This window comes from Taurulus bubalis (assembly GCF_910589615.1).
Source record: "Taurulus bubalis genome assembly, chromosome: 1".
Taxonomy (NCBI): domain Eukaryota; kingdom Metazoa; phylum Chordata; class Actinopteri; order Perciformes; family Cottidae; genus Taurulus; species Taurulus bubalis.
Genome location: NC_136589.1, coordinates 39,306,628 through 39,553,727, shown reverse-complemented (window position 1 = coordinate 39,553,727; position 247,100 = coordinate 39,306,628). Strand labels below are relative to the sequence as shown.

The 247,100-nt window shown below is 40.3% G+C and overlaps 23 protein-coding genes, 1 long non-coding RNA gene and 1 pseudogene across 25 annotated transcripts; 10 read left to right on the top strand and 15 right to left on the bottom strand.

Moving 5' to 3' along the window:
- Window positions 1-3,450: 3,450 nt before the first annotated feature.
- Window positions 3,451-12,689, bottom strand: apol1 (apolipoprotein L, 1). The gene is made up of 15 exons (XM_079219597.1): window positions 12,650-12,689; window positions 11,717-11,764; window positions 11,197-11,247; window positions 10,932-11,009; window positions 10,772-10,828; window positions 10,560-10,604; window positions 10,099-10,182; window positions 8,838-8,894; window positions 8,569-8,661; window positions 8,389-8,439; window positions 7,501-7,533; window positions 6,736-6,813; window positions 6,571-6,610; window positions 6,100-6,151; window positions 3,451-5,915 (listed from the first exon to the last, which is right to left on the bottom strand). The coding sequence occupies exons 6-15, from the start codon at window positions 10,590-10,592 to the stop codon at window positions 4,958-4,960; spliced, it is 1,479 nt and encodes a 492-aa protein (XP_079075723.1). The 5' UTR covers window positions 10,593-10,604; window positions 10,772-10,828; window positions 10,932-11,009; window positions 11,197-11,247; window positions 11,717-11,764; window positions 12,650-12,689; the 3' UTR covers window positions 3,451-4,957.
- On the bottom strand, window positions 10,763-20,819 carry LOC306753903 (uncharacterized protein; the record flags this gene model as incomplete). Its single annotated transcript, XM_079237817.1, has 24 exons — window positions 20,745-20,819; window positions 20,560-20,607; window positions 18,880-18,951; window positions 18,561-18,626; window positions 18,341-18,409; window positions 17,696-17,767; window positions 17,541-17,612; window positions 17,376-17,438; window positions 16,351-16,422; window positions 15,859-15,927; window positions 15,162-15,233; window positions 14,998-15,066; window positions 14,826-14,897; window positions 14,643-14,711; window positions 14,471-14,542; window positions 14,294-14,356; window positions 14,141-14,200; window positions 13,456-13,521; window positions 13,268-13,315; window positions 13,002-13,070; window positions 12,835-12,888; window positions 12,650-12,721; window positions 11,197-11,247; window positions 10,763-10,846 (listed from the first exon to the last, which is right to left on the bottom strand). Exons 1-24 carry the CDS (start codon window positions 20,745-20,747, stop codon window positions 10,763-10,765), a joined length of 1,527 nt encoding a protein of 508 aa, XP_079093943.1. The 5' UTR covers window positions 20,748-20,819.
- A 1,892-nt stretch (window positions 20,820-22,711) lies between these two features.
- On the bottom strand, window positions 22,712-49,921 carry tep1 (telomerase-associated protein 1). Its single transcript, XM_079237806.1, has 56 exons — window positions 49,830-49,921; window positions 48,759-49,234; window positions 48,419-48,607; window positions 48,082-48,231; window positions 47,469-47,633; window positions 47,251-47,388; window positions 46,923-46,994; window positions 46,499-46,623; window positions 45,464-45,621; window positions 44,947-45,056; window positions 44,698-44,776; window positions 43,879-44,071; window positions 43,109-43,415; window positions 42,956-43,030; window positions 42,649-42,801; window positions 42,379-42,450; window positions 41,554-41,675; window positions 41,221-41,286; window positions 40,433-40,576; window positions 40,029-40,320; window positions 39,162-39,283; window positions 38,834-38,947; window positions 38,497-38,614; window positions 37,434-37,622; window positions 36,769-36,956; window positions 36,524-36,665; window positions 36,143-36,322; window positions 35,935-36,027; window positions 35,432-35,567; window positions 35,077-35,236; window positions 34,615-34,748; window positions 34,433-34,521; window positions 33,786-33,900; window positions 33,290-33,524; window positions 32,953-33,073; window positions 32,442-32,566; window positions 32,231-32,330; window positions 31,880-32,035; window positions 30,918-31,130; window positions 30,118-30,174; window positions 29,827-29,962; window positions 29,209-29,460; window positions 28,817-28,968; window positions 28,539-28,646; window positions 28,266-28,370; window positions 27,939-28,068; window positions 27,747-27,832; window positions 27,401-27,527; window positions 26,239-26,369; window positions 26,007-26,128; window positions 25,184-25,327; window positions 24,535-24,634; window positions 24,271-24,406; window positions 24,048-24,130; window positions 23,511-23,615; window positions 22,712-23,190 (listed from the first exon to the last, which is right to left on the bottom strand). The coding sequence occupies exons 2-56, from the start codon at window positions 49,230-49,232 to the stop codon at window positions 23,071-23,073; spliced, it is 7,908 nt and encodes a 2,635-aa protein (XP_079093932.1). The 5' UTR covers window positions 49,233-49,234; window positions 49,830-49,921; the 3' UTR covers window positions 22,712-23,070.
- A 393-nt stretch (window positions 49,922-50,314) lies between these two features.
- On the top strand, window positions 50,315-54,195 carry LOC306738378 (uncharacterized protein; the record flags this gene model as incomplete). Its single annotated transcript, XM_079220223.1, has 4 exons — window positions 50,315-51,063; window positions 52,326-52,421; window positions 52,520-52,625; window positions 54,138-54,195. Exons 1-4 carry the CDS (start codon window positions 50,541-50,543, stop codon window positions 54,193-54,195), a joined length of 783 nt encoding a protein of 260 aa, XP_079076349.1. The 5' UTR covers window positions 50,315-50,540.
- Window positions 54,196-59,251: 5,056 nt separating this feature from the next.
- Window positions 59,252-61,690, top strand: LOC306753881 (protein lifeguard 1-like; the record flags this gene model as incomplete). Its single annotated transcript, XM_079237796.1, has 5 exons — window positions 59,252-59,548; window positions 59,946-60,146; window positions 60,795-60,923; window positions 61,041-61,184; window positions 61,482-61,690. 5 exons carry the CDS (start codon window positions 59,252-59,254, stop codon window positions 61,614-61,616), a joined length of 906 nt encoding a protein of 301 aa, XP_079093922.1. The 3' UTR covers window positions 61,617-61,690.
- A 2,677-nt stretch (window positions 61,691-64,367) lies between these two features.
- LOC306753870 (protein lifeguard 1-like) lies at window positions 64,368-67,959 on the top strand (annotated as a pseudogene). Its single transcript has 5 exons — window positions 64,368-64,664; window positions 65,470-65,664; window positions 66,299-66,427; window positions 67,254-67,389; window positions 67,812-67,959. The product of its transcript is annotated as a protein lifeguard 1-like (transcript).
- Window positions 67,960-68,739: 780 nt separating this feature from the next.
- On the bottom strand, window positions 68,740-76,209 carry parp2 (poly (ADP-ribose) polymerase 2; the record flags this gene model as incomplete). The annotated part of the gene is made up of 17 exons (XM_079220096.1): window positions 68,740-68,926; window positions 69,910-70,034; window positions 70,272-70,370; window positions 70,669-70,768; window positions 70,897-71,024; window positions 71,861-71,995; window positions 72,122-72,185; window positions 72,305-72,443; window positions 72,649-72,802; window positions 72,878-72,980; window positions 73,062-73,137; window positions 73,248-73,344; window positions 73,609-73,659; window positions 74,614-74,684; window positions 74,853-75,020; window positions 75,220-75,429; window positions 76,134-76,209. The coding sequence occupies 17 exons, from the start codon at window positions 76,207-76,209 to the stop codon at window positions 68,767-68,769; spliced, it is 1,956 nt and encodes a 651-aa protein (XP_079076222.1). The 3' UTR covers window positions 68,740-68,766.
- A 472-nt stretch (window positions 76,210-76,681) lies between these two features.
- mettl17 (methyltransferase like 17) lies at window positions 76,682-82,080 on the top strand. Its single transcript, XM_079220132.1, has 14 exons — window positions 76,682-76,786; window positions 77,537-77,666; window positions 77,756-77,905; window positions 78,014-78,101; window positions 78,531-78,612; window positions 78,952-79,025; window positions 79,114-79,208; window positions 79,314-79,384; window positions 80,039-80,146; window positions 80,325-80,393; window positions 80,516-80,566; window positions 80,655-80,747; window positions 80,975-81,165; window positions 81,824-82,080. Exons 1-14 carry the CDS (start codon window positions 76,718-76,720, stop codon window positions 81,915-81,917), a joined length of 1,365 nt encoding a protein of 454 aa, XP_079076258.1. The 5' UTR covers window positions 76,682-76,717; the 3' UTR covers window positions 81,918-82,080.
- A 37-nt stretch (window positions 82,081-82,117) lies between these two features.
- On the bottom strand, window positions 82,118-85,052 carry sdr39u1 (short chain dehydrogenase/reductase family 39U, member 1; the record flags this gene model as incomplete). The annotated part of the gene is made up of 5 exons (XM_079237776.1): window positions 82,118-83,247; window positions 83,787-83,939; window positions 84,056-84,177; window positions 84,780-84,862; window positions 84,942-85,052. Coding segments are annotated over 5 exons (897 nt in total), but the record flags the coding sequence as incomplete, so codon positions are not given.
- Window positions 85,053-86,835: 1,783 nt separating this feature from the next.
- Window positions 86,836-88,294, top strand: LOC306738389. Its single transcript, XR_013771016.1, has 3 exons — window positions 86,836-86,899; window positions 87,542-87,577; window positions 88,113-88,294. It is a non-coding gene; the product is annotated as an uncharacterized lncRNA (long non-coding RNA).
- Window positions 88,295-104,254: 15,960 nt separating this feature from the next.
- LOC306738316 (leukotriene B4 receptor 1-like) lies at window positions 104,255-111,945 on the bottom strand. Its single transcript, XM_079220154.1, has 5 exons — window positions 111,882-111,945; window positions 106,808-107,411; window positions 106,260-106,460; window positions 106,116-106,156; window positions 104,255-105,642 (listed from the first exon to the last, which is right to left on the bottom strand). Exons 2-5 carry the CDS (start codon window positions 107,390-107,392, stop codon window positions 105,372-105,374), a joined length of 1,098 nt encoding a protein of 365 aa, XP_079076280.1. The 5' UTR covers window positions 107,393-107,411; window positions 111,882-111,945; the 3' UTR covers window positions 104,255-105,371.
- Window positions 111,946-114,649: 2,704 nt separating this feature from the next.
- On the bottom strand, window positions 114,650-118,166 carry LOC306753848 (leukotriene B4 receptor 1-like; the record flags this gene model as incomplete). Its single annotated transcript, XM_079237765.1, has 3 exons — window positions 114,650-115,061; window positions 116,996-117,234; window positions 117,582-118,166. 3 exons carry the CDS (start codon window positions 118,164-118,166, stop codon window positions 114,785-114,787), a joined length of 1,101 nt encoding a protein of 366 aa, XP_079093891.1. The 3' UTR covers window positions 114,650-114,784.
- Window positions 118,167-124,398: 6,232 nt separating this feature from the next.
- On the bottom strand, window positions 124,399-127,345 carry LOC306738346 (calcium homeostasis modulator protein 5-like). Its single transcript, XM_079220189.1, has 2 exons — window positions 125,914-127,345; window positions 124,399-124,963 (listed from the first exon to the last, which is right to left on the bottom strand). Exons 1-2 carry the CDS (start codon window positions 126,454-126,456, stop codon window positions 124,574-124,576), a joined length of 933 nt encoding a protein of 310 aa, XP_079076315.1. The 5' UTR covers window positions 126,457-127,345; the 3' UTR covers window positions 124,399-124,573.
- A 4,838-nt stretch (window positions 127,346-132,183) lies between these two features.
- LOC306738328 (leukotriene B4 receptor 1-like) lies at window positions 132,184-139,102 on the bottom strand. The gene is made up of 5 exons (XM_079220165.1): window positions 139,014-139,102; window positions 135,564-136,167; window positions 134,371-134,571; window positions 134,227-134,267; window positions 132,184-133,222 (listed from the first exon to the last, which is right to left on the bottom strand). The coding sequence occupies exons 2-5, from the start codon at window positions 136,146-136,148 to the stop codon at window positions 132,961-132,963; spliced, it is 1,089 nt and encodes a 362-aa protein (XP_079076291.1). The 5' UTR covers window positions 136,149-136,167; window positions 139,014-139,102; the 3' UTR covers window positions 132,184-132,960.
- A 6,276-nt stretch (window positions 139,103-145,378) lies between these two features.
- Window positions 145,379-159,034, top strand: nfatc4 (nuclear factor of activated T cells 4; the record flags this gene model as incomplete). Its single annotated transcript, XM_079220086.1, has 13 exons — window positions 145,379-145,571; window positions 149,517-149,662; window positions 150,293-150,805; window positions 150,920-151,095; window positions 151,813-151,975; window positions 152,136-152,236; window positions 152,767-152,868; window positions 152,994-153,181; window positions 153,639-153,779; window positions 155,412-155,467; window positions 155,766-155,892; window positions 156,888-157,598; window positions 158,799-159,034. The coding sequence occupies 13 exons, from the start codon at window positions 145,379-145,381 to the stop codon at window positions 158,867-158,869; spliced, it is 2,688 nt and encodes an 895-aa protein (XP_079076212.1). The 3' UTR covers window positions 158,870-159,034.
- Window positions 159,035-164,220: 5,186 nt separating this feature from the next.
- On the bottom strand, window positions 164,221-171,298 carry myadmb (myeloid associated differentiation marker b). Its single transcript, XM_079220200.1, has 2 exons — window positions 171,225-171,298; window positions 164,221-166,895 (listed from the first exon to the last, which is right to left on the bottom strand). Exon 2 carries the CDS (start codon window positions 166,778-166,780, stop codon window positions 165,899-165,901), a length of 882 nt encoding a protein of 293 aa, XP_079076326.1. The 5' UTR covers window positions 166,781-166,895; window positions 171,225-171,298; the 3' UTR covers window positions 164,221-165,898.
- A 10,959-nt stretch (window positions 171,299-182,257) lies between these two features.
- Window positions 182,258-186,272, top strand: LOC306753836 (bestrophin-4-like; the record flags this gene model as incomplete). Its single annotated transcript, XM_079237753.1, has 9 exons — window positions 182,258-182,409; window positions 182,487-182,587; window positions 182,662-182,895; window positions 183,423-183,577; window positions 183,729-183,806; window positions 185,342-185,494; window positions 185,580-185,660; window positions 185,747-185,901; window positions 185,990-186,272. 9 exons carry the CDS (start codon window positions 182,258-182,260, stop codon window positions 186,270-186,272), a joined length of 1,392 nt encoding a protein of 463 aa, XP_079093879.1.
- A 1,254-nt stretch (window positions 186,273-187,526) lies between these two features.
- wrnip1 (WRN helicase interacting protein 1) lies at window positions 187,527-195,526 on the top strand (the record flags this gene model as incomplete). The annotated part of the gene is made up of 7 exons (XM_079220109.1): window positions 187,527-188,150; window positions 190,438-190,632; window positions 191,270-191,508; window positions 192,924-193,144; window positions 194,016-194,171; window positions 194,970-195,049; window positions 195,141-195,526. The coding sequence occupies 7 exons, from the start codon at window positions 187,527-187,529 to the stop codon at window positions 195,414-195,416; spliced, it is 1,791 nt and encodes a 596-aa protein (XP_079076235.1). The 3' UTR covers window positions 195,417-195,526.
- A 384-nt stretch (window positions 195,527-195,910) lies between these two features.
- On the bottom strand, window positions 195,911-197,928 carry LOC306753814 (chymotrypsin-like elastase family member 3B; the record flags this gene model as incomplete). Its single annotated transcript, XM_079237731.1, has 7 exons — window positions 195,911-195,928; window positions 196,022-196,174; window positions 196,260-196,402; window positions 196,489-196,625; window positions 197,352-197,477; window positions 197,617-197,788; window positions 197,889-197,928. The coding sequence occupies 7 exons, from the start codon at window positions 197,926-197,928 to the stop codon at window positions 195,911-195,913; spliced, it is 789 nt and encodes a 262-aa protein (XP_079093857.1).
- An 859-nt stretch (window positions 197,929-198,787) lies between these two features.
- Window positions 198,788-207,437, top strand: dhx30 (DEAH (Asp-Glu-Ala-His) box helicase 30). The gene is made up of 19 exons (XM_079220075.1): window positions 198,788-198,965; window positions 199,164-199,300; window positions 199,397-199,507; window positions 199,911-200,174; window positions 200,262-200,411; window positions 200,502-200,654; window positions 201,613-202,080; window positions 202,617-203,000; window positions 203,094-203,172; window positions 203,505-203,609; window positions 203,705-203,880; window positions 203,993-204,199; window positions 204,292-204,373; window positions 204,469-204,662; window positions 204,786-204,945; window positions 205,054-205,211; window positions 205,587-205,690; window positions 205,778-205,917; window positions 206,904-207,437. The coding sequence occupies exons 1-19, from the start codon at window positions 198,794-198,796 to the stop codon at window positions 207,161-207,163; spliced, it is 3,504 nt and encodes a 1,167-aa protein (XP_079076201.1). The 5' UTR covers window positions 198,788-198,793; the 3' UTR covers window positions 207,164-207,437.
- A 253-nt stretch (window positions 207,438-207,690) lies between these two features.
- On the bottom strand, window positions 207,691-211,840 carry LOC306738309 (alanine aminotransferase 1; the record flags this gene model as incomplete). The annotated part of the gene is given in 12 exon segments (XM_079220145.1): window positions 207,691-207,781; window positions 208,191-208,303; window positions 208,447-208,602; window positions 208,712-208,886; window positions 209,571-209,707; window positions 209,796-209,875; window positions 209,952-210,195; window positions 210,294-210,427; window positions 211,368-211,476; window positions 211,568-211,663; window positions 211,665-211,735; window positions 211,738-211,840. Coding segments are annotated over 12 exon segments (1,509 nt in total).
- Window positions 211,841-213,322: 1,482 nt separating this feature from the next.
- sharpin (SHANK-associated RH domain interacting protein) lies at window positions 213,323-219,912 on the top strand (the record flags this gene model as incomplete). The annotated part of the gene is made up of 9 exons (XM_079237720.1): window positions 213,323-213,586; window positions 216,474-216,648; window positions 217,317-217,409; window positions 217,510-217,651; window positions 217,745-217,835; window positions 217,930-218,215; window positions 218,691-218,785; window positions 218,917-219,018; window positions 219,124-219,912. The coding sequence occupies 9 exons, from the start codon at window positions 213,323-213,325 to the stop codon at window positions 219,175-219,177; spliced, it is 1,302 nt and encodes a 433-aa protein (XP_079093846.1). The 3' UTR covers window positions 219,178-219,912.
- Window positions 219,913-220,479: 567 nt separating this feature from the next.
- On the bottom strand, window positions 220,480-224,673 carry gpaa1 (glycosylphosphatidylinositol anchor attachment 1; the record flags this gene model as incomplete). The annotated part of the gene is made up of 12 exons (XM_079220120.1): window positions 220,480-221,347; window positions 221,445-221,615; window positions 222,286-222,482; window positions 222,575-222,646; window positions 222,764-222,917; window positions 223,021-223,217; window positions 223,334-223,530; window positions 223,639-223,740; window positions 223,826-223,973; window positions 224,072-224,183; window positions 224,327-224,506; window positions 224,600-224,673. 12 exons carry the CDS (start codon window positions 224,671-224,673, stop codon window positions 221,104-221,106), a joined length of 1,848 nt encoding a protein of 615 aa, XP_079076246.1. The 3' UTR covers window positions 220,480-221,103.
- Window positions 224,674-225,549: 876 nt separating this feature from the next.
- Window positions 225,550-227,319, bottom strand: exosc4 (exosome component 4). The gene is made up of 3 exons (XM_079220211.1): window positions 227,147-227,319; window positions 226,179-226,385; window positions 225,550-226,091 (listed from the first exon to the last, which is right to left on the bottom strand). Exons 1-3 carry the CDS (start codon window positions 227,315-227,317, stop codon window positions 225,732-225,734), a joined length of 738 nt encoding a protein of 245 aa, XP_079076337.1. The 5' UTR covers window positions 227,318-227,319; the 3' UTR covers window positions 225,550-225,731.
- Window positions 227,320-229,208: 1,889 nt separating this feature from the next.
- Window positions 229,209-238,454, bottom strand: prkacbb (protein kinase, cAMP-dependent, catalytic, beta b; the record flags this gene model as incomplete). Its single annotated transcript, XM_079220177.1, has 10 exons — window positions 229,209-229,529; window positions 231,859-232,023; window positions 232,108-232,230; window positions 232,941-233,036; window positions 233,128-233,254; window positions 233,403-233,485; window positions 233,583-233,681; window positions 233,945-234,073; window positions 234,151-234,212; window positions 238,409-238,454. 10 exons carry the CDS (start codon window positions 238,452-238,454, stop codon window positions 229,404-229,406), a joined length of 1,056 nt encoding a protein of 351 aa, XP_079076303.1. The 3' UTR covers window positions 229,209-229,403.
- Window positions 238,455-247,100: the final 8,646 nt, after the last annotated feature.

Genomic DNA, 247,100 nt, shown 5'->3' with positions numbered 1-247,100 from the left:
CGAAGCTTAAGATTTTTCAGTACCTCTGTAAGGTTTGGGGGCGGTTTAGGCTGTGAACACAGAAGAAACCATTAGAGTGCACTGTACAGTACATATCATAGAGTACTGGAGAGTTTTCAGACTCTGTTTGGAGTTCAACGTTCTCACCTGCTTCGGTTTCTTTTTTACTTCTGGCTTTATCATACAGGCCTCCATCCCGCCTGTTAAGAGCGACACAGACGAGTAAAGCGTAAACAGGAATAATCACAGGTCGGTGACTTTGAATATCTCTTTGAAAGACCAACAGGACCAGATGGAAGTGAGAGACAATCGCTTCTTCAATCTTCCACGAGCTCCGTCACCACCATCCACAATGAGTTGTAATGTTTTGCAGCTCCTCCATTGATTTTTTTTAGTATACACTGCTTTTTGACACTCATTTAGTGTGGATGAACTACAGACTTAGAATTAGTATGCATAATAAAATTGCTCTGTTATCGTGCTTTCTGATTATTGGGGCACTTAAATGGAACAGAGCCATCATTGGAGTTATTAACAACTCTGGGTTTTCTACAGTTAAAAGTCAAAATGTCTGCAGTTTAGAAGCTTTTGTGGTTAAAATGTGTAAAAAAAAAAATGTAGGTCAGTTGCTGTATTAAATTATAAGCCTAGCCTAATTTGGGCTTTTACATTATTAAATAAATAGCCCAAATAAGCAAAAACTAACAAGTACTGTCACACAACAGTCCGCTGTCAGCAACTTTGAGCCGCTATGTGTTTTTAATGTGGTTTGACGAAATGTTCCTTGCATATTATATTTGACTTACTGGTTAGACGACTCGAGACATTTTAATGTGTCGTCTCGCGCTGAGGGAAGTTTTAGTTTTACGTCGTGACATCTTTTTAAATCAAATATCAGCCGCAGACCTACACAAAGATTTGTTATTTTATCCGGAAAATGTCTATGAATTAATGTAAGTATACAGGAGGAAATACACGGAAGAGTTACAGTAGTCACTGAATGCATCATCATTTGGAGAAGTCCTAACATAACTAACGCACAATATAAACGGATGCTAGTTACAAATACACGTCTAAAAACTATAAATAACTATATCAGGTCGATGTCGGCCTGAACGGTTTCACCTACCGACTATTTGAAGACAGCTCAGAGACACTTCACGTTCAGTTTTCACCAGGTATTATCTCCGCAGCGAGGCACGGCATTCCCAGGAGTTTTTAAGACTTTACCACACCCGCATAACAACATCTGCACACACGAGGCGTTCAGGGGCTCCTCTGAAAGCTCCGAAATGACACCACTACAATTTATACCCGGTACCCATGGAATGTCATAGAGAGTTATAGCAAATGTTTTGGTGTTAGATTTATTGACAATTACATAGAAAATATATTCTCCCACATATAAACTCCACATTGCTACTGCTCAAGCATTTGCTACTTTTTGTTCACGTATTTCTAGAAAACTTTTACACTGAAGAATAAGAATATTTATGTGTGTATGGAAATAATGTGTGTATGGAAAATCTGAAAAGTCCGTTTACGTAGGAAAACTTGAATTCTGTCATGATCATTATCATACTTGTATTTATTGTCATTTATTCAAATTGCTTGTCACTGTAGCATTTATTCATGCAGCATCATTCTTATTTTTAAATCTAATTAATTGTATGCATTTAATGCACAACATGTAGACTTAATTTTATGTTCCAATAAAAATGTAGCATCTACATTATATTTGAGATGAATAAAATCCTATCCTATTTAATTATTTGGTCTAACTCTACTGCTTAAATTAAGTCCTTATATGCAGCTTTCGTTAAGATAACATAACAATTGTTTGCAGTTATATTTAAACTGATATTTGAGAACTTGGGCCTATTTTAGTGAATAAAAATAACAGCGAGTTTGAAAATGTGACTAATACTAAATCTAATTAAATAGCAAAATAACAGATGTAAGTCTAGTTTCAGTAACTAAAAACATGTGTCGGTATTGATACAATTTGAATAACCAACTCTTGTGTCAACAATCTATTTAATATGGTTATACTTTCAAACTCCGAAAGTATTCCATCAGAGAAAACTATTTGTAATTTGAATTTGAAGACAAAATGAAAAAAAAGCATACATGTGAAATAAAACCATGTGATATTATGTATTTTGCAAAACAGTAATATCAACACTGGATGATGCAGCTTTCATCCTCTCCACCTTTACATCGCAACCAGTCAGGTACGCTCCACCTGTACGTCACATGCTCCCATGTTTCACAAGAGTATTTACATCCACGTGAAGTAATCCAAATGTTTCCGACACCACCCAAAGGCAACACCATTCACAGGTCGAACAAAGCATTTTAAAACAAACCGGATCACGCCCTTGAGAGCTTATGTGCACCAAATCCTCACTGTGAGATCACCTGTTGCATACCAAGGCAATGTGCTGCCAAACCAAAGAGCTCAGTCCACAATATCTTTTGTTTTTCTTCTGATAAATTAATTGAACGTCTCACCTTCTTTTTTTAGTCGGGGAAGATGCGCGATGCGACACCTTTGTCTCCTCTTTGTGATGGCTGTCGACTCACCTGGGAGTGGGACGTGTCCTGTTTGACGCCTACCTGAGACTGTGGGAGTGGACGAAACGCGGTTCCCCAGGCAGCGTGACTCTGACTCATCGGTTTCACAGGTGTCAACAACATGGTAAGAAAAACCCAAACGCGACAGGAAGCTGCTGGTCTAAAAACAGCCAACACAAACTGCAGTAGTCATCTGGGCACACTGATCACAAGGAGTTAGACACTATTTTATTATTAGTCATCAATTTTGTTAATTAAATTGTTCTGAAAAAAATAGCATCAATTGTTTAGTGCATTGAGAAAGTATTCGGATGACTTGTTTTGGTTTTTGGCAGCCGTGAGTCATTAAATGAACAGGTGTGTTCCTTTCCAAATCCTGTCCATCAATTTAATTTGTCACAGGTGGACTGCAATCAAAGGGCCCAGATGTCTCAAAGGTGATCCGGAGAAACAGCGAGGGGGCGTTTGTAGTTCTTTTTTTGTAGTATTTGGTATTCCACTGGTTTATCGTCTGCTGCAGTGAGGTAGAAGTGTACTCCAGGGCGTGGTCAGCACACCGTGATGTCACCGCTGGGTGTGGTCACAGGTGTAATCAGGTGAGATCCGAAGCCCACACAGCACAGTGCGGGTTTCGTACTGGTCGGATGTGGTTTCCACTACATTTCTATTTGTCACACAGAACGCCAGAAGCTGCTCGTGACGACCAGAGTCGAGCCAATCGCATAACTGTATTTATTCATCGTGGAAATAAAGAAAAGTAAACAGTGCTGAAGGTGCACTCAAGTTTATCTTGGTTATGAAGTGAGCAAACACCAACTCATGTGACCTCTACAAAGCAACAGATGGACAGAACATGTTTCTTTGACCTTTTTTTTTTTAATTAGCAATTTTACATTCATTACAGTTATACAATATATTGCACATTATTAGGTTGTGTCGAATAAACAACTCCACCCGGAAAAATAAATATTAGGTTCATCAACAGAACATCAAACATCATTGGCCTGCAGATCGAACCCTGACTTTGAAATCTTTAAAATGTGAATGCAATAATGAAAAGGAGATGAGGTTGACACAATCCTTGCTGGTGTTTACAGTCTTGTGTCATTCCAGTAATCGATGGAGATTTTTACACCTTGGAAGCATTAAAACATCTAGACGTGGTAAAAAAACCTATGACTTAACTAGTAGGAGTATTAAAAGAAGAAAATAACCATCATATTTGTGTTTACGAAGTACCGATTACAAATTATTAAATTAAAACGGGTCATATTTAGTGATGTTGTAAAGTGGGAGAATACACAGTTATACCATGAATTACAAAAAAACAAGGTAAAACCTTTGACTAAATGATCAGATATTTCCCACTCCTCCTAAACTGCAACATGCTAGTAACTCTAAAAACACACACGTTTTATCCATGAAAGAACATGTAAATAAAACAAACTAGTGCAAACATTTACAGAGGATTGGCAGTTAAATTCAATATACCACTTCCCTCCTTGAAACTGTTATTTAGGATGTTGTGTTCCAGCTGGTGACGTCCTACAGGTGTTTCCTAACATTACTTAAGTCTTTGCTAGCTAAGACGTTCCTTAAGTGTTGATGGTGCAACCCCAATTCAGTGTGACGCTAGATAATAGTCAGTGAGAACGTAGTTACAAACCGCTGGTGCAACATCATTTTGTAAAAACAATCCAGAACAAAAAGGTTCATATTACCTTTTTCAAAACAAGAACAATTTCATTGAGACTTGTAAAAGGTCAATTAAAAAATATAGACTAATGCCACATTACATGATCGTGTTTATTTCTAAAAGGTGGTGTAAATAATAAAAAGGCACTCGTCCTGAAGCGTGCACGCACGCACACGCGCACACACACACACAGTAAGTTTCAATATGAACCAACACACTTTGATGACACTTTAAAGTCTGAATGACAAAATCTAGAAAAGGCTCTGTTTTACTTAATCTAAAGCTGTACTATCCAAATGCAAGATGCAGTTAGATCTTCTCACTCGGTTTTCTGAAAGACAACATGGCAGTTTCACACTTGGCACAGCAGCCAGAGAAGCAGTTATGATACTTTATCGACAGCCTCAGTTCCTCTCAGCGGTGGATCTGCTGTTAAGATTCAAGAAGTCAGGTCCCGAAAAAAATTAACTACTGCTTTTTCATCAAGAGCGACAAAATAGGCCTGATTGTAGTTCTTTATTCTAACTTCGTTCAGTGTTTCACTGTGGGAATCTTGACCAACTAACGCAAGGCGATTTCCATAGTGAAACACCTCACTCTGTTATCAAAGAACCGGGGTTACGTTAAGTAACCCAAAGTTTTCTATTGACCACCTCATAGGAGCCAATAATGCAGCAGCGTGTGTCAAACATATTCTCTGTTCTCGTAGTCCTTTTTAATGGCTTTTTTAATGCGGTCGATTTCATCTTCACTTGAACTGTCATATTTGTCCTTCTTCTCTTTGCCGTCGCCGGTCAAAGCCGCTGGATCGGAGCCCGCGTTGGCTTCCGGCGAGGTGGTCTGCAGCTCCTCTCGTATGCTGTTGAGCTCCACCAGACCGTCGTGCAGCTGCGTCGCCACCTCCCTGATTTTAGCAGCGAACTCCGACTTGGCCCCTTTCTTGAGCTCTTTGGAGTCTTTGGCCACAAAGTAGATGTCCATACCCACGAAAAGCCCGGTGAGCACACCAGTGGCCATGCTGGCGATCTGCACCGCTCTGGCCGCCGTGCTGCCGGCCACGTTGGCGATCTGCACCACACGCATGATCTCGTTCGCGTTGACGAGGATGGCCTTTCCCGCCATGGCGCCGTCCTCGTAGAAACTGCTGCTGAGCACAGGGAAGTCGCGGTCGTAGGCGTGTTTCTTCATCTTGATCAGGTCGAACTTCTTCAGGTTCTCGATACCCTGCTTGATGAATTTCAGGCACTTGTTGAGGTCGACCATCTTCTCCTGATAATCCTGCACGATCTTCTCCACCTTCTTGCGGTCCATGGAGTTGTTGACCTGGTTGGAGATGCCGGCGCCCGCTGACGTCAGACCGCCTGCCGTGGCGATGCCCAATCCCACCGCCGTCACGATCAAGGAGACTCCCATGGTGACCGGGGCCAGAGCGAGGCCAGTGATGGTGGCCACGCCCCCGATGGCGCTGGTAGAGCCGCCGGTGATTTGAGCGATCTTCGTGTTCTTGTTGAACTTGTCCAGGCCGTCTGCGATGCCGTTGAGGTCGATGACGTGCTGCCAGAGGCTCTCGGCGCGCTCCGTGAACAGTTTGTTGAAGACGCGGATGCCCTTCTGCACTTTATCTGCCGTCACAGCAAACGCCCTGAGACGAACAAGTCCAGAGAGAACATTTTCAAAATGTAATTTGTGAAAATTCTATTCTCCTACATTATATTGCGGTCATATAAGACATTTTAAATGCGGACATCTTAAGACTGAAGCTATCTGCATGGCTAAATACCACCAATATACGTTTTATATTAACACCCATTTTAGCCGTCACTTACTTGGCCTCTTCTTTTTCTGTCAAGTCATCATCTTGAGCCATGTCCTCCCAAGCTGAGGAAGAGAAAGAATGATATTAAGTTTGATTAATATATCCAGAACGTGGGCAGTAATCTACTGCTATAACTGGATCCACTCTTCTGCTTTCTAACAGATTTTGGAACCGGGCTGCAGGGATTTGTTCCCATTCAGCCACAAGAGAAATAAATCAATGTATTTTAATGGACCTGGCTTTGTTCTGTTTAAACAGGAAACTAATGTCTAAAATACTGTACGCTGCAATATTTATATTTATTATAATTGGAACTAAGGGGCCCAAACCATGAAAACAGCACACTAAACTATGTAAACAGTCCACATACCTTTGGTCGTGAGGTTTAATGGTTGAAGAAACTAAAAGTTGGGCCTTTTTGTCAGATCAAATCCAAAAGTGAGCCAAATAAAGTGATTTTTTTTTGGAATTTGTAACTTACACTCCACATTGTTCCACCACTCCATAAGGTTCTCCCCATCCTGAAAGACAGAGTTAGATTTGTGTGGGATCGTATATTGATGGTTGTAATACAAACAGTTCATAACGAGGCATCAGATTTGATTGACATGTTACTATGGTGACATATTTTGCTTCAGAAACCAACTTGTCTGTCTTCAGAGTTTGATGGGTCAATACGAATGTCCTCCAGCTGGTCAAACAAGGTTCTACTTCCACCTTCATTCTGAAACAACAGAAATAATACGGCTTTAAAATCATTATTAATACCAAGATTCTTCTTCCTTTCAAATATCTATTTTTCTTGTGCAGAGATAAAAAGGGCTGAGTGGTTTACCGTCTCACTTTAATATATGTCAGTGAGACAAATTGACTGAGAAACATAAAAGGGCAAGTATTCAAAGCAACTTAACAAGTGTCCCATAGCCTCAGTTTCACCGTCCACGCTCTATATGCTCAGAGAGAGATGGGATAAAGAGGAGGAAGTGATGCTTAAAAAGGATTCTGAATGTGTTGCTGCTTTTGCAGAAGTAAGAAAGCTTCCAGGGGAACAGAAGCAGAAAATCAAGTTTGGGCACATTGCAACCTAATCTCATCTCTTCTTCTACAGACATGCACCAACACTGTGTGGGGGTGGGTTTCATGTCGAGAAAGAACTGGGTAAACTAAAGCTAAACACCTGAGTGGACGCCATGGAGACAATGAAAAGAAAGAGGTTGTTTTCAGGGATGGGCCCGACTGCTGAAACAGACCTTTTGTAACCCTGAACCACAATGAGTAAGACTGAAACTCCTCAGTCTGCTGGACAAATATACTGACACTGACAGAAATGTTGAGATGCATGAGAGAGTGGGGCAACATCAAATATAATTTTTGGTCTCATTAAGATGACTGAGCGCTTTATGAACTATACCGTGTTGCCTGCAGCTCCGTCCTGTGCGTTCCTCTGAAACCAAACAACACACACACACACTTTTAATTATCAATGTAATATTTTGCTTTTGGGCTGATATTGTTTCCCATTAATTCTAGACAGAGAATCTTCTGAAGGAAGAAGTGATCTTATTGGAATGAATGAAAAATCTAAAGTGAATTAACGCCACAATTACTTATTTTTTGCAACAACCCCTCATAAAAAGGTAGCATTGTGCTCTGTATTTTAGCTCTGTTAACTTAATAATCTTGCCAAAATAACATGGCAAGACTGCATATTTTCAGTGGGCCCAGATAGATAGATAGATAGATAGATAAATCAGTGGAGACAACGCTCTCCACAACAGTCTTCAAAAGAGGGAATATTTTCTGATAGATGGTGTTCACCTCTCCAGTAGAGTTCAGAGATTTGAAATATTTAAAACAAGGAGCACTGAAGCCCTGGAGGAAGACGTTTTCTGTTCTCTCACAGACTTGGTTGTAAATTTGACTTTTAGAAAACTCTTAATGAACTAAATAAGCACAGAATAAACACCCCTAAATGGGTGGATGTGGTATATATATATATATATATCATATGATGCAGACCTGGATCAGTAGAATCAAATTCTTGTTTCTCCAGTTCAGTGACATGCAGAAACACACAGCGATACAGTTTGTTTGGTCAAATTCTTTGTTTTTCAGATGTAAGGGAGCAACAGACGTGTGTGCTGTCCTCAATGATGAAAGCAGTTATGCAGTAGCATCATCGTTGGGAGTCATTGTAAACAGGTGGTGTGTTAAAAAAGATTTTGGTTGTGTGGTTAAAAAAAAAAAAAAAGTATCAGTCACAAGGGAGGGAAACAAGTGTGTACATGTCAAATGTTACCTTGTTCCGAGGCATGAAGGGATTGTGTCTCTTGGGTTTCTTGATTTTGGTCTAAAAAGAAAAATCAAGATCGCAGTGTTACTCAGAGGAAGACTCAGGTCCTACTGTAAAATGAAAACATTTGTTCCTGATGACTATCACACCGTTTCATCATTTAGTTCAAGAAATGAGTTAAAATACCGGTGTTTTGTCTTTGCCCTCTTCATCTTTCTTTTCCACTTTCGAAGAAGAATCCTCTTTGTCTTCTTCCAGCCCTTCATCATCAGACTGAGCCTGTACAAATAAAAACAGGGTTACATATGAACTTCATCCTAATTTAAAATAAATTTTCACGTTGTGTTAAGCATTTAGTTACTGAATTAAGGATAGTATATATAACGAATTGAAGTGTGCAAAGAAGATGAATGTCTTCATGACTGTTTTGATGAAGAGTAAAATGAAAAACATACCATGGCTCCTGCATTTGGCATAAACGGATTATGGTGCTTGTGTTTTTTCACCTTGGGCTGTAAAAAAAATAAAAAATAAAAAAATGGCACAGTGACAATGAGTTAGGTGACATGAGAAACAAAAACTGGAAGAACTGCATTTCATTCCAACTGAATATGTGCGTAATGTGTTCAGCAGTTCAAATACATGTCCCTCTGCAAATATGTCATGTGTCGGTTTCTTCTTTTAATGAGATAAAGTAACTATACATTTATATTGACTATACTTCTTCCACATGTTTGCTGTGTCCCCCACGTGGTTTCTGGCAAACTGCAAACGGGACTTCTTATGGTTTTCTTTTAACAATGGCTTTCTTCTTGCCACTCTTCCATAAAGGCCAGATTTGTGGAGTGCATGCCCAATAGTTGTCCTGTGGACAGATTCCCCCACCTGAGCTGTGGATCTCTGCAGCTCGTCCAGAGTCACCATGGACCTCTTGGCTGCATCTCGTCAGTGCTCTCCTTGTTCGGCCTGTAAGTTTAGGTGGACGGCCGTGTCTTGGTAGGTTTGCAGTTGTGCCATACTCTTTCCATTTCCGGATAATGGATTGAACAGTGCTCCGTGACATGTTCAAAGCTTTGGAAATCTTTTTATAGCCTAACCCTGCTTTAAACTTCTCCACAACTTTACCTCTGACCTGTCTGGTGTGTTCCTTGGACTTCATGGTCCTGTTTGCCCCCCAATATTCTCTTAACAAACCTCTGAGGCCGTCACAGAACAGCTGTATTTGTACTGAGATTAGATTACACACAGGTGGACTCTATTTAGTCAAAAAAGGCGGTTCCACAAAGTATTGACTCAGGGGGGCTGAAAAATTTTGCACACTGTACTTTTCAGTTTTTTTATTTGTGAAGAGTACAGAATTAGTCATAATAATTCTAACAACCTGAAAAGCTTCTTAAGAGAAAACAAAAGTGGAAAACTGTACGTTGAATTGGATACGTTGGGTTGAGAATAATTGCCTTGTGAATAATAATAATAATAATAACCGTGACCTTTCACAAACCTCACACAGACAACAGTCAGGTGTGGACAGAGGTCATTTACATGGCATGACAGAAGTAATCAGGAGGAAGCAGGAACTAGAACAATTAGATCCTGGTACAATGACTCTTTGTTTGTTTTCACCTGCATGTAGAAGTAAATCCTATCGGGCTAATAATAAGACTGGGATTAGTATTAAATACAGTTTGAGCAACAATGATGAAGAAATAGACTTACTGTTTTGCTTTCTGGAGGGTTCACCTTGTCTCCTTCTTTGGCTTCATCCGATTCATCTTTGAGTCCTCTGTCGTCTGGTTGGCGCTGCAGAAAATTAAACATTTTAATGACATCGTCAGCTAAGTGTTTTCTAAGTGTGTGGACTGGTGAAAACAAAATGGGGATATCATAATATTCAAGCACATCCAATGTCTCAGACCAATATTCTGACTAAATGTTTGTTCAGGGTTCCTCAGAACTGTATTTCCTTTAGGTGGAGATGTCTTAAAACTGCTTTTAAACATAATAATACAAAAAGTTATGTTAAGTTAAAATATCAGCAAACCGATAAATGGGTGTAACCCTTGCACTGCGTGAACACCGGATGGTTTTGTGTCGCTGTTCTGTTCAGCATCGACACACATCAGCTCAGAACAGACACAAACAGCCATCGGCCTCTGAACACTGAAGAAGTTAACTACCTCTTCTGACGGTCCAGCAGATCTGGAGATCATGTCCTTGTTATCCTGCGGAGGACAAAATAAAGAATGTTTTTCCCGAGAGCGTCGCCATGAAGAAACCGGTCCATGAATACAAAGCATGACATGTAAAATTAACGTTCATGCTCGCCATCTTGGATTCTAACTATCTTCAGGTATTTTCAAAGGCACGAGGAGTCAGAAATCTACTGTACCTGATTATCCGCAGCTTTCCTTGCTTCTACTTTGTATGTGGACGTCCTCTTCGTCTCCTGCGGAGAGATCACAGCCTTAGAAACACGATACAACGGACAGAGCAGAAGTCAGGAGAGTCTCACTCGGACCACATGTCACGGAGTTTAACTGCTTACAAACCTCTTCGGTCGGTCTGGATGGAACCACTGGAGTTTCACTTCTGTCCTTCCTGTCTCGCTGGATTATGTTGCCTTTGACCTGACAAGGACACACACACACACACAGTGTGGTGGAGCAGGAGGACAGGGAGGTTTGGGAGGGTCCAGGGGAGTGTGAGGAGAGAGGGTATTTTTGACAGAAGTTGATCGTGTGTGTGTGTGTGTGTGTGTGTGTGTGTGTGTGTGTGGTCACTGATGACTCATGAGTGATGCAAAAATAGACTGACCGGTTTCGGCTTCTCGTTCTCCTTTAGAGTTTCTGTGTCTTCAGTGTCTTTCTGAATAATGACATCAATATAAACTATTAAAACTGTATCAACTAAAATCAGATTACTTGTTCATCGACAAAGGACCATACCATGTTTTTTTTCATATTTAACTACAAAGCATGGATTGTATACTTGACGTCCACTGTGATGAATTAATGAACTTTCGGGAGTCTACCTTTTAGATGTTCATGCCATACAGAAATAAATGGAAAACAATAGTGGTCTGGAGTGGGAGAAAAAAATACACCTTTAATGTTGATGTAATTTAGATTTGTGATTAAAGTGGTACATTGGAATGTAAAGTATATGTGAAGTACTGAATAGGGTTTAATATGCAAAAAAAACACTGGAATGGTCTTTTAAGTATTCTAAAATGAACCCCAAAAATCCCTAAAATTGTCACCACCATCACCATCAGCCCCCCTCCTGTCACCTAAAACCTCATGACCGTCTCCCTCCACAATGACCGCATAGTTACTTTATTTGCAGAGTGGAATAGATTCCATGTGGGCACGGCTCCAGCCTTCTGAGAGTGAAGGACACAAACAATTTAGATTTGAATCTGCTTTGTCAGCCACTCAGAACATCGGGTTCAAAGTTTAATCTTCCAGGACGATATATTGACCAACATGAGCTCACAGTACTGAAGCTATAGCAGTATCTCTGTATATGTGGACTAATTCATTTTGTATTTATTTTCCAAACTCTCAAATGCAGGTATCGGTATAAAAAAAAAATAAAAATCAGACAAGCCATTTTAAGGATAGTGACCATGCGTGCACACGGCAAACACGTACAAAATTTGTCAGATTTCCATGTTTTTCTCGTTTCCCTCCTTATGTAATTAAGTTTTATGAGCGAATGTTTTTGGCTGGCCTGGGGCGCCCCGGTGCCGTAGAGGTTGTTGTTGGGGCCTGTTCGGGCTAATATCACTCCCCTCTCTTCTGTCATCTCTCTCCAGAAAACTTGGTCAATTAAAAACTTTAAAAAATATCCCAAATACTTATAAAACCTGTTTTGCCTGATCTGTGCAAAACAAGTTGCACGACGAGCCGATTATAGATGTTTGAAGCGCTTCACTGTGACATATACTAAAAGGTATGAGCCTCTCGACAAGACCAGGCAAGACAAGTTAGAGTGATATTCAGACGGCGCCTGTGAGTAAAAAGATTCTCAAAAACTTAAACCGTTGACCCCTTTGAATTTCCTTGCTTCTACCTCGGCAAGACAACGCGTCTCATAATGCCTCACATTCACACACTTACACATCAGGGTGATGATAGAGCAAGACACTAAACCTCTGACTGTATCCCTCAATAAGGGAAATGTGTGTTGACTACAAATCTGCAGTTAAATGTCATAAAATGTCCCAAACTGACAAAATAACAAGATCAATTAAATGTCAAAGCACCTGCTTGTTGCCGGATGACTTCTCGCTGCTCGCAGGTGGATCCTCGTCGTCTGAGCTGGTCTCCTTCTCATGCTGCAGAGATGACAGAAATCAGTCATTTATGAAAAACACATACATGACACTCTCTTAATACATCCATTTATTCTTGAGCATTATCAAAAGATTACAATCTCAACCTTCCTTACTTTGGTTGCAGATCGAAATGGGTTCATCTTTTCCATCGCCTCTGAAAATTTACTCTGATTATGTAACAAAACACAAAAAGGAGAAAGAAACCCCACAGAATAAGGACGACAGATGGAAATTAAATTAGAAAATTGAAACCATCAGTCAAAAAGGTGCATTCAAAAACCTGTTTGTGACTGGAGTGGCTCTCTCCATTGTCCAATATCTCCTCAGAGTCAGAGTCAGAGTTCTTCTCCTGCAGATAGAGAAGAAAAATAAACAATACTAGTAGTAGTAGTAGTATAACCAACTTTACATTATCCCTGGATTACTTTATATTAAAAAAAAAAAAAGAGGCTATAATGCGTGAGATACTAATTAGGTTCAGGGAAATGAGATGGAAAACATGAATTGATGACTTGAGGCAAATGCCAAAAGTATAGCACTTCTTACCTGCTTGTCAGTGTAGAACGCGCTCTTCATCATGGCACCAAAACCGTTCTGAAATAAGACAGACACCTTAAATAAAACTGACTTTCGCCCTCACCTTTACCTTAACGTCACAGCAGATCCTAGTCCTAAACATTCAGACACACAATTCAAAGCAGTTTAAGTTACAAACTTGCAGCTTCAACTCTCACCTTTGATGGCTTCTCTGTGAGACTGTCACTGCTGGCAGAGAGTTCACTATACACAGACAGATCATCCTACACAGAGGGATACAGCAAACAGTCAAAAAAAAAACATCCACAATTTTACTATAAAACTGCAGGCACTGGAGTAAAACAGGCCACAGGTTACCATTAGCGAGCAAGTTAAAAAAATAAAGGGCTCTGGCAAAAGATGCTTCTGAAAGTTAATGATATGTCCAAAACATTATCAGATATTTCACCATTAAGGCTGAGGGGGAAACAAGAAAACGGACAAAACTACTGCGTCAAAAACATCTGTATGAAAGCAATCACCATCTATTGAATTCTTATGTGATTATCTGAAAAAACAGTGCAGTCAACGTGTGTTTTGAGTCCTCTGTCCTTAACGGCCCAAGGTCTGACCCCTCTCGTTATTGATACGACGAAAAGGAAGTGAGAAAGTCAGACATTTAAAAAATGTTCTCCCTAGTGGCTTGGAAAATAAAATAAAATAAAAAAATTACACACCAGAATCCCCTGAAAACATCCCTTAAATATTAATTGAAAATGTATTTCTTTATTTATCCATCCACTTCTCTGGCATAATGTCCCATAACAAACAAAATATCCTTCAAATAGGATACTTAACTCTTTGGATTAAAGAGTCTGTCATTGACAAACCTGACCATCTTACCTGAGACTGAAATTTGGCACCTTTTTTTTTGAAGACCCCTCCAAAGATTCCTCCTTTCTCCTGAGGAAAATAATACAAAGGCAACATTTAATGTTCGTACATTTACTGTTTTGATCTTGCAGTCTTTCAGTGGCTGGCTTGAACAAACCTCACCTTGGTGTTCTCAGCAAGATTGTCGTTGCTCCCTGAGAGCTCGCTGGGTTCAGACAAACCATCCTGAAGACAAGAAACGAAAGTCAACCAATCAATATTGATCTTGTTTTACTAATTCATAGGAGCATGGTTTAATAGTGGGATTAATAAACTGCAGCAATTCTCCTTGGCTCTCACCTGAGACTGTGTCCTCGCTCCAAAAGGCTTTGGGGACTTTTTAAACATCCCACTGAAGACTCCTCCTGTCTCCTGGAGAGAGAAAAAAGTCACATTAAAATATTTGTGAAATTATAAATTGTAAATTAAGGAATAAGTAGTATTTCCTTGGTTTAAAAAAAAATAATCTCACCTTAGTGTTGCTATTCACAGAAAGATTGTCGTTGCTCCCTGAGGGCTCACTGGGTTCAGACAAACCATCCTGAAGGCAAGACACGAAAGTCAACCAATTAATATTGATCCTGTTTTAATAATTCATAAGAGCATGGTTTAATAGTGGGATTAATAAACTGCAGCAATTCTCCCTCACTCTCACCTGCGACTGTGTCCTCACTCCAAAAGGCTTTGGGGACTTTTTAAACATCCCACTGAAGACTCCTCCTGTCTCCTGGAGAGAGAAAAAAGTCACATTAAAAGTTTTTTTGTGAAGTTATAAATTTAAATTAAGGAACAATACTATTATTGCTCCGGTTTGAACAAAATCTCACCTTAGTGTTGTTATTCACAGAAAGATTGTCTTTGCTGCCTGAGGGCTCTCCGGGTTCAGACAAATCCTCCTGAAGGCAAGAAACAAATGTCCCCTACCAATTATGATCATCATCATCTCTAAAAAAAATGTAACAACGGTAAAAGTGAGATGCACAACTCTCACCTGAGACTGTGTCCTTGCTCCAAAAGGCTTTGGGGACTTTTTAAACATCCCACTGAACATCCCTCCCGTTTCCTGGAGAAAGAAAGTCATATGAAAATCATGGAGGAATTTATTTACACGTTTGCGCTTGGTTCTAGGTGTCAGATGGATAGACAGGCCTGGACTTCAAAAAGCCGCCTGTACCCCTCTACAAATGCTGATGCATGCAGGATTACCTCGCCTTTCGCTAAACTCACCATCCACTGAGCCGAGCTCAATACAAACAGCCTCACGGCAGTCATATTATTCCACTGTTCAATGACACTGCCATGCACTCAGACCAGGAAAAAGACGTCACGTTTGTAATGTTGTTCAGAAACAAATATGGAAGCGTGAGGACTTCTCTATTTTAAAAGAACAGTGCATCTGTGTTTCTACTTGTCGATCATGCAAATTTGGACCAAAGTTGAAAAAAAGTGAGTCCAACTGTCCATCTGCAAAATGCATGGAAACAGGAAAAGCATACTTGGAATCAGTCACACAAACTTTAAATGAAGAGAAGGAGCATTGGAATGAACGTATGCAGGCCAGTGGTGTAATATGACTGGAGCTTTAGCGACAGCAGTTTATAATAACACCGAGGAAGAACGGGGTAGTGAGATGGATCAACAGCAGAAGCAGAGGATGAATATGAGGAGAGACTTTGTACAAATCTCACCTTAGTGTTGCTATTCACAGAAATATTGTCTTTGCTGCCAGAGAGCTCGCTGGGTGCAGACAAATCCTCCTGAAGGCAAGAAACAAACGACTACCGATTATTATCATCTTCTAATAATGTAACAAAAGGGTAAATAACAGTTCAAGCCAAATTGACCAAGAAAAATCTAATGGCTTTTTTAACAAATTAGAGGAGTGGTCAAGTACTCGGATGTATGTGTTCATGAAATTCCAGGTATAAATGCAGGGCTGTGTATGCACATTTACAGGTAAAAGATAATAAAGGGGTGATTGTATTTTTATTTTATTTTAGTTTTGTAATGTTTGTTTGTCTCCTGTGTTGTTTTCTTCTTTTCTGTACTTTATTATTGTCTGACAAACCTCATTTTTGTATTTATGTTTAATGTTAATATATTGAAATGATTAAAACAAATTAAGTGACAAAAAAAACAAAAAAGGTAAAAGTGAGAAAAGTGAGATGCACAACTCTCACCTGAGATTGTGTCCTCGCTCCAAAAAGCTTTGGGGACTTTTTAAACATCCCGCTAAACACCCCTCCTTTCTCCTGGGGGGGGAAAAGAAAAAGGTCACATAATAATTACATGTAAAAGTTAAATAAAAACAACCGTTTTGTCTTCTGAACGGATGCAGCTGCCAGGTGGACAAGCAGGGATTTAGTGCTATACACGTTGGCCAGCAGTTCTTCCAAATTGCTGATGCATGTAGGTTCGAGCATGCCCTTCCAAACAGACACAACAACACACTCTTCACTCACCAGCCAATGAGGCGATCGCTACACACCTATTGTAGTGAAACAACATCACTAACATGGTCACTAGTTAACACTGAGGAAGAACTCAATGCTCTTTTAGAGAGGTGTTCTTCATTAGTGTTTGATAATCTGATTTTGAGAAATAAATATATATATATATATATATATATATATATATATATATATATATATATATATATATATATATAGAGAGAGAGAGTTTGTCTCCAGATAACAATCCTCCCATTCATTTAATTCTATAGACATACATTATATTCATGTTCTAATACTTTATTGCAATTTCATCACAGCAAGGATTTGTTTGTGTGAGCTCACACAAAACAAAAACAATCATATTGCATTAAGTAACCACACAGACGTTTAACAAGTAATAGAAAAACAATGTATGTATGGATGAATACATTTTTTTTTTTTTTTAAGCAAAAATAAGCAAGCATTCATATTGGAAAATGAATATTCCCCCACTTTGGGGGGTTGATAAAAATGATCTTATTACAAAGATGAATTAATAGAGTCTGAAAATAACAAAGAAATCATACTGAGAAACGTCACATAAATAGGTTCTATTTAATTAATTTATATTTGTTTTTTATTAGTGTTGTGTAATTCTGGTTATACTGCATCCATTGTATGAATACTGTATTTATTTAGTATATGTTCACAGTTGTTTGTGGGGTTTTCTTCCAAAGCATTTCAAATATATATATTTTCCTGATGAGACTCACCTTAGTTGTGGTGTTCTCAGACAGACTGTCGTTACTGGCTGTGAACTCCGTGTCCAAAAGATCCTGAAACACACAAGATTATCTGTCAGCCTCTTTCTGAAATAACCCCACACAACATGAGACATGTCAGGCATTCAGCTGATGTTGTCGTTGATCATGTTTCACCTGTGACGGCCTTCGGACATGTCCTGGTTTAGGAGATCGTTTCAGTCGCCCGCCGTACACACCGGACTTTTCCTATAGACAAAAGCAGCGAAAGGTTTAGTTTCAAAGACTAACGTTAGAAACCTAAAATGTGACCGAGCAGTAAGTAGACTCACCTTTGATGACTTGTTGTCTGTTAAGTTGTCACTACTGACAGACAGTTCAGGATTTTGTATTGAGAGGGAGACCTATAGACGATTTAAAAAGCTTTACACACATTTGTGTAACACACTCAGGTACTCAGATTTTAGTAATTACAAAGTTTAAGAGAATAATAAACTAATGTAATATCAGAAAAAATATGAGTAGAAGAACAATACATGCAAATAAATGTCATTTTCTGTAACCTCAACCTTTGACTGCACATGAAGTAATAAGTAATTCATTTAATTATTAATTAATTTGCTGATAACCTTTTCAACCGATGAATCAATTAGTCAGTCCATTAAACAAAAATAGCATTATATAACTAGAGTTGATGTCTTTAAATTGCTTTTTCTGACTAATAGTCCAAAATATAACAAATATATATTTAATATAAAGTGATATAAAACAGGGAAAGCATGAAATCATCACCTTTAAGAAGCTGAAATAAGAAAATGTTTGATATTTTTGTTTGATAATGGCTTAAACGATAAATCAATACGACAAATTTGTCTTGACTCATTTTTTGTTGATAAACAAATTGACAAATAATGTCACTTCTAGTTACATTTAAAAAATAAGCAACAAGCTGGGCATCCCAGAGAGACACTACAAACCTCTGGCTGCCCGTCTTTGGCAGCTTTGGGTGTCTTCTTGAACACTCCTTTAAATAAGCCTCCTCTCTCCTGAAATATGAATAAATAAGTTGGTCTACACGCTGAAAACCACTGTCACATATTTATAATGTTTCCTCATTATTATTATACATTACATTAGTTAACGATACTCAGAACTGAAAGCAAAACACAACCCGAAGAATTAACACCTGAGCATCACCTTGGTGCTGCTGTCGGTCAGACTGTCGCTGCTCTTGGAAAGTTCACTGCTGACTGATAAAGTGTCCTGTAAAGTCAACATAAAGCCTACGTGAGTAGAGGCAGAATCAAACAGTGGTAACCCATCACTACGGTCGGTTATATTCAAAGTTTGTACATTTTACACATCAGATTCTTTAAATTCTTAAAAATGTGTATAAAATATTCTGTTCAATACATATTTAACACATCAGTGATTAATGTTCACATGGGCGCTTTTCCTGACAAACAACATTAAATACATTTAATGTTAAATTCCAGTTCTAAATCAAAAATGTCACCTGTGCTTGGAGAAGCGGTTCAGCAGACTTGGTGGATTTTTTGAACATCCCACCGAATAACGCTGCTTTTTGCTGAATGAGGAGTAAAAAAAGGAAACATGCATCTAAAACATACTAAAGGATAAAATCAGGTTTTTTTCAGTATGACTGAGTAACAGGTTAACCGTCCATGTCATGAGTCAGCAGCATAGATCTGTCTCTCTGCATGTTTGACATCTGAAAGGATGAGTTTACTTGATCACATCTCGTGGTCCAGCTTTGTGTCCAGATTTCAAGTCTGGACTTGAAGCAGATTTCATGTCTGGACTTGAAACCTCGATGACAGTAATTATCCAGTGATAGTTATGTTCTGGCTATCGGAGAACTTATCATAGTATTGACATTTTTCTGTTTAAGAATCGCATAAAACGGAGATACAGGGGCATTCAATTAAGAGTGAACTGGGTATAAACAGGCAAACCTCCGAAAACGGTCGTCTCTGTTTTTAATTTAAAAAAGAATTTGTAAACTCTAACGCTTTGTTACAGGGCTCATATATTGCTATAATATTCAAGAACTGATACGTTAATGTAAATCCATAAGAAGTTTCCTGCCAAAACTGTATATTGTACTACTTATAGGAAAAGGGGAGACTGGTAATTACATTTTCATTTAAATAAGTCTAACTATTGCCTCCATAATCTTAGAGAACTTAAGAGTTTACAGACAAGCATACAATGCAACATAAATGAAGAATACAATTTACCATAATAAATATTGATTAAATAATATTCACTTTAAATGGAGGAGTTATGAAGGAGTTTTCCAGACACAGCTTTTATGCTCAACATAACTAACTTATAATTGTGCCACTATTTCAGTGCCAACATTTTATAGTTTTCCAGGAAACCTCAAAAGAAATGAGGACACCCAAGATAAAAAGTTACCACAAAAACAAGTTATATTGTACGTTGTCTGGCCATATAGCCATGAAACAGTGCAATGACTTCCCAAAACTCAAGGAGCCACATCTCCAAACGTACTACATCTTCTTCTTATTGTCGTTTTTTTTTTTTTTTAAATAAATCCTACTAAAAATTATTGTCTGTTCATCTGTTCATCCTCTGCTCAGAATAATCCATCATAAATGCAATGTTTACCCCTTTAAGCAGTGTTTGTTTCAAAACTATAGTTCACCACTGTTTTAGTTCATTACTGAGCATATGTCAACAATTAAAAATAATACATTTGCAACCTATTGTCAAAAGTAGGAACCATTGGCTTGTGGCCGAGTTTCCCTCAAAGTATTGAATGAGAGACGGACTTACACGTTGTGGGCGTTGATCTTTGTTCAGGGAGTTTGTAAGTTAGAAAAACACTGAATAACACTTGTTCTTTAATTAAGGAAATTTGACCTTCATTATTCCTGTGTGTGAGTGTGTGTGTGTGTGTGTGTGTGTGTGTGTGTGTGTGTGTGTGTGTGTGTGTGTGTGTTAAAAAGGGCATTCATACCCCGAGGCAATCCAGCAATGATAATAGAGCTACAGTTTCAACCCTGTGCACTCAAATTAAAGCTGAAAGTCAGAATTGTAACATCATACTTCTTGTTTAAAGTCAAGTCCCTAAGTTAAAACTACGAGAGACATCAAAACACAAACGTCTTCACATTAAAAACACTGACAGAAACATAACGTCACTCACAGCTACGCCTCCTTCCTCGCAGTCCAAATCCAAATCCTCGTATCGATCCTGTCAAACGGCAGAAAAACACATTTCCAACCGTTATTTGTTGACGCACATTAATCCGACATTTTCCCCGAAAGACGAACGTCCCCCGACGTTAAAAGCGACACACAAAAAAGAGGTAACTTTAAACGTTTACTCACCATTAGAGCGACTCCACGTCTTCTCTGGTTTAGTGTTTGGTTATTCAATGTTTCTTTCCGTCCACCGCGATGATACTGTCGGTTGTTTTCACTCACTAAAGCTGTGAAGTTGCGTTCAAGATCCCCCACCCCGCCTCCTCCTCAGTGAAAATCACAATAAGATCCGAGGCTTTCCGCAAGAACACTGTGTGGGTTTGTCATAAAGCATAGCACACAAACCGGTGGATCCAGTTTGCGTGCTCCTTCTTCTCCTACCTGTGTTTGTCCTCCAGGTGAGGGCGTCTCCGTCTCACCTGGGAATTTGACGTCAGCGCGGTGCTGCGTTCAAGTGCAGCTCGGAATATTTTCACAGACTAACCGCCGGGTCACGCTGTACATTAGAAGAGGTGCCGACACTCTTTCATGATGGCCACAATGTTTAATTTCATTCTTAAATGTCATTCAATTTATTTTTGACAGAGTAAAAAGGTTAAGAAGCGCGTTATAGAGCCAAATCTTGGCCACATGTTTTGTTCATTTGAAAAAAAAAATTGAACCCGGAAAAAAAGATTTGAAACTCTGGTTTTGAAGACTGAAAAATATATTTTTTTTTCAACGTCAAAAAACAGAACTGAATCAAAATTATATTTAACCCCAAAACACTTTTCATACACTTATTTTTATTTTGAATACATAAGTTCAACAACAAAACTTGATTTTTCAGGTTCAAATCTTTTTTCCAAATGAACAAAACATATGGTCTGGATTTGGCTCCATAGCGTGTGGTCATGTATAAATAATGCTATTATATATATATATATATATATATATATATATATATATATATATATACACACATATATATACACACATATATATATATATATATATATATATATATATATATATATATATATACACACACATATATATATATATATATATATATATACATATACATATATATATATACACATATACATATATATATATATATATATAAATTGTATTATAATTGTGGATAATAATCCACAATGTAAAGCAATTTAAAGAATCAGAAAATAAATGTGGACATATAAGATTAACTAAAAGAATAAATGAATCAATATAAATATACATTTTAAAATAAGTGTATGCTATTCCTTAAGGAGGACCTTGTTTCTAATAGGAAAAACCCCAACTCAAACCTTCAGGTAAGGCCTTAGCAGAGCTTGCCAGTGACTGTACCAGAGTCCGAGCACCGTCACTATCCATGTTTTCGTTTGGGGTATTGCAAATCATGTGCTTTTCACAGATGGCCCTTACAACATCTGGACCAAGACTGGTTTCAGACTCTGCCAAATGTGTTCGGGCATGTACATATACAATCACATTCTTTCTGTGACGCTACATCATTGAACAGCTTTCCATGCGGCTGTCTAGAGAAACCATTTGCATGAGTTCAGTTTGCCCGCTCGGTACTGGAGCTTGAAAATATTAACGGAGGGAGCGGCCGATCTTCGATGGCTCCTTCGTCCATGTGACATCAGAGCAATCACAGCGTTGTACTTTAGTTTAGTACTTGAGTAAATGTAATTCAAATCCAGTGTTCAGCAGTGGCAATAGTTTGATTTACTTAACATGTTTTATTGTACTAAATGTAACCCACTGTAAATACAACAGAAGCAATTCGGTGCAGATAACACGAGTTGTAAAATCATTAGCTGATAAGCGGTGTCTGCCATTGATGTCTCACAACTAAACAGCGTCTCTGTGTTCATAAAAAATCCTCCTGCTTTTGGTTTAATCTCCCATTAAATACAATAATTTACTGTCAACAAAAGCTGACAAACAGAATGTTACCACCCCTTTTCTTGAATATAAAATAAATCCTATATTATTGACTATTGTTTATTGTGAATAAAGTATTACATACAATCATTTTGGGGTAATTCCATGTTTTCTGAATTAGTCCTTAAAAACAAAGAAAAAAACCCACTAAACCAAAGTCCAGATTCAAACATGATATTTATTAACAAAGAAAACAAATCATATCCCACATTTCTATTTTCATTTAGTTACATAGACACCATTCCTTAGTTCAGCGCACACAAAACTATAACTGATATTTTTCAGGCTTTATATACCTGCTTGTTACATTTGCAAGTGTTTCCCTATCTAAATTAAAGACACTTTGTAACTATTACCAAGATGCTTATCGCCGCATACGATTACTTTTTTTAACATAAAGAGTATTAACTGCATATTCATCGTCATTGACACAGAGGAAAAAAAACATTACTGACAATTACTGTAGCGTTTAAGCATTTTTCCTAAATGATGAATTTAGTTCCTAGTATCTTGAGAATTACTCTTTCCAGGAGAGAAAGTAGAGCTTTCCCTGTCCGTCCCCACAAACCAGTTCAGTCGGGTTTACAGGGTTCACCTCCAAATGCAAAACAGGACCTCCACACACAAACATACCAACCTGGAGGAAGAGAAAGAGAGCAGAAGGTAAATTAAGACCATTTAAAATTATTTAAAAATGAATGTGAAGGAAGAAGTTTATCGGGATGCTGCATAAAAAGAGAACACAACTTTCAGAGTACGCTAATTTTCTTTCTTGCACGGAGTTTGATGAGAAGACCGGTACCATTCTCATTCTCATTCTCTCCATTTAAATGTGAAGCTAGAGCCAGCTGGTTAGCTTAGCTTAGCACAAAGAACAGCTAGGCTCGCTCTGTCAGCGAGAGAGCAAATAAGCGTATTTCCCCAAGATGTCGTTATTCTTGCAAGACTCTGACGTACCTGTTTCTTGGTGTTTCTGTCCCACAGCTTCACTGTCCTGTCGTAGGAAGCTGAGATGATGGTGCAGTCGGTGAGTTTCAGCACACTGATCCTGCCGCTGTGAGCCTGGAGACAAAACATTATCACCACCATTACAAACTATACAAAGCGACGCCTTGGCTTAAAGCAATGACTAATTATTTCTGATGTTTGCTTTTATTTCTTTGTCAGGTCAGATGGGAGAGTTTTGCCAAACACACACAGCTGCTGGTTATTGGCAGGCAGTTCCCTAAGCTTTAAATTAAGGGCACGTTTCTAGTTGAAAGTTATGCTGAAACAACTACTTAACAAAAGATTAATCAACAACAATGCAAAACATTTGGTGGTTCCAGCTTCTCAAAATGTGAGTTTTTGTGGCTTTTCTCTGTTGTCTTGGGATCTTCCCTATTTTCAACATTTTATAAACTAAATTAATGAGGATCAATGATCAAAGTAGTAGTATCTCACTAGAAGTATAAACATGTCCAATGTTCTGTTTCAGAGTCTCTGAGTTCTTACAGGTTTTCTGCTGCTCCACGAGGAAACCTCTGGAGGCTTGTTGAACCACATGTTGCCGTTCATGTCTCCACACACGACAAATTCTGGAAGAGCATACAACACATTTGATTCAAGCATACTTGTGCTCCTGCACATTCCAGCTTTTTATACGTTTGTTTATTGTGTGACTATCCGGAGTGGTAATAGGAACAGCTGCAGTGGAAACAGAAACCGATGTTAGTACCTTTGTCCACAGATCCAGCTGTTAGCGGACTCCCCTTCTCTTTCTCTTTCTCTTCGTCATCCTCTTTGTCTTCGTCGTCCTCTAGGTTCATTGAGCTAAAAGCTGTATTGAAATTATTTTTGGGTCCCATAGCAAACTGGGGAAAGAGAGGAAAATCAACATTTACCCTAAGTGGTACACTAAACCGCAGGTTTCATGAGTAAATCTGAGAGCTACAATAAACATTTTTATATAATATTCAGAGAGATGTTTGGCAAAACTCACAATGAAGCCAATTCTGACTTTTCCGTCTTGTTCGCCCACCAGCCACATGCTTTTCTCGTCGTTCTGGATCATCCCCAAAATGTGGCCACTTCGTTCCCAACTGCATTATAAGACAAATACACAAAAAGCTTTACGGTCGGTTTAATTATTGAGGGCTTTAACAAATAAAAGCCCTCAGTGTTTAATAAACACAACCCAGCTTTGTGTCAACAGAAGAGAATGAAACTTAAATATTACATTTCTAAACAAATCCCTGTATTTACAAGCTTTGGTTCTGTAATATTTAGAGTATTCTGACAGGATACAAGGCTCTTGTGAAGTTAATTACTGTGCATTAAATGACCAATAATTACCGCTTTCAGCAAACTGGAGCAATCATTAAGGGTTTATGTAATCTGGATATTTTCTAAAAAGTGACCAATATCTGGAGGCAAGTTTGATTTAAAAGACTTCAAAGGCAAATAAATATCAGCAATCAGCATTATTTAAAACCTTCTGCTCACCTCCAACAAAAATTCACATCACGCATTAAAGAAGAGAGTTTTCTCTCAGATTAAAAATAAAACCTGATAATAAAGTTAAAATTTGACAATGATTGGTTAAAATCCTGGACAAATATCTGAGTAAATAGTACACTCTGAAGTGTTACCTCGTAACATTGTGTCTCCAATCATCCTCCACGTCTATTGTGACGTCAAATATTCTTCCATCGTCGGACACGCCCATCAGGACTGAGCAGAAGTTGAGGCGGACCACTGTGCTTTTCACCGAGTACGTGGTTAGCTTCACCAGGCTGGGAGCGACAGAAACACAGGGACAGAACAGGACCGGTCAGTGTGTCGAATCAAACACCTCTCATCTTATTTTATACATTTCCAGTCTCCATAGAATTAACTCACCCTCACTCTCGACCCCAACATGTGTTTTGCTTATTGTCACCTGGATGTATGCGTCGGGTTTGTCTTAAAACATGCTTGTCGGGAATTGTTTTTAAATTGTGTTAAAACATAATCTTACACTCGGTGCAAATCGCTGCACGACTTTCATTGAAGCGGTTGTGATTTTCACGCCTGCTTCAGGCCATATTTGTTGACGTTTAGCCTTTCAAAAACATTTTCCCTGCAGAACACCGCTCACTTTTCCAATTTACCAAATCAACCATTTAAATAGCAATGTGCCAGGTGCAGGAACAACTGACCTTTTAAGAGAACGGCAGCGGACACTGTTGGTTTAATTCATGTTATGTCCTAAATCACACCCTCGTGCCTTACTTTGCACCCAGGTTATACACCGTTGAACTACCAAAAGTGGAGTTGGACATGCTTTAGAACATGCACTATAGATCAGATTAGATTGTTGAAATAAGCCCAAAAATGTAAATGATAATTTGTTCATAACTACGACTGAATAAAGGTAAAAAAAATAAAAATAAAAGATTTATAATCATGGCGACTGTTTTGCAGTTATTTTACCTTGCAGTGGTGTGTTGTTGATTCCACACTAGCTTCCACACATCGACAGCGAGCTTCGTGTAGCTGACGGCAAACTGGTCATCCGGCATTGAGCAGATCGCTGTGACGGAGCTGTCTGAAGCCTGATGCACACAAAAAGACAGACACACACACGTGTGTGATTAACACACACACACAAAAACACACACACGTCCAGTATACGTCCCTTTTTCTGGCGCATGTCTTTCTTTACCTGCTTCTGGCCGACCAGAGCGTTGTGCTGCCATACTTCCAGCAAACCGGATTCATAACCAGCAAGAAGCAAAGCATCTCTCGGAGAGAAGCCCAGAGCTGTGACTGGTCCTCTCAGACTGGGAGGACTCTCTGAAAAGACACAACACAGAGGTTAACTGGGACAGTTTATCACAAAAAAGGTCACACACATAACATATATTAGACCCATCACATTGAAATCCTGATCACACCGACAGGTAACCAGATGTCTCCTTCACTGAGCAGCATCAGGAGACGACTGATAAACGAGGGTGGTTTGAAATGATGTGTGTGACCGGACACATTGTGACTTGAATTGGATGATTGAGGGAGTGAATATACATTGACAGAAAAGGAGAAGCTCTTAGAAACAACCATAAGAAAAACAACTAATTTATGAATAGTGCACGTCAGGACTTTGTACTTGTGTTTATTTCTATTTTTTTAGTAGAGAGCTCCATGACAGAGGCAGAGAGCACCCTTAACCGAATCATTGAGGGAGATTCAGACCTTTTTATAACATGTTCATTGTACTAAATTATAGAGTGTGCTTTGTATTTCTCTTAGGTTCATGCTGTGTTGGGCAGAATACAGAATTGCACATGATGGAACCCAAATAAGCCGTAGAGACTGCAGCCACAGCAATACTTCCAGCAGTACGTTGACGATGATCTGTCCTTAACGAAGTCCTGTTGTACACTATAGTGCACATGTTATAAAAGTGTAATAAAGTAATGGTTAAAAAAAGAATGATTTTTGCAATGTGTTTTTTACCACCCCAACACTTAATTTATAAAAAAATATATATATTTGACATATTATTTTCCCTGGGTCTCAGGAAAAATATGCCGAGAGTATACGGTCTTTATTAAGCAACTAAAAATAATTTGAAGCTGACTTGAATGCATTAACAAAACAGAGCTTCTATTTTTACTTTCATATATATAATAAACACATTCCAGAGTTTTGGAGAATGCATTTCTTGAATGCTCACTTTCTTTTTTTGGAATATTTTATTATACACTACATTAAACATTACAGAAAATAAAAAATAAAAATACACAAGTAGATGGAATGCTCACTTTCTTGATGGTATATTATATGAAGGTAGAATATAAAAGCTAGTATATATACAAAATTACCTGATGTCCAGGTCCAGCATCGCAATGAGCAGTCTTCAGAAACTGTGAGGAATTCTGTGAGTCCTTCTTTGCAAATAAGTCCACATATCGCACCGCTGTGACCCTGTAAGGTGCCAAAGTGCTCCACCTGTATGTAAAAGACACAGAATGTGAGAGAAGGAACATAAAACAAAAACATGTTATTATATTATGGACCCTATGGAATGCATTGCATATAGATCAAATCAAAGAAAATGTGTGAATAAAACTAAAAAGCATGAATAGGACAAAGATTATGTACATTATGATGACAGAAATATTTGACTAAATTGGATTAAAATAAAAAATATATATATATTTAAACCACCTGTAGTGGTTTCCAGAGCTGCACTGTGCCATCTTCAGAAGCAGTGAAAACAGTCATTTCTTCTGAGTTGACTTCTTTATTTTGGTCTTAAAGACAAATTCAAAACAAAAAAACATAAACATTATAAAGAAGTCTCATTATACTGGTCAATATGAGAGAAAGAGGGCAAGACAAATTAATGCGTGTGTTTACCTGTATTCGGTAGGAGTGAGCAGTGGTGGATACTTTTCTTGTGTGCAGCAATGTGGCAGATTTCTACTTTTGTTTCCCAGTTCCAAACATGCAGCGCTCCCTCTGTACAGCCAGCAATCACATACCGTCCCTGCTCACAGAAACACCAAGTCAACGGAAATCCCCTAATGAGGCCGATGGCTCACTTCAGGCAAATCTCAAAAAGAGAATAAACTAAACAAAGAGAGGCTCATTTGCTCCACCAATACAACAATTAAACGCATGAAGGTCTTTCAGGGGAGAAGGAAACAATATGTACTGTATAGATAAATTAAGATGTTTGCTCACAAGACAGCAGATAGATGTAAGAGGATTCCTCAAAGAGATTTCTCCGACACATCGGCCTGCCTGCAGATCCCACAAACAAAGCCTCCCATCGCTTGAAGAGCTAATCTGTAACAAAAGAGGGAGGCTGGTGAAGACAAGTTTGCATTAACACAACATTGTTGTAAATAACACAGTATACTGTAGTCACATGACTCTTTTGGGTAATGGCTCTATTCAGGGTCAGAGCTGCAGTACTCAGGTTAGTTATATTTCTTTCATGTAATGAAGATTTACCACACAGTCTGGAGACCAAACACAGCCGGTGATCCAGTCTTTGTGAGAGTGAAGGAGCGACTTTAAGAGAACCGCGGGAGAGGAAGTCACATCCCACACCATCAGGGCCTGAAACAAAGACACCTGTCAGTACCTGACATACCGACACGTCTCTGTTATTTACTCCAATCATTCCCTCGATTACATAAATGACGGCCGGCTAAATAAAAATGTTTTGCATTAATACAGTCAGCATTTGTCAGATATTGTCAAAACACTACCGCACAAACGCTTTGCACCTTATCTTTTCCACCGGAGAGTAGCTGTCCCCCATCATGGCTGAACGCCAGGCAGGTGACTCCTCCACTGTGGGCCCTCAAAAACTCACAAGGGTCAATACAGGCTTTGATGGCCAGATCGCTCAACAACCACAGAACAATGGAGAAGTCCTCTGATTCAAAGAGAATAATAAAACAGATATTAGTAGAAAGATTGATGTTTGAGGAGAGAGTACCTTCTACCTGAGAAACACATGAGAACATATAAAAAGGCACAGTGTGTCGCAGTGTGTAGCATTTTGGGGGATCAACCGCACAACTAGATGCCATCAAATCCTACACACTGTCCCTTTAAAAAGGACATTTCTGTAAAACATAGGTCATGTTTTTCCTTCTCCACCAGTGACACTCACCTGAAGCTGTAGCCAGGTATGTGGAGTTTTGTGCCATTGCCAGGACGGGGCCTGATTGCCCACTAAACATTCCCCACATTTCCAGGCCTCCCAGCAGTTCCTTCTCTTCATCTTTTCTCTTCCAGACCCTCACACACTTGTCACTTCCTGCAGACAGCAGCAGCTCAGGTTCGGTCTGCTCTGCGTCCAAAACGACCCACAGCAGGCTCAATGTGGACACATGGAGGTCCGTGGAGTCCCAGATCTTCTCCCCTATGATTCAAATTACAATTGTGGTGTTTTTTTCTCTTTTTTCAAACAGTGTCTTCTTTTGTGTAATATTTATACAGAAAAAGAGGAGACGAGTGAAATCATAGGTCAATTGGGTTCAAGATCCAAGTGCATGCTCCTGCATGAGTCACTACAATATAAATCAGTAGGATATGCATGTACTGTATGTCCATCTCCATATGCATCTTAATCTTTTTGCTGTTTTATGGCTCGGTTATTGTGTTTTATATCTTTGACATATTGCTACATATTGTTACTAGTGTATTTAGGAGGATCCCTCATGGCTGGCTTTATGTTTATGAATTGATAGATTTAATGGCTCGACGGGTTCCTGGCACATAAACCGACCTGAGTCGAGGCTGAAGAGCTTGAGGCCGTCCCCGTGGTAACCCACAGCAGCATAGTCTCCATTCAAAGCCACACACAGAGCAGCAGGCTCCGGCATTACAGACTTCCGTTTCTTCAGAGGAGGCTCCAGTTCGCACTAAAACAGCAAACGATAGGATCGATTTAGAGAGAAAATTTTGTGTTATATACGTTTTTTTAACCAAAACGTTTTTCCAATCATGCCTAACTTGTCATACATACAGATTATGGCATGACGTTAACACATGTTCACAAAATAAATAAGGAGCTTACTTGATCACTTTTGAATGCAGTGACTGAACGTCCGAGTCCTCCTGACCAGAGCTGGAGCTGTTTTACAGAAGAAGAAAAAAAAAAAAAAAAAAAAAAACACACAAAGGAGTGTGAATAGGGGGCTATTTAAATAAGTAACAATTGCAATAATAATCCTATTTCCTTCTCTAAACTGAAAATATATGAGAAATGTAAAATTAATGTTGCTGCATGAGGCCCAACATGCACATACAAGGAAAGGGCGCAGGTGCACCTTTTCTTCAGTTGGATGCTCTGCCTCAAAAAATGACTGCAATATGTTTTCCCGAAGCAAATTAAGAAAAAAACAAAACAGCATTCTAGTTTAAAAAAATATAATAATCTACTGATGTCTTCTACAAGTTCGTGAATTTTATTTTAAACTAATGTAAGTAAATGTAATGCACACCCTCCAGTCTTTTCTCTGGATGTGTTTTGGGCAAACAAACATAGGAGAAGATACATTACAGTCTAACAAATGTGTCAAATGTTTTAGCTGTGGCCGTTTAAAAAAAAAAAAAAAGCAGCATATTATGTATTTGTCTAGAGTTAGTAGTAATTAAGTCAGTAAAGTAGTGGAGTAATTATATTATATTACTTAATTTGTATGTATTTACTATGTGTCTCTTGTGTGCACTGCTGCTGTAATCCTACAATTTCCCCACTGCGGGACTAATAAAGTATTATCTTATCTCATCTTATTACAATCCAGCCACTCAAGCCTGCAGAGTTACGTTTAATTTCTCTGATAGCAGGTTTAGTATGTGCAGGTTATTCCTCACCGTGTGATCAGAGCCGCCGCTCAGCAGCATACTCCCTTCATCCAGGAAGGTGAGGGCCGCCGCGGCTCCGCAGTGAGCCTGGAAACATCCCACACAGGTGGAGGTGGGCACCGACCACACCCTGACCTCTCCAGACAGAGAGCCGGAGCAGAGCATTGAGGAGGACGGAGAGAAGGAGAGACTGCGCACTGAGTGCTGGTGACCTGTCAGGGACTGAGGAAACAGACAGAAGAGAAACAGTGGCTGTTTAAAAAACCCATCTTGGTTCAATCTGGACACATTTACATCTCTCTCTCTCTCTACTGTGCACTTTTAAATACCATGAACAGCTGTCTACTTCTAGATGAATAATACATCACCTTAATATCACACTGAGAGGATAAGAAAACTAAACAATCAAACAAGTATAATACAAATTAAAAAAAGACTACTCAACCGATTTAGCATCACACACACCAACATTGTTTCTGAAAAAAGGTTAAAATGTATTCAGCAGGACCAGAGTTAGTCCTTTATTCCCACACATTTATCTTCCTTGCCAAACCCTGGTGCCTACATTACCCACAATGCAACTCAACGACTGAAATATCGACTGGAATTCAATGTGTGTTATAATAGCGGTGGATATAGAGTGCTGCAGGCATTTTTTTTAACTTCAGGTTCCCTCGTCTCAAATTCAATATGTTTTTTTGGAATTGGGTTTTGGTTAGATGCCTAAAATAAGATAAAATTAAAAACAATCTAAAGAGATTTTAATGTTTTGTTCTACGATATAAAATATGTCAGTAAATACCCTGAATTTTGAAGGTTTTACATGTAGTAAAAAAGGCTTTTGGTCAGGTAATATTACTTGGGTCAGTATCAGATTGTACACATGCAGTGGAGTTCTCCATTACATTCAATTTGAAGTAGTGGGCATTTAACTGACTTGAGCTCCGCATACGACTATCTTGACAATTCACCGTTAGCGTGGTATTCTGGAGCCAGTTCCACATGATCACGTTCCCATTCCAGCAACCGGCAGCCAGCAGGCGACCCTCGGGATCAAAGGTCACACAATTCAAGGGGCTGGAGCTGGGCAGGGAGGCTACCTCATTGCCTTTAGTCGAGGACCAAACCTTCAAAGTACAAAAACATTTGGTCAGCATAATATAATAAGATAATGTTGACTGTTTAAGTCCAATTCAATAATAGTTGACATGATTAGCTATTAGCTGCAACAAAGTGTTTTCTAGTCTTTCTAGTCTTCCTGGGACACATACAAAAGTAACAGGTTTTGCAAACAACTTAAATGAGATTAGTTTGAACCTAACTTTCAGCATGAAGTCCAAAGACACAGTTGCAAGGTGCTTCCTGTCTGCAGTGACATCACTTGCTGTTATCGCGTTAGTGTGGCCCTCAATAAGAGCAGTCCTGCAAGGAGGAGAAACACAAGATAATCCAAACACCAGTAGCTTGTGCTATATCTGAGGATCAGTACAGTTTTAAATGTTTAGTACATTTTACGTGGAACTCCCCTCTCACCTGCAGCCATTCGCAACGTCCCAGATCTCTATTCGCCCATCGAAAGACGTGGTAGCAAGACGTCCATCCTTAAGAAAGACACAGCTGGAGATGCCGTCACAACTGCTCACCAACGATTTCACTTCCTGTTAACAGCCGGGGTTCAACAGCCAGAGTTCATATTAGACACTTTTGTGGTTTTTTAAATCTCAACATGCGTGACAACTGAACAGTATTGTTTTCGTAGAACATGGCATATATTTTTTTACATCATACATAAACCTTGAATCGGGGTAGAGAAACCCAATATTACCATCTAGATATTAAAGTATCACTGTGACAGTAGTACGGTCGGGTTGGGGAGAAATCTGATCACTGAGATGCTGCACATGGATTTCATAGGAACCTTTCTGTGATTTTCTGTGTGCATGTAAATGTACTGAATGTGAACTGACAATGAATCATGTGTAAACATGCAACGTCTGCAATTAGACAGGATTGCGACGCTAAATAGAAACCATAAATCTTGTACCTGTCCGGTCTGAGTGTTGATGAAATGAAGCATTCCCTGTGCAGTGCCAACCACCATCAGCTCTTCATCCGAGCTCCCAACCAAACAGGTCGGTACCGAAGAGAAGGTCGACACCAGCTCACTGCGAGAAAACACACAAGCATTCCTTTACATCAATATTGAAACAAAGATTAAAAATAAAAGGTTAAAGAGACAAAAAAATTGTAATATACAAACTGAAGATGACTGAAAACAGAAGGAAGAAGCTTATAGGGCTTCATTCTCAATGACTAATAGAAGATGTGCATTAGATGTGTCCCCTAAAATCCACTAACCACATTGCAGAGGATCCTCCTACCTAGTTTCCTGGAGACTCCTACTGTCATTGTTTAGCCACTCAACTACCCGGGCCCCTCCTTTTCCCATCAGGCCTTGTGCCCAGGTGTGAGCAGCGGTCTCAGGAGGCTCGTTGAGGGCTTCCTGAATGAAAAGAGCCGGCCAGGAGGAGAGCAGGGGACCGTGTCGCCGCAGGAAACTCCGGCAGTCTTCTAGAGGAGCCTGACAGCCAACTGAGAGCACAAAGAGAAACTTGTCTGAAGGAGGAATAAAACACAGTCGGCAGGAATTTGTGCGAGTAATGTGTTCTCAAGCACTTACACGAGGGCGCTGACTTGTTATCTACAGGAGAGGACACATTTCACAAGTTTAGCCCCGAGTAAACCTTCCCTAGTAACAATTTCTAATTCATTCAGGTGCACACTTGAGAATGATTAAAGGGATGACCATCAAACAAGCAGCCAAACTATTAAAAGGTGTTTGAACATTCATCATAAACTGACATCCTGCATGCTTACCATACAAGCTGTAGGTCTCCTTGAGGTGGTGCAGGAGGCCGTGGCGCACGTTAGCATACAGGAAGTAGTAGCTGGAGAGCAGAGAATGAAGCATCTCCAGCTGGCCACTTTGAATCTGAACAAAGCCAAATAAAAGGCAGTTAAAATCTAGCGTAAATATCACAAGAAACTTGTTCTCTGGAGGATTTTATTGACCAGTGGGTATTTATGTTCTTTACACAAACAAATTGTCATGAAATTGTGCATTTTGTTTAGCCCTACGAACTATTAAAAACACAAACAAGAGTTTGACAAACACTTCCAACAATGTTTTTGCACATAAAGTTGTAATGACATGTGTGAAGGGCAAAAATTATCTAAACTGAGGAGGAACGAGAAAGGAAGAGTATAAACTAGATTAACTGAAATGTAAGTCCTACCTGACGAAGGTCTACCGATTGAATCTTATGATTAAATCAAGCCATTATAGTGAGTGTAAGTGACAGTCAGTGTGCAGGATGTCTGATTGTATCGCAATTGCGGGGGAAAAAAATCTGAGTTTATTGGTGAATACATAAGCAGTGCTTGTTTACTGTATTGCAGGAGATGTGTCTGTTGCTCATATTGTACAGTCCTCGCGTTATAAGTGGTGATGGAATATGACTAACCAGGTTGGTAGGCAGGTGCATGACCGAGTTGGCCTCACAGTGAAGAAAGGTATCCGTGCCCTGCGGGTCGGCCAGTGCCCACAGATGAGCTGTGTAAAGAGACAGGGCAGCGATATGATGCTAATTCAAGTATACAGCGACTAATACTCACACTGCATGAAAACAGACTGCGTGTACTTTACCTGCCAGTACGAGGTGGGCTCTGGTTCTGTCACTTTCTGTTGGGAGGAGAAAGTCCTCAAAGGCCCTCCTCACCTCCGGATTGGTTAGAGCCAGCATGTCGTCAGTGTTGTGGCAATGAGACGGACCAATCAGGCTGCAGATAAGGATCCATAGGTTTAATATCGCTGCATTTGGGCTTTATCTAAACTGAAATTCCCTCTAATATGGAGGAAATCTGAAAGCACACAATCAGTATACAAACCCTTGACATTTGTAATGAGTATGTGTATTTATGTTATTACAAATCATAGTACATGAAAGTAAAGACAACAGACAGCAAGGTGCAAAAAACACTTTGACAAGCTGATACAATGACCTCATCTCAGAGATTAAATTTCACAAGCAACCAAAGTCAACTGGGAGAGACTGTTGCCACAGATAATGGCAGCGTCTGTGCCATTCACACTCATATGGATATATACCTTTGCAAACTCTGCGCTATACGGGTAAAGGTTGCCATGGGCACGCGTCCCTTGGGCTTCCTGGACAGAAGCAGTATTTCCTGCCACGGGACCCGTCCGTCCCGTGAGAATAAGTCATTGCATGTGTTCAGTACAGAGTACAAGTCTCTCTCCCTCAGGCCTGATGATCAAGAGAAAATAAAAATGCTGAGGCAACCAAAGAAAAGTTAAGTAAATGACCACTTTGCTAAAATATTTAAAGGGATATTACAACCAAATCGCTGTCTTGCACTACCTACCAATTTACCCAATCTCTACTGTTCCATAAAATAAAAAAATAATGCAATGAATAGCATTATAACTTGACTCTTCTTACCAGTGGAGCTGAGAGTGAGTGCCGCCAGGGCCCAGCGGAGTCCCAGCAGGCCTCTGTACTCCGAGCAGAGTCTGTCCAGGCTGTGCTGCACCAACAGGCTCAGAGACTGAGGCATGACCTGGAGGCTCTCCTTCAACTAAGACACAGAGGCAAAGTACGGTGTCACCACCAAGTTGATGATCATGCGCATGCACAGAGTTGGGTCGGTCTAACCTTTGAGAATTTAGGTTTATTTGCCCACAGAGGTTTTTTTGTTTTCACAGCCAGCACAGCACATTTATTACATTTATAGATTTATTCTACGTATTGTTGCATCTTGTATGAAAAGACTATTTATTTATGAAGCCCTTAATGCCAATTTACCGTCATACATCCCAGTCTTACACAGCTGCTAGCAACTTAAGTTCCATGTAAGCAGCCACCCAATCTTTGCCACATCCAACAGTGGGAAAACAACCAGTATTACCAACTTGTAAGTGTCTTAAAAAAAAGTGTTCTTAAACCTTATTAAAGGTTGCAAAGTTCCTCAGGTCTGCACAGGCCAGGTGGAGGTAGAGAGGACTCACTGCTCCCTTCTTCATTATCAGCGTCTGGAGCTGGACGAGCAGACAAGATTAAAAGATTAAAAGAGTGTGGGGCCTCATGCACAGATGCAGAATTTGGTCACTGGGTACACTGTGATGTCTACTGTGCAAAACACATAAGAGGAACCTGGTTGTTGAATGCAGAGTCACTGAGTTTCTTCCCAAAGGAGTCCAGTCCCTTCTGAACTATCTCCTTCCGGTCCGGCATGGTCAGCTGTCCCAGAGCGAACAGCACAGTGCTTCTTTTCTTGGCCAGGGTTTGCAACAGTGCTGCTTTGGTCATGATGCTCACGACCAAACAAACACCCTAAAAAGAAAAAAAGAAAAGAATCTGAGTTGTACTGGAGCAGGCAAAGCCCTAAAAATCCAACCATAGATCATTTTTTGTTTGGCATCCAAACCATGAATCAGAATCACTTGTATTGGCCAAGTATGTGTAAGGAATATCCAAGAAATTCTGTTTGATAGCATTTCTATTTTCCCTAATTTCTCGGTCCATTTAACTGACCTGTGGAAGCTGCTGTGGGATCCAATCAGAGCTGAGCTGACCTCTGCCATCTTGGAGAAGATCCACCCCATCAATGAGTAGCACCAGAGGTTTTGTCTTCTTGATGTCACTCAAGTTGGAGTGAAATTCTAACAGCAGATCTCTGCAATGAAAAACAATTAAAGGAAAGGGAATAGCTGTTAGTGCGTAGACAACGTAAAGCACCTGCAAGTTATTTCAAAAAGGACAATTGAAAATCGAGCTACTTGTAAGAACGAGGAAGAGGGGATTCCTCCTTAGTATCTTTCATCTTTCTCAACCATTGAACGAGGAATCGCAACAGGTTTTCCACAGAGCGTGCTGATTGGCTGGCAGCTGTAGAGTAGGAGATGACATCACAGACAAGGTTTTTCCTGGACTTAACTCCGGTCCTGAGGCTTTCTGCTAGAGCAGCCTGTGTGTGGAGAGAGAGCGAGAGCGAGAGAGCGAGACGTTTTTAATGTGGAGGATTTACAACCCGTTACCAGTTAAAAATAATACAGGTCTGCAATACATCCTGGCTTTAAGGCAGGTTCAAATGTTTAGTCTTTCCAAGTAAAAATAACATACCGTAATTGTAACGGACATTTTAAATAGAACAAACAGTTAATCAGCCATTTTGCGGATCAATCAATTGTTAATTGCAGCCCCAAATGAAACCATTCAGGAATTATATCGTGTCATCAAAATCCATCCTGTTCAAAAACACAAATCGTTACACCTAACAGGTGTTATTGAAAGAGAAAAAAATAAATAACTTGGACTCTGATGATAATCAGTGTAGCTCCTATATTTGGAGAACAAGCAAGTCTTCATGTGGCGTTTCTTTTGTTCTGTCCAACCTCTGACAGAGATATGACTGTCTACGTGTAATAATCTTAAACAAATTTACCATGAAGACAGTTTTTCCCTCTCCGTGTCCGCCCTCCACCACCATCAACCCTCCTTTGCTCTGGGCCTGCTCCACTATCTCGACAGCCCCAGACAGCAGCTTCGCCCTGCCGAAGAACTGCCTCTGCAGCGCCTCCTGGTGGACCTCCTGCTCCATCACATCGGACAAAGCCTCGACCTCGTCCTCCTCCTGCGACATGGAGAATAGTTTACGGTTTACTGGATGTTAGACTTTGTCCAAGAGATCTCTGTCGTCTGAAATGATACCAATCAATAATGTAAGGCTCAGTATTGCTTAATGCAGTTGCAACTGCTCAGAAAATACTTTTTGACTAAAATTGCATCTTAAGTAGTTCACATTGATAGAATGTAACTGAGCACATTTACAAGTTTTTAAGTATAGTTTTGAGGCACTTGTACAGTATTTTTGTTTTATGGTATTGTATACTTGTATTTTTAGGAGGTGAAATATTGTACTTTCTACTAGTTACTTTTCAGATTGAGCTTTTACATACCAAAACTATGGACCCTTTTATAAAAAAAAGCATTATAATATATATTATATCCAACAGTACATTAAGAAACTATAAGTAGCCCCACTTTGACCAACTACAACATTAAGGTACCACTTATATAATTTACACATCTTTAATAATGAGCCAATAATATAAAAATATTACACTTAACCCTCCCGTTGTCTTGGGGTCAAAATGACCCATCAACACACATACATATACACTCGTACACGGGTCATTTTGACCCCAAGACAACGGGAAGGAACCATTTTGCATAATGAAGTACATTTGATACATTAAGTATATTTTTGTTGCTAATACTTTTACTTCTGAATGTAGGACATGTACTTCTAGTGTGGCATTGCTTCCTTTACTTCTTCCACTACTTGTTTCACACTATTTAGTCTTGGGTTTCACAAAATGAGTTTATTATAATCTTTTGGAATTATGTTCATTTATAAGAAAAAGAAGCATGAAAATACCATGTTTTGTTATTTAAATGTTGAAGAGTTTGGAAGTTAAATTGATTGAATGGCCAAAGTGACTGACTTCCACAAACAGCTTGACTACAGCCATCCACAGGTCGTCCAGCACGGCCTTGCCAAAGTCCTCCAGGTGTTTCAGATATGGTTTCCCCTCGACAACGCCTCCCCACTCACACGAGTAACTACGACAGGAAAACAGACAAGTGATGGCACCTCAAGATTATGTGTGATTCATTTCAAAATGCGATATGCCAGTTTAAAAAAAAAAAATAAACATTGTACTTCTTTACCAGTTGATACTGAAAAAACACAAATACGGCTTAAATGAGAAATATTCTCAGGGTATATTGAACTATTGTTTTAATACAACAGCTTCAGTGCACATGACAGAGATGACTCACTTTTCAGTGACCTTGACTTTACTGGCCTGGATCCTTCTCTTCAGAGATGCCATTTTAGACTCAGCCTCCTCTGATTCGGGGCCAAAGTCAGATTTCCAAGCCACCGGAATTGATCTGGGGAACAACAGAGAAAAATTAAATTAAAACGTAAAATACTTAAGTTGATTTCCAGAAATCGGTAAAGTATCACAGCACTGAAAACAACTTAATGGAAACAAATATTTTACAAAAGAAATCTATCTCCCACGACTCCTTTGTTCAAACTTTAAATGTATGAAAAGAAAGGTTTAGACCCGTTTTGTGATGTGTGAATGTCAGCATGGATTACTTGTTGATGTTTGGATCTCTGAAGTAGCAGAACATTCGCTGCTGTGCAGTGTCGGGGTAAAGAGCCTGGAACTGACGGATCTCCATCTCTGTGATGGACAGGCCTGCTGGGGCCGACGCCAGCTGCACACAGAGAAATAAATCATGCTTTCTTTCATATTTTAAAGAATATTTTAACTCAAAGTCACTTATAACAGACCCCATTCTCTTTCACTTTAAATTATTTGAAAAGGATTTTTTTGTCCACTATATTACAAAATAAAATAAATATCAGGAACAATAACGTGATGGTTAGTTGTCGCTGACATTTCTACCTTTAAATAAATAATTTTCAGTTCATGTACAAAACCTTTTTTCCCCACTTTCAATTCAATTCAGTTTATTCTATATACCCCAACATCACAAATTCAAATTTAGAAATAAAGATAGTAAAACCCCTTTCACAGGGAAAAAAGGGAAGAAACCTTCAGGAGAGCAACAGAGGAGGATCCCTCTCCCCGGATGGACAGAAGCAATAGATGTCATGTGACCAGAATGAATAACGTAACAGAGTTACAGCACATTACATGAATATGACAGAAATTATTCATATAATGAGTAGTAGGCATGTACTTGTATCCCAGGATAATTATTGGAACATTTTCTCTCATCTTCAATCGTTCTACAGTATCACAGTTCACGAGTTTCAGCGTTTGTTCTGGACTTGTTTGAGGATTTTAAGGGAGCAAATTTGAATCCGAATTTCAATAAACCACGTTCTTGCACAACATATAGCAGCAGTACTTTGTGTAATATATTTACACTGAGCACATTGTGCACAGCTCCACTTAGTCATTCTTTAATTTCAAGTCATAATAACAAGTCTTACCCAGCTGTGCTGTGGCAGGTCAGGGAGGTCAGGTGTAGGAGGCACCAGGCCGTACCTCTCCCCCAGGATTCCCACCATCATCTGGCTGCGACACACTTCCGACAGGCACAGCTCGGTGGCCCGCCACGACTCCTCCTCTGTCACGCCCCAACGCAGCTCCACCTCCTGCAGGTAGAGGCAGTGCGAGGCGGCACGGCGCCGGAGCTCCGGGAACACGCTCCGCACCAACACATCGCGCTCAGAGTGCATGTCTCTGAAGGTGGAGGAGATGAAGACACGTACGCCTCGCCACCTGACGACAGAGGAAGGAGTTGGTGGAAAAGTAGAAATGTCTCCTGGTATTCAATGTCAAGCAGCAAACAATTCAAGTTTGCTTCTTTGCCACAAAATAAATTTTAAATTACCTTAATTTGGGGCTGGCTGGTATTGGGACAACACTGTTTGTGGGCAGAGGGCCTTTAGCGCCCTCTGGTGGTGGAACCTTGTACACTTTGTCTAAATGTTCCACATGGTCCAGCAGCCTGGATGATCCTCGTTCTGCCACAAACCTGGTCACACAGTAAAAGAAACAGTTAAATATCATATAAAATGTGGTTATTCCCTTTCTCAGCTTGAGTTTGATGAGAAGTTAGATGTCAGATAAATATGAAGCAGCTTTAGCTTAGCATAAACACTGGAAATGGGAAAAGGCTTGGCCTGGCTTTGTCTTAAGGTAACTAAATCCACCTACCAGAACATCTAAAGCTCAATGATTAACATGTTATCTAGTCTGTTTAATCCATACAATATGTGGAGTGTAGAAAAGGACAATTTGCCGTTTTACCTGAGGTTTATTTGCCAGACTATTTATTTGCAAACAGTGACTTCCTCGTCATTTTCACATTTCAGTTTTTGCACAAATTAAACAAACAAGATAACGAGTTACTTCGTGAGCTTTAGAGGCGCGCGTATCAAAGTGAGCCTATCTTACTGTTTCTAGTTTCAGCTAACTGGTTGTTGGTTCAAGCTTCATATTTAACGGACAGATATGAGTGTGATTTTGGCGAGAACGCTCCTACCACTATATCATAACCAGAAAGTTAAGCGTTTGCTTTTAGGAGCCAGTGGGCTTTAAATTTCCTACATTTATAAAAAAGCATCTAAAGCCGTTTTTTTATTTTTTTTTATTAAAATGAGCAACCAGACATTTTACCTCAGCATTTGGTCACTGAAGCCAGACAGCCTCACACAGTTCCTGTCAGCGATGAACTCTGACTCTCTGCAAGTAAACAAAACAATAAATTCATCCAAATCCAACAGGACGGGAAACAGAAACCAGCTGAATTTAGTCTACATTATTGTGCATTTTTGCAAACAAGCAAATAAAAAAAGGATCCGTCTTTGCTGAGAATACTGTTAGAAAACAGAGATGATACATTTCTTAAAGTCCACTAGTGATTGGTGAGGGCAACGTTATCTTGACAATACTGTCTGTGAGATATACTGGAGGAGTATCAGCAGCTGCAGCAGGAAACTGGAGCATTACCGCTCTGCCAAGAAGATTTGCACCACAAGGGCTTTGTTGTTTATTTCCCTCCTGTACGTGTTGATGGCCCATTCGGCTCTGTCACAGACATAACGGTCAGCCAGCACGATGATGTTGTCCACCTGAGATGCAAACACATGTCAGGCCAAGGATCACAAGGAAGCATCTCGTACTTGCGTCTCAAGCATACATGTATGTATAAAAACAAAGTATTTAATTGATGTTAAGAACCTGAAACTCAAGTACTGGCTCAGCAAATATCCTTAAATTGCAGAGCCACAGTGTTTGTAATTTCAGAGCAGTATTTTGGACTTGAAAACTCAAAATGAAGCCAATTTGGAGCAGAAGTCTGGCCCCCCGCAGTCACAGAATATTATAATTCAAGTGTGTACTTATTTAGAGCTCATGTTTGTGCTGGTTACCTTCCGACAATATTTTATTAGACATAAGCAGAAGGTGGAGAAAGGATGCCCAAGTCCTGTCTGTGGTGCTACCATTTTAAGATATTGTGAAATCACTGAAATATATCTTGTTTATTGTGATATAGTGTTAAATGTAATACCCCAAAACAAAGAAGAGACGGCGACCATAGATAATGAATAAAATAAAAATGTATTGCCTATAGCTGGCATAAATAACAGATAATAAACTTCTAAATTTCAGCTGTGATTATTTTCCTATTAGCTTCCTAAGACCACACCACTGATACCTCTGAGCTAACTAGAAACCATCTAAAATAGGCAACATGTATTGCATAAGCACTTATTATACAAAATAAAGACATATTTTTATTTGGAGAAAAAAAGGAAATCTCAATAAACTAACCTTGTTTTTCTTGCTGAGCAATCTGGACAATGCATGGTTGTTCCTCTCTTCATATGGCATCTCTGAACATACCTGAGAAAGAGAAGTAATAATTAATTAATACAGAACAGAAACTTCAGCTTATGTTATTCTACCAATGTAGAAACATATGCTTATTTTTATACTATTCTACTATAGGGCTACTATAGTCAACTCACTTCTGTTTAATCTACATAAAAGCCCAAATATCATTACATAGGTTGTGATTTTAAAAGTGAAAAGAGCCCTGACCTTTATTTGCTGAATCACACTTCTAACATTATCCAAAAGAACATCAGACTTCAGCTCGACGTTTTGAGAGTGACTCCACTCGTGTATGCAGAGCTGACTGTCCTCGGCACTGCTGCCGATCATCAGCGAGAGCAAAACCCCCGTCTCCTGAATCTGAGAGAATGCACAAGTGGGGACAGACTATAGTAATTAGAAATAATCACGCGAAAACGGCACAGTTGAAACACTTGTGTTTTTTTTTTTAACTGAGTCAAATTATTCTTATGTCTTATTTCTTCTTTTGTGTTTTTTGTAAACAGGCCCTTACAGAAGGGGTGAGCTCATCCTCTTGTTTTTTCTTCCTCCTTTTCTTCCTGGACGGTTCCTCCTCCTCTGGTTCCTCCTCCTCCACCTCCTCCTCCTCCACCTCCTCCACCTCCTCATCATCCTCATCATCCTCCTCCTCATCCTCATCCTCCTCCTCCTCCTCATCCTCCTCCTCATCCTCCTCCTCCTCCTCCTCCTCATCCTCCTCCTCATCCTCATCCTCCTCCTCCTCCTCCTCCTTCTCCTTCTTCTCCTTCTCCTTCTCCTTCTCCTTCTCGGGGTCTGGTGGGAGGCAGAAGTCCAGCTTACGACACGAGTCGTCATAATCGTTCATGCACGAGGAGAGCAGGATGACGGTCCGTCCCGGAAGCGGAGGCACATTGTAGCGACAGGAGAGCTGGACCGCCGTCTCCAGAGCTTTGCGGTAACGGTCCAACAGAGCGACGGAGAAATCTCTCTTACTGGATGCACAGACACAGAAGCAGATCATTTAACAGAGCATATTTTCTTTTTAATTAATTCATGCAAATATTGTCCTTTTAATTGATCTAAACAAACACATTTCCCTTCGGAGTAAAAACCGGTGCATTATTTATTTTCCTCTCTGCATCTTTGATGTCAAGCAGTTTTGCTCTGATGTTTTTTCGCTTCCCTAACATCACCTGTCACGCTATATCTGCAGTTCAGTGACATATTTTATTACTTATTTTCTGCTTTTCTTGTTCAGTCATGGTGGCCTTCGCTGCTCAAGCCAATTAACCAATATGTTGTTTATCTGTTTATTTCAAACTGCTGTTGCTTCTCTCACTACATATTTGACCAGTGTTCTATCGGCCACAGACAACCAAAACAATTTCAAGTTTCAATCTAAAATGTTACAAATTAACATCCAAACTGGCTGAAACTCAAAGTAGATCCCCATACTTGGCTTTGAGGAGCTGGGTCTTCTTGACTTTGTATAGTCGATAGATAAACGGCACTCCGAGTGTCACCCTGATCCGGCTCCGTGGAGTCGTCTCCCAATCCAGACTACTGAAGCGTTTGCTCTTGGGAATCTTACTCAGGATGCCCTTCAGGATCTCTTTAACAGGAGGGAGTGCTTGCTCAGATGCCGAGGCTGGAGGATAGAGAGGCAGAGGGTTAGTTGTTTCATCATTAAAACACAGCTGACATTCAAGGGCAAGATTGGCTTTATTATGCATTTTTCATATTCTCAACATTTCCCATAAAAAGGACCAAAAAAACCACAATGTGTTAGTCTGTAGGATATACAATATAATTTCTGACTGTGACACTCGGGTCCAGGCCCATTGGTTCTTATTGAAGATGTTAAACTTTAAAAAACTGCCTACATACACACATACATACATACATACATAGTTTTATTTATTTAAAACGCTCAATGATTTTTTTTTTTTGGTCTTACATAATAGTACACTGAATATTTTGGGGTTGTAAATTGTTAGTCAGAAAAAATAAAAACATTTGAGGGTGTCATTGAAATTTGTCATTGTTAATCTTGATAATAAATCGACAGAATAATCAACAATGAAAATGATTAGTCACAGATCTAGTTTTTACATGAGATTTGTTGACAATAAGAAAAATATAAAATATCACTTGCTTTATCCTTTAAGAACCACAGTAATAGAAAACAGGAGTTTGTTGCGATACAGTTTAATACATTTTAAATCATTTTAGTTGTTGATTTCAATAACAATTTTGTTTGATTATGTATCTCACCCAAAGTGTTGATTTCCAGGATGACTTTGTAGGCAGCGAGGAATCTGGTGGGAAACTGACGGCTCTGAATAACCGCTTTCTGTAAACAGGTAAAAAACACAAAGTTTACCGAAAGAAATGATTAAGCTGGGAGTAAAATTATAAATCAAGAGAGCAAACATGAATATGACTCTTCCTCTGACACAAAATAACAGTATTATAGCCTTTACAATAAGGATACAGTGTATATTTTACTTTGTTGGGTCTCACCTTATTGGTCAGTCGGCTGAGGATCTTCTTGTGATGAGCCTCGCTGATGCCCTGCGTGATCATGTTCCTCAGGTTCCTCATCATGGCCATGAAAGGAAGAGATTTATTGTCTGTACAGCAGAGAAAATATTCATCAGTATGTGTGATCATGGACATGTGTTAGTATTTACAGGCGTATCAGATGCATACAGTTTATGTGCTTCCAAATGTTTAAACTTGATATTCATGCTTTCTTTGATTCCATGTATACCAGCTTTGGACTCGAAAAATGCAGGATTGAATCTCTGGATCAGATTGGAAATTTAAGTCAAATAGTACTTAAAATTAAAGAGTTGTGTGACGGCTGAGTACTTTTTTCCCATCCCTGTGAACTTGGAACTGGTAATATTGGTGGCTTTTGTTCTTTTAAACAATCGTAAGCAACTTGTGAACGAGAAAGAGTGTTCTAATTGCCCTGGATTAAAAGAGCAACGTGACATTTTGGAAACAGTTGTCGGTCAGTGTGACCTCAGCCGACCTATGAGCTTCTCCCAGGTGGCGGCCTTGTTGCCCTCCAGACTGAGCAGTCGTTCCCACGTCTCCGGCTCTTTCAGCTTCATTCGCTGGCCGGCTCTCTCCCTGTCCCACGTGCCCTTTATTCCACTGTGGGTGAACGTCTTCGGGTCAGCAGGATACCTGGGACCGACACAAGCACGTCACATGTTAAAATGGAAACGGGACAAGCCCAGAGATAGATCAGTGGTAAAGCTATAGGACCACAGAGTCATCACGACCGACCTGAGACTGAACCCTTTTCTTCTTGTTCTCCCCTCCACTGTCTCCGTTTCTATCTTCATAATGTCTAAACAATAAATATTTAAAACTATATATTTTTTTCCTAAATAAAGAGCCTTCCATAGGCCTGTGTTAAAGAGATAAGAGTTATTGTCCCCTAAAAGTTACATTTGTGTGATTTTAAACCCTCTACGAGATATTTTATGCTGTAGATAACGTATTTTTACACTTTTTTTACACCCCAAATAAATGTTTTATGCATTTGTCACAAAATTTAACTTTTCATGTGTGACGCATCCATAAGTGAATATAAACAGATAATTAATGACATATGCAATTATGTAAATTTGTCTTTATAGGAGCTATAAAAAATACTGCACAACACTTTAAGTGTCCTAACATCTGCCTTTAACTACTTCATTATGTGTTCTAAATGTTTAATTATTATCATACAGTGGGTTTTATTTGACATCTTATGTTATGCATTCTATTTCATCACTTTTTAAATCAAGTGTGTTTTATTTTACGTCTTATTTTACCTGTCTTGTTCATTCAATGTATTTTCCCCTTACTATAAAGCACTTTGTGCTGTATTTCTTGTTCATTATTGTTGACTATTTATTACCGGTTTAAATACTGCTTATTGACGATAAATCTGGAGAGTGGGGTTAAAGTAAACTGGAAATTGAGGAGTTGGAAGAGGAATGTTATTCAAAAGCTGAATTCAACTCACTGATTAGGTGATACCAAACCTGTGTGCTGTAGATGTGCGGCTTACTTTTTCCCCAGAATTGCCATAACATGTTCAGCCGGTTCTTTAATGTGAAGCCTCTTGATCATCTTCTTCAAACTGAACTCGTTCTGCTTTTTATCCACCACCGCTTTGCTGCCCTCTTGCTGCAGCTGCACGCACACGCACACACACACACACACACACACACACACAAACACACACACACACACACACACACACACACACACACACACACACACACACACAAATTGGGTTTAGTTTAACAATCTGCATTAGAGCCGTATCTACAGGCGCAACAGAGATTGGTGTAAACTTAAGCCCTATAGCTAAACTCCTTCTCTAAATTTACTAAAGAAAACATTGAATTAAATAACAGTAACTAAAAATTTAGAAACACTCAAAGTCCTTATTAAGTGACAGAATAGAAATGTACTGCACATTGACTTACAAACTTTTTCAGAATAGTTTCATTTGATCGGAGCAAGTTCGCCCACTGTTTCAGCTGCTGGTCAGTCGGTTTCTGAAAATCAAAGATAGTGCAAAGTAGAACAAACCAGGAGAGATGAATAGAGGATATATGAGATGCACTAAGTCTTAATTTAGAGGATTCAGTCAATATTACTGAAATGGAAACAACATAAAGTTTTAACCACAGGGAAACCTAAGAATCACGATGAATGACGGTTTTCTGCCTTTTATTAGCAGGGGCGTAAAACAAATATTATTAGGTTTAACCTTGTTTTTTAACATTAAATTAAATAATAATGCTTTTGTACCTTGGATTTACACTTGTTGCGGTTGTGTTTACAGCGGTGCTTGCGTGTGTTGTATTTGGCCAGCTGATACTCATTGAACTGCTTGAACTTGTCAGCCATTGCCTTCTTCAAGCACATTGGCAGGGAGTGACTGAAGCACTGGAGACAAATAAACACGGGGTTAAGACTGGACCGAACGGACAGGACTGACACAACCAGGTTCACTCACTAACACTCACTGTACTATAGATTCTGACGACTTCCAGCCAATCTGAGGGCAGCTGTACGGCAGCGCAGAAGTATCTGCGGACATGCGACTTGGTGGAGGGCTGATTGGCAGCCAGGGCCAATAAAAAGTTAGCTGTGATGCGGATGTTCAGCTCCTGTCGAGTGTAAACTGCCACCTGTATGGTAAAAGAAAGAACAAGCACACTGTACATGACTGATGACACTATCATACTCCTTTACTGTCATAATATGTACCATCTGTCCGAAAATGAACTCCACCGAAATTATTATATGGCAAATAAGTACGTAAAAAAGGCTTTTTTGTTCCGAGTGATGATCTTTCCAAATTGAAATATCCAATAAAATTATAAATATGATTTTTTTTTTCTATTTTGAGGGATTTATTTAATTGCATAGTGTGGTCATATACATCCAAACAATGTGTATCTATGAATACTTCTCAAAAATACATTTCTTGACAGTGTTTTTTCGGCATGATGAAGTCTCGGTAGGGTTGAAAAACATTACCACATAGTGAAACTAAAGATTCAGGAGCGAGTTTGGCCTCCAGTTAAAAATGCCTCCAGATACAAACCCCCTGCACACACAGACATGCAAACACACCTTGAGAAGAAACTGTGGATCAGAGACCGAAATGTCCTTCGCCAAGGTTATGATCTTGGTCCAAACACTTTTCTCCGAGTCCCAGTCCTTCTGGCCTGGAGCTGTGCTCTTATTGACCAGGGAGCAACACACCACGTTCAGCAGGAGATACTGAGGAACAAACAGAAAGACAATGAGGTACGTGTTCTCAACTCAGAGGAGCTAGCTAGAGTCACTTTAATCAACACAAGAATACAATTTGGTGGCACTAGTGCAGAGAAATGCTACACTGGCAAACCCAACACCAAAATATATTTCTATGGCGTATATAATATTTAAAAAATATGTTTCCTCCTACCTTTTTATCTTTCAGCTTCTCCGCAATATTTTCATTTGCTCCATCAATCTCTGCAAATTCCTCTTGTTTGATGGCCATAGTTTGTTCGAGTTCTTCATTGCCCAACTCCATTTCCAGGGCAGGAATTTCCATGGCTATCCCAGCATCATCCTCCTCCTCCTCCGGCAAAATATCATCTTCCTCAGAATACTGCTGATGCAGAAGAAGCTACATTAAAGCAGTGATAGTGCCAATGGGATGCATCAAAACATTGTGAATAAGAATAGGTCATTTCATTTTCCGTTTGTGCAAAAGATAAATTGACAAAAGAATAAAACAAATGAAAAATAATGTCATGTACCACGCTTGTTTCTTCAGAACAGGACTGCATCACTTCAGATGTTTCATTCCTGCCGTCATCTCCTCCACCCTCCCCCTTCTGTTCTCCACCCAGAGCATGGTGGAGGAATGAAGGGGGATGAGCAAAGCGACTGAGCAGAGCATTTGGGATGATTGCAGAGGAAGCGAGGGAAAAAGAGAGACCAGGTGAATAGTCACTTAGGAACTTGTTCTCTGTGCTGAGGAGAGGAGAGGTGAGGGAAGATGGGGAGAGAAGGGAGGAGGTGGTGGAAGACAGGCTGGAGGGCTGCAGCGAAGGGCAAGAGGAAGGTAGTGTTGAAAGGCTTAAGAGCTGAGGCATCAACATGGAGGTCTGAGCCAAGAACTTATTTTCCAGACACAGAGGAGCATAGCTGGTGGACAAATTTCTCCCACACGTGACCTGCTGCTGCTCTCCTTGGGCCACATTATCCTGCTGTAGAGACAACGCCTTCATCTCTGCAGAGAAACACACACATCGGAGTGTCAACGACTGGCACAAACCTGCATTGTCTCAAGCATTGAGAGTAAGCAACTCAGCAGCATTCCTCCAAAGGTTTAAACAAGCATTGCACTCCTGCACTGTAGTTAAGGGTGTGTGCCGCTCAGTTGAAAGCATCCATAAAAGGGGACAAAGTCTGGAAATAATCAGCATAAGGGCCGACAGGAGTTACACTGCACATGTAACATGCAAAACTTAGTCAAATTCAATCAAAAAGAATCAATGAAAACACTTTCTGTAATCTAAAAACAAAGTCAACTTAAATAGCAAGACGTTTCAATTTGTTCAAGAGCTTGGTTTGTGGTGAAACGTCATCCCCTTTCTTCAAGTTAGTGAAGTGGCCTTTTAAATCTCTTCATTCAAAATGTCAAGTTTAAACAACAAAATCCTATATTAACTGTCGGAAAGAACAACCTCCGAGGAGAAGTGAGACACCGGTCAACTTCTATCAAGATGGTTCATATTTGCAATTTTCATGTTGCAATGACTCAAGAGTTTTCCTAGAGGTGGTGGTTTAGCTGTAAACGCCCAAACTGGACGCAGGGAACTTACCGGAAATAAAGACTCCAGGGACCCGAGCGTTGACGCACACAGAAAATGTCCTCTTGGGTTTAAGAGTTGCCGTCGGGGTGTGCTGGAGTGTTTCGCATTTATTTCTGAAGCGTTTTTTAGCAAAAATGCAGCTCCTGGTTTACTGTAAATGTCCTCATCCGAGCAGCTGGCACGGAGAGCGCTGATTGGTCAGAAATCTGTGTACTTTTTTACCGTAATGGCGCATGTATAGGTGCTCGAAACTTACTTTGGAAGAAAAATAATAAAAAAGGTTGTCATAAAGACACACAACAAATACAACATAAACGTGTACATATACAATATATATGTAAAAAAATAAAACATATTGTAATGTTTAGATTACAGACCGCTCGGCTGACGTTGGTGACGCTACCGTAACTGTTCGCGCGCGGCGCAAAGGCGGAAGTGAAAACGACCTATTTCCGCTGCAGCAGCGAGAAACGGGCACGTCAAAAAAAAAAAAGAGAAAGAAAAGAAAGGAAAATGTGAACAGTTTGGACAAACTGAGGCGAGAGAAGGACCGTTGGGTGACATATTTCGTGTTCGCGGAGCTCGGGTACCAGGCAGCAGTTGTTATATACAGTTCCCGAGCGAATTATTTGACAGTTTAAGGGTCGTTTTGAGGTTAACTCGCCGCACTCCTCTCTCTTGTTCTGTGGCGGTTGGCTTCGAGGAAGCAGCTCGTCAGAGATGGGGACGAGAGCAAGTCGACTGCAGGAAGACCCGGTCCCCTCTGCGTTTGGCAAAGATGGCACCAAGCGGGACTCCTGTCGGCGACCCCGCTGCGCCAGGCCCACCAGCCTCATGGTGGACTTCTCCGGCAGCTTCGAGGACACGGAGGCCAACCGGAGCCGATCGGAGGAAGGCAGCGACTCGGACCCGGGGCAGCACGGGGCGAGCGCGGACGGCAGCCCCGCGGACCACCACGACCAAGCGTCCCCCGCGGATGATAACGATGATAACGACGACACCAGCGAGGGGAAACCCGAGGGAGACGGGAACCTGAGCCCCGAGCCCCGCGCGGTAGCGGAGCATCAGTCCGCAGACGAGACAGGCCGCACGCCCCACCGCACTTTTTCCGAGCGGCTGCCCGGGAATCGGCACTCTTCCGCCCGCAGCGTGGGCGCAAGATCCGCCCGGGTCCGAGGCACGCACCAGCGGCCGGTGTCCGAGGCTTGGATCGGCCTTTACCGTGTAAACAACCGCCATGGCAGTAAGTCAACATATGTAGAGCACTAGTATTTTATATAGGTGTCATTTGTATGTTGTGTATTGTGCTGCCTAAATAACACTTCATAATCATTGGCTCGTTTCCACCAGTAGTTGATGTTTTGTAATTTACCTTGTTTTGGGATTTTCAGGAGAGCTCACATACATGGATTACTTTGAATTCTTGGATGGTGTTAGAGTTTACGTCAATTTAAATGACTAAATATCTTGGCGTACAAAATGTGATGACACTGGGGTTGATTGCTGATATTTAACTGAAGACATGAGTGGGGTGACTTGTGTTCAGAGAAGATAGTAGTAATATGGATATGATGGTGAAGTAGGAAGTAACCTATGTAAGAGTATTCATTGTCAGAGAAAATGTAACATCATTCCAGAACAGACTTTGAATATGACTGAATACATATTTCACAAATGCTGACATTTCGTTTCGTATAACACTGGGAAATTTGCATCAAAAATATCTCCCAGTGCAGCCTCTCACTCTTACCAGTCTGAAATTAAATTGGATTTACATTCTTGAACAGATAATCTCTTTTCCCGTGCTTGCACACTGACGAAAAACCATCAGAGACCATTGTGTGAAACAGAGCTATGCCGTAAAACTGGAAGCGGTGACATACAAACTCTTTCACATCACAAGGCCTGTCGACGGTGCATGTCAGGAGCAAATCCTGCAGCGTGCAAGTTGAAAACATTAAGTAACCGACTGCCTTGTTGTTCAAGTGCATTAAAAGGGGAACTTGAGGCTACAGAGGAAGTGAAAAGGCACACTTGGTCGGCAGTAGACAATAGGTGGCAAACATGACTTTTGAGCCAAAACACAAGAGAGTGGTGGGTTTTCCCGGGCCAGCCCTCTAGCAAGAGTAGGGAAATGGGTCACAACTTCACATGCCCGCTTCACTGTTGGCAGCCGCTCATAGATGGAGGCGGGGAATGTAGGGCAGCAAGGCACAGTGTCTGTCCCATCCACTCACAGCTCTAGTGGCGGCCATTCCTCCAGCCCTGGTCTCTGCATACAGTCAAACACAGTTTAAAACTATTTTGAGTCAGTTACACACAAGGTCACATCATTCACACTGTCTCCGGGATGCGAGCGACTGATTGTGTTTCAGCCCGCTGTTCGGTTATGAGTAATCTAGATGTCCAAACATAGCACTTGTGCACTATTGATGGACGCATCATCTAACATTCATGTCTCGCTGTGTGTTAATCTTGGCTTTGTTGTCTCTCTACTCTGCGCAGATATCCGCTGTCCCTTCTGCTCGAAGCCCTTCCCGGGGGGTCGGATCGAGGATCACCTGTTGAGCTGCCTCACGTCTCCTCCCCTACCATACAATAGTAAGTGTTGTATCACAGACATGGCCTGGCGCTTGTGTGTGTGTTTTTTTTAAGGCTGGAAAAACTTATGGTTGCTATTTGTGTGTGTGTGTTTCCAGCGGATGTGCTCAGTAAAGACAGCGGGGAGTGCTCCATCTGTTTGGAGGATCTGGTACAGGGAGAGACCATCGCCAGGCTGGCTTGCCTCTGCGTCTACCATAAGAGGTAAAAGAAAAAAGTTCAGTTGGTGTATTTGAATTAAAATAAAAATGCAGACGTATGTAAAGTGGAGAGTGTTTCATGTAAATTAGTAAGTGCAACCGACAAAACACACAGTTTGGATCGTGTTCTGGTATTGAGTCAGCAGAATAGAAGAAAAACTAGTGTATATGTGTATTTATATATGGTAAGGATTTTTCAAAAATAAGGAAGCAAAGGTTGCCCTGTACTAGTGCACATATCGCTGCACATTTCTGATTATTAGAGACCCAATGTCCCTTTACACAATATGTCAACAACCAAAGTTGAGTTAAGAATCGTTACTATTGAACATGAGATAAAAATGTATACGTGCAGTTGGTATATGAGCAAGAATCTGTTCACTTAATGTGGCAAAAGATAAGCAGTTTGTGTGTGTCTGTCCTCTTAACTGTTGAAGTAAATATTGTGAATATTTGTCAATAGAGCTTTTTACAACTGTGATAATAACTGCGTCCTTATTACATTTTAACTAGACGCTCTCACAGATGTACCGCAAAGAGTTTTGTAAGCGCTTTGAAACTTCTATTTAAAAAAAAGACCTTGAAGTTGTTTAAGAACCGCCAGTGTCTCTGCATGTTTCAGCCCATTTACTGCTGCGCTAAGTTGTCTTTTCAAAGCATGCTGTAATGCTCAACACTTTTGGTTTCCCTCAACTTTCAAGGAGCTATTGGTTTCCCATAATTTCAGTACTGTATGAGATCAGACTGGTTGAGACTTGAAAATTTACAAAGATTAGGTAATCCTGCCTGCTATTCTTTCCCCCCGTGATGGATAACTAGCAAAGAAAAGAATAACAACTTTAATCTCAGATAAAACACACACGTTTTAGTCATAAAGCATACATGCTGTCAGTTTTGGGCCACAGTTTGTAGGTGCGGCTGTTTGGCTGTGTAATTAAATTCTGGTCCAGCCAGTAAAGCAACGGAGATTTGGAAAACTAAACTGGAATTTGAGAATGTTCCCACCCTTTTACACAAGGAAAGTCATTTTGAATTAATGAAAATATCCTAAAGCCAGAGGCAATATCTTCAAATTGCTAGTTTTATTCAGCCAACCGTTTAAAATCCAAAGCTACTCCTTTTAATTATTGCACAAGGGAGAGAAAATGGAGCAAATTGTCACGATTGAGAACCTGCAACAAGTAATATTTGGCATTTCATTGGAAATCAAAATAGTTGCAGATTATGTTTTCTGCACATGGACTCTATTGTTTCAGCATTATATTTGTGATTGAGCCAAATAAAAGTGAATACTAGCTCACTCCAAATCTTGCATCCTCTTTCTGGTCTAGTTGCATTTCACGAGCCAGAGAGTCCTTAAACTCATTCACAGTTTCACACCGTCAGTCAGTGGATTTAAGCCTTGTGGGAGACTCTGCATTCAAAAACCCACCGTAGAGGCTCTGACACGCATGAGCTAATCAAAATGTAATGTTTTGTGTCCCCACCCGGTCCTTCCTGTTCTTGCTCCCTGTAGCTGCATTGATTCCTGGTCCAAGGTGAAACCCTGCTGCCCCGAACATCCCTTTGATTGACTCGTGGGTCACATGTATTCAGCACAGTGACCAACCCGACTCGGGTACGTACGACTCACTAAATGACCAGGACGGCCAATTAACAGATTTCTTCATACTGACGATGGAAATATCTTAATTTTTGGTTTTATTACAAAATTGTCCCTTTTTTTTCTTTTTTAAAGAAGCCAAAGTTCTTGAACGTAAAATGTCTGAACTCAAGAACCTGAACAACAACTTTTCTTGGATGAAAAGAGTACAAAAATCCACACATTTTGTGTGACTAATGTGATATTGACTTCAACCATATTACCCAGCCCTGTTGCAGACTATATTTTAATACAGTAATTACAGTATGCATGACTTTGTCTAATGTCCACTCTGTCCTTTTCCGCCCTTATAGGAGACTACACTGAATCCCAATAAAGTCCCAATTAAAATGTGTAATTGAACGAATAAAAGCCCACTGCTCCTCTCAGACGCAAAACTACGTTTGAGTGGGGAACACACGAAGAAGCTCCCGTTAGCGACGGCCGGCGCTCTCCCGTTTGGATCGGTCAGTTTTGATCTGAGTCGAGAACATTTCATGCCAAACAACAGTAAAAAAACAGCTGCGCCGTCTCCATCTAATCTCTGATCGAGACTCACAAGTGGAGAAGGTCTCCTTTCTATGTTTCGGAATCCGCGGGGAAAAATGTAAAAAGTTTTCATCACCGAATGATGGAACTCATCAAAAACAAAAAGGTGAACTGTGACTGCATCCTCTCCTGTGTAGTTTTTACCCTCCAAATGGGATTAGTCCTTTCATCCAGTATTTTGCAGAAAAAGTATTGTTCCGTGTCAAACAATGGATGAATGTTTTCTTTACTCGGCGAACCCCAAAATGAACCATCCTCTTACTGAAAGCATGAACTGTAACCACATTGCTTTATCTTGAACCAGCTGGAGGTTGAGGGCTTGTTTTTGGTGAATGGGGATTGCCGTTACTAGGTGTTTTCTTTTTTCTATTACCTGTAAACATTTCAGGGGATGTTTGGGGGCTAATTGTATTTTTCCTTTTGAGTGGGTCAGTTTTTTTTTGTAGGTGGTTAGTTGGCGCTGAGTTTTATGTGCTGCTACTTGCTGAGTGTTTAGGACGGTTGTAGGTATTTCACAGGGCCATAATAGTGCTGGTGTTGGCACCAATTTGAGCACTTTTGCCCTTTTGAGGCTGACTTATTTAATTTTTTCACATACGGTCTGGGATAAGGTTGTGTATGTGTATGTGTGTGTTCAAATGACCAGGGACAGGAAATGTCGTGTGTGTGTGTGTGTGTGTACTGTAAATTGCCCAGACGTCTGCTTGGTCAAGCGGGTCTCCCTTTTTTATTTTTGAATGCTATTTTTTTTAAACTAAAGTCACGCTGGCAGACATCCTGTTACACGTGACATTGGTACGCAACGAGGCGGCTCACACGGTCCCGTTGTACTTTTGAATGCGCTTTTTATTTTTTTTATAGTCTTTGGACCCACTTCGCCCCTTCTCCCTCCTCATTCTCAAACACTCTCTTGGGGTGTTGTACGTTTTTTTGGGGCCAGATCCCAATTCATTAATGCCAGATTGGGGAGGGATAAAGGGACTGAAGGGTTGAGGGATGTATTTTTTTGGGCATGTTTACACCATGTGGCATCTGCCTCTCTCCCCAACACTGGAGGCTACGGACAGCTGATGGTTAATTATTACATAACCAGCCCCCACCCTTTTCTCCTTTTTTTTTAATACAAATAAATAAGATATTTAGATATTATATCACATTATGATCATTGCTAAATGTGCTCAGTGGCTTTCCTTTAACTTTTTGTGTGTGTTGATTGCCTTTGCCTGGTGAAGGGGTTCTTGTGAAAGCAGGTATTTTGTAGTGTTTTTAGGGCTGAAATGAGACGGAGGCCCACTAGTAAGGTTGCTCAACAGATACTCTCTGACGCAGGTTGTTCACAGAGGGGGAAAGAACAAAAACATGAATTGATTGCTTTCGCTGCCTGTTCCGCGTGTTTAAATCTATGAGTTCACAAGTGGTATGGATCAGTTCAGAGGTCAGTCCGGTGCACAGGTTTCCTACTGGCTAGTTTGTTCACCCCATCCTGTTTCTCTGCAGTCGGAGGTGCTATGACTTCTCTGGCCACTAGAGGGCAGCCCTGTGCATGTATTCTTTTTTTTATTTTTTATTTTGTATTGTGAGAGAAAAATAATGCCAAAAGTTTGTCTGTGAATTTGGGGGCATTTTGTGTGTGTGAGAGTGTGGCGATCATTAGATGTTAGATTTGTTGTGGTAATAAGTTATGATGCTGATGATGAGAGTGTGTGTGTGGGTGTGTGGGTTTGGTTGTCGATAAAGCTAAGACAATCTAAAACTCCACATTACTCTCTTTACTTTCTTACCCCTCTAAGCTGTGTGGTGCAATACCTCAATCGTGTGTGTGTGTGTGTGTGTGTGTGTGTGTGTGTGTGTGTGTGTGTGTGTGTGTACTAGCTCCTCTCCAACCAAGGATGGTATTTTTGTATAAATGTCCCTAAATCCTTGGTTCTGAATCGCAGGGCACTGATCCCCCATCTGCCCCGTGCTTTTGAAGTCTGAGTGTTTTTCAAAGAGTCACCACAGCGGTATCTGCACCCCCGAGATATGGACAATCTGCCTTTTACTCTGGTATATACAACAAATTGAATTTTATTTATTAAATTGTAAATATGTAATGCAATTCAAGAAAATGGCTTGGTCTTTGTCTGTTCAATATACTGTTTCTAAGCTCCAATCTTTTGTATGTCTCAGAAATTGTTTTTATATGTATTTTTTACAATAAATATGTGTGCGAGATGATTTTCTGTTTTGTGAACGTCTGTGTTGTGTCTTTAAGTGTCAATGGTGGGTTTTGTGGTTGTTCGCCCAGTTCAGTGAGACCTAAAAAAAGAACAAACGTCCTCAAGAGATTTATTTTAATAAGAATTTAAAGTGGGGAATCTCACAGATGGAGCCAGCATATTTTTGTAATTGTTTGCAATGGGAATGATGCGTTTTTACGCCCCGCTACAACAGCAGCAGGGTGAGCAGGCGCTGCACTTTGGCAGGGGATTTTTTTTTTTCTGGTCGTGCAGAGTTTAAAAATGTCCAACTTTGGGTAAAATGCTGCATTTGTCACAATCTCAGTGGAGGAGGGGCCAGACAAATAGCCTGCCACAAAGAGGTGATCAAATGTGTTTTATTCTGAGTATGTCGTACTTGTTTTCAATGTGGTCTTTACGGTGTCTTCGTGTTTGGAGCAGAGGCATCTCCCTTAGACAACAACAACACAATGGTACTCGCCGCTGGGTGTTTTTATAGAAGAGAGTCTATCGTTCTAACTGGGGGAAAACCCCTTTTGGTTGGACACAGCAAATGGACCCGGACTCCCACTTTAAATTCCATTAATGCTAACTTACAAGTCTTTCTAAATAACTGTTTAAAAGAACAGCACTTTTTTTTATTGAGTAATAACAAACTTGGAACATCATGAAAGAACCACGGTATTGATTCTTTCCTCCCTTTTATTAATGATGAAATCTTTTGCATAAGAAACCGCACAGATGCAGGAATAGTTTGCAAATGTGAGCTTTAATTCTGATCCTGCTGCAACTAATGATAATGTTCATTATTGATAAATCTGCAGATTATAATTAGTTTTATTGTTTTGTCTCTAAAACGTCTCATATGTTCATTGTACTCCAGTCTAGACAGTCATGTGTTGTGGACCCTGGAAGTTCCCTCACCTCACTTTTGATGACCTCTGACTGACTGAAGCAACAGTAGAATTTTCAATTTAAATTTCATTTGATGCTGTTAAGAAGTGAAACTACACCACAGGGTGGGAGGATAAATGACACCCATCATCAAGCGAGGTATACTTTTTGTGTCGTCGTCTCACACAGCACAGACACGACTATTATCCAGCAGAAAAGGTAAGCAGAACATTCCTTTTACTCTACTACGTTGTCTTAACTTGTTCTGTGTGGAAAGTAAAAGTAATACCATCTGTTTACTCTGCTGCATTTTTTATTTGTCTGTAGAATTTACTGGTACCGTCAACAACCCTTTAACGGGTCTGTTTACTCAAATCAAAGAGCCATTTACCCCATACTATTTATTTATTCATGTATAATAATTTTATATATATTTATACTCATGCAGTATCTCTCTAAAAACCAGCCCAAAAAAACACTTAATAGCTAGACACCACTGTGGGTACATCAGATTTGCTTTGTGTGATTTGGAGGAATCTGAGTAAATTCAGTTTAAGATTGTCAGTTAAATAAGTTATTGTTGTGATAACTCTGTACTTATACTTATGTCACAAATGTAATTCAGTACTTTAACTTGTAAAAGAGTATTTTAGGCCATGGTATTTCTACTTATACTTAAGTAAAGGATCTGAGTACTTCGTCCCCGCCGACTAAGACAAGAATAGACCAGAACAATCGTTAATATTATTAGAAAGATCTGTGCTTTTCCTATTATGACAAATCAAAATGTCTGCTTACTTGATGCTTTTTGGAGAACCTTGAATACAATCTCAGGACTTTTTTTGGGGGCTGACTATTGGAAAACCCAAGACTTCATGAACTTCCTAAAACTAAATAACGTGACACAACACCATGCTTCTGGGAGTGAGAGAAGTGACATCACAGCTCTAGTTTTACTTCCTAATGTTTACCCCATTCTTGCAACAAGATACAAAGTAAGCAACCCTGTATGAGCTCACGGGCAGATGTTAAATAAAAGTGTTTGACGCAATGAAAGCAACAGATATAGACAGGAGAAGCCATTTCTGCTTTTTTGTTCTCCCTCCAAAAGCTCTCTCATCAATGATTGACCACTGATGATTGAATGGATATACAACATGGTCTCCTTGACAATATCAACTACAGTATGTAGTCAGCTAAGTTGGCAGCAACTTATCACTTCAGCTGCTCAACACAATGTGTTCCATGAGACCCGCGTTTACTTTTGCTTAAGTTGATCTTTTGATTTGACTGAACCTCTGTGTTTGACCTCCAGTTTCCTCCAGAATGTCAGACACAGAAGAGCTCCTCATATCCAGAGAGACACAGGACGCTCCTCGTTATGATGTGTCCTCCCCACCACCACCACCGTTATACTCCTACAAAGGACAGCAACCTCCACCCTACTCTGCAGCCCCGGAACTGTGCCCTCCACCCAAAATCGAGACAACTTGCATCTATCAACCTACAACTGGGTACGAGTCTTTCCGGGACATCTGCCCAGAAGCCTCGTCGGACACGACTCCACTGATGGCCTCGTCTTCTTTTGATGACAAGACAGTGAGACGAGCGTTTGTTAGAAAGGTTTGTACGACTCGCTATGAGGGTCTTATCCTACACCAGATTATTCCCGATCTGGTTTTCGGGACCCTCCTTTCGAGCTCGCAGCTCGCAAGAGAAATTTCAAGGATGATTAACAGGAAAAGAACAGAGGAAATATATGCTTTGCAACACAAAACTGCATGTTAAAGCACCAAAGAGTCTGGAGAGCGAGGTCAGATGTTGTGCCTGCTGAATAATCCAACAATCTCTCTTAATAAAACTTAAGTGAATGCACGGAAAAGCAAAATATATATTTATATATTAGAATCCAGAAACGATCACAGATCAGTGTCAATGTCTTACACCTATAAGATCAGTTGCTGTGCAGAATATTTTTTTAGTTTTTATAACTGCTCGTTCTTCATTTTTCCCTGTGCAGGTGTTCAGCATCCTGACTCTCCAGCTGCTGTTCACCTTCAGTGTGGTGTGTGTGTTCACCTTCTCCAGCGTGGTCAAAGATGCGGTGCAGACCAACCTGGGGGCCTACGTCAGCTCCATCATCATCTTCATCGTGGTCGCCATGGCCCTCAGCTGCTGCAAGTCCTTCAGTCGACGTCACCCCTGGAACATCGTGGGATTGGTGGGTGACGAATACACAGGAGCATAAAACCCCAATCGTCTAATTGGGAAATTGAATATAAATTCGGTCAAAGATACAACAAAACATTTAAATAATAGACCAAAAGGACCGTTTTGTAGTTTAAAAGGAGACTTGCATATCGGATATGTAGAAGTAAAAGGTATACATCTAATGACTAAAAAAAGGTAGATAAGAAAATATATTCTAGTAGGGTAAATACATTAAAGTAGTAATCATAAAACATTTTGGCAAATCTTTTATTCACTGCTTGGTTTTTCTCAACTTTTAGACCTCTGAGAAACTGGTAAATGTATTGTTTCCAAATGAAAACCTCTGTTTCCTATAAAGTGCTTGAGGTTTTGTTAACATATGAAAGTAGGACAGGCTCTTCCTCTGTTAGGGTTAGGTGGGCGGGCATTTTTGCAAATTCTCATTAACCTCTTGAGCACAAATTCCAAAAAGTTATCGAAAGTGATCGAAAATCCAAAAAAAGATTGAAAATCCAAAAAACTATGGTCATTTAAAGATATAAACAATCTTGACCTGTCTCTGTTTGGAACAGTCCAACATGAAACTATCTATAAGGCAAAACAAAACGTTCTCTGATGATATTGGCGGTGATTAATACATTGAATGTTGTGCCCGCAGGTGGTGGTCACCCTGAGCTTGTCATACATGGTGGGAACCATCGCCTCCTTCCACGACACCACTGCGGTCGTCATCACTATGGGAGTAACGGTGGTCATTTCTGTCGCAATCATTGCATTCTCCGCACAGGTCAGACAAAGAGCTGTGTTTCAAAAATAGTTCCTGTCTACAGACTACATGTTTATTTTTGAACAGAAAAATCTGAAGATGCTACATTTAACATTTTGTTGTTTGTGTTATTTGCAGACTCGTTTTGATTTCACTATTTGGTACGGTCTTCTGCTGATTCTGTTTGTGGACGTGATCATGTTTGGGTTCTTCTGCACCTTCTACTCCTCCTACATCGGGGAAGTCGCCTATGGATGTCTGGGTGCTCTGCTGTATTCACTGGTACGGGAGACAAGAACAATGTATACCATGATAATAATACTATACAACACTTCCTTTGCTCAACAGCAGAATTAGTGATAAAATAAACATTTAACTATAACGGAGAAAATGACTGAGTAGGTAAAGGAAAGTAATCCTGAAACCAGAGGAGCTAATTGGAATTCAGCCATTATTCATTGTATTATTTACATCTGTGCCTTTCCTACTGTGACATGTCTTCTCTTAAAATATGCCTTTAATCACTGGTAGTTATCTAGTGGTGCTTTCTCACCCTGTTCTAACTCTTCCTCCCTTCAGTTCCTGATGGTGGACTGTCAGTTGATGATGGGGATGATGAGCTACCGTCTGGATCCAGAGGAATACATCAACGCTGCTCTCACCATCTACCTGGACATCGTCCTTATCTTCCTTTACCTGCTGGGGAGGAGGTGAAACTAAAATACATTTACACTCCAAACTGTAACCATGAAGAAAATATGTTTATTATTATTACGTATATACTGTAACTCCTGTTTTAACTGACAATACTACACTAACAAAAATCTATATAAAATACTGTTGTACTGTATTTGTTGTTTTTTGCAGTGCATGTTCACCTGTACAGAAACAAATGAGAGCATTCAATTTGAGTTTTCTCTGGTACTAAGACACATTTAATAGAATTTAGGTAATTATTCTGTAGAAATGCTCACGTCACACCGGCCTGAAGAACCTCCACAACAGCTTACGTTGATTTGAGGTCGTCTGTGATATAAAGCGGCAGGAACAGAAAGTAGTGCAACGTGTTGAGCAGATTTTCTCGGATAACATGGCTCAATCTTTATCGTTTACCTTCATCAAAGTTCACTGTACAAGTAATATTTTCACATTATTTGAGATGGCCCAACCTCATTTTTTGAGTCAAGAAGAACGCATTGTATTTTATGAAGAAAAAAGAGAGAGAAAAAAACAGTCGAAAGATTTACTTTTGTTGGTGTTTTTCTGACTTGAATTCAAAATTCACACATTGAGTAAGTTGTACAAACTGTGGATCTGTCATCACCGTTGAGATGCAACTATATATTATCTGCCAATTAGTCTTTTTTATTGTTTTGTTAATAAAGTGTAAAAACTGAAAAATGCACAATACAATTTCCCAGAATTCAAAGGTGGCGTCTTTGAAAATTGACCTGAGATATCGAGAGTTTCACATTTTAGCTTGAAAGCAATTGATTATTAAAAATATAGCTGTAGATACATTTTCAGGCAATCAATTAATCATCATCGATCTTAATTATTCATTGTGTCAATATAAAAGTTCTAATAATATGCTTGTTTGATTTTAATTGATTTATTCTCACTTGAATGCACAGTGATGTTGAAATGTGAGCAAAGACACTTTCAATTTGAGTTGTTTCACAACTCAGTGCTCACAAATGATATATATATATATATATATATATATATATATATATATATATATATATATATATATATAAATAAATAAAAAAATTGCAATATCTATGTAGTTGACAAGAAATAAAATCTGACCCCAAGGTTTTCAATAGTATCTCATGAGCTTCCTCTATCTTGTACCCAGCTGTTTTCAAGGTTAAACATAAACTTTACATTTTTACTTTCAAGCCAACATCGACAAAAAAAAGGATCTTGAACGTCTACTATTTCATGGCGACTGGGCAAACTCCATCTGCTGCTGAAGGTGGTGTTCAACCATTCAAAGCTCTAGTAAGCTAGTGGATGGACCTCGAAAGGACTGATTTTATAAAAAAATATTCTGTTATTACACACCACTCAAAGAGGTTACAATGATATTTCATAAGCTGACACTGTAGGAACCATTTAAGTTCACTTTCAGTTTGACTTTATGAAAATATTCAGACACATGCGAGTCAACGATTTAAAGGTCTGGAAACCGGCTTTACAGGAATTACTGCTTTACAATTTCCACCTTACCAAAGCTGGCAGTAAACATGTTCAGGCCAAATATTGACAAAGACAAATTAGATAATGTGTCCTAAATTGTCCCATCTTTTTTTGTACTGATCTGGACAAATGACCATGCCTTGTAAACATCTGACCGAGTGAAACAATGGTGGACTTTGTACTTCACTTCATATCATGAGGAAGTGAAACGCTCCACCAATAAATGATACCAATCAACATTCAAGGTTCAGTTTTGGGTCCTTTGCCTCCTCCTCACACAGCACTGCGGATGTCAGACAATTATAATACATCAGAAAAGGTAAGAACATTCACTGAACTCTCTATTGTGTATTCTTAACTTGTTCTGTGTGTAAAGTAAACACAAATATTCTGCTGTTCACTCTGCTTTTGACTTGATTGAAGTGTAGTATTTATTGGTACTTTTAACAAGACAACACACTATAACAGTTAATAATCCTGCTTAGATCTCAATAAATATATTTAGCCATTTACTTACTGCAACAATTGTATTTGTATTAATTTGAGGTCATTAGTCAGAGGAAGAAGAAGAAATGTGTGTTTTCACTGTGGAAGCCCACAGCTCTGAGCACGTATGTTAAATGCTCAAAAACAATTACCAGTTCACCCAAATATGTTCATGTAAAACGAGGTAGATCTACACAACAGCACGGATGTCTCTGCCACAAAAAATTCTCCTTGTTTCCCAACATTAAGTGTTAATGTATCAGTCCAGCATTTCAGTTAATTTGTTATCAATAAAAGATGTACGTACACATGACACAAGCTTCTTCTTCTTTGGTTTTAAAAAGGTGGCTGGCATACAACATGTTCCATTTCTGCAAACCACTGGATTTAAACTAAAATCTCCACTTAATAAAAACCATCTCCTTCCCTCCTTCCCCAGAAACTCCAACAAACAGAAATCCCTTGCTGCATCTGTAAAATGTAAATGTTCTTTCTACTCCAGTTGTGGTTTATTAACATTGGCTAAAACAGATCCATAGAAAAGCAAAATTCCTCTTACTTTGTTCTCCTTAGCTCATCGTCACACCTGTAAATTGATGACACAACACGTGTATTTCCTACCATGTTTGCCGTGTATAGAAGTGGCCCCACAGCTCTAGTTTTACTTCATGTTTAAACTTCTCACTTCAGCTGCAAAATAGAATGAATCCCATCAATCAGATAACAGAAGTGATTTGACTGAGCCTCTGTGTTTGACCTCCAGTTTCCTCCAGAATGTCAGACACAGAAGAGCTCCTCATATCCAGAGAGACACAGGACGCTCCTCGTTATGATGTGTCCTCCCCACCACCACCACCGTTATACTCCTACAAAGGACAGCAACCTCCACCCTACTCTGCAGCCCCGGAACTGTGCCCTCCACCCAAAATCGAGACAACTTGCATCTATCAACCTACAACTGGGTACGAGTCTTTCCGGGACATCTGCCCAGAAGCCTCGTCGGACACGACTCCACTGATGGCCTCGTCTTCTTTTGATGACAAGACAGTGAGACGAGCGTTTGTTAGAAAGGTTTGTACGATTATTCCTGACCTAGTTTCGGGCCCCTCTTTAGGGGTCGCAGCCCGCAAGTGAAATTTCAGGGATGGCACAAGATGAAACGAAGCAGAAAAAACGTAGCGTTGAAACACAAAATAATGTTTTTTTTTCTTTTGAGACTTTGCCTTAGTCTCAGTTTTTTTGCTGTAAATGAATGGATAATTAATCCTTTACAGGCCTCTCAATAATTAATGAAATAAATCAATCTGAGAAGGAAAATGATTTGTAGACATATGCAACCTGGGAAAAGGTGCTGCAAATAAACGCTGCTTCGTTTTCAGGGGTTGAGAACCACAGCTTTACCAAAAACTGGAAATCGTAAAAAGCATAAAATCACCTTAATTTAAAAACCATCAATTAAGCGAGCAGGTAGAGGTTCAGTGTCTGGTGTTAAGGTCATAATAACAGAATGCATCTTGGCTGGGAGACTTTTACATGACAAGTGTCTCCCAATCCCCTGACCAACCCAACGCAACTTATTATTTATATTTAATGGATCATTTTATACCTAATGACATACGCAACCTGTACAATAGTCAAATGTCTTTGTTTGGATTGATTTTGAGCTAAATCTGTGCAATACTATTAATTATATATATTATTATGAGCATATTAAAGCACAGGGGTTTCTGTAGAGCGAGGTTAGATTTAGTGAATGCTGGAAAGTGTAATGATCCAACAATCCTTCGTAATTATATGATAGTTTTAGTGAACGTGTTGACAAGTAAAGTTTTTTGCTTTATCGTTAACTGCTCGTTCTTCATTTTTCCCTGTGCAGGTGTTCAGCATCCTGACTCTCCAGCTGCTGTTCATCTTCAGTGTGGTGTGTGTGTTCACCTTCTCCAGAAGTGGGGCGGTGCAGACCAACCTGTGGGCCTACCTCGTCTCCATCATCATCTTCATCGTGGTCGCCATGGCCCTCAGCTGCTGCAAGTCCTTCGGTCGACGGCACCCCTGGAACATCGTGGGATTGGTGGGTGACGAACACACAGGAGCATAAAACCCGAATTGTCTAATTGGGGAATTAATATCACACAATATAGATACTGTCACTGATACCTGCATTATAAATACACGACAAAACAATTAAATAATAACCAAAAAGACAGTTAACCCTGAGATAAAAAGAAACCCCACATCTTTGCGATTGAAAAGAAAACATCTTGATATGAAACAGTCACATCCTCAAAAGAGAAGTGAAATATTTTGGTCAAGTATAGGCATTTAAAATGAGGAATTCCCATATTGTGAAAGATAACTACAGAATGCAGAACATGGCACAAACATTGGTTTCTCCTTGAAGCTGAAAAAAAAAAAAAAAAAAGCCTTCACAGGAGACATCACGCCAAGTAGACTTCAAGAAGACATGAAAACATAAAGAAATATGCTTTAAATATACTCCTGATGGTATTCATGAAGTCTTTAAAGAGTGTTTCTTGTTAAAGGAAAGGTGTCTGCACGTTTCATATTAAATTTCTAAAAGACTGATTATTGAGTGACATAAACAATCAGGATCTGTCTGTTCGAAGCAGTTAAACTTGAACAAAATAGCTTCTTTTTTTTTTAGATACGGTTGAAGTATAATACATTGAATGTTGTGCCCACAGGTGGTGGTCACCCTGAGCGTGTCATACATAGTGGGAACCATCTCCTCCTTCCACGACACCACTGATGTCGTCATCACTATGGGAGCAACGGTGGTCATTTCTTTCGCAATCATCGCATTCTCCGCACAGGTCAGACGACCAGGCGGCGCCAAAGAGCTGCGTTTTAAAATGCTTTATCTATACAGACATCATGATCCGTGTTTATTTTGAACAGAGCAATCTGCAGACTATTTCAGTTGCCTATAAAATGTATCAGTTTTGAAGTTCCAGCTCCTTAACTGCTTCAAGTAAAGAAAATCCGATGATAAGTGTTGCAAGCGCTGGAAAAAGTATCAGAAGAGGCAGAGTGAACAATTAGTCAATTCATTTATGAAGACGTTTGACAGAATCTTAATCAGCAACTATGCTGATTGTTTTTTAGAGAAAAAATATGTATAATTCTTTAGTTTCATCTTTTTATATCATTGTAAAGTTAATATCTGTTTGCGTTTAGACTGCTGGTCAACCAAGACAAGACATTTAAAGACGTCACTTTGGAATATGGGAGACCGAGAAGTACACTTTACACAATTTTCTGAGTTTTATGCACAAAAATGATAATCTTTGAATAGAGAAACTACTGAAAAGATTGACTGAAAATTACAATTACCGATCTAAATGTGTTCTTTATGACAGCTACAGTACAGCCCTTTTTAAATTCAAGGTCTTAATGAGTTGAGTTTAAGTAATTATGTGCAACTCCTGTTTTAGATACTGTGTGACGAATACCAATCTTCAACACGAGACTCCAAAATACATCTAATGTATTATTCTCAGAGTCAAAGGACTTATTTGTCACAGATGCAGGGTGATATATTCACAAGATTGTGCTGTCGGGCTGGTATGCAATTAAGAACACAAAGAATGTCTGAATGAAATTACTGCCTGTACTAATGTGTCCCTGTGTTCTTTGTAGACTTTTTATTTCACTATTTGGTACAGTGTTCTGCTGATTCTGACTGTGGACGTGATCATGTTTGGGTTCATGCACGTTCTGCTCATTCATCACTGATGACATCAGTGGATGTCTGGGTGCTCAGCTGTATTCACTGGTACGGGAGAAAAGATCAACGTATGTGTGTGTAAATATATACATATATATATATATTTACACACATACATATATATATACACACACATACATATATATATACACACATACATATATATATATATATACAAATATGTTGATAACAATATTAAGAAGATATTGTCGGGTTGGTGCTTATACAAAATATTTACACATTGAGATTTTTTATAAATAATCATCACTAATATGGAGAAAATGACTAACTAGGTAAAGGAAAGTAATCCTGAAACCAGAGGAGCTAATTGGAATTCAGCCATTATTCATTGTATTATTTACATCTGTGCTTTTCCTACTGTGACATGTCTTCTCTTAAAATATGCCTTTAATCACTGGTAGTTATCTAGTGGTGCTCTCTCACCCTGTCCTAACTCTTCCTCCCTTCAGTTCCTGATGGTGGACTGTCAGTTGATGATGGGGATGATGAGTTACCGTCTGGATCCAGAGGAATACATCAACGCTGCTCTCACCATCTACCTGGACATCGTCCTTATCTTCCTCTACCTGCTGGGGAGGAGGTGAAACTAAAATACATACAATACACTCTGTGACCATGAGGAAAATGTCTTTATTATTATTATGTATATACTGGAACTCCTGGATTAACTGAAATGATTTTCAGTGTTTTTGTCTTTTGTTACATAAACAAAAATCAAATAAAAAGAAAATGGTTGTACTTTACTTGTTGTTTTGCAGGACATGTTCACCTGTACACAAATGTGTCCCTACTATTATTTAAACAAATTAGAGCATTCCATTTCTGTGTTTTTGGCACCGATAAGACACATTCAATAGAATTTAGGTAATTATTCTGTAGAAATGCTCACGGCAAACCTGTCTGAAGAACCTCCAAATCGTTACGTTGTGTGATTAAAAGTCAGACGTTGATAATCCAAAAGATCCATGTGACCATTTGTTTCATACAGCACCAAAGCAGAAACACAATAGAACACAATACAGCTTACATTGACATAAGAACGAATGTAGTGCAAAAATGTTAGTAGATTTTCACATGGATTCATCTTCACCTTCACCAAAGTGAATCGTACAAACTGATATTCAGGAAATTATTTACAGCGTCTAACATAATTTTCTGACTTATTTTATTTTAAGAAAAAAAAAAACACTGTAGAACAATTTAGTTTTGTTGGTGTTGTTCTCATTTTAATTGAGCTGCATAAGCGTTTAATCTGTTGATTAATCCCAGAATTGTTTTGTCAGAAAAATGTCAGAAAACATTTAAAAATGCCAACTAGAATCTTCCACAGCTCAAGGTGAGGCTTTCTTTGACCAAAATGTAAAACCCAAAAGAAATATTAAATCTTTTTTCTTTGCTTCAGCATCACCACAGTGAAGAGTAGTTGAACTTGATCCGGAGCAGGTACCTCATGCGAGTCTGGGCAGGGTTGTAAACGATGAACTCGTTGTACAGGAGGGAGTAACAGCTGTTTTTACCGATCCCCGTCTTAATCGCCGGACCCATGGGCACGGTCACACCATCCCTGACAGCGAGAGAGAAAGAGAGAGAGAGAGAGAGAGAGAGCGAGAGAGAGAGAGAGAGGGGGGGGAATACAAATGAAAAGTTGCATTTCTTTAAAAAAAACATATTAAGAACTAACTGTGATGCCATGAAGGTGGGAAATAAATTAAAAAAGCATGTGATGCTTTGGAAATTGGTTGAATATATGTGAAATATATTCATAGATTGTTTGTTATTATCGATTTATTTGTCACTTCTTTTTTATATTAGTTGATTAATTGTCATGTCCAAAAGGTGGTGAGAAGAAAAAAAAAAGCAGCCTCTCCCATAAATCGTCTTTAAACTTTCTGTTTTGTTCGACAAGTCACTAAAGAGTTCAGCATTTAGTATTTTGACTTTTATTTTCGTGGTTTTACTTTATATTTCTTCTTTCTGAAGCAAAACCACTCGATATTTCTATGAAGTGCTTGAAAATGACCCGAAACAAATAGATTAAATTAACGGCTCACGTAGTCTAGCCAAGCACTAAGAGGATACTGGAGTCTCTGAGCAGAATGTATAACTCTAAATAATGGCTAGTTTTAAAACACACATTGATGGTTACACAGAACAGCAACAGGGCTATGGAAACATCCTTCAGTTACCCAACTTGTTTTACCATTTACAAACAGAAAGCCGGAATATTAAATAAACTATTTTAGTGAGCAGGGTCCGTCGCAGGGAAAGAAAGAAGTTTTAAAGCCAATGGACATTCATTACGGGCTACTTCTTGCAATATTTGTAAGCATTTGTTATCATATTTTTATTCTTGCGCATTATGCAATTATTATTGATGATATTCTAATTATTATTCTCTGTGCTCATCAATCTGCATTTTTTTCCTTTGTTAATTCAATTAACAAACTCCCCCTCTCGGATATTGTTATCATTTTGGTTGTGTAGCAGAACATAAGTCAGTGTTTGGCCTGTATGAAATGTATCAGTGGAATTAGAAGAGGCACTCACAGATCGACAGAGTTCTTAGGGTCGGGTCCGGTCTTTCCCAGGCCCTTGGTGCTTTGTTTTCCAGCTGGCAGGTTGCTGGCCTCGTAGTCGGCCTCCAGCAGCTCATTAGAGTCTCCCAGAGCGACCTGCAACCACACACAGACACACATCACGTAAACCAGTGTTGCATCACGTCTGGGCCAAACATGTCATGTGTCATGCGTTGTGGACTTCTATTGGCATTTGTTCCTTTATCTTTTTCAGTCAAATGCATTTTTCTGGGAGCTAAAACTCAGTGTGAAGACACTATACCTTTTCCCTTCATTAAAATCCGTATCTGTTCTGAATATAGGACGTGCACACAACTACATGACTCAACTCACCTCAGAGAGTAGCAGCAGACCCACGTTGTTGTTCTGACCGGCAAAGCAGTAGTTGGCGCTCTTTGATGACATGTCAGCAAAGTAGATACCTTTACCAAACTAGATGAAATAGAATCAGGGAAATCATTATCACTGGAATAAAGAAATATGGTGCTGAATGGAAAATATTGAATAGTTAATAGATCATTTAAGTCCAATATGCTCTGTTAAAAAATATAGAGGTTTCTATTAAAAAAATTGCATTTAATCCCTTAAATAACGCTCCGCTAATTGTTTCAATTCATGACAAAATGCATTTCATGGTATATGATTATGTTGTTGTTTTTTTGAGACAGAACCAAGTGAAAAACAGTATATGCATAAATGTATTTTTTCTTGTGCATCCATCCTACTGTACCATGTAACCAGTGACGGGAGCTTCAGGTGGGGCCACTCGGAGCCCCTGGCTGAGGATGCCGACCCAGTTGGACATGCGGGAACCGTGCCACAGCAGAGTCCTGGTAGACAGACAGACGCACATAGTGGTCGATATCAGAGGAACTTTGTAACAATGCAGATTCGGTATGACATCGGAGGCAACAAGAACCAGTAATGGTATTTGACAAAGCCTTCAGGTGTGTTTTACCTGTTGGGCATCTCAGAGAGGAAGTTGTTCCTCTCCCCTTCTCTGTCCACTGAGAAGATGTCAAGGACCGTCATGGTGTAGTCACGATGGGTGGTGGCGTGAGTGGACTGTAGGTACTTTTCTACCACCTTCACACAGAAAAGAGGAATACTTTAGAAGGAATCAAACAATGTTCAGGTTTTTTCACTTGTAGCAAGCGAGCCAATCACAAGACTTCTATGACTTCTACTCATTTTAGCATTTATTAAATGCTTTTCACTGGTGATTTGACTCGTCTGGCAAACTTGTTGAATATTAAACACATTACAAGAATATTAGAAAAAAAAACAGCTCTTTGCCCGACATGTTCCCAAGAGACTTCTTCTGCCGTGTACTTGTACATCTCGACTTTCCCTGACCACATCTATTCCAGCGTTGCCACTGCGTGTGTGAAAAGTCGCAAGGCGGAGAAGTTCCTGAATGTAGTGCATGTGTGAATAGCGAAAATCAACACCAGTGTCTAAAGGGGTTTCTCCAGTAATTTCCTGGGAGCTATGTGTGGAAGAGGCCAATTCCTTTGTAAAAGCTTGAAGGCACAGAAGTCATTCAAATGCATTCTGGTCTATTACGGCTGCTGTCAGTGGAAGACACTGCCTGTCTGCCTCCTTGACGTTGGTACAGAAAGGCAACTATAGAAAGAAAGTTGGATGTACCACTGACATCATAGATAGATATATAGATACAGATATGCAAAGATAGGGAAATACATATAAATAGCCAATATTCCACCCAATCCTAGCTGCTAAATATATCTTAATAAGCAACAATTAGCCACGTGTGTAAGCTACCCCACTGACGTTTTGCAAAAGCGTTTTTGTGAATGGTTCCTTTGATGGTTATATACAGTCACACTGAAGTACATGTGAGATTTGTGTCAAATGCACCACAGGAATTATAAGTCAGTTATAAGTAGTAAAACACTGACCGTGAACTCGTGGCTGCTGGTGTCCAGAGACTGCATTTGACAATGGAGGGAGCAGTACTGTCTGTCCAGAGGATGTTCGTCCCCGTCTTTACTGGACTGAACCATTTTCACTGCTATCTGAATGTCACTCAGAGCCTAAACAAAAAGAAATAAGATCAAAGAATATACATACATAATCCAGGATGGACCACAGGTTTAATTGAAGACATAAATAGAATAATTGTAGACCAAGTTAATTCGTATAATATCTCTCCCCTTTACCTCCAAAAGTGTAATTTTTTCCTTCAGCTCGTCTTCTGTACGAATAACTGGCGGTGTTTTCAACCTGGAAAATGGCATCTTTAAGTTACATCAGCACAGAGATCAACGTGAAATCATTCAGACATCACATTTCTCAACAGCATCAGTGCAACTTTCTGACTGTTCAGCCACATTTTCCCTCACCCAAAGTCATGAGGGATGCGGGTGTAGAACTGGTTGCATGCTTCCAGCAGCTCACGACTGTTGCTTTTCTTCTTCAAACAATCCTCGATTTTCTTCAGGGCCGTGTAGCCTGCACGGATCTGCTCTGTGGTCAGCTTGCCTGCAAGGAGGAGAAGTAAAAAAAATAGAGAATTTTAAATATGAAACACAACAAAGAAAGGTATCTACTCACATTGTAGCTAGACTTATTACCTTTTATTGTATCTTTGGATCAAAAAGTAGCAACTTGAATGTCTTAAATTGGTATATGTACTCTATACAATTAGTTGAAAGTCTGGGAATATTATTAGCAGAAAGGGACTGACCGAGAGGAGCTTTCCGGGTGTCAAACTTCATCTCCAGCACACACTCCTCCATGGCTTTGATGTCACAGATTAGCTCCAGGAGCGATTGGATCTTCGCATCCAGCAGGGATGTCCTCTTTTGGGGTGCAGCATCCACAGTGGTCTGGTTCTCCTCCTGGAGCAGTGAAATATATCAGTATACAAAATGATAGAAGACATTGAATAGATAAATAAGCTGCTGGTTATTTGCCTTTTCACTCGTGCTGAAGTCCATGAACACCATGTCATATTTTCCAGCAACTTTCTCAAAACTCGCTCGGTGTTCCCACTCATTCTTGGTCTTGTCTAAAAACCTGTGGCAAAACAAACACGTTTCAGAACTTTACTAAACTCATATCAATGGCAGACATCTGGAAATATTTGAATATCCTTACTTTTTCTTGAAGATATTTTTGGCTTTCAGCAGGTCTCCACCACAGGCTGATAGACTGCTCTGACCCACTTTTCCCACTTAAAAACAACAACAACAAAACCACCAAGATACCTTTAATCAGTTAGTTCCAACTTGCAGGCTTGTGTTCATTTGCTACATTTATACATTAAGAATCACATGAACTCACCTCTGCCCCACCTCGCCCACACACTGTACACCTTGGAGCTGTCGTCTTGCAGCAGCTGGATCAGATAGTATTTGTTGTTGTTAAACTGAAGATTGGTCTGAAAAATAAGACAGAAAGTGTTTGCTGGAAGCCTAAAAATCTGTTCACTTTCCCACAAATTAAAATGTGAAATACATTTTACAGCCCTTTGCTGTTTCAAATATCGTTCAAAAAAACAGTAGAGGCTGAATTATTAGCTATTAGTAGCCATGAAGAATCACACATTGCAAATCCATTTTGTTCTAGAATCCTCAGTGCCTGAAACCCTGGTTTTTACCAAAAAGCACTTCCAACCTTGAGTTAAGCAATAACATGTTTTTACCTGATTTAGCATCACGTCGTAAACATCATTTCCTTCATTGTAAACATGAGCCTGAAAGAGAAATTGAACAGTTACTAAAACAAATGAGGGTGATCTGCATCTTGTGTGAGGAAAATGTAAAACATATTGTTCATGTAAACTTCTAATTCCCTTTCTTTACATTGCATGTGTTTTATACAGTTTCGTAAGTGCTCATACAAAACACAAGTGAGCAATTGCATTTTCACAGATTAAGAAACAAGGACATTACGAGACAAAGGTGAGCATGCTCGAAAAGCACTACAGATAAACGAGCAACCAAAAATCATCATTTGTAGGATTGCAACTAACGAGTATTTTCATATTGATTTAGTGACGCCCTGAAACTGCTTGGTTTGTCCAGTCAAAAGCTAAACTATACGAAGACCGCAGTAAATCATTATGAGAAGCTGGAACCAGCTAATTTGACATTTTTGCATTAAAAATCAATGAAACAATAAAAACATTATGAAAAGCAGATTGCGGATTAATTGTCCTTAAATTGATTGATAGATGCAGCTCTAATTGGTTGTGTTAGTTTGGTTGATTTATTCAAAGAATATGTACTTTATAATGATGACTTATTAAATCACAAGAGCAAAAATGACAAATTACTAATACACATTGGATGTTTTTCTTATGTACCAGTGATTGCACTGATCTTACATTGCCTATTAGCTCTGTAAGTTATCATCAATAACTACAGTCATATTTTCCTAGAGTTATTACCAATCTCCTGAGTGTTTGCTTGGCATGTGCACATAAATGTACATTTTTAAGAAGTTGCTCGTGGTACAACAATCATTTAAAAGATTTGAACTCAATTTTTTTATTGAAGGCCGGACATTTCACAGTATAATAAACCACAAGCTGTGTCACGCTCACAAGAGGAACTGTAACTGGAGCAGCTTTTACAGGTGTCACACCACATGCGTGTCCGATGTGAATCATGAGTTTCATATCTCGTGTGGACAGGAGATACTTTACCTTTCCCAGTTTGGCTTTACATTCAGAGTCCACTGGAGCTTTTCCTTTCATGACCACCGTCCTCACGACCTCTGTTCAACAACATCAAGATCAGGCATAAACCAATAATGAAAGTACAGGTATCCCCTTGTATGAACAAAAAGTAAACAGAAGCTATAGTGACTCAACTACTTCAAAATCCTATTTCACATTGCAATGGTTACATAGACAACATAATATGACAATAACATCCACTTTACCTTCACTTTTTATTTCTTCTTTGGGCATTTTTTCAGTTTTTGTCTGACTCTTGCTCTGCGCTCTCTTCCTCTTAGCTGCAGGTTGCTTTTCCGTGTCCTCCTCTTCCTCTTTAATTTGAACTGGCATCTCATTTTGAGCAGCCAAGTCACCTGCCTCATTCAGACTTTCTGAACAAAAGACGACGACAGAAGAAACATTTTAAACACCTTCAGTAATTTTGATTATTATTTGTACCGAAATGTACAAATCGGTAAAAAAGAATGGTTCATATAAAGCGTCTACTACTACATCATAAAGCTTTTTTTAGTTACAATAAAACAACACTGTGACACTGTTACAGACCGATATGGCATAACTCACACATACCTGGTTTTACTGTCTGAGAGCGAATCTTCCTCTTGTACTTGGTGACGGGATTAATCTGGACCATCTTCTTCAGGTCGACTTCATAGCTCGTCCCAGAGCCCAGAGACAGAGTGACAGAAGTGTTTCCTGAAGAGGCGGCTGAGTCCAACAAGGCGCAGTCTGCATGCGAGTACGGTTCCCACTGTCCTTCATCCCCTTCCCACTGCCACACTAATACACACAAGAGTTGGGTTGTTCATACGTTATTAACATTGTAAAGCAGCACTTTGAATTCTGGTTACTTGTCATTATGAAAAGAAAAGGATTGGCTGTTTAAACAAAAAATTATATAACATTGTTATTACAATTGTTTCTTATAGTTGACTCAATGTACGTGGTTCTTTTTTTACATTCAAAGTGTTTTGAAGCAATGAAATTGAATCTCATAATGCACAAAAACCCATCAGGGAATCAGATGCAAATCAGCTGATTTAACTGCACCACAAACTGAAGCCTCCAAAACGACAATAGAATTGAATCAGCATTCCTCTAAAGCAAAGAAAACATAATACCCTAATAAAAAGGGGTTATTGCAGGACTGTTGTAGTTTGTTCAAGCTGTTTTTTCGTGAACAGTGAACAGTTGTTGTGTCCCAAACTCGTCCAATGTCTTTAGTTTAGGTTTGTGGTAAGCTAATGATGGTTGACAGTGGTGGACATTAACAGGCTTTACTAACATGCTTCAACTTGTAACAGGTAAAGAAGCTACCCTGAGCAAAAACTTAGTGGGTTTATTACAACAAAAGTAACGCCTCATGGACCACAAATATATAGCTCCACGTTTATTTCCCAGCTCTCCTTTTCTTCTGCCCAGACATGTTCTCAACGGCTCAATGGACAGCTAACGTTAGCTTCCAACGGCTGACGAGCACCAACCTTTTCTTGACAGGACTTCCTCGGCTTCTTGAGCAGAGGTCTGACTTTTAGTCCTCGAACTTCTTGTGCGCCTCATGTTGGTTTATGAAGAAAATAACTCGCAGTAGATGTGTAACTACAACAATAATGGGGTAACAAAAGGGGGGCGGATTGAAAAAACTTTCCCCGCCACTGTTTTCCGCAAAAGATCGTGTGTGATGAAGATGAATCACTCCGTGGTTAAAACAAAAAACGACTATTGACGCATGCGCTCTACACAACACACTCGTTCCACTTTTAGCACAGACTTGGGACAAAATAAATAGTCCAGAATTAACCTAAACTTTGATTGTTTTCGTGCAATGCTAACGGTAATGTTTTTTCGAGAAGAAAGTAAGTATGAAGAAACCAGGGCAGAGGGAGCCCTCCTGTATATGACTTTACCATGCGGAACAGAACTTCGGCACCAAAGGTTCCGCTTTAAGGATAGCCGGAGTTATTTTGTTGAAGGATTTATGAGAAGATCCTAACGTGCCTGCGTGCTAGTCAAAATGTGGATGAGAGTTCAAATTAAAGCCATTTAAACGCAAGAAGTCCCCGTAGACATGGCTTCACCGAGCTACAGCGCGTGTGTCCTCTGTCAGAGGGCGGTTGTCGTGAAGATAATGAGCAGGGTGAGTGCAGACCCTGAGTGTCATTGAATGCAGCATCTTTACTATAAAGGTCAGACAGAAGCTGATTAAAACAGTGTAGCTCTCTCCACAGTTTGGCATATATAGGAGTAATGATAATATTCATATACATTTATTTATCACATTCCTTCAGTCTCCTTCAGTTTTACAGTTGCTTTTTCCCTACTCTGTAAAATGTCCTAGTTTTTGAGTGAGTTTATGTATTCTTTTATTTTTTAATATATTATTTGCTACAATTATACTACAACACTGATAGAGAGTCTGCATATTGATGTATGTTTTTTGCAAAAAGCTTTACGGACAGTAAATGTCACAACAAAAAAAAGTTGCTTAAATAATGTATTAATAACTCAACAAGTAACTAAAAGAATGAACAAGCTTCCAAAACACTACAACATAATTTATTTTAAGGTCTTTCTGGTGTTTTCAGTTGTTGATTTCACTATGTTCCAATACAGTAGTTGTTGAATGGATGATTAATACAAATACAAATAATTTCATACAGTATATGTATTATATGTAATTATATTTTACAACAACCATTAATCTATTATTACAAGTTCAGATTGTGAATTAATCACAGAAGAAGTCAGAAATAAAATTGGCTCATGGTATTTCTTGTCTGTCTATTCTTATGTTTTTAATATTAGACCGAAGCATTGAGGTTACAGTTAACCCACTAGAGCTTAAAGTGGTGGTAAAGAAACATTTGTTTTTATTCCTCATCTTCAGGGAATGAGTGCAGCGGCCCAGGCAGATTTCCTAAAAGGAGAATCACACAAGAAGCATCCAGGTGTGACCAACCTGAAAACTCTGCGCCTACCAGATGAACTCCAGACGGCTGCACGGTCGATTATCCACAGTAGGTTAAATCCTGATTGTGGCTTTCAGTTGATAAACCAAATATTTCTGTTGCCTCATTGTGCGATTCTTCAACCTGTCCACCTGTAGGAGCTCAGGTGAGTCATCTTACTGAACGCTCTCGTAGCCTCACAAACTTCCTGTGGAGTAAAAAAAGAGCCGTCGAGGATTCGACTCTGAGGCAGAAAGCTGTGAGCTTGGAGAAAGAACTTTGGGAGAAAGCGATGGAGAAGAGAGGAGGTGGGTGACACATAAATAAAATTAAAATAAACTATATTGTAATGGTATAATAACTGCAAATACATTATATGATGCGGGAACTGGAGACTAATGGGCTTTATTTTGCAGATGTGGATGAACAATTGCTTGAAGACCGCATCAAGAAGAAAGTGTTTTCAGAGCTAAAAAAAACTACATATCACTGGACTCCCATGAAGTAAACACTTGCTTTCATCTACACGCTCTTTGATATAAATATATATTAAAATTATATGTGTGTTTAGCAATAATCTAAATTAATTTAACTGCTGTCTAATCGAGATAAGGCATCCTTTACCAAACTCAAGACAAGACAAGATAAGTTTGATTTGAACCAGAGCGACCAATATTTAACATTTTAAAGCTTTTACAGACGTAAGGACTTCGCAACTCATTTCCAGTTGTCATATTGACACTACAAAAAGCGTGTTGTTCTTTTTTAAAATGTCAAAACAGGTCTTATGTTGGTATATCAGGCTCTGGACGAAGCCAGAAGTGGAGCCCTGTCTGCTGTCACATTTTGGAGCTTGCACAGTAGCTGCTGATTTTTCCTGTTTGATTTTGAGGTGTGGATGAGTTCTTATACAGCTCACTCTCTGTGTTTCAGGTATGATGAAGAGTTAGCTGTGGTGTACATGGCGTCTCGGCTGGCTGGGGGCTACGCAGCAGTGAGGAGAGCTATGAATGAGGTAATGAGCAAAGAGGTGGAGATCACAGGCTAACTGACGTGATTTCTGATTTAAATAAACATTAATAAACAGTATTTTGGATGTTTTCTTTCCACCAGTCTGAAAGATCGCAACAAAAGAAAAATCTTAAAGTTGACCAGTGCATGAAAAAACAATATTTTTGCCTGAAATGTTTAAAAAATCAGTCCACCCAGATCACCAAACAAAACATATTGTAATACTTATAGTAATAAGAATGGAAGAAATTATCAAATAAATGTAATTATTACTGAGGATTATGACTCTGAATGTGTTAATGGGTCAAAACATCTGTCCTAAACATCTGTTTTATCCTTTCAGATCAAGAAGAGGGATCCCTCTTTTGCCCCTGAGTCTCTCCTGGATTTTGGATCGGGGCTGGGAACAGTTGCCTGGTTAGTGGAAAAGAAAGTGACGCAACATTGAGAGCGTTTTCATGTAAATTACGAGACTAAGAGCCGAGCGTCTCTGATCCTCCCACAGGGCGTCCCACTCGTGCTGGGGCGACACTTTGAAGGAGATGGTGTGTGTGGACAGCTCTGGGCCCATGAACATCCTGGCAGAACGACTTCTTAAAGGTGAACACGCAAGAATCGTATTTGCTTTGTAACATTTTTTTTTCTCTTTTTTTTCTCAAATACTTGATCCGAGAGTCTAAGTGTTGGCTTTTTCATGTCGAGCAGGTGACAATGAAAAAGCTGAACCTCACATCAAACAAGTCTATTTCAGACAGTTCCTCCCGGTCTCTCCTAAGGTAAAACCCTCTACACTTTTATTTTAGAAACAAAGAAAACCTCTTTCTGTGTTCACTTAAGTTTAAATATATATATATATATATATATATATATATATATATATATATATATATATATATATATATATATATATATATATATATTCTAGCCTTTCATTTTGAATTCCAAACAAATTTGATTCTTTCTGTATATGCAAAAAAAAAGAAGGTTTCTTGCATTCGAAACGGTCACATTATAGTGCATGAAGAGTTTGACTACAATCAGTGTTACCGAGATGCATTTAAGTAATATATATGATAATAGCATATTTCTGTCACATGCTTAAAAAGAAAGAGTAATCTTTGTTGGCACAAATCCTCACACACACACACACTTTTCTATGCTTCTAAAAGCATTTCAAATATAATTTTTGAAGTGGAAGCAGGAAGTTCAATCAGGACTTCGAGAGCACATTTGTAGTGAAAAGTGATCTCTGGGAAATGTAGTGCAGAAGCGCCACAGTAAGCACATGGCACAAAGGATATAATCAGGTAATAAGGAGCATCGTTGGGATTCCCTCGTTTTCCCCCCGATATATTTTTGTATCTATTGGAGCGACTTCACTGAGAACTCGGGGACGAGGAGCGCTGACCGTCCGGTGTTTCTCCTTCCAGGTGCAGTTTGATGTGGTGGCCGCAGCCTTCACCCTGTCGGAACTTCTAAATGGGAAGGATCGGGAAGAGGCAGTGTTGACTCTGTGGAGAAAGACAAGCTCGTACCTGGTTGGTTGAAAGGACAAAACATCACTGATAGATGATTTTTATTTTGTTGTCCTTGCACCTTTAGTGACTATATATTCAATCGTGTGTATACATTTCAACTTGTCTTTAAAACTATAACTAGAAATCCTCTCTTATTTCATGACTTTAGAGTTTGTTTTTTTGCATTTTTTGTGTGTAGGTTCTAGTTGAAAATGGGACTAAAGAAGGCCATCGGATGCTTATGGAGGCCAGAGCCACTTTATTAAAGGTATTTAAGACAAGGTGGCACTTTGAAATCCCCACAGGGGGATCGTGTTTGGTGCTGTTGTGTAAATTGTTGGATGCTGTTCATGGAAACAGACTGATGACTTGCATTTCTCTCTCTCCAAGAAACAAGAGAAGATTGTCCACGACGCCCGACCAGCGTCAGTGTTCGCTCCGGTATGTTTGAATCCCAGCAGGTTTAAAATATGATTCTTTCAACCAGCTGTGTCACAGTCTTCTTCTCTCTGTTGGTTTCTTTCTCCAGTGTCCTCATGAACTGCCGTGTCCTAAACTGGCCCTTAAACCCACCACACCCTGCAACTTCCAGCAGATGTACCACCCTCTGCCTCTCCCGGGGGTAAGAAGTCTGTGTCTCGCCACAGTACCATCACTGCTCATGCTGACTTTCCTGTATAAAACATACTAATTACAGGAAGTAATTACAGGATAAATCCCAATTGTGTTACACCAGTTACTAACAGAAGGAAGCAAACGTGTACACACAATGTTATTGATTTGATATGCAATAACCGGCAGCAAATCATAGATTGCTTCCACTCATTTATTTAAAAATAATCGTTTCAGCACAACGAGCGGCAGACGGAGAAGTTCAGCTACCTGATTGTGACTCGGGCAGAACCTGCGGAGGCAGAAGCCGTGGACTGGGCCAGGCTGATCGCTCCGGTGCAGTGCAGAACCAGACACGTCCACTGCCGAATGTGCTGCCCCGACGGACGCCTGCAACACCTGGTGGTGACGGCACAGAAACAGAGCCGGTAAAGGCTCTGCTGCGTCACACACACACTGTCGAACTCGCCGGCAGCATCAGTTCACTCAGTTTTGATTCCTGGTCGAAGCTTGGGTTTGATTTCTTTCCAGAATTAAGTGGTTAAAGAGCTCTAAGAGAGTGAATGAGAAATGTTCGCGGCAGCATATGGCAGCTGTTTATTGAGGATGCATATGCAGATTTTATTTAGTTATTATTAGTGGTATTATCACATTATACCTACATAGAAAAATACAATGAATATTCCTTATGTTCGAGGCCATTGGGGCTGGGTATTGATTGAATTTGGGTTTCATTTAATTGAGTCAGTCGCTGAGTTTACACTGATGCAAAAATCTATTTGAATTTAACAAAGTTAAGTTCAATAAATTTATCCAAAATTGGTATTGATTTTATTTGAATGAGGAACTCTGTCTGATCAAAGAATAAGTAGTAAGAGATCGACCAGACAGCTTTTGGTCTCTGGCAGTTTTTTAGTAGTGTCACAGACACATTTCTGACTACCAGAATATTATTGATACCGAGTCCTTGTTATGAAATTAGAAAAGCTGCTTTTATTGGACACTGAATTGAGCTCACTCTCTAATCCGTCTCTGACCACAGCAACTCTTAATTTAACTGAATTGTGTTTCACTTTCTTCAATCAGAGATGTGTATCGCTGTGCCCGGAGCAGCAACTGGGGAGATCAGGTGCCAATCATTCAGAGAGTCGACGTCGACGTCCGGAGTGATTCAGAGTGATGAGTCAGCGACTAAGAGACATTTCATGGAGACTTTTGAAACGATGGAAACGTCCTAAAACTGAAATAAGGCTGCCTACCTAGGACTCATCGTTGAACATAACAGATCTGCGTTTCCTCACTGAAATTGTTCAAATGTTGACTCATTTGTCGACCTGTGATTACTCCAATAAAAAGTCATGACATAAGTTATTTCACCAGCTTTATTGTGCACCACCTTCAACAAATCAAAGTCCAATTATTGTAACAAGTATGCTGCAATTTGAACAGTAATGTGATATTTAAAAGGAATACATTCCCTCCTGCGTGTTTCCATACTTCAGGTTAAAGATCATAAATATCATCCCTGAAGTCCAAAAGCACCACTGATCATTACGGTGACGAACGGTAAACAAATGTGATTATGCAGGAAGTGATGTTGAGTAGACGAAGCGATTAAACGATAATGATATTAATCATTGGTTGCAGCCCTCCTGCCCAGTTTATCCAGACTGCAGCTCACTCACAACATCTAAGTGCATCTTCTTCTGCATCTCTGCTCACATTTGAGTTTGTGAAAGAAAAGAGCAAAAGCAGCTGAACAGGAAACAATAAAACATCTGGTTCAGCTGAGAAAAAAGGCTGTGATGATCCCAGTGTGCACAAAATGTACGCAGGGATTGATGCCATCTGTATTTGTCTTTTGGGTCTAGGTTTCTCTAGTCAATGCTTTGCATGAAGAAACTCTCCTGATTCATACTCTGGTCTCATGTGATATGAAAGTCCTCAGACCTTTTTGTGATCTGGAGTTATTATTCAATGATTGATTTGAGTGGTCATATTTGTTAAAAATCTTCTGATCCAGTAAATATGAACACACAATTACAGAACATTTTCCGTCGGCACACATTCTTTGAACATCTGTTAACTCCCAACGATCTCTTTCAGGGCTGAGGTCAAGTCCGGGTACTTGTACTCAAATCCGGCCTCTTGAGTCCTCTTTGGTATGACATTCTGGCCCTGCATGAGAACCACGGCCCTCTCAGAGCCCATGACGGTGTTCATGACGAAGCCCGGCACGGGAAAGATGGTGGGCCTCCTCATGACCCGGCCCAGTTCTTTCGTGAACTCCAGGTTGGTGTTCAGTGTCGGGGCGACCCCGTTGAACACTTGCGGCGAAGGCGAGGGGGTGTCAGTGGGCGTTTCCAGGGCGTGAGCGATGATGCCCGCCAGGTCTGAGACGTGGATCCAGGGAAACGGCTGTCTGCCTGAGCCCAGAGTGCCGCCCAGGCCGAGCCAGAAGGGGAGCAGCATTTGCTTCATGGCACCACCATCGCGGCCCAATACTGCCCCTGGTGGAGGGAGGAATGAATCAGAAACTGTTTATTGCCAAGTACGTTGACACAGACAAGGAATTAAAAAGGCATACAGTAATTAGATTGTCAAGTATATATTCAAAGTGAAGAATTGATGTTTAAGATGGCAATAGGCAAGATTTAGGGACTCTTTAGTAAGTAGAACTACAATAAAGAGGAGTTACATTTATGATAAAATAAGATAATCCTTTATAAATCCCGCAGTGGGGAAATTGCAGGATTACAGCAGCACACCACAAGAGACACATAGTAAATAAAAATAAAGTAATATAAATAATACACTGACCAACCGTTACCCTGCAAGAAAATGTGTACTAAAATACATGTCTGATTTAGAAGAAAGACATAAAATTAACAAACAAAGGATTAATTATTTTCAAATGTGCTCCATCCACAGAAAAGTTTCACATTGTCTTCTGAGCAACATGACAACTTCCCGATACTACACTATATGTTTACTGGGCTCTAAATTAAGAGGATTTTCTACTGTAACCGTCAGTGGGTTTTGTACGTACCAGACCTGATGACGACTTGTTTGATGTTTTTTGTGACCTTCTCAGGAAGAAGTGCAGAGGCCTCCCACTCTTTCACAAGTTTGGAGAGAATGTCAAATGGAGTCCATTCACTGTCTTCTGTATACTCAGCCGTCAGACTGGGCTTGTAACAAGCTGCGGGTCAAAAAGTAAACAATGAATGTCGCTGTCTATATTATCTGTAGTCTGGTCTGACTTAATAGGAAATCAGAAGTTTTATTCTTAAATTGTATTACTAGGGAGAGACTTACCTACACCTGATACTAGGACCCAGGAGTGAGGAGGACTGAAGGAGGCAGCAATGGCTTGAGCCATAGATTTTGTAGTGTCGATGCGACTGGAGAACAAATCCTTTTTATAGCTTTCATTCCACCTGAAACCACAAATAAAAATGTATCAGGTGCCGATTAAGCTACATGTAAACAGCTGGCAACAAATCCCCAGAAACTGCATTATTACAGGCCTATTTTATTTGTTTTTAGTCGATCTAGACAAGAGGTCACATGCATTGTAATCAACTGAACAAGGCAAAACACTAGTGATGGCGAGACGAAGCTTCCTGAAGCATTGAAGCTTTCCATCCAATTGGTTCGCTCATGTGTCGACGCTTCACGGAGCTTCATTTGCTCTACTGCACCACCAAGTGGACAATACATGTAAAACAAGCAGAGTGATCATAACGACACCATGGCTTTGGTGTGTGAAGCTTTAAATTGAATAAATGATGTTTGTGACACCAATACATCAATTATTAACTTATTAATATTGTGTCTATATGATATAAAGGCGGGGTCAAAATCAAAACTTGAAACCAATTGGCAGAGGGTTGTGATGTGACTGTGGGTCAGTGGTTAGAATATCCGACTTTCAGTCAGAGGATCGGTGTTTCGAGCCTCGGCTCCGCTAGTTCATGTTGATTTGTCCAATTTTTTAAGTAAAAATAAGAACTAAGAGGTCTGTTTATGAATTGCTCACCATCGTAGTGGGTTCATGAGATTCTCTCCAGCCAAGTTGACGGCGCCCTCACATGGTGGGAGGCCATGAGACTCCAACTCACCCTGCAGAAGCACAGAGGGCATTAAACCAAATAAATGTCGTTATGAATCAGGAGTTCCATGATGAGAAATGAGGTCATACCCATGTTATCTTCCCTGGACCCGGCTGGCGAGATATCACCGTGACCTCGTGACCTTTGAGTCTGAGCAGGCGAGTCAGCTCACGGCCCACAAAGCCAGATCCTCCTCCTATAAATTAGATAAAGTGGACAAAATGCTCATAATAACAGAAGAACTGAAGATGCACACTGAATCCATAATCGGTTCCCAGTTTATAATACATGTGGATGAGAGAAGAGACAGTTTAGGAGAAATATGCAAAACATTTGACTAATATATATTATTGATTGTGCTGCACTATGGTGTATTCATAGTGTAACAGATGCAATCAATTTATGATCGTCTCAGGAGTCAGAATGGTGCGCACCGCGCATGCGTACTATACATGCTTACAAAACAGGACTTCTGCAGACTTTAGATAACAATGAAGAAAAAAACCACAATGAAAGTTTTCTATGTTCATTCATATAGCTGGTCCGCTTTTCTTAACTGTCATTGTCTGGACGAACACAATGAACACGTAGATAAGTTGGCAACTCAATGTCTATGGTCTCTGCTCAATGTTGTCTGCAACGATAGCAGCTAGCTCGTGGCGTTACGACACATTGACCTTTCCGAACCGATAGTCCAATATATACTCATATAAATAAACAACGTACGTACCTATCAATACTCTCATGGTCGTTATATTACTGTCCAATGTTGAAATAAATAACTGAACGTTGGCGCAGGTTACAACGAATGAACCACTCTGAGCGATGTCAGTGAGTGGTTTCTCGCCTTTTTGAACCAGCAGGAGTTCCGTAGAAAGGCTGTAACGTCATTTTGTAGTTTAAAATAGCACTGTGTGTTTTAAAGGAACAAATTACATAAATTATCTTATGAAATACATCTATCTGTTAATATTTACTTGAGTTTACTGAGTCAAGTGAATGGATGACATGTTTATAAGTTAATAATAATTGTAAGCTGTTGCATATAGTTTAATTAATGCAAGTTTAACTCAAACAGTCTAAGGAACATACATAGGTTCCTTGATACAGTTTAGTGAGATATCATCTGGTGAGTGCAAACATTGTGAGATTATTGATATTATTAATTTGCTTTGATCTATAGCTCCATGAGTGCTGGAACAATTAACTGGCTTGTCAAAGTAAATATGTGGGTTAGTAAGGGTCAGTTAAAATCAAATATACATAAATCTCTATTACAACATACAAATTACAACTACAGTTAATATTTGTGTTTCAAATGGGGGTAAATATGTTGTGGTTAAAATCTTCAAATGTGACAATATATCTTTGTGTTTTTGTGTAAACATAATCATTTTAATGGGACATTTTCATACACACATTAATAAACTTTGATCACATCTGGTTGTTGGTTTAAAGGAAAGAAAGAAAAATCAGCTGACAATATAGACCAAACAAAACAAACAAAATACATACAATATACGGTCTGAGGAGGAACAGAATAAAAAAGAAAAGAAAAAAAGGGATTATAGTGAGCAACAATATAATAATACAATACACTAGTAATATAACAGTATTACAAACAAAAGCATATATGTGTTTGTTAATACGTTTTAGTAAAACAAAAACATGTAATTTCAATAATGATATGTGCTGTACATCAGAATCAGAATCAGAAACCGTTTATTTGCCAGGAATGTTTACACAAACGAGGATTTTTTCTAGGCGGAAGGTGCATACATTAGACATGCATGCAAGAGAATATAATTGTTTATAATGTTTATAATTTTATAGTTTAGTAAAGATGTGGTTTTAATAATACTGGCTCTCTTTTTCTTTTTTTTCAGACCCGGAAGCTGCCTGTTTCCCCGACAGCAAACACGTGGGTTTTCTGAGGTTATAAATTGAGCCTCAGCTTCGTTAACAGTCTCTCTTCCGCGTTGCAGTGAAGCAGGTCGCACGCGCTGCTGCAGAGAGACAGAAACCAACGTGCCAAGCTTCTTTCACGGTAAATATTCACCTATAGTATCGGATTAGTTTGTTCATGTCGCAATTTGCGTGTTTGCTCGTGGATGTTTGTTGCGGTTATTTCCGGACAAATACTCGTTTGTTCGCATCGTGGCTTCACAGACCGCGTGGTCTCTGCGTAATGAGCCCAGTTTGGCCCTTACGTGACAAATTATAGCTCAACTTGATGCTGTTTAATTTAAATGACTTAATTAAGATCATAATAAACCCCCATGCCTATTTCATATTGCCTTTGGTTGGTGGTAATGTACTTTTATGTAACGTAAACGCGCATTGTTAGTTTTGCATTAACCGTGGGAATAAATTAAATTAAAGTGTTATAATTTAACGAATTCGTTCACGTGCACCCGACCGGCCTTAATCATAATGTAAATTTAGTTTTAACAGTAGGCAATTTACTATGAACTAATGCAACTGTCCTGCCATACATTTTAACCTTGCCTAATCAATTATAATACTATATCCATTGTACCGTCAAACCTTGATGATGATTTGCAGTCCGTGTTTCACCTGATACTCATGATTACTCTTTCACTGCACTGATGGGTTTGACCGAAAAGCTGCTAGTGAAGATGCTTATTATATTACAAGTTGAGACTAACTTCTTGTTTCTTGTATTTAGGATGTTACGAGCCTGGACTGGATGCCTCTTGATAAGGTCAGTATTTATTTGCCTTTTGGTTGGACAGTCTACATTATTACCACATGATTGTACATGCTGTCAGTTTATTAGGTCCATGCAGGTCAATTAATGCAGTCTATTAAAGCACTATCTTATAAATTATATACATTTTTATTTAAAACGTTTGTTCTGCATTATACAATCAAACCTTTTTGATGATTTTTGCCTGTGAGTCCGTGTTTCAGCTGAAACTCATGATTACTCTTTCACTGCACTGATGGGTTTGACTGAACAGATACTAGTGAGGATGCCTGTTGTATTACAAGTACTTGGGGTATATGGTTTGTGATAATAAATCACATTTGGAGCATCGCAATGCTTTTCCAATCTGGTTTCTACAGATTAATCTCAGTCTGGACTCTGGCAGCTGAAATCAGATTTGTCTGACTTTAGCTGTAGTCTCTAATCTAAATGAGGTGGTTGCAATTCCAGAGCACCACTATTGGAAGCCTATAATTGTTGAATTTACATGTTTCAACTGTTAATTAATTGACTTTTTTTGCATTTACAGGTAAAGGGAACACTTCATGACCAGAGTCCACAGCTGGATTGCTGCACTTTGCCATTTTTATGTTCATGAGTTTTTTTAATGATTTTTCTGACTTAAATTATATAATGTCTATGCACATTTCTAAAATCATCCTTATTATATTTGTGTAACACTGTGTATGAACACTGAAATTCACTGGTAAATAAAGCTAAATGAATTAAACTGTGTATTGTCTATTTGCTTTTCTGTCATTTAGAGTACAGAATATGAGTTAATCAGTAGTTTATTACCATTAACTGTAAGAAATGGGTCACAGTTAAGGCGAGACTGCATGATGTCCTATTGGTATAAACTATTCTATAAGCGTAACATTTTAATGTGTCAAGGGAAATATTTAACGTAGCATTTTTATGTAAATTAGGAAAAGTTTAAGTAAACATTTTTACACTAGCTGAGATCCATGTATTGTAAAAGTAAATTACTCATTGCATCATCGATTATGACGGTGAGACCGTGCAGAGTTACCAGACTCTAAAATGGCTTGGTGACGTGTGCAAAGGCTTTCATAGCTGTTGCCCAATCCAGAAGAGAACTGTCTTCAGTGTATAAGCACCATAATGAGCAGCACAGCTGAGTATGTGGTTTGTACCCATGAAAAATTTGCCAGATCTTCTTCTGCCAATGCCAAATGGCTTATTCTGCTCTTGCTATTGACTGGTTTTGAGCTAGCTACCTAAATACTGTTGGTCAAGGTGCCAACATACTAACGTTATATTAAGCTCAACTTGGGAGCCATGTGGCGTCCACTGCTTTTTTTTTTTTTTTTGCACCACCAAGAATTGCAAACAACCCAAGTTCCCCTCCAGAGCCACATAACACCCAGGCACCCAGTGAATGGTAGGTTTATGCAGGGAACATGTTTCCATGCTAAATCCCTTGTGTAGACTAAATGACTATCGCCGTGATGAGTGATTTATTTATTCATGCTGTGTGTCATGTGCTAGGATTTAGTTGGGCAGCACGTTTCTTCTGCAACATCCTTATTTTCTTGTACTGATTATAGTTTATGCTCGATCTTCACTTGATTCTAGCCGAGGTTTCAAGACTGTTTGGTCGGTACAATGGAGGAAGGACGACAACAAGGAGGTGAACTGTTGCTGCTCCTGCACGAGTTAATTTGTACACTCACTCTTTCTGTTGTATTGAGGATAAAAATGCGTCCTTAGTCCCCAATCGATATGCTAAAGATAGACTTGCTGCTGCAGGACTAGGAGAAAAACGTCTTACATTCCAAGGTATGTCGGGCATCATGATTGACAGACGTATTTTTCAGGAATTAAGCAACCCTTCAGAAACATTCAACGTTATTATGTTTCAATTTTGATCGGTTGATTATCTATTTTCTTATTTTCAGGTACTCATACCAATTCAGATGATTTTAGAGAATTTATTTTAGAGACATGTCCAAAACTCAGACAAGGGGGAGGATTTGAGTTGCTCAAAATCAGTCAAACAACACAAAGTCGCCAACTGATCCTCATACCATGTCCCAATGAGGCTTACCATGTGAGACATTTAAAAGATCCACAAACACAGATTGGTCATGCTACAATTTTCATCCGACCACTCCAAAGAAACCTGAATCTCGAACTTGTAAGATTCTCACTTTTAAATTGTGGTTCCCACATGAAAGACGTTTTGAATGGTCTGATATTAAACAGCTGTCTATTAGTTTGAGAAAGCAGCTATATTGTAAAGTGCTCCGCAGGTCACGTCAACATGCTCCATGGAGTCGCAGTTGGTCGCAAGTTGATCTGGTGGCAATTTGCTGACTTCCTGTTTCAACACATAAACAACAAGCGACGTTTCCACTCGCGTGGATTATTTCCTCAGAGTCCTTGACTCCAACGAAAGACTCCTACGTCTTTATCCTCAGAGTCAAGACTCAAGTGGATCTTCAGATGGATCGACATCCTCAGGTGGATCCTCAGGTGGATCTTCAGGTGGATCAAGTATATTCGCCAGGAGGCTCTCATCGCTCTGATTCTCAGATGAGTCTGTATTTTCAGCAAAATAAGACATTCCTCTCTCCCATTCTGATGGCCAGCAGGTATGTTCTCCTCCCGCCTCATCTTGAGCTTGTCTTCCAGATCACAGATTGAGTGTTGTTGTTTAGCTATCAGAGACTTAAGTTCAGCGAGCTCATTAGCCATGCACTCATTCTGCACACGTAGAATGATTTCCTTTTTCTCAAAATCCTTTGTGGCTTGACTGAATTGATTCCTCTGTGACAGATATTCAACAGTAATCTGCTTGTGTTGTTCTATTACCTCATCTTTATCCCTGTTGGCTCTGTGACATTCTCTTACTTGACATTGAAGGTCATGCACTGTTAAATTCACATGTCTAAAAAAAAAAAAAAGATAACTGGTGTGGAATTTGTCGCATCCCATAATCGTAGTGTGTTTTGGGGTTCTCTCCTCCAGGTGTTCGTCCGCCTGCCGCTCGCAGAAACCGGGCTCTGTCCTGGGTAGCGGAGCTGGAGGCTGAGGATCCCGACCAGACGCCTGCACAGGTGAGGGAACCGAACCCAACCGCCTGTCTGACCTCCCGGTGTCTGACCGGAAAGAGGAGGGTCCAGACCCCATTAGTGATGATGACGATGATGATGATGTGTGTTCTACCAGATTGACAGCCGGCAGGCTCTCAGAGATCTCAGGCTTCAGTTCGCTGAGCAGATTTCTCTCCTCGCCGCAGAGAGAAGCAGCTCTGACGTCATGGACTCTCTGTTCAGAGGTAGGGAGACGAGCTGAGATGCATTGGACGTGTGGTTCTTAAATCATCTTTTTAATAACGTACCACCTTTTGAAATATAGTTTTCAGCCGAGTCCCCCTCACTAGCGCAGATCATTTTTAGAAGAGTATTATTATTTTTGGAGAGTTTACAAAGGAAAAGAAAAATATGTCGCGTGAAAAGTAGACCACTATATCTACCGCTATATAGATGCAACAACAGCTCTCCTGTGAGGAGCAGCGGAGTTCTCCTCGCACCGGAGCAGCTCTCTGAACCCGGAGCAGCTCTCTGAACCCGGAGCAGCTCTCTGAACCCAGAGCAGCTCTCCTGCTCCAGGTGAAACGAGCCAAAGTGTTCGTGTCTTCTACCAACAATAAGCTGCTGGCTTCACATATTACAAAAGTACAAAGTACACAGATATAAAACTAAGTCATTAATAAATACATGGACAAATGCCTGTACTTTCGGGTAAATGGTTACGCTTGCGCATGCGCGATTTGACGCGACGCCGTGAGCTCCGTGAGCTCGTCTTTTCCTGCTGTTGCGTTTCTCAAAATAAAAAAAACAGATCTAAGCTCAATATTGAGCATGAATTGAGAGAGGCCGTATCAAATCTAGAACCCCGTTTATAACATGTGTAGAGGAAAGCAGGTCACTGCAGCCACTAATACTGATACAACGTGATGGCTCACATATCTGCACTCATTCTGTTTTGTTTGGCAAAAAAAAATGAAAAGCTTATTGTTTTCCACAATGAGCTATTCAGTAGTAACTAAATATGAGTTATTTTTTGCACAGATAGAATTTACACAAAACATTGTCGGATGGGGCAATCGGATTAACTTGAAAGTGATTGCAATTTTCTTTATTCTGTTATTTATAAAAGCACAGATGAGTCACACAATTATGTTATTTACAGAAAAAGTTTGAGAACCACAGCTTTAAGTGTTTGTGATGGAGTCGCTGCCGCCGCCTATTTTGCACTATTACAATACTTATAGGCAACTAGTTATCATGTCTTCCGCTCCATGAAACGCATGTTAATGCTCAGTACATATATGGTACTTTAATGTATTTGCATTGTAATAAAATGTGATCATTTTCAATGGGCATACAGTATATGCAGCTGAAACGGGTAGCCTAGTGCATCCCACATTTTTCAACATAACATTTTAAAACATTATAGTCATTATGGCCTTTATAAAAACGATTGTTTTGGGGGAGGTGGGGTAGTGCACTATAGGCCCCTGAGACGCGGCTTAAGAGTTTGTCCTTAATGGAAGAAAAAAAATCCCCTTACATTACTTTTACTTTTATACTTTTAAGTAGTTTTTAAACCAGTACTTTTACACTTTTACTTAAGTAAAAAGCTTGAGTTGATATTTCAACTTTTACAGAAGTATTTTTAAACCCTAGTATCTATACTTCTACTTGAGTAATGAATGTGAATACTTTTGACACCTCTGTAAATAACAGAGGAGGGATTTTGATGCATGTGCGAACGAGTCCGAGGCCTATAGTATCTACGAGTAGATATGAACACAGGTATGGATGGAAAACACATTTTTACAGGGCAGTATTTATACTTAGCCGCCCCGAAGACTCCAACGAAAGACTCCTAAGTCTTTATCCTCGGAGTCTTGACTCCAACGAAAGACTTCTAAGTCTTTATTCTCGGAGTCTTGACTCCAACAAAAGACTCCTAAGTCTTTATTCTCCGAGTCTTGACTCCAACGAAAGACTCCTAAGTCTTTATTCTCGGAGTCTTGACTCCAACGAAAGACTCCTAAATTTTTATTCTCGGAGTCTTGACTCTAACGAAAGACTCCTAAGTCTTTATTCTCCGAGTCTTGACTCCAACGAAAGACTCCTAAGTCTTTATCCTCCGAGTCTAAATCTAAAATGGATCAAAAAAGTACTATTAATATCTACTTCACAGAATGTTTTCGAAAACGAAAGTGTTAATGACATAGAATAGTTCAAATAAAAGATACATTTTAATCAGATTTGCTTGAGATACTTAAAACAAAAAAACTCACCACACTCTTCTTTAGCTGAAAGTTGGAGGGATCTTTGAAAAGGTCCACTTCCTCCACTGAGGTAAACGAACCGAATCTCCAGTCACTTCGACTTCTTGGCCAGTTGAGTGTTGCTTACTTGCGAGATTGTCAACTTTGACCATCAATTGGTCAAGCTGCTGCTTCATGTCACGATAAGCTCATCATATGAGCAGCTGTTAAAAAACATTAGAATAAGGTTAAAAAATAATTTGGACAACCGATTTCACTTAAAATATGGAAACATCAAGTTTTATACAATTCCAGTAATGCAATCCTAATAATCATATTCGCTTGGATTCAATGTGGCAGTGTGTATTGTAATGTACGTGGTATACAATTAACAATTGTTAACGTTTTAAAAGTGAAATGATTAAATGTTCAATTTGAATCCCATAGCTGTTATTGCTCACCACAGCAGGCAACGGTGTCTGATCCAAGTTTGAGGGAAATGAAGACGCTGTAAACATTTTAATGCTGATTGGTCAAAGACCTTTTTATTTGTGAAGATCACTAACCTAAACTTTTTATCCTCACAGTCAAGACTCGGATGATAAAGACTTAGGGTTAGGAGTTAGGATTCTTTCGAGTCTATCACAGCTCACATTAGGCCAGAGGTCACTCATAATGAACTATCACAGCTCACATTAGGCCAGAGGTCACTCATAATAAACTATCACTGTTGTTACAATTTCCTTTGGCGTTGGAAGTTGTCTTGTTTTGTAGTTTGTCCTGTTTAGAAAGGAGGAGGTCTCATGTAGTGAAGAGAGAAGAAGCTCTGTTGCACGTTGATATCAGAGACGTAATTAACAAGCATTGTAATTATTCCTGTTATAAGAAGTAGAAGTAGAAGTACAAGTAGAAGTAGAAGTAGACCCGCATGAGGAAACCACACAGTTCTGGTCTGAACCTCAGCAGCTAGATCGACATCCTCTGGTGGATCTTCAGGTGGATTGACATCCTCAGGTGGATCTTCAGGTGGATCCTCAGGTGGATTGACATCATCAGGTGGATTGACATCCTCAGGTGGATCCTCAGGTGCATTGACATCCTCAGGTGGATCTTCAGGTGGATCAGGTATATTCGCCAGGAGGCTCTCATCGCTCTGATTCTCAGATGAGTCGGTATTTTCAGCAAAAATAAGACATTCCTCTCTCCCATTCTGATGGCCAGCAGGTATGTTCTCCTCCCGCCTCATCTTGAGCTTGTTTTCAAGATCACAGATTGAGTGTTGTTGTTTAGCTATCAGAGACTTAAGTTCAGCAAGCTCATTAGCCATGCACTCATTCTGCGCACGTAGAACGATTTTCTTTTTCTCAAAATCCTTTGTGGCTTGACTGAATTGATTCCTCTGTGACAGATATTCGACAGTAATCTGCTCGTGTTGTTCTATTACCTCATCTTTATCCCTGTTGGCTCTGTGACATTCTCTTACTTGACATTGAAGGGCATGCACTGTTAAATTCATATGTCTAATGTCTTTTTGGTTTTTCTTGTTCAGAAATTCAATTTTTTTCTTATTTTCCTGTAGATCTTCAATTTCTTTCTGCAGATTATTATTCTTTGCCTTTAGACTGTTTTTCTCAAATTCACTCTTGCCCAGTATATCAGTAACTAGCATATTATGCTTGAACATAGAGATCTTGCTTCTTGCTTCGTCCTTGGAATCCTGACCAGTTACCAAAAGGTTTTTGATATTTGGGTCCATTGTCTCAGTCAGGTGTTTTAATTTGGCAGCCATGTCGTCTTTTGACAGTTTAAGGTCAACAATAGTTGCCTTTAGATTGTTAATCTCTGTTTGGCTTTGATTCTTCAGAGATTCATGTTGTGCATCAGCAATCCTACAGTAGTTGTTACTCGATTCAACCAGTTTCCTTGCGAGCACGACATTTTCCTCCCCCGCTTTGCTTAAATCTAATTCAAGGGAGCATCTATCTGATTCCTGCAGTATTCCTAATTGTTTGTCCATAATTTCACCAAAATCACAAACTATCCTTTAACTCTTCCTTGACTCTATACATCTCTGTCTGGAAGTTAAGCAAACACTTCTATATGCCACCTGCTTGTGTTCAATACAGCCAAAAGAAACTCTGGTTTGTAGAGTTTCTGCCTGGACTAAAGCGCCTTTGATCTAAGAATTGGTGACGTCACGCGCCTGCTATGGCGTAATCTTGCGACGCTGGATTTGTAGACAAACTGCGTGGAAGCGGTTCCATTTAAGACTCCTTCAAAGGCAGTGGAGAAATGAAGATTTGTAATCGACATACGGCAGCAATCACCAGGGTTTTAACTGCCATACATATTATTTATGTCATTATTTAATAGGCTTGTTTAACATAGTCTTTTTTGTACAACTTGTTTCTTGAATATTGATTCTGTTTGTATTTACACTTGATAGGAATCATCTTTACGTCCTATGTTGTGCTGGGACGCATTTAGTTGTGACACGCTCCTGAAGACACGCGCAGCGGTAGAAGTTGATAGTACTCCGCTAAAATATTTAAGTGAAAGGGATTTCGTGAAGATTATTGTTTTCCAAGTTGACCCATTTCCCTCTCGGTTGTGTGCAGCCAGCGAGATATGTTGTTTATGTTAATGATTCGTCGCGCATATTTACGTGCAAACTGTTTTTTATGTAACATGAACGCCAACTTGTTTTGTGCATGTTGGAATGTACCTTCCTCTTGTCTTAGCTTTCTGTTACCATCTCTTGTGTTAACGGGTCGGTTGGCCCATACTGCGGTCAAGTGAGCCCACATCCGCCGAGTGAGCCGCAGTTGCAATTCTAAATGCACCTCTATTCAAGGTGTTACGGTACGGGGGCCAGCTCAATGTCACAATATTCAAACAGCTATAAAATCAGTTCCATAGACTTCTACATAGATATTCCACTGCAGTCTTGTTCAGGGGGACCTCTGCTATGCCCATGTGCATGGCCTCCAAATATTACTGTACAGTTTTGGAGAAAATTGAATTCAAAGTCTGCTTGAATTTCATAATAATATTCACAATTTCACAATATCGCAATATTCAAACAGCTATAAAAACAGATCCATAGACTTGTATATAAATATTCCACTGCAGGCTTGTTCAGGATGACCTATGCTATGTCCATGTACATGGCCTCAAAATATTACTGTACAGTTTTTGAGAAAATTGAATTCAAAGTCATCTTGAATTTCATATTCATAATTTCACAATATCACAATATTCAAACAGCTATAAAAACAGATATTTTGAGGCCATGTACATGGACATAGCATAGGTCATCCTGAACAAGCCTGCAGTGGAATATTTATATACAAGTCTATGGATCTGTTTTTATAGCTGTTTGAATATTGCGATATTGTGAAATTGTGAATATTATTATGAAATTCAAGCAGACTTTAAATTCAATTTTCTCCTAAACCGTACAGTAATATTTGGAGGCCATGCACATGGGCATAGCAGAGGTCCCCCTGAACAAGACTGCAGTGGAATATCTATGTACACGTCTATGGATCTGATTTTATAACTGTTTGAATATTGTGATATTGTGAAACTGTGAATGTCATTATGAAATTCAAGCTGACTTTGAATTCAATTTTCTCCTAAACCGTACAGTAATGTTTTGAGGCCATGCACATGGGCATAGGTTAGGTCCCCCTGAACAAGCCTGCAGTGGAATATTTATGTACAAGTCTATGGATCTCATTTTATAGCTGTTTGAATATTGTGATATTGTGAAATTATGAATATCATTATGAAATTCAAGCTGACTTTGAATTCAATTTCCTCAAAAACTGTACAGTAATATTTTGAGGCCATGTACATGGACATAGCAGAGGTCATCCTGAACAAGACTGCAGTGGAATATTTATGTACAAGTCTATGGAACTGTTTTTATAGCTGTTTGAATATTGTGACATTGAGCTGGCCCCCGTACCGTAACACCTTGAATAGAGGTGCATTTAGAATTGCAACTGCGGCTCACTCGGTGGATGTGGGCTCACTTGACCGCAGTTTGACCCATGTCTTAAATCAGCTGTAAAATACACTAAAAACAATTATCTATCATCCAATGTGTTTCTCATCTCTTGGGTACGTTGTTAGGCTTCCTTATCCATGACAATATTGTTGAATGTTTTAATATGTTTGGTGTGGGCCTCTGCGCCTTTTCTTTGTCCAATTTAAAAAATAAAAAAAAAATGGTAAAATGAACCTCAAGAGAATCACATACATAAATATAATGTTGTTGTGTTACCTGACTATATTTTTTCATTTAAATATCATTAACTATAGTAACATTTATGGTGTTACAGGTCAATTTCGACCCATATATATTTACTTCAAGAAAAAGGCTAAAAAGTATTTTTCAGCAATAGAACTTTAATACAAACACAAAATGAAAAGCAGAACAAGTCATAACACAAAATATAGATTTGCATGGTCAAACAAACAACAACCAATCAAGCAAATCTTATTTTCATAACTGGGTCGAAACCGACCCTAACAACACAAAGTTAATAATTTCAACCAGAGCATTTTATAATTTAGTGAAAAAATAGTTTTTGTTTTTATTTTGTTGAAATAGAGGTTCATGACAAAGTCAAAAAGCCTTAATGCAATAAATATTTAAAAGGTTATTTTATGAATTTAAAAACCTAAAACGGGTCGGTGCCGACCTTAACACAAGAGGAAGGTTAAACAGTGTATGGAAAAAATACAGCACTTATAATTGTTGCAGGTTTGAATATGATATCATATTATATTCAATATAATTATAATATAATACTAATCCTGTTGTGCTTGGGCTGGCAAGAACCTTTTACGGCCCCTATCTTGTGAAACTCCTCAGTATACGCATTAAACTTCCCTAGAAATGTCATGATTTATGGGTATCCCCCTGTTAACACATTCTTGTGTCATCCGATGCTTGTGAATAGGAGTTACAAATAATTCCACCACAACAGTTTGACGGTGGATTGACTGAGGTGTTGTTGACTGAGGCAAGAAGAACTAAGCTGTCGTGTATTTCCTGGAGGGAGTGATAGATTTAGGTTAATGGACCAACATGAACAGGTAGATGGGTTGTGAACCTGAAATATCACTTTCAAAGTCCAGTAACGGTACAAACGCCAAAATTAACTACACGGCTCAACTGAACTTAGTTATTTTGCTACTTTTGGTTTTGTGGTGTGAAGCAAATCTAATTACGTATTTACATTTTGTTATGTTTACTCAGTTCATCAAGCTGAGGAGGTGCCGCTTCACGGGGGACAAAGATTTAGCAAGTATCGTTAAGCCATTAGTCCATTTGTAAAAGTACTTCAGGGTACAGTTAAATGAGCTCTCATCCTACACAAAGCATTTACTAATAAGACAACTAGTATATAGGAAAAACCCTTTTTTATGTGTTTGTGTATTGCTGTAACAGAGATGCAAGTTGTGACTTTATATTTTATTTTTTACAAATAAAATGTCAAATTTGTTCATCTTCAAAGTTTGCGTCATTGTGTTGACATTATTGATAACTGTTTCTCTTTTTATTATTTTCTCAATGTGATGAGGACAATATTGGAGAGAATGTGCCTGCAGGGGAGGGTGACTCCCTTGCAAATATTAAAGAAATGGGACAAGAGAAATACAAAGTATGTGTTACTACAAGTCAATAAACACGTGTTTCACCTGCACCAGCTGTTTAATGAGGACCACCTCAAGACATTCGAGCAGCTGAAAAAATATTTTGATCTCCCCAAAACAGATTTCTTCAGATACCTACAGTTGAGAACTTTTTCTAACAATGCACAAAGAGTGGGGAAAGCTTGTGAAACATACGCCTATAGAAAGACACATACAGGGAGGGAGCATCAGTCATTAACATAAATGTCTTTCAATATATTTTACGTATAGTTCCTACACAATGAGCATCATTCCAAAAGTAAATTATTAATATTCCTGAAAATCCAATTAACCAATATATACATATCCGGCCCCTAATGGTTCAGCTTGAAGATTTAAACCATTCCCAAACAACTTAAATTCAAAAAGCCATCAACTGAATCAAATATCAAACTAAACAAATATTTATAAACACAGCAAATCTAAGTCTTGTTTAACAATATTTTTCTCCACATTTCTTCATCATAGGATCTTCTTGTGTTTACATTGCTTCTTGCTGTAAGCGCGGTTTATTTACAGGTCTCTCCAGTGTGCTGGTTTTGGTCTGCAGCTTCACTCTGCGTACAGTTCCACTGGAGTCGGTATGGTTTGGATTATCCTTCCCATTCTCCATGTGTTTCGTGGTGTCAAACTGTCAACTACTAGCACCACATCTCCATGCTTGAAGTCACGGGCAGCTGGTGGATTTTTTTTCCCGCTAGGGCCATCTAATCAATTTCAGCAAACATCCCAGTATGATGCAATGCAAAAAAAGGTGTTAAACACGCATTACTATTTTGCAGTTAAATATTTAACATTTATTGCAACACTTTGACATAATAAAGACATCTTATTCATACAATTCTATATATATATATATATATATATATATATATATATATATATATATATATATATATATATATATATATATATATATATATATCTCATGTAGCATAGCCCTCCGAAAAATGGTCCTGCACTTGACTGATGATTTCAAATGTATTGATAAATTACCAAAACCAACGTAAGAGCTGTGTACAAAGGCACAAAAACGATAAATGTTAGCTTACTCATTGTTTGCATTCATACAGTAGTTAAGAAAGATGTTTATGCCCCACCGTCCCAACAAAATTGTAACAAAATGGTCCATGCTGAATTTTATTGAAATCACTTTTTGTGACTCCTCAATCTGTGCTTTTTCAAATAATAGAATAAAGGAAAAATTGCAATCACTTTTAAGTAATCCGGATTGCTCAAAGAATCCGGATTAAACAAAAGATTCTGTAAACAAGTAGGAGGAAAGTCACAAATGTCCCGCGGCCCAACAGGAAGCGACCCACTAACTTGCATCATTACACGTCACTGTACACGTTTGTGGATCGTCTCGGTTACCACTACTGAAGTAAAAGAAAAACAGAAAACATTTGTCTTTACAGTTGCTTACAGCTTTATTTTTTGCCAGGAAAATGAATGACTCCACTTTCCCAAAATATGAAACAGTGTCGTCGTGTGCCCACCTGTGGGAGGTCGGGGCCCGATGGGGAGAAACACAGTGACCATGGCAACCGCAGCCCTCTCCACAGGCTTAAAAAAAAAAAAAAACATTTTGAAATCCTTTAACCTCGACTGAAGTTCAACCAGATGTTTGCGGAGAGGTTTCAGCTATTGATTGGACAGAATATCAAAACATTTCCACTATTGTTGAACATGCTGTAAAAGACCGAATGCCGAATAAAAAAAGGGCAGTACAATAAGACTAGTTCCTGTATGTCAAAAACAAAAGTTACCATGGAGGGAAGTGACACTTTTTTGTGCTTTAGAAAAAGGCTAAACTATATATTCTGTGCAGTTTGTTTAAAGCTCTTCAGGCGGCTCAGACTCACTGTGATCCTGACAGTTTTTGCAAAGAAGACAAAACTGGAGCATCCTTCAATATGACCAAATCTTTTTTTTTTTTTTAAGAAAAAAAAGTGACATAAGTTTTGTAAATTTTAGAAAACAAAGAAGCCATAACCCCGTGGTCACTATATTAATTACACCTGTACAGACGATTCAATCCAACTGTTCTGCCACAACTTGTGCTTTTATGATGCCCAGAATGTTCGGTCTGTCATGGAGGTCTTGGCCTTATACTGGACTCTACTGTTTTATTGAGAGACACATCTCAATATAACGGACACCATCTTTAACTATGACCCTCAATATTAAAACATTAAATTGAATTTACACATTTCCGACATAAACTGAGCATTAGATTGTACCGGTGTCCCGAAAACAGCGGCCACTGAGGGAAAGCGAATGGAAATGCAAATGTGCCGTTTGAGAAATGGGAGATGCGGAAGTTCATCCTCTCGTGACCATGAATATCTGAACATTGTCGTGGAAATCCATCCGGTAGCTGTTGAGATATTTCAGGCCCAAAGTGGTGGACTAACAGGTTGATGGAAAACATTCTAGCTGTAGAACATTTTTACAGAGTCCAAATAAAATGTGTGCACAAAGTATATCAACAGTAAGGTTACATTAAAATGTCCCGAACATGAGTACAGATTCACAGCAGGAAACTGCCAAAACTACCTTCAGTGTTTCTGTAGTCACACGTGCATAGACAATAATTAATTACTGCAAATTGAGGCTTAAAAGCACAACGCTGCAGATTGTTTCTGCAGATTTCTTAACTTGCATTCTTCTTAGAGGGTTTTCACAAAAGGTGGCACACAACCACAGAGTTTTTTTAATATCATTTCACACACGCAACATCGTTCGAGCGGTGCAACATCAAAGCAGATGAAATGAAGCTCAGAGCATCTGGAAATGTCCTGGAGTTCATACGCAAAGAAAAAAAAGTTAAGAAAATAAAAAGTAAAATAAAAAAAATAAAAAATCGACCACAAAATCTTAATTTTATTATTTTCCTGGCATCTCAAACGCATCCAATTTTAGTAATAACCTACATTTCCCAGCATGCCGTATGCTCTCATTCTGCAGCTTTCAATCATATCTGGCCGTTAGGATGTGGTTATCAAATGTGTGTCCACACGGTAGACTCTGTGGTTGTGCACTCTTGTTGCAGTTTGTTTTGATGATCCAATGTGACACATCGGATCATATAAAAATATAAGATTATAAAAACAATTGTTTTGGGGGGAGGTGGGGTAGTGCACTATAGGCCCCTGAGACGCAGCGTAAGAGTTTGTCCTTAATGGAAGAAAAAAAATCCCCTTACATTACTTTTACTTTTATACTTTTAAGTAGTTTTTAAACCAGTACTTTTACACTTTTACTTAAGTAAAAAGCTTGAGTTGATACTTCAACTTTTACAGAAGTATTTTTAAACCTTAGTATCTATACTTCTACTTGAGTAATGAATGTGAATACTTTTGACACCTCTGCCTTTTACATGAATCAAGGCTCACAGTGACGAATGCGAGGTATTGCTCTACAGTACGGAAGCGCATTGCATTCACTGGATAAAAAAAAAACCCTTTTCTCGTAATTACGACATCCTGAGCATCTGTATGCATGTATGTGTACAAGCATCTTCTTAGACGGTTTCGTTGCCTTAGCTACTCCTTGGGGATCTAGGATTTTTAACAGGTGCCGCACAGTTCTATGAGTCACTGCAGCATCCCCGGCAGAATTATAGTCTGGAGTCTTTAAGTGATGGTTCGTAAAGGTTTATTGAACTCACCGTAAGAACTATGAAGAAAAACGGAAATAGCAGTTGGTTAGCTTACGCTCTGACACAGACAAAAAAACGTAACAATCTAAAACAATATTTTCTCAAAAAATGAACTTGAACAGGTGCAAACCTTGTGCCCATATCAGCCAGGTGCTAAACTAATACATCCATAACCTTTTTATCACTGTTTTCCGTTGTTATGGCTCGTTTCTTACTAACAACTTCCGTTTTTTTGTACCTTCAAAATAAGAGCACAACCGAAAATGCACCGACTGCAGAAACAAAACGGACTAAAATAAAGGACAAAAAAAAGGAACAAACTATTACAATACTTTAAACTGTCAGAGGTCCGCTACAGTCACTACCAAACCAGATTGGATGCATTTCAAATGCATGAATTTGTATCTATGAAGCATCCCGTGTTGGTTCAACTGCTCCTGCAGAAACAGAGCGACATCCAGCACGTCAGACTGGGCTTTTCGCCTGAACAATCCTAATTCCGCCTTGAGATGCCTGCGCAGTGTTGACATACTCAATTTAATACCATCCTCATTTTTTAGAAACATCAGTATTTCCCAGTGTATCAAACCGAGAAGGTAATAATAGCAGATTAACTGCGATAGCGCCATCATTGCCACTGAGAGAGGATTTACAGACGTTTCCTTTTTCTTCATCTTTTCTTGTAATTACGAGATCAGGATGTCGTAATTTACGAGAAAAGATCTTGTAATTACGAGAAAAGATCTCGTAACTACGAGATCAGGATGTCGTAATTACGAGAAAAGGGGTCTATTTTTTTGTATCCAGTGAATGCAACGCGCTTCCGTACTACAGAACTAAAACATCACATTTTTCAAGCACTCAAGAAATCGTACATCAGACATTAAGCATTAGACTTTGGGAGTCTAAGCATCGAATTTCGGAGCATTTTGAATGTGGATATAAGATAAAGAATTATAGCTATAACTGTAAAAATGCAGGGCCAACATTATGAAAAGAAAGTACTTCTGATGTGTCTTAATTATGGGTTCTACTATTTGTTATTTGTAAAAAACAGTCACAGAATGTCTGTAACTAAGCAAAGCTATTAAAAGACAACAACTTGATTGATTATGTATATATTTATTTTTATTAATGGGACTTAAAACTCGATAAACCCCAATGCCCTCAAAAATGGGGGGCAGCATTCTTCATCAGGAGGTCTTCTTCACTTTTAAAGCCTTCGTACTCTCATGAATCAATACCAAAGCCACTGATGTAACATAGCAAAAAAAACTGCAAAGCCTGGCCTTACAATAAATAAATCCATATATAAATCCATTTTACATGTTTATAACACAATTCAACCATAAATATTAGCATAAACCATAAATATGACTCGAGAGGACTCGAAAGTGACTCGAAAGAGCTCCCCAAATTATGGAAATATCTATTTTCATATCCCTAGCTTGATGTCACACATGATTGGCACACCTTTCTGGAAAGCTTACGACCTACGGAATCCGCCAATTGCGCCAAAACCACTGTCAGACAAAGCCTCAGGAAGATACCAACCACATTCCAGCCAAAAAACTGAAATATTACTTACTAATGGATGAAACAATATTATACACAGCCTTGCTTGGTATGTATTGGTGCATCTGCTTGAGCAGAGCTTCTCTGTTGGAACCAGAGGCTTCCAAGGTCCAGGAAGAAAAGCTATAGGGCATTTTTGCTTTCACCGGACCTAAACCTACGGTACACGAAATGTGCACTAAATTATAAAAAGAAAACATTTAACTTCACTTAATCAAAGTCAAACTTTGCAGAGATACTGTTAACACATAGTGCTATTTTATATTAGAAAAAAAGTGATGATATGCATCATTAAAAATGCATATAATTGTTTTCTTTCCTGTGTTCAATCATCAACCAATAAGAAAGAAGAATGAAAGAAATTATCCTTTATTAATCCCTTTGGGGAGATTCTTCTCTGTATTTCACTCATCCTTGGGAGCAGCTGAGGGTTGGGTGTCTTGCTCAGGGACACTTCGACATGTGAACTATGGGGGGACTGGGGATCAAGCCGGCTACCTTGTGGTTGCGGGACAACCACTCATCCCCCTGAGCTACAGCCACCCCTAAACCAGTAATACATATGAACCTGTTAACTAGTCTCACAAGTGTTTTCTGTATATTATACCTTTTGAAATTATTCAAATACCCCTTGTGGTTGAGGAGATATTCTGTGCTTAATATGGGTATGCAAAACCATTAGATTTAAAAAAAAAAAAAATGTCTGGGGCTTAACCGGGATTAAAAAAGATTTATTCATGTTATTTTATTTTCTTACAATCAAATTGCTCTCTATGTATACTACTGGCGTGAGTTTACTCGCTCGACTATATGTGGTTAATTTGCGTCATTCGTGCCGTACAGGGGGCAACGGCTTATCTCTGTGGCTTATCTCCGTAAAAACAGTTACGGTACCATTTCCGCCATCCACCATGGAAATAACCACTAGTTCTGCTATATACTCGTTGTGGAAATTCCACAAACGTCGGAGCATCAGATGCCCCCGTGTCTGGGTTCATAATATTATCCGTAGCCGCACACAGCGCCGACTCCTCCAGGAACAATGTCTGAATGACGGCCGCTATTAGCGCAACTTCAGGCGGGCCAACAGCAGTTTGATTCAGCAAAGGCAGGACGGCGGTGATGACGGGCGGAGCCTTTCAACGCTGATTGGCTTACACCACGCAAAATGAGGCGAATTTTTCGCTTTGCGCCATTCAGTCATTAGCGCCACCGGCGGAAATTTGTGCATTGACTTTGCATGTAAACTACTCGCACAAATAATTCGCAACACGTTTGGTGTCAATGCAGCATTAGTACTGTTATTTTGTTTTGCTTGAAGTATTTTTTTGTGAATGACAAAATGTCAAATAAAAATGTAAAAAAGTATTTACAGCTCTGATTTACAGGGCAGGTACAAACCATAACATGTCTTGTCCTTGCACAGCTGTCTACCAGTCAAACTTGTGTTTCTTTCAACACAACCTACCCAAATCTACACGCTCCACCTGTATTTTTTATTACAGATTTCCACTGAGTGCTTTCAAAGTTCATTCAATGCTCATATCCTGTTTTGTATGATTACTTATTGGTCCTGAGCTGTTAGCAGAGTCAACATTACTGAGTCCCATGGTGTCTTTACTCCGTTTGTTCTCCGTTTGGTCCATTGACGTGCCCTCAAAGAGCCGAGCAATGAAGGAGAAGCCGTTCTCCTTGATGTACGACTTCCCAGCAAAGGTGTAGAGGATGGGATTGGCACAGCTGCTGATGTAGGTGAAACACAAACAGACTACCCGACTGGACTCAGTGATATTGATCAATCTGCAGAAAAACAACATGTTAGACCACAACTAAAATGTGTACTATATTCAGGGAAAATACATTTGATGTTTGGTCAAAAACCTTGAGAGCTAAATTTAAATATCTTGCTCTTAAACTAACTGAATAATGAAATATAAATTCATCAATGAACGGATTACTGAACAAGCAACCTGTGCCCAGTGGTCCCCCTGGGCTTCTACTGAAACCAACTACAGAGAGACACAAAATGACCACAAATAGACTAAAAACAAAGCTACTGGAAGGAGACAAGATGTCGCCAAAGTATCCACACAGACACTAAACAACTACAAAGAGGCACGAAGAGACACTACACAACTTCAAAGAGACAATAAACAACAGAGACACACTGATTTCAATTGATAAATAGACCAGACAGACTATATCAGCTGTAAATGAGTCATAGTATAGAGTTATCAATTTGAGAGAGTGTGTTAAAATATTTTGTTACTCACGTATCTTTTCTGGGTGAATCCGAATACCACTGAGTCGCCACCTTGGACCAAAACATACTTGGTGTTCATTCAAAAGATCAGATCATTGATCCAAAGTCATGAATATAAATCACGTGATGATACCGCAAACACGGCCTCACCCACCTCTATCATGTTGATAACGTGGTACGGCAGCCAGAAAATGCCAAACGTCACCACGATAGCCAGGATGAGTTTCTCGCTGCGGACTGACCGGCGGAACTTGGTCTGCCTCAGGCGCCTCAGGATGAGGACGTAGCTGGTTATGATGACGGCATACGGGATGATGAATCCAGAGACCGTCTCAAGGACATACTGGAACCTCGCCTGTACATAGGAGGATGCAAAACATACATCATTGAAATGATTGCATGTGTTTCAGTAGACATTAGTGGAAATATCAAAACAAGGCGGAGCAAAAACAATATGCTGAATCTGTTCATTCATAAGTCAAAGATAAACCTGATGAGAGTAAATCAATATCTGTTTTTCTGAAGGTTTTTGGAGCATTGAGCAGCTAAAGAGAATTTCCTTCAAGAGTTGGTGGAAACCAAAAACAGAGCTAAATATAAATATTGGACTTTGGCCAAACGATAAATCAATTTGCCAAGAAAATAATCCGATTAATAACAGATAGTGAAAATAATTTGTAATTGCAGCCCTGGTCTACTTACATGTCGAGGCTGCGTGTGATTGGGCACACACACCAGTCTTGTTGTATTCCTCTCGTCTTTGTCCTCTCTGATAACCCGAAACACCAGTGAGGGGATAGCGATGACCATCACCAACACCCACATTCCCACGATCACCCTCCTCACAATCTTCATGGTGATCAGGGAGGACATTCTCCTGTGAAACACCACGGCCACCAACCTGTGCACGCTCATCAGGGTGATCAGAAAGATGGAGGCGTACATGTTGGCGTTGCACAGGTAGAACAAGCCTTTGCACATGTAGTCACCAAAGACCCATGACTGCTTGGCCAGGTAGACAATGAAGAAGATGGTGAGCGCCATGAGGCAGCCGTCGGCACACGCCAGGTTGAGGATGAGGAAGGTGGTGACCGAGCGTCGGCGGGTGCGAGCCAAGATGCTCCAGACGATGAAGAGGTTACCAGGGAAGCCCAGGAAGAAGACCAAGCCGAGGATGACGGCACCCAAGGTCGTGGAGAAGTCATTGCTGATGACGCTGCCCTTTTCGGAGTTTTCTTCTTCATTGTGATTGGAAGTTATGAAGAAGGCAAGACTGGAGTTGGTCATGCTGGAAGGAGTTTTGATCCTGAGGACGAGAGACAAAGTTAGAACCTAAATATGCAGACCTTTTGTCTCGTATGAGACACGGCAGGCTTTCAAGTATCAACAGACACTCAGAGAAAACTCTCCTGGAGTGTGATGAGGTAGTATAAATACATGCCTGGTGGGAGCAGAGGTGTATAGGGTCTAACAAACACTGGACTTTCAACCAGACAACCAAAGTTTGTTAGTCGCTGATGTGTTTTCATCCTAATGTGATGTTGTTTATTTAGCGTAAGTAGTTATGTTTTTGTTTGAATTGTGTTCAAGTGTTTTTGTTTGAATTCACAAAATGAACCACGACCGTGCGCTGGACTACCTTGTGTGTTCAGGGGGGTATTCTTCGTACCTGGCTAAACAAAGTCAAGCAAATGTCTTAATCTCCAGCTTAAATTCGCGAGATGATTGACATCAGGCTATCTGGGTTTCTTCACGGCTGATACGCGCTGAAACGGTCTCGTTAATTCTAGCCAGACGTCAGTCATCTGGATAAATGTACACGCCCACTCCTCTTCAGAAGGGATAATAATGGAGCACTGACACCACGATGTTCTAACAGTACAATGGACAATAAACTCAGAGGAACCTCTTGTTATCTCTCTAATGAGAAGCAGGAGATGATCATGAAGGCATATGAGGAAGTCAATACCGTAGTCATTCACAGCAAACGCGTTGCGAATATTCCAACGTTTTTGCAACATTTTTGCCGTGAACGCAACTTTAACAGCGCCCGCTGCGAGACATAAACGTCGCAAATATATCAGACAAGTTAAATGCGTCCGTGTTGGGAAAATGTATCGGCTAGTTTTAAGTGCTTCATCACCCAAATCAATCAGATTATATTTACAAATAAATATATACTTATGAAGATATATGTACTGTATGCACGTATGAATCATGTACTATATGTGTATATGAGTTTGAATATGTGTATGGGCGGATCAGTATGTATGCATTATTCATAATCAGAAATTCAATCAATTGAAGCAGTGAAAATAAATTATGTGTGATTCTCTGTATTCTCATCACGATCACCTTAATCATATTCTACAATAATGATATGCATGGTGTACTAATAACACTGTCATATAATTATGAGTACTTTCAACACATCCATAAGTTTCTTAAGAGCTAAATAAACTTAAGAACAGCGGCATGCAGCGGCTGATCGTCTGTGTCTGAGACGGGGATCAGCTGCGCCTGTGGTGATCAATGTCCGCGGCTCGAGAAGCTCTCGTAAATAATTTATTTCTTGCCGGCAAAATCTATATCGCCGTGTACAGGAAGTCATGATAATGTAAAGGATGGATCCTGGCGATCTGAAAGAACTCTCTCCCTATAAAACTAATATAACTAATATCGCTCCTTCATCAATGAGGAAGGGAGCTGCCTTTTTTGTCCGGTGGGAGTGTCCAGCTTATCCAGTGAAGTTCAGTAAGCCTGCCCGGGAGCAGGTTTAAATTTTTGGATGTGTTGCTATGGTGATTAATCTAAGCTTGCTTCGAAAAAACCGAGAACGCCTGACCTACGTCATCTTATCCTGACAATTAGCCCGCTAACTCAGTAAACCAGGTACGAGAAATAGGGCCCAGGTGAAGATGCACAAAAGAAAACATACTTATTGATATTATTCTACCTATTGGTAGACCTCTTAAACATATACACACTGGACCTTTTAAAGTAATTTTTTTTGGGTTCAAAACAGTTCTGCAGACAAACTTGTGGTTGCATTTCTCATGACTTAGTATCTGTTTCTATAAATTATGATACGTTCATACACTTTCTTTTGTGTATAAAACAAGATTTTATTCACTCTTACAGCCGTCTGTTTATCACTGCTGATTATTACGTGTTACTGGAGCAGAGGTAGAGATCTTTGCTGGTCCACGTGAGTTTATCTGCTCATCGTGGATGTTTTTCTTTGTCTGGTAGTCGATGCAGACCTTCTTTCAACACTGATCAGATCTAATATGCTGCACACATTCCTTATTAGCAATCGCTCATCAGATGTTTTTGTGAAATTTTCTCTCCTGATGGCTTCAGAGAAGGTTTGAGACTGAAACCGGATGTCAGACATGTCTTTTGAAAAACGTTCTGAAACTGTTTATTGCACTTTCCAATAATTGGCTTTGAGGGCGTTGACAACCTTTGATAAAACCGTCTTCACGTGATACGTCTACACGTCTGTGGGAAGCAGACGGCATTACTCATATGAACAGGCAGTAAAACAAGAAACTCAGAGGTAGCGTGCTAAAACACGCCAAACAATAGCAGTACATAGAAGAGCAGTATTTTGACACAGTCTTTCACACACTCTGATATTTGTTTTCTTGTATCTTTCTTTCTCACTGTCCTGTCACATGCAAACTAGTAATCTGCAGTGCAGAGGTCACAGAGGGTTGACCTTTCAGGAAAAACACTGATGGCGTTTCTCCGACCATCCCTAACTACTAGCATACACAATTTATACATGAGTGATGTACAGAAAGGAATTATAAGATCTTCGCAAAATCATATTTCCCTCTGTGATAACAAGACATCAAGCCCTTATTTCCTGATTAAGTCCTAATATCCTTGCTCTGGTCCCACGAAAACAAACTGTTTATTTCCCCTAAAGGCCAGAAACAGCAGTGATGAGTACATTACATTTCATTTAGCTGACGCTTTTATCTAAAGTGACTTACAATAAGTGCAATTCAACCATGAGTACACACTCAGAACAACAAGAATCAAGAAAGTACAATTTCTTCAATAAAGTTAAACTACACTACAAAGTGCTATAAGTAAGTACTGTTTAAGTGCTACTAAAGTGCTACTGCAGCGCTCCCTTCCTTATTCAAGGTGTAGTCGAAAAAGATGCGTTTTTAGTTTGCGACGGAAGAGACTTTCTGCTGTCCTGATGTCAATGGGGAGCTCATTCCACCATTGAGGAGCCAGGACAGCAAACAGACTTCGTGACTTTGTAGAGTGTTTAGCTCGCAGTGACGAATATACAAGCCGACTGGCAGAAGCGAGTTGGGGTGTACGGTTTTACCATGTCCTGGATGTAGATTCGAGCTGATCTGTTCGTAGCACGGTACGCAAGTACCAATGTTTTGAAGCGTATGCGGGTGGCCACCGGTAACCAGTGAAGGCACAGAGGAGCGGAGTAGTGTAGGTGACAAAGAAGTTTTGCATCACTAGTAAAATGCAACAGAAGGCTGAGTCTGAGCAACACATTGATGCTGTCAGGTAAAAAAACATTGTTTCTCAGAAATAAAACCTTTTGTTTCCCAGAAAACTGCTTTAAGTTTTACATAAAACCAAACGATATAAAGCCGTTTCAATCCCCAGACAACCATCTATCAGTTCTGGTAAAAACACATACATCTGCAAATTATAATCTAATGTTGTAGCAGACATATGACATACATGTAATGTTGTGATGGACAAACTAATATAACTGATGCAATTTACTTTAAAAAGACAAACTAAAACTGTTAACCAATAGAAAACCAACCTATTTGTAGGCCTCTACTCGAAAATTGCATACCCAAACTAATAAGGGTGTATCTCTGCAACCACTAGGGCTATTTCAATAATTTTGGTGTTATAATAAAAAGCTACACATGTGAGATTTTTTTTCAGATGTGTAAATATCAGTCTATACGTTACTAGTTGAAAGTAAATGAAGATGACACACAGCAAAAATGAAAAGGTTTCAGGTCCGCCCAGAAAAAAAGCACTATTAGGATGATTATTTCGTTGAAATGATGCAGCTGTAAGGTCCAACTCTAACCCAAATCATAGCACAATATGTGAACTTTCTCTCTGCAAAGGCTGACTTTGATAAAGTGAAGCAGAACAAAGTTAGAGAGGGTTTAGTACAGAGAAAATTCAGGCGAGGTCTCCAAAATTTGCATAGGGGCACATTTGCGCACATCTGTGACATTTGAATTTGTTCATGTACCAAACTTCACTTGTATATTACTTATAGCGTTCAATACATCCAAAGACAGCCGTTTTGGGATTTTTTTCATAAAACAAGCTATGATTTAGAGTTTTATACAACAATCGCTCAGTTCTCTTGCAAACCATTGGTTTGCAAGAGAATCCATCAAATAGGAAAAAATGTACAGCAAAAAAAAAAAAAAAGAAGAAGCAACTATTTGGGTTCTAAAACAACAAAACAAAACCTGAGAAACATTTGAATGACTCAGAAAATGACTATGACCCTGCAAATGACTTTGCAAACTCTGGGAATTCTGTTTGCCAATAAAGAAACAGCGACGGCTTATTTTGCTGTCCAAAGTTTTAAAACAATTGTTCATAGGTTTGTAATAAATCTGCAACGTGTAAATAATCAAGTCAGCAAAAGTAAGAGAGAGGCAGAAAAATCTTACAGAGAGAGATTAATGAAAAATGTCATTTAGAATTCTCAAAAGTATTTTCTAGTGAACTTTCAAGAGTGACTGACCTTCTCAGGACTTGATGTCTCCCTGTGATGAATGTCAGATTATATTATCCCACTGCTGCTCTCCGATCTGTCCGACAGCGTTTCCCTCTTGTGATGGTCTCTGTGAGTTCGGTCCATAATAAACTGAATCACATCCTGCCCCACAGGCTGCAACATGCTGTGGTGAAAGAGAGGTGTGTCTTTTCTTAAAACTCTCACTCTCCCTCCCTCAATCTTCCGTGCTGTATAATCTCCATATATGATTATGATAATGTGGAATGTATCCGTGCTATAACATTGTATCCATTCAGGCCTAATTTTTCTTCTTCTTCAAGTAAACAAACATGCATTGTACTTGGAAGCATGTCCCAATGTCTCGTATCAAAATGCTTTTTTGGGTTTCCTGAGACACTTTTCACTTTTCACTGGAGGAAATCAGGAGATTCAAACTCTTGCACAAGCTCCCCTGTTTATGGTATGCTGGGCACACAAGCGCAAACATGCATACAGGTAGCACACACACACACACACACACACACACACACACACACACACACACACACACAGACAAAGATACAAATTCACAACTAGTTCACGTGTGCCCCTGACTAATCCAAATGTAAATTGAGTTTTAGGAGGAGGATAATTGTGCACTCAAGTGCCAATTCATTATGAACTAATGTTGTCTAATGCAACAGTCCTGCCATAAATTCTAACTTAAAAGGGAATATGTTTTGTCTTAACTGTTTTAGAGGGTTTAGGCTTAAATTGGAGCTGGTAGCAGGGGCGTCGTTAGGCCTGTTTTAGGGGGGCTGAAGCGTTTTGGTTTGTATGTTTTCTCCCCTTCAAATTACAATCCAATAGCTTACTTAACATTAGGGCACTAGGACCTTGGGGCGGCTGCTGCGCTGGCTTTCTCACTCTGCCAAGTAACGTCTCTCATCAACGACAGTAGGATTATACCAAGGAGTTTAGCTCACACTAAACTACACCAAGGAGTTTAGCTCACAGTAAACTATACCAAGGAGTTTAGCTCAACGTAAACTATACCAAGGAGTTTAGCTCAACGTAAACTACACCAAGGAGTTTAGCTCACAGTAAACTACACCAAGGAGTTTAGCTCACAGTAAACTATACCAAGGAGTTTAGCTCAACGTAAACTATACCAAGGAGTTTAGCTCAACGTAAACTACACCAAGGAGTTTAGCTCACAGTAAACTATACCAAGGAGTTTAGCTCACAGTGAACTACACCAATGAGTTTAGCTTAACGTAAACTATACCAAGGAGTTTAGCTCCAAGTAAACTATACCAAGGAGTATAGCTCCAAGTAAACTACAGCAAGGAGTTTAGCTCACAGTGAACTACACCAAGGAGTTTAGCTCCAAGTAAACTATACCAAGGAGTATAGCTCCAAGTAAACTACACCAAGGAGTTTAGCTCACAGTGAACTACACCAAGGAGTTTAGCTCAACGTAAACAATATCAAGGAGCACCATCATACAATATTTATAATTCGATAATTAACATGTACTTGAAATGTGTTTTATTTTATTTTTGTTATTCATGTTTTTTTCTTCTATTGAATGGTATATTTGACACTGAACTAGTTCATCTTTATCTCAGTGATAGTGTCCAAATGAGCATAAAATATCACTGGTTTGTAAAAACTACACAGACAACAAAATAGATGTTGATCAAAATATTATTCCCTGCTCAAAATAAAACAAGTAAACAACGTTGACACTGTCAGGTCCATTCTCCATCCATTGGATTTGGGAGTGACGCGGATATGAAAGCTAGTTTATCCGTCTTTCCTTTAAAAGCAGGAAAAGTATTTCTCTCTCGTTATTTGAGAAAAGTTCATATTTGTGTTCATCATGACCCTGCAATTCTGTCTCTTGTGTTATCATATACTGAATGAATGCAAGCAAAACTACAGAGCAAAATCACACTCTTTCTGATTGAACCAATCTATGAACTGTCTGAAACAATGGATATCCGCGGACCCAAATCAGCCCCCAAAAAAATTACCGCGCTGCGCACGCACACATTACCATTCCCTAGGGGCTAAGCCCCCTCTTTCCTTGAATCCTAGAGACGCCCCTGGCTGGTAGGTGTTTTTACTATTTAATCCACCATGACACATCATCAACGTGGGACACACCAGGTCCTAGCGTAAACGTGTGTCCCACATTGATGACGTGTCACCACCGTGGCCCACGCCAGAAATACAGGTGATGTGAGGCGATGCCGGTCAGTGGCACCAGTGGTGACATGTTTCTCAGTTTGCTGGTACAAATGATTGATTATGAGTATCTCGCTATCACCTGGATTGGTCTACTTACAACTGAGGTGACAGGGTGGCACGCCGTCACCTCAGTTGTAAGTATACCTGGCTAGCTAGCATACTGGTAGACTAGATACTCTTAATCAATAATGTGTATGTACAAACAAGGAAACTCAACACTTGTGCCATCATATTAATGTTCTTCAATGTTCAATGTTCTTTAATGTTCTTAATGTGTCTATTTACCTTTTCTGTTGACAAGGTAACTGAGACTTTTGTTAGCTTTTGCTAACATTTAATGGTTTGTAAAATGTAGTAAGCAAATACTTAATATTAATGCATGTTATAGTTTATTTATATAAAGTCTTAGATGTTAATCAAATTGCTCCCCATGTACACTAAGTACTGTTATTTTGTTTTACTTGAAGCTATTTTCTGACTGACAAAATGTTAAGTAAAAATGTATAAAAGTGTTTACAGCTCTGGTTTACAGGGCAGGTACAAACCATAATATGTCTTGTCCTTGCACAGCTGTCTACCAGTCAAACTTGTGTTTCTTTCAACACAACCTACCCACATCTCCACCTGTATGTTTTTACAGATTTCCACTGAGTGCTTTAATTTATTCACAAAGTTCATTCAATGCTCATGTCCCGTTTTGTTTTTGTAACATTACTTCTTGGTTCTGAGCCATTTGCAGAGTCAACATTATTGAGTCCCACGGTGTCTTTACTCCTTTTGTTCCCTGTTTGGTCCATTGACGTGCCCTCAAAGAGCCGAGCCATGAAGGCGAAGCCGTTCTCCTTGATGTAGGACTTCCCAGCGAAGGTGTAGAGGATGGGATTGGCACAGCTGCTGATGAAGGCGATACACAAACTCACTGCCCGACTGGATTTAGCGATATTGATCAATCTGTAGAAAAACAACATGCTAGACCACAACTAAAACGTATACTATATTCAGTGAAAATACATACATTTGATGTTTGGTTAAATCTGTGAGAGCTTAATTTAAACATCTTGCTCTTAAACTGAAACAAAATGAGCACAAATAGACTCAAAGCTACTTGAAGGAGACAACATCAAAGTAACCACACAGACACAAAACAACTTCAAAGAGGCAGGAAATGTTTTCAAAGACACAAAGTGACCACGAAGAGACACTAAACAACTACAAAGAGGCACAAAGAGACACTAAACAACTACAAAGCGGCATGAAGAGACACGAAACAACTACAGAGAGGCACAAAAAGTGTGCAGCTCTACCTGTGAGACTTCAGACTGCTAGACTACCTGAATCCTGCCTGAGTACACTCTTTAAAGAAGTTTCTCTGCAATATTACTATTGTATCTGCTGTATTAGGTCTACTAGAGTGTTAGTCTGTACTGTCTGTCCTATCTAAACTGTTAAGCCGGGACCTTGCTTTCACTCAAAGTGACTGAAAACGCAATAAAACCAGCTAGGGGTAAAGTATCTGTTCTGTAATTCTACTCGGGACTAAGCTCTATTTTACTTTCTACCTTTGAGATGAAAAGTAAAATAGAAACCTCGGTGTGACACTCGATAGTCTGACTGCCAACATCACCACAACAACAAGTTCCTGTAGGTACATGCTGTACAACATCAGGAGAATACATCCCCTTCTCACTCAGAAGGCGGCACAGGTTCTCGTACAGGCTCTGATCATCTCGCGCCTTGACTACTGTAATGCCGTGTTCACACCGGACGCGACGCGAATTTGCGGCGCGACCAGTTTACATGTAAAGTCAATCCACAGACGCGCTGCGGCGCGAATTTGCGAATTTGTGAATGTGCGTCAAGATAGACGCGTTGGAGGCGGTGCGAACAGAACGTTTGACCTGGGGCGAACAAAGCGAAGGACGCGGCGCGAATTCGCGTGAGTTGAATTATCCCAACTCTGGCGGAGAAATCGCGTGACGCAAAGTTGCGGCAGCCAATCAGCGTTGAGAATCAGCGTTGAGAAGCTCCGCCCGTCACCACCGCCGTCTCCCCGTTTCTGAATGAAACTGCTGCTGCTCCGCCTGAATCAGCGCTGACAGCGGCTTCATTGAGACGCTGTTGTGGGACTACGGATAATATTATGAACCCAGACACCATGGAGTTTGATGTTCTGACATATGTGGAGTTTACACAAAAAGTATAAAGCAGAATGGTGGTTATTTCCATGGTGGATGGCATAATCGGTATCGTTTTACGGAGATACGCGAGACGCTGTTCCTGGAGGAGTCGGTGAAATTCACCGAGCTGTGTGCGGCTACGGATGATGTTTTGAACCCAAATACAAGGGCGTTTCATGTTCCGACATGACAAGTATAAAGCAGAACTAGTGGTTATTTATTCCATGGTCGATAGCGGAAATGAAAGCTTCGTCGCTTGTCTCTCACAGAGGCAAGCAACAGAGCTAAGCCACGCCCCTTTGATCGCGCCGCAAATTCGCGTTTGGTGTGAACACCCTCTTTCTACTCGCGCGAGTAAACTTCCGCGGTGGACGCGGCGCCGCAAATTCGCGTCGCGTCCGGTGTGAACACGGCATTACTCCCTCCTGGCAGGTCTACCTGCTAATGCCACTCCTGAAATAAATCAGCTTTTCTCAATCAACTTATGATGTTGTGCTATTGCTAAATGAATACATATACAAAATAATAATAAATAATACAAAAAACATGTAAATGAAAATAATTGAGTTTGAGAGAGTGTGTTAAAATATTTTGTTACTCACGTATCTTTTCTGGGTGAATCCGAAGTGTACTGAGTCGCCACCTTGGACCAAAACATACTTTGTGTTCATTCAAAAGATCAGATCATTGATTCCAAGTCCTAGATATAAATCACGTGATGATACCGCAAACATGCTCTCACCCACCTCTATCATGTTGATAACGTGGTACGGCAGCCAGAAAATGCCAAACGTCACCACGATAGCCAGGATGAGTTTCTCGCTGCGGACTGACCGGCGGAACTTGGTCTGCCTCAGGCGCCTCAGGATGAGGACGTAGCTGGTTATGATGACGGCATACGGGATGATGAATCCAGAGACCGTCTCAAGGACATACTGAAAGCTCACCTGTACATAGGAGGATGCAAAACATGCATCAATAAAATGATTGCATGTGTTTCAGTAGACATGAGTGGAAATATCAAAACAAGGCGGAGCAAAAACAATATGCTGAATCTGTTCATTCATAAGTAAAATATAAACCTGATGAGAGTAAATCAATATTTGTCTCTCTGAAGGTTTTTGGAGCATTTAGCAGCTAAAGAGAATTTCCTTCAGGAGTTGGTGGAAACCAAAAACAGAGCTAAATATAAATATTGGACTTTGGCCAAACGATAAATCAATTTGCCAAGAAAATAATCCGATTAATAACAGATAGTGAAAATAATTTGTAATTGCAGCCCTGGTCTACTTACATGTCGAGGCTGCGTGTGATTGGGCACACACACCAGTCTTGTTGTATTCCTCTCGTCTTTGTCCTCTCTGATAACCCGAAACACCAGCGGGGGGAAAGAGATGACCATCACCAACACCCACATTCCCACGATCACCCTCCTCACAATCTTCATGGTGACCAGGGAGGACATTCTCCTGTGAAACACCACGGCCACCAACCTGTGCACGCTCATCAGGGTGATCAGAAAGATGGAGGCGTACATGTTGGCGTTGCACAGGTAGAACAAGCCTTTGCACATGTAGTCACCAAAGACCCATGACTGCTTGGCCAGGTAAACAATGAAGAAGATGGTGAGCGCCATGAGGCAGCCGTCGGCACACGCCAGGTTGAGGATGAGGAGGGTGGTGACCGAGCGTCGGCGGGTGCGAGCCAAGATGCTCCAGACGATGAAGAGGTTACCAGGGAAGCCCAGGAAGAAGACCAAGCCGAGGATGACGGCACCCAAGGTCGTGGAGAAGTCATTGCTGATGACGCTGCCCCTTTCGGAGTTTTCTGCTTCATTGTGATTGGAAGTTATTAAGAAGGCAAGACTGGAGTTGGTCATGCTGGAAGGAGTTTTGATCCTGAGGACGAGAGACAAAGTTAGAACCTAAATATGCAGACCTTTTGTCTCGTATGAGACACGGCAGGCTTTCAAGTATCAACAGACACTCAGAGAAAACTCTCCTGGAGTGTGATGAGGTAGTATAAATACATGCCGAGTGGGAGGAGAGGTGGATAGGTCTAACAAACACTGGACTTTCAACCAGACAACAGCTGTTCGTGTCCCAAAGTTAGTTAGTCGTTGATGTTTGTGATGTGTTTTCATCCTAACGTGACATTGTTTATTTAGCGTAAGTAGTTATTTAATTTTTTCCCTAAAGCCAACTAAGTGATTTCGCCAACTAAACCAAAGGAAGTGTTTTTGTTTGAATTCGCAAAATGAACCACGTGTTTACTGCGACCGTGCGCTGGACTACCTTGTGTGTTCAGGTGAAGATGCACTGTCACGGGTTGGGTTTTTCTGGGTTCCGTTTTATTCTGTCTCGTGTGTCCTGTTCTCCTGCACTTCCTGTCTGTTGATTATCTGCTGATTGTTTCCTCCTGTGTGTTTCCTCCTGTGTCTAATCACCCACACCTTCCCCGTGCACTTAAACCCTGTGTGTCTTCTGTTCCCTTGTCTGATCATATTGTGTAAAATCATGTGTGGTTCTGTTCCTGCGTTTTGTTCCGTTCTGCCGGAATCCTGTGGTGTTTTTGAGAATCTTGTTTTGAGAATCCTTTCTGTTTTTGGAAGGAATAAAGTTACTTTTCTTTCACTACACATCTGCATTTGGGTCCTTTCTCCGAGCCTCGGCGTGACATGCACAAAAGAAAACATACTTATTAGTTGGAATGCTTCAGCAATGAAGCATTCCAACTAATAAGTATAACAAGTATTGTTCTTCAAATCTTTATTAGTTGGAATGCTTCTGCAGTCCAACTATTGTTATCGTCTTCTTTATTAGTTGGATTGCTTCAGCAGTCCAACTATTATTATCGTCTTCTTTATTCAACTTATTAGTTGGAATGCTTCAGCAAACAACATCGACGTGTTCGTAAGAGTCTTATCTCTCAGAAAATATCATCATTTTGGTATCTTGCCTTTGAAGTTCTTGAGATATTAAGCTTTTTATGAAAAAAAATAATGCACTGAAGTCAATGAGCCTCATCTTAGAAGCAAAAACTCAGTCTCATTCATGACACAGGTGTTTCAAGTTAACTAATGACTGCAGCTTCACACTCATTCTTGTTTTAACTACCTTGTGGGGACACACACACACACACACACACACACACACACACACAGACAGCTGTTGGTGGAGGAAGTGAATTTGATTGCTAGCATGAAGTTAGCTTTGTTAGACTAAGCTCACTGACTGTGTGTCTATGTGCGCGTGTACGGCCGGACGCACACGTTTTATTATGGTCGCGTGTGAGTGCGAACGGCCGCGCGCGTGCACGTGGTAATACTCGCGCACACTGTCACGTGTGTGAACATGAGCCTCAGTGGAGCTGTTGCTCCCATGTCTATTTAAACTCCAGAAAAATATCAAGGATATCAGTGCGATGGTCTCCTCCTCTCCTCTCTGTTGAATGTACTATAATGGTGATTTGAGCATGTTTTTGCCTCGAAATATGGGGTTGGACATTGGAGTGTGTGACTTGGAGATATTCATGAAGATATTCAGTCAAAGGCATTGTAAAGCATTGTAAAGTCTGTCTGTCTGTCTGTCTGTCTGTCTGTCTGTCTTCCCTTTCAAAATAAAATCCCCATGAATTAACTGTATCTTAACATAAAGCTCAAATGAGGATTTTTTTATTAAATACTTAATGCGCTTACTAATACTTTGACTACTGCTGCTAATATTTTGACTATTAGTACTACTGCTACTACTGCTACTAATACTACTACTACTACTACTGCTATAACTATTACTAATTACTACTACAGCTATTAATATGACTACTACTACTGCTACTGCTATTACCAGGGCTCTCAAGTTTTTAAGACAGGGAAGAGTGACATATCCTCCATATGCCCACAGACCACCCCTCCTCCCCCCATATTATTATTAGCTTTATTTTCATTGGTTGCTGGATTACATTTCACCCAGATACAACAGATACGTGTTTCTAATTGGCTATTCGTGTAGCCCATTTCTTTTTTTTGATTGGCTGATGAGTGGCAGCTCGCGGCAAGACTTCCAGGGGATTCGGGGGAGACGTGCTTGATTCCTCCATGGTGAGGGCAGCGCGACCAGGTCATGTTTGTGCGCTGCGGCACATTAAATAGCCTAGAGTTTTTTTTCAGCGTGAGAAATACGATGTGTGGCGGGAGGGCGTGACTTAAGACCAAAATGCGTGACAGTCACGCTTAATGCGTGACACTTGAGAGCCCTGTGTTACTATCAAAACTACTACTACTTCTACTCATACTACTGTTATTTCAACTACTACTACAACTACTACTACTACTACTACTACTACTACTACTACTACTACTTCTACTCATACTACTGTTATTTCAACTACTACTGCTACTGCTACTACTACTACTGTTACTTCAACTACTACTACTTCTACTCATACTACTGTTATTTCAACTACTACTTCTACTACTACTACTACTACTACTACTACTACTACTGTTACTACTACTACTACTACTTCGACTCATACTACCGTTATTTCAACTACTACTTCTACTACTACTACTACTACTGTTGCTTCAACTACTACTACTTTTACTCATACTACCGTTATTTCAACTACTACTACTACTGTAATTTCAAATACTACTACCACTACTAATTCTACTCATACTACTGTTATTTATACTACTACTATAACTACTACTACTGCAACTACTACTACTACTTTTACTCATACCATTGTTATTTCTACTACTACTACAACTACTGCTTTCACTCATGCTACTGTTATTTCTACTACTGCAACAACTACTACTACTTTTAATTTATCTCTTGGATTATTTAGATGTTGCAGTTTTGCTTCCAACTTTTCCATTTAAACTTTAAGGATGTTCAGCAATTCAGTTCAACGCTTTTGGGCTTCAACACTTTTCAGCAGGTAGTTTATCTTTTCAGCTATATTCATCTATTTTCAGCTAAATTCAGCTGTATTCCGCTATTTTCAGCTATATTCCGCTATTTTCAGCTATATTCAGCTATCATTTCAAATATTTAAGCTTTAACCTTCAGCTTTTAGCATTCCAACGCATTTTCAACAGGAAATGCATTTTCTAGTTTCTGCTACTACTACTACAACTACTGCTTTCACTCATGCTACTGTTATTTCTACTACTACTACTACTACTACTACTACTACTACTACTACTACTACTACTGTTACTTCAACTACTACTACTTCTACTCATACTACTGTTATTTCAACTACTACTACTACTACTACTGTAATTTCAAATACTACTACGACTACTACTTCTACTCATACTACTGTTATTTCTACTACTACTACTACTACTATAACTACTACGACTGTGACTACTACTACTACTTTTACTCATACCATTGATATTTCTACTACTACTACTACTACAACTACTGCTTTCACTCATGCTACTGTTATTGCTACTACTTCTACTACTACTACTACTACTACTACTACTACTGTTACTTCAACTACTACTACTTCTACTCATACTATTGTTATTTCAACTACTACTTCTACTACTACTACTACTACTGTTACTTCAACTACTACTACTTCTACTCATACTACCGTTATTTCAACTACTACTACTACTGTAATTTCAAATACTACTACGACTTCTACTTCTACTCATACTACTGTTATTTATATTACTACTATAACTACTACTACTGCGACTACTACTACTACTTTTACTCATGCTACTGTTATTTATACTACTGCAACTACTACTACTTTTAATTTTTTTCTTGGATTATTTAGATGTTGCAGTTTTGCTTCCAACTTTTCCATTTAAACATTAGGATGTTCAGCAGTTCAGTTCAACGCTTTTGGGCTTCAACACTTTTCAGCAGGTAGTTTATCTTTTCAGCTATTTTCAGCTAAATTCAGCTGTATTCCGCTATTTTCAGCTATATTCAGCTATATTTTCAAATATTGAAGCTTTAAGCTTCAGCTTTTAGCATTCCAATGCATTTCCAGCAGGAAATGCATTTTCTAGTTCTTCTTGTTCTTGTTCTTGTTTTTCTTCACCAGGCTCAAACTCATCCTCATCTCTCTCATCATCTGATTCTGCCTCAACTATCTAGTACAGCATCATTTATGCTTGAGTTCTGTCTCCGACAACAATGTTGAGTCATTAAATACATTCATTTTGTCCTGGTGTCCACTAGAATTGACATTCATGACAGCACTCTTATTTAAATAAACAAATAACTGAAATGCTTTCAGAACTAAATATATCATTCCTGACATGTTATTAAACAATAAATATATGAATATATATATACTAACTAACTAACACGTGGCAGGAAGTACAGACTCTAATGTTTGAGGTCTTTCCTTTCATGCATGGGCACATTATGAGACAGTGTGGTCTTTGAGCTCTCTAATAGTTGTGTCTCTTTGTAGTTGTGTTGTGTCTCTTTATAGTTGTTTTGTATCTTTTTAAGGTTGTTTTGTATCTCTTTGTAGTTGTTTTGTATCTCTGTAGTTGTTTTATTATCTCTTTGTAGTCATTTTGTTTCTCTTTCCTATCATTCTTTTCATCATTCATCATTCTTTTTCCCATCAGGACGTAGGTTACGCTGTCCAGCGTGTAAAACCCAGAGAAGGAAGTCCACATTCATCCCCAAAGCTGTTCTCCTCCTAAATACTACAGGGTTAACATAATCACACTTACTCCCTCACTTAGCATCTAGCAGCTGGTCTGCCACCGTATTAGTATAAATAACACAATTCTATAACATATGTATATATTTATTTGTTTATTCTTTACTATTTATTATTTAAATATATAACTGTATTTTTATTTTTATTTTTTTTTCACTTATATTTACTTGCACCTTATCATTCACCTGCACCTTTTATTTATCATAGAACCTCCTCATCTTTGCGTGTGTGTATAATTCTTTCCTATCCTTGTCTTCATCCATTATTGTTTGTTTCTTAATTTCTTTATTTGTTTCTTAATCTCTTTATATGCCGCTCTTTGCCTTCTTAATTACCCCTCGGGGATAAATAAAGTTTTTCTGATTCTGATTCTGATTCTTTGTAGTTGTTTTGTACCTCTGTGTAGTTGTGTTGTATCTCTTTATAGTCGTGGTGTGTCTCTTTGTAGTTTTTTGTATCTTTTTGTAGTTATTTTTTATCTCTTTGTATTCATTTTGTATCTCTTTGTAGTTGTGTTGTGTCTCTTTGTAGTTGTGTTGTGTCTCTTTGTAGTTGTGTTGTGTCTCTTTGTAGTTGTTTTGTGTCTCCTTGTAGTTGTTTTGTATCTCTATGTATTAATTGTGTGTCTCTTTGTAGTTGTTTTGTATCTCTTTGAAGTCATTTTGCGTCTCTTTGTAGTTGTTTAGTATATCTTTGTAGTTGTGTTGTGTCTCTTTGTAGTCATTGTGGGTCTCTTTGTAGTCATTTTGTATCTCTTTGTAGTCATTTTATGTCTCTTTGTAGTTGTTTTGCGTCTCTGTGTAGTTGTTTAGTATCTCTTTATAGTTGTTTTTTATCTCTGAAATGACTCCAGTCAAAGAGTCAGGGGATGGATTTTCCTCCAGATTCAGAATCAGTTTTATTGGCACTTATAGGACTTCCTCAGTTCAAATCTCAGACTGACTCTCTGGCTGTATATCCTCTCATACAAAGCAAGGTGCTCATTTAGTGGTTTTAATATGTAGTACACCTTGAACGGAAACACTGGATAAACTCTCTCATATTGCACACAAATAACAGGAGTTAATACTCGTTGCGCTGTTACAGTTGACTTTGTCTGCACCCTTTTGTCAGTTCTTTTATAAATTTTTCATCATATCATAAAAAATCTTCCTGTTCTGATGTGAGGGTTAAAGGTCAGAGGATGTTGTGTATGTACAAATTCTAAAGCCCTCTGAGGGGAGTTTGTAATTTGTGATTTTGGGCTATACAAAATAAATTGAATTGAATCAGAAGTGCAACTGGGCCATAACCAGGACTTACAAAAAACTAACTAATGTCATATATATATATATATATATATATATATATATATATATATATATATATATATATATATATGCTTGCTGGCTTAAAGTCCGGATCAAAAGCGACCCACCTCAACAGTCTAGACTGTCTTTCAAATAGTGGTGATCTATATTCCTTTATATAATATTATAAAGATGTACCATTACAGTTTGACAAATACTTTCGGAGTAACAGCTGTTCCTGAGTCAGACTTGGCGTTAATAGCAACAGTTTCCCCTGTCAGCGCATCTCTATTCCGTGCTCCAGGTCCAACACGGGTCTCTTCTCCGGAGGAAAGTCCCGGTCCGTCCTCTCCACGTACTGCTGCAGGGTGCTGTACCGCTGCTCGCTCCTGGAGAAGGTGTAGTGGGCCGAGATCTCCTCCCACGCCTTGTGGCTGGGGAAGGGGAACGGCTCGGGGTCCTTGTTCTCAAAGAAGCTCTGCAGGTTTCTCTCGGCCAGCTTGGCGGCGTAGTCCAGCGCGAAGCTGTCGAAGCGCTCCTTCTCCTTTTCCACGTAGCGCTTCCAGAACGTGAGCTGCAGGTAGCTGACCTTGGAGCGGCAGTTCGTGCAGCAAGTACCGAGGAGGCCCCCGAACGCAGCAACGATGACGATACCCCAGCCCAGGATCTGCAGACAAACAGGGATGATGTGAGCTGATCGATTTGGGTTTCAACTAAAACACTTTTATGTCTCAAACTGTCGGTCTGAATATTGACCCTCTGTCTGAAACGCTCCGTTGTAGCGCCTGTCTCTTTCAGAAAAAGTCCAGTCCGCTCCGAATGGCTTCCTAGAAAGATCTGGTGAACCTTTGCTAAGGTACTTGTGATGTAAGCAGCCCACAAAACACTGACTATGGTGTTGAATGAAGTACTCTAATGTAGTGGTTCTCAAATGGGGGTACGTGAGATTTGTTAAATACAATTTAAAATTAGCATTGATTCAAAAAATCTTTCAAAATAGTTATATAATAAAGATTCAATACAAATATAAGTGTAACTTCATAAACTGAATTGTATATATTCTATATTAAATCAGACACTGATGACACAGCGCTGTGTGTTACATCTTTTTTTCATCCAAAGATGATTTAGCACCAGGGTTACTTGGCTGGGAAAAATATTTCACATGGGGTTCATCACTGAAAAAAGGTTGAGAACCGCTATATACATTAGAACCACTGCTCTAATGTATCTGCATCACTTAAAGAGTACTGTTATTGGTACCGGTATTGTAATTTGTTTAACAATATAGCCCGCTGGCATATCCTGGTTTTAAGTCTCCAGTATGGAAGAAACAAAAAAATACTGGATCTTACATTTCCCATAATGCAACGGTATCGCATATTTGATCAGAATGTCTCAGGCTGGTAAACCCTGTTATCTGTTATCGTTTTATCTTCATGCGTCCCAATTTGGAACAAATTGTGCTGTGAATTTGTGTCTAATTTTGGTTGCCCAAGGTGAGATAACCCTTATGACATCACTATGACATCATCAGGGTGATTTGTCTTCTCCAGACCAACAGGAGACATGTATACCTGCATTACGGGGATGCTGGTGGGCGTGAGGCTCTCTTACCTGGGACTGGGCCCTGAACATCAGCAGCAGATCCATGCGCTCATCTTTGGACAGCTTGGACCGGTCGCAGGGCACTCGGGCCAGCTCCTCCTGACACGTCAAGCTCTTGTTTTTACAGAACAGGTCCATCACCACGTTATCGTTGAGGCCGCTAATGGCACACTCGTAAAAGGTACCGTTGAGCAGGGCCACAACGAGCCACATCACAGGGGCCACGCAAGCCCCGGTGAAGATGCTGATGAGCGCCCTGAGGCAGCCGAGGCAGTTCCCCCGGGGGCACAGCTTCATGGGGTTGAGACAGCAGCCGGTGTAGAGCCTCCACAACCTGGAGCTGAAGAAGAGGCCGAAAACTAGCAGCACCGTCGCCGGGCCCAGCAGGAACGTCAGCCCGTAGGCGAAGTTCTGGTTACGGTTGCAGGGGCACTGAAAGGAAACCATGGAGAAGACTCGCTCCCCGCCTATGGTCAGCAGAGCCATGAAGCTGTAGCCGATGGTGGCTTTCTGGTTCATAAAGAAGCGCAGGACGGTCTGGAAGTTATCCATGGCGCCGTAGGGGAGATCCCTCACTCCGGGGACAAATCCAGCGAAGAGGAAAGACCGAGAGCGGAGAGTTGAGAGCCTACAGTCGTTCCGTCCTGCGTTCCTCCAGCTGTGGACAAAGCAGTGTCTGGGCGCGCCCTCTGGCTGCCGCTCCTCTCTGAAGGCTCCTCCTCCAGTCCTCCCTGCAACCCAAAGCCCCTTTATCTGTCCCTCTTTAAAGCCTCCTTAGCTGTCCCTCTTCTTCCCTTTCCAGACCCAGCTGTAAAAAAGTTCCAGCTCCCCCCTGTGTTGAGGCAGTCGCTTACAACAGAAAATCCTGCCGGTCCAGTTTTTACAAGTCTTTGGCTGTCACGTGATCGGAATGCAGCCTGAAGCAGTTATTTACATGCCGGGACACAGACACGGCAAATGAACGGAGACGATGTCACGCTTCTGTTTCTGTTCAGTCATAAACAGCAGTAGGTTATTGATCTCTTCGTGCACACGCACACTCAACCCAACACAACCAACAAAGTGTAGGGCAGCGAGCACTCAGCGAGGATGCAGTGGGCAGGTAGCAGAGTACAGGAAGTGATGACATCCTCTTTGTGGTGTTTTCTGTTCCATTCCCAGAAGACTGAAACCCTGAGCGTGCAACAGGAAGTGGTTACCCCTCCTCTCAGGTTCTGCCTGAGGCCGTCAGTAACACCACCAGTCAGCTGTCACATATACGTGAACATAGAAATCTTCTTTTAATCTTTAATATACATATTTAGTTGGAATGCTTCAGCAGTCCAACTATTGTTCTGCAAATCTTTATTAGTTGGAATGCTTCAGCATTGAAGCATTCCAACTGTTGTTATCCTCTTCTTTATTCAACTTATTAAGTGTGGCTTCAGCTGCAAGGGGTCATAGACCCCTGCAGCAAGCACACTTCATGTTCTCCTGCGGGCTTAATTAGTTGGAATGCTTCAGCAGTCCAACTATTGTTCTTCAAATCTGTATTAGTTGGAATGCGTGAAGTTAGCTTTGTTAGACTAATTTAAACTTTTAAAATGTTGACAAAACACCTTCTGATATCTTTAATATCTTTTTTCACCGTTTTCGTTTTATGCTTTTTTAGCAACTTTTCTGACTTTAATATGGGTGTCTATGGCGTGAGTGATGTCACTGCTAGAGGGGACAGACCTTGATGTCAGACATGTCTTTTGAAAAACTTTCTGAAAATGTTTATTGCACTTTTCAATAGTCGGCTTCAAGGGCGTTTTCAACAACCTTTGATAAAACCACCTTCACGCGATACGTCTACACTTCTGTGGGAGGCGGACGACTGCTGCATGACTCACACGAACAGGAACAGCCGGTAAAACAAGAACTTCCTTTTTCTAGAGAAATGTGCTAAAACACGGCAAACATTAGCAGTACTGCGTCTCATAGAAGAGCAGTATTTCAACACAGTCTTTCACACACTCTGATATTTGTTTTCTGGTCTTGTATCTTTCTTTCTCACTGTCCTGTCACATGGAAACTAGTAATCTGCAGTGCAGAGGTCACAGAGGGTTGACCTTTAAGCAGTGGCGGGCCGTGGATTTTTTCTGGATTTGCTGTTCGCGGCGCTAGTTAGCTCGCTGTTAGCTCGCTTTCCATCGCGCCTCGGTTGGCCAGGCAAGGTGTGATGCGCCGCGGGACTGGGAGGACAGCAGGTCCAAGTGTTATACAGTACTGTATACAGGACAAGTCTGCAGCTGCTGCTTCTTCTTCAGTTTAATGGCAGATCGCAACCAACTTGACTAGGTGCATAGTGTACCGGCTGTCACCATGTAGATTAACCGGCTTCTCTACCATAGAGAGAAACAGATTGTTAAGCAGAGCGTTAAGCAGAGCGTTAAGCAGAGCGCTTACCAGAAGCAGACACTACATGTAATGATCATACATGTAGTGTATTTGTGAAAAACAATTAAATTATAAAATAGCTATAACTTTGTGATTCTGTTTAGGCCAGCAGTGAAGGCTTAGCAGGCCGTGACGGCCCGCCACTGCCTTTCAGGAAAAACACTGATGGCGTTTCCCCGACCATCCCTAACTATTAGCAAGCACAATTTATACATGAGTGATGTACAGCAAGGAATTATAAGATCTCCACAAAATAACATTTCCCTGTGAGAACAAGACATCAAGCCCCTATTTCCTGATTAAGTCCTAATATCCTTGCTCTGGTCCCATGAAAACAGACGGTTTATTTCCCCTGATGGCCAGAAACAGCAGTGATGAGTAAACACAAAGAAGTTTTGCATCACTAGTAAAATGCAACAGAAGGCCGAGTCTGAGCAACATTGAAGCTGTCAGGTAAAAAACAAAAAAGTTTCTCAGAAATAAAACCTTTTTTATCTTCAGAAAACTGCTTTACGTTTTTCAATAAAACCAAGCGACATAAAGCCGTTCCAACTCCCATTGGTTTGCAAGAGAATCCATCAAATAGGAAAAACTTTACAGCAAATATATCTTAAAAAAAAAAATTAAGCAACTATTTGGGTTCTAAAACAACAAAACAAAACCTGAGAAACATTTGAAAGACTCAGAAAATGACGATGACCCTGCAAATGACTTTGCAAACTCTGGAAACTCTGTTTGCCAATAAGGAAACAGCGACGGCTTATTTTGCTGTCCAAAGTTTTAAAACAATGGTTCATAGGTTTGTAGTAAATCTGCAATGTGTAAATAATCAAGTCAGCAAAAGTAAGAGAGAGGCAGAAAAATCTTACAGAGAGAGATTAATGAAAAATGTCATTTAGAATTCCCAAAAGTATTTTCTAGTGAACTTTCAAGAGTGACTGACCTTCCCAGGACTTGATGTCTCCCTGTGATGAATTAGATTATATTATCCCACTGCTGCTCTCCGATCTGTCCGACAGCGTTTCCCTCTTGTGATGGTCTCTGTGAGTTCGGTCCATAATAAACTGAATCACATCCTGCCCCACAGGTTGAAACATGCTGTGGTGAAAGAGAGGTGTGTCCTTCCTTAAAACTCTCACTCTCCCTCCCTCAATCTTCCGTGCTGTATAATCTCCATATATGATTATGATAATGTGGAATGTATCCGTGCTATAACATTGTATCCATTCAGGCCTAATTTTTCTTCTTCTTCAAGTAAACAAACATGCATTGTACTTGGAAGCATGTCCCAATGTCTCGTATCGAAATGCATTTTTCGGTTTCCCGAGACAGTTTTCAGGTGTTGCGTACTCTGAAGTAATGGATAAATTCGCGCACAAGCTCCTCTGTTTATGGGATAAAGGTAGCGCACACACACACACACACACACACACACACACACACACACACACACACACACACACAGACAGACAGACAGACAGACAGACAGACACAGACACACACACACACACACACACACACACACACACACACACACACACACACACACGCCCCTGACAGGCCTTAATCCTAATGTAAATTGAGTTTTAGGAGGAGGATAATTGTGCACTCAAGTGCCAATTTATTATGAACTAATGTTGTCTAATGCAACAGTCCTGCCATAAATTCTAACTTAAAAGGGAATATGTTTTGTTTTAACTGTTTTAGATTCAGGTAGTTACTAGTCGTTAGTTAAGTATTTTGTGTGACCCCACCTAAAGTGAGGACTATCTATGCTTTACAACGCATTTATAAATGACATTGAAAGGCCAGCAGTGCCTCAAAGCTAACAAAAGTCTCAGTTAGCTTCTCAACAGAAAAGGGAAATAGACACAACACAAAGTGATAAAGGACATCCATATGATGGGGGGGCGATGCCCTGCAGTGGCACGAGTGTTTCATAGTTTGCTGGCACATACATATTATTGTTTATTGTTTATGGGTATCCAGCTAGCTAGTTTTGACTTGTTTGCTAGCTAGCTTCTATAGCCACTGGCGGGCATCGCCTCAGTCCCATCACCTGATCATGTTATTTCTGAACTGGGCCATGGTGGTGACATGACGTTGACTAGGAGGACCCGGTGTCCCACGGTACCAGGACAGAAAGCCTCAGTCCCATCACCTGGCTGGTGGTGACACATCATCAATGTGGGACACACCAGGTCCTAGCGTAAACGTGTGTCCCACGTTGATGACGTGTCACCACCGTGGCCCACGCCAGAAATACAGGTGATGTGAGGCGATGCCCGTCAGTGGCACCAGTGGTGACATGTTTCTCAGTTTGCTGGTACAAATGATTGATTATGAGTATCTCGCTATCACCTGGATTGGTCTACTTACAACTGAGGTGACAGGGTGGCACGCCGTCACCTCAGTTGTAAGTAGACTGCCAGTATGCTAGCTGGCCAGTTGGCTAGCTGGCTAACTAGCATACTGGCAGACAAGAAACTCTTAATCAATAATTTGTACGTACAAACAAGGAAACATACTCACCACTTGTGCCACAGAATGACGGGCATCGCCCCCCCATCACCATCATATTAATGTTCTTTATCACTTTGTGTCGTGTCTATTTCCCTTTTCTGTTGACAAGATAAATGAGACTTTTGTTAGCTTTGAGGCACTAATACATGTGTTGTATGGCATAGTCCTCACTTTAGATGGGGTCACACAAAAATACTTAACTAATACTTAACTAACAACTAGTAACTACCTGAATTAATCGTGACATTTATAAATGCTTTGTAAGGCATAGATAGTCCTCACTTTAGTTGGGGTCACACAAAATACGTAACTAACGACTAGTAACTACGTGAATTAATCATGAATTGCAGCATTAAAACTCGTTTATAAAGCACATGTTAACATAGTCTATAACCATTAGTGCATATCTGAATCATTATATGTATAAATAAATGCATGAATAAATAACATTTAAATTATTTTTGTATCATTTACTAACACTTATAAATTACCTTATTAATCATCTATAAGTCCTAAATACTTAATTTAGAAATGGGGAATCCATCATTTATAAAGTATGAAAACCCAATCATGAAATGCATAATATTCAAGCATTAATTTAATCAAGAATAAAACATTTATAACTATGTTTATGAATTACATACTAATGAGTCACTAATGAGTGTTCATGTTGGAACAATGCTTTATAAATGATGAATTAAGTGTTTGCTCCTGCTTTACTAATGCTAAATACTGTGTAGTTATTATAAAGTGCCACTAAAACATCTCACTGTTTATTGAAATGCATCCCCACAAACTACATCCTCCAAAATTATCAAGTTAAATCGGCACTTCTGAAACATTTAAAAACAATCTGAACATTACAGACTGCATTAGTAGGTGGAGCCTAACTTGTAAATTAATGTGAGTCTGTGTTTCAGCTGAAACTCATGATTACTCTTTCACTGCACTGATGGGTGTGACCAAACAGATACTAGTGAGGATGCCTGTTGTTTTACAAGTACTTACATTTTTGGGGTATATGGTTTGGGATGTAAGTCACATTTGGAGCATTGCAATGCTTATCCAATCGGTTTTCTACAGATGAATCTTAGTCTGGATGCTCTGGCGGCTGAAATGAGATTTCAAAGGGTAAAAAACTACGGAGGGCAGCAGAGAACAATAGTTCATGGATAAATACTGAAATAGTCTGCTTTTGCTTTTACTCTGTTCTTACCTGATTCTGCTATCTGAACACACAAATCTGATAACTTGAAAATAAAAATGCGGACTATTCTATAAGCTCTTTAAACGTAACATTTTAATGTATCAAGCTAAATATTTAATGTAGCATTCTTATGGAAAATTGAGAAGTTTAAGTAGACATTTTACACTAGCTGAGACCCATGTATTGTAAAAGCAATCATTTTAAATTACTCATTTCATCATGATAGATAATTAAGGTGAAACATTGAGACCGTGCAGAGTTGAAGGACTGTAAAATGGCTTTGAGACGTGTGCAAAGGTTTTCATAGACGGTGCCCAAACCAGAAGAGAACTGGCTTCAGTGTGTATAAATTGTATAAAAGGCAACAATTTAAAACATGGAGTTTTTTGATGTTGCAGCGGAGTCCAGGTCAGACACGCCAGAGGAAACTATTCTCTACCTTTCCAAGTATTTCACGAGAGGAAGTTTACACTTTGCGCTCAAGCTAGTGTATTCAGGGTGTTTATGATGCAATACATATTTACAAATGCAATTTCCAGTAAACATTTCATGGTTTGTAAAATGTAGTAAGCAAATACTTAACGTTAATGCATGTTATAGTTTATTTATATAAAGTAAGTCTTATCTGTTAATGTCATTTTTTTTTCTTGCAATCAAATTGCTCCCCATGTACACCAAGTACTGTTATTAAGTTATTTTCTGATGTTAAATAAAAATGTAAAAAAATATTTACAGCTCTGGTTTACAGGGCAGGTACAAACCATAACATTGCACAACTGTCTACTAGTTAAACTTATGTTTCTTTCAACACAACCTACCCAAATCTACACGCTCCACCAGTATTATCTTTTTTTTTACAGATTTCCACTGAGTGCTTTCATTTATGCACGAAGTTCATTCAATGCTCATGTCCCGTTTTGTAACATATTACTTCTTGGTCCTGAGCCGTTTACAGAGTCAACATTACTGAGTCCCACGGTGTCTTTACTCCTTTTGTTCCCCGTTTGGTCCATTGACGTGCCCTCAAAGAGCCGAGCCATGAAGGCGAAGCCGTTCTCCTTGATGTAGGACTTCCCAGCGAAGGTGTAGAGGATGGGATTGGCACAGCTGCTGATGAAGGCGAAAGCCGAAGTCACTGCCCGACTGGATTTAGTGATATTGATCAATCTGCAGAAAAACAACATTTTAGACCACAACTAAAACGTGTACTATATTCAGGGAAAATAAATGTGATGTTTGGTCAAATCCTTGAGAGCTTAATTTCAACATCTTGCTCTCAAACTAACTGAACAATGAAATATAAATGCATCAATGAATAGACACAGACACAAAACAGCTTCAAAGAGGCAGGACATGTTTACGAAGACACAAAGTGGCCACGACGAGACACTAAACAACGACAAAGACGCACAAAGAGACACTAAACTACTACAAAGACGCACAAAGAGACACAACAATGAAAACACACTGTCTGACTCATTGTGTGTTAAACCTGTTTCTTCCAAATCTCCTCTCCTCTTGTGTCTGTCTTTCCCCTGTTTGTTTTGTGTGCCATGTGTTGGTGTTTTCGGTCTTGCCTCCTGAGACCTCCCATGGTCGCACCCTTGATTGGCACACAGCTGCAGACAATCTGCCTCGTCACCTGCAGTATATCAACCTTGGTCCTGGCTGCAGGCCACTTCCGTTTTGTCTTCTGCCCCGGTAGTCACCACCACGCCGTAAGTTCGCTGCAGTTCTTTGTCCATGGACTAAACCCTGAATTCCCTCCGGCCTAGAAGTTCCTGCCTCCGGCGTCGAGCCACAGGACTCACACCACCCAGCACCACCCGTGGTGGACCACGGGCTCCCCACACACCCTTGGGCTGAAATAAATACTGTTTCCATTCTCTGATACTGTCTCCGTGGTCTGCATTTGTGTCCTAATATTGTGCTCCCATGACATAATGTTATCAGTCCAATGTAAGTTATTTTGACTTATTTTGTCTGACTACATGCGCATTTGCGTTTACAATAAATAATCAAAAAATATGTGTTTGGTTTAAACACGTGGGGGAATTAATCAGATTTATTAATTAACTTATGATGCAGTGCTATTGCTAAATAAAAAATATAAAAAAATGTCAATGAAATGAATTCCATTTGAGAGTGTGTTAAAATATTTTGTTACTCACGTATCTTTTCTGGGTGAATCCGAATACCACTGAGTCGCCACCTTGGACCAAAACATACTTGGTGTTCATTCAAAAGATCAGATCATTGATCCAAAGTCATGAATATAAATCACGTGATGATACCGCAAACACGCTCTCACCCACCTCTATCATGTTGATAACGTGGTACGGCAGCCAGAAAATGCCAAACGTCACCACGATAGCCAGGATGAGTTTCTCGCTGCGGACTGACCGGCGGAACTTGGTCTGCCTCAGGCGCCTCAGGATGAGGACGTAGCTGGTTATGATGACGGCATACGGGATGATGAATCCAGAGACCGTCTCAAGGGCATACTGGAACCTCACCTGTACATAGGAGGATGCAAAACATACTGTTGAAATGATTGCATGTGTTTCAGTAGACATGAGTGGAAATATCAAATCAAGGTGGAGCAAAAACAATATGCTGAATCTGTTCATTCATAAGTCAAAGATAAACCTGATGAGAGTAAATCAGTATATGTCTTTCTGAAGTTTTCTTTTTGTGAAGAAATAAGTGAAACCCTTGTCTCAGGGTTGGATTTAGGATACTACTTCTAGAACTTTTAATTTAATTTAAAATGATACATTTTCACCTTAGTTGGGGTTCATTATTCTTTTGATGTATATTTCTTGTAGGTATTAGAAAAACGTAGTTGTGTGCAACGCCAGGAAAAATAATGTATCAGTATTATGTTATTCCATCTTGTTATAAAGCGAAAACATCTTGTTATAACCTGAAAATACCTTTTAAAAACATTAAAATATCTTGTTATAACGTAGAAAATAAACTTTTATAAAATGAAAACATCTTGAAAGGACATGCAAATTGTATAAGCTCTTAAACTAAACTACACTGATCTGTGTTTTCTTTTTATGATGTGGCCGTAATGCGCCACATGTCTTAGTTAAATGTCTAGCTAGATGTGTACATGTTTTATAATTCTGTATGGTGTTATTCCATCTATATGTGCATGTATGTCAATCACAAAGGGACTTTGTTTTGTAATATTAATTGTCTATTCATGTGTGTTGATGGCAGTAAAGTAAAACAGATATACATTTTCAGTTATTTGAGTTTTTTAATCAGTTGCAGCTCTAAAAACCTCACTGCACACTAACTGCTGCAAACAGCTGACTGACAGATTTAGAGACTAGCTGGTGAACACAATGGAGCATTTAGCAGCTAAAGAGACCAAACACAGAGCTAAATATAAATATTGGACTTTGGCCAAACGAAAAATCAATTAGCCAAGAAAATAATCCGATTAATAACAGATAGTGAAAATAATTTGTAATTGCAGCCCTGGTCTACTTACATGTCGAGGCTGCGTGTGATTGGGCGCACACACCAGTCTTGTTGTATTCCTTTCGTCTTTGTCCTCTCTGACGTCCCGAAACACCAGTGAGGGGATAGCGATGACCATCACCAACACCCACATTCCCACGATCACCCTCCTCACAATCTTCATGGTGACCAGGGAGGACATTCTCCTGTGAAACACCACGGCCACCAACCTGTGCACGCTCATCAGGGTGATCAGAAAGATGGAAGCGTACATGTTGGTGTTGCACAGGTAGAACACGCCTTTGCACATGTAGTCACCAAAGACCCATGACTGCTTGGCCAGGTAAACAATGAAGAAGATGGTGAGCGCCATGAGGCAGCCGTCGGCACACGCCAGGTTGAGGATGAGGAGGGTGGTGACCGAGCGTCGGCGGGTGCGAGCCAAGATGCTCCAGGCGATGAAGAGGTTACCAGGGACGCCCAGGAGGAAGACCAAGCCGAGGATGAGGGCACCCAAGGTCGTGGAGAAGTCATTGCTCACGACGCTGTCACTTTCAGGGTTTTCCGTGACATTGTGATTGGAAGTTATTAAGAAGGCAAGACTGGAGTTGGTCATGCTGGAAGGAGTTTTGATCCTGAGGATGAGAGACAAAGTTAGAACCTAAATAAGCAGACCTTTTGCATCGTATGAGACACGGCAGACTTTCAAGTATCAACACTCAGACTCTCCTAGTGTGATGAGGTAGTATAAACACATGCCGAGTTGGAGGAGAGGTGTCTAGGTCTAACAAACATTGGACCTTCAACCAGACAACAGCTGTTTGTGTGCCAAAGTTAGTTAGTCATTGATGTTTGTGACATATTTTTATTCTAATGTGACATTGTTTATTTAGCATTGTTTATATTCCTTTCTAAAGCCAACTAAGTGTTTTTGTTTGAATTCACGAAATTAACCATGTGTTTACTTATTGATGTTATTATACCTATTAGCAGATCCCTTAAATGTATACACACTTTCTGTTTTTCACCTGACCCGCGGGACCCGCATAGGTTATCAAGACACCAGAGATATTACTGTTATCCATGAGACGGTAATGCGTCAGTCAGTTGTTAAACAAGCACCAATAGGCAGAAGAAGACACTCGTCTAGTCTATAGCGAAGGTTGTCGAGAAGTATTTAAAGCGAAAAAATGAAGACGAGAGTGCTGCCAAAGTCCCCCAAAAGTCTAAATGTTTGTTCAAGTACAATCCTGACTTCACTAAGTAGGGCTTTGTGAACGGAGGTACGAGGCAGAGACGAGAGCCCAGTGTGTGGAGTGTGTGAAAGCTAGCTAACGCAGCACTGAAGGTTTCGAAGCTAAAGCGGCATCTAGAGACCAAACGTGGGATAGCTGGTGGGATTTTTCACTTTTAAAAATGTATTTGACATAGTAAATACTTCTTTAGTAAAAGTAAAAACACGAACGGTGGATTTCATTTTCACAAGTATGACAAATGGGCTTTCTTTCGTGTATGAAACAAGACTTTCAGTCGTCTGTTTATCACTGCTGATAGCAGAGACAGAGAGATCTTTGCTGGTCCATGTGAAAGAAACAAAGAAGAACATCCACGGTGAGCGGATAAACTGCTCACCGTGGATGTTTTTCTTTGTCTGGTAGCAGATGCAGACCTTCTTTCAACACTGATCAGATCTAGTATCCTGCACACTATACTTATTATCAAAAATCGCTTATCATATGTTTTTGTTAAATGTTCTCTCCTGATGGCTTCATAGAAGGTTTCAGACTGAAACCGGATGTCAGACATGTCTTTTGAAAAACTTTCTGAAAATGTTTATTGCACTTTTGAATAATCGGCTTCGAGTGTGTTTTTGACAACCTTTGATAAAACCGTCTTCACGGGATACGTCTACACTTCTGTGTGAGGCGGACGGCCGCTGCATGACTGTATAGTTAGAGGTTACAGGTAAAACACAGTTGCTCTTTCTAGAGAATTTTTCTAACTGTGAATGATACAAATGAATACAATACAAAGGAAAGAGAGGTGGTAGAAATTACATTAACAAAAAGTATTGGTGATTTTCACTTAACCCTTTATTCAGAATAGTTGGTGGCCTGATTTTGTTTATTTCTGAGAACACCTAAGCAAAAATGGTGATGGTCTGGAGAAAATAGTCCGCCATGACCGAAGATAAACGTTACAAAATGCACACGAGCTGTTTCCAGAACTAGAGGATGGCTGCCACCGTGACGCAGCCTAGAAAATATTAGGTCCTGTAACCAACAGTGTAGATCAAACTCAGAGTCAGCGTGCTAAAGCACGGCAAACATTAGCAGTAGTGCGTCATAGAAGAGCAGTATTTCGACACAGTCTTTCACGCACTTTTTTTTCTTGTATCTTTCTTTCTCACTGTTCTGTCACATGGAAACTAGTAATCTGCAGTGCAGAGGTCACAGAGGGTTGACCTTTCAGGAAAAACACTGAAGGTGTGTCTCCGACCATCCCTAACTATTAGCATACACAATTTATACATGAGTGATGTACAGGCAGGAACGATAAGATCTCCGCAAAATCACATTTCCCTCCGTGAGAACAAGACATCAAGCCCCTATTTCCTAATTAAGTCCTAATATCCTTGCTCTGGTTCCATGTAAACAGACTGTTTATTTCCCCTGATGGCCAGAAACAGCAATGATGAGTAAACACAAAGAAGTCTTGCATCACTAGTAAAATGCAACAGAAGGCCGAGTCTGAGCAACACATTGAAGCTGTCAGGTAAAAAACATTGTTTCTCAGAAATAAAACCCTTTTTATCTTCAGGAAACTGCATTAAGTTTTCAATAAAACCAGGTGACATAAAGCCGTTCCAATCCCCAGACAACCATCTATCAGTTCTGGTAAAAACACAAACATCTGCAAATTATAATCTAATGTTGGAGCAGACATATGACATACATGTACTGTTGTAATGGAGAAACTAATAAAACTGATGCAATTTACTTTAAAAAAGACAAACTAATTAATGTCTGCAAGATAATCCATCAAATAGTAAAACATGTTTACAGCAAATGTATGTTTAAAAAAAAAATTCAAGCAACTATTTGGGTTCGAAAACAACAAAACCTGATAAACCTTTGAAAGACTACAAATAGACACAAAACAACTACAAAGAGACACAAAAGAGCTGCAATGAGACACACAGCTCCACCAGTCAGACCAGTGTTGCCATCTGAACGAGCTGAAGAAGACTCTGAAAATGACTACAACTCTGGAAACTCTGTTTGCCAATAAGGAAACAGCAATGGTTTATCTTGCTGTCCAAAGTTTTAAAACAATGGTTCATAGGTTAATCAAATGAATAATCAAAGTCAGCAAAAGTAAGAGAGAGGCAGAACAATCTTACAGAGAGAGATTGATGGAAAATGTCATTTAGAATTCCTAAAATCAAGTATTTTCTAGTGAACTTTCAAGAGTGACTGACCTTCCCAGGACTTGATGTCTCCCTGTGATGAATTAGATTATATTATCCCACTGCTGCTCTCCGATCTGTCCGACAGCGTTTCCCTCTTGTGATGGTCTCTGTGAGTTCGGTCCATAATAAACTGAATCACATCCTGCCCCACAGGCTGCAACATGCTGTGGTGAAAGAGAGGTGTGTCCTTTCTTAAAACTCTCACTCTCCCTCCCTCAATCTTCCGTGCTGTATAATCTCCATATATGATTATGATTATGTGGAATGTATCCGTGCTATACATTGTATCCATTCAGGCCTAATTTTTCTTCTTCTTCAAGTAAACAAACATGCATTGTACTTGGAAGCATGTCCCAATGTCTCGTATCGAAATGCATTTTTGGGTTTCCTGAGGCACCTTTTCACTCGTGAGTCAGGTGTTGCGTAATCTGAAGTAACGGACTCTTGCACAAGCTCTTGCACAAGTTTTATAGGATGCTGGGCACACAAGTGCAAACATGCATACAGGTGGCACACACACACACACACACACACACACACACACACACACACACACACACACACACACACACATACACAGGTATGAATTCATAACTTGTTCACACAGGTTTCTGACAATGACAGGAATGCTGGAAATGAGAAGAAGCCCAAAGATGAAACCTTCCTTCTCCCAGGGTAGGTTTTCTGAACATGCACACCCTTGTTCAGTGACGTCATGGCTCCCGTAAATGCAGTTTCAGCACTTAGACATGTCAGTGGAGGCGGAGGAATTTGACTGATCGTTTACTGTCACTGCATAGCTGAGAAAGAGAAACAAGAATAAAGTCTTTGTAATGGTCTGAATGAACTCCAAAACCTTTATCTCTTGGAAATTCTGAATTAAAGAAAGAAAAGGTTTTATCATTCATCATAGTTGTAGTTTGAACATATGTTCTTTATGTAAATGAACGACTGGGGAAGTTCTCTGGTGATATGTATTAGTAAAATGTGACCATATTCACCTGGGGCGTCCTAATTACTTACTAAATATGAATTGATCAATGCTCAAATCTAAATGGGAAACTTCATAAAACATTCTACAGCAACTTAGACACAGTGGTGCTTTGAGCTGATGTATCAGGTATTATTTTACCATGTTTGACTTACATTAGCATGTTAGCATGGAAATGTAATTATCCAAAATAAGGATGCTTTTTTTTTATTGAGTATGTTCGGCAAAATTAAGAATGGGTAGCAATGAGTGGGGCTCAGTTTTCTCATGCATGTAATGTAAACAAGCATGTTTCAGCAAGAGGATATTTTTAGAGCACTTCAAGTGTTTTTTTTTTACTTTGACAAACAAACATCTCAAACCGAATCTCTCTGAAATGTGTAGCCCTTTAAGCCCTAACCCTATTAACCCTAACCCCTAATCCTATGTATTGTTTGAGTTGTGTTTAGAGGTTGTACATCGGGATTATATATTATTGTAGCCCTGATTTTATGTTATATATATGATATTGATTTGAAAAGTCAATACATTTCCCAAACACATGCAGAGAATCCTGTAATCATTAATTTCCATAAAAATACATCGACAAAAAATAACATTTCACCTGACCATCAGGAGGTAAAATCGAAATAACCGTCTCCATGTCCTGACAGCTGCTGCTCATTTTGTCTTTATGATTCTATAGAAAATAAATTAAACAACGCTGTCTCCTGGAATTACAATTATAAAGAACCATTTTGTTTTGCCAAATACGGTTTGTAATAAGATGTACAAAGTTTGGATTGCGTTTTATAGTTCATCGTTGAACTATATCGTTTAAAAAGAAAAGACTTTGGATCAGTTGCTCAAATATCCCATCAAATATTTCACAAACTGTCCCAATTTCTTTTTTGAATACATCTGAGCTTAATGTTACAGTAATTTATATATTTATATCTTAATTTTCAGTTTTTATTTCAATGTGTTTATGTAATGTATTTTTTTCAATCAACACTTTCAAATGTATCACTCTTTATAGTGAATTCATGGTTTTTTAACATATACGTATGTAAAAATTACAATTCATGTGCTGAAAGCAAAAACAACAATGAAGTAATAATGTTTAAAATCAGTGCTTTCATGCAACAGCTTATTTCAAGTATTTAAATATCTTGTGATTGCATATTCGACTGCGCAAAATGTACTTCAGGTAAATCCATTGAGTCAATAAATCAACTCCAGTTTCTCTCTGGCTCAGAATCAGACACTCAATGTGTGCAAGTTGCAAAACACACTTCAGTGATCCCAACAATCCGTATCCTCCGGCTGTGAAAGCAGAGTTGAGGAAAGTTACACAAGTACTGTTCTGTCTTTCACCACATGGTGGCAACAAGTCCACAGAATCGCTTCCTCCGTTTTCTCCTTTCCCCCCATAAAGTTGACGCTCAGCAGTTCCTCCTGTGTGCTGCACTCATCCATCTCATTGCAGCGCTCCTTTAAACAATTTACTAGCCATTCAACTCCACAGTTTCACCCTCCTCCACGAAAACTTTCCATTTAAATAGCAGCTCTGTGCCTGAACGACCGAGCATGTGCAAAACACACAGAACCTGCATGTAGTTCAGCTTTATTAAGAAATTGGCTTGGTATTAATTGGAACTCTTGCTGCTCGATCACTTATAAAAACTCCGCTTTGGCCGCAAACCGTGTCACTTTAATTAAAGGTGCAACGCGTAAGATCTCGCCAGAAGGTTGAGTTTAAAACAATCAACATTATCAACAGAATGTGTACGTTTTGTAAAAGATGTCGATGTACTGATCACGTTCACCAGCTAGTCCCTGACCGTCCTGTCTTGTCTCGACAGTGAGTCCCTGAAGAAGAAGCGCTGCCCCGAGGACGTGTCATTAATACATCCACCTGAGTGCGTTTTGGCCGAAGTTTGAATACTCCCATACAATACAACTCCCACCCTTATCTCGTCCTCCCCGCCACCAAGAGGCAGGAGCCCTAGTTAGTACTCACATTTTGCAAATCCGAGCACCTGCGGCCTGCAGGGCCTGTCTATCCCGGATCAGCTAACTTCCACGCTGCTGTCTTTAACGCAGGTTAGAGTCAACGCTCCACCAGCCCACAGGGACTCCCGTCGCTGTGGTCAGGCACCAACAAAGAATAATGGGCCGTAATTCATATTCATATTCATAGGCATCCCTACAACAAACAATCACTTCGTATGTTATCCGCGTAATCATGAACGTGGAAGTATACATTCTGCAAAAAGCTCACAGGGCAGACTGGAGGGGAGATGGAAGGGTCCAACAAACAGAAGTCCACGTTGACGTGATTGGTTGTCGCCTACTTCAGTAACGGCACTTCCATAGTTATTTCAATCCAAACGACGACATACATTAAGTATGTAAGTATTTCACGATCTTTTCCTGAACATAACTAAGGTTGTCGGCTAAACATAACTGAGTCTTTTCCTGTGGAAATTGACACGTGTTGTTGGCTTTCATGAGAAAACGCAAAAAAAACGAGAAGTAGCTTTTCCCGTGATATCATACAAACCGTTGTGTAGGATACTTTGCTGTGGTTTATGCTCGCCGAATTCAAGTTGCTGCAGCCGCAGACTGGAGGTCCGTCTCCCGGAGGTGGCGAGTGCCGACCGCTCCCCTCCTGGCAGGGTGGTCTCCTCGCCAAGACAGATATGTGTGTGGATTTTCTCGTTTCTGCCACTTTGGATTCGATCCAGTGAACCAAGTATCAACGTGTACACACACTGTACAACGCCCGTGAAGATTATGTGATAGCCGTGTTACTTTGGCCTGCTCTCACAGTTTCAGCCGTTTGGTTGAACTATTTTGTGTTCTTTCTCTGCTGTTAGATAGTAGTTGGCTTTTTGTGTGTGTGTAACTGATGACTGTAACTTTAGATTATATGAACCTAGTAGGTGAAATACTGCCCCCATTTGGATGTGGTCAGATCTCACACATTGTGCCTTTAATTCAGGATGCCCATGTGAAGACTACTGTGTAGTTAATGGAGATTTGGACCAGTTCAAAGGCAGCTAAACCTGAAAATAGCTTACATGTTACACTAATATTTCACATGTTGAACATATTTTTTGACATATATCCATGTATATATAGCTTTCTGTATACCTTCCTTGTAAATATGTTTTAGTTTTCCTTCATATACCTTGTTCAAAAGGTACAATGAAATGATCAAATGGATGCATATTACTGGTAAATGACTTTGTGACAGGAAAGATGCAGTTCTGTTTACTTTACGATTGTTGAGAACGATAAAATGATTGTCGCCATAATAAAGATGTATTTGTCACAATGTTAAAAATGTGTGCACTGAAATACTCAAGGACATACTTATTCTCATAGTTATTATACGTTATATGCTTGTACAACACATTGCTGCTTTGGGTCTGAACTGGATTATTCTTAGATCTTATATTTTATCTATATTATATTGTATATAAGAACCATCATTTACTAAATAAACATCATGCTGTATTGAAGAAGGCTTGAAACTAGAGATGGAGACCATAAACTCATGTTTACAATGTTTACTGAGGGAATAAATCAAGAGAGAAGTAGAGTCATTTTCTCATAGACTTCTATACAATCTTCAACTTCTTTTTTGTAACCACAGGAGTCGCCCCCTGGTGTCCATCAGAAAGAGTGCAAGTTGAAGTGACTTCAGCTTCACTTTTCAGACCTTGAGGTTTCCGTCTAGTGAGGATATAATGTTGGCGCTAACTGTGACATACCGTAGACTGGCAGGATAATCAGCCATAACTAGTAGCAAATTGAAAAGCTGTGTTCAAAAACATTTAAACTCCCTTTGGATTAATTTTTACTTCTGGTGTTTTGGCATTGTTCACTTCCTAACGTTGTTATCGTGCCCAATAGTGCCCCATAGGGATTTGGTGGGAGCATGAGTTATCCCATTCTGCTTTTGGCCTAAAAAATGATTGCATCAACCCCGCTCGTAGCACTTTTTCCTCTCTCCAAACAGTCTGCAACATCATGAGATCAGGATCCAAGGCCTGCCCACACAACCCCAAGAGGATGACAGGGAGCGCTAAAGCAAGCCCCCAGTTACACACCAGTACAACATACATAATGATTGTGAGAAATCAGATGAGGAGGAGGAGAAAGGAGGACAGGGAGGAGGGGAGGAGGAGGGAGGAATACAGAGCTGGACTGAGGCGGAGAGAGACAGAGAGAGAGAGTGTTTATTTAAGTTTTTCGTCTCCTGACTCAGACAGAGAGCAGACTACAGAGGATAATGAGAAACAGATCTTGGGTGGAGAGGGAGAGGAGGTGGGGGATCAAGAGGAGGGACGAGGAGGAGTTGGTGGGGAGAAGAGAGGAAGGAGGAGTGGGGTAAAAGGCAACAAAAAAAGAAGAGGAAAAGGGGAGGAGAGGGAAGAGTCATGACGGCCAAAAAGGGGGGCTGTCGTGTTCCTGGCCACAGGAAATAGGCCCTCTTATGTTCACTTACTGACAGTTAACATCACAGCCCTGGTGGCCGTGCAGCCGGCCTACAATAGCAGGTTAGTGAGCTGCCATGAGTCCGGCTCATGATTGGAATAATAATCATATTGTTTTGGGGTCAAATGTGTGAAAAAGCTATTGACGTTGCGATAAACTTAATTGTAGCAGGGGAAGGAGAAAAAAAGTTAAATGATTTGTGGGTGACGCTAAATAAGATGAAAGCCATATTTGTCAGGTTTAAAATGTGTGTTTGGTGTGTGGAGTAAAAGTGAAGTGAGTTTGAGTAAAAGAGAAACCTCCAGAGTGAGTGAGGAGGGGAGAGAGGAGGGAGGCTGGAGGTTGGGCAGGGGGGATTCATGACTGACAGGCACAAGGTCCTATGGGGAATGAGTAACGGACCAACTGGAGCTGGGAAACCCACCCAAAGGCAATTAAGGGTAAAGGACGACACACATATTTGATAAACTTTTTTTTTCTTCTCTCCGTCTCGAACGGAGGAAGAAGAAACCACGGGGATGGCGATGGAGCTTGAATGAAAGACCCGGGTGTATACGGGAGATGTGTTCCGGAAAAGATTGTGGGATATCCAAAGCAAAGATCTGATTTGAACCGCAAGGCATCCAGGCTGAACAAGTAGTGGCTGCTAATCCTCGAACAAGAAGCGGTCCTCATCGTGTGGAAACAGCTTGGAAAAGTTGCTGAAGTTACGTCAAAACCTTTCGAGAGGATGGATATTTGCGCAATGGCAGGCAATTAGGAGAGAGAGACAGACATTTTTGGGAATATCTCCGGGAAACTTTTCTTTTTCGAGGCGCCCCAAGGACGTTAAAGTCGCTCTCTCCGACGCAGAGAGACCGCTCTGTCGGTATCCTGTCCTTGCTGCCGGAGGGCGATGGGGGCCGCGCCGGGCTCGGGCTGGGAGGAGGGGGAGTTCGAGTTCAAGTTGGTGTTTGAGGAGGACCCGCTGCCGCGCCAGAGCCAGGGGCCATCCCCGGTGCGCATAGCCGAGCCGGAGTGCTCCGTTCCCGGGGAGGAGAGTGAGTGCGCCCTGCTGCACCTGGAGTCCTCCAGCGGCACCAGCCTGGGTTAGACTCATTTCTGGGATGATTGAATGTGTCGAAGTGAAAGAGACACCGTATATAGAGGAGGTGTGAGCGGCTTCTAATGCATGGGAACTTGTGTGCTCCCATGCATTGTGTGTGTGTGCGTGCGTGCGCGTGCGCGTGCCTCTGCATGTTGCATGTGCTGTAATGAGGGCCTTCATCTTGCATGCCTGCCTGGGCTCAGTGTGCGTGTCTCTCTCTCTGTAAGCATGTGAGCATGAGTATATTGTTGTTGTGTGTTTCTTTTGTGTCTTGTGTGCCTGTCCGACTGTACTCCTGTTTGTGTCTGCATTCGCGTGTGTGCGTTTGTGTGTTTGTGCATGCGTGCATGCAGCCCCAGACTCAATGTGTTTCTAATCAGCTGTGCGTGTGAGTAGAGTTAACAGCTGCCATCTGTGAAGGAACCTCAACCTCTGTGTACTGAACAGGCACCACATACACACCTCCCTCTTTCACTCAACCTCCATCTCCCCCAGTTTTCTCCTCACAAACACACATGCACACACACGCACACACACACGCGCCTTGTATCCTCAGGTCCACTCTCTTATTTGTTTCCCACCCACACTGGCATTCAGTTGTATTACCGCACCCAAGGCATGCAAGTGAACTGCAGGAGAAACAAGAGAGCAATTCTTCACTCCAGGTGATCTTAGAGCATCACAGGAGAGTTTTGTCAGCTCTCCTGACACTTGGAGAGCGGCACCGGCACTGCTGGCATTAAGATGCACGTCCTCAGATCTCCATATCTGTCGACGCAGACTAGTGGTGAACACAACAAAGCAATGTATTCACGATTCAACATGTTAAACTAAACGTCACCAGTTCCAACAAACATGGATACACTTAAATGTGTGGCTTTGCCGATCCTACTTTTTCTTTTCTGGTACCTCAAATCAGGATGTTTGTGGATAAAGAGTACCAATCCTAAACATGTGCTCTACTTTTCCCCAAATGTAAGATCTGTACTGCATGAAACTCATTGGAAGCAGTTTTATATTAGGAAACATGCGGCCAACGATTGTTGTGGTGTTTAAAACTCAGTCGACAGTTCGAGATGTCTTTATGAAGGTAAATTATAGCAAAAAAGTCAGACTTTCATAACAACATTGATGATTTTTTATTTATTTAATGTAGACAAGTCTAACTGAGGACTGTCCAATGCCTTCATAACATTATTTAGTATTTTACAAGAAAAAAGCAATGATTATGGAGAAGTCTGAAAGCAGAAATGTGTCTTTTTCTGCTTTCTTATCATCAGCTCAGGACCCCTCAGATTTAATTTATGACCCCCAGGTTGTGAAGTCTCACTTCTCATGAGCGGTTCACCTCAGGTCACAGAATGAAGTATTACACTGTAGATTATTTCCAGTGTACTTTTTATTAAACATGTTAGATTTGAAGGATCAGTATGTAGCATTAAGGGGGATTTATCGGAAATAAATGGAATATAATACTGTGAAGGTTTTGTTCAGTGTATAATCACGTTTACATCTACATACAGAGTTGGTCCCCAACATGGAGATGGATGCCATGTTTCTACGGTAGCCCAGAATGGACAAACCGAACACTGGTTCCAGACCACTGTTTTCATTTCTTTTAAATTCTCTTATATGCTTGGCACACAGAAGGTTTAGTTGGTTGCAATCTGCGAACTCACCACTAGATGTCGCCCAAATCCTGCCCAATGCACCTTTAAGATGAAAAGAAAGAAACTCATCTTACGATAACAGTACATTTGGTAGTGAGAAACTCTTCTGCTGGGTATGAACACAAATTAATTATTGTTTACTGGACATAAGATCCATGAAGAGGCAAAATGATCCATTGTTTTACAAGAAAAGAAGCAAGTAAAGTCTGAAAAAACTACCGTTAACGTTTGTGTCGATTGTAGCAAAGCTATACAGTATATGCTTTGCTTTTTTGTCCTGATCATCATCTCGCGACGCCGTGTGGGGTTCTTTTCGCAAAAAGGTCAACTCAGGACACGCAAAAAAAATATTACTTGAGATTAGCTTTATTGTGTTCAATAAGTGTTAGGTACATTTTCGTGGCTCGTAAACTTCTCTGCCGGTCTGCACACAAACATCTGAATCATTGTTTCATGTGAAAAGAGAAGTTGCCTCAGCACTGCAGCTTTAACCACTTGGAAATATTTCTGTTGCCAGGAAACATTTGAAGAGATTTTTCACCTCGAGTCTTAATTTGTTGGCAGTTGCTGTTGTGTGTCAGCGTTGCCCAAAATTTGCCTGTAGGGCCCGTCGCCACTGCAGCGCAACAATGACCAGTTGGAGCCTCGCTCATTACAGAGTAACTACTGTTTGGAGGCCGACCACACCACGTTGGGGAAATGTTGTGGTGAGGACTGTGGTCTTCAGGGATCTTATCCTCATTCGGATGATTGTTTGGCAAAATGTCCAAAAAGTTTTCTTTCACATTTAAAAGAAAAAAATCCCCAAATCATCGGTCAAAATTAGCAGAAGAGTTGGATTCAGTCTTAGCGGTGTATGATTTGGATCAGTGAGCCAATTTGTTTACAATTCCCACTTCAGCCTTTAATGCGTGAGTGTAATACATGGAAAACATGTATTGAAATAGTTCTCAAAGTAGAGTTTATAAAGGTGTGTAGTAAATAGTTTCCATATAACTGTGTTAGAGTAATAGAAAACCAGATTATAATATGTCATGCAGATATGTTTTATTCGTGTGATGTACAGTATATCGGCACTTTTAATATTCCTGAGCAGATTTGACAAATTTGATCATTTGCCATTTTCTGTGCTGCTGATATAACAATACAACAAGTAAAGAATAAGCATATATAAACAAAAGATTCATGTAATTCAATATAAAAGTATTTAAAGGAACATTTTGGGAACTTAGATGTTCACTTAGATGTTCAGACTGATACACTCTCATGTCTAAATATGAAACTACCACCATCAGCTGGTTAGCTTAGCTTAGCATAAAAACTAAAAACATGTGAAGTTGCCCACGTGGCTCATAACTACCTCTAAATCCACAACGTAATATTTTCACACTTTGTTTTTTTGTGCAGATTAAACAAACAAGTAATATTGTGTTATTCAGTGAGCTTTAAATGTGCTGGTGGACTTTGTAACTTTTCAATAGAGCCATGCTTGCTGTTTCCAGTCTTTATGCAAAGACTTGAGATATGAGAGTGGTTTCAATCTTTTCATCTAGCTCTCCGCAGGAAAATTAACACATTCCACCAATAGTCAGACTACTCCTTTTTGTATTAAAAGTGACAGAAATACTACACGTGTTACAAAGACATTGAGTGTGCGCTTTTTGAGCAAAAGGTCCAGTTGCATGCGTTTTCCATATGGCATCGCTCAGTAAATCAAGGAGAGTTGATGTGTTATGATATAGGAATGTTAAAAATAAAACAAAAAATGAACCTCTTCTTACCACAAATTGGGTTCACAGTATTTTAAATGACTTCTAATGAGTCTTGCTCATGCCAGATGTAAAAGAACAGCACGTTTCAAGAGCAAACTGTCATTTTGCGGTTATAAACAAAAGATTAATGGGAGGTCACATGACCCCAAAACCTACAACATATGATGACAAAGGAAGTGCGTTTGAACAAAAGGGAAAACAAGTAGTTTTGTACTAGAAACCATTAAATTGTTGCCATGTGGAAGTAAAGGCGTATGTTATTAAAATGAACTCACTGTAAACTCTTCATTGGCACCATGTCCTAATCAGAATTGTTTTCGCGAGTAAGACCAACTGTTTTTTTCTTCTCCACAGTTGCCAACGAGAGCATGCTGTGAGCGCTCTGAAGTATTTTCAAGCTGTGCTCTGAACTTGTGATGTTTGCCACTTCATTTTCTAAATAGTATTTTGGTGCCAGTGTTTGTCATGTTTTTACACACTCAGTCTGATTAGTCTTCCCATCAGTTACAGATAACCACCACTCAATCAGCATCCCCAGCCCGCCACCGTCGGCCAATCAGCGGGCCGGGATGCATTCCCCGCCTCCACGGAGGGCCACTGCCAGAGAGTTCAGTGGGACCTATGAGAGCCTGCCGGCGCGCTCTGTACAGGTGAGACAACCTGTTTACTAATCCTGCTTGTTTTTAATGAGAGGGGTTGAACCTTAAGGCCGTAGTTTATGGGCCATTCGGCAACCTTAGCCCTTCGCTCACCAATGTCATGTTGACTTTCTCCACAAAATGACAAACTTCGCCACTGATTTGATGTTATTACAGCTGCTCAGCAATGATGTAATGATCAGCACTCGTCATTATAATTAGCTTAATTTAGATAAACATGTCTTTTTGAAGGTAAAGTAAGGCTTTCAACATTTTGAGAAAGTTGCTTGTGAAGCTGGGAGAGCTGTGATATGATGCAAAACCTTTGAAGTAAGGTATATGAGTACAAAAAAGGGTTTTCAGGTGGATTTCTTACCGTCCAGAAAGCCAATCCAAACAGTTGTTAGTCCAAACTGGTGATAGCCCTGCAACTAATTAGCCAAGGTGACATCTTCACTTTGCTTGTTTTGTCAGATCTACAGTCAGAACTCGAAAAGTTTTTCTGATTTTTAATAATAGTATAAGCAGCAAATACATGATGACATTTTTTTGATGACCTGCTTATATTACATATTTGTAATTTTCTGTGCCACAACTGAGGAAATTAAAGGTATCTCTTCCTCATTCTCATCTTCCCTCCAGGTTTCAGAGTCTCGTGTGGTCGAGTGTCCAAGCATCCAGATAACCACCATCTCCCCTGAAGACGACCTAGCGCCAACCATTTCCAGTTACTGGGAGATGGGTGGCGGGGGTGGGTGGGACCGAGAGCGCCTCTACCTCCCCCTGCTGGACCCCTTCACCTACCGCGACAGATGCCCCGGCTCCCTCAGCCCCAGCCCCGGCTCCAGCCCTTCCTCCCGCGGCTGGCTCAGTCCCGCCTCCAGCTGTGACTCCCTGCTGGTGGAGGAGGAGGACCTGAACGAGGCCACGATCAATTTCGGGCTCTCGCCGTCCTCGAGGCCCACTTCTCCCGGGGGTAAAAAACGTAGAAACTCCCCCCTGGTCTCCCCCTGTACTTCACGGAGGGGCAGTTACTCAGAAGAACTGCAGGGATGTAACCTCGAGGGCAGAGACTCCGCCCCTCAGTCGCAAGCCCCGCCCAGCAGCTGTGAGCTCAGCATCCCACAGAAAACCAGGAAGACGTCATTGGAACAAGTAAAGATGTTGACTTGTTTCATGTCTCTCAGAAGTATAAGTCTCTCAATGTGGGGGATGATTAAAATAGGAAATAGTTAACCTAACCTCACAGTGAACCTTTTTGTTTTCCAGTTGTCATCCAGGGAGATGGATCAGGATCAGGCTCCAGGCCACAGCTCCCCCTGCCCGCTGCCAGAGACCCAGCAGACAAGGAAAGAGCCTCCTTCGCTGGGCATGGACTACCTCTCTGTGCCTCCTGCTCTCGCCTGGGGCCGGACTCGAGCCAGCGCCCACAGCCCTCTATTCAGGCAAAGATACACAACCTAAATATATGAGAATATTTAAGATTTGAAGATCAATATGCATCAGTGGCGGTCCGTCAGGGCCACAAAGTTATAGCTATTTTATAATTTAGTTGTTTTTCACAAATAGACTACATGTATTATAATTATTTTTCCCTATTAGCTTATTTTCTCATTGCACAGCTCATTGTGTGGCGCCCAGCTGTTAAACAGCTGATGCACTGAATGCACAGGTAGAAAATCCACGGCCTGCCACTGAAATAAAATCATCAAATAAAAGAAATAGCATGCAAAGAGAAAAAGAAAAACATTGCAATGAAAAAAATTATTTAAAAAAATCACACAAACTACATTTTGTAAAGCCAACTTTGCTGTATGTCCACCAACTTGGCTTTAAGAATGTTATTAAAAGTTTAACAACATCAGCTCACAATGCAACAGGTGATATGCTTGCATGTATTACTGTGACTGTATCAGTTTATTCTTTCATAAAAAACATCTCCCTGTGGAAGATGAAACAAATATATGCCTTTAAAGTATGCTACGGGATTAGCATACACATTTGAATACTTTTAACAGTATTAATACAAATGTATTGATTAATTTGACTAAATCGTCATGTTTGCATGTGTAAATTGTATGAAAATCTCATCGTCTGCAAAACTAGTCATTCTCTAGTCCGCTCCCTTGCTCAGCGTTGCCGTCCATCCAATCCACCTGTAGGTCGAATGCCCTGCCGCCACTCGACTGGCCGCTGCCGTCCCAGTTTGACCAGTACGAGCTGCGTATTGAGGTGCAGCCCCGTCCGCACCACAGAGCCCACTACGAGACAGAGGGGAGCAGAGGAGCCGTCAAGGCCACGCCGAACGGACATCCTATCGTCAAGGTGAAACCCAAACCCGCTGTCGAAGCATGAAGTATAACTTTAGTTTGAATGTTGTGTTTTCACAATACTGGGACAAACTCTCAGGACACACGTTGTGGCTCACTGCTGTTGGCCTCATCACAGTTTGATTTCGCCCCTCACGCCATGTGTCTCCTTACAGCTGTGTGGATACACTGAGAGGAAGCCGCTCTCCCTTCAAGTTTTCGTTGGAACAGCTGACGACCGATCAATCCGGCCACATCCTTTCTATCAGATACACAGGTACTGAACTGTATTTCTTTTCTTTTTTTAAATCAAACTTATTACAAAGCATACATTGATATTCAAAGGACACAGCCTTCTGTTTATTTATCATCTGACCACTGTGGCTTTAAAAAATTGCGTAACTTACCACCAGCTGCTTCTAGCGTTGGTCAAGGAATTTGTTTGGAACAGTTGTTCTCAATGTAACGTGCTCTGGATGAGAACTTCAGATTAACGTAGAAGATCTGGACATTTTTCATGAATGGCTATATGCGTAAACACAGAAGTGTGTATTTTTCATTAGTATATAATATAACTATATATATGTGTAACTAGATACTAGTAACAAAGTAATATTAATATTACCAAAAGTCCAAGGTATTCAAATTTACAGTTATATAAAACAGAGGAAGAGCTGAAAATCTTAACCTTTTAGTAACCCGCAAATGTTGGACATTTGTCCTGCTAAATCAAATTAGTTCGAGGCAGTGTGCTCCTTGAGCATGTGCTCCTTTAAATTACATTTACATTATTTTACCCCCTCTCAGGGTGACAGGGAAGATGGTGGGCACTGCCAGTCATGAGAGCGTCCAGGCGGGTACCAAACTGCTCGACATCCCCCTCAACCCGGAGAACAACATGACTGCACTGTGAGTACAAAAGACAGTTTATACTTAAGAAGCAGACTATTTCATTTGGATTGTTTTAATCGACAAATGTTGAAGAGTGTGACTGAAAAATAAAAAATAAACTAATTTTACAAATCGCGTCGCAGCATCGACTGTGCTGGCATTCTGAAGCTGAGGAACTCAGACATTGAGCTGAGGAAAGGAGAAACAGACGTCGGGAGGAAGAACACACGTGTCCGATTGGTGTTTCGTACCCACCTCCCTCTAGCGCCCCCTGTAGTCCAGCCTGGTCGAGTCCTGGCTCTACAAGTTGCCTCCCTGGCCATTGAATGCTGTGAGTACCTGGTCAGATGCACTAAACTGCAAAGAGAATGTACCTTTACTTCATGCTTACCAAAGGAGTTTTTAAAGCCCCTGTAAGTAAGATTTGTGGCATGCATTGCTGGACCTTTATTTGACTAGATTTAAAGTTGCTGTACGGCGCTTTAAACTGGTTGTAAAACAGTTGAAATGTAATACTGATGCCTCTATGTGACCGACGTAAGTAAAGATCATCAGCGAGAATATTGTCTATTTCTATATAGTTATTCTTAATGCTTGTCATCGGTGCCACAGAGAAGACTTTCAGACCTAACAAAATAGGTTTTCTAAAGGAAATCTGGTGCTTGGAGACACTACCGCCTCTGTCCACAGGGACCGCCAGAATCAACACAGAATGAAAGTTCCTTGCAGTAGCTTTAAATTAGGAGCACATTGAGTGGTTTAATTTGACCTGACTCTCCCTGCCTCAGCCCAACGTTCGGCTCAGGAGCTGCCCGTCATCGAGTCCGTCAGTCTCACCTCCTGCTCCATGGAGGGAGGAGAGGAGCTTCTGCTGAGCGGCTCTAACTTCCTGCCAATCTCCAGGGTCCTTTTCGTTGAGCGAGGGACAGGTAAAGGTCCACAGAGGAGACACAGCCCTCTCTCATGTTTCAGATCTTCTGCCTCAAACCTCTTGAAGTTGATTGAAATGAAGCCAGTGAAAACTATAGAATTGATATGAGGACAAAATTATAAAGTTAGCAGAAAATAGTTGTTGTACACTGCCTGAAAAAGAAAATCTGTTCCGTTATACAGACAGTGATATAATTCAGATATGTGAAATACTTTTGAATTAATTTCAGTTATATTTAAGGTAATATTATTTCAGTTTGTTGCATTCAGCTTTGAATAGTGCACAAGTCCAATGTTTGCTAGATAGCTAATTGTTTTATTCTTGTATAGTTGCTCAGTGTGGATCGATACAGCTCAATACAGTGTTCTGGCCTCGTTTATTTCATTAAGGGGTAGCACTTTATAACTTTTTAGCATTAGTAAAGCATGAATAAACAATAAATTCCTCATTTATAAAGCATTATTCCAACATGAATACTCATTAGTAACTCATTCATGAACACAGTTATAAATGTTTCATTCTTGATTAATAAGCTATGATTTCATACTTTATAATTATGAATTCCCCATTTGTAAATGAAGTATTCATGACTAATAGATGATGAATAAGATAATTTGTAAAGTGTTAGTAAATGATTAAAAAAAATGCTGCAATTCATGATGAAATCAGATAGTTACTACTAATTAATTCAGTAGTTACTACTCATTAGTTAAGTATTAGTTAAGCATGTTCTGTGACTTAATATAAAGTGTAGACTATTTATGCTTTTACAAAGCATTAATAAATGTCATGAATTCAGTAGTTACTACTGAATTAATGAGTTCATTGTTTATTCATGCTTTACTACTGCTAAAAAGTGTGTACTTATTATAAAGGGCTATATATATATATATATATATATATATATATATATATATATATATATATATATATATATATATATATATATATATATATATATATATATATATACATATATATATATATATATATATATATATATATATAACATTCGTTGAAAAAAACGCACAAATGATAACAGTTGTTTTATCTATTTCTAACCTGCGCATAAGTGAGTTTTTATAAAGAAGCTAGTAGTGTAGGTGAATAAGACCAACAGTGTTAAATACATTTTAAAAAAGCACATCATATGCAAACATTTCTTTTATTTATTTATTTATCAAATATTGTTTTGTGAAAAAGGGTTAAACTGTCTCTGGGACAGTTAGGGGTTTTCAGAATGCTGAATAAATGCAGAATGATTTTAGATCACATCTTTACATTTTAGTTTTGTTGACATATAATGATAAAATATAAAAGGTGTGAGAGTGCAGTAACAAGAGGAATATGGTTCACAAACTGCCCATTATGTATTATCTCAAATAGCAGTTAAGTTGTTGAAATAATCACCTTTGTCTTTAAGCAGCTACTATAAACAATCTCATGCTTGGCCAGTAGATTTCAGTAAATTTCAGTGGAAATTGCTTTATGAGCCGAACCAACCTGCTTCACAAAAGCTTTAATGCTACTGCGACACCGTCAGAGCAAATGATACTCCTTAAACCGACTGTGTGTCTTTGTGTGCGTTTCTATGTTACACTTAATTCTACCTTCTGTTCTCATCTATTAGATGGTAAACTGCAGTGGGAGGAGGAGGCCCATGTTGACCGTGACAACAGCAATGAGGTAATTTTTCATGTGTGATATCAGTCCCAAAAACTGCAACCAATTCTGAACAAGTCTCTGCAACAACATGAACTTTTCATCTCTGAGCTTTACTTGTATTGAGCAGTAATAGTCTGTTTCCACACCTCTTTGGCAGATCAGATAAATATGGAGGGTTTTTTAATTATGTCTTTGAATATGTCTTGTTTCTTGCAACCTTGTGTTAATGTGTTTTATGTATGCAGCATAAAGGTAGAAGCCCAATCCATTATTCCGATAATGTGGGTCAATAAAGCAAATCCTGAATCTTTCTTTTTAGTGTTTGCTGTGTGTGAGGGTCCCCGCCTACAGCGACCTGTCTGTCAGTCGGCCGATGTCGGTTAGTCTTTACGTCTCCAACGGGAAGAGGAAAAGGAGCAGCACCCACTGCTTCAAGTATCTCCCCGGTGAGTGTCCCATCACACGTATCCTCCTCTGTTTCCCCTCTGTCCGTTTGTGTGTTTATATTTAGACAATGTGGTGTTACTAACATCGCTGATATTCTCCAAAGTCCATAATAGGAACAAAAACAGATTACTACCAAGACAAACAAAAAGTATATACTTCTATACTTTATTATTAATATATACATATTTATATATCTTTCTATATTTTACAAGTAGAAACATTGTGCTAACAAGAAGAAGAAGAAAAAAGGAAACATACGATAGATTGGGCATTTATCTTACTTTTAAAAGAAAGGGAAGACATTTTTTTGACATTATTTTATTCCATTTTTACATCATTAAGGTCTGTCTTTTTTAAATATGTCTGCAAAGTTTTGTATTTTCCGTACAATACTTGAGTTAACTTTTCTAATAGTTGTATTGGTGATTGTGTTAAGTCCCAGATATGGATTTTTTTTATAACTACTGTGTCCTGTGGGTGATGTGGTCTTCAACATCTTCAATAATATTAAATACTGTGATCCAAAAATGTATTTTAAACCTATCCATAATTATAAATGATAAGAATAAATAGTTAATAAACATAATACAAAATGTAGGATTAAAAGACATGTGGCTCTACCTTTATTTCTGATTTCACAGATTAAACTCCTGAAAAATAATAATAATTAAATAATATATTTACAAAAATATAATAATAATAATAATTATTATTATTATATTATTATTGTATTAAATATAATTAAATACTAGTATATTAAATATAATTAAATAATATATTTATTTAACACATTTCCCCTTGGGGATTAATAAAGTATGTATCGATCTATCTATCTATCTATCTATCTATCTATCTATCTATCTATCTATCTATCTATCTATCTATTGATACAAATATAATTAAATAATATTATATTAAATATAATTAAATATAGCATCCAACATTCAACGTTGAGTACAAACCATTAAATGATGAATGAAACTGTTCTTCACAGTTATGTTCAAAGAGGAGGACCCGCTGCTGTCCCGGCCCTCTGTGCTGCCTCTGGATCGGGGGACTGTGTGTCCTGTGGGGGTTCAACCCAGGATGGACGGGGGCTTCCCCGTGAGAGGCAACCCCATGGCTGACGACCGAGGTCTGGGCTTCCACCTGCCCCCCTACCCCTCCACCTACTCCCCCCCCTGCCCCGCTATGAGTTACCACGAGGAGTACTGCTCCAAACCCGACGCCGCGGTGGAGGAGCCCCGGGCGGCCCTGTCTGAGCGTCACCCCAGCTTCGAGAACTTGGAGCTGGGCTTCACCGAGCTGCTTCCCCCCTTGTACCCCCGCGGCCCGCAGCCTCCCTCCCCCTCCCCTTCCCCGTGGCTGGACTCGCCCTACCTTTCCTCCTCGCCCTCTCCCTCCCACTCCTCCTCTCTCAGCCCGTTTCCTGCCGGCAGCCCCATCTCGACCTCCCCTCTGCCTCCCATCCCCACCTCCCCTTACCCCCAGTACTCTGCTTATCCTCAGGACGCGTGTCCCTCGCCTCCCTCCAACCTCAGCCCATATCAGGACATGTACCCGGCACCCTACTCCCACTACGAGGGCTGGGACCCCCAGGGAAGGGTGCTCGGGATGGGACACGGGGGAGACAGGGATGCCAAGCTCCAGGAGTGCCCCCTGGAGTTTAACAGCTCTTCTATGCACCACATAACATTTGAAGAAGGTGAGTTGCACGTATTAGTCTTCATCTTAACGAGTGCACGATGTTGAGAGGATAAGCTAGGCTACATTACATGTACATACATAACTTGTAAAGGACATACAGACACTATACATAAATATTATACATTATGGATGGATGCATGAGTGGGAGGATGAATGTGTTGTCACATAAAGAGACAAAATAAATGAGTTTGTGCACAGCTGTTGATTAGTTTAATAAGACAGCAACAGACATCAGGGGTCTGTGATGTCACCATAGATTTACATTTTAAAACTAGGATATATAATGTAATTTTTTTTATTAATTTGTGCGATGGTTGGAGATGGCCTCCATACTTTCTCGTCGTACCTGTCAGTACTTTATCAACTATTAGAAATTATATTTTCATGTTCACATTAACTGTTTTGTCAGTTACATATTGACTGCATACTCTAAACACTGAGGTTACATTTTGAACAAACAGAAAGATGAATTGTGTGATTTGGTTTTACACGCTGCATCAGAAGTGAAGACATTTGGAAATCTTAATGGCAATTTTAAAGCTTCTTAAAGGGGCGATAACTGTTACCCTATTGTGCAAAGTGACAGGCTGAATGCTGTATAATATATAGTACAATGCCAGTTTTGATATTTCAGAGTTTAAAAGCATCAGCCTATATTTATTTATTTTTAAACCAAAATATTATATACATATATTTTCCCCTTAAATTGGTCTTTAGATAACCAAGGTAAGTACTAAGAAGCACATTTAACAGCTCAAAAATAAACTGATCCATTTCAATGTCTTTGGCATTTTCTGTATTTTAATGATATGGACACCAATATAAGTTAATATCAGACAGATATATTGGCAGATATTATCTTATAGCATCTGGGCATACTCACACCAGGCTGGCATGTGACAATGCAAAAAAAACGTCAGTCAAAACGTTTCAAGGCCAAAGTAGCCTTTTATCTTTCCAAGACGTTTTCATCTGATATGTGCACAATTGAGCTGCCGTGAATATCAACATAGCAAAGAGATTTGTGAAGGAGGTGACAAGTTATGCATTCTTTTCTCACTGCTTTCCAAATGTAAGGTGAATGCATACACGTTGAATGCCTTTGATTCCATAAGTAAGCAGAACAAGCTGCACCAATAGCATGGTGGTTTATGAGGTGCATGAAAGGATGGAGTGATTTTCTCTTCTCCCTCCACAGTGACGGAGTACATCGGGGAGGACATCCAGTCTTTCCAGTCAGCCTCACAGATGGACAACCAGCCAAACTGAGCTCAGAGCAGCTCATTGATATCATCAGCATCATTTTAAAATCTATTATGCACTTTGGTATTAAGATCCATCGCTCCAGGTACATGTGATGTTGGCAGAGCGGTTTGATTACCAGAAGACTGTTGTGAAAATGACCACAGGTAACTCTTTGATGTGGTTTTATAAAGGGAAACTAATGTTTTTAACATGTTTTCAATATAAATTATACAAGAAAGCGCTTAGGTTTGTTGTGTCTTGTGTGTTTTTCTTGCAAAAACCACCAAAATGAACGCTCATACAGGGTAAATCTATAATAAAGGGACTGAAGGAAAAAGGCTTAGACTATATGGAAAACAAAATGGCTTAATAAGATATTATGGAGGATGTCGTATTCTCTACAATCCCACTTCACTAAATAAGTTGGTTATTTTTCAAGAGCTGCAATCATTTATTTTTCCTTACGGTGTCTTTATTTTAAGATTGCACCAGCAGAAACGTAATCCATCCTGCAGTAATAACACATTTAGATGCTCAGTTTGTTGCTGTGATAGAAATCTTCTGATTAATGGCGACAGGATTTAGGATCCAGTTGCAAATGGCGGCAATTATTTCAGATTTTCTTTTTATGCAATGCCAGATTTAGGAGTAGTAGTTTCATGAAATGACTTCAGGAGAAGAGAAAATGACTAAAAGTGGCAAAGACTGAATTTACCAATCAACTTCAGACAATGACTCGTGTTGTCTCAGTCAATATTGAGCCGTGGTGAAAAGGTAATGTGTTGAGACAGAAGGTAGTTTGACCTCATGAGAGGATGATGTGACCAGGCTGTGACTGTTGAAGCGGTTTGAAAGGTTTGTATGAGAAATAGTTTGTTAGAGCCTCTCGAAGCCGAGCAGGTTTGTCTTGAAGAACAGTGACACCTGGGGGGACTCGGGACCGGGAACGCCACAACAGTCCATAAATCAGCAACTGTTTCATTCGGCTGGAAAGCTTCACAGGTCTTATTTTCTGCTCTCTACACAGAGTAAGAGAGAAAGTACTTCTCCACTAAAAGAAGCGTGGCTACAAGAAAGACAGACAAAAAGTGTTTAATTATTGCAAAACAGCAGCAAAGGCAGTAAAAACTACAGCAACCTTACAAAAAGAGCCTAAAGTAGCATTATATGTTTTCTTGACAGTTTTATGGGTGAAAATGGTTTGGTGCAGCCATAAAAGGGCATGTGAGGAGCTTCAGACCAAAAAAAGCCTTAACGTTAAGGGATAGATAGAGCCGGTGCAGAGCTTTGAACATCTTTTAAGAAGTAATACAATCCATTCGCTTTGCCAGCTCCTTTCGTTTTCTCTCTGGCTGCAGCTCAGGAAAGTTCCTGAGAGGTGAACGTGGCAACAAATAATGGAAGGGAAAAATGAATGCACTCCCCTTTGCTGCAAATATTGTATTTGTTTATTAGTCATCTTTGGGGAACAAAGATTTGCACTGCCAATGCGGTTTTTGTGCATCTTAACATATTGGCAGTGTAAAACTTTTCCTTTATTTAGATAGTTTACAATTCCCTTCCTTGGAAATACTTGGAAATAATACATTTTCCGAAAAACGTTGAGCAAACTGAAGTTTGGTGACTAAATGGGGGCAGACTGAGCGATTGTTATTTTAAACTGTAAATCATAGCTTGTTTTATGAAAAAGAAAAGCCCCAAACTGCTGTATTTGGATGTATTGAACACTATAAGTAATATACAAGTGAACTGTATGGTTTGGTACATGAACAAATTCAAATGTGCCCCAATGCAAATTTTGGAGACCTCGCCTGAATTTTCTCTGTACTAAACCCTCTCTAACTTTGTTCTGTTTCACTTTATCAAAGTCAAGCTTTGCAGAGAGAATATTGACATATTGTGCTATGATTTGGGTTAGAGTTGGACCTTACAGCTGCATCATTACTTCTACATCATAACTTGATTCAATTATGAAATAAAGTAATAAAAACCCCTCCTGAAGATGCCCAAATATTTCTTACATCGTAATCTATAGTCCTCTATCCTCATGTCTCTCAGATTGTCACCAGGGGGAGGTATAATATCAAACATCAGACAGCCATGCTGACTGACACCAGGTTCATGAAACAGCAGCTGTGTGGACCCTTAATCGACGTGCCTGCATTAGATCATAAAGAGCCTATGGGAAAACAGAAAGGACCATTACTTCTAAGCCTGGCCTCCGTCACTGGAAGGCTAGAATCCCAAAAGGCACGCTAACTATAGGATGACTAACTATAGGATCACTGAGGCATGTGGGAATCAAACAGAGCAGCTGGGCTGCTGCTGTCTGCTTGACAGACCACACACATGCACATAATAATACCACAGTATCAATACTAATAATGCAACTATAATACTGACTGACTCTAGTGATACTAACATGCTAACTCATACTGATACTAACAATGCTTATAGTCATGATTTGAACAGTAATGCTACGACCTCTATAACCGGCAGTCGGCTGATATCAATGCTGTTGACACTCACAATAGTACTAGTGTCCTTAATGCTAAGTTCATCCGTTTAAAATCAATTAATAGATGAAATAGTTTTACATTTTTAAATACGCCTTGCTTTCTTGTCGAGAGTTAGATGAGAAGATAGCCGGTTAGCTCAGCTTTGCATAACACAGGGGGAAACTTGCTGTGTTCAAAAGAGATAAAATCACATTTATTAGCTCACTAATCAGTGACTTCCTCCCAAAGTTACAGTGAAGTTGCTCAGCAACCAGCAGAGAGGAAGTGATTGCACCTGGCCAAGTAATAGTCCGACGTCCTGAAACCACACCTAGTAGTTTCACAGACTGACTCATGGCCAAATAACTGGCCTTTACTGCAGAAATTGGGGAAATTTCCCTTCAAAATCAAAAGGTTAACAAGTGTTGAAATAAAATGAGCATATTAAGGAACAACCCAACAAAATGTCTTCTTCTCAAACAGCTTGCACAGCTGTTTGAGAAGAAGACTCTTGTGACTTGGAAAGAGAAAAGGGAAGTAGGAAGGAGTGGCTGTCTATGTGTCTCTTCGAATGGATCATGTGTGTGTTCATTCAAGAATTGTGTTGTCTTTCCAGCGTGCTTGTCGTTACACTCTTGGTCGTGTTGAGAACAACACATCCGCGTTAAGACTGTAAACAAGATGAGACAGACTTCTTTCTGTGGCCTCTTTCATTGGAGAGTTGTATCAAGCTATTGTGGTGCTGGTGACTTACTCTCTTTGTTCTTTTTATGGGTCAAAGTGGGAGGAAGGCCAATAATTGATTTAGTTAAAGGCCACTCCCCACAGGACTTTTTCACTGTGTATGACAGCAGCAAAGCTTTCTGGGGGATGGTGTAAAACAGACAAAAGCGTTGCAGACTCACCTCATGCCAGCAGAGACTGCGAAGGAGATATAAGAAAGGCAATTCTCAATTAAGAGGCAAGCTTGGATTTTAAAATGTTCACCCCAGCAGCATGTAAACAATATTTATAATCAAAATTATAATATGAATGACCCGTTTTTTGAGTTCTGTTTTGTTATTTGATACATAACCTGAAATGTAGACAAATAAACTAAAAAACAAACATTAAAAGGAATCAGGAGGATTATACTGCCACTTGGCTTTCTTATTTCCTACCTATTCTGCTTAACACAGTGAAACTCATACAAACTCTGACAACCCAGACTCTATCTGGTCTGAACTATGTGAATGAATGAATTATTTTGTATTCAAGTGGTGCTCAAATAAAGATAGAAATACATTACATACAAAGGCGAGAGAAAACGAAAGGAAAGACAGCAAACGTGTGCGAAATCTATGTTAAAACAAAAAATGTAAATTGATCAAATCAAACATAATGTTTTTGATAAATAGTAATACACTGTCTCTGTAAACACATACTATTATCTACATTTATCTGTCTGGGATCAAGTCAAAACCGAACTTGAAGATGAAGGTAAAAAAAATGGACAGTAGAATAGAAAATGTATTTAATTCTCAATATGCTATGTTCTCACTTTTTGTATGCAAAATATATATTCTGGGCATTTTTATTCATTTTTTTAAATATATATATATATATATATAGTATAATTCAAACAAGAAATTAGCTCCTGCATTGTGATCCAGATGCCACTGGCTGGTCTTGCTGTTGTAGTAGCCATGTTCCCATGTTTGAGGATACAACCCTTCCTTAAACAAAATAAACTGCATGTCATTTCATTGTGGCAGAACTGGGTGTCTCCTTTCCTGGCCGTAGATTTCTAAGTGACTGAACTGTTTACAGTGGTCCACCCCTCAGAAGTGGTGGTCACAAGTCGTCAATCCTCCTGACGCTCGAGGCGTAGCACTAGAGTCTGCAGAGAGCTGAAGGGATCCTGAAGGTGAGGAAAGTGTGTTGAGAGATAAAGTAAACAGCTAGTATAAATAGTGTGCATGGAGCAGATGCTGATTTATACTCGGTTAACTCTTAGTTCAAACAATAAGCTCTCTTCACTTAAAGTGAATCATTTATGACAGCTGTAAAAGTTTTTACCTGACACAATTAAACCAAGGACCAATTAAAGATCTTTTAGGCTTTTTTTTTGTGGCTAGGATTGTGCAATTAGCTTGCGCTAGCTCCTGCTCTAGGAGGCCATAGTTTGTGACAAAATGGTGGTGTCTTTTTGTTTTGTTTAGAGCGGTGTATCCCAAACCTTTATTCTAGGGACACACCTTCTTATCTATATAAATTGTGAGAAGACCAAATGTGTGTGTAAACTAATGTTCCTGACCATTTTTACTGACCACCTTATGTTAGCTTGAATAGGTAATGCCATTTGAAAGAGCTATAGGTTTGATAAATCACAAGTTTGTGTTATGCATGTGTTAATACTTTATAAATGAAAGCAAATAAATAAATGTAGGTCATCAGTTAAACAAACAAATGTGTGCTAGCCGTTCCCATGATATATATATATATATATATATATATATATATATATATATATATATATATATATATATATATATATATATATTCTATGTTGTAAGTCGGCTACATTATCAGAAGTATGAACATTGAGGCTCCCACATGTGGCTCAATTGTGTTCTGCAGATATAGCAGTATGAAGATATAAACGACTCATTCTAAGGTAAGGAAAACACGTTTCTTAGTTTCAGCTGATTTTACATGAATAAAAACATTGTTATGAATATTATATTCTTCTGCTAATAAATCTCTGTGAATGTTACACGGTGCTCCTTTAACTTAAAACAATACGATCAATCACACACACACACACACACACACACACACACACACACACACACACACACACACACACACACACACACACACACACACACACACACATCTGTTTAACGTGTGGTTTTATTGACACACTGGATTATTTTCCAACAATACTGATTTGGTATGCACAGTTGACACATGAATAGCGGATATAAAAAAAAGCTGAAGAATATAACACTAACACCATCTAGAGAGAGAAGCATCTTTTTAGGTCTCTTTCTCTGGGGATTTATTACAGCAGTACAAAGCCAATAGACCCAATTGAACAACATATATAAATTTAGTGGTGTGAGTTTGGTGTTAATAGATGCTTTGATATTTGGAGACACCAGACATTTAAACACACCTAGAAAATACTCATATTTAGTGCACTTAAACATACTTTTCTTGTTTGTTTTTTAATCCCATAATCTTGCATAATGTTTTTTTCCACATATATATTCTTGCCTTTGATTGTAGCTTGCAGATACAGATACACACATATATGATAACGGGAGCTAAAAGCTAGCTTAGCATTCTTCTTAACAACATGTAAACTATTTTTGCTCTTCTTTAAATGTGACAAAATTGGAGCATTTTAAAAATGATATAAAGAATACAATCTGATCAGCTGCTCTGCATACTGTTGGGAAGATAAACAAGTCAATTGCATTAATGAAATTAGCAAAAAACAAAATAGAACTTTCTTGAAAGTCTTGGATTTTCTATTTGTAAGGCATTCAAATATTTTCTCCAACAGTAAACTTATTTTAGCTCTTAACAGCTTTTTTCTACATTTTGTCCTCTAGTGATTAAAAACAGAAATACTGATCGGCAGTCAACAAAATTGAACAAAAAGGCATCAAACTGACATACATTATGCAAAACAGAAGAAAATTGAACAAAAACACAATAATAAGCCGCCGTTTTCTTTTTTTTCTTCTTCATTTGTCATTACGGACTATGTTTACATGCACATAGTATTTTGGATGTTAGCTTGTCACTTTGTTTAAAGTCTTGGCATGAAGATTCTTTGAATAGCTTACTCATATCCAGATCCTAAACATATTGTATTTTTGTATTTTACAATAGGCAATGATCTGCCATTAATAAAAAAAAGATCCATCAATCACATTCAGGTCTCTCATAATCAAGATTAGAGTCTATCCAGGTCACCTGGAGCCAGGTTTGACATTGATAATGCTTCAACACATGAACAGAGAGCCTCAGTAATTTAAAGGAATATTGTTGTACGTGTAAACATAGCCATTGACCTCAACCTCTCCCTCTTCTCTCTTTCTAAGGTCCTAAGCAGTACACTTTACGCAAAATCGAATTTGGCAGGTTTGCAAAGGCAAAACTGTGAGAAAAGAACCCACAACATTTTGGTTTGATTATCCAGGTTGGCAAGCTGAACATGTTCACTGCCCCCATTAATTACATTATCTCCAATAGATCCAGAGTCTACCTTTACACAATAACTTTTTTTTTCAAATCCTTCAATATAAAATGTCTAAATTAAGTCACACTAGATAACGATACAATAAACTATACCCGTTGTGGTCTAACTGCATAGGCTGCGCCCACCATGACCCACAAGCTCCGTCATGTGGATGCCGCTAAACAAGACCGGAGTCGCAGTGATTACACTAGCATTTGCTCGCACCACCGTATTTGACAGCAATTACAACAGCCTTTGAGCAACCTGCCAAATTAAATTTTATTTGGAGCATACTGCTGGCCTAACACCCTTTCTCTTTCCTCAAGCGCTGACAAACACCAGGCGGGTGGAGTAGACCAGGTCGGCCAGGTAAAGGATGAAGTTAACACCCGTGAGCACAGCCACCGCCATGAGCTTATCCCAATCGCACAGCCCCAGCTCGGAGTTGCAGAAGCTGGGCCTATCTTTTGACCCGCCGTGTTTGGGATCAAAGTTGAAGATGGGCCAGACAATGGTTGCTGACAGGTAGAGGACCACGGCCAGCAGGGCGTAGCCGGACAGGAAGCGTGCGAAGGGAAAGGGGAGGCAGCCGGTGCACTCGCCTATGCAGAGCAGGATGATGAGCGCCGACAGGATGAAGCAGATGCAGTAGACGGACATGCAGTACTTGAGCGCGTGGTTTCGGTCGTACACCACGGGGTCGCTGATGAAGACGAAGATGATGCAGGCCACAAAGGTCTCGCAGACTTTCAGCAGGCCGGGGGCCGTGGCCATGTAGCCGGCCACCTCGCCTGGACGCGCCTTGCTGATGCTCACCTCGGCGATGTAGGCGATGGTGGCCAGGCACGAGAAGACGGTTGTCACAATGCGGTAGGTGCCGATTTCACCGTGGCCTGTGGAGCCCTTGAGGAAGTAGAGGGGGAAGATGATGGAGGCGGACAGGCAGAGCAGGGCGGCGTAGCAGGCGAAGGTGATCGGGAAGTTCTTCCAGGAAACGGGAGCTCTGGCCTGAAGGCCGAAGAGCTCCACCAGGAGGATGAGCAGACTACCGGCGAAACTGAAGGCCCAGCAGAAGATGCACCAGTCTCCGGTGCCGTGGTGGAGTCGGCCTCCATGCACGGCCAAGGAGAAGGCCACGCAGGAGAAGATCAGGGCAGCCAACCGTGTCCATAGGAGGGGGCTGGAGTGGAGGACTATCGCCATGATGTATTAGGAGATGTAGGAAGCTGAAATGGTTCCTGTGAGATACGAGCCTCTTCCTGCTGGGAGTCACTTCCTCAGATTTATACTATCAGCTACTCAGAGAAGGCAGAGAAAACTGTAAGAGAAAAAAAGACATTGAAAATAAATAGTTAGCAAGATTTTGGAGTTCATGTCATTCATCATGACCTTTGGATGGAGTACATGACGCAGCCACATGAGGGCTTAAACAGGCTCTGCACTCCTGCAGCTATTTTCTGAAGCACACAACGCTGTTATTGTATTTTTATGAGAAACCGTGAAACCGAGAAACACAATTTACGACCACAAATAATGACTGAATTGTGGTCACACTCCTCGCAGCTCATTCACGTCTGGTCAAATCATCTGGTGAACACTTCCCCTCTTTTTCCCTGTGTAACTTACTGCCCCCGCATCAAACTCCAGACTGCGTTTCTGAGCTGAGAGCAGACCGTTTCACTCTGACATTCCTCCGCGCTCATGTCTTCTGGCGGGCGTGGCGCCGCAACCTCCACCGACCCCACAGTGTGTCTGTCATCGTGCTCTAAACATGGCCCTCTTCACTTTGCACGCCCACTCCCAGGGACCTCGGCAAGATCATCTGTAATCTGAAAAACATGGCTTTGAATCTGGCGCAGCTGGGTCTTAAATTCTGACCTTTATAATGGAATCTGCATCTTTAAGAGTCTGAAAATCTGCTTTTACAAAGAGAGAGTTGTATGCCATAGTAAAAGCAGTTTTGGTTATTATTTTATTTTCTTCCTTCCTTCCTTCCTTCCTTCCTTCCTTCCTTCCTTCTCTTAACTGGCTTGTCAAATTAATCTTCAGTTGGTTATTTCCTCCACTTCAAGAATTATTTTGAAACCAAGCAGCATGGCTTAAATTTTAAGTTAACACAAACATATTTTAAGATGCATCTTGTTTAACATAACTGCCAAGAGAAAACCTCCATAATCTCAAATTCTAAGTATCTTTTGTATATTTATGCCAAGAGTTTAGTAGATGATTATTTCCTACTTGGTAAAAGATGTACTCTGTAAATTTAGCTGAAAAGCAGCCACTGTAGCCACAATTAAAGAATAATGGTAAAGAGTAATGTGGCACAAGTAGAAACGAGTCATAAAGTCAGCAAACCACTGCTGGTCACATCAGACCGAGTTTGTTGGACTGAGCTAGGGTGTGTTTTATTGCTTATGAAATTAACTGCTCATTTGTAAGACTGAATGTGAATTGAATTGAATGTGTTTTTTTTTATTACAGTCTCCTTTCTCGCTCGGGAATATATTTTGGCTATACAGCTCAACGTTTTGTCTTTCAAATTGGTTGTTTTGTCAAATCTTTAACATACAACTATATTTAAAAAAACAGAGGGAAACAGCAAATCCTTACATTTGTAAAGCTAAAACCGATAAATCACTTTTAAATTGACTCCCGGCAGATGCTATACTTAAGCGTTGGCCAGTCTGCGTTCAAGGGGCGGTACTTAGTGAAGGATCATTTGCAGTTTTAAAATTGCTTTATTTGAGCTAATCAATTATTTGATTAATGTTTTCCGCTTGATTGACAGGACATACCACTCAGATTTACATGTTGCTCGCTCGCCAAACTAAACTACAGGCTTCCTTTCTGAAAATTGTGGGGGATGTCATGTTTTTATCAAGGCCCTACAAGATCAGGTGTGAAACGGTTGCATTCATCCGCGCCCATTACATAGAAGTGAGGCTTTTTTCCAGCAGAGTCAACCTGCAACTTGTCGTGCAGCTGCATGTGATGCAATGTGGTCTAATGAGGTTACTGTCACCAGTACAGCTGTGACCTCTTCCTCCTCTGCGCTGGATTTCTATTGAACGTTGGTGCATAATGGCGCCCATGTAAAGAAGCTCCTGCGCTTTGATTCTAAGGGACCTCCTACTGATGTTTGCTCTGGACAAGAACTCAAGAGGAGTACCAAGATTTTTTGTTACCTGCTTCGTACAAAAAAAAGTCTACTCTCAGAGGAACCATTTCACCATTTTCAGCCATAAAATCCCAGATGGACATTTTCACAGTGCAGAAACGCCTGACCTCACTGGTTGTCCTCCCTCCCGTCTCTCCTGACACCCATCACCCACTTGGCTCCACCAGCGCTGCATTCCCCGCTCCCAGTTTACACAGAGAGACGGTTATAAACAACGAGAAAAAAGCCTGTTTACATTAGTCCCATTAAACATCTATAAAATAGTCGAAGGCTGGGGAGGCGAAAAAAAACCTGACCCGGTGGCGATGTATGAATTTAGAAGAAAATTTAAAAAAAGAGAGAGAGAAATGGAAAAAGAGACCCTGAAACTCCTGCAGGATGACTGACTTGAAGCAAAGGGGGAGGGGAAGGGAGTAAAAAGAGGGAGGAACACGGGGGAAGCCCTGTGTATCAGGCCACAGAAGGACACACAGTTTAAACACAGTGATAGAGTGGAATAGCAGAGACGTGAGTCACCACTGGGCCTCTTTCTTTCACCACTCCTCCTTTTCACTCCCTCTTTCCCCACTCACCTCCTCCTTTATTTCTTGTAAGATTTTCCAACTCACTGATGCGTTCCAGATGTGCTGCAGTGTGGCTGCTGCTGAACAACTAGTAACTTTGTCACACTTGCCAAGTTCTTTCCTTTCCTCTCTTTCCCTTCCTTTCCTTCCCTCCTCATAGTCCCATTTGGCGGCTACTCGCTCTCTTTTCCATCAGTTGTCCTCTTTCTCCCGCCCAGCTCGATACTTCCACTCCGCCTTTAAAGTCAGGGTACCAATTATGCTTCATGTAAACCACTCAAAATAAACGTATACGGAGGGGTCGTAATGGAAAAATCAATCCCGCCACTCCCGCCGCCATTACTTTTGCTGCTTGTGGAATCAAGTCAGAGAGAGAGAGAAATGGGCGAGGAAAATGGCACAGGGGGAGACAAAAAAACAGAGAAAGAAAAGAAATAAGAGCAGGGTGTGGAAAGGGGGTCTTTTCACACCGCAGCATGGAAAACACGACAGGGTCACACAAAGAGGGGCACTTCCCCAAATACAAGAGGGGCTGGAAATAGGTTCACATCAGGCTTGCAACAGGACAGCAAACAGGATGTGACTGCATCATGCTCCTCTGCACAGTAATGTTTCATGCAGATAGCAGTGTCCTGCACACACACACACACACACACACACACACACACACACACACACACACACACACACACACACACACACACACACACACACACACACACACAGACATTCAAGAAACAAGTGTTTGTCTCAGGCAGGGAAGTCATGTGTGCTGCTTGTTTGGTTGTCATGACACAACATCACTAACTCAATTTCACCCATAATCCACTTACAGGAACCTGTGGGTCGAAGCACAAGGCGAGCGATTCATGTTGGTATATTAGTGTGCGTTGTGTTGTGTGTTTTCGAAAGCTGAGGCAAAAAGTACATTCACATTTGACCTATTCAAAAATAAAAAAATGTATCATGCATTTTCTGTCCGTCTTTCTTTCTTTCTTGACTGAACTATCAGCATGCAAACCATCACAATATACTAAATCATTACTCTTTTGGGGGGGTAAATCATTTTTTTCTGACCAAACAACGAAGAGGGAATCTTGGACACATGTATGCATTTATATGAAGAATAATCAGGCCGGTTTGGGTGAGAATCGTCTTCAATAAGAATTCAGGCATTCAGCCAAAATGAACCCAACATCCAGTAAATGTCCCTATAGAGCATTTAATTAAGCAGTGTGTAATAGGCCCCTGCAGAGGTTAATTCATTGACAGTGAAGTGGGTGTGCCGCTTGCCACACCCTGATCTCACCATACACTACACACACTACAGCCCACTACACACAAACACACACAAACACAGAAATACATGTCCAGAAATTGCGTTTTTATTTGTTTTATTTGTTTTTACTGGGCTGGATATATATATATATATATATATATATATATATATATATATATATATATATATATATATATATATATATATATATATAACGTTGTAAAAATTGCAGAATGTCTGACAGATATGTTGTTTTAATTTAAACTAAAAAGTATAATAAAGTGTCTAGAAATACACCTAGAAGCAACTTAGAAATAAATGTAGTCCTGTAAAAAGGTTTTATTTGACTCCTAACTATTTTCGTTTTGCATAGGAACATTTCTTATTACTTATTTCGAGGATACGAAACACAGGCTTTTCTTTTTAACACTGTGAAAATCTCTTTAACCATGCACACAAATAAACGCCCTGTCGCTGCTGATTGCATCACATTCTCATTCAGGCAAGCAAGATGCAACAAGTTGCAGCTGAGCAAAACCTTTAAAAAAAAAGTTTCCTTACCGCAAAATCATGACATCGAGTTGTGTATAAATCTTTCATGAAGTTTGATCGAAAAAAGTTGGTTACCTTTCTGATTCTGGGCGGTGGATAGTGTCTCGTTTCTCCGGGACATCCAGCGGCACAGGATCGTAGATCGCGACTCCTCGGCTCCCTGATTTGACCAGCAGCTCAAAAGAGCAGCTCCCCGCCCAGTAAACCAAATTAGGCATCAAATGTCTGCACCGTTATTCACATCTGTTCAACTCTCCTCCTGCTCCTCCTCCCGCAGCCTGCAGCCCGCAGCCTGCAGCCCGAAAAACGGGCTGCTTAACACAAGTGTTTACCCTCCCTATGAACTGTACATTACTCGATTAGTTTTCTACTTATCTATATCTATATCTGCATAATATATCTATATAGATGTATATGTATGTATGTATATATATATATATATATACATATATATATATATGTTAAGAATATATCGCTCTTGTATGTGAAAGTGGATGTTATCTGTATCAGCTTCTAAAAATGATTTAGTATCGATCCCTGTTATTGGAAATAAAAGTGCTCTTTAGTCTATTGATGTTTTTCTTTTAACATCCGATGAGATTGGGCAACACCTGGATGTATAGCCTATGTGCCATAATAATAAAAAGCAAGATGAGTCTAGTTTAAAACCTCTTAACGTTCTGCCTTCCCGCGGGCGTCCTTTACTGCAGGGATTCCCAAAGTGGGGGTGCGCGAGCTGCCTCTAGGGGGTGCGTGAGAGGAAAAATGTAATGGTGGTCTAATGGTGTAATAATTAATATTAAACATAATTTAAAAAAAATAAGTAGGATTTTTTAATTATAAAAATTCCCTTTGTAAGATGTACATTTAATTACAATTAAAAACGTACAATTTAATAAATAGATGCACTTCCGGTCTGGCCGCCAGACTGTCTTTTATGTACACACTAGCTAGCCTAGCTTGTGCACCTAACGTCATTTCATTCATTCAGCAACATCCATGAAAATATGTTTAACTGGCTGAAATCGGGGAAGCTGTCAGGTGGGACATCTGAAGCTATCAGCAATAAAAGAGGAGAGGGACAGAGAGAGAGGGAGGAACCGGAGGCGAGAGAAACGGAGAGATGCGTTGGGGAGAGACCGGGAGAAGAAATTGACCTGGGAGTCGGAGAAAGAGGAGACAGAGCGGGAGCACAGAGACCCATCGCGGAGTCAAGGTGAAAAATGAGGAAACGAGAGTGAGCATCAGACTGGGAAAAAAAGAGGAAATATGATGACAATTATCTGGGTCTGGGCTTCACTTGGATTGGCAGTGCAGATTGCCCGAAGCCACAGTGCGTGTTGTGCAGTGAGGTTCTGGCTAACAGCTGTCTGAAGCCTCTTATTTGTGCCTCCACCTGAACACCAAGCATGCCAGTGCAAGTCAGAAGCCCCTTACATTTTTTAGATCCAAATTGGAAGAGTTACAAAACAGCCAAAAACAATTGCAGTCTCATTCATGTGTTGGGTCTACATCAGGGATTCCCAAAGTGTGGTGCTCGCACCCCTGGAGCCTCCTTTTTTTATTTATATCTGTTTCTGAGCCTATGCATGTGCCACTCTTTGTTCTTTACGTGGCTTGCTGTGTTTAAGTAAATAATTGTGAAATGCAATCTGCCTCTGAGCCTGTGCGTGTGTCCTCGCCATCCTTATTGCTCTTTAAAAGTGACGCCTTGTGTAACTGAAATTTATACAGCGGACTAAATCTTGTAACAAACGCCACGCGCGAGCAAACAGTTCTCGCATTGGTCCGATTTTATGCAGCTATAAATAGGCTCTGTTGCGTTTTTTTTTTAAGGTGTGGGGGATTGGGGGTGCGTGAACCCGATCGGGATGTAGAAGGGGGTGCGTGGCCTAAAAAGTTTGGGAACCGCTGCTTTACTGTATTCTATTGTACACTGTACATCTATTTATAGTTCTATTTCTAGTTCGGTACGAGTGCCACATGTTTCTGGAAACCTACGATTCTTGTGATTCAAGATCAGACCACCACAGCAGCTACAAACAAGACTTTTGTCAGACAACAACAAACAAACAAACGATAGCAAAAGCCAGGCAACTCACCGATGACGCCGCATATTGATCCATAAATCCATAACATTCAAACAACAACGGTGTTGTTACGTCATAAAGGTCCAATAAAACAAAATCCCAAAAAAGATTTAGTCCAAAACACGTGATTACATCCATAAATATCCACGAGCTGGCGTTGAATCATTTCATATCAGCTGGAAGACATGAAACAATAAGTTTTTGTTTTTAGAAGAAAAGCAAGTTTGCATGAGAGCACAGATACAAACTCGGCACCAAAATGTGCGCCGAAATCTAACCTTTCCCATGTCACTTGAACCAATAGGAGCTTCATGTCCTGACTGACAGGCTACATTACCCAACTAGAAGCTACGTTGAAGTTCAGGCTCAGCCTCTCTTTTCTTACGTGGATCAAACCTGTCACGTCGTACGAGCCGTATGACGTGACAGGCGTTTCGTACAGTCAATGAAATTGCCTAAAAAACGGGTCCAAACAAGAGGGGGTGGAGATGATCCCAACAGCCTTCAGCTTGATGAGAAGAGACAGCTGCAGACTGAGCCTCAGTTTGGCATTGAATTAGCACGAAAATGCATTTATACTTAATTTTCTCTGTGTCAGCAATACTGGTAGTAAATATGAATAGTACGTCTATAAGTTGGCAAGACTATAAGCCTTTTTAATAGGTATATAGAACATATATCATGAATATTTTCAGTCTCAAAATGGAAAAACGTCGAGACATTTCATTAGAAAAATATGTGTAAAATCTTAATTTTTTGTGATATTGTTATCTGCTTTTTACTTAGATTAGATAAGGCTTCAGGCTATTGTCCCATGGTGTTCATAAGTCCCATTTATAGTCATCTACAGGCATCTATTTGCAAAGAAATGTTCAGGCGGAAATAAAAACCTTATACTTTAGTGTGTTCAAACTTATATAACTCAGTGTCAGCAGCACTTAAAGTGATTCTGACTATTGAGGGAAAAAAGCTTCAGATTGTTACCTTTCAAAAGAGACCAAGACCATCGTCAAATTTTACAGGAACACTAAGAGGTTTTAATCCCTAAAATGAGGGATTTAAATCGTAGTAGCACTTAAATGGCACTTACTGATAGCACTTTGTAGTTTAACTTTATTGAAGAAATTCTACTTTCTTGATTCTTGTTGTTCTGAGTTTGTACTAATGGTTGAATTGCACTTATTGTAAGTCGCTTGGGATAAAAGCATCAGCTAAATTTAATGTAATGTATGATTTAACAGAAAATGGGCTGTTTTACTTCTGGAAACCCCCCATCAAGTATTACTAATGAAAATGTCGTCATGTTTATTTGTATTCCCCTATCGTCGGTGTTACTATCGACACTAAATATTTGTCCCTGCTGAAGTCTATATAGTCAGACTATTTGTATGCGTTGCTGAGCAACGCTTTTTTATTTACTCAGCGGTGTAAAATGACACATTTCCTGTCCGTGTTGAAAAAAATGTGTGTGAGAGACAGAAAGGGAGGGAGGTTTGTTCTCACATGCACATTCTTACAAGATTGCTTTAATTTGCCTAAACTGCTCACATTCCCTTGCACCGTTAAAACATAGTAGTGAAAAGAAGAATACGTTACTCTATTCTATTCATCACCGTGTGTGTGTGTGTGTGTGTGTGTGTGTGTGTGTGTGTGTGTGTGTGTGTGTGTGTGTGTGTGTGTGTGTGTGTGTGTGTGAAACCAATAAGTCAATCTATTCTACTCTATTAAAATAATAAGTTACTCTACTCTATTCTCTTCATCACTGTGTTTTGGACGATTACAAGACCACCTCCTTTTTACTATTTTGGATTTGGTCACACTGCCAGACTAATCGGAGACATGATGAGACGATGCCTCTGTATTACAATGAATGTATGCTGAAGAAAGATTTTATACTCATAATTTTGAGGATGCTTCTGATCCAAAGTATTTTGATATAATCAAGTGCAACATTTGGGTAGTTACAGTTCCTCACCCTGTGTGGAAGGAAGAAGCTTAATTTATTTTTTTATTTAAGATGTAGCATTTCTACCAGCTGACATTTTCTACAAACAAACCAGACAGAATTCTCTGAATGCCACACCTGCACAGAAAACATTAGCAGGAAGACAACAGCATCTCTCCCTGTAGACTTGTGGTTGATGATAGACACGTCCACCACTCTCAGCTCATTAGTACTCGTGAAGCCCCATCCAGCTACACTGCACTTTTATGTTATGTTCATTTCATATCTAAGTGGAATTGTTTGTCTGTGAACGGCTGCTGCTGTGACCTCATGTCACAAGTACCATACTTGATATATTTGTAGCAATGCATAGTGCACTTTATACACTTGGAACTGATTGTGCAATACTCTTGTCATATTTTTCTTAATTCTAATTATATATTTTTTTACCTTAAGTTTATTGTAATTCTGTGTGTAAGGAGGACGTATAGCAAAATAAGCTTTTCAATGTACGGAGTAGCTATCTGTTATCCGTGCATATGACAATACAAATATCTTGAATCTTGTACTTGTAGTCCAGTCCATCCTTGCTAGACAGCTGGAGAAACACAAAATCAGAAATTAAACATTTAATTTCAGGACATACTTTTTTTCTGTTCATCAGACTTCCATTTAACCAACAACTGTTTTGTATGATGTCACGTAACAATATGTATACTTGAGAATGATGACATTGCGATTTCCTAAGATGAGTGCTTGTATCTCTTCTCAATGTCTTCTTCTTTTGCCATCATCAACCCACTTGAGATTGAGGGTGCCAAGACCAATACTATAGGTTGTCAGTACATTTTAAAATATGTTGACAAAATGAAATGAAAATATAGTTTTACTTTTAAAAAAGCTGGTCAATGCATCGTTAAGTCTTCTTAAATTGATTTGAATGAATCAAAGATTGGTATGATTTCACTCTGCTTTGATAAGTACAAATATAAATTAGGTTAATATTCCATTAAATGTATTTTATCGGTCATTTCTTCATGCAGATCACGCATGATGCCAGCAAGACAATTCCCTGGTCTTTCTTTGTGGGGGTGTCAAGAAAACCCTTTTATAGAGCAGTTTGCATTGTTTAGGATTAGCACATGGCTACATTAAGTGGCTTTTGTTGGATTAATTAAAAAAAGGGAAGAACAACACCAAGATTCTTTAGTGTGAAACTGTTACTGTTTCAGCTGCTAGAGAGTTACTTTAGTGCTCGGTGGCTAAATCCATAATACATCATATTGTATTAGTTGTGTGTTGTCAAATAAATATAGTGAAGTAGAAAGTACAATATTGGCCTCTAAAATGTAGCGGAGTAGCAAACAATGGAAATACTCAAATACCTCAAAATGGTTTATGAGTGAATTAGTTCCTTTCCGTTGCTGTATATCTAATTACAACAATAATTAGCGGATAAGAATAAATATTACAGGAAATTAATGCAATGTGCTTCAGACAACTGAATTAAAATGTATATATCACAGATAAACAAGAGAAATCTCAGAAAATGATGTGCCGAATAAACAGCTGATCTGTAGTTTTAAAGATAAGAAGTATTATAAATGAACATGTACATGACATGAAATATGTCAGATGTTCTTTTACTGTTTTCTGTCAATAAAAGAACCTTTGGGAGTATTTGTTTATGAGATAAATACAGACAGGCCAAAAGCCCTGTTGCACATCACAAGAGCGCCATCTACTGACAGGGAAGGAAACTCCCATTTATCAGCCACAAAAAAACACACAGATGTATACTTTTATCATGAAGGCGCTAATCTGTTGGTAATAGGCAAAGCAAGTTTATTTGTTCACATTTAAACAACAAGGTGATTCAAAGTGCTTCACATGAAACCATTAAAAGCATCAAAACATAATGCAGATGAAAAAAAGATTTAACAACAATTAAGAACATTCATTTTAAAACATTAAAAAACAGTCAAAAAGCAAAAAATGGAATAACCTGCGCTCAGCTTTCCGACACTCTTTTTTCACTATTCAGACCAGCTTAGCATTTCTCCAAAGGGATCTTTTCTTACCCAAGACAACTTTCGCCTTAGTGGATGCAATGGCGTCAATAACATGTTTATCTTTATAATTAAAGTCACCCACAAGCTCATTGACTGAGATGCAAGAGAGGGCTGGTGCGGAGGAGAACTTCTGAATAAATAGTTCACTGGTGTTTTCAGTGATGTAACACTTTGTCACAACCTTGGTTTGGACATTTGTGTGCAGGGAGATTGCACTCTCAAAGAAAACACAGGAATGATCAGAGAGTGCAACATCAGTCACAGCAACCTTGGAAATGTTGGTGATGATTAGGTCTAGAGTGTGCCCCTTGTTGTGGGTGGGACCTGTTAAATGCTGAGTCAGATCATAATTATCAAGGACGCCACATAGCTCTATAGACCCTCTTATCAACATGGATTTTAAAATCACCAACAATGACAACACAATCAAAATCAATACAGATTATAGACAGCAGTTCAGTAAACTCATCAAAGAAGGTTGCACAGTATTTAGGTGGTCTGTAAATGTTGAGGAATAAAACTCGAGTGCCACATATTCAAAGGAATTAAAATGACCAAAAGACATCTGCTTGCATTGAAGAGACTCATTATATAAAATAGCAACTCCACCTCCTTTCTTATGCGCTCTTGTTTCACTCATGAAACTGAAGTTGGGAGGTGTTGCTTCAATAAGAACAGCTGCACTGTTATCTTACTCTAACCAAGTTTTAAACAAAAAATCAAGTTTGTGCCTAATAATGAAATCATTGATTAAAAATGTTTTTCCTGACAGAGACCTAACATTTAATAAAGCTAAGTTTAATATGTTTAAAGCACTATTTGCCCAATTTATTTTGACACGCTGCCGAGGAATGAATGTTAAATTTGATAAATTTGCAGATTTACTAATGTTTCTTCGCAGCCTCACCTTTCCTTTTCGATAAGTCAGGACAGGAATTGAGAAGGCTAACTTCATACAGGGCCCCGACTGTTCCTGGAGATAATCAGTGGTGTCATTAGTCTTGTAGTCCGGACCCAAAAGATATCAATGCATGTCTTTATCAGGGAGGGGAGATAGAGGATGGTTGTGGAGCCGTCGTGGAGGCAGTATGTGCTGGTGAGGAGAGTAAAAACTCCTCCTCTCGGAGAGCAGAGGGGTATCAATCCCTGATGATGAGGTTGGAGACTCCTCCTCTTGTCTCTCCTGAGGCTTCCCATGAGGTCTCCACGGCGATGCTGTGTGGTTATCTCTTGTTTAGACTTATCTTAGTCTCCTGTCCTTGGCAGTGGGAACAGACGGGTGACGCAGGAAGAAAAATAGGTTAGAGGTAAACTGTTTCACCCCTGACTTGTTCAGGCAAACTCCATCTGCCTTAAAAAGATGTATGCGCTCCCAGAAAAGGTCGAACTTGTTTCGTTCTTCTTTCATCTCCTCTCCTGGCTGGTGGAAGAGGGCCACTGATAAACACCTCAGCATCGACAGAGCTGACTGTGTTTAACAAGTCAATAAAGTTTCTCTTCAGAACTTCAGACTTTTGTTTCACAATATCACAGCTTCCCGTATGCACAATGAGGTTTTTCAGCCACGATGTCCAAGATTTTGTCTCTCAATAATCTGAATCGCGTGTAGCATGAAATGCAATACTTTAATAAAGTAAAATATAAGTACCTCAGAATTGTATTTATGTACAGACAAATATATATATAAATACATAATCTGAATCTGCAATGTAATTATGTTGCCAAATTAGTACAATGTTGGCCTACAAAATGCAGTGGAGTAGCATGAAATGGAATACTTTAATTAAGTAAAGTACAAGTACCTCAGAATTGTATTTATGTACCGAAAAATATATATACAAACAAATATATACATATATCTTTATCTTCAAATGTGTTCCAGTTTGTGGGGCAGTAATTATTACTTTATTATCATATTCATCATTAAATTCATCATATCAACAGTTCAGTAATGTAACTCCAGTTATACAATAATTTAATATTGTATTTTGTGAGATGAGATATATTCCTAGAGAAACTATTTAAAGTTGACACCATCATAATTGATCTCACATTAAAGTGAAGTAACTGGGGTTTGATAGCCAGCTAGCTATCAAGGACCTGGTAAAAAAAAACAAAAGAGTCAAGGTAACTCTAAATTGTAAGATAATTATAAAAAACAATTAATAATATGGCAACAAGCTACGCACGTGACGCGTCATCCTTGTGTCACGTGACCAAGCCGCCGTTCTGCAACCTGTGGCTTTATTGATTTGTTCTAGTTCGCCTGTCAGTCTGCACATAAGCAGCTAACAGTGATGACATGGCACATTTAAGGATTTATGTCTGCTAAGATGATTGGGCTCTTTTTAGGCTCAATATCATTTAATTTGACCTTCATGTTGGCAAATACAATTTACAGAAAGCATATTTTATGGTTAACTGATTAAATAAAACATGAAAAATCCGAATTTAGAGACCTTGTTCTTGGTTCAAAACTTACTGAGCGTGATGAGTCCCGTGACCTCAGTATTTACGTTTGAAGTGAAATTATATGAATCCTTATGGAGCGTTTGATGGTGAAACTGCTGCAGGAGCTACTTATAGTAACATTCTTAACCTTTCTCTGTCAAAACAAAATGGGTATACTGTTAAGAAAAGCACAGATTTCCATCAATATATTTGTACATGCAGATCTTGATTGTTTATTTGTATGCAAAATATATATTGTTTAAAGAAAAATAAGAATCCATGGATGCTAATCTGGGAGTTTACTTCATCTACAGATCAAGATCACAGAGCAACCATTGAGTGGAGATTCACCCAGGATGGGGACACAAACATGAAAGTGGAACATGCTCGTGAAATAGTGAAAAAGATATATTGTTGTGACACAATTAGAGTGGTGGAAGAAGTACTTAGACTAATGTGAGAGCAGTTTAATGTTATAATTACTTTATATACTGATGGGTGCCTTAATGTCTGATAATACATATTGATTTATTGGTTGATCCTTCATCACTCTTGTGACGTGCCCTGCTGCGCCATCTACTGATAGGGAAGGAAACTACACAGCCACACAAAACAAATAGAGTACTTTTATTGAGATGAAGGCGTTAAATTATTGGTATTGAAAGCAATAAGTTACAGACGCAGTGAGGCTCACGAGTCTGCTGCAGCTGAAGAATAAGGAAGTCCCCAGTGATCACATGGTCCAGGCTCTGATGGAGGATAGATGGGCTCATAAATATCCTGTCAGGGGAGAGCAAACAGAGTCAGAGGATAAAACAGACTGTGATTTACAACAAGCTGCTGTAACGATGTGAAAAACAAACTAGCGAGCAGAACACAGCAGCCAATGACAAAAGGCTGAGAGATGTGTGTGATGGGCCACCTGTAAGGATGCTGTCTCTTATCACAGTCATTCGAAGTAAAGGGCCTATGAGTTGGCAAAAATGTATGAAAATATGACATAATGATAACATTACGGCAACTTTGAAAAGCTGAGAAACGTTATATTACTATTGTTGTTTGCATTTTGTCATATTTTAAATGTCTTACATGTAAGGGAAGGTCTAATTTATTTGAATGTTACATATAATGCTATACAATGTTTCTTTCTCATACTGGATGAAAACCCATTTGCTTCTTTCTTGTTATTTGAAAATATGAACCAAGATATTGTTGTGGAAAACACATATTTTACAGGAGTGTATTCACCAATACAGCAGCACCACATAAAACATATCCAAAACATATAAAACAGAGTAACAATTAATTAGATAAATCATAAAAAGAATAACCAGACTCACAAAGCACATACGCTAAAAAGGATGAAATACCAGCCATAAATATAAATACAATAAATGGATGACACGTTTGATCACAATATATCAAAGAGAATAGATTTAAAAGCGTGTAAGGAAACAGGTTACTGTTTATTATTTCTCGGGGGAGCTCGACATAAAAAGACACGTTGGTCTTGGACATGAAGTCCTGTCTGTAAAACCAGCTGTAACTGTTTTTATTGGGACTTCTAAACTACAATTGCAGCCAGTGAGAGCAATACATTAACTCTCAACTGCTCCGGGATGAAATAATAATGATCAGAAGTAAATCAACAGAAAATGAATCTACAACTATCTAGATAATCTATTTTATATTCCTCTTTTAAATTACCTCTGAACATTTTAGTAAGACTTCATATAGCCTCGTTCATTTTGGGTAGATTTGTTCATCTGTGTGTATTTATGTTTGTTTGAAAATAACTTTGTAATATCTGGTTTTGACGAGTACCATAAAAAAAACGTTGTTATTATTAAGTATTGTTATTTGTATTATTGTTGATTCACTTTTTAAATCCGCAAAAATACAAAGCAATACCTTTTAATTCCAAGCATTTCTTTCTGACCTTTTGTATACAAAACTATTTATGGCTTAATTTATGAAAATACTCTGCAGATTAATCATTAATGAAATGAATCATTTTAGACATTTACAGACCCACGTCAGCTCTGAGAGAACACACACACTCTGATCAACTTTGATCAACTCCATAGAAGTGAACTGAACCACAATCAATACTTTTTAACACGGGGGATTGTGGAGGAACACTGTGATCCTTATTGATTTCAGCAAAGATTTGGCAAAACCAAAACCGATAATGACAGCTGATCACCCAAAAGAAGTCCCTAACATTACCATTTGACGACAAACAACTCACACTCACTCATTCATTGTAGGTGTGTATCTCTCCAGCTTCAGGTTCCCAGGTGATAAATCTAAAATGTTCAGTTATGACAACACAACAGAGAGGTTTAAAATGAGACCCAGAGGAAGAACGTTTCTTCCAAGGACAGCAGGGCCAGGTGATATACCTGCCTTCACAGGTAAGACACATCTTTATATAAGGAGATGCTTATAATCAAATATATACGTATATAAATGATATATCATGATTCATGTATCACATTGATATTTTACAGGAATTTTCAGCTGTTACCGCGCAGAACAAACCGGGACATGACGGTTTCTTACACCCTTGAAGTGGCCGATGCACGATTTGGTGGCTTCGCCAAGCTCCTGTTCCGGTGGAAGGGAAGCATCTACAGGCTGCTTTACAAAGACTTCCTGCTGTTCTGTGGAGTTTATCTGTTTTTCAGTTTATTCTACAGGTACATTCTCTGATTTCATCTTTTAATTCTGCTGTTAGCTCCAGTATGACTGAGTGGACTTTTTATTTTCCTCCCAGGTTCCTCCTCACTCCAAAGCAGCAAGATCTGTTTGAGCGAATCGCTCTTTACTGTGACCACTTCACCAACACCAACTTCATCCCAGTTTTGTTCGTACTGGGTGAGTCCGATTGAACTAGTTCTGTCTCTCACACGCCAAATCTGACGATAATAATTCACGTTGTTTGGTCCCAGGTTTCTATGTGTCCCTGGCCTTTAACCGGTGGTGGGGTCAGTACACCAGCTTCCCTCTGCCCGATAACCTGATGATGGTGGTGTCCGGGAACGTCCACGGGGCCGACGAGAGGGGCCGTCTGCTGCGACGGACACTCATGAGATACGCCAACTTATCTTCAGTTCTGATCCTCCGCTCCATCAGCACAAGGGTGCACAAACGTTTCCCAACTCTGGAGCACATAGTGGAGGCTGGTAGGAGAGGAATGAAGTACTCTTACTGCAGTATTTAAGTGGGACACTATACGGTCACTTTACTTGTTCATATTTACTGCACTTTAGTTCTCTAACTATAAATTACTTTATACAACTAATTTCACCAGTACATTTTAAGTTAATTATGAGGCATTACAGAAATGTTACCTTGTAAAAAAAAGATGAAGCAGCTGATTTTAAAATATAATTCAGAGACCATTTAAAAGGGATGCCCTTCCTCACAATGTGATGATTTACATGTGTTTAATGAAATTAAGTTGCTTATTAAAACTGGAATAATTTGAGTTTTAAATAAAGAGTATTTATTATTTCACTAAGATATGCAAGATATCAAAATAGTTCCTAGTAGAACCTTTAAGTTATGATGTTGTTTCAGATTTTGGATTGGATTTGGATTTGGATTGTTTGTGGACTTTAAACCTTCTTCACATCCGCTCATGTGAAAATGTTGTAAAACTCCTCTGATCACAAACATCTTTGAACCAAACTGTCTGATCTCTTTGCAGGATTTATGACCACACACGAGCTGAAGAACTTTGAGTCGCTGCACTCTGATTTCAACAAGTACTGGATGCCTTTGACTTGGTTCTCGAACCTGGCGTCCAGAGCGAGAGAGGAGGGTCGAGTGAGGGACGACATCGCTTTGAGGCTGCTGATGGATGCGAGTTGTTTTGTTAATGTTGTTGCTGTTGTTGTTTTACACTTTTTATATACACAATGCAGGAACAAGGGATATGAAAATGAACTTTAATGCCCCAGTATGTTTTGTATAACTAACTATATGAAGGTGTAATATGTATTTATAACTACAGGAGCTGAATAAGTACAGAGGCAAGTGCAGCCTCTTGTTCCACTATGACTGGATAAGCATCCCTCTGGTCTACACGCAGGTAGGATCAAAGACAAAACTATCAACCACAAAATAATTTTTTAATTAATTTATCTTTTATCCAAAATATATTACAAAACTGACTTGATCCCCAGCAGTGGAATTTAACTAATTTACTCAAGTACTGTATTTTAGTACAAGTTTAAGGTACTTGTACTTTACTTGAGTATTTCCATGTTATACTACTTTCTACTTTCGGGTTATAAGCCGCGGCTTAAATATCGGTGCAGCTGATTTGTGGATTTTTTCCAAGTCTAAATTTAGCAGCAGTTGCAGAGACATACAAAATTCACGTGAAATATTCCCAAATCCCCTTCTCAGCAGCAGCAACCAAACTCCCTGCTGTCGTTCCCGCCCCGCGGCGCCTCTCACCCCGCCACCCCGCTTGGCTTCCCGCCGGCACCCACCGGCGATGCCACCACGCTTACCCGAGGAGGCGCGATGGAAAACAGGTCTAATGGCGCTCGTCAGCTAGCAGCGAGCGCGAGCTAGCCTCTCCCACCAGCTCCACAGCGCTAGCAGCGGGAGCTAGCAGCGGGAGCTAGCAGCGGGAGCTAGCAGCGCGATTCAGCAGCGCGATTCAGCAGCGCGAGCTAGCGCTGTGGAGGTGATGGGAGAGCGCTATCTGCTAGCTCACACGCGCTCGCTGCTAGCACTGTGGAGCTGGTGGGAGAGGCAGGGATTCCCTCGCCGTCAGACCTGTTTTCTATCGCGCCTCCTTGGGTAAGCGTGAGCGTGGTGGCATCGTCGGTGGGTGCCGGCGGAGAACCAAGCGGGGTGAGAGGCACCGCGGGGCGGGGAGGACAGCAGGGAGTTTGGCTGCTCACGAGCACTCGCTGCTAGCTCGCGAGCTTGCTAGCAGCTGCTGCCGTAGTGTTTGAGCTCAAGTAAACAACACTGAAAATTCAGCACAAAATACGAAGTGCTGCAGCAACTAGCTCCCCGACAACCACCGAAGGTAGCGGGACCAGCCTCGGCTAGACGCCCGACTCAGGCAGAGGGGACGCGGGCAGTAGCAGCAGCAACAGGGGCTTATAAACTGCCGCGTCCGGGTTTATGATTAAATAGACTTTTTCTTTAAATTTAGTACATGCGGCTTATAAAAGAGTGCGCCTTACAACCCGCATTTGACGGTACTCCACTAAATTTTAGATGATTTTTAATCCACTACTAAATGAGTTACTTACTTTGCAAATTGAAATTAATAATAGAAAATACATCAAGCAATTCATTATGATGTATCATTATAGGTTAAGATAAAACGTTATTGATCCGCAGTGGGGAAGTTAACAGATTAAGTCATTAACATTAGCTCAATCAAATTAAACAATATAATATACTATACTATATATAAACGTAATATAATATACATTATTCTGAAATGGTCCATTGTGACTAATGAGTGCTTTTACTTTTGTTACTTTCAGTATATTTTGATGCAATACTAGAATTGCTATTTTTACTTTAGTAAAATATCTGAGTACTTCTTCCACAACATTTGATCACTGCCTTATGTTTTTTTTTCCATCTTTGCAGGTAGTTACTTTAGCGGTTTACTCTTTTTTTGCCTTCTGCATGGTTGGCCGACAATTTCTGAACCCTGAGAAGGGATACAAGGATCACAAACTGGACATGTACGTCCCTGTTTTCACCCTGCTGCAGTTCTTCTTCTACGCTGGCTGGCTCAAAGTGAGACATTACATCACTTGTAGAAAAATGTTGTTTTCATATGTCGTGAAAGAGCGATTTCATGATACGTGTCTCCGTTCTGCAGGTGGGGGAGCTCATCATCAATCCATTCGGCGAGGACGATGATGACTTTGAAACCAACCAGCTGATTGACAGAAACATTCAGGTGGTTCCCCTCAAGGCTTCTCTCCAATACGACTAGACTAAACACCGTAGTAGATGACCCGCAACTGCTTGTTCTCTCTCCTGTAGGTGTCAATGCTGGCTGTAGATGATATGTACCAGAACCTGGCTCCCATTGTGAAGGACAAGCACTGGGCGCAGAGACATTTCTCCATCCCGTACACTCTGTCGACAGCAGCAGAGACTCTCAAGCCGGCCTTTAAAGGCTCCACCTTTGACATGAGGTAAATTACTTTTTCATGTTTCTGAGGACTGATGTCGCTTCTGCACAGTCCAGTAAAATCACAACCAAAATGTCTGTCATATTTGCAGGATGAGCGCCGAGGATCTTGAGATTCACCAGCCTGCAGACACTTCTTCTGGAAAGAAACTGTATTTACCTCTTAATAAGGGCTCTCTCGGCGAAGGGCTTGACAGTCTTCTGCAGAGGGGCAAAGGTATCCTGCGAGGTGGGAGCCTCCCTTCTCTGGTGGACGTGTCATCACACCCAAATGAGGAGGATGATGCTGATGCTTCCCCAGAGGGCGACATTAACACCATCAACCACAAAGAAGAAGAAAATGCATGGATCAAAGTTGCAGTGGAACACAACTAGTAAACATTATTGTGATACTTGAACTGTGTTTTTTGAACCAATATTACCAACCAATATTTTTAAATGTGTCACAATTAAATTAATTTGTGAAAAAAACTACATAATTGTATTGTCTTAATATGTATGTTTAAATTAATTGAAGTGATTTTTCAGTGCTTTCATTCATGAGGATATAGTATTTTGTAAGCACATACGTTTAATTGAAAACTCATAGTGAGAGAGCACAGTACGTTTGAGTGCTTTAAAGTGATTCGTTATCCACTTCAAATATTTTGTAATTGTAAAAATAATCTGAATCTGCAATGTAATTAATGTTGCCAAATTAGTACAATATTGAATGAAATGGAATACTTTAATAAAGTAAAGTATAAGTACCTCAGAATTGTATGTATGTACAGAAGGGGGGGTAATTATTACTGTATTATCATATTCATCATTAAATTCATTGTATCAACAGTTCAGTAATGTAACTCCAGATATACAATAATTTAATATTGTATTTTGTGAGATTAGATAAGATATATTCCTAGAGAAACTATTTCAAAGTTGACACCATCGTAATTTAACTCACATTAAAGTGAACTAACTGGGGTTTGATAACCAGCTAGCTATCAAATACCTTTGATTGACTGCAAAAAGCAACCAACCAACTGAACTGGTAAAAGAAAAGTCAAGGTATCGGTCTGGGTATCAACCGATATTTCTGTAACTATGTATGTCAGATAATTAGCAGTGAGGTATAGTTTTTCTTTTGAAATGTCGTAAAACCTGAATAAACCCCGAGCTCGTCCATAACAGAATCCCATGCTCCATAGCCAAAGTAACAGGAAACCTGCTGCGTTCACGTACTTCAACCTGTCAGAAAAACATCTTCCCTTGACCCCGATTACAACATCTATTAAACTCAAATGTAATTTGTAATGTAATATTTACTATCCTCAATGGTGAAACAAAAACAAACCAACTATACGTTCACTTTAACCTAAAAAATATAAGCTGGGAAGGAAGTGCTCTGATATCTGACCGTCTCGTGAGCACTTGAATGCACCACAGGAAGCGAAGAAATGAGAAGAAGTCGAGGAAATCGACTATTAACATAGTTCTCCGAATAAACTTCATATTTAGCGTATGAAAAGTGTCAAAGTTATATCTGGGTATAACTATTAGGCAAAAACAACTTCCCGACTGTTAAAAAAACAACAACCGGTGTTTGGTCACGTGATTTATGGGGTCAAAAGTTTCGCGGGAATCAACATGGCGAGCGAGATGGCCTCCGCGCCGGAGGCGGTGCAATGTCCCGTGTGTTTAAAAGACTTCTCGTCCGCCACAATCAACGGACACCTCGACGCGTGTCTGCTGAAAGGCGGAACAGACAGCGGTCCGTCGACAACCGACGAAAGTGAACCTCCTTTGAAGAAATTTCGCATTAGCGCGGAGGCTGAACCACCGACCTGCGGCGACTCCTCTGCGGCTGGTGCGCCGTCATCTTCCGTGTTTTCTCTGTTTCAGACCAACAAGAGCAAAGTTTCAGGTGCAGGTGAACGGAACGGTTTATTTTCGAGTACGCAACCTGTTGCCACTGCTGTCAACAAGGGGGTTAAACGTAATGTGTCGGACGAGCCAGGACCAGGGGGCACGGAGGACCTCAAGTGTCAAACCTCCGGATTTAACGGGCAGACCTTGAAGGCATCAGGTGAAGTATCGCCACTGACACTGATGACGTCAAGCAAGCCTCTGGCGGAGATGCTGAGACCAAACACGCTGGAGGAATACTTTGGTCAAAATAAAGTTGTGGGTCAGCAAACACTCCTCCGGTCTCTGCTGGACTCCCAAGAAATACCGTCCCTGATCCTCTGGGGCCCACCGGGTTGTGGAAAGGTGATACTACATTTTAGGACCATCATTGGTTAATATGCTGATTTATTGATTAATAATTTTGTCTATGAAACAACAAATGCTGAAATGAGTCAATTACTTGCAAGTTAGATTATTGTATTATTAAATTAGTAGGAATTGCTTAATGAATGAATGAATATATACTTTATTAATTTGTTGAATATATACTTTATAAATGTGTTGTTGGAGTAGCAGCAATTTACAGACACAAAATAAAATATAAAAACAGGAGGGATGAAAGATTAGATTAGATTAGATTAGATTCAACTTTATTGTCATTACACATGTACAAGTACAGAGCAACGAAATGCAATTTAGCATTCAACCAGAAGTGCAATAGAAGTAAGTACCAATATACAGATAATAAGTAAGTATTTTATAGATAATAAGTTAACGCTCCAAGTGGAACTGTAATATATAAATACGGAATATACAGATTGATTGATTGAGGTAATATGAACATATTATACAGGTTGATTGTGCATTACATGTAGGTAGACTATGAACAGGAACTATAAACATAATTTACAAAAGGCAAATGGGCGTATGATAAGTTGGGTATTACAGATTGAGTGAACGTTAAATAGCGCATGTAATGCGTTGGGCAGTTTTCACCACCCGCTGCAGTCCCTTGCGCGTCGCAACAGAGCAGCTCCCATACCAGACTGTGACACAGTTGGTTAGGATACTCTCGATCACGCAGCGGTAAAAGTTCACCAGGATGGCTGAAGACAGATGTTTTTTCTTCAGTGTCCTCAGGAAGAAGAGGCGCTGGTGAGCTTTCTTGACGAGGCTGGAGGTGTTGGTGGTCCAGGACAGGTCTTCCGAGATGTGGGTCCCCAGGAACTTGAAGCTGGAGACACGCTCAACGTCCATCCCATTGATGTGGATGGGCGCATGCATGCTTCTTTTCTTCTTCCTGAAGTCCACGATGAGCTCCTTGGTTTTGTTGGTATTTAGGAGCAGGTTATTTTCGGCGCACCATGTGGCCAGGTGCTGTACCTCTTCCCTGTAGGCTGTCTCATCGTTGTTAGTGATGAGACCAATCACCGTGGTGTCGTCTGCGAACTTGATGATGGAGTCTGATCCATGCACAGGTCTGCAGTCGTAGGTGAAGAGGGAGTAGAGGAATGGGCTGAGCACACAGCCCTGTGGCACACCAGTGCTGAGTGAGACGATGGTGGAGCAGGTGTGGCCTGACCTAACATGTTGTGGTCTGTTAGTCAGAAAGTCCAAAATCCAGTTGCAGAGGGAGGTGTTGGTGCCCAGGTCTCCAAGTTTAGTGATTAACTTGGAGGGGATGACAGTGTTGAAAGCTGAGCTGAAGTCAGCAAACAGCAATCGCGCGTAGGTGTTGGTGTTGTCCAGGTGTGTGAGCACAGAGTGCAGTGCTGTGGAGACTGCATCGTCTATGCTCCTATTGCTGCGGTAGGCAAACTGGTGTGGGTCCAGTGCGGGTGGGAGGGAGTCCTTCAGGTGTGCCAGGACCAGCCGCTCAAAGCACTTCATGATGATGGGTGTGAGTGCTACAGGGCGGTAGTCATTGAGGCACGTCGGCTTGGAATGTTTCGGCACTGGCACGATGGATGTAGCTTCAAAGCATGTTGGCACTGCTGCTTGGGCAAGGGACAGGTTGAAAATGTCCGTGAAGATCCCAGTGAGCTGTTCCGCACACGCCCTGAGCACACGTCCAGGAATGCCGTCAGGTCCAGCAGCCTTGCGTGCGTTGATCCGGCTCAGTGCTGTGTGGACAATAGTGGTGGAGAGTGTGGTGGGCTGGTGGTCTGCTGGGAGTGTTGTCTTGGTGGCGGTGTCTCTGTTTTCCCTCTTGAAGCGAGAATAGAAGTTGTTAAGCTCGGAAGGAGATATCTGTGGCTGTGGGGGTGAGATTGCTGGGTGATTACCTGGATGCCCTGCCACATGCGTCTGGGGTCGGAGTTGGAGAAGTGTCGCTCTATTTTTTGCTTGTAGCAGTTCTTGGCCTTCTTGATGCCCCTCCTCAGGTTAGTCCTGGATGTGCTGTAGGCCTGTGCATCCCCTGATCTGAAGGCCGTATTACGGGCCTTTAGCAGAAGCCGCACCTCCTTGCTCGTCCATGGCTTCCAATCACTTTGTAGTTATAAAAAACAGTTCCTTGAAGCAGTGTTACTGAGGTTACAGTTGGAGTTTAGACTTTTACAGCATGTTGGACGAGGCAGTTATTCCTTCTCTGACTGTCAGGGGTTTTGTTGTGCTTTAATCATATTGCTTGTGTTTTGTCATCTTTCAGACCACTCTGGCTCACATAATCGCCAGCACCAGTAAGAAGAAAGGGACAGCTCGGTTTGTCTCTCTGTCAGCCACCAGCGCGTCCATCAACGATGTCCGAGAGGTGATCAAGCAGGCGCAGAACGAGCTGCGACTGTGCAAGAGGAAGACCATTATCTTCATAGATGAAATTCACCGCTTCAACAAATCCCAACAGGTGAGCCAGAAAGATGTGCTCTGATCTGTGTTTATGTTGGAAAGCTGCAACTTCAAAATCCAGCCTGTGTTGTGTCGGTTTCAGAGAAAGAGTTTGACATTTTGGGATATGTGCTCACTCACTTTCTTGCTAAGAGTTGTATAAGAAATTTGAAACCACTCTCATGTCAGTCTGAAGCTACAACCAGGAGGTGGTTAGCTTAGCTTAGCATAAAGACTGGAAGCAAGGGGGAAATGTTAGCCTGGCTCTGTCTTAAGATAAATAGTTTTAACTGCCCTCAAACAATACAAAACCTTTGTTTGATTCTTGGAAAACATTTATATTATTGTTCTTGAGTCTGTCAAAGAAGCAACATACACTTTTTTGCTTCTAAAACTGAATGTGTGTGCCTCGATAATTCATTGTTTTTAATACGTTTTAGAACGTTAATCATGGGTAGCACCTATTTCAGTTGTAGTCTTTTGCGACATGACAGTAAATCTTTGTCAGGTCGTAAAGAGGCTCAGTCGATAGTAGTGAAACAAACACTCTTGTTTTCTCGTAATTTAAGAGCTGGTCATTGCTGTCATTTATTTCCTCTCCCATGTTTGTGTTGGTCTCTCCCACTCCCTCTTTCAATACATACCTGTATCTGTAGGACACCTTTCTTCCTCACGTGGAATGCGGGACGGTGACTCTGATCGGGGCAACCACAGAAAATCCGTCCTTCCAGGTGAACGCTGCCCTGCTGAGCAGGTGCCGGGTGCTGGTTCTGGAGAAGCTCTCTGTGGAGGCGATGGGCTCGATCCTGGACAGGGCCGTGGCCAAACTGGGGATCAGAGTCCTGGAACAAGATCCAGCAAATCCGGAGCAGCAAGACCAATCGGATGGACATGAGTAAGTGGGTGTCATCAGATAACTCAAAAATCCTTTCAACTCTGGTCTGGTATGATGATATGTCGATAGAAGAGAATTTGCAAATGAGTTGCAGTCAGACAGCTGCAGATGTTATGGGATGATGATGATGATGATGAAGATGATGAAGATAATGAACTCCAGAGATATAATCAAATAGTTTAATAGTACTGAAATATGTGACGTATTGCAAGATCATAAGGTTTGAAACCAGGAAGTGTCTTAAACCTGCATTCTCTCTAATGGCCACCAGAGGGCAAAGTCTTACTGTATCGACTATGAGAAAATGACTGATTATCCCCACTGACTGATTACTTGATTTATTACCTCAGTAAATATTTTTTACATGAATTTATTGTGCTCTGCCGGAAACCGGTGGATTGCTCCCTCCAGGTCGGGACAAACTGCCTACCCCAAGCGAAGGAGTTCAAGTATCTCGGGGTCTTGTTCACGAGTGAGGGTAAGGTGGAGCGGGAAATCGACAGGCGGATCGGTGCGGCTGCAGCAGTAAAACAGGCGCTGTACCGGTCCGTCTTGGTGAAGAGGGAGCTGAGCCGGAAGGCAAAGCTCTCCATTTACTGGTCGGTCTACGTTCCAACCTTCACCTATGGTCACGAACTCTGGGTCGTGACCGAAAGAACGAGATCTCGGATACAAGCGGCCGAAATGACCTTCCTCCGTAGGGTGGCCGGGCTCAGCCTTAGAGATAGGGTAAGGAGCTCAGACCCGACCCCGGATAAGCGGTTGATAATGGATAAATGGACATGAGTTTATTGTCTCAATCTCTATTTTCAAGTCTTCTCCAATACAGCATGATGTTCATTTAGTAAAGTTTGATCCATTTATAATAAAATAGACCATGAATCAGGGTATGCTTTAGGGCGTGGCTACTTTGTGATTGACAGGTCGCTACCAGAGCCGTATATGGAGTCTTTACTAAGTTGTCACTTCTCCGCAGTCCAAATATGGTCACTTCAGTTCACTGGTTGCAAATTGGCGACGGCCATAATCCAAGTTGGTAATGCTAATACAGCATACAATACAACAGTCCTGCAATAAATCATAAATTCATGAATGTTATAATGTTCAATTTTGATCGAAACTGCTTTTTAGGATTGGTGACTCAACTTTATGACTGTTTTGGAGGATGTAGTTTGTGTTACTTTTTAATTGTATTGCATTAACCTGATGTTGCTAGTATTTTTGTCGGCCTTATTTATATAAATTACAGTAAAAACCCCTCTTTGTATAAGTAGGTGTACCTAACAAACTGGCAACAGAGTGTATTGTAGTCATACATGGTGTATACTACATTTTTATATATTGTCACTGATACAGTATATCTGTTGAATTGTTTATTTATATATAATATATATGATTATTGTTTTCCTACCTAGGCCAAAGATTTTAATAGAACAAAAGGCTCTGGACACCATCGCCTACTTCTGTGACGGTGACGCACGAGCAGGACTCAGTAGTCTGCAGCTGGCTGTTCAGGCTCAGATGACCTCGAGCCGGCCCGGCCCATCGGGACACGCTGGTTCTCAGGACATACTGGTGAAGGAGGCGCACGTGAAGGAAGGTCTTCAGAGGGCCCATATTCTCTATGATAAGGCTGGTAAGCCCAGATGTACTTAGTTTATTATTATTGTATAGTTGTTACTAACCAAAGGTAAAACATTGTTTGCACACTAAATATAATGCTCCAATGAACATATATTTAAATAACGTTTCAAACGCCAAGCTCTCAATTTTTCCGTCTTTATCGCCTGGATGTGCGTGGTTTAAAAAATAAATAAAAGTAGTAACCAAAGATAACCTCTGTGAATCCCAATGACCTGCCTTGCACAACTTCAAGGCACCATAGATTTACCAAAATTATAATATTTCTTTTAGTATAGTGCTTCCACACAGTTTCTTATTATTTACAGGTGCAATATACAGTACAAGGTACAGAGCATTCATATTGTATATATCGTATATTATAGATAGATAGTGGAGTTTAATGGATTTTGGGTCACAGCAGTAGTTTACATTTTTTTTCTTTTTAAATAGTTTTAATATTTCTTTTAGTATAGTGCTTCCACACAGTTTGTTGTTATTTAAAGGTGCAATATAAGAGGCACAGAGCATATATATATATATATATATATATATATATCTCATATATTATAGATAGTTTACTTGGATTTTGGATCACAGCAGTAGTTCAACATTTATTTTTTTTTTTTTAAATAGTTTCCCATTTAAAAATCATTGTCACTCATCCTACCTCCTCTTCCTGTGTATTTACTCTCTCCTGCTCCATAAGACGTCAGCTGTAAGACCGTATCCTTCCCCTTTCTCCTCTTTATGGCTCATCAGTCTTTTCTTGTGTTTGTTTTATTTTTTTTATTAAGGTTTGGAAAACAGTTAATGAAATTCCACCTGAAGGGCGACGTGTCTTCACATGTACTGATGATGTGTTTGTCTGTGTGCGTTACTCAAAGGTGAAGAGCATTACAACTGTATCTCGGCGTTGCACAAGTCCATGAGGGGCTCCGATGAGAATGCGTCTCTCTACTGGCTGGGCCGCATGCTGGAGGGCGGCGAGGAGCCCCTCTACGTGGCTCGCAGGCTGGTCCGCTTCGCCAGCGAGGACGTGGGTACGTTCATTATACCGTCACTGCATTTATTTGCTTTTGATCAACTAGCCTGACATTAATGGTTTGGATTATACTGTACTGACCATGTGTGTGTGGCTTTGCATGGCTGTGACCTTGATAACGACCTTAAAACAGTCGCTGAGTTATGGCTGTTTCCTTCAGACAGGGGCCTCTTGGTTGTTAAGCCCAGCTCATAATTTAAGATGACGGCTGGGTTTTCCAGTCAGGACTCCTCAGCTGTTGGACTCAGAACATCTTAAAATTGTGCTAAATCTGTCTCCTCTTTTTAAATGCATTTTTATTCCAAAGTCGTTTGTGATTTGTATCATAACTCTTAACTTAAATAACATTTAACGTATTGATTGTTTTAACTTTTTCTACTAATTTTGAGTTCAGCTTATACTACACTCTACAGGCAACTTCCGTGAGACGTAGTTGCCTGGAGTGTATATAGTTGTATTATTTGTAATGTAGTTTTGGTAATTATGATGCATGTTATATTGTGCTTGTTATAACCGTCTCTATTATACAGTGAAATCCATTCTAATATTATTTTGATAAGTAAAATTAATAGCAATTGTAGTAGTAGTGTCACAGTTCTGTAGCGTAAGCGACTGATTGAATGTTTATTTAAATGTCCCTAACCATTTTATACACATATACTACATGTACTATAGTATTACAGGACAGAAAATACTCAATAAACTGAAAGCTTGCCAGAGAAATAAGAAGGTTTTGAGCGAGAGCATGTATCTTTTAAAGCAGACCAAAATCTCTTTTACCGCCTCTCTCTCTCAGGAATGGCAGACCCCGCCGCTCTTCCTCAGGCAGTGTCGGCCTTTCAGGCCTGCCACTTCATCGGGATGCCCGAATGCGAGGTAGACTTCACCCGACCGACCAGCAAGCGTTTTTTAGTCGGACTCGTAATAGTTGTATTGTATGTTTTTCACCTCCGTCCCTGCTCAACAGGTGATTCTGGCTCAGTGTGCGGTCTATCTGGCTCGAGCGCCGAAGTCTGTGGATGTCTACAAGGCCTACAACAACGTGAAAGCCTGTTTGAGGACCCACAAGGGCCCTCTGCCTCCCGTCCCTCTGCACCTTCGCAACGCCTCCACCGGGCTGATGAAGCAGCTGGGCTACGCGAAAGGCTACAAATACAATCCGGCCTTCAGCGGCGCCGTGGAGCAGCAGTACTTACCTGAAGACCTGCAGGGAACCGACTTCTTCACCTGGACACCGTCATGAGGTTCTGTTGCAATGACGGACACTTTTTGCTATAGTAGGTTAAGAAAAACAAAGCTGCCCAATGAAAACACAATTTTTTTCTCTTTCTTTTTAAGATAATCCATATTCAAATGTAGGGTTTTCATTAATTGATTATTTGCTTACATTTCTCTTAAATTTGACTTTCTTGTTGTTTATGAATACATTATAAAAGGATATCGTTTCCATGTACAGTTTACTTCAATATGTGTTTAAATAAAGACCTTAATCTGTTCAAATAAATAAAATACAGTAAATATATGCAGTCTATTGCGATAATCTAATATTTACTATGTTAACTTTGTTTATCTTTATCCTGTCCTTGCAATGTTGTTAAAATCTATATTTGTATATAATGAATGCTATATATATGTTAATAGTCTGTACATACTTTGATGAAATACAAGACAAATATAATATTAAAATGAGGTTATTCAGTTTATTGTCCGGCCACTTCTTTGGTTCTGGAAGCCTCTTCAGTTTTGGGCCATGGTCTGAAGAGAAATAGAACAAGATTAAGTTTGTACATTTTACACATGTATATTTATAGCACATTTATTCACATTTATGGACGTAGCTTCCCTCACCTCACTGATCCAGGGGATGAACGTGGCCACTCGGGTGAAGACTGTGGGCTTCTGCGGGGTATTGCAGCCGCGTCCGTCCACGAAACTAGTCACGCCTTGAACGTACCACTTCCCGTCTCTGCCCTCGCAGTTCAGAGGGCCTCCGGAGTCGCCCTGGAAAAGATGGCGGCAGGTTATTAGAGCGACTGAAGAGTGGCATTGTGTTGTTTCAGACAAAGCACGCGCTGTTGTTCCTCACGTGGCACGCTGACTTGCTCGCTCCTCCTGCACAGACCATCGTGGTCTTGGCTGAGCCGCCCCACCAGTCACTTTGGCTGCAGGTGGCGTGATCCACCACAGGAAGCAGGGCCTGCTGCAGCGTAGTCGCCCGAGGACCACCAGCTATACGGAGAAAAATGACACGTTAACAGCTGAACGTTTGAATAAAAATACGTTTGATTTGCAGCGGACTTGGCTGCGGGTCTTACAGGAGAGGCGACCCCAGCCCGTGACATAGCAGCGCTGGTTGTGGGCGAGAGCGGCACCATGCGGAGGCAGGCAAGCCGGCTGGACTTTGTCATTGAGAACAGCGTTCCTCTCCAGTTTAAGCAGCGCAATGTCATTCCTACACAAATAATTAAACTTGTCAGTAAATGTTTACAGTCTATTTAACTGAGTGTTTGTTTGACCTAAAAGTGAAAACTTGTTCACTTTAATATTAAGCTCCTTGCAGGTAATAAGACCCTTAGTTCTCATAAGATGCTTATTCACATTATAATGTGTTCAAAAGACTATAGAGAATAACAACATCATAAACATGTCCGTTAAGTAAGATATGTATAAGTAAAAATATTAGTTAACTATTAATAAGTGCATAATGTATTTAACCCTAACAAGGCATTGCTCCTGCAAAAAGCATATACTTGATTGTTATTAAAGGCATAATTAAGTATTTATCAAGCTTAATAAAACAACAAAAAGCTAAGTAAAGCTCTAATATAACAAGTAAGTTATTTACAGTCAATACATGTGTTTTTGATACTATTATAACCAGTTATAAGAAACTTAAAAGACTTTTATTAACATTCTTTAGTCTTTTGAGTACTTATAACTGTCAATCTAACAATTAACGTGTTCATATTGCCACTTATATGGTCTACATAATAATGTAGACCATATAAATGACGTATAAGGGCCTTGTCATCTATTGACTAAGTTTATCACGAGGACCTTATTACAAAGAGTTGCAGAAAACGTGTATTGACTCAGCTGCTGTTCCCCAGACACTCTCAGGTCAGGTTTTCTAAGAACAATGCTGGAGTTTTTATGTTGAGAAGTGATGATGACTTGCCCACAGGACACGCAGTTGTCGTTCCATTTGGGATGGATGAACATTTTTGCCACCATAATTAACTGTTCAGGTCCCTCCTCCTCGTTCATGTTGTGCTCGGCCAGAACAACCCTGTAGGTGTGGAATCTGGATTGCAAAAAAAGTTAAAGTTCTTGAGGCTTGTTTATAAGTTTTGAAGTAAATATCTGGTTGATGAATCACTTTTTATTGGCAAAAGTGTGTTTATCAGAGATATAAATGGCACAAATAAACTTTTTCCCCTCACGTGATGCAGTGTGCAGCAGTCAAGACCCAGTTAGGAGCAATAAGCGTTCCTCCACAAGTGGGGAAGAACGACTCCAGAGAAACCTGCCATGGCCAGCTGTAGGGTCGGGCCTCTTCTCCATTCACCACCCTGCTGGTGTTGGGCTGGTAGCCAGGTACACCACACCCAGACACTGAAACACATGGGCCGGGACAGACAAAGTCATATATATATATATATTCACAACATGCATTTATTCCTACTGTAAATGAATGTGTTCAGTGTGAACTCACCAGCTGTAACAGCCACCAGGAGGACAAGTACCACTTCCATCTCTCATTCGTCCAAACTAACTGGTTTTATCATGCAGAGCTATTTATGGGCAGCAGTCCAGACGACACCAGACTCCACCTGGGAGTTTTCCTCACAATCTCCAGGTGGCTGAACTGCTGAGTAGTAACACAGAACTTCGATAGCAGCTGAAAGTACTGATAAGTACATTATAACAGTACTAATTAATAAATAAATAAACGTGCAACCTAAGTGATGATGGTTGAAGCAATTTGTTTTGTCTGTTTTGTCTGAGATCTCTGGATCTGAGAAGTCAATTAAGAGAATTTAAGCAAGGGGTTTGCTTTTTGCCTTTTAAAGCAACATACAAATATCTCAACTCAATATATTTAACTTGCAAATCAGAGCTATTGTGTTTGAAGAGGTTTGGGTTATTCCCTAAGAACTTTATATATGAGTCAATAAAACCATAAATCAATAATTGGGGGATTTGAAAAAAAATACCAAGTAGCTCTCAAAATCTACTTAACTTATTCAATTATGGCTTTGAAATTAAGATGTTTACAGACTTTAGTTTGTTTTACTTTTGTAAAGCCCTCAAATTAATAAGACATTTAATGAATCAAAGGATTTGAATATATTACTACATCTTTATAAAAAAAACCGAACTTGACAATGAAGACCCTTGTACACATATTCCATATTATTGTATATATTACTTAAACTGTTAATTAAGTGCTACTGAAATCAGTTAACAAAATCAAATTAATTAAATGGATCTGCGACACCCATTTACAGCAAATCCATTTATAAGTAAGACAGTTACTCCTCCTCACCAGAGGTGTCGCTGTGAACGCCGGCGTCTTCTTCAGCGCGCGCCCGCAGAAGTACAAATTGTAGTTTAAAGATGGCGCTACCCGGTGGTTTACTCGTGCGGCTCAGAGCGCTGTGTAATGTCTCCAAATGTGTCCCCGCAGGAGGCAAGACAGCGTCAAGCTGCAGCGGAGAAATGCGGTGGTACGGGACAAAAGCACGGCGCTTTGAGGAAAGCGGGACGTCGCATTTACAGACTAAAAGAGGTGAGATACGAGTTACCGGTTAGCTAGCTAGCTAGGTAGCTGACAGGTGAGATGAACCTCAAGGACATCCGTCGTGGGAAAACTCAACATTCAAATCTTGTATTTCTGTGTCTTTGACCCCTACAGTTTACCTGCGTTTAGACCGAAAACAGAATGTCGTTGACCTTGCTGTGTGTGACCTTTTTTGGTTCCGCTTAGATAACGTGAGCCCAAACCTCCTGAAGGAATTCCCAGACCCTAAAGGTCTCTTGAATAACACCATCGCCCGTTCTCTGGGGGTCGGCGACCTGTCCCAGCTCATCCAGTACAGCTGCACGGACAATGCTGGCGTCAAGGTCAGAGCGGAAGTCCTTGGATGTTTGTTTTTATGGACCCAATCCATCTGATGTTTCTCATGACTGAGCTCTGTACTGTGACTTGTGTTTCTGTAGAAGGCCACCGTCACTCTGCTGTGGCCCTGCAAGATGGAAGAGGAAGGTTTCGCCTCCAAGAAGATCGATGCAGAACGATTTGCTGCAGCTGCTGCTTGCTTCAAGCTCAGAGTATTTATTTTTTATTTTGCAGGGACAATGCACACTAAGAGTTAGCCAGAGATGTGTTTATAGCAGCCTGAAATTACACAAATTACAATAACATAATGCAACTAAGATTCAGCGATAGACAAAACTAATTCACACCAAAGCGAAATAAAAGTGTACCTACAGTATAAGCACATATAAAACACTGGAGGCACATAAAATACATCAACACTAAACAAGACAAAGGCACATACACGCCAAATAAGCAGACAGGACAGACAGTACATTAATGATTGGCAACAAGCCATTCCTTAAGGCTATGTTTGAATGTTATGCGGCGCTGACCGTAACAAGTAGATACATTTCCATTTTGTCTTACCAGTCTGTAGTGGTATTTGACGCCCTCTCTCTCTCTCTTTGTGCACAGGAAATGGGTGTCATTGGTCAACAAAATCAGCTCCCAGCGAGGAGAGCTGGCAGGGGAATAGGAGGGCTGCAATCGCAACTTTATGATAACGAGGAAGAGTCCTGGACAGAGAATGTCTTTGTGTCTAAAGCGGATGAACAAAATGAGTTGACGCCTCTCAAAAAAGATGCCCCCACCATCACTGAAGCTCTTTCCCTGTTTCCGCAACCTAAATCTCTCCTCACCAGGGTCGTCCAGGTAGCCACGTCGTCCAACAAAATCAGGGTCGGTAGCTCTCGTCCTTTGCACAACGACAGCTGAGCTCCTAGCTCGTGTGTTCTTAAACTGTCTCATCATTCTCCGTCTTTACAGGAGCTAATTCAGTTCAAAGTAACAGGAGGAAAGCTAAAGAGGTGCGACCTGACGCTGCACTGGCCAGAGGAGATGACGTTCTCCGCCACAGCGAGAAACCGATTGACGGCGGAGAGGACGGCTGCAGCTCTCGCCTGCATGAAAATGAAGGTGAGGGGCATTTTTGGAAAACAAACTATATTCCTTTTACCGACATGGGTAGGGCTGAGTTAAAGACATGCATCGTTTCACCTGGTCCAGGAGCTGCAGCTGCTGGATAACGACAACAACCCGCTGACTCACGCCAAGTACCACCGAGAGCAGGTGAGGGAGGCTGGAGAGCGAGAGAGACGGCCCCTCCCCCTGGAAGTCCCCGAATACCTGGAGCAACACATGCGGGAGTACCTCGCACAGGTGAGTCTTCACCTCCCGGGAGAAAGATGGAGGATTTTCTCATCGTGTGTGTATGTGCACTACATGGCCAAAAGTTTGTGGACACACAATCGTTGGACTTTTGGGCTTGGAAGAACTCTGTTTCCCCAAACTTGATCTAGGAAGTCCAGTTCTTATAAGAGATCCATATTTTTGCAGGTAAATCAGACAGTGGAACACTGCAAAACAGTTTGCAATACTATGAGATGGGATTTTACATCTCTGGAAAGTTAACACAGCAGCAGGCATTTGGAGATGTTCAGTCTGTTGGTTCGTCCAAGCTGCCGCGTTCAGGTCATTACAAAACTAGCCTTTACAAGCACTGTACTTAAAGTTACTGTGAGGAACTTTTAATTGGTTGTGGAACAGTCTTAATTTAATACTGATGCCTCTTTATGATCTACATCAATGAGAAGATTCCATCCCATTATCCAAACTGCTTATCCTATTTAGGGTCGCTGGAGCCTGCAGTAAAATGAGAGGCTTTCTAAAGGGAGTCTGGTGCTCTGAAACACTACTGCTTTTGTCCATAGGAACTGCCAAAATCAAGTTCCTGGTATTAGCTCTACGGATAATAGCTCAGCAGTCTATTATTTTCAAATGAGATAACAGATTTTTTTGGGCCTTTTTAAAAAAAATAGGCATCAGCACCTCATGCTCTTGTGGCCGAATGGAAGCAAATCCCTGCAGCCGGGTTCCAAATTCTTGTAGAAAGCCTGTTGTAGAAGCTATGCCCATGAATTTGGCTTCAAATGTTAATAATTCACATTTGGGTTGTAATATTTAAACCTTGTGTTGTCTTGGGGTCACAATGACCCATCAACACACATACATATACACTCGTACACGGGTCATTTTGACCCCAAGACAACACAAGGGTTCAGGGGTTCTTTTGGCCGTGTAACGATGTATTAATGTTATGTTATGTCTTTTATAAAAGTATCCAGTGGCGACAGAAGTAAAGAAGCTTTGGGAGGAAGAAGAGGCCAGAGGACAGCAGGCGGCAAACCAGGAGGATGAGGAGGACGAAGAGGACTTGACAGATGCCATCACAGGCCGGCCGTACAGACCTCTGTCTGAAGACGAGGCCCGGCAGCTCAGCGCCCACCTGCAGGAGAAATGGGAGACGGCAAGCACCGGGCAGGGCGTGGAGCTCCCGGTAGACACCCACCGCGAGCGCGTGATCTCTGAGGTGCAGTCGTCCAGGGTGGTTGTGATCGACGGTGAGACCGGGTGCGGCAAAACGACGCGGATCCCTCGCTTCCTGCTGGAGGAGTGTGTGAGAGATGGCGAGGGAGCCACGTGCAACGTCCTGGTGACGCAGCCTCGCCGGATAAGCGCCGTGTCCGTGGCCCATCGTGTGGCTCATGAGATGGGTCCAGCGCTGAAAAGCTCTGTGGGATATCAGGTACATACAAGTTTATAGGATACTGTTTTTGTTATTTACATGCATGTTTATAGTATAACAATAACCACTTTTATTATGTATTTATTCTAATTATATAATTAGCTATAGCCTCGAGGGGGCGAAGGTTTTAGTTTGCACTGAGATGGTAGAAGCAGAAATATCAACACTTTTTGATAACAAAATTAACGGTACTTTTGAGTAACTTGGTTTTCTTAAACTTGGTTCTGGGTGCTGTTTAGTCCAAACTCCCCAAACTATTAAAGAGATTGTGTGATATACTGGATATATTATTTATTTAATTGTGTTAATTCAAATCAGAACAATTTAGTAAGGAAAATGTAATTAATCATTTGAACCAAGGTAATAATCTTTTTTTTTCACTGCAACTGGCACTCTTCAAGAGTTCAAGACGTGTAATACAAATGAGACTAGTAGAGCTTGTTCCTTGCTTTGTTATGCTATTGACTATTAAGATTATTAACATTAGTGGATGGATCTGGATGGACGAGAAGTAAGTAATTCTTTCCTGTGCGTAGGTGAGACTGGAGAGCCGACCACCCGAGCAGAGCGGAGGAGCCTTACTCTTCCTCACAGTGGGGGTCCTGCTGAGGAAGCTGCAGTCCAACCCGTCTCTGAAGGGAATCAGCCATGTGGTGGTGGATGAGGTCCACGAGCGTGACATCAACACAGACCTGCTGCTGGCTCTGCTGCGCTCCAGCTTAAAGGAGAACCCCGACCTGCGAGTGGTGCTCATGAGCGCCACCGGGGACAAGCAGAGGCTGTCCGAGTACTTTGGGGGCTGCCCAATCGTTAAGGTGCCGGGATTCATGCACCCAGTGAAGGACAAATACCTGGAGGACGTGTTGAAAGAGATGGGACGCCCGATGCCGGTCCCAAAGAGAGTGGAGACGGAGAAGCAGGTGAGGCTCGCGTCTGTAACGTGTCTCCACTTTAGTATGTTAAGGTTTTTTTTTTCTTATCTTGTCTCATGAATTTGTATTATCTTGTTGTAGGGAGGAAGAGACAACGTCACACCAGATGTAGATTTAGTAGCTGATGTGATCGAGCACATTGACAGATGTGGCGAGCCAGGTAACTAACAGACCAACTTCAATTCTTTATTTAGTGGATATTTGAGAAAATACCACCAACTATCAAGAAATAGCCTTGCAGCACTAGAAGCCTGCAAACAATGAAACTCCTCCTATTATCCTTTTTTTTCTTATCAATATGCATCCTATAACATTTTTCCCTCTGTACATCCTGAAAAAAAGGGATGTAAATATGTACCGTAACATGTTGCCAGACAATTAGTAACTTATCTAAACACAACAACAAAGGATCTACACGTCTGTTAATTCCAAGTGTGTGTCGTATATGAGAAGCCCATTTTGACCATAACCTAAAATCCCGTCGTGCTTCAGGTGCGGTGTTGTGTTTCCTCCCTGGATGGCAGGACATCAAGGCCGTTCAAGCGAAACTGGAAGCGAAGCCCCACTTTTCCTCCGGCTCACAGATGATCGTGCCACGTAAGAGAGCGCAGACAGATTTACAAAGACCGGTCTTTTGTCATCTCGAGTATAGCAATTCATAATTTAATTTACCCGTTTTTCTTTTCTTTTAGTGCACTCTAGTTTATCAGTATCGGACCAGCAAGCGGTGTTCCATCGCCCCCAAGAGAACCAGAGGAAGATTGTCCTCGCCACTAACATTGCAGAGACTTCTATCACCATCGACGACGTCGTCCATGTTGTGGATGTGGGAACTCACAAAGAACACACTTATGACCCGCGGACCAAGGTTAGGATCAAACGTTTTCCTGTAAACTGTTTCACAGCTGCAAAAACTAAGCTTGCATTTGTTGTGTTTTCTGAGAATAATCCAATCTGTTTCTTTTTTGGGGGTTTTCCAGGTCTCCTGCCTGGACACGGTTTGGATATCTCGTTCGAATGTCACTCAAAGAAGAGGGAGAGCAGGCCGATGTCAGCCGGGACAGTCCTACCACCTGTTCCCTCGAAAGCAGCTGGAATCCATGACTCCCTTCCCCATCCCTGAGATCCTGCGCACGCCGCTGGAGAGTTTAGTAGTGCAAGCCAAAATCCACAGTCCTAACTGCAAGGTACTGAAACAACAGCTTTTATCTATTTATGTTTTCTGTTATTTTGTGTATTGCTGACGTATTTAAACATGTATTTATTTGTGTGCGTGGAGGCTGTAGATTTCTTATCCCAAGTGTTGGACAGTCCAGAGCGAGAAGCTGTGAGAGATGCTGTCCGAAATCTGCAAGACATTGGTGAGTGACGTTCTGGATCGCATGGTGAGATTTTAGCCATTATGCGTGTGTTTGTCTGTATTTACATGTCTATGCTGCCAATGTTTTCTCTGCAGGAGTCTTGGACAAGACGGAATCCCTGACTCCTTTAGGAGAGCGTGTGGCCTGCATGTCGTGTGACCCTCGTCTGGGCAAAGTGCTGGTCCTGAGTGCCATGTTCAGATGCGTTCTGCCCATGCTGTCAGTAGCCGCCTGTCTGACCAAAGACCCGTTTTACAACAGCATGCAGAATAGAGCCCTTGTCAACAAGGTGAGATGTTTTAACACCCACCTGATCAACACGGTTTTAAAAGAGCGACTTTTGTAAAAACAGCTCAAAGTGTAGTAAATCAGAGTTCGTTGTCATTCAGTCGTCTTGGTTCTGTTTCTCCAGGCGAAAGAGGGTCTGAGCCGCTCCAGCTCCAGCGACTATTTGGTGTTCATTAGAGCCGTGTTGGGCTGGAGGAGACTTCAGCATGAGGGCGACAGAGAGGACAGGGATGAGTATCTGCAGAGACACACTTTGTCCAAGTTCAGCCTGCGATTCATCAATGGTTAGTTTGACGCGCACACTCATTCATTATCTACATTTTAAATCACTTTTTTTTTTTTTTTTAACTTTACAAAAAAGCTATTTATGTTCTTGTGCCGTCGCTCTGCAGGTCTCATCTCTCAGTTCAGCGATAACCTGAATGAAGCCCAGGTGGTGTTTCGTGCCAGTGAGTGCCAGCGTTCCTTGTCTCTCTACAACGAGCACAGCAACCAGGATGAGCTGCTGAAAGCTGTGCTGCTGGCTGGACTCTATCCCAACCTCATTCAGGTACGTGGCGAAGGGCAAGTCTGTTTTGCTGTTGTGCTCTATCGGAGGTTAATCTCTAAATATGAGCTCTTACTGTAGGGATGAAGGTATGTCTTTCATTGTCTATTTCTGTGCTGACGTTTCTAAATTGCAAATAGTTTTATTTTATTAAAGTCGGATCTAGTTTTGGCCAGGGTTGTCTTTCTAAAAACATGTGCCCTGTCGGAGGCACAGCAAGTTTATTTGTATAGCGTATTTCAACAAGGTAATTCGAAGTGCTTTACATAAAACCATTAAAAGCATCACAATATATAATGCAGAAGAAAACAAGATTTAAAAACAATTAAGCAAACATTCGATTTTCAAACGACTTGCTTTTTTCTCCTTTTCTCTCAGGTGAAGAAAGGTGTCGTGACCAAAGGAGGACGCTTTCGCCCCAACAGTATGTGTTACCGCACACTCAATGGACCAGTAATGCTTCACCGCGCCTCAGTGAACAGGTCTGAAAACACTCAAAAATTTATTAAATCATTTATTTCTTTACTTTTCAGTCTGCGTGTGTAAACGTATTGTCTTTTGTTTTGTAGGGGGAAACCGGAGCTCCCGAGTCGCTGGTTGACCTTTTTCAGCGCTATCCAGTCCAACGGAAACGTTTTTGTCAGAGACTCCTCTACAGTCCATCCACTCGCCCTGCTGCTGCTCACAGACTGTGACATCACAGAGACGGGTAGGACGTCTTTTCGGATCCTGAATTATACGCATAATGTTTGCCAATTTAACAGAAAAATGTTCACGTAAAAGTCCCATTTCGTTAGGAATTGTAACTTTCGTGTCTTTCTACGTTTGTATTTTTCAATGCATGTGTGTTCATTTGCTTGTTATTTTGCTTCCCGGTGGTAAAAAGTGTCGCTCTGTAATACACGTTAGGTAACATTACATTTGTGCGAGACGAGATGTAGGTCACTGAGCGATTTCACACATGTCTAATTTATGTCACAATTCAAACATGATAAAAAAATATTTGACTTGCCGTTGAAAAAAATGGCCCATGGTTGCCCACTAGAAGGGTTTTGCGTTTATAGTGCTTATAATTAATATTGTAATAACAATGCATCAGTTGACAATGTGAAGGTGTTGCTAACCTGCAGAGAATCGTCACCTGAATTTGCAGTTGGCGACGAGCTGGAGAACATTGAAGAGCCTTTAGCAGTTTAAGAGCCAGATATTTCCCTAATTTACAACAACTTGTACAGCTCATTAATCTAATCCATAATTTCCACCAAATGCTTCTGTACTTTCTTTATGGAGCGCTTAGAGATGTATTTACCTCAAATAGCGCATAATTCGATTTATTCCAAGTCTGTGCATTCATAAAAAAACATTCAGCTCAAGACAATTACTGAAACTTCTCCTGTGTCAAGCGTTTTGGGGAGTGGCCGATTCAAAAACGTGACTGGCCTCAAGAGCCAGTGTTTAGTTTGTCCATTCTGGGATACTGTAGAAACATGGCAGTGCATTTATAAACTGCTCATTTTAAGGTCATAAAGACACAGCAATTTGTATCTGCAGTTGATCATACACTAAAGAAAACATGCTTATTAGTAACGCAATATTACTGCCAATAGATCCGCCCGACACTCTGGACCAGTAAATGCGCGTCTCTTCATAAATAACTCTCTCTTTCTCTCTCTCTCTCTCTCTCTCATGTCCCAGTGAAGGGAGACCGAGTGGAAGTGTCGTTTCCTGGACGCTCTATGGTGCGCTGCGAGTTGTCCGTGGAGACCTGGGAGCTGCTGTGGGAGCTACGCACTTCCATTCAGACCATGCTGTACCGCAACCTCAGCCATCCCAGCAACGCACTCGCCAACTCCTCTCAAGACGGGAAGCTCATCTCCTTATTCGTGGAGCTGCTCAACAATACAGACTCGAACCCTTTGGCTCAGAGCCACAGCAGTGACAGTGAGGTGGATTGATGACGCTGATGACAAACCAAAGAGGTTGATTGCATCTCATTTGTATGTTTTCTTTAAAGGAAGAAAGTTTGAGTAATTAGTCAATACTTGACTTGAAGAGCAAAAACCCAGAGTGGTCTGTTTCAGTTACTGTTGAGGTAAATGATAAACTCCTATTTAGTGCTTTGGATTTTGGACTGTGCTATACTGCTGTATTTTTATCTGCTTTCTGAAAAGCAGAAGTTGAATTTTACGCTGAACGCTCAGATCATTGGCTAAAGGTCATTAAAACAGACTGCATGCAATAAACTGTCATATTTATTGCAATAAATATCCACATGGCAACATGAGAAAAATGGTCAGATCTCATTTATTGTTTGAATTAATTGTTGAGCTACAGATGGATGGAAGTGAGGACAGAACATAACTCTTTGGTTTACGCCGCCACGTGGCCCGAATGCTGTTTTCTGACGCCCAGAAACCTCCAGAACAGCAAAATATGAAAAGAGAGTCTCTGTAGATACAAACAGTATAGTGATGATAACCTTTTAAGAAAAATCTTTCATAAACTGTGTGTGGAAGCTGGTCAGGCGCCGCAGTAATTCCTCCATAATGTCCTCCTGGACCATGATGCAAAATCTGCAGAAAGAAAGCATTAATATTAGCAATCAGGTTTGTGAGCATGAATCGTGTCTCCCTCCTCAATGATTGTGTGTACAAAATGTGTGTATGTTTATTGATCTTTACGATGTTTTTATGATGAGGCCTATTTATATATTTGATCGTAACCTGTATGTTTATTGCTTTTTATGATTTTGTTACAACCATTTCTTTCCTTTAGTGATGGCTTGTTATATCTGGCCACAGGGACTACGGTTGAAATTCAGCCTTAGCTAAGACTGACACATTTACCCCTGGGTTGATTGATGTGTACGGTCCCTGTTCAAATAAATAAATGAAATGAAATGGAAAAAAAGGAGGTTTACTGTATCTCTTTGCATCGTAAAAGCCTCATTCAGAATACTGATGCTTGGTTTATATGATGTACCTGATGTGGTGGGTGCCTTCCTTTACACCGTATTCACAACCAGGCTTGACAAACACACCGGCCTCCTCTAGTAGTCTGACGCAGTAGTACACATCTGGTTGCATTCCCATTTCCTAAAATAATCAGAAACATAACAAGGTGTAAAATATTTTAGGATTGCTACCTCACATATGGGACACTTTTTGTTTAATTTTTTTATAATGCTAATGCTCTGATTCTGCAGTGTGCTCTTGGTTTGATGAGGAAGTATCGTGACCTTGGCCTTCTGAATGGCTTTCGGTGGAAGGTGCATTCTGGGGAACGCGAACGCTCCTCCTTCCACTGGCTGGCAGGAGAAACCCGGCAGACTGTTCAGTACCTCAAAGACTCTCTTTACATTATGAACCAGCGTGCTCCTGATGTGTTGCGTCTCCTGCAGAAGTCAAAGGCAAGAACAAAAATGTCAAACCAGGGGATAGCGATTATTGAACTTAACAAAAGCCGGCTTTTAGACATCCTGAACCACTTATCTCTGGTCTCACCTCACGGTAAAGTGGATACGAGGGATCTCCTGGTTGTGGAGGGTTCGTCAACAGATCCAAGGCAAACTGGCCCAGCACGGGTGCACAACTGTCTGCTGAGAACAGAGTGTAGATGTATTTCATGATGGAGGGATCCAGATTCACTAGCTCCACGTATCCCCCACGCAGACCACACCTGGTGGGAGAGAGAAGAGAGAAGAAACGACCACTGGTAAAATTGTGCCAGCTGCCGCAGCAGATGAGGTTTCCCCAACTTCCATAGCATTGAAGATTAGACATTTTCATTTTCGAGGCACTGTAAAAGTGACAGTTCACCTCAAAAATAAAAAAGATACATTTTCCCACTCACCTGTAGTGTTATTTATCAATCTAGATTGTTTTGGTGCGCGTTGCCTAGTTTTGGAGATGTCGGCCTTCTCCGCAATACAATGGGACTATTTGACACTTGGCTTGTGCTGCTCAAAGCTTCAAACTCAACAACTAATAGTTCCTACATGACACTGCTCACAACAAGATATATGGATTAACTTCAGTAACCAGGTCATGACTTCTGGAAAGAGACATTGCTGTTGAGTATTTAAAAAAGTATTTTTTGTTGGTGCTTTTAGCACCGGGTGCTATACTGTCCCATTATATCGTAGAGACAGTTGACAGACACTAGGAATCTCACACCAAAACCATCTAGATTGATGAAGAAAAATATGTCCCTTGAAGTACTTCTGGTCATGTCATCCTTGAGGTGAGATTATCTTTGCCAGCTACTACTTCAAAGGTTGTGAAGTAACTTTCTATAAATTACAACTAGGCATTTGTCTTAAGTTGCTTTTCTGCAACTAGCACAACTTTAGCATTGACATACTCTCCCATTAAGCCTTTGGATGCTGAGTGGAAGGACGCCAGCTCCACTGTGTCAGAAAGAGGAGGATCCATCTCCGCCAGAACCCTCTTGTAAGAGACAAACTCACTTTTGTCCCCATAAACACAGTCCTGATAGACCTGTCCAGAAGAACACACACCGCATATTCAAGTGTTTATTGACATAAACGTGTTAATGCTCATGAGGAGGATGCTTTAAGACATCCACCTCATCTGCCAGAAGGAAGAGCCTCTTCTCTGAAACGAACCGGATCACCTCCTGCATCGATTTCCTGCTTTGAACTTGACCTAAAAACAACAATATATGACACATATTCTTTAAAACACCTCAAATATACTTGATGTCATTTCTAATGCGGCTTACCTGTGGGATTCCCAGGGTTGATGACATACAGAGCTACAGGCTTGCAGACTCCCTTTGCGGATTCCAGCGCTCGATGTAGCTCCTCCACCTGCAGCTCCCAGCCCCGCTCCTCACAGAGGCCGTAGGGAACAGCAACTGCTCCCAGTCCAACTATGGACATGCTGGAAATGGAGTAGCATGGCAATGGAGTCAGCACACCTGTTTTGGGCGAAGCCTCGCTGTCCACCAAGACGTTGAGAATATTCTGATGAGTGCAGGAAAAAGATGAACGTTAATGTTAACGCGGAGATGAGGAAGAGGCGGTGCACGATATCACAGCATGTCAGCGATAACGAGTATTACCGTGAGGGCCCACTGTGACCCGGGGCTGATGTAAATGTTTTCAGGGTGAGATGGAGCCCCGCCGTCTCGTCTCGTTATGAACGCAGAGATTCTGTGAACTATCTCTGATATACCCGCTGTAGCTGTGTAAGAACCTGGAGGAGTAACACAGGACAGCTGAGGTGACATGATACTATGACTGTAGTGTTTTTGTTGTTCTTCTATCTCTATATTATAAGCTATATCATAGTACTTCTATTTCTATTACATATATTTCACAGTATTTTATAAAGTGTGAATATTACATATACTGTGTTTACAGTATTTCTTTCGATAGACCATTTGCATGTTTATTGTATTCAGTAATGATATTTATACATTGACACTTATAGTATGCATAGTACACACATCACTGCTGGAGGTGCACAAATATGTTCTCAATTAATTTATATACAGTAGTCTCAGGTAGTGTCATGTTTATTTGAACTTATTATGTATTTCATGTCTTAACTGGTTGCAACTAATGATTATTTTTCAAATCAGTTCATTTTTGGTCAATAAAGAATTAGTGAAAAATTAAGAATGAAGATTATGATAACCTAAAACAAAAGGGCACATATTGAAATAGTGTTTTTTTGTTTTGTTTTGACCAACAGCTCAAAACAAAGCCAGAAAGGTAAAAAAATAAAAACGCATGACTTAAATGGCCCATCTAACCAAGTTGCTTAAAAATAAATTAAAAACTCACTTACGTAATTGTATTGGTATGCAGATAGTTGTGCCTTCATTTGCCTGATTTCTGGCACCACTTTATTACCACAAATGTGAATTGAATTGTGTTTGTGGTGCTCAAAAGATTTAATTATCCCACTAAAGACAATTAGCATGGCAGAAGACGTCGAGTCTTATTCATGCCGTGAGTCCATTATGCAAAATTAAATTCTCCTTTGATTTGTTGGGATGGACACATACCTCAAAAGATGAGCAAACTAAACTAATACAAATATCTGCTTGGTGGGATACCAGCGGAAAGGTTTGAGTGAGCTGACTCTTATTCCTTTTCATTTTAATACCACACAATATCACTGCTCTTACCTACACTCCCTCCTGCACATCCCTTCAGCAGCATCTGAGCCCTCTGTCTGACGTCCACTGGCAGTTTGTCGCTGTCCACAAGCTGAGGGTAAAGACATGCTGCAAGAACCTGCCAAACATGAGGACATACAGGAGAGTAAGACAGAGCCTTTTAGGCAAAAGAAGATGCATTAACCTGCGCGAGTCTTTGAAGGTCATACCTGTCGGACAAATGTCAGAGGCTTCACACCTGCTCTGTGTGGGTCGCCCCAGCAGACATCTATCAACCCTTTGTTTGGCTTTCTCACTTTCTGTGAGACAGGTGAATTTAAAGCAAAAATGTTGGAATCTAGATAGCAAACATGTCAATAACTTGTATTTTTCCTTACCTGTCTGAGCTTTTCCTTGATCTGGCTTGCTCGTCTGAGTAAGACGGCATACTGTAACTGCTTTATGTTCCTCACATTTGGACTGATCTCCTGCAGGACAAACATTTCGATGATTCTTCTGCCCCTCCGTCAGACCAGTCAGTGTCTTGCTGAGCTGTGTCTAGCTGTACTTGCTGAAAGTTCAATTGTTTGCATGTAGATAACATTTCTAGTTAACGATGCACATGGAAACTACGTGGCAGTTGGTGTCTTATTAACAGAGAGTGCAGTTAAGTGACAACCTGCCTTTGAATCATGTTTTTCTGTACGTGACACTGGCTGAAACTACAAGTCTCTTCTCACTGACTTCTCCATTCATTATATTTAGCTCAATAACGGTAATGCATTGTCTCAGGGTGATCACAATGTGTCTATAAATCAATGACAGTTAGTTAGTAGTGAATTACCAATTAGATCCACGAACAGACGTGAAGACAGGCTCACCTGGTGCAATCTGTTGCAGTTCTGGCTGGCAGCGTTTGCAGTTTGAGTAATGAATACTGGGCGTTATAAGTTTTCAAAAGACATTTTAGTGAAAATTGCAAGTTATTATTCCTCTTCCTGGTGATTTTTAGAGACCCCCCCTCGAAATCTTGCAATTGAGGCTTTCAGGGAGTCAAGTGTCAATCAGAACTCTCAAAGCCCCCCAGTATTTTGTAAACTGGCAAGTACTTGTGGTACTTGTAGTACTTGTACTGTACCAACAACTTGGACAAAGACCTACAGTGAAGTGGAATGTTTTCTTATAGTTTTTCAGCAGAGCAGAGAAGGGTCTTTTACTTCACAACTCAGATTCATATTTTATTTCAGCCTTCCCTTGGGAGATTTACAGCAAAAAGAAGTTTATCTAACATTTGCTTGGGTATGTCTATCTCTGAATCAGAACTAGATTTATATTTTACGCCTTACTCATAGTTACTGGCCTGCTACTACAAAAAGAGAGAATAAAATCCAGTAAGGATATGGCTATTTGTAGATGACAGTCCAAAGTCATTGGAATATCATAATATCTTTCTTAGAGTGACCTTAATTGTCAGGCAATAATGTGTTATTTTATTAACCAATTAAGCCTCATTATAATTCAAAATAATGATTCTGTTATTTATTTTTTTACAAATACTAGTGGTTATTTTTATATCTCTGCTGTAAATAATTAACAAATAAATAATATAGTTATTACAATTTTATTTATTTACAAATATGATATATAGTAACTATATATCATATTTATTCTCGTCTGAACGTTGTATATCCTTTTGAGAGGCGCTTTATTATGTCCGGATGTTTCACGGCCAACGTTTCTCCACGGACATAAATAAAAGACGTACCGCCGCACTTCCTGTTTTGTTTTTCTTTCACTCCGGTCCACTCGGGTCGGGTAGATATGGAAGAATTCGCGGGGTTAGGAGACAACGACAGCCTGCCCGTGAATAAACGCGCTCTCCTCAGACACCGGGGGGCCTTATAAACCAAACGGAAGCAGCGGGCAGCAGTAACAGCCGCCGCGGGGCTTCCGACATCTCCCCCCCCGCGTCTGGTGTCCGCGACATGGCTCTCAGCTCCGGCGGTTGGGCTCCGCCAGCCCCGGTCCCTGCCTCGTCCCAGCAGGCTGCGTGCGGCGGGCCTGCGCTGACGTCAAGCTGCAGCACCGTTTTAATGTCGGTCCGGGTCTCGGTGTGCCATTCCGGGATCCGGCCCCTGTGCCTCCCCGGAGCGGGCAGCGAGGCTCTGCGCCTCCAGCTCAGCATGGACCCGAGCCGGGCCGGAGAGTTCCGACTGGCGCTGCGAGACACGAGCGGAACCCGCAGTGTGGTGAGAGTCCACACATACACGTGTGTGTGTGTGTGTGTGTGTGTGTTATGTGTTGTGTGTGTCGGCTTTAACATGCTTGTGATGAACCACCTCCCTGAATCACATTTATATGTTATACCAGTGTAGGTCTGAACACGCCATTTTATGGAGCACTGCAATAAAAAAAAACAGCTCCACAGATTCAGATTTTGTGAAATCACACCAGATTTCTTTCAAACACCATTTAATACATTCATCCACGTGCTTTATGGATCTATTTTATGATGTAGAAATTGTTTTTATTTACCAATACTGTAGTTTTTTTTGGTTTCACTTTCATTTTCAGTCCTCCCATAACTACTACACCTTCAGTTTTATTAGACTCATAACATCATCAGGAGATATACTTACTTACTTGGTCATATGCGACACAACAAGCACATAATGCAAGAGTCATGACAGGTATCACTCTTTTGTGTTGTTGAATGTCAACCCATCAAATTATTTAAGCATGAGCTGCTGAGAACAAACCCTCACCAGATAAAAATGAGGCCATGAAGGCTGAAACAAAACCTGCAGTTGGACTTTGAAAACGGTGTATTGTTGTAATAACTTTTCAGCCGTAGCTTCTTCATCACAGTTGGGATGATGAGTAGAGCCGAGAGCCTTTGGCGAGTGCTTTGCCACCACTTCAGCGTTCACTTGGGTCTCACAAGACTGAAAGTTTAGTATGAAGCAACATCAGTAAAAACAAAGAGTTTGAGGTAAATTATCTGCATTCACTATATGCTTTTCAACCTAAGGACAAACTTCTGCTCCAAGTATCCTTATTAAGGCCGACAAAACCTAGACTGACTGAGGAAGGTTGAGTGTAACTTCACCCTCAGGTCTGAGACAAGTCCACCCACTGCATCATTTAAAAAAAAAAGAAGCAGCAAAAACAAGTCAACAAATATAATAAGACGACTACACTGAATTGACCTTTCACCTTTGTCTCCGGAGCGGCTGTCCGCTCTCCTCTCGGCAAAGTTGTCTTCTGGCGGCTGAGAGGAGGGAACCGCGAGATCAGGCTCTGCCGCCGGCCATCAGCGCCCGCTGTTCTGCTAATTATTTTGTTTCCAGTGTAGCATGAAAACATGGTGGAATTACTAGCCCGCAGCTAAATGAGGGGGAAAAGGAAACGACCTAGTGCTTCATCTCCACACTCGTAGCCCAGTGTATGAAAGCACATTGCAATCGCCAGATAATAAGTCATTAACACGGATTCACCATACGTTTTAATGTGCCGATAGCTTGATTTCCAGGACACGGAGCGGGTGTTAACATCATCTTTCTAAGTAAAGCGGTGAAAATATTCCAAATATAGCGAACACGTAAACTGATATTGTTTTTTTTTTTGTGTGTTTAAAATCCGTTTTGTTGCTGCTCCCGTCCACAGCAGTACATTGCTTCCGTGCTCGTAGACCACGATCTACTGTCGTACGCCAACATCTGTATTAGTACCTCATACAGAAAAAGAGCAGAACAAATGTGAACTATCTTTTTTAGGCGAAATGGCCCCCACTGAGACGCATTTCAGTACAAGAAAGAGTTCTTCTGTTTCAGTATTGGGGTTGATTTCTGTTAATGTTCAATCCCCACTGCAGGCAGGCGGTCTTGATTCTGTGTGAAGTTGACCTCGTGTTGAACTCCGTCTGTCTCACCAAATCCAAACTTTTCTTTCAAAATCTGTGCTTTGTTTTGACGAGTTCATTATGTGCCGGTATCCTAAAAAAAAGAGAGGACAAAATCTGACGTGCTCGGTTTTGGGCTTTTCATCTTGCTAGAATCTCAAGACAGAAATCCCCCCAGACACAGAGAGGCTTCTTCATTTGCATACTTTTACTTTGATCCCAGCTTCTTTTAGCTTGTCTGTCTGAGCTGGCAGACTGTTCGCACACATTCATATCGGAGTATAAATAGACTCAGGCAGGAGGAAAATCCCTCTTCGCTGCTTTTTCTCTCCCCACAACAGACTTCAATGCCCTAATGGTGCCACAGTGAACGTTAGAGGGCAGATTATGTGTTTATTCATTTGCTTTCTGTCGTTTGTCAGGGGATTATATTCTTTTCTCATGCTAATACTCAAAGTGTATTGCAGTTTTCACCCACGTTTTGGGCTTTATTTTCTCCATGTTCGTGACAAGTTTAATGGTGGATACAGATACTTAAGAAAAAGGTCGCCAGGGGGTCGGCAATGTGTAATTGCAAATGCTCAAAGCTGCCTTTAATGCTTTAGAGCTAAAATAATCAGTTGGTTTATGGATTAGTCCACAAACGGGAAACTAATCTGCAAGTATTTTGATAATTGTTGAATATTTGTATTCATTTTTAAGTAGAAGTACCAAACATTTGCTAATACCAGCTTTCAAATGTGATTATCTATTGATTTGCTAGTACAGTGTTTTTCAACCTTTTTTGAGCCGCGGCACATTCTTCTACAAAAAATCCCGCGGCTCACCAACAACCAAAAAAGTTCCAAAATGTCACAATGTAGCATAATACAGCATACATGGTAGGTAATTATTGCGCTACCTACTGTTATGAAAGAGTATTTAATTACTAGGACAGCCACTATATTGCAGGCTCAGACGCTCAACAATGGAAAATTATTTGCGGCAACTAAATAATCTTTTTTGAACCGATTTACATTTTTGACTGTTGGTTTGATTAAAATGTCATAATGGGCATTTTTCACAGACCAAAAAGACTGTTACTGGACTTGAAATCAAACAATTAGAATATTTGGATTTGTTGACTTTTGACCAACTTTTTGTTTTATGTTTGCAAAAGTTGTCCGTGCTCTACAAACGGTTCCTGCAGAACGATGAGCCGCTCCAGACTCTCTCCTCTCTGTTTTCCCCCTCAGTTCATCGCAGAGTTTGATCTGCGCTCCGTGCAGTATGAGGTCAAGTCTCCTCGCTGCCACGAGATGCGTCTCGCCGCGCCGCCCCACGACTGCATCCGCTTCAACTTCCGCTGCGACCGCGAAGCCGAGGAGTGGGCCACGGTGGTGATGTCATCCCTGAGAGAGGCACACAGAGGTCAGCTGGACGATTGCTTTTATTGCCCATCCTGCTTTGTTCACGACCAACTGGGTTTTAACAGATGTTAAAACATATTTTTTATCACAGTAAAAATGTAAATGTAATCATTTGTCAAACCGGTGTCGCACCGTTTTGCTCTCCAGGTCTCAAGAGCAGCGTTTACTTGTGTTCGATTATAATACTGCAGTGTTGATTTTGATGACAAAAATGCTTATTAGTTTTAGTCGTATTTAAGTCATTTTTATCTTTCGTAGTTTTAGTCCAGTTTCAGTAAAAGTGTTACATTTCAGGCAACTTTTAGTCAAACGTAAGATTTTTATCAAATCATTAACTGATTTAAAAAAAAAAAAAAAACACAGGTTGAATGTTAAGAATGATAAAAATCCAAAGTCCTCCTCTGAATAATTCCCCTTAGAAAGAAGGAACCATGTTAAACATTTTTAAAACACTCAAAATTAGCAGATTTATGATTGTGTGTTAATTGAACAATGAGGAAATCGTAGTGGGCCCTGAAAACAACTCGAGCTTTCCTCTGTTGTTAAAGGGTTTTGCTGAAATGTTTCTCAGCCAAGTGCAGTTAAAACAAATACTAATGGCTCTACAGTATCTATTCAATAAGCATGTCTTCAGCCCTTTTGAAACTCGGTGTCTTGTTTCTCTGACAGTCGCCAACATTAACACGTGTGAATCGGATGCCAGACTCAACGACACGGCAGCCGCTACGGAGCAGCGGAGCTCGGCCTCGCTGCCCCTCACCGGTGGGTTCATCTGTTCACCGTCGCGTGTTTTTCTCTCTTTCTCTGTCTGCTCTAAAAATGTCACTCATCACCGCTTCTTCTTTCTTTTGGTTGATTCTAGAGGAGCTATGCTTGGAGCTCGCGAGGGCGATCGAAGCCGGTGACGCTCAGGCCGCCTCGCAGCACGCGTCCGCCCTTGCTCGGCAGAAAGCAGTGCTGTCGGTGCAGCTGTCTGAAAAGAACTACGCCGAGGGAGCGATCGGGTGAGAGATGAGGGGCGTCTGTCTGGCTGAGGAGTTGTTGCTTCTAGCGTTGTGTTGTTTTTAGCGACTCATTGTGTCGCGTCTGTGTTGCAGTTTATCTGTGGTGGTGGAGGATGTGTCGTCGTCCTGTTGCGTCACCGTGAAAGTCTTTCCTTTCATGACCGTGGCTGCGCTCAAGCAACAGGTTAGAACATTGTCTTTTTTTTAACTAATTAAGTATGTGAAGTATTTTTTATTTTTTTTGATTCACTAACTCCCGCACGCTCTCGGTGCCGCAGGTGTTTCTCGAGTACGGTTTCCATCCTCGCGTGCAGCGCTGGGTGATCGGTCAGTGCTTGTGCACCGAGCCGAGGTCACTGGCCTCCTACGGGGTGCAGAAGGACGGCGACACGGCGTACCTCTACCTGATCTCCGCCCGACAAGCCCGCGTCACCCGCCAGCTGTTCCAGCAGGATCTGGAGAGCGCCCTCCTTGCTCCGCCTCTCCCGCCGGGCAACGGCCCCACCTCCCAAGACTGGAGGGGTTACAGCACCCTGCCCTCCAAGCTAACCCACAACAACCAGGGTGAGTTCGACAAACGTAACCCTTTCTGTCACAATAGTGGTATGTTTCTTATTCGTGTGACCCCCACTTTTGGATTTTTAAATGTTAATGAGGTCAAAGCGCCAATTTTGTTTCCCCAACCTCAATCCATCTGATGTGTTTTGATTTAGTGAAGACTGAAAGGGAAGACTTCCTGAAACCAGCAGACGTGAACTTTCTGTAGATGTGTTGGGACTAGAGACTTCACACAGATGACATGTTTTATTACTCATTTATAGTTAGATTATTATTTTTTTTTTTACTTTTTGTGATTTAGTTTGAAGGTGAATTTCGTTCCTTTCTGTGTTGTTCAGCGTTAAAGTCACTGTTCACATCCATTTCAGACGAGGAGCTGTAGAAACACCAGATACAAATGTCACTCAACCTTCTGACTCATTGTAAATAGTACATTTAATCTAAAGAAACTTGTTTTTAAAATTGTTTTCGTCAACTTCAGGTGGAGGAAGCGACAGACCAGGTGATATAAAAGATGTCCTCGACATTGAGAACCTGCAGCTGAATGATCATACCAATAGAGCCAGTAAAACACAGGTATGTTAGCAGTCTATAGACTGTTAATAAAGCAAAAAATGTAACTTGGACAAAATAGTGGGTGCCTTTTTTATGATATGTCTTTATGATATATATCACTTTTTTGTTGTTGTTGTAATTCTCCTGCTCAGCAGACAGAGTGGGCGTGTCCCTCATGCACTTTCATCAACAAACCGTCCCGTCCAGGCTGCGAAATCTGTGCCACAGCCAGACCCGACGCACACATCCAGCAGGTACTGCGTCGCCGCTCGCCATCAGCACCTTTCTGCACGGCTCTTTGTGACATTTTCCCCTCTGTTAAATTCGTCTCTTTCCCCGTCTTGTGTTCTCTCACAAAGGAGAAAGGAAGGCGAGAGGATCGAGGCGAGGCCGGTTTAAGCAGCAGCAGCTGACTGCCCAGCGTCACTCGTCGGGCCGCCATGTCTCATTCACTTACACACACACACACACACATAAACACAAGAACGAGGATGCTAAACAAGAAAATACTCTTAAATACTGTTGAGTGCACTGAGAGTCCTCTGGCTGCTGGAGCTGAAGCACTGTAGCATGACGCAGAGCTGCACTGACGATGAACTGCAGACCGAGAGCTTCAGCTGTGACCGGTTACAAAGAAATGACATCCATCTGAATTTGGCCAGACCTCTTTGTTATTTATTTTTTTGAGTGTGTGTTGTGTGTGTGTGTGTGTGTGTGTGCGCGTGCGTGCTCAAATGTCAGACGGCCTAATATTTATTTTCGGTGAAGTTCCCTGCATTCGCAGCTGAAGTTGAGGGAATGTTGTACTTTCAGTTTCGGTCAACTGTGAAGTGAGAGGAGAGGTGAAGCCTTGTGCAATACCCTGTTGTGTTTGTTAGTGTCATCTGCCAAAAATATTGTTGTTGGTGTGAAGAGGAAAAATAAGGCTAAGAAGAGACGGCGTTGCGTTTACAGGGTTGTCAAGTGCTTTTATTTTTTTATATACATTGTATTAAGTGTATTATTTTTAACAAGATGCATTGGATAATGTTAAGTTCTAGTTTTACTCAATTCCCTGTGAGCTGTGACAGCAATGAAATGATCTGTTTTCAGTATGTAATACTGTAAAAAGGTACATCAGCCGAATAAACATAATGGAAATTAACTCATTCTGTTTGTGTATTGGTCATTATTAGTAAAGATCACTATAAATAGTTTGATGCAACAAAAAAAAGTCCTTCTAGAAGTCATAACAATGCCATTGTATAATATGCATAAAGAAATCTTTAAGAAAAAGTCCTAAAAAATAATTTTAGAATTCGAGAAATGTCAAATAATAAATTGTCATAAAAACGTAAATGTATAGTACGTTGAAAAATTTAAGTAATCTTATAGAATGTCATAAGTCATAGTATTTTATGCAGTAAGTCATAAGTTTATCTAAAAATTAGTCACCTTTCTAGCATTTAGTCATTATCAAAGGTCATTGTATACAGTAGTATGACATAACTACACAAATGTCAGTGTAGTTATGTCCTAGTACAGTGTGACCTAAACCTGAATGGCATAGTATGCTATAAAAGTCAATCGTAGTATATAGTATGTTATAAAAAAGGCATCGTACAGTACGTCGTATAAAATGTCATAAAAAGTGAAGTCGTTGTATAGCAAATCATGAAATCATATAGCATACACACACATTTAATAAATACTGAAGCTACCTTTTTATGTTCTTTTCAGTTTTTTATTCAGCATTTATAAATATGAAATAAACATTTCAAAAGAAATTTTACAAAACAAGTATAAAAAGGTGACGGCTTGTTCAACAGATGCAGATGAACTGATATCTTAAACCAACCAATCAGGTAGTTTCTTCCATTTCTTTCATGTTATCAGTTTCTGGGGCTACCGTTGTTCATAATCATCCTGCCTGAAAAAAACAAGAGCGAAAAACAAAACCAGCACATTCCCTTTATGCACCACAAAGAAATTCACAAAAAATCCATAAAACTTATTATTTTAACAAAAGCAATCCAACCATGACATTTATAGCTACTTGTGAACAGATCGTCCCAACATAATTATTTGTAAGTGAGATATTCAGTACAAAACAGTCCACTTGTATCGTCTGATTTCCCCCCCCCCCCCTGTTTTTAGAGTGAAACGCCAACAAAACGTCCAAAAAAAGGGAGTTACTGCATTCTTTTCAAGTCAACCATAGATATTCATCTTCCTTTGCAGTCTCTCCAGTGGATTTACCCGTCATTCACATTACACCCCCAGTGAAGACACACCTGAGACAACCTCAGAGGGTTTTTGTTCCCTGTGAAAGCCTCCAGTCGTCCAGCACGACTGGCCTTTCACTTCCAGAAGAGGATGTTCCAGAAAAGCAGCCAGCAAGGATAGACCAGCAGGGCAACGAGCGGGTAAACCAGAGAGCCGTACAGGGCGTGGTCCAGGATGCCCTGAGAGATGACCGACAGGTAGAGCATCCAACCGTCCAGGAAGCTGACGGGCATCTCCTGCAACTCTTGGAAGAAAAATACAGAAAAGAGGAGTGTGCAGGCCGGGCTGAGGATGACCAGGATGAAGGCTGATAGAGCCCTAAGGAGAGGGAGACGAAGACGGCAGTGAGGTTACATAACGAACACGTGGCGGCACAGAGCTACAATGATCCAAGAGGCCGTGCAGGTGTGTTTACTTTGGGACGTCGGGCGTGACGAAGGCAGCCACCGGCACCAGGGTGAGAGCCAGGATGAAGCCCAGGGAGAAGTTAATGAGGGCGGTGCAGCCCAGCAGCACCGCCAGGTACAGCACCGCCACCAGCTTCAGCACTTTCCAGCCGTGCTCCGTCCCGCGACCCGTCAGGAGCCTTCAACAAACGGAGGAACAAGCGGCTTTAAGGAAACTGTGAGCTCAAATGACGGTTCGGGAAGATTTTTGAGTTTGTGGTTGTTTATAACCGTCTTAGAAACCTGTGACATACTCTGCAAGGGAACTTCTGGTGTGTAAATGTGTAAAAAGATTAGTCGAAAAAACATTTAGTCGCATCTAGAGTGGTGAGGTTGCAGATTAATTCGTATTAAATTTATGCGGTTTGATCTCTGAGAAAAAGCATCGATTGAGGAATTATACAGCATTTACATGCTGTATAATTCCTCAATCGATGCTTTTGTACATAAGAGCTTCTGTACATTACTATATCTTATTAAATTAAAACAATAACACTAAATACAACACTCTGCTACTGGCTCACTGAACATGTTCTGCTGTCCAGAATAATGTGGCTTTAAAAAGCTATATCAAAATAAAACTTCCAGGTTGCACTCTGTCCAAAATGTCACTTTTTGACACCATTTTATCCCTTTAGACATTTGTGTGAATTGTCATATTTAGCGTATGAATTCTATAAAGTCAAGGAAAAATCCTCCAGAAAGAGAAATCGCGTTCAAGAGAATGTGATGGAAAGACGTTGTTTTGACAGATGGACAACCCGAAAACACACAACGCCTTATACATGTGTTGCAGATGTAGGCAGCTACCTGTGTGTGTTATGAGGCAAAGCCAGGCCCGCCGTGTAAACGGCAATAGCCGTCAGGACCACGGCCTCGGTCTCGGACACCGGGAAGTGCTCCACGGCTATCTCTTGAAAATGGATCGGCAGGGTGTAGAGAGCTACTCCGGTCAGATGGCTGATCACCAGGGGAGTCAGCACGGAGAGCACGCCGGGACTGGACATCTGAGAGGAGGCGGATTAAATTAAAGTGCTGATTTCGTGGACTGGAGATTAGCAGGTAGTTTAATTTCTGACCCGTTAATGCGTTATCTCACCTGCTCCGCGTCGACGACTCCATCTTCTGTTCTTGGCGGTGGAGTCCCGAGTTGAACCCACAGGTCTAAGGCCTGTGTCATAGTCAAGGGCAAGTCTGACATTTAAGCACATCATCGGTAACATGAGCTGCAATCGGGGTCTGTGTGTGATTTGTGTCGTATTATTAGATAAAATAACTGAAAGGATACACGAAGCAGCAGGATGACGGCAAGGAGGCCGAAGGCTGGCATGTAGTAACCAATGGAGACGAAGTGAGAGAGGGACGGCATGAGGTAGAAGAAGTAGGACTGGTGTAGGCGCTCGAGGAGGTTATTCAGCTTACGATACATTCCTTCCAGGAGCCTGGAGCGTATTAAGTGAGAGAATAAAAAAAAAAAAGGAACCAGTAAGCGTCAGTTTATGAAGGTAAGATCTACAAATAAAACGTATGAATACTTGTTCGGACCTGCCGGTGGTGGTGGCGTCAGTCTTGTACTGACGGAAACTGTTGATGCCCTTGATGGTGGCGGCCTCGATGTGGTATCTCAGGAAGAGGCCGTGATCGCCCCAGGGCCGCCCGCTGGCCTGCTTCATCACCATCAGCATCATGGTCTGGACCGCGTGGCTGTAGCCAGACACGCTGTCCCAATCGTTCCTCTGCAGCTGTAGAAACATCCACGAGGTAAAAAGCAGAGACAACGGGAGGGTTATCTGACCGCTCTGCTTAGCAAACAGGAAGCGTGTGAGGATTCTACAGCATCTCATCGCGAAGCCTTCACCTTGCCCTGGGTGGTGCAGAGGACTCCAATCTTCTGACAGAAGGCGTAGAAGAGGTTGGCTAAGTCCAGGTTGGGGAGCTGGCCGTTGAGGCCTTCAAGGACCAGGTCCAAACTGGTGACGACGTCACTGCTGAGCTCCAGGGACAGAGCTGCCTGGATGGAACCGCCGCGGCCTTGAAGCGGAGACCAGTCCATACCTCCATGCACAATCACAGGAGAAACGTCAACAGATGAAAGCAGTCTAGTACGGGAGGATTGAATACTTTCAGGGATATTTGTTGATGTTGTTTTTAGCCGGTGATTACCTGTAGTGTTGGTGTGGTGGTAGGCCTCCAGCCAGGCCTGCATGCCAATCAGATCATGCTCATTCACGAGGAAGATGATGTCTTTGGCCCAGTAAACCTGACCTATTGAGGAACACACCGGTCGTTAAAACAAGAAAGGACACTGCAATGTCATTTAAACGACGGAGATGGTGGGTTCTGTACTCACTCCGGAAATACTGTGCCAAGCCAAGTAGCAGCCCCACCGCCTGATTGTTGTTACCGCCCGGCGTGCAGGGGGCACTCAGCACCAGGGCTTCAGTCCGCGAAGCTCTCGGGGCCCGAAGGATCCCATATACATTTGTGCCTTTCACCATCTGAGAGGAGGGAGTGAGAAGAGGGGGAACCGTGGAATAATATAAAAACAAGTATGTCACTTGCTGAAAGCAACAAAAACAAACAATCACAGACGTACGTATCTCTCTTTGTCTTCATCAGGAAAGGGCAGCCTGCGAGAGAACCTCTGCGTAAACACCTCCAGCCCTCGAGACTGCATGGTCTTCACCAGCCAGTCCACTGGCATCCCCCTGCAGAGAAACAACTGGCCGCTTTAGACTGGTGGACTAAGGGCACATATGATTAGCCTTACACAAAGGCTAAATTTAACAAAAAATAGGACTTAAACTGATTTCTACATCCACGTTGTGTCTTCCTTCCTTGTGTGTCTTACCCCGCTTTCTCCTTATGGGCTGAAAACTCTCGGCCCGTGGCCAGGGCCCGCTCCCCTGCAGGAAAGCGCTCCTCCACCATAGTGGACCCCATGGCGTTCTCTGACATGTACGTCCTCAGGGTGAAGGGCTCAAACGCCAACCCCATGAACCAGGCCACGCCCGCCATGTAGCAGACCACACTAAGATGGAAATAAAAAGAGAAATCATATTAGTTATTGGCTTGTGTGCACATTGGGTGTTGCAGTAAAGTGCATTTGAGACACAAGACTCACCAGATTGGGGCATTGAGGCGGGTTAGCAGGCTGATCAAAGCCCGTCTCCTGTTTGGGTCAGACAGCAGTCCCATGTTGTTGTCCGTCGTAGCGTAAATAACTGGACACACTGGACCCTGAAGGCAACACCTGCACTGTCACACCACGTTATCAACTAACTACACACCTAAAATACGTGATTATAGAAGCAGACAATAGCTAAACTTGATGACGTTATAACATGTGTTATATGTATGTATCTCACAGCCCAATATTCTTAGTAATTAAATGTGTTCCCATACAGCTGAGACATCTTTTACTGCCACCCATCGACATTGACAGCAGTGGTTAGCTCACTGCTTGTTATTTGGGTTACAGAGACCTGGCCGGCTTCGCGAGATTGTAAAAACGTTTTACACCGTTTCTTCTCTTTAAAAGTGTTTATTATTAACGGCTACGTGGATAATATTTCCATTATTATTCAGTGAAAAGACAGACCTCTTTCCAGCGTACAGCCGGTCACATCCAGCAGCAAAGGAGGGGCTTGTTCAGAGCAACCGCTGCTAAATGTTTTTCTATTTCCTTGTTCCTGCGGACACATTACGGTGTCGGACTGACTTCCGGTCAATAAATAACGGTTCAAATTAAATACGATAAATAAATAAAAAATACTTAATCCCACAGAATAACACAAATACTTTAACCATTTGGTTTCTCTGTTCATTAAAGTCTACATTTATATTTACAACATTTCCACGTTTTGCATTTCAAAAAGCAGTTGTTAAAAATCAGTTGTATTGCTTTTAACAAAGCTGATGTACACACACATTTAACAGCTTCTAAAACATGAATAACTCCATAGCTTTTGTTGCAGTCGTATTTTGTAGGTTTTCTATTATGTTTGCAGGATTGAACCTCGAAATACCTTCAATGCAACGATTCAGAAATGAGCAAGCAACACACAAATGATGCAGGGTTGTCAGATTTATTCTTAGCATCACACATATATAATATACAAAAGGTATAACTGCTATGAATACATAAAAAAACAAAAACATTTGTTCCAAGATTCTCATCTTTCCTTTCCATTCGGTCCAATAACACTTTGAGTCTGCAACCAAAACAGTCTTGATGTTCACCCCTCCTCCACGCATCACTCTGCAGTGAGCACAGAACCTTCTTGCAGATGTTGTCGCACCACTTCATCCAGCACCTTGCTCACACCTTTGCAAGCCGTCATGGCGGCTTCCATGAGAGCCTCCAAGTGATCCTGATGGAGTCTGGCGTCCATCTGAAGTAGAGCGATCTGCCCGCCCCGGGGCAGCAGCGCCAAGGCCAGCGAGCTCACTCCTCCACCCTCCTCTGCGTAGCAAAGGTCAGCGAGGGGCGTCTCATCCACAAACCCCACCGTGCAGGCGCACACGTAGTCCCGCATTGGGATGCCGGCATCGATCACCGCCAGGGTGGCAGCATTCACACACACGCTGTAGTTCCCGCCGTCTGACTGCAGAATCTGTTGGGAAAGAATTATTAGAATCATTATTGATATGGTTCCCAGTATGGGGAACACTATAACCCCCCCTCACTGTGCAACGTTTACCTTGACATAGATGTCTATTTGAGAGCGCGGGTAGAGCTGGGTCATCACTGCTGCTTCAAACGTCTGCTTGAGGTGGAGGCTCATCTCAGTGGACTTGCGGTCCCCGTGCGGCCTCCTCTTCCTCTCCGCCGTGCTGAACGTGGCCATGCTGTACTGACAGTTGATCACAGCTTGATCGTGACGAACCCGGCTGCGTGAACCTCGCACCTAAAGGTTGGTTGTTAATTCAATATGGTCATTCATACGTACATCGCGCTATACCTTGTTGCCCAAATGAATGATTTAAAGCAAATTATAAATAACTGGAACTCGGCTTATTGCGTTCAATATAAATTGCCATGTTATGATAAACACTCAGCAGCCACTTTATTAGGTACACCTGTAAAATGTAATAAAATCCAAAACAACAGCTGAGCCACATTCTACTTTAACAATGATAATAATGTTCAGGTTAGATTGACACCATCAGAGAGGTATTCATTTAACTTAATGTGTATTACTGAGGTAGTGATTTGCATTGGTGTTGAGCTGGACTACTTTGTATTGGTTGATAATAATATTATTGGCCAACCCCATTTACAAACATGGAGGGGGGTTAGAAACACATTTCAACATGACATAAGGAGTATATTAATTAATTAACACCTCCACAGAAAGTTTTAACTAAACTAAAAGGTATAATAACGTGGCTGAGCAGTTGTACTAATATAGATGGCAGGGGAGTGTATTCTGCAGCTATAAAATCAAATCATAATAATAAAACATTTGTATGAATTTGCATGAATGCATTATGGGAAGAGTAACCGACTGTCCAACAAAACATTAAACTGGTATTACTCTGATTTACATTCCAGTCAGACACAGTATGCACAGTATATTCAGCCACTCTAAAGAAGGTTGCTCTGCTTTACCGCTATTTTAAATGTTTTAGTGGCTAAACCCCTCTCTTTCCACCCGTCGCCACTCACTTCATGTGGACCGTAAACCACGGCCAGCGCCTTGGTGTTTCCCTGCTCGATGTACGCGGATCCGTCCGCCTGCGCGAACACACCCATGCGGGCCTGAACCTTCCGCAGCTCGGTGGCTTTTCGTCCATCCAGACGGTACCCCTGGTCCGACAGCAGCTCCAAGCCCGCCATGTTTCCGCAAACTTCGTGCGAAACAAACAGCAGTGTGTGTGCAACGCCCCACGTGTCCTCCGCTGCACTACATTACCCACACACACCACCTCACTTGGAAGGACTACGGCAAGACAAAATGCCCAAATGTAATACGTTTGGGTTATGTTACAAAATGGGAATGCAGATTTCTTCTTCTTCATGTTTAGTCATGCAGTTATCATTTAGTTTAATAAAAGTAAGTGTATAAATACAATTAACGGACTACGGCAAGACAAAATGCCCAAATGTAATACATTTGGGCCTTTTGTTGTACTTATGTAACTCTTTATGTACAATTAAAATGTATTTTCGACGACTGGGATAGAATTTTGAACCTCCGCTTATGAAAAATACAATACATTTGATGTGTTGGTGCAAAATTACCCATGAAAAATCCCTGGACCACACGTTAAGACCAACTACCCTGCATCAAATAAATGAAACCCTGTGTCTTTATGACGTTTATCAACTCGGCTGGACTTCTATGTGGTTAAATTAAGACCTAGAGGACAGAATGGCGCAATAGTCAAGTCTCACAATGCACGGAGAGTTACACAACTTCAACACTTTTAAAAATAAAATTTATTAGCATCTCTAATGTGTATAAATAAAAACATATATGAAACAATGTATATACGTATGATGTAATGAGTTTAACAATAACAAGGTTACATGTGATACAAAGGAGCAGTCTTTATTTTAGCCAGTGTATTGTGAGGAAAACTGTACCTTGAAATCAAGCCTTCAAATATGCATACCTATAAGTTGCAAATCTACATTCTTTGATAAGAATGAAACAAAGAAATCGGTTCAGGGGTGGTAACAGGGAGAATACAGTAAATATGCAGATTTGCGTTCCGGTTTCTTAAGATTTTAAAACATCTTTGATTTTAATACATTACAAATGATGTACTTTTTAAATTTTTTTTTAAAGGTTTTACTGACAATGTTGCGGCTTTCACGTCGACCTTCTCAACTTAACATTACACTCAACAAAAATCCTTAAAAGGATTTCACGTCACTCTTTTTTGCATTTACTGAAGTCACATTGTTCCACAGACTCATAACAAAGGGTCTTTATAAGCAGACCTGAAATCTAGGGACAATATGACTAAAATGTTAAGACACAGCGACAAAAGAATAGTTAGATAGCAAATGACAAACTTTACGTAACTAACAGATCCAAAAGGATCAAACAAACAACTTGATTTGCATTTTACAAGTAACCAGGTTTGTCATTTTCTGCGATTGCTTGCTGTGCCTGGGTCAGAATACCAAGAAGAGTGTGTGTGTGTGTGTGTATATGTGTGTGTGTGTGTGTGTGTGTGTGTGTGTGTGTGTGTGTGTGTGTGTGTGTGTGTGTGTGTGTGTGTGTGTGTGTGTGTGTGTGTGTGTGTGTGTGTGTACTTGGCTCTCTAGGCAAAAAGCAAAGAAAGAAACCTCTCTTCTTGTGTCACCCGATGTTTTATATTTGGTCATGCTTTCAAAACTCAACGTGTTCAAATGTCTTTCAAAAAAACGACAGATATGCACATTAGGACGAATGCTACCTCTGAAAGCTGGCCAGAATTTGACAATAGCCAATGTGATGTGGACTTGTAACAGATCATTAAATACACGCTGCTGACGCCTAGAGGGAGGAGCCTACGACCCACACGAGTGTGTGTGTCAAACTGCCGTAGACAAGTCAGAAACAATGTGTGGACTCTTATTGGCCATAGTTTTTCCTCATAAATTGAAAAATATCACATTTTAAAAAGGGGGATAACAACATCCAAGACTAACTGCTTCAAAGTAAAAAAAAAAAACGAAGAAAACAAAAAACGGTGGGTAGGTACAAAAAAAGGAGAAAAAAAAGAAGAGTGGTGTGTCTGCTTTAATACGCAGGTGTACGTGACAGTGAGAGGTTATCGGCACCCAAAGGATCATGGCGACCTCATTCAGCCTTATGGAATGAAGGGACTATGTAGTAGATCTGAAAAACGATGGTCTCTGCTCCATCCCAAGTCTTTAGAAGAATGCAAAGATCCCCTTATTTCCCTGATATATTCCATGTTCTCGCATCCTAAAACTCTGCAAACTCCTTCCCGCATTTTTCCGTAACAGAAACACGGATTTCCTCCTCCTCGTAGTCGTCGAAGTTGCTGGTGTCCCCCGGGCCTCTGCACTTTGGTATGAACGGGGCTTCCACCTGCGAGAACAACATGCTTTAATAGTCAGGATTTAGATGCATTAAATCCATTCCATTATCCAAACCGCTTATCCTAGTCAGGGTTGCGGGGGCGCTGGAGCCGATCCCAGCTGACATTGGGAGAGGGCCAGTTTATCGCAGGGCACACAGAGACAGACAACCATATCACACCTACGGGCAATTTAGAGTCTCCAATTAATCTAAACTGCATGTCTTTGGACTGTGGGAGGAAGTCGGAGCCCACGCTGTCAGGGTGCAAACTCTACACAGAGGGACCGCCCGGGATCCGAGATCGAACCCTCTTGCTGCGAGGTGACGGTGCTAGTCACTGCACCACCGTGCAGCCCATTTATTAAATCATTATTATTTACATATTTATCTGTATTTGCCAATCAAATAGAACACACAGCGAAAGGAAAAGTAAGAAGAACAAACCGGAAAAACTTCAAATACCTGTCAGCAACGATCCTTACAGTCCAACTGACATGAATGAATGATGCTAAAATACACTGAATTACAGCTTAAGGGGGCTGTATTATTTAAACTACAGTCTCCCTCCACACCTTTTCAACATCGGGATCAAGCCCACTTCATTGCAAGATAACATAATATGCAGGATTTTAACTTCTCACTCAAGCCTTCATTTCATTCACACAAATGCTTCGTCCCGTTTCGTGTTTAAACAACACGTGTTACACCAGGACGTTCTTTGAGGACATACGGCCTGAATCCCCATTTAACAGCAAGCCTTTTTATCCCGCCATTCGAAACCGCTATCAACACTTCTGCCTACTCAGCATATTCCAGCCATAAAATAGATTTTGTTTTGCATTACAAATAGATTTTTACCTCTGTATTTACCAGCTGTTTATCAACACTATAAAGTTAAACTTTTTGCAGATAAGTCCTAATATTATATTTCCACATTCTCTGATACCTATTATTATTATTATTATTATTATGTTGCGATTGCTTTACATTTAGCAGACTACATGAAACAGCATTTGAACCTCTCTGATTCTGTTTTCACTGAGAGGCTACAATACACCATTTAATAATTTTTTCTCAGGTTAAACTCAATAAAAGCCTCCTTTCTGCGTGCAGTCGGTACCCAGTAAAAAGTAATGTTCATATTCTTCGAGGCTAAAGTTTGACATGCCATAAACACGTTTTAGTCTTCAGTGTTTTGTTTCTGCAAAGTTGTCAGTCCAGCTCCCTCAACTCTGTATTTACTAAACATGTCGTGTTTGGCTGTCAGAGGACAGGCGATGAAGGTGGAAAGAAGGTGGAGGCCGATCCACCCGAACACCACTAAAGCCCTTTGCAAAGTTCAGGACAGTAAAATGTCTTTACCTGTGTAATGACTTACTTGTTTACGCTGGCGTTTGTTTTAAATACCTGATGACCTGCCTTTTATTTGTTTTTATTTATATATTTTCACTATTTGTTTTATTGTGTTTTTTACTTCTCCATCTTTTAATGTGTTTTTACTTTTTTAACTGGACAGCACTTTGTGACCTCTTTTGTCTGTGAAATGTGCTTTATGAATAAAATTATTATTATTTAAAATTCGAAATCGAGGTGTGCCATCAATATTCCTGAAAACATAATTTTGGGATGGCCATCAAAAAAGGAAAAAAATTGCAGATAAATTAAATTAATCTGATCACTTAATCAACACAGATGTGGATGGTTTTATCTCGTCTAAAACATGTATTTCACTCAAATAAATATTTTATAGCGAAACATGTAGAGTCTTTTATAAAAGTTGATTCAAACTCTTTAGGTTTTTTAACTGTTTGTCGAACAAAATCCTTTTCACTATCGTCTAACATTTTACAGACACCAAATAGCAATATTCAAGACAGAAATCTATATTTTGTCTGGTGGAAGCAGCTATTTTGAAACCAACTGTTGCAATGTGGGCAACACCAAATCAGGGCAATAGAATAAATAGTAAGAATGTTTATAAAACCGTATTATGATTGCACAATGAGGAAGTTACACAGAATCAACAGATCAATGAGACTCAATCCCGAGCAAAATATCTACTTTGATTAATCGAAGAACTCCATTATCATTGTCATCCTGCAAAATGTCTCACAGCAGAGCCAAGTGGAAAAAACAACAACAACAAAAACATTCGATTGCTGAGCAGACCCTAGATAACTTTCCAGAAACAAAATAGTTTAAAATAATACTGTTGAAGCATCAGAACTGGCAATTTTGCAACTAGCAAAAAAATTATAAAATCAAAATCTAATTAACTTGTTTTCTTTACAGGAGTACCAGTGTTTCGTGTCACTACAAAATGTGTATGGTGTCTTGCCTTTCTCTCGTAGATCGCGATCCAGTCTGTTGTGGCAAACCATTTGTGGCCCTTGATGTCGTTGACTCCGTTCTTCAGGTTGCCGTAACGTTTGGTCAGATCCACCTGCAGCAGGTTTCTCAACAGGTCCTTCAAGTCCGAGCTGAAGTGGGACGGGAATCGGACCTGGAAAGAAGAAGACATTTGTTTCTAGAGATTCCCCTTCCCAGTTGAAACGTGAGTTTAGTACACACAGCTATACCCGCTTACCTTCCCAGACACAATCTTCTCATAGATCTGAATCGGCTGATCTGCAAAGAATGGAGGGTAACCAGCAGCCATTTCATAGATGAGGACGCCGAGGGCCCACCAGTCCACAGCTTTGTTATAGCCCTAAAAAGATTGGGAGAAAGATACTTTCGTTACTGATGTATAACTTTATTTTCAACACATCGTTGTTGGAACTTTTAAACCCCCCAACTGGCTAACATTGCAAAAAGGAGCAATTTTACTACGATGTACAGAATTAAAAAACACAAGTTACAAGTGACATTACTACCTCAATGTCTTCATACGATACAAGTACAAAAGTTACTACGTTCAGTAGTCTGTGATATAATCCAATTGTAGAACATTGTATTGGATTTCTTTTTTGTAAAACAATGTTTCTTAACATGACTCTTTGGCTGGTTAGCTGTGGGGTTTACTTGCCAGTAGAGAGATGTTATCATAGTGTACAGTGAGTTTGTACCCCTTAAAAAAAAAAAAAGTGAGTGGTGTCTTTTGCTGCATTACATCTAGTGAGGCAAATAACTAAAAGGAAATTGGTGCCTTTGCTTTAAAATCTTTTGTAGCGGTTCTGGAAAACTACAACATTATTAAACGTGGTCCATGTTTAACCAATCATCTCTGAAACCAAAATTTGATCCCAAAAGTGCAATATGTTTAAAAGGGACAGTGTGGAGTATTTTGTGGCATCTAACGGTGTGGTTGCAGATTTTAGTATTTGAGTACAAAAACAGGAAAGTTAACATTGTGTATTGAAAATATACAACAATCTATTTGTTCAGACATACAAAATCAAATTAAAAAAACTTCCGTACTTTGCTGAGAATGATTTCTGGCGCCAGGTACTCCGGTGTCCCACACAACGTCCAGGTCCTGCCTTTTACCCGCTTAGCAAATCCAAAGTCTGTCACCTTTAAGGAGCATAAATACAATACATGGGCGACGCGTCGACTTGTAGGACAGAGCAGCATTACGTATTCCTTTGCGGTTGTTCTCGTTCACCTGAATATAGCCATGGTGGTCAATGAGCAGGTTCTCGGGTTTCAGATCTCTGTATATGAGATCTAGTGAATGGAGGTACTCAAAGGTCAGCACTATCTGGGCGGCATAAAACCGTGCATGAGGTTCACTGTCAAAGAGGGAAAGAAGTATGCTCACTTCTCAAGAATGAATCAATTCATGTTATGACACACGGCAGAAAATAAAAGATGAAATCAAGGCTGAATTAAACAGTCAGACATGACATACGTTGATGACAGGAACCGTACAAAACTCACCTGAACCTTCCAATTCGTCTTAGGTGTGAGAACATCTCTCCTCCTGGAACATATTCCATCACCATGTACAAATTGGAGTTGTCCTAAGAAAAGTAAAAAAAACAAAAAAAAACACTGATGCCATGCTCCATAACTGTGTAAATGAATTTCAGTTAATACAAAAATAAAAGCACACTGTACCTTAAACGCATAGTCAAGTCTGACAAGAAAGGGGAAGCTCACAGCCTGTAATATCCTCTTCTCGTTTAGTGTGTGTTCTATTTGCTTGAGTTTCACCACCTGAAAGATATAAAAAAGAGATAAGATGACCTTGTCGGGCAAATCTCACTCACTTTAGCGACAGAGAGAGCGGAGCGGGCACAGAAAGCAATGGCCACCTTTGTTTTTCATTTATTTAACTTGGGTCTCTTAGTAGTCAACAAGAACAGGTTTTAATGTCGTGTCATTTCAGGGAGATATGAAGGTATTTGTATTAACTATGTCAATAACACTTTTATTTATTTGAAAGTGTTCCATGAGGCGGGACACGTGCTTCCACTGACCTTCTGCTTGTCCAGTATTTTCATGGCAAAGTATTGCTCTGTTCCTTTGTGTTTCACCAGCATGACTCTTCCAAATGAGCCGGTACCCAGGGTCTTTAATCTCTCAAAGTCGTCTAGGCACGTTGTGCTCTGTGAAAATAACAACGCTGTTAGCCTATTCTGTGGACACGGCTACCAAAAAAATATTGAGTTTTCAGCATTCTTACCTGTGGTGGGTTTTCCCATTTCCGTAAGAAATCTTCTTTGGCTTTGGCTAGAAACTCTTTGACTAAAAAAGGCAAACCAAAAAAAAGAGCAGTCAGCTACAGTCAGCTCTTGTCTGGTAAAACAAACTGTATTATTGTCAGAACAACACATAGGGTTTTAGATTAAACTTGCAAAAAAGACCAAATGCTATATCATACTAGAAGGAAAAGGAAGAATTATGGGAAATGGAAAGTAAACTGTAACTCAATAGAGAAGAACATGGGCAAAGTCAACTCTCATCTGGATATACATTCAATGGGATACCGAACAAATCACATACTTTACTCTGAAGACAAGACAAAACACAAACACAGGAGAGAACCACATCCAGGACAGGCAGACTAGTGATGCATGTCGAGACACTCAGTATATTTGTTTCTGTTATTTAGTAGCCCGATTCAAAAAGGGAGATGGGGGAGAACACAACAGTCAGAATTACAGGGGCAGTTTATCCGAGCATCTTGTGCATCACGTAATACAGTTTGGGAGAAGGCTATAAAACACAGCAAAAAAAAAAAGGTAAGCAAAGACAAACCAATGGATGGGAAATCCAGATTGAGAGAATGTGGATAACAAAAACACTGACTTATTATCAAAGCACACAATAAAAAGCAAGCACATCTAGCAAGTAGTCACAATGAGACCAATGTCTTTCTGGTCATCTTTTGGAGAAATGAGCATACCAAAGGTCTCTATTGATCACCAAGGTTTTGCAGGAACAATCACCCACATGGATGGGATGATACGGAAGAGAAAACAGAGAAATATAGAGTTCATGTTCATAACAACAGGTATAACACATAAACAAACATGACATGTAGTGAGTAAAAGCGACAGGAATGAAAACAGAGTTGACATTCACCAGAGGAATTTAAACAGAGACGGACTGTCTACCGAGGCAATTGAAGAACAGGTGTACCAAAACGCCTTGCAGCAGGAAGTCATTCGTGCATATTAGGACAGATTGATAAGATAACACTGCATACTGGAGAACAAAACATCCAAAACCTACGTAATTCTACAAAGCTTTACACTTTTGTGAAGCTTGTACTGAGGGGGTACACCCGCACCTTAATTTGTCAACTTCTCTCCCGATAACAGTTTTGGAAAATAGAGTGCAGCAGGAACGAGTCTGGAAACATCCAGTTGACCTCGAAGTCAACAATTAAAATTGGGTTTTAGTTAGATGCCTAAAATAAGGTATGTGGTAAACACAAGCCTAATAGGTTATAATGTTTTGTTCTACAACATAAAATAAGTCAGCAAAAGTTTTTTTTTTATGTTGCATGCGTGTCTAGAAAGACAGTTGCTAACAAGTGGCTAAAAGAGGCTACAAAACATCATCACGCCAACTAGTCTGCTGTTACAGCCTTCTTGTGTTTATACTTGGGCTCATGTGACCGTGGTAAAGTTTGTTTTATAGCCTAGCGTTAGCTTTTTACTTATGACAATTGCATTCATGTTTCAAAAATCTGTTGTGTTCAACCATGAATCATAAACATTTGTTTGCCACAAAGTTTATATTCTGCAACAATCCAAAAGGAAAAATATCATTGGCTTTTTGCCAGTGCGATGCTTTTGGGTTTGGCCTGCAAAAATACAGCACTCGATTATGATGACTGCTTTGACAAAGATAGAGCTAAAACTATTTAGATAATATATTCATTCTAATTTTACAAGCAAAAATGCCAGTGTCAGCTTCCTGATTGTGAGGATTTGCTGCTCGTCTTGGTCTTATGTAGGACTGCAACTAACAACTTGTTTGGTTATTTATTACTCTGACTTTTATTTGATTGATTATTCAACACAGAACAGTTTTCCACAACCAAAGATTTGAGATGCTGGAATAATCAATTCATTGTCAGTTGAAACATGACATAATTAATCAATCAGATCATAGTTGTTGATTCATTTTCTGACGAGCGACTAATTGATTAAGCGACAAACATTCCGTAACATTGTACCTCTAATTAATAAAAAGAAAAAAATCTGCAGATAAATTGCTAATGACAAAAAAAGTTAGATGCAGACCAAAAAATATATAATCCATAATGATTTAATATACCCATCCAATCAGAGATACTTTAAACAGTTCAAAAATAGGTGGTATTTTTGTGCGTTGCGGGACAAAATGGTCCAAAGCCAGCAGAGTTTTCCAACCCTTCCTGACAGCAATGCCAAAATCCAGACAAGCATAACTTGGTCCGGTTATGTCAGCCTGCTCTGTTACACCAGAGTGAAACACAATACATGGGCACAGTGAAATAAAATATGTGTCATGATGGCAGCTGTTTAATCTCCATGTACCAACTGTCCCAGCTAATGGCAGATATATACAGTAAACACAGGTACTCTAGTGTATAAATACAGCACTGCAGGTAACCAGGTCTTCTAGTCAGAGCGGCTACACTCCAGACAAATCTGCAGCTCAGGGCACAGTGTCAGCTTAAACAGGTTTAACAGTTTGCAGTATCGAGGGATCGTAGTTACACTCAAAATAAATGCTTGGCAGGATGGGAACTATTGCTGATCTGATCATCTTTGTCTGCCTGAGCAGCTCTGGTAGGCACGGTTCACTGTGCCTGGTCCCTCTCAACAGGTCAATAAATCTAAGAGGAAGGTATTCACTGCATCATAAAGTGACTACTTTAAACAAACAAAGCGTGTAACTGAACACAGACGGTCCTCTGCGTGTTTTTAAGATTATAAAAATGCACGAAAGTAAGTGGTTGACTCATTTGAGGCCATCGAATGAATGCAATTTACAGCCAGGTATATGGGAAACATTTGTGATTTATCACACAGGATGCTCAATGATGATCACCTGCATACATCAAAGTATACAAGCGCAAAGTAACCCTGGCCTAGGCCTAGTTGCGTCAAACCTTTCAAAGCTTGTAATACCACTTATCCTGTGACGGAGGTCTGATGACAAGCTGCTCCAGTGACGAGCTGAATGTGAGAAGTGAGCCTTGATGGACCTCTACCACAGCAAGATTTAAAAAAGGGGCTCAAGCGCCACAATTCAAGAGTGTTTGTCTGAGTGCTTGTGTGTGTATGGTGGGAAGACAGTAGTAGGTCCAGTTTTATGAATGGAAAGAGGGCATTTGTCATTTCTTCACCATATTTGGTCAGGGTGCTGTACAGAGGGAAGGCTTTGTTTATGTAGCCAAGAATAAAAATGTGGCAGTGAAGCCCGAGGCTGAAACAGTCCCACACTGCCTTCTTAAAAAAAAAAAAACAATTACTAACAATTACTCATGGGTTTGTGGTATATTGCTGCAGATTAACCAAACATCAGTGCAAAGTTTTCCGTCTGATGCAGCTAGCTAGCTGTGCTGGCAGAGGCTGCAGCTAAAACACACAGCAAGACCCACATCCTGATTGTTATTCACATAAGTTAATGATGACAACACAGGGGAGATGATGAAGTGATGCTCGCCTGGAGACGTTTAGCCATTACCCAAAGCTCCAGGAAGCGACTACAACGCCATGGCTTACTATATATATATATATATATATATATATATATATATATATATATATATATATATATTTATATATTTATTATGTATGTGTATGTGTGTATGTGTGTGTGTGTGTGTGTGTAGGCCTGAATAGCTCCCACCATCAAGAGGCATTGAAATGACATGACAGGGGCCTTCTGAGGGCTAATCCCCCCCCCCCACTCATAGCTTAAGTTAGCAGGCTAGCTGGTTATCAAGCTTGATCCTTCTTGTGCACCAGTTGGCATGCAAACAGCCTTTTAACGCGATAAAGGGGAATTCATCGAACAGCAGGCTTTAATGGGCTGTTAACATTAGTGTTATCCTCCATTGAAGGAAAACATAAAATAAACACCACAACATCCACGGGGTCTTCTTTGCTACTAGCTAACTTAGCTCGGCATCTTGTGTCATTTTTTTTTTAAAAGTGCAACACAAATAATAATAATCACACACACACACTTCCCAGCGTGGTCATTTATCGTCAAAATAAAAAAAGGTGCGAGTTGTTTGTTTGTGTGACAACACGACGGCCCTCCCCGGCTCCACCGTTACTGCATGACTAGCGGGTAGTTTTGTAAGTGTTATAACGGGCTGGCTACCGACTCCGAGGAGGGTCGGTGAAGTGTCAAACGACGAGAAGACACAATGGAGGCCGTCCGTTACCTCCCCCGTCCACCCCCAAAAAGAAGCCACCATCTCGGGGACTCACCGCTCTCCAGCTCGTTGCCCTTCTTGGCGGTGGCAGCGTTCCCCATGGTGTGTGGAAGAAGAAGAGGAGGAGGAGATGGCGCTGGCTAGCTAACCTCCCTACAACGGTTGTTTCGCGAGCTCCTTGAAAAAAAAAAAAAGGTTTATAAAAAATGAAAATAATAAAATAAAAACAACAACCCCCCAAAAATCAGGAAATACAGTCCGGTATCCCTTCCAGTGACCCCCCTCGCTCTCCCTCTGTGTCTCCCTCTCCTTCTTCCCCCCGGGTGAATATTTCCGCTCTCGCTAGCTCAGTAACGTCGGCTGACATGAAGCTAGCGGTCACTTCTGTTTCGGACTCCCCTCCTTCCCTTCTTTCCTCCTCGCTTCCTCGCCTCCTTCCCTCCTCGCCTCCTCCTCCCAACCGCCTCAACGCTCAGCTGCATTCAAGGTCCGGGTGAGGAGTCGGTGTTGTCGGTGTCAAGATGCCAAAACGTGTTTTCCTCCTCGGCTGTATTTTTTATTTGTTTTATTTTAGGAGCATCGCGTTTGTATTCAGGGGTAATATTTTAGTGACTTTACTGTATGTATATATTATTATATATATGTATTGTAAATGTCCTCCGTTATATATGTATATATATATATATATATATATATATATATATATATATATACATATATACATATATATATATATATATATATATATATATATATATATATATATATATATATATATATATATATACATATATACATATATATACATACATATATATATATATATATATATATATATATATATATATATATATATATATATATATATACATATATAACGGAGGATCTTTACAATGGCTGCAAATGCATCTTCAGGGGTGTTTATCAAATGCAAAGACTATAGACTGAAGGGTATGAAGTGGTGAAAGAAGTATCCAGGTGTTTTACATCATGTGTTGCATGTAAAAGAAAAACACACTATAAAAATAAACTAAAAGTATACCAAAAGTGACAGTACTCGTTAAGGGAAAATGGTTCATTTCAGAATCATATATATTACTGGATTATAATAAGTGATGCATTAATATGCACTTTGCAGCTGGTAAAGGTGGATTTTATTTTAAGTTCTGCATTTACTACTGGAAAGCTTAACCTAATAGTTGTTTTACATCCTGTACTAACAATCTAAATCTGCAAAGCCACTAGTAACTAAAGCTATAAAATAAATGCAGTGGAGCAAAAAGCACTTTATTTGCCACCAACATGTAGTAGAATAGAAGCATGAAGTGGCAAATTATGGAAATATTCAATTAAAGTCCTTAAAAACTCTACATACAGTGCTTAAGTAAATGAACAGCTGCCATAATGATCCAACATATGTACAGTATTTAGCAGGCATGTCATTTTAAGCGTTCCTGCAAAATTGGATCCCTCCGCAATTACACTTTATTAGCTGCACATATGCTTTGATTCTGTGCAATACAGTGGAACAAGTTCATGTGTTTATGTTTGACAAGCAAGAAGGACTTGACAAAAATATTAAAAATAATAAACCCCAATACAATTTTATTTAAATAGCCCAAAGTTACAAATAAGATGTTCTACGATTACTTAAGTAAAAGTGATAGTATAATAATAAAAAAACAGGCACTCTTTATTAGCTGCTTATATGAATACTTTGAATCATTCTTCATCACAACATTTTAGATTTATATAAATTATATTTTAATTATATCACAATATATATCACACATTTTCCTCAAAAGACAAAAAAGTAGTTATACTCAACATAAGTAATATTGATAATACAACATAGTAAAAACACTCCATTACAATGAAAAGTCATGCATTAATGTTACTTAAGTAAAGCACAGAATTATAATCAGCAAAATATTGCATTTTAATATTGTAGCTGTTAAAAAAAGGGAACAATTCTTCATATTTGAGACATATCTTCACATTTTTAAAGAAAACAATAAAGTTTTTAATTTTCAGTATTTCATGTTTAGAGTTTCATTTAGTTTATACTTGCACAATGTTCATCATACATATTTAATTAGCATTGTAGAAGAGAGATTTTCATTTTGCCAACAACTGCTCTCTGTAATTGTTTTATGTATTATAAATAAAGGATTAGAACTGGAATGCAGAATATATAAAATATGGAAATGTTCAAATGCATTAGAGTAAGTTTTAATTTTCATGGTAAACTTCCAGAATCACCAAAATGTAAACCAATTAAAGAAATTGTGAATTTGGCAGTTTAGCAGTGGGCAGATGAAACCGTTTCTTCTTTAAAGCAAATGTAAAACTATTGGATAAAACCTGATGAGATAAGATGAGGTACAACAAACAAGCTTATAGTGTTTGATTTCTTTTTAGTATCATATTTAGTATCATATTTATTCTCATCCTTATTTACCCAAGATCTTCCTCATTTTCAGTGTTTTGGTTCATTTTGTAAAAAGAATAACATAAGTTTAATAAGTGAAGAGGTTAAATGAAACAACAAAGTATGTGGGGGTTTTTGTACTAACTTTTAATTTGCAACCTTCATCATTCCAAGTGTTAACTGTTAAAATAAATGATATTTTTAGACCAATGTTTTGTCAAATAAATGAGTAACAATAAAACTGGATTCCCAGAAGTATAATTTAGTGAAGAATATTTGGATTGAAGGAACACTTATTTGGCCTGAGGATAGTCTGGTTCCAGGATTATTACCTTCCCCTTATTACAATAACCTTTATGTTATGGACAGTTGAGCAAAGGCAGAAGTTCCAGTCCAATATTTATATAGTAAATAGTTCAACTGGTTTATATGACAGAACAATAACAAAACATATTAAAATGAATTTAGCCTACTTCGAATAGGAATACATAATTTACTCTGCCACTACTGCAACGTAATCAACCGCATGTGAATAATAAACTCTGCTTTTAAAAACCCGCCTATTTTTGGGCCCTTTCCTCGAAAATTGCATACCCAAACTAAAAAGAGTGTATCTCTGCAACCACTAGGGCTGTTTGAATAACTTTGTGTTATAATAAAAGGCTACACATGTGAGATTTTGTTCAGATGTGTAAATATCAGTGTATATGTTACTGGTTAAGAGTAAATGAAGATGACACACAGAAAAAAATGAAAAGGTTTCAGGTCCGCCTTAAAAAAAAACACTTTCAGGATGATTATTTCTTTGAAATGAAGCAGCTGTAAGGTCCAACTCTAACCCAAATCATGTCACAATATGTCAACATTCTCTCTGCAAAGGTTATCAGATCAACATATAAATATACACAAGAGTAGGTTAAATGAGTGGAGGCGCTACATAACATCACCATACTCAACAAGAGCAGGTACTTAGACTGCTGTCGCTGTTACACATTTGCACCAATTCAACCGTAACCAACTGTACATTTATTTAAAACAAAGATATTTCCCTTTTTTCAGTTTTGAAAGGTTTCAAAACTTGAATTACAAGTTATTTTTCCAATGGTAGATTCCAGGGTAGGATTCTTGTTTAAACCACTTCATTTAATTTGGGTCGTTTTGTTTGCATGTGTGTATTCAGCCTAAAATATACTACAACGATGTGTATTCATTCAGCCTAGTTAGTACTTAATTTGATGAAAATATAAATGGACTTTTTAAATGCAGTGCATGTAATTGAGTGCTTTTACACGACGGTGTCTTAATACAGAATCTTAATACATATTGACCACTGCAATTTTGCTCACTGACAGACCGTTTCAGGCCTGGATGTTTCAGATGTATCATCAGCCCATCGTCGTTAAGACCAACAGCAAGTTTAGAAATGATTGGATCAACAGGGATAAGCTTCAGGGACACAGGGTAATGTAGAGTGTCGGTTAGCTGCGCTGGTTGCGATGGCAGGACTCCCTGCTCAGCCCTATGCTGATATCATGTGTCTAATTATCATCAGCATGTGGGATGGGAGGTTCCTGTCTTCAGCGACTCACTCGGCCAGCTGTCATATTTTGATAAGGTTGTCTGATCATTGGTGTTTCCTGTTTGATTGCAGTCTTACTGCAGATCTCCTCTGTGCATTAGTAATTGTACTGCTCTCATACGAGGCTTATTTCCACCCTTGAAATATGTAACAAAGAACCTTCAAAAGTGTTGAATACACTTTATAGTTTTCAAAGGCTCTAAAATGTTCGATAGAAGTGAAACATGCCCATCACAAGTTCCCATGCAGAGTGCAAGGTGACGTCAGATGTGTTGATTCGGCCAACCAACGAGCAAAAAACACAAGATATTTCATTTACAATAATATGAAGGAATAATTGTTATTTTAGATTTTTTCCAATGCAGGCCTTTAACTTATAATGGGATACTTACCTTGTGTGGTGGAAAGGAAAGGATGCCAACACTTCCTCCTCCACTGATGATAAAACCCTGCTTTTGTACACAAGAGGGCAGCAAATCTCTGTTACATAATCTGTGACGAAACCCTGTGCCAGCAGTGACGTGTTTGCTTTGACCACAGTCACAGGGACTTGATTGAATTTCTTTCCTTAAGTTAATTGTGGTCAGAGTTTCATTCCCTGCTCAGTATCCCTAATTATAATGCAAGTCTGCTGGTTGTCTGCTGTGTGAATTAGAGATGTAAGATTTACAAACAGGGTTTTCTCTTGTGAGCATCTGTGACCAACATGTCCTGTCAGAGCTGTGGCATGTCTGATGTTTTTAACAAAAAAGAATGTTTTTTTTTAAGTGTGTTTCCATTGTTGTCCAAGAGCTTTTCACTCATCAAATAGGGGTTTGTCTCTTTTTTTTTCACACAGAGGATGCGTGCTATGAAGAGATATTTTCGTTATTGAATGTGACGCTCATCTGCTTTCACTCTTTCATATCCTCGTTTCTCCTTTTCCTTTTCTATTTTCTTCCCAAACAAACAGCATGTCATGTTCATCCCAACTGACCAGCTGCTCTCCATATTGGCTTTCTTATGTTCCTTGCAAACAGGCTCGGCTGCGCTTCAAAGGGAATGATATATGCCCTTAAATGAATGAATGAAAAGCTAGATTCAGTTTTTCAGATTCGGTCTGTTTGGAGCTGTAACTACAGACTGTGCTGCGTTTTTTTCCACCTGACACGTTGGTCCCAACACAAATGATGATTATGACGATTTTGTTTTGCTGGAACCAAACATTGAGGTCCACTTGTTTAGGATAGTCAGTGTTAAGCATATTATGACATACACTTTGTAATCTATTTCCAGCCTTTATTTGTCCAGGCTATTGAAATATTGTGTCGAGAGGCTGTATTTCAGACACGCCCTACTTCACATTCACACAGGAGCTGCCGAGTACAACCACAGATTTCCTCTGTTGGCTACCGACCAACTCTTCTCCAGTGGTTGGGCCTTGAGTGCCTTCCTCCACAGCACATCAACTCAATTTATAGGGAGTGGGGTGTGTGATATTTGCAGCTCTCCAGCCTCTGGTTGTCCCTGGATCCCGAAATGTCCTTCCTCTTGCTGGGATTTAAACCAACAACATTGCAAAGGCAGCCTTACTTCTATCATTTTAAGATTACTGAGACCATTATTGGACTCATTCTGCATAAAAATCTGTAATTTTCAGCTTTTCTTGAGGGGGATGTGGCGTGCACAGTGGGGTTGGCACAGCCTGTGAGGACTTTTACTGCTATATATGATTTATTAAAGCTTTGCCGACTAAGAAAAGAGCAAATGTCTTAATGTGCGGAAATCAGCACTATTTCAAGTTTGTGAGCTAAGGAAATAAAGGTCACAGGTTTGCATACAGGCAGAGATGAGCTAGTTATCTCCTTCTTATCAGTCACCAGCTCCTATTAGAATGTTGCATGTGGTTCCATGACATTGCCCATTTCCTCCTCTGTATTTCAAAGCCTTTAGTCCCCCTCTCTCCCACAGTCTAATTCACTCCAGATGAGCACAATGGAACATTTGATTTAGTGTGCAAAGACACATGTATACAGCTGTGTCAGCCTGCCTCAAACAGCTGGCGTAGAGCTTCAGAACAACTTTTAATCATGCGTGTGTTTATGTAATTAAGCAAGGGCTGTGTTGTATGGTCCTCATCTGCAGACCGATCAGATATTTCAGTAAGATGTAAGCCCTGTCTTTGTTGGAGCTCATACGGCGAGCGAATGCTCATAGTTTAATGACATGCAGGTGATACAAATCATGTGCGAAACTGCAGAAGGCTTTCCAAGTGTATGTCAACATGCATGACAGCCCTCCCAGTAAATATATTTCTGTTGAATATGTACATTGGATCCCAGACAAGAGGCTCAAGTGACCTGTTGCAAAGGCCTTAAGTCTGATTTTGTAACTAACGTGTAGTAAATTCTTTAGCGGCTTTGATAAGATGTTCAAAACTTGAGACAGAAAATAAAATAAAGTGGAGGAAACATGAGCCGTAAGTATGCAGAACACACCTTATCCTCACTTCCTTTTTTTTCTTCTTTTATAGCCATCACGTATATTGATGCTTGCATTTGTAGCTTGGTGCCCCCTTCCTGTGGCAGCTCCAAGCAGGGTGAGCTCTGGGCATCAAGGGGTATCACATATATATATATATATATATATATATATATATATATATATATATATATATATATATATATATATATATATATATATACAGTAAGTCTGTCTGGGAATGTTGATCTGAAAACCATAAGGGCTTGTTTCTATTCACTGTTCTAGGTCCCTGTTTGTGGCTTCATGCGGGGAATATCCACATTTCTTGTCAGTTTTTTGTGTGCTGGCAGGCTCAGTGCTGCACTACAACATAAATGCCTGTAATTTCCCAACCACGAGATAATGTATTCTTTCCAACAGAGGATGGTCTCAAAGTACTCAGACAGTTGCACAGGCAGCTAATTTGGGATAGATGCACAATAACCCTTTGAAGTTGTTCTTTAGTGCTAGTGCTCAGAAATCCCCCCTCTTGAAAGCAGCTTCTCTGTAGTGCACTGTTTTAGTTGCTGAAGGGAAGGTAAAGTTGCATTTGATTAAGTGGAAGGCTGATTCATTAACAAAACAAGTGCACAAGGAGTCTAAGTGCAATGTGTGGCCAGAAAGCGGAGCAGCCCACCTTTCCAGAGTGATACATGTGTAATCTATTTCAAAGTATTGAGTATGGAGTTCCCTCAGTAGATTTTTCTCCAGTCTTTATACCTAGTTGTCCGCGGGGATGAAAACACTGGCCAAGGCAGTGCGGAGACAGAGAGACCCAGTCTTTTCCACTGCAGTGTTTCAGAGATGGCAGAGATCATGGGAGGATAGCGCTGCACAACATGGCCGCCCCAAACCAGATCAAAGCAAAGACAATCAAAGCCAGAGTGAAAGCTACAGCAGTAAGCTCTTTTAAATGTCCGCCTTCTCCTCCGCCCCAACCGAGCAAGAGCGTTACCCTCAACTCAACTGTTTCCATCCCCAATCTTTTCACTTCTGGGATCGACATAAGCCCCTTTTTGCATGAATACTGGACAGCGGGTAGGCCAGACATAAATCCTTCAAAGCAATGTAAACAGCACAGTAAATGACCTATGATAATATTAAACCTGAGCCGCAGTGCTGTAAAGCCTACGTAATGCCGGCGCTGATAAGACATGACACTGGTCGTAATCATTTACGGCGCTGGGTTAGGCTCTATGACATCGCCGTGACAAACGTCTTGTCATGACTCATGTACGGTTTTTACATGAAAGGTTGTAACCACAGGGCTCAAAGCGGAGTCAAAGTTTTGACCCACTTTCTCACATAGATTTTAAAATGCAGTCTGTAGAAATCCAATGGCACCTCCCCATACATCTCAGAAGACCTTCCAGCCGTTGACCTTTGACCCCCCCCCCCCCCCCACTTGACTTGTGCCCACATGTTTTTAGATTGATGAATGCATTTTTTTTGTTTCTACCTCCCCAGACGGCTACTGGTTTCAGTTCATATCTGAATGGTATGAAAATCGACATCAGAAACTTGGTCGAAGAAGGTAATCCATCATAATGGACGTTTAGTCGTCTCTACACTTAGTCAAGGTTATGTTAATGGTTGCACGGTAATGCACTTGAAAGGCTTTTTTTGAAAAGGTTTTCAAATGCTGACAGGAAGCCGAGACTGGCCCCGGATGTCAACGATTTGAATGCATTAAGCGACCAAATTCACATTTTATTGAAGTCAAGTGAAATTGCTTTGAAGCTGCGGTTTTGTTTCAAGATTGAATTTGAATAAGACCCAACTCTGCATCTCGTAGCTTATGGACATTTTGAGTTGACATTTGGGTTTTTCAGTCCACAGTATAGCGCTGAATGGTTTGCTTCTCACTGCCCTCATCGACCCCTAATAAGCAGCTGGTTAAAGAAAAGAAAAACTGATGAATAGACGGTACAGTGATTACACATAATTAAATGGCAGTGACTTCATACAAACTTGAAAAGAAATTCCGGAACCTTAGCTACAAAAATATGTATTTCTGGTGGACAAAGGCATGGCTAAAAAGTGAATGAATAGTAAACTAACATTTGTGAGGTCTGTATTGTCGACTTTATTCATTAGTAGACAATAGTTTGCTAATATGTTACCATAACAACAAGAACAGGCTATAATCCTAGAGTCCTTCTGCCCACTGATGGTCATAAGTCACTCACCTTTAACACTTTCTTTAAACCTCAGGTGTTTCTTTTGTGGTCAGTT

Excerpts from the sequence above, each read along its gene's own strand:
- tep1 (XM_079237806.1), bottom strand. The coding sequence starts at position 49,232 with ATGAAGGCGTTGTCTCTACAGCAGGATAATGTGGCCCAAGGAGAGCAG. Across the intron at positions 40,321-40,432 it reads CCAGCCAGCCCCAAATTAAG|GTGGCGAGGCGTACGTGTCT; the intron begins GTAATTTAAAAT and ends CTCTGTCGTCAG. Across the intron at positions 30,175-30,917 it reads GCGGCGGCTCTGATCACACG|CTCCAGCTCTGGTCAGGAGG; the intron begins GTGAGGAATAAC and ends TCTGTAAAACAG.
- LOC306738346 (XM_079220189.1), bottom strand. The coding sequence starts at position 126,456 with ATGGATAACTTCCAGACCGTCCTGCGCTTCTTTATGAACCAGAAAGCC. Across the intron at positions 124,964-125,913 it reads TGTTCAGGGCCCAGTCCCAG|ATCCTGGGCTGGGGTATCGT; the intron begins GTAAGAGAGCCT and ends GTTTGTCTGCAG.
- myadmb (XM_079220200.1), bottom strand. The coding sequence starts at position 166,780 with ATGGCGATAGTCCTCCACTCCAGCCCCCTCCTATGGACACGGTTGGCT.
- LOC306738328 (XM_079220165.1), bottom strand. The coding sequence starts at position 136,148 with ATGACCAACTCCAGTCTTGCCTTCTTAATAACTTCCAATCACAATGTC. Across the intron at positions 134,572-135,563 it reads ATCACACGCAGCCTCGACAT|GTGAGGTTCCAGTATGCCCT; the intron begins GTAAGTAGACCA and ends TCCTATGTACAG. Across the intron at positions 134,268-134,370 it reads ACGTTATCAACATGATAGAG|GTGGCGACTCAGTGGTATTC; the intron begins GTGGGTGAGAGC and ends TTTTGGTCCAAG.
- apol1 (XM_079219597.1), bottom strand. The coding sequence starts at position 10,592 with ATGATCTCCAGATCTGCTGGACCGTCAGAAGAG. Across the intron at positions 10,183-10,559 it reads CTGCTGGACCGTCAGAAGAG|CGCCAACCAGACGACAGAGG; the intron begins GTAGTTAACTTC and ends AATTTTCTGCAG. Across the intron at positions 8,440-8,568 it reads AGGGCAAAGACAAAACACCG|ACCAAAATCAAGAAACCCAA; the intron begins GTATTTTAACTC and ends TTTTCTTTTTAG.
- LOC306738316 (XM_079220154.1), bottom strand. The coding sequence starts at position 107,392 with ATGACCAACTCCAGTCTTGCCTTCTTCATAACTTCCAATCACAATGAA. Across the intron at positions 106,461-106,807 it reads ATCACACGCAGCCTCGACAT|GCGAGGTTCCAGTATGTCCT; the intron begins GTAAGTAGACCA and ends TCCTATGTACAG. Across the intron at positions 105,643-106,115 it reads GATTCACCCAGAAAAGATAC|ATTGATCAATATCACTGAGT; the intron begins GTGAGTAACAAA and ends GTTTTTCTGCAG.
- dhx30 (XM_079220075.1), top strand. The coding sequence starts at position 198,794 with ATGGCGCTACCCGGTGGTTTACTCGTGCGGCTCAGAGCGCTGTGTAAT. Across the intron at positions 200,655-201,612 it reads TGCGGGAGTACCTCGCACAG|TATCCAGTGGCGACAGAAGT; the intron begins GTGAGTCTTCAC and ends CTTTTATAAAAG. Across the intron at positions 202,081-202,616 it reads AAAGCTCTGTGGGATATCAG|GTGAGACTGGAGAGCCGACC; the intron begins GTACATACAAGT and ends TCCTGTGCGTAG.
- mettl17 (XM_079220132.1), top strand. The coding sequence starts at position 76,718 with ATGGCTTCACCGAGCTACAGCGCGTGTGTCCTCTGTCAGAGGGCGGTT. Across the intron at positions 78,102-78,530 it reads TATCACTGGACTCCCATGAA|GTATGATGAAGAGTTAGCTG; the intron begins GTAAACACTTGC and ends TCTGTGTTTCAG. Across the intron at positions 79,026-79,113 it reads GGGCTGGGAACAGTTGCCTG|GGCGTCCCACTCGTGCTGGG; the intron begins GTTAGTGGAAAA and ends ATCCTCCCACAG.
- exosc4 (XM_079220211.1), bottom strand. The coding sequence starts at position 227,317 with ATGGCGGGCTTGGAGCTGCTGTCGGACCAGGGGTACCGTCTGGATGGA. Across the intron at positions 226,386-227,146 it reads TGGTTTACGGTCCACATGAA|GTGCGAGGTTCACGCAGCCG; the intron begins GTGAGTGGCGAC and ends ACCAACCTTTAG. Across the intron at positions 226,092-226,178 it reads AAATAGACATCTATGTCAAG|ATTCTGCAGTCAGACGGCGG; the intron begins GTAAACGTTGCA and ends CTTTCCCAACAG.